Below are 234,762 nucleotides of genomic sequence, written 5' to 3' on the forward strand. Positions count from 1 at the left end.
AATGTCTCAACCAGCTTGTTCAGCGTGTAAATACCATTTTTCCCAGGAGAGAGGAAAGAAGAGGACGAGCATCCACCCAGCACCCCAACCCTCAGATAGAAGCTGGTACCTGCAGAATTCCCAACCAGGGACCCCACCAGGGTTTGCTGTTCCCCGAGCTGGGAAAGCACAGGCTCTGCTCACATCCATCCCACAGCTGGGGGAGCCTGCATCCCAATGAGTTAAACATTCAGCAAGCACCAAACTCACAAATAGACAGCAGGCGCCAGGCTCCTCAGCTGTGACTCCTTGGCCCATGCTGGATTTGGGCTGATTTAAGCCAGCTGAGGATCTGGGCCACTGGGCCAAGTCCTGCTGGCCAGTGGATATGACTGATGACTGGGGGTTCCACATTGCCTATCTCAGAGCATGAGGAGGGCCTGTGTTTTGCTACCATTGTTGAGTTCAGGCTTTTGTCTGGGGCTGTAACTGATAGGCCTAATAGCCACAATCACTGCACGCATTCATTCACCCTCTTCGCAAACAGCACGTTACTGAGCTCGGTGGTGAAAAGGCATGCACAAACACAATGGGGCTGGGATTAAGCCCAGCTGCATTACCAAAGTAAATACTTCTGCTGATGACAGTTCGTCTGTAGGGATTTGGAGAAAAGTTTTCTCTGCGTCTGCTTAGGCAACATATGGTTTTATTTTCCCTGTTAGCAAAAACAGTAGTGGTCAAAAGTCAACACCCTCTGATGACTGCTCGGTGGCCAAGGTGGAATGGGCTCAGTGGTCTAAGTCCAACTCTTCACATGTCCACATAGAGATCATCTTCTTCCTGCATTCCTCTTTCACTTGGCACTGTGGTTGAAAGTCTCTGCAAGGGAGCTGAGGGGTTCTGGAGGTTAATCACATCTGTCCTCCTTCCTGATTGAAAGCCATCAGTGACATGGTTTGGGTTAAGATACCTTGCTAGCTTCCTTAATTCCTTTTGTGATGAAAACCCCTCCACAATCTGTTTCCTTGAAGCCTGAAGAGAGTCAGAATTAATCCATGTTAGGCTGGGGCATGCCTGCCAGTCTGACTCCTAAAGCAAACACAGAGTTGATGAGGAGGAGCATTATGCCAAGAACACAAATGGTCTGAATTTAGCCCTTCATCTCCAAGCTGAACGTGTAATGTTCTCCAAGATCTCTGCAACACTCAATCAGCAGCTAGGCACCTTCACATCTGAAACCAAGAAGAAAATCTGTGAGGATTTTATGTTCTGAGCTTTATGTTTGGCAATGACTTCAGTAGGGTGGTAGAGGGCAAAAAGCTGGCTGAGCTTCCACGGATACCCATCCCACATAACTCCAGTGAAGTAATGGGCAGATCCTGGGACTCAGCATCACCAGGAAAGAAAAAACCTCAAAACATCAGCACCACCATCAAACCCTCCATAGCTGATCCCTCTAAAAGATTTTAAAGCTTCCAAGGTGCAAACAGGTCTTGTCTACACTGAGGTAATGGGAATTACAGCATCTAGAGCTGGAGTGGTAACACATCTGCAGGGTCAGAGGCAGCTGCAGAGGGGTGTTAACTACACAAGCCACATGAAGTAATTGTTTTTAAGGGAGCTTATCCAAGCTGGAACACAGCAGTGCAGAACATGCACACTAAGACAGGTGTAATCCCAGGCACAGTGGGTGGGAAGCAAGGCTGGAAAAATCACAATTAAGAAGCCAAGAGGTGTTGCATAATCCCACCAAGATGAAGGTAGTTTTATTGAGGGGCAGATCCTTCGTGATGTCCAGCTACTCCCACAATATTTGCCATCATCAGATGCTACTGACACCTCTAAAAGCTGAAGGTTCAGAGTGTTTTGCAGGGGATACTCAAACTTGCCCATGGGCAGTGGGCAGGCAGCCAGGGCTGGAGGAGGTAAATCAGGAGGAGAATTTGCTGCTCCTCAGGTTGCCAGGCAAAGGGTGCTCACAAAGGAGCCCTGGCAGCCCCAGCTTCATCCAGCCACAGAGAGAAATTGCTTCTGCTCCTATAAAAGACAACTGGTGAATACAAAAGCTTACCTTAACCTTTTTCTGCAGAAGTTGAGGGGTTTTCATTGAAGTGAAAAAAAAAAAAAACAACTTTAAAATGTTTGGTTTCTGGCAATCTAAACCTGGAAACATTTTAGTCACAAACCAAAACAATTTGGGGTTTCTTGGTTTTGGTTTGGGTTTGGGTTTTCGCCAAACTCCTTAGCTTTCCTTTGCCAAAAAACTGCATATTTTTCAAGATTTTTCTCTCTCAATGAAAACGCCCGAATTGTTGTTGCAATTGGACATTTCCCATAGAATTTTTGGGATTTTTTTTTTTTTAAGGCATTTTGGCAAAGAAGAATGTTTTGAATGAACCATTTCATCCAGCTCTGTATGCAGATCCTGTGGAGGTACCAGCACACCATCACTTTTATCTCCTCTCAGCTCACCCATGGTGACCAGGGTCTGTTTTTGACCATCCCATGGCCAAGGGTTACAGCTATGGATCAGCAATGCTGACCTGTCTGGGGACAAAAACCCTGAGGTGGGAATGATTTGAGCTTTTTCTATGAAATGCCAAATGTCTCCATGGAAATTAAGAAATGTGGCAAAGGAAAAAAAAATAAGTATTTGGAGTCTCAACTCAGTAGGTCTTCTATTAGGACCACATGGACCATGTGGTTCTGGGAGATGAAGGTGCTGGTACTTATCCTCCAAAGCACCCAAACTGCATTTATTGACAGGTTTGCTAGAACTGCTGGCCCTGGGTAAACCATAAGCTCCACAAAGTTGATAGCTGATACAGTCTGCATTTATAATATTCAAGGTTTGGCACAGAAAAAGTGGACATGAAAAATGTACATGAAAAATTAAATATTATGGACTTTTAACACAAAAAAGTTATTCTAGCAACTAAAAAAGAAAGTTAACTTTAATATATTTCTCACCCAAGCACTGAAATAAATACATAAACAAATAAATAAATTAAAAATCAGAACTGAGGAGGTGTTTACACCCTGATTCCAGGGATAGATTTGATCTGACCCAACACTGAAACCAGAAACCACACAGAAATGAGGGAAATTTGGATTGGAGTCCATGTGTCAGAATTCAGATTGTACTTTGGATCCAAACTACAATCACACAGCTCAACTTTCTGAAGTTCTGTGAATGTGAATTTGGACTGGGTTTCCAATTCCAGTCTTCTAAGCAATCTCCTATCAAGTGGCCATTAAAAGACTCATTGGGTGGGTGAGAAGGAGGCAGGTCAGGAGTTGGTTCTGAGGAGGAAGGGATCTCTCAGGAGCTGAGGACAGGTTGGGGAGAAGGAGGAGAACCTGAGGGGCTGGGAGGTTCTCACAGGGAAGGTGAGGAGGAGACAATGAAGTACAAAGAGAGCTGGGTGGATGGTGAGGAAGAGGAGCAGATAAAGTCTTGCTTTTCTTTATTTTTTTTCCTCATTTGGATAATAATGGCCCTCACACTATTTTTCATCTCGTCTTCAACAAAGTTCATCTAAGCCTTGCCATAGTGCATCACTGCCTGTCAGCTGAGCCATGATCAGCAGTGCTGTCCCTGGAGCCCAAAACAAGCAAAGCAAGAGGAAATCAGTTTAAATTTCTGTGAAAGGTTTCCCAGTTGCAACAGGGTGAAAGCACAGGCACAGTAAATTACTATTCAATGTTCAGTCATGCTTCTGAACCCTTCAAGTACAGAAGAGACACTCTGTCATTAATACAAACCTAGAAACAAGCTAAAACACTAGCACAGGATGATTTTAGTGATGCTCAAGTGGAGCAATCATCCTGGAAAGTGAGCTGGGGGATGCTCATGGTGAAAGCCTCACAAATGGAGATGTGGTTGCCATGGCAGAGAGCCCTGGGAGGGAAGGAAAGATAAAGGTTTATTTTGACATTTGAAATGTAATGATACCAGACAGTGAAAAACCCAAGAAGGGGAAACTGAGGCAGGGCCAAGGTTTGACATCCAGCTGCAGAAGCTCCCTCCGTGGTTTCTTTCTCAGGAGTGTTTTCACCCATCGTGTCCTCACGTAGTTTAGAGGATCCAGGGAGCTGCAATTATAGGATCTAGGAAGCTGCAATGCCTTTGCTTTCCAAAGCCATTCCTGAGGAAAAGACTAATTAGGTGGCAGTGTGATTACAGCAGCTCCTCGGGTCTCCCAGCACAACCAGCAGCGATTATGCAGGCGTCAGCTACTGGGCGAGAGTCCCCACTGCCCAGCTGTGCCATTGTCAGAGCTGAGCCAAAGGCATTTGACAAGGAAAACCAGCTGCAGGTCTGGGAGATAGCAGCAGAGAGGGAAACAATAACATCTTCTCCTCTGTACTTTGCCAGAAGCAAAAATAAGCATGCCCCGTTCCTGCGGAGGAGAAGACAGCAATATTGATTTCTGGGGAGCATCTGGGATTAAAATCAGGGGGAAAATACAGCTCGCTGAGGTTTTCTTGAGGAACTTAATATTCACTGCTGCTGTCTCCCTCACCCGGGGACATGGAAGCAGCGGGTGGGAGCTGCTGAAGATGGAGGGTCTGTTACATTGCTTTGAAATATGGATCCTGTGCTGCAGCATCATCCCTGCAGAGAGGAGCCAGGGGATGTCTTTTATACCCTCAATAAAACACTGAAGTGGTGAACTTCTCTTTCCTGAAAAAAAAAAAAATCTGTTGTCTGTGATCTTGTGTAAACTTCTGCTTCAGTTTCTCCAGCTCTAAAATGTCCCTGCCCATGCAGGGGGGTTGTGACTAGATGATCTTTAAGGTCCCTTTCAGTCTAAACCAGTGTGTGGTTCTAAAATGGGGGCATCTATGTCAGCTGCCTCACCATGGTGTCTCACTATCCTTACAGGAAATAGTTTCTGACTAACATCTAATCTAAATCTATCCTTTTTCAGCTTAAAGCCATTACCTCTTGTCCTATCACTGCATATCCTTATAAAAAGTTCCTCCCCAGCTTTCCTGTAGCCCCTTCAGGTGCTGGAAGGCTGCTCTAAGATTTCCCCCAAGCCTTCTCTTCTCCAGGCTGAACAGCCCCAACTCTCTCATCCTGACTTCATAGCAGAGATGCTTCAGCCCTCTGATCATCTTCACAGCCCTCCTCTGGACTTGCTCCAACAGCTCCATGTCCTTCCTGCCTGGGGACTCCAGAACTGGACACTACTCCAGGTTGGGGTGTCCTGAGAGCAGAGGGGGAGAATCACTTCCCTTCATCTCTTGGCCACACTTCTTTTGGTGTCCTAGGACATCTCAGCATGGTGTGGATCTGGCTGTGAGGAGCTCAGCATGAATCACACACCAAACATATGGCAACAGCCAGGACTGGACACAGGACCCACCTGGACCTGGTGGTTTGAAGGATGGTGTGAGAGACAAAGCCCTTGGAAAAGAAGGGCAAGGACAAAAGCCAACATTTTTCAGAGCAGCAGCACAAAGGCATCTATTTCCATTTATATGCAGTGGTTCCCTATCCTATTCCAATTTCATATCATCATCCAAGGCTATTGCTTCATTCCCATCTGAATTTTTTGGAGCAATCCCCCCCCTTCCTTCAAACAGCCAGACAGGACCTTTTCAATGGGTCCCTAATGAACACTGTCTGCTTGATGGAGCTTGTAAGCCTGGAGAGATCTCCCAGACCTGCTGCAGGAGGGACTCATTGCTCTCATGAAGGTTCCAGCCTCAGCCTCTAACTACATTCTCAGTGTCTGTGCAAATCTGCCAACCATTAACTAATGCCTTCTCAGAGGGCTCTTCAACCTGCAAATCCATTTGCACTTGAATTGCCCGACACGCAGCACTTGGCCTGGATGAGTAACAAACTCTCTGACCTTCCAGCAATAAAGCAGAGTTAATATCTCAACTATTTCAGATGTTTAATAACTTAACTTAATGCAGAACAATTTGATTGAACACACAATATCTGTAGGAGCTAATTGACCACTGTAGCTCAGGCAGGTCTTGGTCTTCAGACAGCCTTTCAATATAATTGCAAATTTTTTAATAGCAAAATGAATTTAAATCCAGGCTGACACAGCAATCCATCTTCATCTCCAGACAAAAAGTAGCAGGCAGAGTATTATCATTTAAACAAAAGCCATGGGCAGTGGAGAGGGACAAGGAGCATTAGCAGATGTGCAGGATGAATGAGTGCTGCAGGAGGAGAGGGGGGGTTGAGGGCATTGCATGGAGCAGCCACTCACTTTGGTGGCTTTGCCTGCAACCCATGAATTCAGATTTCATGACAAAGGTGGTGCCTTTAGTTCTACCTGCATCCCCTCTGGTGCCTTTAGTTCTACCTGCATCTGCTCTGGGTGCCCAGGGGTGCTGTGACTGCAGCATGGGAACCCTCTGCCACATCTGGAGCTTCTCCTGGGAAGTTCCTCCTGTCCCATTTTCATGTGCTGAGCCTTGCAGGGACAGGAGGATTTGATACAGAACTTGCAGGGTCAAAGTCTGACCACACTTGCTATAGCCATGATGGGGATTAAGTTGGACTTTTTGACAACAGGTGGGACTCGAGGCCCCTAATTTTGCATTCCAAGTAGTTTAGGAGAGTTAAAGGCATCTGTTCCTCTCCACTGCCTATAAAACCTGCCAGATGTGCGATTCAGGAAGGGAATAGGTTTGAGTCCATCCACATACAGACCATCTCCATGCACAAAACTGGTTTTGGCATTAATGGACACAACATTCAGTAGCATCTGACCTGAAAGCTCAGCTATGACACGCCTTCCTATCTGCCTCCCAGGTAGAGGGGGGAAATATGTCTGGGGTTTTAATTTTTTTTCTTAGTTTGAGCCTTCTGCATTCAGAGATCCTCTCCTAAGAGCCACGAAGGTGAAAAGCAGATTTTAAGTGAAAGATAAGGTTTCTCCTTCAACAAGCAACCACCTGCCCTGCTTGAATGAGGCATTTTAAGCCTCTCTGGAGCCTGCACTACTGTAAAGCTAGCACAGATAATTTCTCTGGTGTAAATAAGAATAGGATTAGAGTGACAGCTAATGAGACAAAAAACCCCAATGAGAGTAAAATACAGGCATCCTAGGACAAACAGCATATTATAGCTAAGAATAAATATATAGGACATAAAGGAACTATTTGTTCTTGCTGTTAAGAACCTTTCAGATTCCCACTTAGCCTGTATCTGTCAAAGACATTTTTTTCCCCAGAGTTCATGAAACACTACCATAAATCTGTCCCCTGTAGAATTTTAATTGCAGAGTTCAAAACCAGGCTGGCTGTGCCAAATGTGATAGCATCAGCTGGTGGTGTCATTTGTCATTGTTACAGGCAAATAAACCAGTGAGTTAATCAAAGGGGATGAAAAATTAGGTGGTTTCATTTTTTGGAGTCATGAATCCAATTCCTCCTCCTTTCTTCTCACCAGCCTGCACCAAAATGCCAACAGCACCAGCTGGACAAAAGGCACTCATTCAAAAATCCATGGTAGACAATACATAGACACATTCTCAACTGATAAAATCATGGACAAATGGGAAGAAATAATAGTAAGGGACAAAGAGGAAAAAAAATCCATTTGCTGGAGCTGAACAATCCCTGCTGCTCAGATGGCACTTCAATCCAAGGCCTCTCCAGATCAAGCTGACATGGAAGGACAGAGGGGTGAAACACATTCTTTCAATGGCCTCTTGGGCTACTGCATAAAACAAGCAGAGATCAAAATCTGACTGGGTCTGAGTGTTTGGGAATCCCATTTGCCAGCAATGTGTTGCCTGGACACTCAGATCTGGGCATCTGTTAATCCCATGCAGATCCCAACCCTGAGCTGCTGTCCCTGCTCTCCTCCAGCAGACAGAAACAGGGAATCTTTGCTCTCAAATCCTTGCTCTTAACATACCAGGGATGGCCTTTAGCAGACCCAAAGCAGATGAGAAAATGTTTTTTATCCAAAAGGTGCCCTGCTTCTCTCCTTCTTAGATGCCTTTGGTGGAAAGGCAAGAATTGTTGACCAGATATGGATGTAATGTTCTCCATGCAGTACCTCAAACTGACTGAGCAGACTCCCTAATGCTCAGGGAATTCAGTCAAAGGCTTCTCTTGCCTCATACAGACTTCTAACTTTTCTAAACAGCTGTGAAGAAATAATTCCAGCACCACCTTGGAAGTCTACAAAGCTGTACAGGCACTCACAACAGTGATGGGTGTACTGGTTGGGCTGATGGCTGAGTGTACACACTGCTACCCACTTACAACTGCTAAGTAAAATATATGAGCTGATGACTGCACACCTTGCAATTGTCAATATATGATTTATCATTGACCCCAGGACAGAATCAAGGTCTTCCAAGTCCACAGACAACACAGACAACAGTTGCAGGAGCAACTCTCCTCATTCTGAATCTTTTCAGGACACCTTCCCATACTTTCTTTTCTCTCGTAGTCAGTCCCAGGCTATCTCTCCTGACAAACTTTACCATAAATCTAACCCAATAGTTCTGAGCTTACATGTATTTGTAGAGATGGAAGACAAAGAGCAAAACCATGTCTTCTGCACTGCATGTCCTCATCCTCTACCCAACTGCCCTTGCTCCAGCCACAAAACCCACAAAATCTTGCACATGTGATAGTTCTCATTCCTCCTGCCTTTTTCTTCTTTTTCCTTCTCTTGAGCAAAAAAATCACACTTTACTTTCATAATCCCTTGACCTGAAGCTTGTTCAGAGAGGATCAGGACAGATCAAGTGTGAGGATCAGGTACTTCTCCATAACCATCTGTGACTCCTTTAAACTCCATCTTCTTGGTACCTCCACACCCTGAGGTAAGCAGGTCTGGCCCTGCCCAGTTGGAGCCAGGTGAGATACTCTGCTTTGTATTTTGAGATAGTAGAAGAAAAAAGATGTTTTCTTCCTCAATGTATGTAGAATAGCTTCCTCAATAGATGTGGAACACTGGAAATCCCTTTACTCAGAGCTCCCACTTTGAAGACTTTCGAGCTTTTCCCTAAAAAGTGAGACCTTACCCCAGAGCCCAACAGCATCTGTGAAAAAAAACTCTCTCAAAATGGTAATTTAAATAAAAACAAGTTGCCTCTCCCAGGGCTTGAACTTATGTTCTCTGAGTCTGACCTCTTGTCCACTAATGTGTTTGAAAATACACTCTACAATGAAACATTTCTTCATAAGCAATTATCTTAATTTTTATTACACAGGAATTCCTTTTCCTGTCAGACTGGGTTTGGGCAAACTGACCACAGCTCATGGCATCTCTGGTTCCTCCCAACAGATGGATCATGGTGGATGATCTCACAGAATGTGAATTTCCTCTCCACACAAGTTCCAAAATGGGACCATATCCCTACAGATTTCCTACAGCCTAGAAGGAGGGGGCATCTGCTTTGCCCCTGCAGCTCAACAAGAGCAGTGGCCACACATGCCACAAGTTTATAGGAGGCAAAGGCTGAGAGGGAAGAGTGAAACACCATTTTTGTATCAAAGGGACAGCAAATACCTGCTGGAAAGAAGCTGCAAGAAAAAAACAGTGTGGAGGAAGTTTTGGAATGATAACTGGTACAGCAGCAAGTGTCTGCAGCTGTATGGCCAAGGTGTTTTCTTGTTTGCTTAAAATGCAAACCACAGACTCAGGGCATTCAGCAGCAATTGGCCTCAGAGATCAAATCATCCTACAAGGCTCAAGATCACTATACCACAAGTCAGAGATCCTACTGCTGAATGTCCTGAGCTGATATCTATTGATTTCTACTGAGCCTTTGTATCTGCACTTCTGGCATGGCAGAGCATTAGGCTCAGCCCCCAGTGTCCTGATGGCTCAGTACATCAGCATGTTCCCACCCTGAAACCAGAAACCAAACCAAAAAACATGTGTCATCTTGCCAAAACTCACAGCTCCACCCCAGATCTCATGACCTGTGAAAGCTTAGCTCCTAGTAGCAAACCTTTTACCTCTACCTGGAAAGGATTCCTTGGAAGAGAACATCCCATCCCATCTACCCATGGAAAAAGAAAGATAGGGCAGGTTTGGATCACATTTGGATTCAGCCCTACCAGTGAGGTCTAAGCCTCACTGAAGAGAGCCATTGTGGAGCAACTGCATTATAAAAGATGTTAAGACCTCTTCCAGACCATAAAATATGCAAGAAAACTGAGTGCCAAATACCAGTCCTTTCCATGGCCCAAGACAAAGAGCTGCCCTGCAAAGCATTAATCCCTGCAGCTGCCTCCAACTCTTCGTGTCACTCAGCTTTACTTCAGGAACCATTCCCTTCTGGCTTCCCCTCTCCCCAAAACAGGGATTTGCAGAGTCTTTAACACAATACAAGGTCATTTTGTGAGCAGAGAACCCAAAAATCTAATGGGAGAGTGTGAGCAGAGAAAGCCAGATTGTTGCTTCTCAGTGGTGGGTAAATTCACTCAAAAACACAGCTATGGTTGTTTCTCCCTTACACACATCAACACCTCTTTCTTTTACCTAATAACTCCATGGTTACTCATTCACATAGGCTACAAGCAGCCCTGCTTCAATTTCCTCCTTTTCCTGAGGGCAGTCTGAACATCTCCCATCTTCCTGCCCCAAACCACCAGACCACAGGGCACAGCTCCACAATTACACATTACCAAATCCCACGGGGTTTTCTTACTGAGGTCAGCTCCACAACAGAACCACGTTGTCCTCTGGGCCAGCAGGGACCATGCACCATCTCCTATGCTGGGGATGGCAGCACTCAGCTCCAGATGTCCCTCAAGAGAAGGTGACCTGTAGGAGACCCAAAACTACCTGCAGAAGTGTGGGAAGTATCATGGTTAAAGGATGCTCCCAGTCTAGACACAGGTCGGACAATGCCATCTGAGCCACCCTGTTGGGATTATTCATCTTGTCTTACTGACACCATTAAACTTTTCATACATAAAGATGACTGCTGGAAAACCTTATCTACAAGCTAGAGAACCAAAACTCTCTGTGGCAGAAAATTTTTTAGGGTTTCATCACACAAAGCCTTAAGAAGTAGATTTGAAGAACATCTGCTGAATCTAGCTCTGTGGTGGGATTGATTACCTTAGAATTTGGGTTTTGAAGCTGGACCCTCCACCAGTGGGGGAAGAAATTACATCTTGGTTCCCTTCACTGTGGGTAAATGCCCAGAGAGATGTGCCACTGGATATAAGGCAGCTACTGATTCCATGTGGCTGTTTGGTTATTTGCTTTTTTGTACAAAGGCCTGAAAAGAAAAATGTTTTGCTTTAAACCAAAACAACATTTGGCAAGATGAAAAAAAAAAAAAAAGTTTTTTCATTTCTTGGGTTATTGAAAGAAAGCTAAAAAGTTTCAGCTTGGCTGGAGCAAACCCTAAATTTTTAGCAAATGTTTGGTTCTGTAACTAAGGCACACAAACAAATAAACAAAAATCTGTTTCTCACAGCTCAGCTTCTCATCCCAATAAAAGGTCTTTCTCCAAACCACTAGTTTTCAGCTGGGATGAGATGCCACTTTTGGTGGTTTGCTCATTTGGAGGCTAGGAGAACTCTGCTTAAAAACAAGTAGAATAAATCCCCTCCAGTGACAAGAAGCCCATGTTTCTGGCACAAACACCATTTTGCACCTTCAGGCAGCAGTTTCTGACAAGATTTGTAATAGTGACACACTGCAGCAGCAGCCCAGCTTGGATCTTAATTTAAACCTCAAAAGGGGGTGAAATGAGGGTCTGTGATGCTGCACCTCAGCTAGGGTAGGTCACTAAGAGGGCTCCTGTAGTTAAAAGACTCTCTAGAAGGAAAGTCCCCAGCTGAGAAGTAAATGACTTACCCAAAGCACTTCCCACAGTGCTCAGCTCACACCTTTGGACCAGCACTGAAGCCTCCTGGGACACAGAAACAAAAAACCCCAAAATCTCTAAGAGCTTGGCAAGATGAAGCTGTTTTGTCCTTCCCTGTGATCCATCAAAGTGGTTTTAAACAGACCTCCAATAACAGAGCCTTCCTCAGTTACATTGTCCATGTGGTAGTTCAGAGCTTCTGGCCCCAGGCTTTGTCTTATTGGGCATCGTTCTGAACAGGAAACAAAAATACAGTTGTCTCATTAGTGAAGGGACTTAATTGTCCCCACTGTTGAGGTTCCTGGCTGTCCTGAAGCCCCTAATGGCTCTGGTGTCCTTGCTTGCAAGTACTCTGATGAAGCAGCACCAAATCCTGGCTCCCAAGCCTGTCCCACACCAGTTTTATGTGACAGCAAACCCTGAGTTTAGAGCCTCCCAGAAGTGTAAAGTGCAGTGACTGAAATACCCTCTCTGTTTGGTGACCTAAAACAGCTCGGACAATTAAATATCCATTGGGACTCTCAGAGATGCTGAGTGCATGGAAAACAGCCTATATTGAGCCATCAGCTGTGAAAGCATTTTCACTAATGAACATGGGAATGAACTGGGGAGGGGGGGGAAATCAGGTCAGTGTTTTTCCAGTGATTATGGCATTTGCAATCTAATTTTTTTTATGTGCTAATGACAGCAACAACAAAAGCTCAGGTATGTTGGAGCAGCCTCCTCTCTCCTATAGGCACCAGGGTTAGAGAAGATGTTGCTCCAAACACCCACAATAGAGGTTAATAAACACAGGCTGGTTTATACTGTCATCTGTGCAGCCAAGTGTAGGAGTAGAGTAGGTAACTTGGCCTTAGAATGGGGCCACAGCTGGTCTACAGGGACAGCTTAAACTGGGCTCAGCTGCAAACCCAAACTCAAAGGGTCTTCATCTGGTAGTGAAGACACTGGAAACCAAGACCAGGCTCTCAAATTGTAGAGACCACAGACCTCAATTAGGTAACTTCAAAGTGGAGATGTTTTCTAAACTTTACCTCCTCCTTTCCTTTGGCTAATTCTCCACGTGCTCCAGAAATGCAACAACCAAAGGTGTTTTTAATCCTCTGTGGCTGAGGGTGAATCTCCAGCATCCACAGCCCAGCACCTCTGGGTTTTGGGGTCCACTGAGCAGCTGAACACTTGTAATCAAGAAACCAAACCATGCCACTGGGGTAAAGCAGGGCTTGAGCTCCTCCTTGAAATACAGACACTGATGCCCACTGGGGAGAGGGGAGAGCAAGCAAGGGTGGGATCCCCATGGATTTTCCACCCAACAAGGAAACCAATTCCAAGGCAAAGTTAACCACCAAAACTCAGAGCAGGAAAAGTTTCAGCCACTCAAGTCTCTTGAGCTCCTGGACTGTGTTTGCCTTTCCTGGGCTTTATCTTCTTGCTGCCCTCCTAATCCTTGCTGCCTTTCACTGTTCTCCCTGCCCCAACTCTCATGTTTCTCTCTCAGCTGAGGTCTTTTCACAGCCTGGGAGAGAAATGAAAGGCTTTTTGCCCTGTCTCTGGGCTTATTCCTGCATGGCAAACAGCAACAGTTCCTGCAAAACAAGCTGCTCCTCTCCAAAATCCCAACTCACCCTCCTAAACAGAGGAGGACAGATCCATCCCAGCTCACAGTGTCCAGCCTGGACACACACTACAGGCTCAACACAAGCATCCTTAGGAAAACCCCAACACTGCTCTGTTATTAAAACTCAGCCAGCAAAGCCCCAGGGAGAGATTTGGGTGCCACAACCATCGCTGAGCAAAGCTCTGATGACACAGCCCCTCTCCGACAGGCACCGTGGTACAGTTAGGCAAGAGAGAGATGATAAAAAGAAAACATGGGGAGATTTGGCACATAGCCTGCTGCTCCCTTCCTTTCTTTAGAACATGGAGGAGAGAGGAAAAGCCAGGAGAACGCAGGAGGTTTTGTATTTGCAGTACATGAGGGTCTCACACTGTTATTTAAGGCTAACTTGACGATCTGCAGTTTGACATTCTGTTCTTCCCAAGATTCAGGAAAAAGTACATGGGACAGGCAGAAAAAAAAAAAAAAGCATTGTGAGGGGACTTGAAAGCTCCCTCCAAAGACAATTAACTGTTCTAATCATCCACTAATAATGACTTTTTGCAAAGGAGCCTGACCACAGGACACGGCATCATCAGCCCCTGAGCTGGGTGAAACCCGAGAGCGCTTCAAACCCCCCGGGGCTCCTGGCTGCAAAGGGGCATTGCTGCTTTTTTATCTCCCGCCTCCGAATTTCAGTATTATTTTAAAACTCTAATTGAATTTCAATCCTCTGTGTGTGTGTGTGTGTGCGTGTGTGCGTGAAGAAAGGAAACACTTCTCCCAAGATTTACTGCCCGGCTGTTACTGTGTGGGCTGTTTTGACTCCGCAGAGGAGCAGAGCCCATGCAAACCGCCTGCGATTGGAATGGGTTCAAACTTTTACAGTCCTTCAAATTGGGGCTGGAGCCGGAGAGGAAATACTAAAATCCTGTATATACAACTTCTGTCTGTGAGGGGGAGAGAAATTCCATGAAAATTAAGAACTCAATGATGTATAAATTTATATTCTGCTTAAAGGGTGGGTTGAGTTTTTTCTTTTTTGGTTTTTTTTTTTTTTCCTTTCTTTTTTTTTTTTCCTGTTAAAAAAAAAGAAAATAATTGAATTCTTCTATAAGGAATCCCAAAATCTTTAAATAACACTGGGTCCTGCGAGCTGGTAGTAGAATAGGGGCTCAATCTTTTCAAGCCAAGCCATCTAATTAGCACATGAGCCAAGTTTTGGGAAGGTGAGTCAGTTCAGATGTGTTGATCCTGGGAAAGCCAAGCCAATTCCTTTCAATGGCATGTGCTGTGAGTAATTAAACCGGATTCTGCAATCAGCATATTGTCCTTCCTGGCTGCAAATACCCGCCAGTAGGTGACAGTCAACAGGCACATCCACAGCAGCTCCTGCCCAGCAGGGACCCGGGAGCCTTGGCCAAGATGAAAAGAGGAGAGGATTCAGGATGCTTTGAGCACCCTCTGATGGCTGCACTGCCTTGCCCTAAAAATGCCTTTAGTTACAATAGGAAAAATCAAAAATCAAATATAACTTCATCTGGGGTTTTATTATCCCATCGGTGAGATGCCCAGGGCCTCTCCACTGGTACAGTCCCAGAACAGCCCCAGTTTTAGCAGCACAGATGCCATGACCCCCCCTTGGTGGCTTTGCCAAGGGGCCTCACAGCATCCTCAGCTTCTGCATAGGGCTCCCATCCAGAAGGAAGCTGCTCTAACCAGGACTATTCCCATATTGTTTCCATTATATTTTTATGACTGTCATGTGGACAGGGGAAGAGGGGAGGTGGGGGGAGACAAATAATAGAAAAAAGAGAAGCAGGACATCAAGCTCAGCCTCTGAGGAGGGAGCTGACAGAAATGTGAGGGCCAACTCCCTCTAGCACATACTTGCAGACACTGAAAATCTGAGTGAGCACAGCACAGGACCAAGTGCTTCCTCAAATGCAGTTTTACCATCCCTCTTGCAAGCAAGAAGACTGTAACCTCAGTCCTTCTCTCTTTTTTTGCTATTATTATTATTATTATTATTATTATTATTATTATTTTGGCATGGCGTTTTGCTCTCAGTTGCATAGGTCAGGAGAAAGTACACACAGCAAATTGACAAATTTCTTTCTGCCTGGAAACCCTTGTGTGGCCCCAGCAGGACACAGCATTCAGCCCTTCCCAAGGTGACACCATGCACTTGTGTTCCACTGGTGACACTGCTTAGCCTGGTGGGTCACAACCCTTCAAGGGACACGTGGCAATGAGTCCCATGGCTGCTTGAAGCTCCCATCCACAGGGTCACACACACTGTTCATGTCCCCCAGACCCTTGCTGGATGCTGGAGCAGACCAAACCCTCTTGTCCCCCCATTCCTGTGACATCTGACCCTGGTGAGCCCCATCTGGAAAATGAGATTGGTTTCTTTCAGTCTGGGTCCCTCAACTGGTTCCCACTTGTGCTAATGGGTTAAAGTGTCATGGCTTGTCCCAGGGTTGATGCTACCATGATGGTGAAGGACAAATTCTCTCTCCTACCCCCCCATGGGTGTAGGGTGTCCCCCCATGGTGACATGGGTGTCCATGTCACAGTGGTTTGGTTCTGCTGCACTGCTCTCTCTCACATGCTGATCCCTGCCCTCCCTGCACATGCTAAAATGTTTTTGGAGTCTGTCCTGCTGCCAAAGGGGAGAGAAAAAGGAATCTCACGGAATTTTTCAACAGGAAGGAAGTTTGCTAACCTGGTCTGGGCAGGAAAAGCAGAAGTGAAGACTTCTCATGTGGTCGAGAATTTGGTTATACCAGGACTGCCTAGCAAAGGAAGAGACAAGAAAGCCAGATGAAAAGGAGAAATCATCTTCTCCAATACTTCTACTTAGTTAAAAACCTGCCCTGGATGCAAACACTTTCTATAACTGGTCCTCACTGTGATATTTCCTGGGGATGTGTGTGAGCAGCTCCCCTGAACTCTCCAGTATCTCCTGAAATAAAGTGTCTGCAATCACTGCCTCTGTGTCAGGGCACAGTCAAGGCTCCTTTGGGCACATCCTGTGCAAAGAGGTTGCATCCAATACTCTTACAACATGAAATTAAAGGGCCAGGCTCACACACCTAGGGTGGGTTATCTTTTCCATATATAACCATCAGTACTGTTTTAACCCTTCCCTGGAAAATGTTGTTTTTGTCACAGAAATTCTTTGACCACATTATCAGACCTAAAAGGTGCATCTTGTGCTTTGTGGGAGCTGTAGTTTTCTCTTGGGGTTTCTAGGGTCAGAAGGCACAGCAAACCATCCCCACAAACTCCCCATGAGAACAGCTTTCAGTCAAAAATGAGACATCAGGATGGGCAACCAGATGGCAGAAACAAATCAGGATGGGAAACATTTTCAGTTCCGTTTTGGTGGACCTGAAAAAAAAACTTTTGTTTTCATCAGAAGTTTCTGCAAAAGAAAAATCCCTTTCAGACAAGCATTCATTGTTTCCTTCCTTTCTGCTGACAGATCTCATAGAAGCCCTTAGCAAAGCTGAAGTAGGAGAACCACATAAATGTAAGCTAAAATGCAGCTATACTTCCTTCCTGTGGAATACCTTGAAGATTCTGCAATGTGAGCAGCTGGGGCAGAGGTGGAGGGGAACAATAAACAGTGGAAGAAGCCATTGCTGGCATTGCCAGAGAAGCTCTTGGTTTCCTGCAGTGCTGGGAGCTGGGTGCTGGGTCCTTGGGGTCCTCAAAGGGGTTACAGGCCAAAGAGATGATGAGAAAGCAAAGAGAGGGGCAAGAGCTGCTACAGGGCCACCTGATGCACCCATGACAAAGCCATGCTCTCCATCCCTTGATACCCTCTCTGGAGATCTATTTGGAGACACCACAATAAGCCAAATGTGGGCAGCAACCTCTTGCTCCAAGAGTTGGTGCCTTTTCTCTTCCATCCACCCAGTCCATGATAGCTGGAGAGAGCAGGAAAGGCTTTTGTGTATTTTCTAAAAGCCATCTAAAGCTACAGGGTGCACCAGCTCTCTAGCTGAGTGATTTATAATGAGAAGAGTCATTTCCAAATGCAAATGTGATGGTTTGTTCTGATGCTTGCACCACACCTTAAAAGTCTTAGGGAAAAAGTAAAACAATTGACTTTGGGGTCTCTCACCTCTGTGCTGATCCTGAGGCACTGGCACAGCTCCTTCCTGAGTTGGAAGAAAATTCTCTGCCCCTATTTGGAGGTGGAATAAAGGCAGAGAGACTGCACCACATGGAGTCACATGGACTCAATCCCTCGGGCATCGCTGTGTTGACACCTAGAACAGGGCAGCAAGGACACAGAATCACAGAATTGTCGTGGTTGGTAAAGACATCTCAGATCACCACATCCAACCATCAGTGTCAAACTCCTTAAAAAACAAACAAACAAACATTTAAATATATATATATATTACCATAACCACTAGAGCATGTCCTGAAGTGCCTCACCTACACAGCTTTTAAATATCGCCAAGGATGGTGACTCCACCACCTCTCTGGGCAGCCTGTTCCAGCCTCTGACTACTCTCTCAGTAAAGAAATTCTTCCTAATATCCAGTCTAAAGCCCCCCTGGTGCAGCTTCAGGCCCTTTCCTCTCATCCTATCACTGTTCACCTGAGAGAAGATGCCAGCACCCACCTCCCTACATCCTCCTTTCAGGTAGCTCTAGAGAGCAAGGTTGCCCTGCAGCTTTTCCTTGAGATAGCACATCCTGCTCTTCCCCAGCATCCCAGGACTTCCATGGGCATCAGGCCAGCTGAGATACATCCACACATCTCTGCTCTCTAGGTAGTCCTCTGCTAAAAAAGCTCATTTAGGCCACAAAATGAAAAGCTGAGAGAAGACAGAGTTGATGCCTATAAATACATCAGGGGCAAGCACCAGGGAGGCAGCTGAGCTATTGAAGCTAAAAGACAATGTTGGCACAGGAACAAACGGGTAAGAAGAGGACAGGATTAAATTAGGCAAGAAATTAGGGAGAGAAGAAAACCCTCTGAGAAGCTCTTGCCTGGAACAGCCTCCCAATAATGACTACAAGACACAAAGTGCTCTTCAGTAAGATACATCTGATTAAATTAATGAAGATGTGGTGTGGCTATATGTTACTGCTGCCTGAAACAAAAAAGGGTCACAGCTTTCATCCAGGTCATCCCTCCTAGTCCCACATTCCATGTCCTTGTGACTGTGTAGGTATCACCATGCTGGACACTTAGGCAAATACAGAATACAGCCATAAATGCTAGATTTGACATAGTCTGCCCCAAATGTCCTAACAAAGTGTCCTTGTTTGGAAATGTAGCCAGGAGAAAAAAAGCCCATTATAATGTTTTTCATGAGTTTGGCCATTTTTGTCACCTATTCTGTGCTGGTGCCCATGAGGACTCAGCTGTAAAATGTTCTGCCAAGGAACCAAGGTCTCTGCTCCACAGAGCTGGCCCAGGTCTTCTGCAAAGTGCAGGTAAAATTAGAGTTCAATCCCTTGACAAGGAAGGGCTGGGACAAGGAAAATAGAGTGCTCTTCCTGTGAAAAGAGGTAAAGAAATGGCCTGACCCACCCAGAGGACCAGATGGAGAAGAGCAATCTTACCTTTCCTGTTATCAAGACCCACTGAGATAACACATCCTGCCAGCAGTGGTTGCCACCATCACATCATACCCCAAGCCCTCTACAGCCAAATGTGGAAAAGAAACAAAGTTTGGGAGAGAGAGCTCCTTCCCTTTGCATTGAGAGTGGAAGGAGAGCCATCTCACTCTGATGCTGCCCATCTCACCCCCTGAAACATCACTGCCCCACACCAGGGCCTGATTCACAAGCTAACCCCACTCTTGTGAATTGAGGCTGCCTTCCCATTCCAGCTCAAGGCTCTTGCACATTTTTGTTTCAAAATGAAACAGTGTTAAGGAGGCCTTTGGGAAACAAAACAAAAATGTCATTTCATTTTTTCTATCTTTTTTTTTTTTCTATCCATCACTTCTCCTTAAGACCTCAAGTCCCAGGACATTCTGCCTGACACAATCCAGAGCTGGCTCCTCCAGGTTCTAAATGAAGTCACAGCTTCAGTGTTTCCAGACAGAAAGTTCACTGGAAGGGCCATGGGAGGGGTTTTGTCCTTCCTAAGGAGGATGAGGAGTTGCAAGAGAAAGCTGGATGTGGGTTGCAAAGGTAGGAACTCAGCTCTTTGAGAAGCAGGACAAAGCCATGAATAATTTTTCTTCTTGTGCCCTTATGGGTTGTGTTTTAACAAGGTACAACTTAATTGGAGAGTGTTCACAGCAGCTGACAGTAGTGACAAGAATAAATGAGCCATGACATTTCACTCGAAGAGCAGCAAATGGGAATTCATAAATGGGAATTTGTGAAACCTACAACTTCCCTGCACTCCCCTCCTCTCTCTGAAAGACTCATTTTTCAGCTCCCTGCTATAACTCAGGAACAGCTTCCCCTTACTCAGCAGGGAGCTGCAAGAACAGGAGATGCTTAAATATTCTTGCATGGGAACATCTCCTGTGTACCCAAAGACCACCCCTCTCTCCATACCCTCCCACAGAGGATAACAAGACCCAGCTCTGAATAAACAACAGCCTCAGGGAGGTAGGAGATGATCCCTGTAGAGGTACAAGCTGCACCTAAACAGGCTGCCACTTCTGGAGATATGGAGGTTACTTCTCTCTATCATGGGTCACTTCGTTGTCACCATGCAGGGACCTCAGTAGCTTTATCCACTGTGTCTTCAAGCATAACTTTTGGAAGCTCTGTGAAGTCTCCAAATTTCAACCTCCACTCCCTTGCTTTGCTTTTGCTGTCTTTCAGATGTAGTAAGAAAACAGGATCCACTTTGAAACCCAGACACAGAAAGTCAGCCCACCTCACCCCCACCCAGAGCAGGCAGGGACACGAAAGCTGGAAATCCTCACCATCCTGTAAAAACAGCCACTTATTGTGAGGACCTGATAAGTCAGAGTTTGCTTCATATGTGTAGCTTGGCACAGATTTCCTCCCAACTTTCCTAGATGAAATTGTAGGCTTAGCACCCTTTTTTTTTTCCCTGCAAAATTTTCTTTTGAGCATTCAGCTGCTGGCCTGCTAAAGCTTGCTTCATGCTGAGGTTTGAAAAGCAGAGATTTTGGCTAGAGTTGAATCCCTGAGGTCAGAAGGTTTCTACAGACCTTGAACTCTAAGTGTTTCAAGGTCCTAGGGTGATTCAATGCTACAGTCCTAGGGTTTCTTTTTGGGCCAGCCTTTGGCTGAACCAGGAGACCATCATTCAGTGGCAACTGTCACTTCAGGAGATATTTTACAATTTGAGACTGATTTCAAGACTGTGGCTCTGACAGAAGCCTCTGCTGTGTTGCATGGACAATTGGGTTAAAGGTTGTTTCATCGTGGCCACCATCCATACAATGAAGAAGAGCAAAATGGAGGAGGGATCACTCCATGGGCCACCTCTTCTCAGCCTCTGATCCTCAGCACCACAGGCTGCTGGCTTCCCATCCCACACTACTACTGCCCCACTGAAAGCTAATTTTTACAAACCTTTCACCATTTCCTTCTAAAACCCCCTCCTCTGCCCACTCCCAGGTGGTTTGCTCACCTCCCTCCTTGGGATGCAGGACACCCACCCCAGCTCAGCCACCTGGGAGCCAGCAGCCACCCGAGATGCCAGGGCCATGGTTTCCAGCACAACAAAAATAACATCAAGACTATCAACCTATTTCAGGACCATTCCCTCATGCAGGGCCACCCGGCCAAACTATTCCAGGCTCCTACTGTACTTGCTGAGGGACACTGCCTGTGTGTGCCCAGCATACTGTACATTCCCTTGTAAGGGCTTGCCCCATTCCCTGCTATGCTCCAAGTTGTCATCTGGCTGGTTGCCCCACACCTGCTGACAGGAAGGTCCCCACAACACCCACACTCTTAAAAACCTGCTCCATGGGCTCTCCTGGGAGCTCCCTGGAAGGCTATGATGGCTTCAAGTTGAAGGAAGTGCTAGGATTTTGCTGCAGGACCTCTTTCCCATTCACCATCCATGGGGGTAAATCAAGCAGGATAGTCAAGCTTTCAAACCTTAGAGAAGCTTTTTGGCAGTGATGTGTCCCTGCTGTCTGCTTCCAGACATGGGACCTGCAGTCAAAAGCACCTCTTGACACAGGGCACCTTCAGGAGCTCAGCCAGCAATCCCTGCCCCATCACCCCACATTTAGATGAACCACTTCTCAAAACCTGGAAGCTGTTCCCCTGACCCATCAGATGAAGCTGCAGCAGGAGCCAATTTCTCAGCAACACTCCTGGCCTGCAGCTGAAGCAACTCCTGTAGTAGCCCAGCCTGATAAAACTGCTGCTAGATTCCTCCCTTTTTGGCTGGAGATTTAATTTGAGATCTAGCATCCCACTGTGCACTCCCCCAGACTTCCAAAATGTTCTTCTCTAAACAGCCTTCCCGTCTCACCCTGCCAGGCTTTGCACATCTGGAGTCCAGACTTCGTTGTCACTGACCCAGGACTCGCCAGAATTCTCTTATTCCAGCTCAAAATTAAACACATACAGTCAGCCTGATCCCAGCACAACCCTTCTGCCAGGTGGTGTCAGCTCCCAGACCTCACCTTCACCTTTAAAACAAAAGAGCCTCGGTTCACGGTGCCAACGCCAAAAATCCTAGGAACCCCCCAAAAACCTCCCTGATGTCCTTAGCAATCACACTACAGTCTCTCCACCCGTGTCAGCCTGAGAATGAAATCAAGGAAAATCTATTATTGGGTTTTTTATTTCTTCCCAAGGTGGGAAAACCCCAAAACAGGAGGTGGATACAGGCTGTTCCTCAGAATGGGCATCCTCTGGTTGAGCCATCACTGGGAAGCCCCTGCAGGTGACACACTGCCAGCTGCAATTTCTGTCCCTGCCACATAAGCTCATGCACCATCTGGAGTCACAGAGCCATTAGAGTCAGGCCAGGCTGTCCCCAACCCTGGAGGAAACCCAAGAACCACCCTCTCCTCTGCTTTATTTATTTCTGAGAAAGTTACCAACCTCTGTGCTTTGTGCTGGGTGTCCTCTGCCTGGATGTCATCCAGAGCCACCACATAGACCTCTTGTAGCTGTAGACTCTTATGATGACACAGGACCATGTGAATTAAAAAAAAATAAAATAATCTACATTATATAGGTGCTTTGTTCTAACATAAAACCCTTCCCCTGCTCCATATTCTACTGTGCAACAAGTTTTGAATTTTTCTGCAGCTTTAGGTGACTTTCAGGGTATGACTAGAAACGTTCAGAAGACTAAACTGCTGGCAAGCAAAACTCTTACCTCAACAAGATTAATCTCTTTGCTTGTGTCCCTCCAGCTTACTAAAGCAATAAAACTCTCCAGGTGCAAAGTTTCTCCTGATTGAGAACATCCTCATCTTCTCTCTTTTCTGCTCTGAATCATCGGTGTAAATGAGCAGTAATGTTGCCCACAACGGAAAACCTGGAGGAAACACAGACAAGGATGGATGATTTGCCTTCAGAATACATCAAGTGATGGATGTGCCAGAGGGGTTGTGAGAGGAGGGAGCCTGCTCTCCAACAGCCCTGGGAGGAAAGGTCAGAACCAGGTGCTGCCAGCTTGATGCTACCAAGCAGAAGAGAGAAGCACAGGGACATCATTGGGCACTGGTGGGTGGCAGGGCCATGTCCTGTGCCTGTGTCTCTCTTCTTTAGCAAGCACCCAGAGTATCTCAGTGCATCTGATGCTGACAAGAGGGCCTTCAGCTCTGGAGAGTTCTTGGGTGCCAGGATGACAGCACTGAAGAATGGGATTTCCTGCTGGAATGGGCACTTGTTCAACACTGACTCAAGAGAGGAGAATGCCACTTAATGAACCTCCCAATGCTTGTTTCTCATCAACCCAAAGCTCTTGTAAGTCTCCCACCTAAGCACTTACCAGGCCTGGTGCTGCCTGGCTTTAGAGACCCCACAAGAGCAGAGGCAGAGGGAGGGGGCCACTGAGCTATTCAGGATGAACCAGCTGACAATTTATAGAAAGACCCTCCTGGATTTTTAATCAGCTGATACTGAGTCTTTTATTTGAGCACTCCTGCTTTATATTTCCCTGATTGCTGGGTCAGTGAACAAAACACACAGGTTTTGTTTGTGTGCATTGGTTCCCAGGTGTGATGCAGGGGGATGTGACCAGCAGGGAATCAAAAGGGAGGAGAAGATGGCTAGTCAAAGAAAAATGATATTTTTACCTTTATGCAGGTTTTTTTGGTGATAGTTTTGTCCTGGCATCACACCCCAAGCTACATCAAGGAGGAATATATCTGGGAATCTCTCTAATAGGGTCTCCTCCTAAGCTCCAAGCACTAGGGAACAGCTAAGGCCTGAAAGCATTATTCCAATCTGCTCCAAAAGTTATTAACATAATCCCCAAGGGGTGTGGACACAACTGGTGGTGTGATCTATACAAATAGCTCACCTCCTTCTGAATTGTCCTAAACTCCTGGATTCAGCAGTACTTGTTCAATGCATTCCAGAAAACAATTCCACTTTCCATGAGAAAAAATAAAAGATGTGTTCAGATGCCCCTCGAATGAAGTGTGTGACATTAAAAATACAATACAGTCACATAAAGCAGTGGGAGATCCTTACTTTGGAACAGTTGGCTCATCTCAGAAAGGAAACCCTTGATGCTGAGGCCAGGTCCTCAGCATGGATTTTTCCTGAGCTCTGCACTTCTCTAACCAAACACTGTAATTGATAAGGAAGAGACACCCAACACTTTTTAGCTCCTCATCCTCCTTTTTCATCTAAAGGGAAGTTATTTCAGTGCTGAGCTCCAGGCTCTAAAGGCCACAGAGTTGGGCAGTGATCAATTGGAAGTTTACCTGAGGGTGCAAAGCAAAAGACACTCATTCAAGCAGGGACATCTGGCAGCAGTAGAAGCAGCAAATAAGACAGAGAAAAATGTTTCCCCTCTCTTGGGGGGAAAAGCACAAGAATTATCCCAGCAGCTTTTATGGACTGCAGCATTACAGCTGAACCTGGAATCTCTTGGCTGCTGTGAAGGACTGAAGTAGCCTGTTTCATATACCCCATTTGTCCTTTTTGGTTTATATCTCTCCAGCTTTGTCTTCTGGAAGACAGACAGAGCCAACAGCAAGTAAGGCATCTCAAGGCATGTGTGACTTTCAGCAGGACTGACTTTGTGAAGCACAAGCTGTATCATCCCAGCACTGAGAGCAGGGGAGGACATCTCAGCACTTCTGCTGTGGAGCAAATACAAGATGCAGGACAACAGAAGGTGAGCATGGGCCTTACATCTCCCTCCAGCCCAACCTAGTGATGAGGCTGGGTTGTGTTTAAAATTGTACCCACAAAAGCCAAAGTTAGAAGGTTTAGTTAGCCAAAGTTAGAAGGCTTGCAAGCAGCAGGATTAAGTCAGCTTGAATTCCCACCATGTATCACAGCCAGGGCTGGCTGGCCAAAACAGGGTGGGAAATGACCTTTTTTCTTCTCTGCCTAGGTGCAGATTTTTACATTGTTCATGAACTTGTAATACATTTTATAACTCTCCCCATAAATAACCTTTATTTAAAATTGGCCATAAGCTGCTTGCAGGACCAACAGGCAGAGGTCACACTGTGTAGTCCTTATTTCTTCAGTAAGTCTAAAGAAAATAGAAAGAAATATCTGTCATTCAGTCTACCAGCATCTTGCTGAAGAACAAAGTGAAAGCCAGATGCAGCCTACAGCAGGGGCATCACACTGAGTGGCAGCCACCTCTCCTCCTCCCTGCCCTGCCTGAGGACACAGCAGCAAAAAGCAAAAAGCTCTTGAATGGAAACTGGGACCCAACCTAAAGGGCTCAGAGAGACCCTGCAAAAGCAAAATTTGACCTGCTAAAAAAATCTGTCTGTTCAAAAGCTCCTCTAGTGCAGTCCACAGGCAGCTGAGGGTATGCCATGGGTCTCCTAAGGGAACTGATTGCCAGACCTGCAGATCCCCCTGGGCCCAGGTCTCTGTGTGTATTGTGGGCAAGGAGCCTCAACAGCCAAGTTGCCTCCTTGTTTCTGTGCACATTCTCCTCCTTTCCAGGGGGCTGGCAGCACAAGGGATGACTCCAGGCTGTGGGTGACCTTAGGGTTTCAGCTGCTGTCAGCAGGAGGGACCACAAGCCCTGGGCAGCACCTTACACCTCCTGAGATGCTCCCATTCCTTTCCTTCATCCTTTGGTGTGATGAGGAGTTGAGCATCATTTAGGTCTTGCCCAACAGCTGGTGCAGATGGGAAGAAAAGTCAGAGCCAGAATAAAAGTGGTCCAGGTGCATTCACTTCATCCCTGCATTCTGCAGCAGTATGCCTGGCACTGCTGGTGAAGGAATGAGATGTTCTTGGCTTACACTGTTCAAGGCAGCTTTACACTGGGAAACATTTTCTGCCAAAGGATCAAAAACCACACAGGAATGTATTTTATCTGGAGCTCTGCGTGTTGATGATTGCCAGCTGCTGGCTCCAACCTCAGGATGTCTTCATAGGTACATGAGGAAACTCTTGTACTACCAGGTGTGATCATTTTATGGCAACTCTGCCTTTTGGGGACTGCAAAGAGAACCAACAGCAAAGCTGATCTGGGAAGCACCGTTTGGAAGGAGAGCAGTGGGATTCTCCCTGCCCAGCTCACATATGCTCAGGAATAGGCTTAAAAGTTAAAAAGAGTGAGACCTCCAAGCAATAGCAGCTGGAGCAAGGGCCTAAAAAGATATCACTGCATTGCCAAAGCCATCACCAGCAGCAAGCAAATCCATCCAGAATGGGGGGGGGAGAATTACTTGTCACATGAGCTTGCTCAGGGGTAGGATACATCCCCTAAAGAAGTCACAACAGACTCACAAACCAGCTAAAGGGCAAGTGCATACTCCAAGAACAAATAGTATGGGGTCAAAACCAAGAGCAGGAGTGGTATGCATGCAGTCACTTCAGAGGAGAGGATTAGGCTGAGGGTCAGAGATAAGCAGAGCCTGGGAAAAAAGCTGGATTTTTCCATGCCAGTGGTTTAACCAGTAACATTTTTCTTAGCTTTTTTTTTTCCTCTCTCATCGCTGCAACAGTGATCAGAAATCCCGGAGCAGAGAAAAAAGAGCAGAGCTTTTTCAAACAGCAGGAAGAGATTCTCCAGGGACATCAGGCAGTGGGTATGGATGGGTGGGCTGGCACCCTGCTGGGACAGCCATGGATTCAACCTCTGGCTCTGCAGGTTTGTGCCTACAAAGAGCTCACCCCTCACCTCAACACCTCCCACAGTGCAGGGATGTATTTGTTGCATAGGGACCCAAACACATCTGCCCCACATCACCCCCCGACACCCCATCTGTGCTGCAGGTTTCACAGGGTGCCTCCTCCAGCTGCCACCACAGCTGCAGGTGTGAGGAGCAGCTGAAGGAAAATGCCAGCTGAGAGTGCAATGAGCCACAGAGCAAGCCCTCCCTGGACAGGCTGCAGGCAGGATTTAGCAGGGAAGGGTTTTACAGTGTCAGGGCCCATTGCATCCCTTGGCTCCAGCTCTCTTCTCCAGGTTTCACACATGATTTTCACAGGAGGGAAGAGAAGCTAAAGGTAAGTGCAGAGAGGAGGTTTTCTGCAGTCTTTGAGCCTCCCTTTTATTTCTGCACAATGTGGAACCTCTTTTGTTCTCCTAAGATGAGATTCCAAATCACCTCTCAAGAAGGAAGTTCAAGCCCTGGTGTTCAAACATACCTGAAGATGCATCTCCAACTAAATAACAATTTCTGCAAGTTAATAAGGTGCTTTAAATCAGTCTAAGAGATGCTCTTAATTTTGGCCAGGATGGAGTGAGACACAGCCCCTTCTGAGTCAAGGCTTTGCAGTTTCATCTCTGTGCCCAGCACCAACATTGGCTCCAGGAGAGTCTGTCCCCAGTTCTATGGTTAAGGGTGAGTAACTGCAACCCTAACATCAGTGTCTAGTATCACACATCAAACCAAAAGGACAGGGAGTCCAGAAAGAATATTCCCTCCCTCTGGAGCAGCTAAATCCATCCCTTGCCCATGGTGGGAAACAGTCCTGCCTGGAGCTCATCCAATGCAGTTTTCAAACTTTCCAGTGCTGGGAGACCTCTCAGCACAATCCATGCTGATACTTTTCTAATCTGATGTCAGAAACATCTTGTTGCTGAACACAAACCTCCCAGAATGCTATTTGTGTCCATTATATCTTGTCCTTTCCCTGGGATGATGCAGAGGGAGGAAAGGACTCTGTCACTGACCCTTTGCACCATCCCCTCTGGACTGGCTGCTCTCTGTTTGCTCATGTATCCTGCCCAGCCATGGTTTGGGAGGCCTCAGGATTTTTTTGTCCTCCAGGTCTCTCTGGTGGCACAAAAGACTGAGCCATGCATTAAGCACAACTCCCTGGGAAATGGAGAAACCTCCAACATACGTAGCAACACTCCCTCTAGAGCTGGAGACTGCTCCCTTCCACAAACCTCCAGAAAACAAGAATTCAGCACCAGTCTTGCTTTTCCTCCAACACAGTTTTCCTCAAATTTGCACTTGACGTTTCTGAACACAGAGCTATGAGTGAAAAATAAGAGAGCAGCTAGAGCAGCTCCTTCACTTTCCTGAAAAGCCCCTCCCTGTGCTACCAAACACAGAAGGGTTTGGGTGATTTCAGCAGGCAAACACCCAGTACCTTCACCTTGGTGCTAAGAAATCCCTAACAAGTGAGAAGGTACAGCCCCAAAAGTCACATAACCACTTGATTTCTGCCTGACACCTTCCTTCCTATAGCCCCAAGCCTGTGCAGAGCTGCCATGTGTTGCAGTGTTTTATTGCTATGTAAAGTTGGCTCCTCACAGACCTGGTCCAAAGCCTGTTGAAGTCAATCAGCATCTGCATTTTAGTGGGCTTTGGATGAGGTCCTAAATGATTTCTGTGGCAAATTCACAGCAGACAACTTGGAAAAAATGTTGATTAAGTCTTCTCTTGAACAGCACTCACTATGAGTACCCAGAATGTTGCTGCAAACTCAGGGGCTCAGACTGGTCCCAGGGCTCAGTCCTCATCTCCTCCCCATCTGCTTGTAGCATCAGCCATCTGCCAAAAACAGAGACATGCAGCAGCACCCAGATGAGCTGCAACATCAGCCACTATCAAATGAGCTCTGGCTCATCAACTACGTGTTCCAAAGCAAGGAATAAACTTAAGCATCATTCCTGGTGTCCTGGGTTAAAGCCAGGGCTGCCGAGGGTTTCATCTACATCACTCTTGTGTTGCCCATTGTGGCTGCCCAGGTTTAGGATTTTTGGTAAAGATGTGACAGGTCTGAAGAGTTTCTGCCTTGGAAGGAAAGCTCCACATTTGTGTCTTCATCAGCCTCAAACACAAAGCTTTTCCTTACATGCTGCTGGTGCAGGGAGCTGCAGTGTCACAGCCAAGCAGTGACTCCCCCTGAGCCCTGCAAACACATCCTGACCCACCCCTTCCAGGCACCAGCATCCTGGACTGGGCTGAAGGAGCAGGAGAAATTCCCTTTGCTCAAATGCTCTCCAACACTGAGTTGGGATGTGGTGTTAGGGTCATGGTTTAGCAGTGGACTTGGCAGTGCTGTGTTAACAGTTGGACTTGATGATTTTAAGGGTCTTTTCCAACCCAAACAACTCCATGAATTGATGAAAGAGGATTTAGAAATGTTACTAGATACAAGCTTTGCTATGTTCACATCTACACGAACAAAACAAAGTGTATTTAGAACCCAAGAAAATGTTATCTCATTAAAAATAAAAACCAAACAAAAACTCCACTTGGGTTCCTCTTGGAGACTGCCAGGGCCTGGGTGATATTTGCAACTTTGGGTTTTATCTTTCACTGCACTGTGCCTGGGCCAGCAGCTGAATATCAGCCACGGGATTCAAATCCTTATCTTGAGCTCCACTTGTGTGCAGGGCAAGGAAAACAGTTCCCACCCACTACCTTCACGTCGGGCCTACCTTCCGGCACCCAGCCCATCCATCCTGCATTACTGATGAAGGATTTTTTCCTGCTTCGATCCTTCAAAACGGTGCCGTGAAGCTGAAGAGCCCCGGGCAGAGCCTGTGGGCTGCCGGCTCAGCAGCACGACCCGTCCCGAAGCACTAGATGGGGCTACGGCACCGCTGCTCCTTTCCATCCCTGCAGAGCCGGAATGCATTCCCTGAAAAAAATGCCCAGGGCTGCATCTCCCGGACCACAGCGAGACCCCTTAAGCTCTGCTCTCATGGACCACTTCACCGCCTTTGTTTTGTTTGTAAAATTCGGCGCCTTTATCTGTGAAGCTCTGCTGTGGGGCATGGGGATGCATCCTTTGGTACGCAGGTATTTAAAATAGCTGACGTTTATCAGGAAGCTCAAGTGTGAGCCATTATCACTGGCAGGCAGGACTGTCCCTCTGCAGCAGGAGGTTCCAGCTCAGGATACCCCCAGGTGCCTCCCCGAGCTACAAATATCATTCATCCATCTGCTTCAGTGGCCAGAGCCAGGGACAACACAGCACAAAGTGCCAGCTGGTGACACAAGGGACAGCCCATCTGGATAGAAAAGGCTTAGGAATAAAAGCCAAATAAAAGCAGCCTGGAAAACGGTGATGGGCTTCAGAGCCTCATGATCCCTTTGGGGTTTTGAGCTAAGCTGTGCTCTGTACCAATTAAGTGCCTCTATAAACATAAAAGGACTAAAAACGACCCCAGACCTTTCCCCCAGCCATAAAACTGAAGGCCCCTGTGGTAATGCCAGTATTCAACTACTAGCACAAACCAACACTTTGCTTTTTTCAGGATTTTGGGTAAAAAAGGCATGATCTGACCAACTCTGATAACCTGCAAACTTCAACCCCCTGACAAAGCAGCAGAGGGGTCATAAAACTGCCCCAGCCCCAAGTCCTGAGCTTTTCCTGCAAATACAGCAACCCTGAGCCCTGAGAAACCACCCCAGCTGCTTCACACCAGCATCTGCTCTCCTCAGTGGAGAGGTGAAGTTGGCCAAATTTTTTTGCCAAGTTTTCATGGTCATTCCTGCTACAGCAGCATGAAAGGCTCAGAAATTCACTGCTACAGTGAGTCGACCCTGGCAGCCACTGTCCTGCTGCAGGGGCTTTCCCTAAGAGACTGCATTTGGATGTTCAGATGAGATTTGGGAATATTCTTGCCTTCTCCAGCCCACCACCAAAGTCCTGGTTTCACTCCCTTCCAGACCTGCTTGTCCCAAGCTTCCTCCCCACCACATCCCTGGACTCCCCAGCTCTCTTGGGTCTCTCTGCTGCAGGATCTTAACCCCCCAGCAAATGCCTTCACATCCCTTGGGCACAAACCATCTCCACCTGAACTTCTCCAGTCTCAAGAAGAGGCCACAGGGACAGCAACACCCAGTGCAACACAGAGGGGTACACAAGGTGGCAGAGAAAGAGAGTAAACCAGCATAAACTCCACAAAATGTTGATGGCTTAAAATAGGGAGGCAGAACCAGATGGATGCAAGGGAAAAAAGTGAGCAATAATCCAGCTCTTGCAGAGGAAAAACTTCACAGCTTCTCTAACAGGTCCATCATATCCTCATATCCTTAACTCAGCCCAAAGCTGTGGGGAATTAAATCCAGTTTGTGTGAAAAATGACTTTTTTTAAAGCAGGGATTAGGTAGAAAAAGGATGGAGAAAGGGTGAAATATGCCAGGAACTACTTCCCTTCAGGTCCAGATTGCACACTAAGGCCTAAGCTGGGGCTCAAATCTTCCTTGAACTACAGAGTAATTATTTTAGCTACAGAAGGAAAACAGAGATGGCTGAGAAGAAAGCATTCAATGCTTAGCTCTGCAGTGCCTGCTTGTATTTCTAGTTTTCCTTTGTCAGAAAGGTGGGAGGAAAAAAAAAAAGTTTCCTTTTCTGCAACTTGCCCATTGTGCTTCTGCTGAGCTGTGGCAGTCCCTTTCCAAGGAGCAGCTCCAGGGATCAGATGGATCAGTGCTGGAGCAATCCTGTGCAGTTGGAAGCATCTCTTTCCAATGGGCAGGACTCCTCACTGCCCACGAGGAGGGAACAGCAGTGAACAAGAAAGCTTTGTTCTCCTCCAAGGCATACGTAGGAGCTTGGAAAAAAGTTGGTTTTGGCCCAAGCACAAGAGAGGCAGGCTGGGAAAATGAATGACCAAGCAGATGACCCCAAAGGGAGGTAAAACTACCTACATTCAGCTCTGCTCAACCTTCCAAATTTGAGAAGCTCTTATTCCAGTTCACTAACTGGAAATTGCAAGTGTTACCAGGTATGAGAATGTCAGTCAAGATGCAGTCACAGGCCTTTTCTTGTTAAACCACAAAGAGGTAATGCATGAGTGCTTGGGTAGAAGAACAGGGTTAATCCACTGCAGGAGGCAGGTAGCTGAAGAGATTAACAAAATTTATGGGGACTTTCCCTCTCTGCATCCAAACATCTCTATGTGTCTCCTGCAATTTTCCTGTGCCACGTTCCTGGCATCAGAGGAAACAAATCATAACCTTACCCATGGTGCTCTTCCAAGCTGACACCAGTTTGTCTCCAGCTGCAGACAAGACAGCTGAGTGCAGGACTCCTACAAACACTTGAAAAACAGCACCATGAAGTTGAAGTGGCAATTCAAATTTCCCATTTGTTTGATCAAATCAGATGCAGCCAAAGCAAATATTCTGTTCATCTCCCTTGCTGTTCCCTAAGTGACCGTACGAGTCTGAACGTACTGAAAGAATAAAAAAAGCAGCTTCAGAAATTATCTAAACACAAAAAGGTTGCAGAATTGTTCAGTCCTAACAGACATTTTCTATTTATCTCACTAGAAAGCATAAAGCATAACAGATGATGCAAGCACTTAACAACCACTCTAAATTCAAGAGAGGACAAAGTGGAAGCTGTGTTGCCTGCACAAAAAATTGTTGCCTGGAAAAAAAAAACATCAGCATCAGACCAAGTCAGACACACAGATGCCTGTGACAGAGAGTTACAAAGTAAAATTCCAATGAGGAACACAAAGGCTTTAACACAGCTCCCAAGTTCTTTGCTGTTTTTTTAAACACACACCATGAAGCCATCTCTACAAGGGAAGATGCAGATTCTTTGCAAAGCGTAAGATCTGTGACCCACCAAACCCAGAGACACACACACAGCTCTTTGCTCTTCTCTCACCTCCAGCAAGACTGAAGCAGAGCCCAGAGGCTGCATGCTGCCTGCCTTCACCACTGAGGGAGGCACAGCCTCAAGTGTAAAGCCAGTCCTACAGCCCAGGCTGAAATATCCTCATCCATCTGATGGAACAGATTCCCACTTCCAGGCACCAGAGAGACAGAGCTCTCTTGACAGGTATTTTTAAAAAGCATAAATAAAAGGAGAAAGAATTACCACTGGCCACTAAACTCTTTCCTTGAGTGCCAGGAACTGCATCACAACTTTAAATTGGTGCAATAAGCCAAGTAAAATCCTTAATAAAGAAGTAAGAACAAACTGCAAACTGTGAGACAAGTACATAGGTAGAAAGTGGTTTCATCAGTTTATTGCTTTTTGCAACCTGAACTTTGCTGCCATTTCATGGATGGTTGAGTCTGTGCAGGTATATTCAATGCAGTACACACTACCACAGAGAACAAGGTTTTATCACAAGCCATAAAACTGCTGGGAAAACAACCTAATCCTACAGCAACATAACTTGAGAATCTGACAGTAAGTACAGCATCTCCAAAAAAGCTATTGGCACTTACATTAATAAAGTGACTATTTCAAAGTTACTCAGAAAAGCAAACTGGTAAAGGAGCAAGTGCTCTGAAACATGTACTCTTGGTGTATTCATGATGTCCTCCCAACATACATGTTCTGAAATCTTCCAAAATTCCACTAATACCCAATTAAATTCAGGTACTTTGCTTCCAGTTTAAATACGAGGAGAAAATAATTAGCATATTTTAATATATTAACTAAAAGACTATGTATAAAACTCTTCACACATGAAATACTTTTAAATTAAACAATATCATAATTATACTTACATGAAAAACAGCCTAGAAATTTATTGCTAGTACAAAAATTAATGTGTTTCATGGAGGAGGAGAAGTTAAGTTAATATTATTGCTATAAACACAAGCAGTGCCACAGACAAGAATCTGATTTTCAAATTGTTCATCACCCACAACTGGCTTTCAAGGACATGCAGCTACATGGGACGTCCAAAAGGTGAGGGCCACACCTTTCTTCAGAGTTATGCTTTATGTCATTTTATTGCTGCCTTTATCATATAATGGCCAGAACCAGTCTGCTGCTCCTGTGTCCTAACATTACAATTCATTAGAACTTCTCTGTATGGGGAAGAAACAAACAAACAAAAAGAAAACAATCCACACCACAACAAACCCCCAGCCATCCTACTCTTGCTTTCCCAAGTATATTTAAGATGTAAAATTACAAGTAATTTCATGTCTTAGCCCCCTAACAAAAAGAAAGTGTGAATGTTCACCATGTGGAGAGTCCATGACCACCAATAATGCTTCTAAGCCAATCTTTGATCAATTTGCTAACAATTCATTCCCCAGAAAAAGCATTCTGCACATACTGTAGACAGAGTAACACACTACTCAGTGCAAAGAGTCACACTTACTAGTCTGCTAGTGAAATGAAAATAAACACCAAACCTGCTGGCAAATTTGCACAGTCCAGTTTTTTTGCAATGCACTGATTTCCAGTCACAAGAACATTTATCTGCATCATTTTGGTTTCTTCTAAAGCATGCTGCTTTCAGTGCTTCCCTACCTTGCTACAAGACCATACTACTTTCTCAAAGTGATTTCCTTCCTAACTTACACACACTCACCCACAACTGCTGACTTAAAAGCTGATCCTTGAAAACCAACAACTCTACCTCTCCCTTCAATTAAACAGTCAACACCAGAACTAGAGTTCATAAGGGTTATCATCATTGTAAACTACTGAGGTTACAATATCTGTAATTGATTACTTAAGGATCATTAAGTAAACCAATGGACATTTTAACCTAGGCATAGATTCTGTTATTGCTAAATGGAAGATCTATGCAAACCAGTGTTTTATAGAACCAGAAATTCTAAAGTCACTCAAAAAAAAAATTTAAAGGGCATATTTTGTATTAATGCCTCTTCTTTAATGGGAGTAGCTGAACTCTGCTGCAAATCAGCTCAACAGAAACATTCATCTGGGTCTCACAGAAAGGAAATGACAGAAGATTCAGCTGAAAGTCTCCTATTGACTAAATCCTCCTGTAGTGCACTCTGGGTCCACACATGCCTCATAATAAAGCAGGATGCTAACCCAATACATTAATGCATCAATGATTTTAATATCAATCAGGAACAGAGTACTTACTATTCAGTTGTTGCCACAACAATTCCTTTTCCTTTGCCTCCACTCCCACGTTTCTCCTCCACCCCCAAAAAAATAAGCACAACACCAAAAGGATATTAACATTTGAGGGGGAAACACAACACTCAAGCTGCAAGAAATGAAAGACCTGAGATGCATACACGTTTCTTTTCATGGCATGCATGAAAAGGAGTCCTACACCAAGAATTGCACCAACAAAGACACTGGTTCAGTGGAAAATAACTCTTGAATGCTGTTAGACAACTCAGGTTAGTGTTGTGTGTACCACAGACACCTGAAAACAAACTCCACTTTACTTCAGACAATTTAAAACATTAAATATTTTAAATGGATCTCTTTCAACTCTAAGTTGCCGTTACATAATTATCCACAAAAATGTGCAAAGTAAAATCTGACATCAAAATAAATTTATGAGTCCAAAAAACCTGACATTTAAAAAGGCAGCAGAGATTCCACGTCCGTTTCATACACGTTTTAAATTACTAACTTAAGACAGTGAAAAGATTGTTCCAGCTGAACCTCTGGAAATGTAACAAATCCAAACCGTGCCTCATTTCAATCACTAGCTGTCTTTGCTGCAGAATTCACAATGTATCCCACCGGTGAGGTCTTTGACAACTTTTTCTTTGATCAGTTTTTGCAGGAATTTTGTTTCACTTGTCACATTGTGCATAGTTTGTCCGTTCATGGCAGCCATGCAGAGGTTGTTGTAGTAGTGCAAAGGTGTGCTGGGTTGATTGAGGTCATATCCAAATCCTGCTAAGCTCACTTCATCACATAAATGTGTGGCCAGAACAACTGCTGTGACCCCAATTGTTGGTACATTCTAAAAGAAGGGAAAAGAAGACTGCTGAATTCCAACATATTCTCCTTTGGCAGTTTGATAAACACTTCACAAAATGTAACAGCTTTGTTTAGTCCCTCCCCTCACTTGAAAATGGAAATCAAGCAAACAATCAATTACAGATGAAGTTAATTACAGCTTGAACTAAATGATCATGTAAAACTAAAAAGCTGTGGGTCAAATATTAATACAACCTGAGTATTCACATGTAGCAAGACTTTCAGCTGTCAAGTCTGAATTTTTCTCCTGTGAAGGCAAGATGCCCTCTTACTATGCAGTTAAACTCCAAGTGAACCCTCACTCCAGACAATCAAGCTACTGATAAGCAGTCAAAAGACTCCTCCTGATGTACACTAACTTCAGTCCTTAGCAACAGGCTAACAGTATTCTTCAGAATATGACTTTCACTGAACAACCTGAAGGAGGCAAGTACACTGCAATGCAGCTAAGAGATGCATAGCTTGGTATGTTATATCATTTTAATAAAGAAATGTGCAGAGATCTTTCAAATATTTGGGCAGTAAGACTACCATTAAATGCTTTTACACAAACAGTTAAATGATGTCACTAAGTATTTTTCATAGTTCATGAGACAAGTTCAAGACATTAAATTCCTCAAACAAGTAATTAACATCAATTACAGTGTGTAATTAAACTGGGCAGTTCATGACTCCATAGTATTGCTTCAGTGAAGTACATAGAGGGAGGATACAAGCATTAGTTGCTACTGAGCACACTGGCACACACAGCAATTCCAGCAGTTGGAAAACTGGTTTAGACTGGCCTGGTTTTCTTATTTTACTTTGAATTTTCTGGTTACTTTCTTACCTTATCCCAACCCCAGAATTTTGATCGAGGTTCAGGGAACTGTAAAATGTCCAAAGCTGTCTCTTTGATGATGACTGGATTCAGAATCCGAAACTGCTTTGATGTAAAAGGAATCTTCTCAGCAACCTCCTTCCAAAAGAAGAGTCGCACCCACATGGGCTAAGAGAAAGAAAAAAAAATAGTTCAGCAAGTGAAACTGAGACCACAAAGAGTACATAAGTTAGAATTCATCAGGGATTCTGAGAAACAGTTTATAGCTGAGCTGGGTTCAGGAATACTAGAGAACAGCTCAAGTAACTGACCCAAAAGGAGAACTATCTTAAGTATTTGGAAGTACGGAGAGGAGAGCGGGGGAAAGTTGTTTTTTCTCAATATATGATTGTACTTTGTGTTTAAGCAGTCAAAATATCCACCAGAATCCATAAGGTTCTTTGGACCTTCCACATCACAGCTAAGCAGGCAGCAGTATTTAAAGAAATGGGAAAGGGAACCATGGTTTCCAACAAACATTAACCAGGCATTCTGAAGGAAGCACTGGATTTAAAACAATTTTGCTCAGGCTTTGAAGTGAACAGCTGTTGTTTGACAGTATCCACCTAGTGATAAATGTAACACTCCAGAAGAAGATTTACACAAGAATCAGAGAGCTAGATTCTGATTTCATGCCACTTGCAGTCAGTCAGACTAATGGAAATAGCAATACTGTATCAGGCTCGCTTTACAAGTCTTTCCATAGAATGGGTAACACTAAGCAAAAAACTGGCAGAGCTGCAACACAGACCTGTATTTTTTTAAACAGGTCTTAAGGTACAGCTCTATAGAAGCTTAAACTGATCAAATTTCACTTGCTATGGCCCCATCTTCCAATTGTGCTCTGAGCCCTTCAGTGAACTCTCTGCATACTCATGCCCAAATCCATTCCCAAAACTGCTTCTCTGCACCAGCAAAAACACCAGAGCAAGGAAGAACATGGGATCTGCTCCTAAGCCATGCAAAACAAGCAAAGATACTCCTTTCATAAAGTGCATACTTCAGTCTTGATCCTGACTAACAGAGGATGTTGCAGATGCCAAAAAGCAATCACCCTTTGAATTCCAATTGTTAATATAAAAAGACATCCTTGTACTGGTCATCCTTCTGAAGCAAACCTTAATGCATGGAATGGCTAGATATATTGTAAAAGAAGTGAGGGATTCAATTCAAGTTAGAGAGCTCCTGGTCACCAAAATTACCACACTGCTGCAGGGCAGGTCATAGACCAATACTGATGAAAAAAACAAAAACAAAACAAAGAAAAGGGAAAAAAAAGGAATAAAACAAACAGAGAGCAAAAGTTCTTAAATTTGTGCAAATTCATGCACTCAGAAAATGTCCCCTCTACAAAACATACTCAAATTACTCAAAACAAGGCATGCTCCCTGCACACACTCTCTGAAGTAACAGCAGACAGTCATGATCAATATTAAAGACTCCTCTATAAGCTCTCATGTTGCAACTATCACAGAATTAAGAAGGGAATTTGGAGTACCTAAGCTAGCAAATACCAAACCATTAAAATATTTGACAGGCTTTCTTCTAAATCTCTCTCAATAATTTAAAGCACTTGTTTTCAATCTGTGGTCAGAGAAACCTAGCTCCTGGTTTTAAACTTGCAAAAATTATCTGCCTGCAAATTGAAAGAGGTGAAAACCACTTAGAGAGTTTGAAAACATGGAACCCTTCTATCAGCTCCTCAGGAATCTCTGCACTTCTTTAAATATTCAGTGAGAAATAACACAACCTCTTAATTTTTGGAACCACAGACAAATGTGAACTAACAGCTGCAGTGCTTCAATTACACATTAACTGTGTGTATGCCTATTGCAGCAATGCATTAGCTGTTAAAAAAACTGGACTGGCATCCAGGAATCTCATTTCTATGTGCAATTTTATTACAAGTGATAGAACAAGAGGAAATAGGCCTCAAGTTGTGCCAGGGAAGGTTTAGATGTGATATGAGGGAAAATTTATTTACTGAAAGAGTTGTCAGGCACTGGAATAGGCTGCTCAGAGAAGTGCTGGAGTCACCATCCCTGGAGGGATTTAAAAGGTGTAGATGTGGTGACACAGTTCAGTGATGGACTTGGAAGTGTGCTGGACACAGTTGGACTTGATCTTAAAAGTCTTTTCCAACCAAAATGATTTTATGGTTCTATTTCAGGCTCTGCAGACTTGACCAAATCACTTAAACCTAGTGAGAAACAAACTTCTCTTTTGTAAACACTCATGTCATGCAGCTTGGTGCAAACCACCACAGTCTACATAAAAAAAAATTTCTTATTGTACACATGGGGCTTCAACACAAATGCAGTACAAACTGTAACTAGGAGGGAGACACAGATAAAAAACCCACAAAGTTACATAAAAAGATTCTCAGTATAATAAAACAGAAGTAACAGATCAAACAGGTACTTAAACATTAGAGAAAAAAAGAAGAAGAAAAAAAAAACCCACAAAAACCAAACCCCAAATGACAGGTGTGTAAGGTTGCCATATTACATACCAATGTTTCATTTTTCACCATTGCTTGGAGCCAGTTGAAATCCACACTTTTAAACAAAACAGCCACAAACAAGCTTGCAGGAGGGTACTCCTGTTCAGAAAGGGGGGCTCCTTCTGGGTAAGTCATCCTTATAGTAGTTTTGTTGCCAACATGATCTGTGTATCCTTGAACTGGCGCATCATTTAACCTAACAAAAAAACCCAAACCCACAACAGAGAGAAACTCCATTAATAAGCATGGGTTACAGCTTCATTGAAACATCAGACACTAAACAAAAAACCTGTATTTGGCTCACATTTTTTTTACCAGAACGGGGTACAGTGTTTTCTCAGTACCTCCATGATCTCCACTTCACACACTCATCCATCCTTTATCTTTGAGAGAAAGCCAATTCTATTTCTGTATTAACTGGCACAAGTGCAAAGAAGAAAAGTTTGATAAAACAGAATTGCAGAATTTCATATTCATTGCCTTGTGCCAACTCAGAGAGACTTAAAAGAAAAAGGGAAAGAAAACACACTGGAAGTCACCCGTGTTATCTTGGTTTTTATATATATAAACACACACACATCACACACAAAGGTGTTCAAACCACCCCTTCAATGCAATGTAATGCATCCAGTGGGCTTCCATCATTCCAGCTCAAAAACCATTTCAGATGCTAGCACTGTGCTGACAAAAACAGCATCATCCAGCTCCAACAGTTCTGCAAACTTTTCTATAACAACAGAAAAGTCACCTCATGCTGCCAGCCCTAATTTTAGAGAACCAATGAAAGTTCTCTACCCCTCCACTTACTAACAAGTTTGTCTGTCTTTGTATAAGAGGTTGTCTCACTGTAACAAGTTTTTTTAAGAAAAGCAAGGCTTAGAAAGACCTAGAAAGCAACTTAAAGAGTTCAAATAGTAATATTCAGAAGGTACAAAATAAGGCATATATTAATTCAGACATTAGAAAACATGTGTAAACATAGGAAGTATGCACTGAGCTTGTAAAGATAAGGAAAGATAAGCATGCTACACAGTGTGTAAACAAACTGCATACTGAAACAGCAATTATTTTTTATTGTGTTTGAAATAGCTGTCATAAAAAAAAAAAAATCCTTCAAACAAGCATCCCAATGAACCAAGGGGAAAAAGGCAAAGGTGAGTCCTGGAACTTACCTCTGAAAACTTATTTGCATGAATGGATAAAACCAGTATTACCTATTTTTCTATGATTTCACTGGTTTCTATCAATGTTGGGGTTTTTTCTGTATCTGAAATCCACACGTAATTACATTGAGTTCCTGTCTCTGAACATGACTACTTTGTTCCTAAGACTAGAAATTCCATCAAGTCACAAGTAAGTTTTTTAAAAGCACTTTCAGAACTTGTCTTAAGTTGCATAAATTTTGAGACATTTTCCCCTTACAAAAAAAAAAAAAAAAAGGCTCATAAAGTAAAACTGGAGTAGCCAGACTCTTTAAAATAAAAATACATACCTTATAACAATATCAAACTGATTTAGTAAGTGACCCAGCTCTGATCCATGAAGAATTCCACCACTGCCAACAACAACACAACGCTTACAGTGTTTTGACTTCAAATCTTCCGGTAAATCATGTTCAGGTAAGAGTTCAAGGAGATTTTTCAGCTTATCAAAGAACTTGTGAAATCCAAAAGGAGGTTCGTATTTAAATAAAGCTTCATCTTCGTTTATATTTTTTTTTACAAAGGGAGATATGTCCATGCTGTATTTCTCTGCAAATAACTTCCCCATCGCTTTCTTGGCGTACGACGGGCGGCACTGCTCCCGCAACGCGGCGCTGGCGTAGTGCTGTGCCCTCTGAAACAAAACATCCATGATGGCAGTCAGGAAACCTCAGCAACAGCCAAAACCCTCCTGGTACAACCCACCAGCTGCTACCAGCAGGGCAGCAAACACACAGGTTTATAAGGAAAGCTTAAAGATGGAAATGCAAGACAGTTGTTAAGCATTCGCTCAAAACCGGATAGTAACCTGGAGAGGGTGAAAACCTGCACAGGAATCCTCCTGACACTTAAATCCAGATAGGAGCTTTTCTAAAGGATAAATTGTGCTATGAAGAGATAAGTAAAAATGAGCTGTCTGGGAACATTTGTACTAGATTCAAGTCTTAACTCATTTCCCCTTCTGCACTGTTAAGGAAAGGGAAGTAAGTATTTATCTGGGAGCACAAGGAAAGAAATTGTGCCGCTTTTATTTTGTGTTTTCTTAAAACAAGACTGTTCTCCAGAATTGCCTCTGCCACACTGCAAAGATTTCTGCAAGTCTGGGTACAAACACCACACTTTTCTAGGGGAAAAGCACAACTGAGCAGCTTCATGTTGTGCTTTGTTAGCAGGACTCAGAGCACCTTTGGAAATGCCGCATTTGTAAGGCTTAGAGTTGTGCATCCTATCAGGAATAATTAATGTAAATCAGTTAACAGGCCCAAAGATTTTGCAATCAGTTATTATCTAACCAAAGAAGAATGATATTTCCTCACCCTGCATCTAACACAAACAAAATAAATCACGAGATGGCAACCAGCACAGTCCGTGCAGTCTTTAGGTTTGCCTGGCTTAAAGTGGTGATTGTCAGGAAGCAAGACCATGTTACTGAGAAAAGAAATTTTTCAACTGAGAAGAAAAGGAGAAGGAAAGAAGAAAAGGGGAAAAACACACATTGAAGAAGGTGAGGGAGGATGTACTTTTTAAAGTGCACTTAAACATGTTAAATATGTTGCTTTTCATTTGCATCAATTTTCTCATCACCAGTGTTATTTGCACTGAAACAATATATGATAAAATGTCCACTTCAGATGTTATTCCTAACAGTAACACTTTTCATTTTACCTCTAAAAATCCAGTTTTATTCAGTTCTGTTGTCACTCCACAAGAACAAAAAGCACAAGTTCAATGGCATGAAATGAAGCAAAATGTATTTCCCCCCACAGGATAATTTCAGCATTCTACTTCTTATAACTCTTGGTATTGTCAATTAATAACTTTTTTATTGAAGTAAAAAACCAAAAAAATACCAACCTTTACACGATCAAGGTCCACATATGGCATTTTTGTTCTGTCACATTCTTCAGGGCCAAAATGTAATTTGAGGATATAAAGGAAGCACCCTCCAATCACAAACAGTGCAAGAAGTCTGAAAACAAATAGGAAGGTATAGGAGAAGAGAGAGGCAGAAAATATTTTTTCCAGCAACTGTTAAATGAGTATTTTTAAACAAGCTAAAGACAACTGAAGAACTTGAGGTGAATATCTGCATTTGCTTCAAACCAAGGAAAAATACTGCTTTTTTTAATACAAGCCTTTCATAAGTCTTCAGAGCTACCTGCAGGGAAGTACAAACATACAGATGCTTTGGTAAGGAAAATGCAGCATACTGACAGTCTGATTTATGCAGTTCTATGCCTGCACCATATAAATGCATCACTGATGGGTCACACAGCTTTCCTCAAAGACAGAAACCAGAAGTGACCTTTGTTTTCCCACTTGCAAGGGTGACTTCATATTGAAACACATTTTCATGCAAGCTAAAAAGTAATGGAACACCGAATTGCAAGATTTGGGGTCAATGGCCACCACTCAGAAGGAAAATTTTCTACTCACTGGTAGGCTAGAATGCAAAATATAGATGCTCAGGTTTATCTGGAGAAGCCTAATTTAATTATTTGCATCCTCAAAACACACAGAAGAAAAAAACAACTTTAAAATTGAGCAATACAGACTGTATTTTTTTTTATTTAGCCATTTCTCATTGCTAAGGAATCTTATTATTGATTTCCAAATATTCACTTGGCTCATTTCATGTCTAAACTGATTTGCAAAAATGCCATCATTATTTATTTAGAGTTGTGGTGTTGCTCAAGCATGTAGTTTGAGCTTACTTATTGATTTTCATTTCCTATTGTTTCCCAAGGACTGAATGTTTGTTTATACATCTTAAAGAAATATACAACCTGCTAAGGAGTCAGTGCTTCTGGAAACTCTTTCAGATGAGGTAATACAGGTTTACAAGACTTTTTTATTTAAAAAAATCCTTGTACCATATGAGGTAACAGACACAATCCTGGCAGTCAGTTCGCAGTATGTGCTTCAAATAAGGTGGCCACTGGAAAAGCAGCACCATTCTCACATCTGCTTTAACTAAATCAAATTTTGCACTAATAAAGGGTCTAAAACCTTTATTAAGCATGCTAGGATGCATCCTCTGGAGATAGTCTAAGTGGCAGAAACAGGATTCACAGCAGACTAACAAGGCTGGTTTTCCTCCAGAGGTTTATCAAGTATGGCTAGATACAGCTGGGGCTGCACCATTCAGGTGCTCACAGTGTCAGTGGATGTAACAGTTTGGCTGGGTTTTTAAGCTTTAAGACCTAAAAATTCATATGGCAGAAAGGCAAAGTAGTGAGTTTTTCTGGTTTAAAATATGGTTCTGGACATGCACTAGCACACACTCTTAAATTCCAATTTGATGTTAAGCTACAAGCAATGGAGTAAAGATTTTGTGATATAGCATTCCAGAAATCTTCGTTAGCAATTAGCATGAGGGGATACCCTCCCAAAAATACCCACTAAACATCCACTGCTCTTCAATTTTTTCAGTTATCAGACTGTCCAAAAGCCTCAGCATATTACTTATCTGGATACAAAAAAAGATTGGAAATACTTGTGAGCACTGAAATCTTGCATTGGCTTGGGAAAACAGGTACTATCAGGAGAGAGCTGAGGCTCCTCAAAGTACTCTGGTGCCCCAGGGAAAGCTGTGTGCCTAACTCCCCATTCATGTCCTGTGGCAATCTCACCCCTTCTGTATCCTTTTTGTAATTGCCCAGGCTAGAGGGAAAGCAACTGACCTCTTTATTGCCAAGATAAAGACACTTACTTGCGAGTACCTTTTAAAAACCAGCTCGGTCTTCTCATCTTTCTGTGCAGCCTCCTTACACCATTGCACAGGAGGTGAACAATCACTTTTCAGCTTCACAGGGTTATCGGCACTCAGCATTGCTGGAAAAGAAAATTAAAAATAGTGTAACAGTGTAACTTCTGCAGAATGAAAAAAAAGTTGATAGGACATCCAATGACTTAACTTACTCTGTCTCCCTAAGACTGACCCTTCCTGCCCAGGGCAGGGGAGTTGGAACCAGATGATCTTAAAGGTCTCTTCCAACCCTGAAAATTCTATGATTCTTTGTTACCACGTCAGGATTACCAAAGTGCTCCTGACCTTGTGATCAATAACATACTGGTTTCAGCTACATCACTAGGACATGATTCTAAAAATACATATTTGTTGCCAGGTATAGGTCTTTGCATTCTTCCTAAGCCTGAAGCCTAGTAATTGCAATTACAGCAGTTACTGTCCAACACCACTATGAGCAACTATTAGACTCCAGATAGAAAAAAAAACCAAAAAACCAAACAAAAAAACCCCACCAAAAAACCAACAACAACAAAACAAAAAACACACACGCACACAAAAAAAAACCTACCAAAAAAACAAAATTAAAAAATCCCAGACCCAAAACTATACATTATGCTCAGGGTGTTTAGGATCCCTGAAGCAAAGTGTACTACACTACCCTGATTCCATCTGCAAACCTAGAGCCCTTAAATCAACTCCCTGACTTCCCTGAGCAAAACCTGTCTCACCATTGGTCTGAATCTCCTGCTGACCTCTTCAGAGGTCCCAACAACGCTGTCAGCAACTTCAGCAGCAAATGCCGAAGAGGGCGTACAGGAAATTTAGCCTGGCACACAGCGGGACCGGGAGGCTGGCAGCACATGGGAGGTTTCCGTGCCAGCAGCCGCTCTCCTCCGACCAACCAACACTGGGAACCCGGCAGGAGCACACAGCGCTCCCTCACTGCTAGGCAAATCGCTGATCATCACCTACCCAGATGCAATCTCACACAGCTTGGTGTTTGTAAGCTCCCCCACATTTTTCTTTGGAAAGAAAAATGCAGGCTGGCCCATGGACTTCTCACAGGCTGCTGCCATTAACCCAAGATGTGAGCAAACAAGGAAACACCGTGCAGAGCCGACCCATACAAGCCTGCTGGATTCGCCCTGAAAGTTGAAGGGATACAGGGAAAGGTTTTTCCTGCCTCAGCCGCCTCCTGAAGCAGCACTCCCTTTGATCAGCCAAGCATGGAAGGGTGCAGCCTGATCTTCAACAATGGAAGATTTCAGCCTACTCTTTCCCTTTGATCTCAGTGTTTAACCCTGTCTGCTCTCCGCTGAAAATATGTTCGTGCTCTTCTGTTCTCTAGCCAAGAGCTCTGTCACAAGGACGAAAAAAAAAAAAAAAAAAAAAGGCCTATCTAGGGACTATTCTATTTTCCACATTCTTTTTTCTGCTCTCTGTATTTTCTGTGGCAATACAGCCCATTTGATCTAACCTGTATCACCACTTCAAAACACTGTTTAAACAAACGACTGACATTCAGTGGCACCAGGCTGAAGGTGCTGAAGAGACAGAAGCATCCTCTCCAGACTTCAAATCCAGCCCACTGAAATTTCAGGGATACCTAATTCATAAGATGACAAAAAGGCTCTCTTTGCACAGTCACATTATTGCTCAGTAACAAATTTGGTACCTATGGAAGAAGGTCAAAAGCTGCAAACCATTGAGACAGGGTGGAAAAGAGAGATAAAGATCAACACGAGCATCTTAAGTCCATTGAAGAGCAGGCAACTGTCAAGTGATACTTTCTAGAAGTCATGAGCCACAAAATCGAGACTAATCAAGACTAATTGTTTTTGCCAGCAGAAAACTTCAGCATCTCAAACATAGGTACCTTGGTTATTATGATATTACTAAAACCAAGTGACATCCTGAGGTCTGGCCATGGTACTGGTTAATACTTATGAGGGACATACTCCATGCATATATTAAGCATATATTTTACAACAGTTTGAATCAAATCCATAAAGTTTTATAGCTTGAATTACAGAGGTAAGGTTAAAGCCTCACTGCCTTTGATGTGTTCAAATGAGGTTATTTCATTGCAAATGAGTCTTTCCTATTCTGGAACCCAGATTCTGTTCTGATTTGACAGAAACACTCACTTGTGAAAGACTGCTCGATGTATATAAAACTTCTTATTGCTTAATGGCAATTACCTACTCCTGAAACCATCCTCTGGTGTGAAACAATGCATCCAATCTCCTCTGCTGTATAAATCATCAAAAAGAGTGTTCTGTGAACAGCACACTTCCCCTCATCTCCAAGGGCAAAAATTTCCTACTACAGAATTGCATGCAGGGATTCCACAACAGATGTGTTTTTCAAGAAGCCTTTCAAAACACAGAGAAAGAAAGGCTGCAAGAGATCCGGAAGATGGAGAAGGAACTGAAGAGGTGGAGAATGATGAAGACAGAAGGGGATTAACAAGGAGTGTAGGACTTGTAATAAACAAGTGCCAACAGAAAGACTTCAGTTATCTTCAAACAGTTGCTTTACACACCCTTCAAAAAGTAACAAGGAAACAGAGGGGATTTATGAAATCACCTCAGTACATCCCTTTGAGTCCAACTCCTGTCACCTAATACGCTTAATGTTTTGGGGTTTTTTAATTTGTTTATATAACTGAAATAATGTCAGTTCTCATTTCATCTGCAGCAGTTTATTTCATGTTGTCTTTTTTCAGTTCTCTTTACTTCACATGATTCTTTTCTTGATCAAATCAATATATACAGAGATTGTATATATAGATACAATAGTTCAAGTAAAAAATACATCTCTGCAGAGCAGCATCTTTTAAAAAGCACTCAGGGTTTGATCCTGCATTGTTATCTAAATTGATAAGCACCTTCTGTTGGCTGGAAGGGAATAAGAGTGCTCAAAAGAATAAGGTCAGCAATAACAAGCACCTGAGACCCCATATCTTTACCAGTCTTCCTGAGCCACTACACCCTACCAGAAAGGGGCAGTGTTACCATTATTTGCATTTATGGCTTCCAGAAAACCTCAATTTGTGTACAAAAGATGTCTCAGTAGCAATGATGCATTGACATTTCCATAGATACTCATGTAGTGAGGACTCAAGGGACTTAAACTTGCTTTTCATCTACTGAACTGAAGTGATCTGTGTAAAGCTGCTGCAAAAGTAGGAGCACAGTCCAAGGAGCACAGTCCAAAGCTTCTTGTGGTGTTAATCTTTTCAACATAATTTATATTTGTCTCATTGTTACTCTTAAATAGACAAAATTTCCACAGCTGGGACATTTCAGAAGTAATTAATTTAAGTCTTCTGGATGTCTTTTTATGTGGGAATACTAAAAACTAGCATGACAACTTGTACATGACCACTGACACACTGAAAAAAATTGCATTTGGTTTTGTAGAGCACCTGGATTTACCCCAAGACAAGGACTCTCAATCTGCATTGTTTGAGTGCCAACAGTGTTACCAGGCACAGAGACAGAACCAGACCAGCAGCTTGCATATGGGTGCAGAATGAGACATACACCTATATCCCTCACCACCCTCTCCTTAAGCCTCCAGAACCTTAACCTTATGCAGAGGGTATTCTGTCACCCTTCCAATTCAAGCACATCCCCACCTCCCCACACCCTGAAGGTCCATTTCACAGCCCCCATGGCTGTGGCCAGCATTTTACGTGGGCAGTTACTGTTCCAAAATAATTGCCTGTGCAGGCAGGGACCAGAGCCACAGAGGAAGCACCAGCATGGATAGTTACTACCAGTGAGTAACTCTTCCTGCTGAAGCTGATCCCCCAAATCTACCCAATCTAGTAGATGGGCCATTGTCTGCAGCCTGCAGGCTGCTGGAAGCCCAGCAGGACTTATGTTGTATAGCATCTAGCACAACAATTTTGGACTATATGTGAAGCTCCTAGGAGCTGAAAATAGAAATTAACTTTACCTCTCATAGTACCCCCAGAAGCAGTAGGAACAACCAGCTTTACAAGTCACCTCTAAGGCAGTCCATGTCAAGGTTCTGATGCACAATGCAGCCTTTGAAGTTTATGTAACAGATCAAGAAACTTGCAGTGTAAAGCCCACAGAAACTGAAAACCGAAAGTCACACCTATATTAAAGAATTGCTGTTCAAGAACTACAGAGCTCAAGCAGGCAGCTAAATAGAAAGTAAAATGAATGCAAAACCACCCAAAAACACCAGCTGGTTTCATGCCCCCTCCTCTAAATCAGACGTACACAAGTTACTTAATATACTTTCAAAAAGAGTAAATTATACAATAAAGCTACTTGATTTTGAGCAACGTTCATATTTCAAAAACAAAAGGTGAAGTTAAAAGGTGGAGAAGGTGTTTTCACATGGTAGCTACCCTTGAGCAAGATACTCTTCATGGAGATGATGTGCACATTATCAGTGATTAATTCTGCCTGAACTTTCTGTTCTAAGACTTTTTAAAATAGCTAAAAAAACCCCCACAGACATACTGCAAACCTTTAGGCAAGGTGTTAGAAGAGTACAGTTAAAAAAACTTAAGTAGATTACATATTGTTTCCTGGGACACATCTGGGGAAAATAGATGACAAATATTAACTAAAACACTAATGTCTGCAACAGTGTGCAAGAGTTGTGCCTATAAAAAGATTGCACATTTTAATCTATCCTTATTATCCAAATAGATGGCACACCAATTTTTACTAAGGCTTTCAAGACTGATCTAATATATTAGTAGGATGTTACTACTTGTGTAACAAGAAAAATAACTTTGTAACATGGATAGTTAGAATTAATTTTTCCTGCTTCTGCTGTACTGAAATCCATAGTAATCAAACTGGGCTGAGATGTGGAATAAAAAAAAAGAAAAAAAAGAATGGTTAACTGTGGTTATTTCTGTGGCAGTTTGGGGGTGGTTTTAATCTTTTTTTGTTCAGTTGTTTTTTCAGGTCATTTTTTAATCAACAACAGGTGAAAAAAAACCATTTAAGAGTCACCTGTTAAGCATTTCCTCACAGCTAAAAAACCTATGCAAAAATTAATTTTTTTTTCTTCTGTTCTTTTTCTTAAGAAAGTAATTTTAAAAGCTGGTTCAGTATAAATCAGTATAAAACTCCCAGTTTCCTCCCACATTGTCAAAACCTGTTCAACTCTTTCTGATCAAAACACAACTTCTAATCACTGATTCTAGGAAAGAAATCACTGATTTCTTTTCTAAGGAAAAGAAAACAATTCAACCCACGAGTAAACACTTTTCCTTCCCCTTCCACAGACTAAACTAAAGGTACTAAAGATCTACAGCAGACTTATCAGGGAAATGCTGAGGCATGAGAGACTCCTGTCTTATAACCTGTAGCATGTTGGATATTTACCTTCAAATAGCCCTCTGATCATCATCCTACCACTTCCTAGCAGAAAGTCACCAGAAATGAACAGGCAGCAGCCTTGGAGCTGCTGCAGACTGACAGCTTCCCACCAGAGGGAAAACTGGAACTAAAGTTAAAAATTGGAGAATTCTGTCAATTATTTCTTCTGTTGCAACTATATAAACCCCACATTAAAGCTGGTTCTTTACAGTATCTAGATACTTCATATATTTTCTTTAAATATTATCTCCTTAGCACCTATTACTGTTGAATGAAAAAAGCATTTGACAGATATACTTTTCCTGATGAAGAGCAGTCTGTTATGTTGGTTAATTTAATTAAGTCAACCAAATACACCCTTGATGTCAGAAAGAAGTTCAGCCTACAGCATGGTTGTAAACACCTACAACAGGACATTGATTACATAACTGTATAATGCATCTTATAAAATTAATTTTGACTGGTAAAGCTTTTAAATCAGACAATAAAATGAAAAAACAATGTGTGTACAATCTGCAATTCATTGGGTCAAGTTTGGTCTTCTACGAAAATGAGAATGTAATACTGAATCCTGCAAGTGTGGAGAAAATTAGCAAATAGTGAAATGAGGAGTAAAAGAAAATTCCAGAGCAGCTGACAGACACTCTCAGAATCAGACTGACAGGGTTGCAAGTGAAAATTATTTCACCTGAAGCCATGAATACCAGCAAGTAGCAATAGTACCTTAGAGGCACCATCATTTTTCTCTCTTTGCCTAATAATGCTCTGCTTGTATTTTCTTCTATATTTTTAATGGTTCATTCCTGATGTTCTTCAGAATATCAACCAACTCATGAAACCATCAGTAAACCTTACATCATTGTATTTACTTGCCCAGTCTTTTCCTTTAGGAAGGACACATAGCTAGGGTTCAACTGGTCCTTAACCCTGAACCCTGGGTTACTCAGACTGAACACAAGAAGAAATGGTTCATGCTTAAATACTGTCCAATAATCAGATTACAGGAATTCAGAGCATAACACCATCACTTCCTTTCAGCAGCATTCACAGGAAGCTATTTAGATATTAACAGTGCCTGCTAAGTCAAAGTTACAGGCAACAGGATCACCCGCTTGATTTCAATTCTGGTTCAGCACCCTTCTCTAGTCAAACTTTCCAAGTTTTTCTGAGCTTTTCTGATAAACCTCTTTCAGGTGCTCTAAAGTAAGGAACAGCAGAGAGTTATCAGGAATAAACACAAGAAATATCAACAAGATGTGCTTCAGCACTTAAGAGGGCAGCTGATACTGTGCAGGAGAGGAAAGCAGTATCTGATTTTGAGCCACAGAGAGCCAAGCAGGAAGAAACAGGTGAGTTAAAGCATTGCTCTTGTGAACAGTGGGGTATTAAAAAGGCAGGTTTATTTCTTGCAGAGGAAGCTTTTGAGCACCTGTTTTTGTTTTGGTTTTGGGTTTTTTTTTTTTGGGGGTGGGGGGTGTGGGAGGGATGTGGGATGGTGCAAACCCCAGTTTCCCCTTTCACATTACTTGTGTAAGCAACAGGAGCCTGCCTGCTCAGGATGTTCAGAACTTTAGCTCAGTCATTGCTCTCAGCACCCGCTGGAGCCGGCAAACACCCAAGAAGAATGAAGCTCAGGGGAACAGCAGGAAGCTGCTGAAACTCGGAACCCCCTCCTGGGCACATCTAGCACATTCCTTCCCGCACAACACCCTCCTGCCCAGGCACACAGATCCTGCAAGTGCAGCTCGGCTCCAGCATTTTGAGGAAAAGCCACGCCAGTCAGGAAGGGAGGAAGAGAGCCCAGCAGATCAGCATATCAACCACCATCAGTTGGGTGAGTTGATGCAGCCCAAGTGAAAGATATTTCTGGGCCCCTGCAAGGAAGCCAAAACAAATGAGGTCTTTCTCCTTACAAGGGAAGTTTGAGGAATAAATCTTCCCTAAAAGAAATAGTCGGAAAAGACAGGGCACAGCATTAATCTTTACTGAGCTGAGGAAACATGCCAGCAGACTTACACAGCCAAGATGTTTCATATTACATCTGAATTATGCAGAAGAATAGCAATGAACAACTGGTAATTATGGAACAATGTTAATAGTACAGCAGCATTTTTACCACAGTATCATCTAACACTCCAAGAGATCATGGTAAAAAACACACTTGAGCCTTCAGAAGCAAAAGAGGAGATGCCAAAAGCTGCCCATGAAGAGCAGGCTTGAAAGGAAATGGCAGAACCAACTGCAGTGCTTAACTTCTGAAATCAAGATTTCAGGACCTAACAGCACAACAGAGAGCTTGGCTTGTCTAACTTTCCAAAACAGGCTTAGAATTTGTCCTTAGATACACCAAAGCTGAAAGCAAACAATTCAAACAACAGGACAATGTAGTCATAAATAAATGTAGACCATGAGCAAAAGATTCCTGAGCAGCAAAGGCATAGCCTTCCCATACCAGCCTATGAAACTTGTGAAAAATTCCTTAATAAGTTACTAATGACCTTATGAGAGCTGCCTGCAACAGGGGATACTCCTCCATGACCCCAAAGTCCTATGTCTGAATTACAGTTGTGAGGTTTTGAAACACTGGATGTGCCCACTGCAGATATTTTAAATTGCTGGTTTAGAGCAAGGTTAATTCAGGCTCACTTCTAATTTGAAAATTACTCCATGACAAGTTTACAGCATTGGTAAGATCTTCTTCCCTAATTTAGCCTTTATCAAAACTCAGGACTACTTGAGTCCTCCAGACTCTAGTCTTACCTAAACAAAATATCCTGCCCTCCAAACATCCCAACTTGGCAACAGTCTTATCACATTCTGCACCCACCACCTAAACTGATTTAAAGCAAGAAAAATTAAATTGTTTTGGCCCATTTTCCTCAGTGAAAGGAAATTTCTGTTATTGCACTTTGTCTTTCTACATCCTGCCCCTACGAGCCTGTCAATCGTGTGGCCAATTTAGTCAAACTCTACGGAAGGAAGACAGCTAAATCCCAAGAAGTTCCAGGAAGCCAGAGACAGGACAAGACCTGAGGAAGAGGCCAACTCTCCAAAGCACTCCAAATCTCCAGCTGCATTTTGACCTTTCAATGAAATTCACTGTGTTTGCTGCCTCTTGCATGGCTAGCAGAGTGCTTGGGAGACAGCTCCAGGTTTCCTGGAGACAGCGTGATCTAGAAGGGAGACAGTAACCTCAGAGCAGCCAAACAGATGGAATAACAGTCTGCAGGAAATCTGCACACTGCTTCTGAACTGCATCTGTGGAGTGCAATCTCTAAACGGTGTTTCAATGCATGTATCCACTTTAGACACACGAAGAGCATCTCTCCCAAGTCTTCTTTATAAAAGTAATAAATATGCACCTTCATTTACTCTTTTTCTCGGAAAACGAGCCATTTATCACAGGAAAGCTGTCTACCTCCATGAATTTTATGAAAATTTCCCATTTATTTCCATAACTATAGAGAGCTACAAAATAACTGCCTCTACCAGCCTCGTATTTTGATCTTATCTACCAAAATAGGAAAAAAACCCAAAAAGGTTAAAAAAAAGGAGACAAAATTAAAAAAAAAAAAAAAAGAAAAAAGCAAAGCATTATAAGAAGACTCTGCTTCCCGAGTAGTGCTGAAGAAAACACAAAAAGCTCTGGCAACAACGACAGAAGCAATTTCTGATTTGCACTGACATCTCTCCCTAACAGAAGTAAATCACTCACCAAAAAAACAACCAACCAAACAAACAAAAAATAAAAAACAAAAACAAACAAACACAAAGGTATCACAACCCAGAGCAGCCTATAGATTTTATTTCAGAAGAACAGCTCCAGACAGCCCCAACTACATTCCTCTCCTTCCCAGGAGAGGCCCAAGACAGACCTTGACTCCCATCACCCATCTGCTCAACAACTCGCAGCCTCCACCTCACCTCCCGGAGACCTCCCCGGCCCTCCGTCTCCTCTCCTTTCCCGGGAGACCCCTGGAGGCACAGGCGCTGGCAGGCACATCCCCAACACCTCAGCCTCACACCGCAGCGGGATGGATGTGGCGGCCCGGGTGACCCCGGCGCATTCCGTGCACCCCCGGCAGGCTGAGGCACCACAGGAATATCTCGGGGACCCACCACCCCTTCAAAACCCACCCCTAATACACCGCTTTCCTCACGCCTCAGCGGCACCTCAGATCGTTCTCAGCAGCGGCAAAACGCCCCGGAGCGCTTCGGAGAGCAAGACCCCCTCAGCATCCCCTCAGCACCTACACCCGCAGGCCCCGCGCCGCACCGCCCTCCCCGCTAAAAAAACCCACCCTTCATCCCACCCACCCCCACCTCAAACTACACCAAATTACCGCTTCACAGCCGCGGGCAGCGGGTCTCCACCATCACTACTTACCTGCACCGGACTCCGTTCGGGCGCTTCGCCTCCGCATCGGGGCGGGGGCGGGCGGCGCGGCCCCCGCCGCAGGTAACGGCTCCGCGGCAGCCGCCGGAGGGAGGGAGGGAGGGAGAGAGGGAGAAGGAGGGGACGGTGGGGGGCAGCAGGGGGGCGGGGCCTCCGCGGCACGTGGCGGGGCGCAGCCAATGGGGGCTGAGCGCGGCTCCGCAGAGGGGAGGGGAGGGGGGGAAGCGGGGCCTGCGCCGGTCCGGGCTGAGGGGCGGCAGCGGCCTGAGGGGAGCCGTAGGTGGGGGCTGAGGTGCTGAGGGCTGAGAGCGTTCGGTTCGCTGGGTTTTCGTGGTGTTGTTTCACGAAGTGAACGCTTCCCAGACTTTTGTTTTTCCTCAAGAGGTTTGGGGGGTTTCACGCGAAATGGCTGCGCCCCCCCCTCGCTTCCTCCTCCCAATCCCCTCAGCGCAGTCGGTTCGTTCCCTCCGTGCCTTCACCTTCTGGAAAAACCCGATCGGTCACAAAAGATCACACCCCTGTAGCTGCTTTTATTCATAGAATCGTGGGCTTATTAAATGCTTCGGGTTGGGAAGGGACCTTCAGCACTACCCAGTTCCAACCCCCCCCCGCCATGGGCAGGGACACCTCCCACTATCCCAGGTTATTCCAAGCCCCATCCAACCTCTCCTGGAAGGCTGCCAAGGATGGAGCAGCCAGAGATTCCCTGTGTCAGTGCCTCACCACCTTCATATTGTGCTTTATATTCCCAGGACCTTGAGTTTTGTGAGGGTTTTCAGGCCTCTGCATCTCTTTTAGGACGCTTTTCTGAAGAGACTCATCCGAGACTACACACAATAAGCATAAAAACCCCCAAACTTCTCCGATTTAGACTCATGGAAATGGCTGCTTGCCTTGAAAGAGAAGAGAAATGGCCTTACAGATCTTCCCGATCATGGGCATACGAGTCAGAGGTTGAACTACTGAAAAAAAATAAAAAGAAAAAGAGCTGGAAAACCAGTGGATCAGAGCTGGAAAGCCTGGGCACTGGCTGTGGGAGAGAGCTGATTAAGCAAGAAAACAGATTAAGTCATTACAGATTGTGCTAGCTAGGCATTTTATTATTTTTTTTTTTTAATAATCTGGCTATTTGCTAAGGTATCTAAAAATTGCTCCCTAGCCTAGATGATTGTTGCAAAACAGAAGCAGCAAGTCCAGGCACTGGTGGCTGCTGATAGATAAGCACTGGAATTACAATGCCCATGAGGAGAACACACACGGAGATCTGAAAACAAGCACTGTTCTGTGATGGGTGTAAGTGTTCCCTCCCTGCAAGGGATGGATGAAGCAGGATGGTTCAGATGCTTCCATATTTTGTACCAGATAAATGCAGATGTGCTTTTTGTCCATAGAGTGGTCTTTTCTTCACCTCTCTTGCTGAAATTCTTTTTCTCTAAAACGGGTAACATGTTGCTTGTGTTCTGTTGGCTGTTTGGTGGTTTTGACTTACAGTCAGGGCAGATCCTTCTCCGTTCTTTCAGCTGTTGGCATGACTGAAGACAGAAGTTTTGTTTAGGATTAGCTCTTAATGCTTGTCTTCCATACTATTAATTTGTTTGGACTTGGAAGATGTAAATAAAGACCCAGACTGTACATCCAGGCATGCACAAGGGTGTCACAGGGCCTGACACATTTGGCTTTGGCTGGGAAACAACCAAGGCTTTGGAAGCAGCCTTGAAGAAGAGCAGCTGCAACAAAGGTGCATTATACTAATTTCTTTTTAAAAATGCAGGAGTGATCTCAGTGGATCAGAAATGACATCTTAATAAATTTGAGAAAAATACACATCATTGTAAGAGAAAAAAATGGCATTAAAAAAAAAAAGAGTGAGAGAGAGGGAAAGAGATAGCAGAAAGCACTTCAGAACATGTTGTTATGTTGTTTACTTCCACCAAAGAGAAAAAGTCCTGGGAATAAATTCAAATCAGTTTTCAACTGCTATGCATTTGCTGCTGAAAGTATGTCACTACAGCAAAAACACTTCGACAGTGCTTGTGGCAGTAAAAAAATGTGGAGGGTGTTGCTGAGAGCTCCTGCTGCATGATGTGGGCTCTGAAAATGCTGTGAGGGGAGGCAGGGGATCATCAGCCCAGGGCTTGGACATGAGAGGTACCCCCTGCAGCATGCCCAGAGCTCACACTGCTGAGCAATAGAGGATGGGTAGGTGGGCAGAGAGGCAGAATCTCAGCAAACATTGCAGAGAGAGAACTCTCATGGTTTCTGAGATGTGTGGTTACTGACTCAGGGCTTCTCAGAGACATTTAGAGAGCTGAACATACAGTAAGGCATGGAAAGAGGGGTTTGAAGTACATTTGGGCTGAATCAGTGGCAGTAAGGCAGCAGAATGCTTCTGAAAGCCTCGTGATATGTTTATCCTCAATATCTTTCTTTGGGCAAGCCTGTGAAAACCATCCCCTCAGCACAGGCAGCAGCTGCTAGAAGAAGATTATTTATTTAGGTCTGGCTTTAGATTTATGCACACCTGTTATTTTCTAAGTTGACTTTTTAGCATTGCCTTCTTACCCCACCTATATTAATAATATTTTAATTGTGAGCTTGCTTCAAGCCATTTCCAGAAACCTTACCTTTCTGTAGGAGAGCTGGGACATAGCTGGAGGTACATGGAGCAGGAAAACTGGAACAAGGAGCATGCTTTTCAGCTTTTATCAGTCAACAGAAGCAAGTTACTGCTGACTCAGAGACCTCAGCTCTGAGCATCATTAGGTGCATACAAGAAAAATTATTTCAGGTTCAATCATCAATTTTGCCTTCTAGGAAGAATTCTGAATCATGGACTTTGCTGCTTGCCATGTTCCAGCTGTCCTACTTTGATGGGTGGGGTAAGGTAAGTCATCACTAAAAGGATGCTCCATTTAAGTAAGTGGCTTTCTTATTACCACTCTTTGTAATTATTTCTGTGGCACAGCTCTAATGGTTTTATTAAGCTGTGTTATGCTTTAATGTTTATTCTGATTGATGAATGAATTACAGAATAGTGACACTGCTGTTGTACTAGAGAACAAATGCTTAGATAGTCCTGCTGTAGTTTACAGAGTGCTTCTGTAACTGCTTGTTGCTAAAAATACAGGCTGTTTTCCACAGTAATTTAAAGTAGTTAAGTTTCCCCTGTGGTTACATACAAATGGTATACATAGAGCAGTGCATATTGTGACATTAGTCACCTGTATATGTGGCACCTACCCAACTGGCATTGAGGACAAAGGCAAAACCACATGGATATTTATCATCTTCATGTCCAGACTTGTTGTCCTACCTGATCTTCTGCTCCTGGCAATGAAAAATGCTTAATGCCAGCACAAAGAAATCAAAATACGTTCTAGAAACTGTTTCAAGATGAAGTAATGGAGATAGGGATCCACTGCAGAAATACACACACCTGTTATGCTGGTAGAGGACCAGTTACCAGAAAAATTATGCAGCATGCACATAGCCCCTTGCCCTGAACACCATGGGAAATCATGACTTGTGCTTGTTTCAAACTGAGGCAGGAGCCACAACACTATCAGTCTCCTTGGGAAGATAGGCTCAGGGTTTTAAAACCAGCAGAAAAAGAGAATGATCAAATGTATGCATTATATATACTCATTATGCATATATATAATAATGCAATATATGCATTATTATCTATAAAGTAAACACGAAGTCAGGATGAAGCATGCCAGGAGGTGCCTGTATTTTATAGAAATTTCAGAAGATCTGCCAATTACCAATGAACTCTGTCAATAAATAAAACAATCTTGGTGGCTTGAAGTCCCAGTTTAGGGCTATTAGGACCCAATTTAGTCCCTATTAGGACTGCATTTGGGGAGGGATGATCAGAGACTCTGCAGGGTGGGAAACACAACCATGAATGACTTCAATAATTCAAATGCTGGTTGGGTAAATGTTATGGGAGGGGGTGACACTGTATGTAACTGCTCAGAAACTGTGACCATGAGTTGGGGAATGAGAAGAGGAAAAGAAATCCCTGGCTTGGTTCTCAGCAGCATCCTAATATTATTGACAAGAACCATGCTGCAGCAGCAGTTGTAATGTTCTGGGAGTCAACACCCTCGTAGCACCAAGAAAAAGAAATCAGCAGTGTTCTGCTTTATTTTTGAAAAAGCAGAATAATAAAAAACAAGACAAAGCTTTCATTAAAAGGAGCATAAAACATGTGAAAGAACTAAGTCTTCATGGGTGGCATGGAGACTGTTTAAAGCTGGAGGCAGAACCAATGCACCAGAAAAAGAGCATTTCTTGAAGGAAGGTTGTGTGAGTGAGAAGCATGGTAAGTGACATTCCCAGAAGAAGGATTCCCTCAACAAGGGGAAGTTGTTCCCAAATGAGGAGAAAACTGTAATCTCTGATAGGCTGAATACAAAATGTGATAAGGAGAAGAAAAAGGAGATTCGGGGTCAACTTGCACAAGCTACAAAAAGTAATGTTGTAAAAGTAAAAGTTTCCTGGAACTAATTAGAGATCCTGCCAGGGTCTGACTGCTCTGTGAGGCAAGAAGATTGTTTGAGATGCAGAAGGAGCATCTGGAGAAGACACAGCCATAAGAGAAAAGCTAAATGGATTTCTGCATTTGTGAATGGCATGGATGGACTTGGGTAAACTCCAACACTGGGAAGCATGTTTAAGGGGAGTAATTGGGAAAACATGTCTCATATTAAAGTGAAAGTATAAAAGAAGAAGGAACATGTTGACAAAATGAGCAGTAGCCAACTGCTGAGACCAGATGGTGTTCAACCAACAGTTTGCAAGCAGCTCAGCGATGAAGTAGTTCAGGTATTAACTTCTGTCTCTAACTTCTTGCTTAAATCTACCTTGGTCTTAGGGGGAACTGGAAAGTTATTCATGTGCCACCAGATTTTTGAAGGTATTTCACTGAAGATTTTTGGAACTCTATACCAAGAAGCCTGCCATACTTACTAGACAAAAAAAAAATAGAAATTATGCTGAAGAACAGAAAAGGCTTTGTGGGCACATGCAGATGACACATTAGGGGAAGTCATTATGGCTTTTGGTAAAGCCAATTAGAGTCTCACAAATTTATCAGCTTTCTTTGAAGAAGACAACAAGCTCATGGCCCAGGGAAGTTCAATTAACCACCTATGATGATTTCCAAAGGCACTCAGAAAGATTCCTCCCCGAAGGAAGCATAAAAAAATGCTGCTAATGGATATCAAACATGGATAAATAACTGTTAGGAATGGAGGCGATTTACAAATTGTGTTGATGATACTAAGATATTTAGGGTAGGGCTTACTGAAAAAAATGTAAGTGGTCTTATGGAACTTGTAGACCCAGTGACAAAATGGCAGGTGAAATTAAAATCAGATAAATATGAAAGGATAATATATGAGGAAAAAAAATCCTATATTTTTATATATACTGAACAACTTTGAATTTGCTTTTACCACTGAAGAAAAAGGCCTTGGGGTTAGGAGAGGTGGCTCTGTGAAAACATCAGCTCAGGGCTCAGCAGTGATCCAAATGAAAATTGGCATCTGTTAGGATTATTGTTAAAATTTATCAGGAGAGAAATAGAGACCAAAAGAGAAAGAGTAATTATGCCCTTGTACAAAATCCCTGTTGCACTTGCACCTTGAATTCCCTTTGCAGTTCCCATATCCCCTAATCAGAAATAATAGGGTTGAACTGGAAAATATTTAAAAAAATTAGAGTAAGATAAATAGTAAGAGGGCTTTCAGATGGAATGTGGCTGACTCAGTTGTGTCTCTTCAGTCTGCAACGGAGGGAGAATAATATCACAGTTTACATAAAATCTTCAGTGGTCCAAATAAGGAACATGAATCAAAATTATTCACTAACTTATCAGACACAAGAACAGAGGCACATCAAATCACAGCACAACTTGGAAGGCTTAGAGAAAACAACAGGAGATAAGGCTTCATACAGTCTATAATTAAGCTATAAGAAATCTTTGCTGCAGGTTACTCTGGATACCAAAACTTCTCATGGGCTTAAAAAGCCACTGAAAAATCAGCATTCTTGCTGTCTTACTGACTTCCAGGTTACTGGAGCTGGGAAGATATTTTGGGGTAACAGGGAAGGTGTTTGCCCTGTTCTTACTCTCTTCCTATTCACATACTATCAGCTGCTGCACCTCCTTTTTCTCTTTGCCTTAATTCCTTCATCATGTTGAGTACTTTAATATGATGTTTAAGCATTTTTGCTGCTGCTTATTATTATTTGGAAAAAAATATTATGAATAAAAGCCTGTAATCTATGATTCCCAAAAGCATTAAAAACAAATTAATGCCTGTTCATATCCTGGCTTTCTCACTTCCAAAGGGAATGGATGTTGTCAGTGCAATCCAAAATGCCACCTAGATGGAAGGGGTAATGCTACAGATAATGTGCTGGTCTAGAGGAAAATAAAGCATTTTATGGCAGAGAAGTCAATGGTCAAAATGGCTGCATGCAGAGCAGTTTGTTATTCTCAAATATTTAAGCTGGCATTGTGAATTAAGGGGAAAGAAGATAAAAATACTCAAACTTTAAATTTTAACTGGTGCACTGTGACAAACAGCCTTGGGAGGCTGTCACAGGCTGCTCAGTTGGCCAGGAGGCAGTTGTTGGCCACAAGATTGTGGACTGCCACTCCCAGGAATATTAAACACAATCATATCAGCCTGGGCCAAAGGGAAGATTTTTCTGGCTTCTTTCTTCCCTTTCTTTCTCCTTTACCCCAGCCCTTCCTGGAGGTGTCCATGTTAAAATGTAAACTGGATCAATCTACAACCCCAAGCAAAAGGAACAAGTCTGTAGATTCATTTAACAAGCTTTCTTTTTAACTTAGGTAATTTTTGCCTTTTATATTCTAGAACATTACTAATTCCTATGCAGCTCCTGTAGCTCAATAGCTCTTTAAAGCTCAATAGAAATCACTGAAACACTGTAATTATTTTTTTTTTATTATTTTTTTATTTTTTTATAAGGCAGATTAGTAGATTTCTTCAGAAGGAAGCAAAATCATTTATCACCTCCTGGTTTAAATTCCAACACTGTAGTTTTGGTCAGCCTGTTTACTTAGGGTATCTGCTGTAACCTTTGGTGTATCTCTGAAGCAGGGACCTAGAATAAGACCTGCTCAATGGGAAGCCTGTGCACACCACAGACCACACTCTTTCTGTGCCATTTCTTATCAGTTAAGCAAACTTTCAAGTCACCTTGTCTACCATTTTTTAGCTAAGCTACTCTGCAGATAAATGACATACCTGAGGATCATATGGCAATTTGGGTTAAAATGGACTTCAGTGGGTTTCTTCTCCCACCTCCTCCTCAAAGCAAGGTCAGCTCAGAGGTCAGACCTGGTTGCTCAAGATGTTTTCCAGTCAGGTCTTGAAAATCTCCAAGGATGGAGTTTGCACAACCTCCCTGGGCAACCTGCTCCACTGTTTGGATGTTGTTGCAGTGCAAAAGTTTTTCCTTAAACCTGGTCAGAACCTCTCACATTTCAACTGATGCCTTTATTGTCCTTTTATCCTCCCACCATGGACTGGTCCTTCCAAACTGGTGTTCACTGCAGCCTTGGTGAGAGTGAACCCTGTCACTTCTTCCTGATCATGGATAAAAATGCTAAACAGGAGAGATCCCAGGACAGACCCTGCAGTCCTGCACTTGTTAGCTGCCTCCTTCCCCATCACCTTCTTCTTCAAGTGCCCAAAAATGTACTTCAGGAGGCCATGCTCCACAGTTTCCCTAGAAGACAGAGTGAGACTGTCCCATCTGTCTTCCACAGGTTGAACCCATCAAGGCTTTTCTCAGCTTCAGAAAGTGTATTTTGACAAAGTGCCACGGCCAGACAGGGTTCTGCTTTGTGTTACATTGTGAATAAATAGTGCCTGGCCATGTCAAAGAGTTCATGCAGAGTTTTCAGGATCTGCTGTCATTTGAGTTGCTTTTACTTCTCTGAACTGCATAACAAATTAAATAAGGCTTGCTTTCCACAGCACACATTTCTACTGTGCCATAAGAGGAATTAGAGCAGGACAGAACAATTGAAAAGCTTGAAAAAGAACAGGCAAGGTGGACACCACGTGAGGGACATCCCCATTTTCATACCATGGGGATGGGAGGCTGCTCACTGGTGCCCAAAGGGGAAGGACACAAGCTCTGAGAGCAAGGGGTTATCCAGGCTGCACTGGGCAGTTTTGACACATCTTGTGTACATCACACAGAACCCCCACAGCTGATCCTTTCTCTCCATTCCCCTGTACCAAACCCAGGAGGGTTGGCCTTGGATCCACCATGCATGATGTCTGTGTCCATCTCTCTGTCACCAGGTGGTCAGACATGGAGTACATGCATGACCAGAGCATCTTCTGAGCAGGTCCAAACCCATCTCCTTATTTCTTCCTTTCTTATCCCAGATTGTCAAGCTCAGGTTTTCTTTGGAGAAGCACTCATCAAGAACAAGCCTCTCCAAGTCATTGTTATATCAGGTTTTGGCTCACCAGCTCACAGAAAAAGAGCTTCAGTCAACTTTTCTCTGTAAATCTGGGTAGATGTTACAAGGGCCAGTGGGTGCCCAAATAATTCAGAGGCAGAAGGCAGGGGTATGGAATTAGAAGTGGGTGCTCAGTGGTGCTTCTAGAACCCCCTTTTTGGAGTGTCCACTGAATAACACCACCACCACTTCCTGCGTGGGGCAGATCTCTTATCTTGACAGCAGAAATCAAGCTGCTCTTCCTAGAAATGTAGAAATGTTACATCATGCTTACTTGCTAATATCACTGAACTTGTGCCAGGGGACAAAAGAGGTGCCTGGGCCAAGATAAATCAACACTGAAAACAGAGAAGAGCATTATTTGCCAGCTAGGCTGGTGAGGCAGTTCAAAACCATTGGCCCTGAGCCTATGCATGCCATTTCCACCCTGTCCACTGCTGCCAAATGATTTGCTTAAGATGTGGCATTTCAGGTTGAGAGACAGAAATAATAAGGTTCTGACATTGTAATAAACTTACAGAGACTTCCTCCTGCAAAAGTATGTAACCTGAAAACCCTGTTTCAGAAATGTTTGGAGGCATCTTTGGACCTTCTCCATGCTTAGGATGCCCAGCATGTTGTGACACATCTATATTTGACTTGACTTTGCACTATCTATTCTTCCCATTTTTGTTTCCATTTTCTTTTTATTTCTGCTGAAAAAAAAAAAGAAAAAAAAAAAGGCAAACTATCTTTGTAATGTGTATTGGTATCTGAACACTCTTTCTGCTGAAAGTTTTATTCCTGAGACACAGTGGCTAAAGTCTGCAAGGTCCTGGCTGTTCAGATGCTGCCTTAGTATAAATATATTCAGTGTAAAGGAGGACAAGGGGAAATACTGTAGTGAAATGAGGCAACCAGGTGCCACTAATTGCCAGGGAGTGAGCATGAGCTTGTGTCAAGCCCACCTGTGCCTGATTAGGGTGGGTGCCCACTGCGCATGAGCAGGATTAGGGGGCCAATCCTAATCAGGCACAGGTGGGCTTGATACAAGCTCATGCTCACTCCCTGGCAATTAGTGGCACCTGGTTGCCTCATTTCACTACAAAATACTGCTGGTCTACTCTTTGCTTGCAAGAAGAGTGTTGAAGGAGAAACCACAGAAATAATTTTGGGAAGGATGCTGTGTTTTAAAACACAATTGGAAACATACTGTGTTATTTTTGCAGTGTTTGTGATAAAAACCCCTATAATTCACCTTGCTGGAATATTATTCTTATTCTTAAGCTTTCCATAGTAACACGTGTGATCTCCATGAGCTGACAGCTACAGGGCACCAGTTCCACAGGAATATGGTGAATACTCAGGATGAACTGATGTAGTCTGGGAACATGTCAATGTGACACAAGTTCACATGGGCAGAAACCCCACTGAATTGTTGCCTTGCTTTGCTGACAGCTTCTGCTTTGCAGGCAGAATGTCACCAAATCTTCTGTAATGTCCCATTCCAGCCCTGCACTGCAGCACCAAGCCTGAGAGCAGGGTTTATCCTGGCTTTTCCCTTTTCCCTGGCAGTGCTTCTGTACCAGCATTGCTGTTCCCCTGCCAAATTCCTTTTTGCACATTATCCCTTACATCCAAACAGCAATTTCCATCCCTCCAGCAGTGCCCGCAGCTCTCCCTTCCCTGGGAAACTGAGTGGAGCCAGGACATTTCCTTCTCTAGGAAGCAACCCAAGGTTAACCCGAGTATTTTTATTTTTAGCTGAAACTTTAACTGGCTGAGGATCTGTGAGCTGAGAATGCTCAAAGGAAGGGAGATCCTTCCAAAACCTATGGGAAGCATTAAGGGGGAAAGAGACTGGTTGCTTGAATGCCCCTTTACAGACTTTTCTCTCCTATCTGAGTGGAAACCAGGGAGCCCTTTTTATAGTGAGTATTCTCATAAATGATTCCCTTTTTAGACTTGGGGCAGCATCCAAAAATTAAAGCAGAGCTGAGGCACAGCAGCATCCCTGCAGCCATGGGGTTGGTCCTGCAGCTCAACAGGCGCCGGAGCAGCCAAGTCCCACTGTGGTTTTTCCTCTGCAAGTGGTTTCCATCCACTTGCCAGGAGGTTTTCTGTCACTGCTGAAAGCCAGGCAACAGGCAGGAACCTTTGTCAGTAGGACTATGGGGATGTCAGTCTGGCCTTTGGTGTGGGTTATCCCTTATAAAGATTACAGCTGCTTTAATTAGGGCTGTGAACTTCTCTGCCTGCTTGCTTGTTGTGTTTTTTTTCACAGAGGCATCCTACCAAGAAAACCCACAAATACTTTAGTGTAAACATGTTCACATCATGATAGTCTATTCCCCTCCTCAAATAGAAATGCACTTATATCACTATTAAATACTTACTGCTTTGAAGTTTACTAGTTTAAAGGCATTAGAGAGAAAACAATGCACTGACAAGTGTGAGGATGAAGTGGCTTCAGAGGAAATGCAGCGTTTGCATATAATCCTAATTTTCTGTTCAATAACTATCAACAAGCACTTAGGACATTTATGATCACTGTGGCCTCAGGAATCAGCCTCAGTCCTTAAACTTGGGTAGTGAAAAGGTGCTTTCTGTGACAAGTCTGTGACTTGGTGAGACAACTGTCCCAGAGCATTTGCTGGAGTATCTTCTCCCAGAGGTAACTGCACTTGATGTGGTTATGTAGACAAATGTTTCTGCCATAGCCTCTAATGAAATGCCCTTATAAAATTAATTGCAAATATTCCCTCTGATTTTAGGAGATGTTTGATGGAGTTGTGGGTGACAGTGGAGCTCTTACAGCACAAGATCTCGCTCTACTGCAGACCTTGCTACATGAAGGAGGGTGAATCCTACCTTAAACATTCCTATTTCTCTTGGCTGCTACAGAAAGAAGCTCAGAACTTCTGGCTAAAATATCCATATCGCTGTGGGAGGCCTGGAGGTTGAGTCAGATGAACCTTAGGGGAAAAACAGCATCAAATTTCAGCTAAACAAGGTCAGGCAAGCAGGTACACAGACCTTGCCTTAAGCAAGGTTGAACAGTATTGAAAGGCTGGAGTGGAAAAGAAAACAAAAAGCTCACTTAATTAGGCATTACAGCCCCTGATGGATAGCAACAGGCATCTGCAGAACTGGAGACTAAAAAAATGCAGTGTGTCAGGTGTCTCACACACGACTGTGGCTGTGAGTCACCTATTTGCAGCTTTTCTTCAGCAGCAAGCAGAGGTATAAAAATTAATCTGAGTTCTCAGGGAGTAGCCTGTTTCAAACCAAAATAGAATATGGCTACTTAAACCAAATTAGAGACTTTGCTGATAATGCAATTTTATTCTCTGGTAATTATATTCCTATCTATATTCTTCCAATCACTTACTTCCTGTGTTGGGAAGGGTAAGTGTTTTATTGCTTCTGATGAAAGATAATAAGAGTAAGGCAGATAACTGTTTGGGAAAATGAGGCCTTTGACTTTGATTTAAATCAATATTACTAATATTTAATTAGTAGTAAGAAAACAGCTGAGTTTACTTGCCCTAACAACCTTTACTTATCACCAGCAAAAGAAAGGGTTTTTTTAAAACAGCCAAAAAGCTTTAAAAAGTCTGTAAAGATGTAATCCAACCTAATGCAGGAACACTTATTCTTAACTTTGGAAATTACATGGTTTGACATTCCTCATGTGTGGAGATGAGGGTGGCATGAAGAAATTTTGGCCTAGAAGTCCTGGACAGTCTCAGTCCATGAGAGCTTCTCAGGATCAGCTTCATAAACCCCTAGGCACAGCAAACACAACTTGGGTAAAGAGGGTCTTTGAGCAATAATTGAATTATTTTTTTTTAACTACAAATTGGTTTGCATTAAATCTGTCACAGCTTTCCACTGGACCAAGGTCATCCATTTTAAGCTGCTTTTAAAAATCAGTAACACACTAAAAATGCTTTTTTAAGTGACTTTTCTCCAGACAGAAATATTTGCAACCATGAGACTTAGCTGTGAAGCCAGCTTGACAACTAAAACCAATGCTAATTCTATTGTTTTATACTTGTTTTTAGCAAATGCTCTCTCTACAGCTGGCCCAGGTCCTTCTCTATTCCCTTTTTTGAGAGCATGTGAGACATTGGATCCCTAGGGGCAGTGAGGCTCCTCGTGAAATGCAGTTGGCTTTTCTTGTCCCTCAACAGTTATTGTGGTTTCTATGACAATATTACTAAAAATAATTCAAGAAGCAGCCTTATCCTTATCGTGAAGCAGAGAGTTCATTTTGTTCAAACCTGCCACACAGGGCACATACAGTTCTCTGATATTTAAATTTTGGCTTATGCAGCCATTTTTTAGGCCTCTGGAGGAATGTGTGTGGGGATTCCAGTACACAACTGAGACAAGAAATCTCACCTTCCTGATGCTGTTTACTTCCTCATCATAGTTTGGCTGCATCCCTCTGGTTTTACTGCCATGTTTACATCATCTGCATTAATCCCACTGCTTCCCAGCCTGCTCAGTGTCACTGCTTCTGCTCTGCACAGACCACCATGCAAGCCTGGCCCTGCTTCCAGGAACTTTCTGGATATGTCTTCTGTTGGCCTCCAGCCTGCTTTATTTGTCCTGCTTTACAACGGATGCAGAATGTAGGTCAGGCAGAAAGTGTTTACTTTCTCCTTCCGTGCCTTGGCTGCAGACCAGGTGTGTTGAGCAACCAGCCTTGCAGCCACAGCCTTGCTCCTTAAATCCCATTCCCCCTGGCTGTTCTTCAGCAGCTGCAGAGTGACTGGCTGCCATCTCTTCATCCCCAGTTCATTTTGGTGATGAACAAGAATGATGCTCCACCAGAATCTCTTTTCTCTGTACCAGGAACTTGTTTGACTGATCTTGCAGTGCCCTGGCAGAACAATGCTGATCCTCACCTCCCCAGCAGTGCAACAGTCTGTAAAGGACACTTGACATACCTTAATATCATCCCTCAAATGACTCTCTTCCCACTGGATGAGGAAATTCACCTGGAGATGCTCTGCCAGGCATACCACTGGTTCATTGCCATGGGCATGGTCTGCAGGCTTGTGCTGGCCATGGCTACCTGCCCAGGTGAGACCAGCAGCACATCTGTGTCTCCTTGGTGTCTGTTTTGAGTGCCTCAGTGCCTGCTCCCATCTCCTTATCACTCTGTGACATCTTCTTGCCTTTATCTCCACATACTTGGCCACCACTTCTTCTCACTTGATTTTCTGTTTCCCTCCCTGTTTTCTGGAAGAGAGATGATACTTGGCTGGGGAGAGGACAGGAGGGGACTGGAGGCAGTGCCTTTATGGGCCACTTGGAGGAAAATTCAATCCATCAAAGGAATCAGGAGGCAATGAGTGATGGAGCAGCTGGTTTTGAAGGGGTGGAGTGACACAGCAAGGATTTGTCCATCCTTTCAATTTATCTTCCAAAACTCAGATCCATCCCTTAGAAAATGTACTCAACCTCTAATTGACATACATTTGCAAGGAAGAAAAAAAAAGCAAAACCCTCATTAAAATGCTTTTAGCACTTTCATGCTAAGGAAAAGGCAGCGGAAGAGCCAGGAAGTATGAGCTGGAGCTGGAGCAGTGCAGATGGGAAGCTCAGATGACATTTACAGCTGTAGCCAGGGGTAGTTTGTGCCACTGTGTTCCTCCTTCTGAGGTCTTCAGACTGAGCCAGATGCTGTCTGAAAGAGGTGCTTTAATAAACTATCCAGCTTATGGCTTTCTGCTGCCCTCTTCCCCAGGGATCAGTGGCTTCTCTCACACTGCATGCCTTGTCCTACATCTATCACATGATGTCACGTTGACACCATGAGGCATTCATGTCAGACAACTCAACTCAAGGGTGTGGTGTCTACATGGAATAGGAGCTTATCTAATCACAAGCTGTGGCAGAAAACTCTCAAGTTCCTATAGAAGATGCATTCAGCATGAGCAGTTTACTTGAACACCAAGTAGTGGATGCAGTAAAGATGGAACAAGTTGAGATGTCATGGTTGGTGATGACCTGGCAGTCATTGGCACTTCTGATGGTAAAAGCTGGAGCTCCTGAATTGATTGTGTATTTTGGGTGATATTGGCTGTGGTCAGGATACATTACAACATGCACTAGATGGTGTTTAATTAGTCTGAAGTGTACACCTGCACTCCAGGGGTACTTAACCTGTCTTAACTCTTTCTTAAATTGGCTTAGCTTCTGCCTGCAAATCACTAAATTCTAATGTAATTGATTTAAGGGTTACATTGGGTTAAGTACATCTCCATTATGTGCTCTTACTGCTTTAATTAGGTCAATTTAAAATCAATTTAGAAACCTTGCACCGTCTGGTTTAGCTAATGTAGATCAGAATCTAGATACAGTGAAAGAGCAAAATCATTCACTGAGTCATCAATTCTTTGGTTTTTTTATGGCCAGATGTCAGATCATCTCTTTGACCTAAATTTATGGTTTTGGAAAGCCTGTGTCTGCTGGACCTGAAATCATATCAACTTGAAAGCAACTCTTCCCATCATTCTGCCTTAAACCCAAGCCTGGTTGGGGTTGCTCTCCCTGTTTCATACTGGAGCTGTTGCTACCTGTGATGGAGTTAGCAGCTGTAGTGTTAGGTTGTAACCCTCAGCTCAGCCTACACCCAACTGCTCTTCTCCAGGCCTGAGGCTCCACCAGGACACTTGTTGAAGCAAAAAGCTCAGTGCACTGTAGATGTGTTCATTGCCAACCATCTCCTGGCAGAGTTGGTGAAGGAGAGACCTGAAGGTGAAAGCACCCTTGTGGCCCTAACACATGAGTGTCAGTGCTTCCAGAATCACTTCTGCAGCTCCTGCCCAGCTACACTGGGAGGCTGGTGGATCCAGAGGCAAGGACAACCATCAGATAGCACTCAACTATAAATTTACCTCTCCACTACCAGTGATAACCCAGTTGGAAGAATGGGAAGAATCATAAAAGATCAGGAGACATAGACTGAGTGAGATCTTCTGTTCCACCTCCTGCCTCAAGCTAGGACTGACTATGGCAATGGCATTTCTGACATGAGGGCAACTGGCTAGAGCTAAACCTGCCAGGAAGATGATGATGGGGAGGAGAAGCTGTGAAAACCACTGGGCAGAAACTCTGGGGCTGTTGTCCTCCAGCCCAGCAGTTTGGACAAGGAAGTCAGGAAAATAACAGACTGTGCTGAACACTGATAAAAACATGATGGGCATTGGGGGAAGGCTCAAAAAATGAGGTAAACCTCATAGCTGGCTACAAGAGTGTGTAAAGTGGTTGTATGCTCCACTCAGAAGGGGAGAACCAAGGCAGAGGCCATGGCTTCAAAGTGCCACCTGTGGCAGGCTCAAGTGTAGGGGGTTGATCTGGTGATCTCTATGAACATGCTTAATCCCTTCTTAAGCCCTGTTAGACTTTTCACTGCTAACATATCTCACAGGAGGGAATCTCACAGTTTAATGGCTGCTGGGTATGAAATAGTTTCCTTTTATGAGATTAAAGTTGTTTCCTGCCAATGCCCTCTGAAGGTGAAGCATGGACTGCCTGAGCAAGAGCCATGGCACTGCCTCTGGGCTGGAGGATGTTTAAAGGGCAAGGATTAAGTTCAGTGTGCTTGATGGGTACTTAAAAAAAAAATTCTGGGCAGAAAAGAAATGGGAATTTGAGAAATTCATTCAGCTGCTACCAGAGGGTGAATGAGCAGGAGGGTGAGAGGCTGTAGGGCTGTAGGTACCCGTTGTGCACCCATCACTCTCTGCCTTCATATCAAAGCCTAACTTGGAGGGAAGCCAGAACTCCCTGGCTCAGACTTGGCATGATTTTTCAGGTGTAAGTTTCTCCACTGAAAGAGGATAGACTGAAAAAGGAGTCATTCCTAACAGAAGTCAATAATTAATTTGTTTAACCCAGAACTGTTAAAACTGGTTGTTTTGAATTCCCAGCCAAGTAAGTGTTTGGGAAAAAGTACTTCTGTGTGATTTTTATCTCTCTTCTCTCAGTGGTTGGGTTGGCTTGTTCTCCACCAAACCTCACAGCTGCAACATTTAAATCTCTCCATAAATCACATTTCTCATGGCTTTCTATCACTGGGATGTGCCTTTTCCAACTCAAGGCTCTGGTTTCCAGCCTTAAAAGAGCTGGAAAAGCCACACAGCAGTATGTCCAAAGGCATCCCTGCTCTACCTGTTTTTCAGGCAGCATGTAAAGAAAGACAACAGTGCCATGGGGACATCAGTCTCAGTGCTTCTCAACTGTTCATTCACAGCCTTGCAAAGGCACCACAAATAAAACCACCTCCTTGCATGCATTGTCAAAGCAATTGCAGTTGGTCAGGCAAAGTTCAAGGAGATTATTTGCATGAGTAGTTATTGTTACTCTGCACAGAGATTGCTCCAATTAACTTCTTCACTACTGGCCAGACTTCTTTCTATTTATTTGTATTTATGTGCATAACTGCATGCTTACAGCTGCACAGTTTGTTTAAAGCTGTATCAGTGAATCCAAAACTTTTATTCTGATTTGCTCACCAGGAATATTATTTTCATCTAAATCTTTCTTGAAAAAGTGATTTGTCTATATATGTAAACACACACACACATATTTCCATACATCTGTTCATTGCATATATCCATACATATATTCAAGATACCAGTTTGGAGGTAGCCTGTTATGCTTCTGCTAACAAAAAGTGACCACATAATGAATATAAAACTAAATAAATAAATAAAAGAGAAAGGATCTGTGAGAAAGCAGAGTGTGTCTCCTTTGTAATAGCCATAGGGAAAAAGAGTTTGTGTCTCTTAGAAGCTTAGAGGCTTACTTATTTCCTTCTATTCATTTATCTATATCTTTTTATCTCTTTATTAAAAAGCAAATGAAGTGGCTCCTTATTTTTACTATTAGTGACCCCAGATATTCATAATCTGAGGCTATCCAATACTCTAAGTTTTCCTAAAAGTAACTGGAGTTAACTTTATTTTCTGCCTTTAATGGTCTGAGTTTCTGTGCTGAAATCCCTAACAGTAACCACCACAGTAAGAAACTTCCTCTTTCAGGAAGGCACCACAAGTATTTTCCGGGGATCAAGGCTCTGCAAGAAAGTACCCATCACCACATGACATAAACTCATGGCTTTCTAAGGGGGGGGAACTGTCACAGCTGGAAAAATAAACACAGACCCTGCACAGATTTAGAAAATTTCAGTTCCTTCACCACCCAAACATTTGGGGCTGTGATTTCATGGGGCTGTCTCAGAGCAGGAAACAGCCTGCTCAGAGCTCATGGGCTTGTGGAAGCCACTGGTGGGTAAAGCCACACAGCCCAGCAGCCAAATTCTCCACGGGGTAATCAGAGAGATGCTGGAAATACACTCTGGTTCACACTTCAGCATAGAATATTCTTGATATAAAACCCCCAAAATCTTGTTTCTGGATGACCTTCAGCCAACAGTCTTCACATCTGCAGTGTGTAACCATCCCCATCGGAGGATGTGCAGTAGATCTGGGGCTGCCCACGACCACCCATCTCCTTACACACCTCTGAACAGGCAGCAGGCACTGAGCAAAGCTTGGCTGGGCATAGGACTTGGCCATGGCCCAGCAGAGGTTTGGGAACCCATACACTGCCACCCAAGAGCTTTTCAGGGCCACCCCACCACAGGATAGCCAAAACAAGCATCCATGTTGCTCCTCACATGGCACCAGGAGAAACTCTGCACCTCCACAGCTTGTCCACATCATCCCTGAAGGAACATCTCAAAATGTGCCACCCAACCATCTGCTGGGTCCCAAAACATCCCAGGGGAGAAGGGAGCACAAGGTGAATAGGGAATTTTTAGCAGCTGCACAGCAAAGATGCTTTGATCCCTGTTACATTTCAAATGCAACTCAGCACTTGTGTGCCAGGAACAAACCCCCTGCAAAAGTAGCAGGTGAGAAAAAATTTTTAAAAGCCCTGGACTGGGGAAGGCCATGCCCTGTGGATTGATGGGGAGGGTGATGAACTTGCTGGCAGTGATCCAGCAGAGCATGGGGGGGTCTATCTTAACAATCCCCCAGGCTGATGGTAGGAAATCTTCCTGGGGCTCTTTACTCTGTCCTCATGCTCATGGTTTGCATCAGAGCCCACTCAGTGAAGTGTCAGCTGTCTGCAGCAGCCTGGCTCCTAATACTCATCCAAATCCTATAAACAACCCCAAAATAAATGCCCGTGCCATCAGGTTTGGTTTCTGGAGGAACATGCTTTCTGCTGGGGGGTTTTCCACACCACACAAGAGTCATTAGCTAAAGTTGAGAAAAAATAGAGAAGCTATCTAAAGCCAGCATCTTGGAAGGTGACATTAAGTCAAGTTTTAAGCAATGCAGCAATGGGGATAAGCAGGGTTGGTGGGTCTGCTAGATAGCTAAGCTAGTGCCTGAGGAAACCTAAAAATATTTCCCTGGTCCTCTCCCTCAGGAGCTTGGTTGCTTCCTGGGTGTATTGCCTTGTGAAAGGTTTAGTGTGAGGAGTAATTGCTTGTAAAGCACTAATGAGACCACGGGTAATTGATGTCTGGCAATTGAGTTAAACCTCTTTGGTGCATCATCACACCTCTCTCTTGGAAGGGGAATTATCTGGCAGATGGAAACTGCATTCAGATGGACTGCTTGCTTCTCAGACACTGTTTTGCTTGTCAGAGCAGTGCAGAAGATGATTGCAATCTGAAGGACACTAACATATGTCATGCCAAAAACTGCCCAAGTCCTCTGCCCTGCACCTGAGGTTTGCAGAAATAGAATCACTCATCCTGGAGGCTTTCTGAGCTGACCCAAAATCAAAGGGCAAATGCAAGCAGCAAACAGGCAGAACCCCAAGCTCCAGGTCCTCATCCATCATCTTGGGGTCTTGATGTGTTTTGGTGATTCCCCATGGACAGAAGGCAGGAAAATGGACTGGAAACCCTTATGCTAAAAGCACAGGCTGTGCTTACAGCTGGCTAAAGAGCTTCTGCACCTGAAAATATTCTCTCTTCCTTGGACCAGCACAGCAGAGGACTTGTGCTTAATGAAAATAGAAATGCTTATCACCTTTCCTGTCTTCAACAGGACAATATAATCAGTACAGTTTGGACAGGCTGCTTCCCAACCATAATTCTTTTCTTGCTGTGCTAAGAAAAAAAAAAAAAAGGCTGACTGTGGTTTGCAGGGTTCTAAACCAAGGACTGACTCAAAAGTGCCAGCAAGCTCTGCACAGGGCTTTCAGAGTAAACAAAAATAACATCACATATCTTTGAGGTGGTCAGAACTGAAGCAGAAGCAAGCAGCATATGCAGCCAGGGAATGGGTTTGTGAGCCTTTATTTAGGAGCAGTGGCTTCTGCTGGCAAACCTCAGAGCTTGCTGCAAAGTGTCTACCTTAAAGAAGTATTGACTGTGTCACTGATGAGGCCCTGCCATGCCTGGAGTGATGTGATTTGTCTGAGATCATGAGACATCTGTATTTGAGCTGGGAACAGAGCCCAGGATCTTGTGAGCATTACGAGCATTTGCTTTAATCATGCAGCTTTTCCCTTTCCCTTAGTGGAAGCTTTGAGTTGCTCCAGCTTCATTGCATTAAATCAACCTGTAACAAGACCAGAGTGGAAGAGATTGCCCAGAGAGATAGTGAAATGGTGCCCCATCCTTGAAAACATTCAAGTTCAGGTTGGATGGGCTCTGAGCAAGCTGATCAAGTTGAAGCTGTCCCTACAAGGGGCTTGGACTAAATGGCCTTCAAAGGTGCCTTCAAACCCAAACCATTCTATGGAAGTGAAGGCTGGGATGCTTTGCCCTGCCTGACAAGGTGATGCCAGGTCTTCAGCTAACCAGAAACAGCTGCTAAGTAAGGTAGCATGAAAACACTGAACTAGAAAAAAAAAGACAATGCAAAGTATAGCACAAGAACAGCCACAAAGGTTTAAAGCCCCCAGTTGTGTTGCCCCCTTCCAATGCAGCACAGCTGGGTGCTGCAGTCTGTGGCATTTTTGGGTGCTGAACTGAGGTAATTCATGAGTAGTTAGGTAGTGAGTAGCTGCAGCACTGAGATGTGTAGTTAAGAAGACATTTTCTTCCTCAATGCACACAAGGTCCAACTTCCACTCAGTGGAAGAAACTTCTCAGTGACACAGTAACCTTCACCCCACCTTCAAGATACTGAAACCAGCCAACTTGGCTTTCATGGCAAAGTCAGGACTTCACTTTGGTACTATTTAACTTGCTGTGTTTATCCAGTATTTCTCAGCCTGTTGTCCTGAAATAACACTCTTTGACAGATACCATTTAAATTCATAGCAGTTTCAATCATACCAGATCTGATGATCCTTTTTTTTTTTTTTTTTCTTTAACTGCAGGAGGTTTTTCTCAGAAACCAGAGATATACCATGGAGCTGATGCTTTGAGTAGGACACAAGCAGGATATGGAGATTCTCAGATGATGCTTCCTGGGAAGGAAAGCAGATGCACTGGGAGCACTTTCCACATCTCCATATTCCCCAAACCCTCACTCATCCAAGACAGTGCCTGAGTAAATATGGAGTGATGGCCTGAAAGACACTTTTACAATAGGTGGGTGTCTGGGGTGGGTGTCTGGCTCCAGCACAAGATTTTTAACTGATCCTGACAAAGATATTTTGGGTCAGTTTATGAGGAGAGGTCCCAAGACAGGTAAATGGTATTGGTCAAAGTAGAAACCTGCACCCATCACAAACTTTATGTAATTATAGGTGGACTTTTTTTTTCAAATGGTTAATCAAATAGTTAATAAACCTCTCTTGTCCACAAGACTCCACTAATCTAACCAGGATTTAAAAATAATTTTAGGGGGAAAAGAAAGAAATTAGAACTCCAGGTGTTGAAAACTGGCTGGTTTGTTTTACTTTGGAACAAACCTTTTCACATCTAAAACCACTTCAAAAATCATGGGTTTCTTAAGTAACTCCCCTAAGCTTCTGCTCAGATGAAATCTTTTGGCTGACTATGAACAAAATGCTGGGGTTTTTTATAGCAGAAAAACTCTCCTTTGGCTTGATGTATCAGGCTCTAAGGTCTGTTTGGGGGATTTTTGGTGACCCAGCAAGGATAAAAGCTGAAGTCAAACCAACTCTCCAGGGCATGCATGTTCCTAGCACTGACATTTCCACTTTCTCATCCAAAAAACCTTATTTTAAAGGATCAGTTCATCTCACTCAGAAGACATGGTACACAGGAGTCCAAGTCCTTTCACTGCAGTGTTTGCTTCCCTGGAACAACCCAGCATTTCCAGGAAGACAGCTCAATCCCATTTTAAAGATTTCCTTTTAAAAAACACCCACAAATCCCAAGAGGAAACACTTGCCTTGAGTGGCTCTGTAGGCCTGTGTGAAGCCAAGTCCCAGATCCTGACTTAAAGTCACAGTCAGTGAGGCCCTGGGAAACACAGATCCCCACAGAGCAGAGATTTTGGGATTTAACTGCAATGGATGAATCCCAGTCTGGCTTGATGCTCCATTGCCTGACCAGGTGGACATGCTGCCAGTCAGATGCTCTCCATGTTGGTCTCCCATCCCCCAAATAAACCAGCAGACACTCATTCCTGTAAATAGCTTAGAGTGGAAAACAATTTGAGATGATAGATGCTGGCAGAAAAGAAAAAAAAAATCACTACCAACAAAAAATTACTTGTTTCTGTTCCCTGATTTTGAAACAAGGAAATTTCCCTGCACAGAAAGGAGAAGCAACTGGTGTGAGCTCTGTTTTTTGTCATCATCCTGAAGCCAAAAAGGAGCAGGGACCTTCTGCAGCCACAGGCCACTCAGCTGAGGGAGGGAGAGACTGATTCCACACCTGATGGAGAACACATCCCAGGCAGGGGAAGCATTTGGGCAGAAAGGGCACCCAGCAACAGTTGCTGCTGGGCTGTTAAGTTGGAGCATGTGTGTGGGCATTAGCTCCATCTCAGATAAGGAACATAGAGCTTTTCACCAACCCACCAACCAACTCACAAGGTTGTAGTGATCTGCCTGTACCAGAGATAACTGAGCAGACCCACAGTCTAGTGGGCAGAGGAGCAGATGCATCATCAGCACCATAAGAGAGCTGTTTCAGCAACATTCTTCTGCCCAGAGCCCTGGCCCAGCCCCAAACATGAAGCAAAGCATGAGAGCTGCTGGGTGAGCTTCAGTGACTGTAAAATTACCTTGTGCTGTCCCCATCATTGATGTCACAGGCCCCCCCTTACTGCTGCTCCTGGCTCAGGACTATTTGTCACTTAACAACAGAGGCAAAACAAGAGCCCAGGACCAGCCTCAAACTTCTGCCCAGCCTGAGCCTGGCAAGAGGAAGAATTCAGACTCTGCTGTCCTGCTGTTCCCATAAAAATTGAGTTCTGTAGCTTTATCCAAAATTAAAGCAGATCCAGTAACTCACAGCTGATTCCCATGGGAAAACAAGGGCACTGCCCTGGTTTGTAGCATTATTTACAACCATGAGGCTATTGGGTCTAAAACACATCTCAAATTCTGCATCTTCCAGAAATAATCCAGGTTCCCAGACAGAGGAAATATGGTACAGCAGAAGAAGAACCCTGTATTGGAAGTGTTTTATAGAGCTTTGATTTTTTTTTTCCAAGGTACTGCCCTGGGACTTTTCTGCAGAGCTGTTGTACTGTCAGCATATGATTTGCTCTATCTTGCCCTTTTGGTTTTAATGCTCCATTAATAATGCATCTCTGTATTTATTGCAGTTTGCATTAATGTTCCACTGTTACTTCTTGATCACTCGTTATTCTCTCCCTAGTGCCAGGCAAGGCTCCAAAACCCAAACAACAGCAGCAGTGTTACTACAGCCTGAGCTGCAACCCCACCAGATTCAAGGCAGGGAGATCATTTGTCTTCCTGAAGCTGGCAGACAGTGTGACTCCCAGGAAAACAGGAACAGCCCCACATCCTCTCCAGTGCCGGGATCAGACCTGAGCTTTTCCAGGAGCAGCTTTTTTTGAGGGACCTAGGCCAGAAAACTGTGAAACCTCATTAATGAGCAGCTTGCTTAATCCTGGCTCTAACAGGAGCAGGAAGGGCTGGCCCTGGCCAGCAGCTCAGCTCAGCACCACAGGTCTCCATCCATGGAGGATGCACCAAGGATGCCTCCCCCCTTGCATTCCTGAACACTGCTTGGCTGCCCCTCAGCCCTACAGCCAGCAGAGCTCTGGAGGTCCTTGATTTCTCATCCTATACCACTCTGAGCACCCCATTACACCCCCATACACCTCCAGCTCAACTTGGGTGTTGCTCTACCAGTGTCAGCCTCCTCTTGGGAGCATCCTCAGGCCTCACTAAACCAGTACTGTACTGCAAAACAGATCAGTAACTACACCAAAAGGCAATGCTGAAGGAGCTGGGTGGTTGCCTCAGGGCTCATTCACAACACTGAGCTTCATAATCTTCTGCCTAAGTGACTTTACAAATTCCATCTTTCACATCACAGGAAAATGCCTTGAATCCTGAGAAAGAGAGCTGCAGTCCTGTTTTGAGGCAGGGCTTCTCTCTGCACAAACACTAGCCAAAAGATTTCTCTGGTCTTCCAAGAAAGCCCTAGTCTCCCTCCCTTCCCCTGGGAATGAAGCTGACCTCCTCCCTCTCTTATCCCTCCAAACAGGACATTACTTCCAGCAGCAGAAAGGCCTTCAGAGCAGGAAAACTGAAGATTCCCTGCCCTGCTGGTTAGGGCAGTCAGAATGGGAGGTTTGAAGCCCCTCAGAGCACTACAGAGCCCAAAGCAAGTCTCCTACATACTCAGTGGCTTCCATCAATGCTGGGCTCATTTACCCTGGGTAAATGAAGTCACATTTTGAAAGAAGTCACATTTACTTTTATTATTTTTATGCACTTATTTACAAAACAAAACCTGGGGGTCTTCAGGGTAGAGCAGCACTTGTGCTGCTTAGTGTGCTATTTAAACAGGCAGGAAAAGCAGGGACTGAAGATGCTGAGGCAGCACATTGCCATGCAGCAAGCTGGGGGGAGCCAGATCTCATTCTCACCCACCACACAGTCGTGGTCTTCACACCTACAGACCCCAACCTTCACATCCACCCCAAGCTACAAGACTGCCACGTTCAGCATTGAAACCTTCAAAACACTTCTTGGATCTCAACCCTTATGGGTGATGTTCCCAAATTCTCCTGTCTGTCCTAATCCCAGAGAATGTGTTTTGCTTTGGGTTGATCTGCCTGCAGCCAGCCAGAGCAGGGAGCACAGCCCAGTCAGCACAACCTGACCTTGGGTGAAGTGTCCCTGAGGTATCACATGTCCTTGTACTTGCCAAACTCCTCAGCAGATGAGGCAGCTTCCAGACTTCAGGACTCACTGGCAAGCTACAAGCAGTTTGTCCAGAAAAGCTTTGAATGATTAAAGATCTCTTAGGGCTGTGCTGTTGTCACTGCTTGGTTACTGACTACACAAGCAGAACAACATGGGAACCAACAATCTGGCAAAACAAACTTTTCTGCTCCCTGTCTTCTAATATTTAGCTTTGCTTTTGAGATGGAAGAAGCACTTATACCTATTTGTAACCATCCTCACTGCTGAATTCAGGATTTTTTTTCAAGTTTTCTGACAAGAACAAGTCCTCTCTTATGATTTATTCAGCTTGAACATACCTTGCTTTCCAAGTGTTCTGCAAATACAAACTGGTTCCCCATTCCCAACATCCTGAAAAGATTTATCTCTACATTCTTGCTATCTCACAGGTAACAAATCTGGATCAGCCAGTAGGTGTTTCACACTATGCAAGTGGGATAAATCCCACAACACATTCCTTGCCTGTGAAAGCACACATGACCAGAAGATAGGGATCACTGCTTCTCTTTCTGGCTGAATAACCCCAAGTTCTTTCAGAGCTTTCAAAATCTTCTTCCCCCAGCTTTCATACCTGTAAATGCTAACCAGCCTCTTCCTGGAGTGCACAATTAGTCAAGCTTTAAAACCTTAAGTTTCCCAGACAGATCATTTGCTGTTATTAGCAGAGAGAGGACTGAGAAAAAAAGCAATTTTGGAAGCCACCTTTTCTTCTCTCATTCCTCCCATGTTTCCACAGGGTATCCTGGCACCTTACAGTGCAGCAGAGAGTTAAGAAAAGGGATGGTTCCCAAGGAAGCAGCATTAAAAGCTTGGCCTCTGCCAGCACTGCATCCGACTTCTAAATGGCCTATAAATGGGATTACACCACACAGACACAAAGTGGAGGAAATCACCACAATATGTGACTGCTCAGTGTCAGTTTCACATTATTTCTGGTACCTGTCAAAGTAATGTCTAAGGTATTTGAAGAAAGACTTGTAAACAGCATGCATTCAAATTGATCTTGCAGATAACAGTCAAAAATAGTATGGAGAGTTCTCAGTGCCATCTAACATGTTTCTTCATCACTTCCTACTACTTGAGTGAGTAAAGAGAACCTCACCAGAGAGAACCAGGTTTCCTCAGCATCAGAAAAAATTAAAAAATCATACTGAATTCTGATTCAAAGGATTAAGTTAGTTCCTTGGAGAAAAGGAAAGCCCCAGTTATTAATTATCCTTATTTAAATATTTGCAAAGCTCGATGCTCACTTTCCAAAGGGGCTTTCTAGCCCATTCTTCTGGCCTTTCAATCATGATCTAACCCCCCCCAATGAACCACATTTACTATCAGCTCTTTGGGGTTCTTTATGCCAAAACTGACTCCATATCATAATTACAAGAGCAGCAAGAACCCCATTCACTACTGCAGCCTTCTCCCAGACTGTGCTTGGGGTCATCCACTGCCTCAAAAAGAACAGCAAATCAACAGGAATCATTGCAAGGAGACAAAGAAACTTTAAGACTTGGAAGATCTGGCTGCAGAGAGCTACACGTTGCATCAAAAGAAACAGAAATCTCCTGATCCCAGAGAGCAGAACATTTCTTTTACTTCCATTTTCTGCACACATGTGAATTTTAAGCAAACCCTTCCTGTCTCAGAAAAGGCAGTTTAGATGATTCCATAGCCAACCTGCTCATGCTACAGTTTAAGACTAATTGCTACCCCAGGTGTCTTCTCTTCCCACTACAAACTAGGCACATTTATATGCCAAATATGTGATGTTCTCCAGCCTTGCAGACACAGACTCTCATCTGAGGCCCTTCCATACTCCCTCCCCTGCCACTTCTGTCCACCAACAGGAAAAATCACTTACTTTGTTTTCCTAAGCAGAAATATGTATAGCAGGATCTGAACTGTAATCTTAGGAACTTTCCTACAGTTCTTTCAGCACAGATCAGAATAGTTTTACTGATCCTGGCCTGTGCCTAAATTTTAAAGGCAGCTCCAAACTGAAAGTGGATGCTGGCTCATCCTGCCCCAGCCAGAGCACATTTTCCAAAGAGCTCTATTTAAAGACTCATCAGTGTCAGATAACCTAGGAACAGGACTGACTAACCACCTACTGAATTCACCACCATTTCCTGCACAGCTGACTCTGCAGGGAGCAAGAATCATAGAATCATAGAATCGACTGGGTAGGAAGGGACCTCAGAGATCATCGAGTCCAACCCTTGATCCACTCCCACTGCAGTTCCCAGTCCATGGCACTGAGTGCCACATCCAGTCTCTTTTTAAATATCTCCAGACACAGAGAATCCACTACTTCCCTGGGCAGCCCATTCCAATGTCTGATCACCCTCTCCATAAAGAAATTCTTTCTAATCTCAAACCCAAACCTCCCCTGGCACAACTTAAGCCCATGCCCTCTTGTCTTGCTGAGAGTTGCCTGGGAAAAGAGCCCAACCCCCCCCGGCTCCAACCTCCTTTCAGGGAGTTGTAGAGAGCGATGAGGTCTCCCCTGAGCCTCCTCTTCTCCAGGCTGAACACCCCCAGCTCCCTCAGCCTCTCTTCAAAGGATATGTGCTTAAGTCCCTTCACCAGCTTAGCTGCCCTCCTTTGGACCCACAACACGGTGTAAAGCAAAGGACAGACACTTCAGTGCATTTTCCCAAAACAAGACCATGTCATATTTAGAGGGCTGTCCCTCCCTTGTTCATTTAGCATCCCCTCACTTTGCCCCCCTAAAGAGTGTTGGTTGACTGCTGCCCCACCACCAGTCAGGACTACTTCTCCCCACTGAAGCAGCAAGCAAGCCTCCCAGAAGGATAGCTACAGGCAGCACTGGCCTCAGGAGCTTTGGAGAGCAACAGAAAAGCAAGCTGGTGCCTAGAAAAGGCCATCAAGTTGCTCAGGAGTTTCTCTTTGCAGCTGCAGCACAGCATAATTTCAAATACACATTTCAAATATGCAGAATTTGTATGCCAAAATATAAAACTAGTAAGATTTCACAGCTCCATAACTGTCAGGACAATTCATTATCATGACACAAGCAAAATGACCTCTTATGTTTCACAGGGAAGTGCTATGACCCCTTGGATGAAGGAGTTGCTCGTGTCAAACTCTTCAGAGAACTAAAAGATGCTACATTTCCATGTAGAAATTGTGGCACAGGTGCTCTTCACTGCAAGACTGTAAACAGATTTTGGTGTACAGACCATTCTCTGTTAGTGGTCTGTAAAATATAAAATGTAGCCTGAATTTATTTTTTTTTTTAACACATTTGTGCTTTCCCATTCCATTTGCAAAACTGTATCCAAGCTAATTCCAGTTGTTCACAAAGGACATGTTTTTGAGAAATACATAACAGGTGCTAAGACTGGAAAAAGACACAAGCAAATCTTTTATGAGGATTTGCACAGTGAAACTGGAGAGCCACCAGCCTAATGCATTTGTTAAGCTTCAGCACACTTTGCAGTACATTTGACACAGAGTTAAGAGGCTGAGGCAGAATGGAATCCATCAAGATACTCCAGAGGCTCTTTCACAATCCCAAGCCAACGTCTCCCAGTACCTGATCTGATCCCTGTTAGCATGGGTCTGCTGGAACCAGGAGCTTCTCAGCTGGCTAAGAGAGCTCTGGCACTTTCCCAATAGCTTAGAGGCACCACTGCAGATGATCAGAGGTTGAAATCTGTTAGAAAACTTGCCTAGATGGTAGGGAACAAGCTAGAAAAAAAATTTAATCACTGATTACAATCAAATTAATCAACAAGAAAGTCTGATTTCTGAAGAGCTGTTAACAGCTCTTGATTAACAACTTTTAACATCAAAGCAGTGGCTGCTAGGTGCATGACAAAATTCTCTCAGTAACAGAGCTACATAACAGGGAATCCAGAATATTTTTTGCATTGTCCTTTATTAAATACCCTCTTTTGATATAGAATATTTAAGAAAAAATAGTTTTTAAAAAACCCTGTTTTGGTAATTCTTACAAGATCCTTTTGTGAAGTCACAGCAGCTCACATTGCCATTTAAAGAATAAATCTGTATCAGATGTCAGGTGTCTCACTTCCTTTCTCCCCCTCTACTCTGCACTTGAGTATAAGAAGGAGATAGATCTGTTGGCACAAGTCCAGAGGAGGGGGCTGAAGGGAGGAGAGGCTACGAGGAGAGGCTGAGGGAGCTGGGATTGTTCAGCCTGGAGAAGAGAAGACTCTGGAGGGACCTCAGAGCAGCCCTCCAGTACCTGAAGGGGACATACTGGAAGGCTGGAGAGGGACTTTTTGTAAGAGTGTCCAGCAACAGGGCAATGGGAGATGGTTTTAAACTGAAGGAGTGTGGGTTTAGAAGTTCTTCAATATGAGGGTGGTGAGACTCTGGAACAGATTGCCCAGAGATATTGGGGATGTCCATGGAGGTGTTCAAGGCCAGGATGGATGAGGCTTTGAGCAACCTTGTCTGGAGGAGAGGTTGGAGCAGATGTCCCTTCCATCCTAAGCCATTCTGTGACTCACTTATGCAGAGACCTGGATCCCAAAAAAAAGGTCCAGGCGTAGGCACTGGAAAATGCCTTTTCCACTTGATCAGATAGTTTAGTTGTCTGGGGATGTTGGGGTGACAAGTTGGATTTGATGACCTTAGAGGTCATTTCCAACCTTGATGATTCTATGATTCTATTCTATGCCTAAAGAAATCATAAAAACTCTGAATTTTGGTCTTCAGCTAATGAAGAAATTTAACGATTGAGTCACAAACATAATTCCTAACAAATGAAGTAGCAGAAGAGAAAAATGCAACCTCTAATGCTTAAAAAAAGAGTCACAGCAGTGCACATGAGTACAGCAAAAGAAGAGGACATGCCACAAGCAGAGATACTTCAATATGATGTTGAAGCTTCAGCACAGCATTGCCCAGGGACACCTGTGAGTCTGAGTGTGACTTCCAGTTCTGGACATCTGTCATGTAACAACTGCATGGCAATGGGCAGGACTCACCCAGATGGGACTTTGTCCCACAAGAATTAGGCAGCATGAACAGATTCTGCTTAAACTTCTGTCAGCCACAGCTCTTGCCTGGCCTGTCTGAGACCCAGACAGTCTCCATTTTATTATTCTTAGTGTAAGTCAATAATCTCTTTTTTTTTTACATTAATGAACAGTAAATAAATGTTTCTTTGGATCAGAGGATAGCTCCCATAGGTGCAGACATTCTCATTAAATAGATCAGGCTCATCAGGTATCCAGATTAACAAACGTATTAGCACAGGGAAGATGACACCCCTTGTTGTGTAGGTGCAGGGCATAGGTATCTCTTATGATGAACATTTTAGTCTGAACCCTCAAGTTTTCACCTGGACACTATGTGAGGGGCTGCTTGAGGTCAAACAAACCAGTCCCTCCTTTCACAACTTTTCCAACCACGAGGCATGCAGAAGGGGATCTCAGTTCATCGTGGGCACCTGTAACAAAATTCAAATGAAACCAGATTAGGATGTTTCCAAGGGCCTCTCAAAGGTCAGTGCTGAAAAGAAAGCATTTTGGCTTGTATGTAAGAAGTCATCTGGTTCAGCACTCGTGCCATCTACTGTTCAGACTGGATTGCTCAGAGCAGGAGCCCAATGCTGCCTGCCCCTCCTAGAACAACTGTTAGCTCTTCCTAATCATTTTGTGCAAGCAGAGAATTAGGGCACACATTACTAAACCATCCCTATTCATCATGAAAACACAACATACCCTAAGGTCTAAGAGAACACAGATTTGACCTTCCAGTGAACACATTTTGCTGATTAAATAGATTGCTAAAAAAAAAGAAAAAACCAAAAAAACATCAGTGAGGCAAAGCCAGAAAGATTCCCTTTTCATCACTGCCTTTTTCCTTTGTTTGAGTGAATCCTTTTGATGTGGATTTTAAATCCTTCTGGCTAGATAGGAAGAGAACTTTTCACTGGAAAGACATTCCATGAATTCCTTTGATTTTGTGGTTACTCACTCTAGCGAAATAGTGTCAGGGAAATTTGGAAGTTGGCCAGATGACATGTCTGGCTAGGACTGTTTTGCTTTCACTGTTTTTATAAGCATCCAGGCTGTTTTTCATTCATCCTAACTACAGCAAGCTGGAATTTTGTCATTAGAGAGTTTGGTAGATTGGAAATAAAACTGTTGAATAAAACTTTTGAGTGAGTTTGGGTCATCTTTATTCTACTGAGCAAAACTTACTGAACTTTCTGTCATACAGAGGACAAAGGGAGGAGCTGCTCCACAGCAGTGGCTGAATAATGAAATAACTGCTCCTAAATGTGTGTCAGTTGAAGAAAAAAAAAAAAAAAAGCTCCTTTGTTAAAGCATTAAAATAAAACAGTCGTAATTGTCCTCTTGGCTCATGTGATGTTAACAAAGAGGTATTCTTTGAGCAAACAGCCAAAAGGAGGTTGCTTCTGATGCAGTGGGCTGTCCTCACACTCAACCCTGCAGCCTGCTGGGTCACACCTGCACTCTAGTGCCACTTCTTAAGTCAGCTCTGCCTTATTTTGTCTTCTTATTGATCAGGCCCATAAGCAGGCAGAGCCCCATGCAGGATCTCCTTCAATTTACACTCAAGTTATCAGTTACATTAAAGCTAATTAGAGCCAGACTGCTGCAATCCACGTGATGATTTTGATTTCCAGCATGGTGAAATCAGTAACTCCTTCCACTTGTAACCAGTGTAGCTCTCCTGACAGTTCCCCATGCCCCTCTCAGTATGCACTTAATGTCTTTATTCATAATATCCATAAATGAAGCTATGTTCCACTTGGCAATACTCTTATGTTATACCTGAGCCAGTAACATAAATCCAGAATGAGAGTGCAGGAAACATCCTCTTCTAGCTCATTTCACCCTAGATTTACACTTTTCCTTTCTAATATTCATATTAATTTTAAGTCAGTTGTAATCAATACTACTGATTGAAACCCAAATCACTTTCCCAGAAAAGGTATAAAACAGCATTAAGAAAAATAAATTCAGTCACAGAATTATCCCCAACATCTGTGCAAGGCAGTTTAAGATACTAAGTAAAGAGACCACATCAAGAGCTTTTCCCTTTTGTAGTAAGTAGCAAAAAACCAAAACAGGAACATTCAAAGAGGCATCCCAGTGGCAAGTCACAGAAATCAAGAATATCTGCAAAAAGGAGATGTAACTGGTGTCCAAAGCATGAGATGAAGCAAACTGTCTGTCACTAATGGGCAGACTCAAGGCTGAAGTTTTTTGGATAGGACTCCTAAATGTAGATGGCTACTGCCACTGCAAATCCCCTCATGCATCCACGTGACCTCTGTTCCTTCCAGAACAGCAAGAAAAGAGTGGAAAGGATACACCTGGACATCTCAAAAGGCACCAGAAACCTACCACGAGCCAACTAAATCTGAACCCACTTCTGTGTTTGAGGGAAAAACCACAAAGATAGTAAGAAGTGCTGCAAATCAGGAGAAAATCAGGATCAAAGTAACAACCAGGACTGTTCTCACAATAAAATTCTCAAAAGCAAGGTTAGAGAAGACATAGAAATACAGGAGTTATAATAGAGACACAAAAACAAAGCAGCAAATTCAGTTTTAATGGCAGAGACAGAAAAAGACATTTAGCCATCTTTCAAAAGACTTTGCTATAACTAATCTTAATCTTAAGGCTTGTTACAAAAATGCCAATCTAATTCTTAAAGAAAGGAGTCACAGACCCCACTGATTACATGTGGGACCTGACTTCATTTAAGCTGACAAAATTTTTATTAAAAACATCTGGAACATTTTCCTAGGCAATGGCTTAATTAAAATTTTAGCCTCTGGCTTTTTTTTTCCCCCTAATGCAATAATGCTTTACTCAAAACAGTGGAAGGTTACGATCAAAACAAAGCACATGTGAAAAGCTGCAGTGATGTAGTTCAAACTAAACCATTTACCCATCATCGTTGCCTCTTTCAAGAATTTGTAGCTGGTTTCAAATGTCATCTGTTGCAGAGGGGAGGAGTTGGATTGAATTCCTAAACGATTCAGTGGCTTGTAAAACCCTTCAAAACACATGTAATCTGCCACAAGTGAAAGGTGCCGAGGATCTACCTCAATGCCTGAGAACACAAGAAAAAGCAATGATCAGAGGATTCAAGGGCTAAGCTATATTTTTCTTTTTTAAATCAGGTCTAAACTAACCCCCCCCCTGAATCTAAATGAACATGGAGAACATCTCTAGTAATGTTCTTCTGGCAGTTCCACCTCTCTGTGAACAAGCTGGCTTAACTACTCCCCTCAAATATCAAGGAGGGGGGCAGACCTCACCATAAGACAAACCAATATTTCTCCAGGGAAACCAGCATGTCAAGAATGCTGTAAGGCAGCAGAGTTTCTCTGCATAAAATCAGTCAGCACTGCATCATCTGTGGTTCTGCAGGAGAGGGGCACACATCCATCCATATGTGATGGCCCCTCACCTGGCGGCCTGCACTACCTGGGCACCAGAGGCAGGAATGTTCTGGTATTTTCTGTGCAAAATGTTAGGTATCCACAGAAAAACTGGTTGCAGCTAAAAGGAAACAGCACTTATTTTTAAATAACATTGGTGGAGTCCATGTAACAGGGGATCATTAACAGCTCTGTCAACATTTACCTAGCAGTTCTTGAACAACTTGAAGGTCAGACCACTCTGGGCTGTCAGCTGGCAAATCTGTTTGATATAACTGGTTGCTAAAATTCCCACTGTTATTAATCTTCCCTCTTCTCAATAGTTTAATTCACAGCAAGACTCAACTCAGGGAAAACTCAACGTGCCTATGAAGTCAGGCATCTTCCCTAAGCCAGATGCATGGGCTCTCTGAACAATCCAGGCAGAGAGAACATTCAGACAATGCAGCATAGCTATTTTCATAGCTATTTTCAGAAACATAAATTCAACTACAACAGGAGCCTAGATTCTTCTCATTAAAAAGCAAAATTAATCCTATTTTCAAGGCTACCATGCAAGTCTAACACAGTTAGGTTCCTCAGATGGTAAGAGTTCATTTGTCTGAACCTTCCAGCTAGCAAAAAATAAATATGCTGGAACACAAAACCTCTGTGAATAGGGGGATAAATTTAACCTTGTCTAATGAATTTCCTACTGATTAAATGGAACCTAACCATTAACTAATGGCTCCACAGAAGGCACTATAATCATTAAAACGTTCAAAAGATGCAACTTAAAAATTCACACAGAAATAAAAAGATCAAGCAAAGCCATAACTTTGTCAGGACTGTGGCTGGCTTTTGCTGTCTTCATAATAAACACTATCTTTAAAAATACAAATAAATCCTACCATATACAGCAAATACATCTTTGATTTCCTTTATAATCACCCTCAGGGCAGACTCAATTCCATAATTATTAGCCATGGCATGAATATCATTGGAATAAAGTCTGTTCAGGTCCAAAATCTGAAAGAAAATAAATAAATAGTTCACAGATACAAGTTAAGACAATAGTTTCTCTGCATTTCCAAGCAACTTAAGCCAAGATTTTTTTTTCTACATTTGTCATGAGCATCAGCAGCACTAACTGCTGAAGAACAACTAGGCAGCAGCTTGAGAGTCAGAGATAAAACTGCTCTGGGGATTTATGTTTAAGCTAGTGATCACAGCATTTTATATGTGAATAGGAGTATTGAAATCAAAGCTAAGCATAGAAGAAAATTACCTGAAACTAGAAAAAGCAATCAATCAATCAATCCATCCTAAGCAGCAGAGGAACATATTTCAGCCTTGAGAAGAGAAGGCTTAGTGGAGACCTTATTATAATGTAAAATTTTTACCTAGAAAGGTTGGACTAAATGATCCTGGAGGTCCCTTCCACCATGGCATTCTATAATTCTGTGCTATTCTTCCAAGCAACATAAGGCAATGGCCAGGCTGTCTCAGCCAGCCAGAACTTAGAGCAAAACCACTGAAGCAGATATAGCATAAAAAAAAACCCTAGTTGTAGAGCTATGGCCTAGATGGTATGACAGAACTATCCATCTCCAAGTACTGCAACTCATTTAGATGGAAGAACTCTCCCAAGCAGCATTTAAAGAGACAGTTAGCAGCATGGTGTGGAATTATCTGTCATTAGATGCTGGGCTGCTGCACAAGAAGTGATTTGCAAGTTACACTTTAGAAATGCTCTGCTGAATGCATCTAAGGGGAAAATAGAGGAGCAAGAGAGCTGAAATAACTACACATCACCCCTGATAATGTCAATGGCACCCAGCATGCACCATCTCTCCCTAGAACACAAAAGATGCTTGAAGTTCAGGATTATAAATAGATGACATACATCAGAGTATCTGAACAGCTCTGCAAGGTTTATGCCTTCAGTATGCAGAATGAGCTCCTTCTCTCCTTGCTTATTGGTACTTTCATTCAACAAGCATCGTGTGATGCCCTTCACTTCATGGATGACTGTGTTACGTGCCAGAGAGACCAGCAGGGAGGTCAGGTCAAAGTACACCTTCATCAGTGGAAGTGCCAGTGAAACCTAAGAGGAAAAAAAACCAACAATGTAGTGTTGTTCTGGAAGGAAGTTTCAACACTGGGCTCAAAAACCAGCCTACGTCTTCTTAGGCAAAATTAGGGAATTACCCTAGTTGTGTGTGTGTTTAGGAACACAAATGTCTGGCTAGAAATCCAGCTGAATGATGGAAATGTGAATACCACATCCCAGGACCATTCCAAGATACCTGAGCTTACCCTGAATGGGTGTTTTTTTGGTAGCTCTTGTTGGGGATGGGGTATGTGTGTGTTGGAACTTTTGTTTGGTTGTTTTTCATGATGTTTAGACTTTTTCAACAGCCACTGCTTCTCCTCATCAAGAGCTACATCATGGTGCACCAAATATTTAAAAGATTAAAACCCATTAAATGTGTCAAAATCTTGTTTTTAAAAAGGAAGTTTCATCAGGAGTTCTAAAAGTCATTAAAAATCATGTTAAGAAGTACACTTGTAGTGCCACTTTTCTGTATTAATATTGGATTTCTGAGACAAAACAGCAGCACTTCACTGAAAAGAACCATTTGTTATGGGAGCTACATGCAACATTGCACAGCCATGCACAGATGTTTCCAGGCACCAGCATCTTACCTCACACCAAAGTTCATTTTCAGTGTCAAACATGTAGTTCTTTATTGATGGGTGGCTGTCCAGAACAGCATTTACTCGCACTTCAGCTGACTGAAGCAACCTATGTTTCTCTTTTTTAGTCTGAGACATAAAGGAAAGATGTTGAGATTCATCAGCATCTGCTCCATTCTGATCTTCTTCAGCACCAGGTGTCCTTTCATCTTTTTCTGATTCTGCCTCTTCATCATCTGGATTCTCACCAACATTTTCTTCCCCATTTTCTTCTTCACTTTCGTAGTCAACCTACAAAGAAATTATGCTGTCTTTATCTGAGCCAGAACACATACAGAAACAAAGCACACAAGCAATCAGTTTTACTCAAGAATATTCTTGGCAGCTGAGTTGCAAATATCTTGCCTGTGACACAAAGAAAATGCAATTCTTTTATAATTGAAATATTGCAACAGATTCAGTCTGTTTCTTTATAATCTTTCCATTGTTACTCAGTACAGGCAAGGATGATACAGGCTATTGTGACTGTAGCAGAACTTAGTTTTTGCCCTAAAAAGGCTCTTCCCCTCATGAAGGGATTCCTTCATTATTTTAAATTACTCTGCCCTCTTCTTTAATTTATGGAAACCAAACTTCTAAGCAGTAATTTTTGAAGTAGAGAACATGGAAATACACAGAGAGCCAGAGAGAAGAACCACAGCAGAGTTTTAGAAACAACTAATGGCATGAAATTAGTGAGAGGTAAAGTGAACTACAGCACAAAAAACCTGATTGCCAGACACACCTACCCAACAGTTAAAGAACTTGGCTTCAAAAAAACACCAGATGTTCTCTTGCATCTGTAACTTGCATGGTTCTGTATTATTCTTCAAGGACAGAAGTTGCTGGGCTCAACTATAATGACCACATTCATCACAAGTCTCAGCTTATTTTTGATTCAGATTTCCTCCCCATCAGATCAAAACTGATCAGCAGAGACTTCCCTATTCCCTTTCATTTTTTTAACACTTTTTTTTAAAAAGCCATTTGTTTCAACAGCAGTTTTCCTTCCCAACTCAAACTGAAGCAGAGGAAAATGGAATTCAAGTGCTCTGGTGATCAGCTACAAAATCATTACCTCTTCTTCCTGGTTCTTCCTCCGTTTTGCTTCTGTAGCATCACCATCCCCTTCATCAGCTTCTGCATCAACAATATTTTCTTCCTCAGCTGGAGCTTCCTCATTATTCTCTGTCTAGAAATGGATGAAAGACCAGATCATCAGTCTGACTGCTAGGAAGCATGAACTGCATCAAAAGGCCTTAGCCATACATTTGGAGTTAACAATTCCCTGTTCAATGTTCTGCCTCTAAGGAAAATAAACTTCTATAAGCCCACTACTAGAAAGAAATAATGAACTTACACTCATGATACCCTTAGCATTAAACAAGCTGCATGTCTAGTTAAGCTAGTTAAGCTATCAGCCTGCTTATATGATTGTGCTTGATAAGTGAAGAGTGGCAGAAGGAATATACAATACAAAAAATTTAAAAAGCATCTTCCCCAGAGTTTTTTCAGCCACATCAGGACATTGATCTGAAAGCAAATGGAGAGTTATGTGTTGATGTCAATGAAGCTAAAATGAAGCTACATTTTCAGAGTACAGTCTTGAGCAAATTAGGACTTAATACACAGTAAGTTTAATATCCCTGTTAGTTTTCAGAGAATGCAAAGTCAGTTCATGCATGGAGAAAATATTTAAGAAGTAATTTAGTATTCACACATTTCCTGTTCAAACTGAACCACATTAGACTTTTCTAAATTCTCAGATACAAGTAAAGGAGATGAAGCATTTTTCAAGCTCTGCTTTCCTGTACCTTGTCTTGGTCAACATCAGCATCTTTCCGAGTTGCCTTCCGGGTGCTGACTTCAGTAAAAGAAGCCATCTTTGCACTCTTCCTTTTAATTGCTTCCAGAATAATTTTAAAGAACCTGAAAGAAGCAGGAACACAGAATGTCAAACCTCAAAAGTACTGCAGTCAGTTTCAAGTTGTCAGAAAGCTATTTTGTTCTGTTTAAGAAGCCAGTCAACTCATGACAGGATATATTCTCTGGTGGATGCAAAAGTACTTCTAGTATAAGAAAAAAAACTTTTCTTCTTTCCTCTTTCCATTTCCTGCAGGGATCAGAAGGTTGATATCATCTTTCTTTTAATCAAAGATTTAACTGTGCATCCAAAGATTAACATTATAAAATCATAAGATCTGCACACCAACTTGACCTTCAGAAGAGATATTATACCACTTTTTTTATTTCTTTGAACCAACACATCCATGCAAAATTGTTAAAGTAATCCAGCATGAATGCATGTGGCCTGAAGGAGGAGGAAATCAATGAAGCCTTTTTGCAAAACAAAAATAGATTTCAACAGACCCTTGCCATGAAATGTTCAACAGAAATGGGGCCAGTTATGGGGAAGGAAGCAGGGGGGGGAAAAATGAAGGGGGGAGCAAAAAAGCCAGCATTTTCTGATTTATTGTTAAAAAAAAAATAAATTAAAAATTAAGGTTTAGTTCTGTTTCTTGAGGGCATCAAGGAATACGTAATGTACTCAAGCATTTTTGCTGGTAATAAATGATCAAGCATCCAATGATAAGGAATGAGATGTTGCTTTTATGGCTCTTCTCTGAGTATATCAGAGACATGTGAATGATGTGCATCTGCCCTGATACTGTCCCCTACTGTCACCACACCAGAAACTACCACTTTTATTCAAGACATAAAAAGCAACTGAATAGATGCTTCTATTCTATATAGAATATTCTATATAGAAGCACATCTGCAAGACACTGCTGCTCTGACAGCAACAGAAGCAGTAAAGAACTACATCCAGTGTCTACAGAAAGGCAAAAGAACAAATATTGAAGTATGTGAAAGCAAACTCACCTTGTTTCCATGAAGTGCAAGATCTGCCTGGGCTTCACACACTTCTCCTCTCTGTAATATTCATGGGGCAAGAAATGGAATTTGATCTTGTAGAGGCGATGTTTGTTCTCCTTGCACTTCACATGCAGGGATTCCTCTATCTCAACTTTCTGCAAGACCTACAACAGCCCCAAGTAGGAAGGTTACTCCTTTGATGAAGACATTTTGGTTTATTTCCTGCAATTCCAATGAGTTGTTTTCCAAATGAGACTGGAATCACACAAGACTAACTGGCAAACTTTCTGGAAGCCTTGTGGCAGCTCCTAGGCAAAAGGACTCTGCCCTGGGGCACTCTTTTTGGCTTATAGTCCTCCCAGTAATTAATTGTTAAAGAGAATACTGGTAGAGGCCCCACCTCCCACTTGACTCCTGATCAAGATGCCATACTTAATGGGCCTACAGCTTCATTTCCTTATCCCATGCTCACTGAGCAGGAAAGTACTTCAGGCCAGTGTAGTTTCATCTCTGCTTGCTGCTTTCAACTTGAAAAACTAAGACGTAAGAGGGCAGGGTTTGCAGGAGAGCACAGCAAAGACTGCACTCCTAGGAAGAAGGAGCACAAAACACATCAGACTCATCAGATGTTCATATATTTGGTCTCTAAGGAGCCACATGTTTTGCTTTGATTGAGTACAGCCACTTGTAGGAGACTGGGAAGGAGTGAGGGACAAACAAAAATGTCTCCTGCTATGTCAGTCACAGCTAGATTGGTTTGTCTTTTAAAGACTTAACAAAATCCCTCCAATTCTAGAGACTGATAAAAATGGGCTTGAGGGAAAGGCTATGGCAGCAAACATAAATCCTCTCTCCCATTAAGAAGAGAATTACATGAATTACTACCAACCCCCTTTATATTCTATAGAGAATTTGTAGCCTGTGACAATGCTCTACAGGTTAAATTGAATTTAACTCCCATACAGCCCCAGGGACTGCAATCCCTTTCAATGCTCCACTTTCTAGCAGATTTTATAGGTCCAGTATGCAAGAGGTGAACAGAAAGGACCCTCTCTTACCCCTAGGTAAGCCCTCAAAAATGGAAATTGCTCTAAACCAGACTAACTGATTAGCTCAAATAAAAAACTGCTTTGCAGACTTTCAAAGGATACACTGAACAGGAGGCTCACCTCAGCTAAGCACACTCTTGTGAGCTGTTTCTTAAGCTGTTTCACCTTCTTGAGAGCTTTCTTGGTACTGAACACAGGAACACTCATTGTTGGTGTTTTGATATTTGCACTGGCCACCATCAGTATCTCCCGCAACCTTTCAACAGAAGAACCTTCAAATCACACACTACAAGCACTATGCAATCAAATCAATACCAAATTAATTTAATTAGGCAGCATGCAGCAACAGCCAGTTCTACCAAAGACACATGCACCAAGAGCTGTGGTTACCACTGCACTGCTGCTTTTCACTTTTCTGGCTCCTCCTGAGGCACAGCACAACAGGGACTCTATTGCCTCCATCAGATTTCACCCCAGTGACAGGAAGAGACTAGAAATGACAATAATTACTCCAAGAAAAGAACTAATGAAGCCTGTTTCCTACAGATGCATAAAAAGCTCCTCATACTTTCTCCCCACCCCCTGCTTCTCTTTAGTAACACAGTCAGCTCCCACCTAAGGCATGACACCCATGCAGGAGGCCAGAGCCAGCACCCATTTTGTTCAGAAGAAGCTAATGAGTGTCTGGCAACAGTGATAAAGTGCTGATAAAGTCACTGCCATCACACAGAAGAGTCAAAGGAAACCTGTCTGCTATAAAACAGGTTTCTCTCTACACAGGCAGTAACAATACAAAACATGTCAGATTCAGAGTTGCAGTGAAATTTTGTGTGTGGAGTAAATAGGTTTGAAAATTTGTAGGAGGAAAAAAAATGTTGGCAGAGGGCACGCCCAGAAAGCAGCATTTCTTTAGGCTTCCACAGAAACAAATAAGCCATTTGCTATACACAAGGGGGGCCTTCACAGATCTGGTATCTGGAAAACAAATCAAAACAACCATGAGGTTGTAAAATATTCAAAGTCATTCTGAACAGGCACTATTTACAATTAAACTGAATTAAACTCATCATCTGCCCTCAAGATTACACCTACATTTGCCAAGGAGATCAAGCACTGCTCCATAAGTGCCAAAGATGGCATAGGAGCCACTAAGAACACAGTTTTCTCACCTTGGAATACCCAATGTGACATTCATTTCACCTCTGCCAGCAAAGTGGAAGGTGTTCAGAGTCATTTGTGTGGAAGGTTCCCCAATACTTTGAGCTGCAAGAAGACCCACAGCTTCTCCTGGGTCACAAAGAGATCTCTGCCACTTCAAATACAGCAAATTCTTTAATCTAAGGACAGGAAAGAAGAGGAAAGAAGAGGAGGTTTAGTTCACTGTGGTATTAAAAAATTCAAATAAACAACAAGCCTCAGAAGAGACTGAAACATTGCTCAGTTCAATAAAGTTACTTATTTCAGCCAATTTCTCCTGGAGAAATACACTCCAGAAACTGTAAAATTGTCTATCTCAATTTCATCTGACAAACAAGACCCATTAACACAGGGCTGGGGCCTTGGCCAAAACATATTTAACTTCTGCTGCTAAATCCCAGAATGTCAAAAGACAGTCCACATATTCCCACTTGCTCATCCTAACTGCATTGCTAACCCCAAGGTGTGGCAAGAGCATATTTTGGTTTTAACTGTAACTGAGAAGTATTATTTTATAAGTAGGGAAACAGCAATACCTTGCTGTTACTCCATGAAGCCTTTGCCTAAGCTCTTAGCAGCATGGAAAAATCACTTTTGGAAGAAACAGATAACCAGGGCCTCTCCCCTGAGCACAACACACACAGTTTCAGAGCATATTTTGTTTCAAAAAGCTATCAACAAAAACAAGAGTTGATAAAAATTTTCATCTTTAGCAATCTCAGTCCAAAACCAGATGTATTTTGTTTGGCTCAGAGCAAAGAAGTAAACACAGAGAAGTCAGTACCTATCAGAAGAAAGTGTTGGACACATATTACTTTGCCTGTTTTCAAACTCCCATTTGTTGATATAATCTTCAACTCCACTTTCATATGATTCTGAAACAGAAGCAAAATAAGTATCTGGTCGCCAAACACCAAGGCTTGGGTCAGGACACTTAGTTGCCTTTTTCAGGTATTTTCTTCGTTTCTTCTCATCCAGTTCATACCACATCTTCAATAACTGAAAATCAGAAGAGATTTTTAAGCAGGTTGGTTTATCCACAGTAAACCAAAACCAAATAACATAGCAACAGAGCAATACCAAAGGAGAAGAAGTAAGACTGTGTAAAACTTCAAGGTGTACATAACACAGCAAACAACAACTTGGCTACAATTATGGTAGCCCCTATTTTCTGATCACTTATGACCCCAAATGATTCCAAGGTCTTTCACAAGTTTAAAACAGTCAGTCATCTATTCATTGCAATTACTCCAGATTCCAGTGAAACACAGCTCTCTAAGAAAGACCTTAACTTGGGGGTGAACACCCTCAACACTGTTAAATCTTGAGCTGATTACCACCTCACCTGTCTAAAGCTGGCATGACAAAGGAGCTTCTCTGATTTTCAGCTGACAACATTTAAACTCAAAAGTCCAACAGAGACCTTAAACATAGCTTGCATCTCATGCATAGTCATTGGTTTTGTTTCTACTCTTTGGTTTGCTGGTGTCTCAAGTAATATTTAAAATGCTGCATTTAATAAAGAAAATAGTAAATAATTACTTGAAAAAAAATTATATAGAAATTGTGCTAAACCTATAATTTACATGCCTTGCTCTGTTATCAAAGAGGCAAGTGGATTGTGACATGGGAGTCTGTCCACTGAGCTTTATAATATAGTGAGACAGGGATAAACATTTATCTTTATCTACCCATCTACTGAAAGAAAAAAAGGATCAGTGAATTAATCTCCTGGCCATATTGTTTTGAATATTATCAAAAGTGCCAAAAGCAACATAAATTCAGCATACCTGAATAAATGAACCAGTGATTAGGTTTAATTTATGAAGATAAGCTCACAGTTAAGTTTCTTAACACCTTCAACTAACTACTTGTCCACATTCTAACAGGGTAAATTCCTTGTGAAAGGAAGGTTTGAAGCTGCACATGTTTGCATGTTGTGTCCATCCATACAATCTTCATTAGAAGCCATAACATACAGATTAGTGCCCTGATGCAAAAGAGGCTTAAGCAAGAATAATTCTTTGAAACACTTCACAGGGCTGGCTCAGTCCTCTGATCTTTGTATTTAAACAGGCTCTCAAAAGAGACCTACAGTGTTTACATGAAAAAATAAAAACCCAAACCCACCACCAAACAAACAAAAAATCCCCCAAACCACCCACAAATGTGGGCTGTTAACCAAAAACCAGTTTTACCCAAGAGTTCCTGGTCTGCACCCTAGCATTAGGACCCACAGACTTCAATAAATGAAATAAATAAATAATAAGATTAATCTCAGCCTCACCATCCACCCAAAATTCCTTCAAAAGGCAACTTATCTAAAGCAGACTGAAACACTTTGGCACACAAAAAGCCTTTAAAAAAATACCAATGAATTTTTTAAAGGGCTTGTCCAAATCAGCTGCTTCTGTATTACCTGTAAAGCAGCAGGATCCCTTCCATTTTTGATTTCTCCTCCTGGAATCTGTGCTTTTACACTTGCCATCTTCTTTTGGGAAAACATCAGAAAACCTCCTTCTCTTTGCACAGAGCTTTGGTGCCTGGCTCGCCATTTTTTGATGGCTCTGAACTGCTGGTGGGCTTGGTGTGACTCCATCCTTGCTAAAGCTTCATCCAAATGGTTTGTCTTCTGGATTACCTGTAGGGAAATTATCTGCATGATTATCCTTCTCTCTATGCTCAGTGTACCACAAAAGGCAAAGCAAACTAACAAGGTCATCAGCTGCCACTCAAAACGTCCAGCTGCTGTAAAACAATTTTTTAAACTGGTTTTCAACCCAAATGGGACAAAAGGCATTGTATTTTTGTGTGACTAGTGCCATTCTTTAATAATCTGTGATGATACTGGTCAAAGGAAGCTAATCCAACTTATCAGACTGAAGAATAAAGTCATCTGTGTTGAATCCAACTGCAAAGTTGGAATAGGCAAGAACATGGTGAGCACGTGGTGCTTTTTTGAAACTGAGAGTGCTCAAATTATGCCACAGACTTAAAATATGCCTCCATATTTTGAATACAAATAAAAATGTAGACTGGTTAGAAAGTGACTGAGAGACATGTCTATGCCACTGGCTCTCTAACATATGTCAGATGTTAACCATTTCAGCCTTCCTCTTCACCCCATATAAATATTTGAGATTCAGGTATGCTACCTCATAGTTTTCTGCAATGAAAGGGAACTGCATGGGTTGCAAGAACTGAGTTTTAGGGATATCGAGCCCATCTTCTCCATACAGAAACTGCACCACACTCCCATCACTATCTCGTACAGTCAGGTCATACTGAACTACCAGTCCTTCCAAATGTTTTATGATGCACCTGTTTCAAAGAAAGCAGAACAAAAAAAAATGCTCTTAAGAGGCTACAGAGCAACAAGGATGATACAAATTAACATGAAAAACACCATCTTCATTACTATCTTCAGCACAGTTAAGGGCTGATCAGGAATTCTGGAAACCAAAAATCATACAGACATGACACACAGGTGGAACTTCTAAAAATACTGCAAAACTTTCTGCATGCTCCTCCCTCCAGTTTCCTTGGACTGAGGTGACTTCAAAAAAACCCAAGAAATTACTCTCAATTTCTGCAGTCACTCGTAAAACAGTTGTCTTACAAATACAGACTGAGAGAGTTGGGAGGACCTCACAGTGGTCCTCCAGTACCTGACAGAAGGTCTACAAGAAAGCTGGGAAGAGAGTCTTTACAAGGGCAGGTAGCAACAGAATGAGGAGAAATGGTTTCAAACCAGATCAGGGTACATTCAGATGAGACATTAGGAAGAAGTTCTTTATTCTAAGGATGATGAAACACTGGAACAGGTTGCCCAGAGAGGTGGTGAAGGCCTCACCCTGGCAGACATCCAAGGTCTGGTTTGATGGGGCTCTGAGCAACCTGATCTAGTTAAAGATGTCTCTGCTTACTGCAGGGGAATTGGGCTGGATCACCTTTAAAGGTCCCTTTCAAGCCAACACATTCTGTGATTTTATTCTATGAAAGGATGGGGTGTCACTTTTTTAGAAGCCTTCACTAAACTCCAAAACAACTAAAAGGTTTTATTTCTTCTACATGCTGTGGCTGTTGCTGGAATAACAACAAGAGCTACAACGTGGCCAAGAAAAACTAGAAATGCCTGGAATTTGTACATCTTTACTTGCACCATGAAAACAGATTTCTCCATGTTGTTACTATGTGCCAGAGATTAAGTTGAAGATGATACAGTTCCACTTGATGCAGTCCTCAAGAAAGTCAACTTTAGAACAAACATTCAGCATTCAGACACTAAATACATTTCTAAAAAGCAAGCACATTGAAGTTAATCTAAGCAATACCAGAACTCCTTCCAGTCTAGAGTACTCTACAAAAGAAACCACCAACCAACCAACCAAGAGGATCTTTTAAAAGCTCAAATTCTCAACCATACCTTTGCAGGTATCCAGAACGGCTGGTTTTGACAGCTGTATCCACAAGACCTTCTCTGCCAGCCATGCAGTGAAAGAAGAATTCCTAAACATAAGCACAATCCCATCAACACTCTGCTGAGAAGCACACCAGGACTGGCAATTTATGCTCTCTCAAAAGCTACGTAAGAAAGTGGGGGTGAACGCAGCTGATTTCTTTATTATCACAGACACTGTATTAAAATACCAAGATTTAAATACAGCAGCATTAAACTTACAGAAGGTTTGATCCCAGTGAGAAACCTGCCAGTCACAAATCCTCCTGAACTAGGGGAAAAATCATAAGGCTGGAAACATGGCAGTGATTTGCCAGATGCCATCAGTGGGGGTCTTCGACCTTCCAACTCAATCTGGCCCAGCAAACAAGAAATCTAAATGTAGACAGAAAAAAAATTAAGTATCAGTTTTCCAACATAATTTTTGCTCACATAAGGTCAATGCTTTTTCTTGAAAAACATGGTAAATAATGTAAATTTTCATTAAATGTTCTTTAACTACATGTTGTTCATTAAATGTCCTTGCTACTGATGGTCAGAAAAGGCATTTAGTTCTCATCTGGTCTTTTTATGTTACCCCAGCTTCCTGGCTCACCATCAACATGTCCATACTCAATCTATATATTTAATACAAAGAAATATGAAACTAAGAATATCCTACTTTATAGGCCCCTATACCCTCACCACCTCTCAGCAGTGTCCTAAAAACAGAACAAAAAAACCCAAATCAAAACCCTCTCTTCTCTTGAACTTTAGTCATTCTCTCTCACCGAGATAAATCCTGGATGGCCTTTTCCTACAGTGTTTATTGCCTGATGTCTGCATTGCAGAGGGCAAAATGAAAAAGCATCCTTTCCACCTCTACCAAAATCAAAGTAACATTTAGTTGTTCCTATTCAGTAGTGGAAGAAAGAAACAGGGGTCAGTCTCCAGCAATGGCCAGGAAAAGCTCTCATTCTCCTTCCATGGGTTTGTTTGTATGATCTGCAGCATTCCTGCTGTTTTCTCTAAACCCTGCTGTAGTGGAACCAGTGCAAAACCAGAAGGTTATAATGGAAATGGATTTTCCTCCATCATCCACAGAGGTCTTTATTACACCCTCCTAAAACTTTTTCCATGCCAAAGGCCTCCATTCCCAAGGTCCAGAATAAAAATCTTGCTTTGGTATTAAATATCCACACAAGAGCTTCTCAATAGTTAACTTTCTGGGACAGATCACATCACCACATGTAGCTGCCATTACCTGCATTGTATTGACAGTAGATCCTTTGGCTCCTGACTGTACCATCAGCTGCAAATTGTTCTCTGGAAAGCTCCTGTGGAGACCAAGGGGCATGCAAACCTAAAGAGTTGGGGTGAAGGGAATAAAACCAAACCATTATTAATAAAAGAATAAGTCAAAGCAATTAAAGGCTTTAAAAACATGAAACCACAACTAACCACATTCCTAATTTTTTAAAAGCATCTTGAGTATTAAGCCATCCTTTCATTAGGGGTGGAGAAGGTTGAGGAGCATTGGGAAGGCTGTATGTGAAGCCTCATGCTGGGGACAGATGGAAAGCTTAAGCCTCCAGAACAGTCAGGCAGCCCTCATCAACATTAAATTAACTTAATAAGTAAGTCTCCAAATAAGATTAGTATATACAGATGCCTCAGTGCCAACCTTGTTAATTTCATTGCTGTAATTGTTTACTTCCTCCTTGAATTTCATATCAACCATGTTAAAGTCCCTCTGGTCTTTGCAGAGATGGGCATCCTGCCATTTCCCTTGGACCTCCTCACATGATGCTGTTTCTGGCAAATTAAGAGCAGCTCTAACAGCCTGAAAGTAGAACATGAGGGTTTTTAGGTTTTAAGCAGACATGATTAACCAGGGCAGGACTTTTAAAAAAATTTAACTGGGGGGGTTGTGCATGTGGCAATTCTGCAAGACAGACTCACTTCAATACCACTCCGTCTTGACTTTTCAATGATTTTCTTTCTTTTGTGGTCTGCTTCAGGTTTAACCAGAATATCTTCAATCCCTGTTAAAAAAGAGACAGACCACATAGTGATCTAAACTGTAAAGGAACTGAGGAAGGAACCACATTTGGTGTCAGGGAATTTAAGAGTGAGGAGAAGTCAGTCACCATTAAAGATGTTTCTTGGCTCACAGCAGTCTGGTGGTTCCTCCCTACTGCTATTTATGTAACTCTAAGTGACCACACTGTGACTTCAGAAAAAAAACAATTTAAACCCTCCTGCTGCTGTTTCATTAGTATAAAAATATCCTGCAAAGCTCTACAAGGTAATTTGAAAAATTTCAACTATTGCAAGAAGAGGGTACAGTGAGGATCAAATTTTTTTCTCCTGCCAAGTGCACTTTTGTGTAATGAAAGCTGTAATGAAAGTCAAACATTTATCAAAAGGTTTACAAGACAATGAGATATGCAAGACTTGACCCAGAATTCCTCAACAGTCTCCCATCTTGCTTTATCAGGTGTGCTGGTTTCTGAGCAGCAGTTCTTCTTCAGAGAAGTAAAAATAAGATGGGCTCAAAAAAGGTTTTGGTTTAAACGTTTCATCACGAGACATTTAGACTGTATATTAGGCAGGACAGAAGAGAGATCTTGAGATACTCAAGACCACACTTTCTTTTTATGCTTAGAAAGCAAGCTATGCACCAGCAGAAAAACAACCAGCAAAACAAAAACTAAAAAACCAAAAACAAACCACCAAACAAAAACCCACTAAAAAAAGAAAAATAAAGTTCCCAAATAGTTATCCCACTCAAAGACAAGTCTTGCAAAGCTTTATTTACAGAGATTCTAGCATGTATCATGCACAAAAAATGTCTGTTTTATATCTCAGGAGGTGCTGCACTACCACCCCAGCCAGTTAGTCCTTACTTACCCATTGTAAATCCCCTGTAGAGCTGCAGGTAGGCAGTAAAGAGGCGTCCCAGACACGTTAGCACTTTCCCACTAGTTCTACCCCCATAGATCTCATAGCAACAGTGGACCAGGCCATAGGCAGAGCTGCCAAAGTGAGCTTTGTCCAAGACTCCACAGAGTAATTCCCCATTTCTAATAATAACCTGAAAAACAAAACATGGCTGATCAGGAAATTTTGATCTCATTATGATCTCCACAGGTTTTTTTATATAATCCACATGAAAATGAGTTTAAGTTTAAAAAGGCCACATATTGGTGAACAGTTAAATATGCTTAGACTATACATATTTCCAGAATTTATAATAGAAAAAAACTTCATTCCTTAACACCATCTGTATTTTTCCTACCTATAAAGTCAAACTATGAAGACACATGTTCTAACAAACACAGATGGAATCTGTATCAGTCCAAATTACAAGAGAGATTTACTGACCCCTCTCTGACAAGAGAGATTTACTTGGCCTGTCCCTCTAATCACCACCTTCTGGCAGTAACTGTTGCTCAGTATCTGTTTCTAACTTTGTTATCCCCATGCTTCCCTTTCCATTCCTCTTCTCTACACACGTTATTACAACACATCCCAGCCCAGCTTCCAGAGTTGCTGCCCCAGCATACCTGAGATTCACACATTAAATCAAGATTTAGAGACCTCTTTGCAGGTCCCTTTACCCAGGCTCTTCCACCAATCTTAGCTTTCCCAGTCAAATTCAGTGGGCTGTGGTTTTCTGGAATGATGTTTATTAGCAATGTGGAGACAACCTATAAGGAAGCAGGAAGAGGGGAAGAAACTATTTATTTCCCAGATTCCCTTCTCATGGTAAAGAGTTTGGCATGGAGGAGAAAAGCAACATCCTATGTGTAATTTTTTCCACAGACAGCAATGCTTTAAAAGTTCCAAAATCTAAAGTTTATAAAACTAGAATATCCTTTTGCTACTTGAGCCATTGAAACATCATTGAGGCACACAATTATTCAGAAATATATGTCACCAGAGACTTTTTTTCAATAATTAGAGCCAAATATATATATTAAAATGGAAAAAACAAAAACTTGTTTGTTGGGTTTTACAGGAAAAACTGGCAGAGAATTAATTTCCCCTCTGCTCTGGGACATAATACTTGAATTGAATGTTGAACTCTTTTAAAGAACAGCAGAAAATGCAGCATCCACTTGGGTTTCCCAGGTATTAACAACAATCTAATGATGATCTCAACCTAACAGTAAAAAAACCAGAGTATTTACCTACAGCCTTCAAGTTCAGAGACTTAAAAGGAATGACAGTGCACTGTCAGCAAGAAACTCTTTATTGTGATCAACAAATTCCTCCTCTTCTCCCATGCCTGTAAACTGCATCAGTATACTTCTACCTCCAATGAAAGATTACTCTTATAGCTCCAATAATACACAGCAAGATCTACATGGTGTAGATTTTACCAGCAGCACTGGTTTTACCATCAGCATTCTGTTTACTTTGGGACCACCAGCATTCTTTAGCCCAATAAATTAAAAACTACCTGCTTTCCTGTCCATAATTGCTGTGGTTTCATAATGGCAGGAGGAAAGACTTTAATTCTTCCATTTTTGTCTGTTAGTCCTCTGTAAACAAGCTCCATATATTGCTCCCTAGTGAAAAAGCAGCCCCGGATTGTCATGCTGACTCCAGAAATCATGTGATCCTGGATCAAGCCAGGAAGTGGCTTCCCATCCTAAAAAGATAATAAACAAGCAAGGGTTGGGGAGAACAGTCATGTGCTAGCAGCTCCCAAAATTATTCCAGATGGACAAAAGAAGTCATTTATAAAGAACTCATCATCACAGAACAACTCTCTACTAAATCTCTTCAGGATATGGACATTAAAAGGAACAAGGCTGCCTGGATGTGCTGGGCCTTCTTTCAATGCAAACATTCACAAGTGGAGACAGAACAGAAACTAGGAATAAATTTCAAAAATAAACAAATAAAAATCATTAATCTCATTTAACATGAGACAAAACAAACCAAAAATCAAAGTGATTTAATGTAGGAACAAATTTATCTGAGACTCTTACTGACCTTTGGAACCAGATACTGCTCATCAGTAAAGGCCAAGGTGTAGGCTTCAGCTCTCCCCAGCTCACTCTGGGGAAAATGGGCATTCATTTCATCCCCATCAAAATCAGCATTGTAAGCCTTGCAGTTGGCATAGTGAAGCCTCAGCACCTTTTCTCCAGGCAGGATTCGTGCCCGGTGAGCTTGGATGGAGGGTCTGTGAAGAGTGGGCTGGCGGTTCAGTAACAGCACATCTCCATTTTTGATATGTCGACACACCTGCAAGGGAATTGCTGCCCATAAGGCATTTCCATGCATGCTTCTGAAAAGACTGAACCTCAAAATATACCCACACCCAAACCATTTTCTTTCTAGTGTTAATGTTCTGCACAAATCTTTCTAAGGGAATGCAGATGACTTGCCCCTCAGCATCCTCTGCTCTCCACTAAACCACACTCTGAAGGTGCATAACCTCCTACAAACCACAGGGAACAAGCCGACACTGTGCATGCCACACTCCCTCTCCTCTCCTCTCCTCCTCTCCCCTCCTCCTCCTCCTCTCCTCTCCCTCTCCCTCTTCTCCTCTCCTCCTCTCCCTCTCCTCTCCCTCTCCTTCTCTCCTCTCCTCTCCTCTCCACCTCTTCTCCTCTCCCTCTCCCTCTTCTCCTCTCCTCCTCTCCCTCTCCTCTCCTTCTCCCTCTCCTCTCCCTCTCCTTCTCTCCCTCCCCTCTCCCCCTCTCCCCCTCTTCTCCTCTCCCTCTCCACCTCTTCTCCTCTCCTCCTCTCCCTCTCCTCTCCTTCTCCCTCTCCTCTTCTCCTCTCCCACTCCTCTCCCTCTCCACCTCTTCTCTTCTCCCTCTCTACCTCTTCTCTTCTCCCTCTCTACCTCTCCTCTCCTTCTCCCTCTCCCTCTCCTCTCCTTCTCCCTCTCCCTCTCCTCTCCTCCTCTCCCTCTCCTCTCCTCCTCTCCCTCTCCTCTCCTCCTCCCTCTCCCTCTCCCTCTCCTCTCCTCACACTAAAAGTAAAATTCAGGGATAAAGAAATGGCTTGTAGAATTTGAAAAGGTATCATGCTTTTTTCTTGGACTTCCCCAACCTTTTCTCAGCCACCTGCTAAAAGACAAGATAATCCTTCTCTGGGAGCCTTTGTGAGCAGGCCCAATGGAATCACTAGAAAGAACAGCAGTATTATTATTTAAAAACAAACAAACACACTCCACAGGTGTAGGAGGGCCCCCACAAGCCCTGTGTCATACTCACAATCTTCAGTCCTGACTGGGGTGCCCCTGAAGAGGGAGTGAGGAGCTGCTTGGCTATGGCTTCCCTCTGGGTCAGGCTGGTTGCACTCAACACTGTCCGAGATCCATCTTCATTAATGACCATGGAAGCCCCAGGGTGGACCTTTGGGCCATTGATGACAGCCTGCCTCAGCTCTTTGACATTCCAGGGAGTCACTGGCTGAGGGTAAGTCAGTTTGGTAGCAAATACCTAGGCAGGAGGGAAAAGAGGTGAAAAATAACAAGTTTTTCACCTTTGCCTTAAAACAGTACTAAGACTCTGAGAAAAGAGCATCAAAGGTAAACTCACACAATATAAACTTAAATTCCTTGAAGATCTTGGATGAATATCCTCCTCAGTCTATCAAATAAATACATTTCTATTCCAAAATCCTCTGCTGTAAGAGTATAAATTATACAATTTTTACAATTTTCTACTACAGCAGAAAAGGAAACTAAATTGGCAATTAAAAAAATGAAAGCATTACTTCAGGTTCTATTAACAAACCAAGAATTACAGAGAAACAGCACATTATCAGCAGGTCCACCATCTGCAGATCAGCAATAAGAAGAGGTGATACAATGAAAAGCTCAATTTCAAGCTTGGTGTAATCTCTAATTAAAAATCATTAAAGATGAATGAAGTTGGTGAAGTTATTATGGCTGTTTCAAGATACACTGTACAAAGACCACAGGAGAAACAGGATCTACTTATAAAGTTTGCATCACTTTGCAATCCCAGGAAGCAAGTACAGCTTTTCCTTTTTTTTTTCTTTTTAAATCCTCTTTCTCAGATGTGGTGTTCAGCATAACAGCAAGAATTTCCTGCTCTTCAATGCTCTTTCTTTATTAACACACAGTGGTAACATGTGTGACACACTGGAAAACTCCAGATGAGTCAAAAGATCTCTACATTTTAAAGCTGCTACACTTGCTGGAAGTGCTACAGAGTAGTTCAGACCCCCAAAATAAACACTCTTCTTTATTCTTACCATAGGAATGCCAATCTCATTGGTACCAATGTACATATCAGGGCAAATGACTGACCGAGCAGCAAAATCCACCCGCTTCCCCATCATGTGCTTGCGGAACAGTCCTTCCTTCTTCTCTAGAAGCTTGGAACACACACATTAAGTTAATGATTAAAATCTGAAAGCATGAAACATTAGAAAGATTCTCCAGGCAATAACAGTGAGGTGAGAATCATGAAAACACCTGCATGCTAACCACAAACATTTCACTTAGCTCTGAGCCCATCGATTTATCTTAACTGTCTGGGACACACCAAGTCCAGAGTCTCCAAGATCCTGCCTGCTACTCACCTGACGAATACCAGGGTATTTGTCTGTCATTAATTTATCCAGGTCACTGTCAAATACAATGTTGACGTGGCTCTGAAGGCGAATCCAAGCATTGTAGAGCTTATCAGCAAGGGTCTGGCCTGGCATCATTGTCAGGATGGACCTGTCCAGATCTTCATTATTCTCTCCCGTCTCCTACAGGAACAGAAATAAGAAACTTGGACTTAACAAAAAAAAAACCTCCTGTAACTAGGATGAAGTTATAGGATTAAACAGCAAATTATAGTATATATAGTATATATATTATAGTATTAAACAGCAAATAAACAGTATTAAATAGAAAATAAAACATTAGCCACTATTTTACACCTCGTTGAAGATGCTATTTAAGAAAAACAAAACCAAAAGCAAACAAAAAAACCCCACCAAAACCAACCAAACAAAAAGACACAAAAAGAAAGCAAACAAAAACCAACTAACCAAAAAACCACAAACCAACACAAAAAAACCCTAAATCAACAAATAAAGAAAGCCAAACATGTGTGGGATTTTAAAAGATGACTGCTAATCAATCATTTCCTGGTAATCTCCAGTCATCTCTCCAAATTAGATGTTACTGGTTAGTCAGTCTGTGCTATGAATCACTACGGTTGCAGAAACTCTTGTACTTAGATAAAAATAATGTAAATCCAAGAGTTTTTATTACCTACATCACTTTGTTTCCACAGCCTAGAAGATGGTACACCATTCACATTCAACATGCATTAATGGTACACATTTTAAGAACATATCTCCACCTGGTGGCTATATTCTGAATAACTAAAACTGTTTTGCACTTAAACTGTAAATCAAGTTCATCTGAAACCACATCCAGTATCAAAAAGATTCAATAATACAATTCATGATGATCTCTGAGGTCCCAGCCAATTCTATGATTCTATGAAAAGGGACATGGTAAAACATTATTATTTACCACTACATGTGCACTTGCAAGTAGCAAACAAGCATTGTTACTAAACCATGTTATTTGTGAATTTTCTGGTTCTACTTAGACATCAATGGCCAAAACCATCCACAATCACCATGGCTTAGAAGATGAAGTGACTTTTTCCTCTCTGTCATTTTTCAGTCAGTGAGATGCTGGAAGTTTTATTGTGAACTCTTTGTGCTGTACATAGAATCACAGAATTGACTGGGTTGGAAGGGACCTCAGAGATCATCAAGTCCAACCCTTGATCCACTACTGCTGCAGTTCCCAGCCCATGGCACTGAGTGCCACATCCAGGCTCCTTTTAAATATCTCCAGACACGGAGAATCCACTACTTCCCTGGGCAGCCCATTCCAATGCCTGATCACCCTCTCCGTAAAGAAATTCTTTCTAATATCCAACCTAAACCTCCCCTGGCACAACTTGAGACCCTGCCCTCTTGTCTTGTTGAAAGTCGTCTGGCAAAAGAGCCCAACCCCCCCCTGGCTCCAACCTCCTTTCAGGTAGTTGTAGAGAGCGATGAGGTCTCCCCTGAGCCTCCTCTTCTCCAGGCTGAACACCCCCAGCTCCCTCAGCCTCTCCCCATAGGGTCTGTGCTCGAGTCCTTTCACCAGCCTGGTTGCCCTCCTTTGGACCTGCTCCAGGACCTCGATATCCTTCCTGAACAAGGGGCCCAGAACTGGACACAGGACTCAAGCTGTGGCCTCACCAGAGCTGAGTACAGGGGCAGAATCACTTCCCTGGACCTGCTGGCCACGCTGTTCCTGATACAGGCCAGGATGCCATTGGCCTTCTTGGCTACCTGGGCACACTGTTGGCTCATTTCACATATTTCATTCTCCAGCACTTTGCCTCTCACATGCAGTAATCTTATACAAAACCATTACTAAAGGAGCCTGAGTAAAATTTTTTTTCCCTTTGCACTATGTTGGTGAGCAGAAAGAGGCACAAGGGGAAAAAGAAACACTAAACCATGGAGAACATCTCCCACAGCAAATATTCCAGGCAAAAATCTCTTACTGGAACAATTCAAGTGGTAGCACACCTGACCTCAACCCTCATATCCAAAAAGCAAAGAATAAGATAACCAGTAATTCTTACTGTTTGGATTCCTTCCTCTGTAAATTTTATTGGCTGACATTGTTCCTTTGCCATGATAACCAAGAGCTTCCTTATCATTTTGGCATCTTTCATGACAGACTGCAGGTTCACAGTCTGACCATTTGTGAACAGTCGGTCTCCAACACGATTTACAGGACGATACCTACAGCAGATCAAAATTACTTTAGAAAACTAAAGCCACCATAAATTAGCACAATAAACCTCAGAGATTCTAAGCTAAATCTTTGATGCATGAAAAATAATACCTAAAAACTAAGAGTATTTTAAAAAACCACCTATTATACTGGTACAGTAATAAAAGAGGAATGATTCCCTAGTGAAAAATTCTACCAGCAGTACAGTTAGAATATTATATAATTTAAAGTATTAATACTAAAATAGATTTATTTCATAAATAGTATTTCAATCCTTTAACAAACTCTTTTGAAATTGTAACAAAACTTACAAGTTACTGGTGTGATTTTTAAAATTAATTTTTTTAACACTCCACTGACAGTTCAGCAGATCAGGGTCTGTACTGCTGGTGTTTATGTCTCCTAATCATGGAAAAAACATGTGCTAAACCCTGTGATTTCAACAAAAGTTTTTTGGGGGAGATTTTACCTTGAAGGTGGAACCACCAGAAGATCTAGAAAGAACGTGTCTGGACTGAATCCTGAATTCTCATCTGGATCCATCCCAGGGAAGAGATAACGCAAAAAGAAGCCTAAAAAGATACAATAACACAAATAAATTTTGTTAATTATTTGGGAATCCAACCCCCCAGATGAATTTGGTTAGTTAAAGAAGAATCTGCTAAGTGAAATAGTAGCATGCTTGCTTGAAATAAAACCATTGAAGTATACTGTAGAAGGAATTGCCATTGTTCTTCACAGTTTTTAAAGAAAAAAATTAACAGAAATATAGTGTAGCAAAAGAAAATAGCAAAACAACAAGAACAGTTTCTAGCTACAAGCTGTGACTGGTAACTGAAACTGCTCTGGCTTCTCCTGGCAGCTTCAGAGTGATCCAGTGTACAGGTAACTCAGAAGAGGAGATTGCTAAATACTTCCTCAGTTTTTAACCAGGATAACTGTGGAAAATAGTTGATGCAGTACAATGTGAACATAAAATTCTCTCTACCACTGCCATTTGTGGGGAGCCCCTATATCAGACTAGGTGATCAAACTGTTTATTTTTTTAATCCAGTTCTCTGCATTCACTAGCTACAAGCCTTCCTGTCACAAAATCTGTCTTGCATCCTGGAACCCTTAAAGTAAAAGGCAAAGATTTGGCAAGGAGTTCCCACAGCAACATTTGCAGACTTTGACCACTAAGTTATACAGAAAATAAAGTAACTTTGATCTTCACAACCACTACCTTCATTCTTCCACAAAGCCAGAATGTATTCCTTGGCAGTCATCGGGGTCAGGTACCCTCTCTTCCCTAACTGGCTTTCATCAATACCTGAAAAACAATAAATAAATAAAAATATATCACAAGAGGTTACTTTTAAAGTTGGTTTTGCTTACAATGAACGCTTCCAGCTCAGGGAAGGAGTGGAAATACATACAAAATACATTCACATTAAAACATCATTAAGGCCTGTCCTTTGGGGATATGAAATTAACTAAAGAGCCTTCCTAGGATGGAAAATAAAAGCCTTTTCTGTGACTAAGGGATCTCCATATAAGTAACTGAAACAAACCTCAACTTTAACATCTGAAGTGTACACTTTATTTGATTAATGGTGAGCTGAAACCCTTCCTCAAATGATCTCATCCACTGACCAAACCACAAATTAAGAGTCAACCTGCAGCTGGGGAACACTGAAGTGTTATGCAAGTATTGCCACTGAGATCAAGGTTCTCATAAAACACCCAACTGGATGAGACAAATAGTGACAGTCAGCAATCCACCTATTATTTAATGAAGCCAGGAAAGTGTCACCTATTTTGTTCTCTATCTTAACCCCTTTAAGAGGAAATTCTCCCTCAAGAGTTAAGATTACCTGACCTTCTCTCTGGAGTAAGGTTGGTCATCTTCCTCCTAGTCCCTCTATTTTAAAAATCTAGCAGAACATTATCTACCCACCAAAAGTTAAGTGTCCTGCAGCCACATTACAGTTGACACAGATTATGCTTTTGTACTTCTCTTCCTGACATACAGACACTCAAAGCTGCCAAAGCATAGGAGGGTCTCCAATAAAGACAGTTAATGCAACTGGGTACTCCTCTACTGCTGAGTTTACTGATTTAATTTATTTGTTTGTTTGTTTTTATACATGAGTCATATGTCCTAATTCACCGGAGGAGTCTGTGCACCTTAAATACAGGAAAATAAGTGCCAACATATTTGAATAGAAGATAAATACTTTACCTGTTGGCTCATTCAGAATTCCTCCCTCTCCTGCCTTATGGTACATTGTAGAAGGGTAGGTTATTGTCAGCTTGCTGTTATGCTCTTTTCGTACAAGTGATCTCCTAGATCTGAAAGGAAAAAACAAAACAAGACAGGAAAAGCAGACAAAAGTTAATACAAGTGTTCACAACATTTAACTTCACACCACTTATTTACTTCCTCATGTAGTTAAAACTTACTTGCAGTTTGGGCATTTCTTTGAGCTCATGTGTGATTTCCAGAACTGTGATATCAGTTTATTTCTACACTCACGCACATTTTTTACCTGACAGAGGAAAAAAAAAAACCAAAGACAAAACCTTAAAAATAATTTAAAACATTTGATATGAAGAATTTATTAAATGCTACACGATTAATGTTAATTTCCAACATGAACATGAGAACCAATGCACAGGCTCTCTTGCAGAGATTTAATTGATGCCTTGATCTCCAGTTATCTTCCATCATTCTCCCATATTTACTGGCAAGGTGTAACCCCCAATGCTCATCACTCTCCTTTTAAAATACATTTCATAGTCTTTACTTTTCAAATCAGTACTGAATTTTAAATCTTTTCTCTAATGATGATGTAAGTAGGTAGAAGATGGGTTAAAATAACTTCTTTTGACTGCTCATGAATGTGTGACTTACATACATACACTGTGCTTAAGGTTAGCTTTGAAACAAGTAATTAAGGAAACCTGGATGATAAACAAATCTGTTGTAATATGTTAGGTATCTAAATATTTTCTTCACTACACATCTTCCTTTAAGTAACAAGGTACATTAAACTGCATTTAAACAGAAAAAAGAACTCTACTACATAAGTCTTGCTAAAAATTTCACTGTAATTCCGCAAATTTGCTGGATGTAAGAACTCTCAAATACATCCTGCACTTCGAAAGAGCTGGAGCATCAGTCAGAGAAGTAAAATGCTTGTAAGTTATGTGCTGACATCAGTATCAGATTATTCTTATATAGCCCTGTAACTCTACTAACTACACCATCAAAACATTTCCCTACACAAAGTGAACTTTTCAGAAACCTAGTTCAGAAACTAACATTTTCCTGTTAGTTACAACTATTAGGAAACAAAATCTTTTTAAGTTTAATGTCAGGTATTTTACCAAGAAAGCCCTCTACATATAACATAGTTCAGTACTCCAGGGTAAAATCTAGAGTCTACAGTCAAAGACTTTGGTCTCCACGTTACTATTTTAAGAGGACAAAACCCGAGATCTCCCAGAAGCACTGATTATACTCACATTTGAACACTGATCTCTTATTTGATGACTTTGTAAAATTTCCTGAACATGGTGATTTAACTCTTCTTCGATTTCTGAACCTGTTGCGTCTGCACATTGCTCTAAAAACTAAGAGAAACAGAAAAATTTGGGATAGCTGCAGATTTACAAGGCTTTCAGCTCAAAAAAGCAAGGAGAAATTGATGTACTTGCCCTGTTCAGGATGACTTCAAGATCATGGACAGCATGAAGCAACCCTTTCTCCAGAACCTTCAGCTGACTTAGCAGTAAGTGAACCACAGCTCGAGTACATGTCAGCATGTGACAGTTTAAACAAGAACCTCGAATCAGAAGGTATAATTTCTGAAAAGAAAAGGGGGTAAACTTAAACCCTGGTAAACTTACTAGCTTGCACAGTAAGCAGGTACATAGATTTGTCTGAACTTAAAAAAAAAAAAAAGAAATTACAACTAATTGTTAAATTTAATCATAAAGAATTGGACTGAAAAAAAGATTTTTTTTCAACATTTTTTCAATTATTTCATTTTTTTTTCACACAAACTCATATGCAAAGCATGACCTGTAGAAAACCTGCAGGCCATCCAAAGAACAGTCAGAGGAAAAGCCTGCCACCTACAGCACATTTGATCATATAGTTCAGTGAACAACATTTCCCCTCTTGTCTGTCAGTACTGTGTAAAACAATAGTTTCAAAGTGTAAAGTTTACAAAACTCAAGGTAATCTATTTATATTGAATTACCATAACACAACAAACTTCTTCTACATTTGCTGTTATTACACCTAAACTTAGAAATAAAACAGATCTTAGCACATTTGGTATTTTCATGGACCACAAATGAGGTGACATCTTGAGCTCCACCACACATTTCACTAGCAAGAGAATAATGAAGCATACATACATCAAAAAACAGAGGGTTGTAGACAGTCAGAGGCAGTTCTATATGGCCAAAATGACCAGGGCAGTTCCTGAAGTTCTGTGTGCAAGTTGCACACACTTCTCTGGAGTCTGGAGGTCCCAAAGCCAAGTCATAGAGTCCATTAACAGCTGGATTGCCCACATTATCCAGATACTGAGGATTTGTTATGGTTTTTACACTTAGTTTCCTAAGTTGATAGAAGAGAACAAAAAATTAGCTTTAGGAACCAGCCACATGATTGTACATGATTGGATGGTACAACAAGCATTGACATTTAGTACCAATTATTTTTTTTATTGATGAAAATATCTTTTTCAGGGCAATTTCTGCATCCAGTGGGAATTTCTGTATCACTGATTTCGTTGTCTAAGTACAATAATTCATACTAGAAATATTTCTTCTATATTTTTCACTAAGAAACCAAGCAATTTTTGTCTGCGTGTCCCCTCAAGTGGGAAAAGTATTAAAACTGCCCAGATGATGACAGCTACAGGTCCCTGACTATACTAACATCCCCCCCTACACTAAAGACATGGTGACAGCACTCTCAAACTGCAGGAGATGACCTGCTGGAAAAAGCCACCCAGAAACCCCCTGCAACAAAGATCTGAGGGTCACACTACTTATGCTGAGACTAAAATATTTGGCAGCACATGGAAATGGGAGATTCTCCCCCAGACCCCATTGCCAGCAAGGGGCTCTCCTGAGGGGTCTGGGGCCGCCTCCTGTCCCCTCACAGACCCTTTCCCACAGCCCCCTCATGGACTCCCTCTCCTCTCCCCAGCCCCACAGCCCTTTCCCACATCTCCACGACCGCCAGTGGCCCCAGTGCATCTGAGATTCCCACACGAAACCCATCAAACCCCCCAACTCTCGACAAACGGGGACGGGGGACGGACTCAGTTGCCGCCAACCCCGCCACCCCGGGCCCCGGCGCAGCAGGACTACATGTCCCAGCGGGCCGCGCGCCTCCAGCCCGCAGAAAGCTTACAGTCCTGACGCAAGGCACGCCGGGAGTTGTAGTCCTCAACAGCACCCACAAGGTGAGGGAAGCGCCCCTACCTGATCTCCTCAGCCGTGTACATCCCGAAGGAGACCCCAACCAGCCGCCGCCACGGCACCACTTTCGGCGGCCTCATGGCGAACTAGAGATCCTTCCCTCCTCTGCCGCTTCCCTCCGCTCAGCACCCGCAAGCGCTGCGCCACGGGCCCGGAACACGCGGTGGCAGCAAGGAGAGGCAGGGGGGGCCGGGCGCTACCACTGATGGGAACAGGGGGGGGCGAGGAAGCCTCCTCCCCCTCATCCGCAGGAGTGGTCCCGCCCTCCTTCCCTCAGAGCGCTGCGGGACTCCCGGCATGGCGGCGAGGAGGCTTGGGGGCAGCTCATGGCAGCAAGTGGTATCGCTGAGCAGGCGGTGCTGCCTGCCGGGCGGGAGGAGAGAACGCTACCGGTAAGGTTGTGCTGTTCCCTCAGCGTGGGGAAGAGGAGGGAGCGACCGTGAAGGAAGCAACGGGGAGAAGAAGGAGGGGAGGGAAAAGTCTGTGAGGTTGAGGCGCGAAAGGTCGCGCATGCGCAATGGTGTCCCGGGCTGTGGCATGGGAGGGCTGGCGAGGAATGGCCTGAGGTAGCGGGTACATTTTCTGGGGGTTTTCCCTGGTTTTGATGGGCTCTGAGGGTCGGAGCTGCCTGCGGAATGAGGTTGAGTTGTTAAGTGATTGCTAGAGTGGAATCTGGCGAGAAAGGTGAAGAGGAAAAGTTGCTTTCAGGGTATGGATCGAGTGAAAGGCTCTTTTGGGTATTCTCTAGGCAAAATACGGTCATCTGAGGTGGTAAAATCATAACTGATAAGTTTATGTGATATACAGGAGCAGCTAGAATAAAGTAATATCACTGCAAAGCACAGAGGTATGAATGGGTGTTAACAGCATCGCCCTCAGGGTCAAGGTCACTGTGGGAGCACATGCAAATGACAGCTTCAGTTTCTGAGGAAAAAAGAAAAAATACATGTTCATCGAAGTTTTTATTTGTGTTAAAATAGTAAAATGTGAGTGATTATAAAGAAAAAAGGAGTCACAGAATGGTTTTGGATAGAAGGAGCCTTAAAGCTCATCTAGTTCAACCCCATGGCAATGGGCAGGGACATCTCCCACCAGACCAGGTTATTCCAAGCCCAATCCAACCTGGCCTGGAACACTTCCAGGGGTGGAGCAGCCACAGATTCCCTGCAGCTCTTTAGAGGGACATGAAACTAAACATGGGCATCCCAGCTCAAGGTCTTTTCTGATTTACATTCAGGATTCTCTTTGTAAGATGCATTAATTCGTGAAAACTGCTTGAAAATCATGATATCCCCAAAAACACAGAATTACAACTTTTATGTAGTATGATTTCCTGTGTATAACTTCTTGTGTCTTAAAATAAGGGCTTTAAGAGAAGCATCAGATACGAGTTCTATGATAATTTGGAGCTGGTAACAGTGCAACATTTAAAGTTTATTTTTCCCCTCTAATGTTTTAATCTGACCTGAAATTCTCATTTTCATTGATCTACTTCTGCTATATTAATGTGAGTGATAAATTCAAAGCTCCAATTGCTTTACAGGTGCTCTTCTAGTAGCACAGCTCTCGGAAAGACTGTGGACAGTTCTGCAGGTATGATGTCTTAAATTGCTAGTATCTTGCATGTTTTTTTTAATCTCCAAAAAGCATAGTGTGTTGGAAGATACAGAAGATATAAATGTTCTCTTTTCCCTTCTTGGATTTTCTTTCCCCCCCTTGTGTTCATTGTGCAGATTTTTCCTGGCTTAACTTGACTTCCTTCACCTCCAACCAGCTCTGTGCTCCAAGAGTCTGAACTGAGTTGTTGAGTTGACTTGTCTAGTTACTCTTTGAATCAGAGTAAACTATAAACTAAATAGTTTTACACTTTAATCTTCACAGTTTCCTTCATGTTTCTTGCTTTTTCTCTGTACTCTCTCAGGTTTTTTTACCATACGCCATTAATCCTGTCCTGACAAAAGAGTTAAACTCCTGTCAGCCTTCTCTGTTACCATTGCAGTGGATTGTGGCCTGCACCAGACTGGGGTTTTAAAGTTTCTGCTTTAGTATTATCAGCTGGATCAGCTTAATTCATTAATTTTCTAGAGGACAAGGTGTTCTTTGGATAGTAACCATTTTAATATGGTTTCTCATAGTTACTCAAGAAGAAATTGTGCTCCCACGAAAGAAAACCTGGTGAGTGTTTACTGATGGAATATCTACATTGATAAATAATGATGGAATAAAGTTGTTAGACAGCTAGATGTAGTCTGTTTGCCTAAGTTGAAAAAGAAAATTAAAATAGCTGTATTCCTGGATTTAATGTCCCACTAGTGGCTTTCTGTGCAGAATATGTACTCTGTTCCTGAGCTTTCTTTTTAAAATGGCTAAAGGGACTGCATTTTTAATCAGTTTTTTGGTAAGAGATCAGATTCACTAGAAGTCTGTAAAATCAAGTTCATTGGTCTGTCTGCATGGGGGTGTGTTTCTTTCAGAAAAAAGATATATCTGCCATTGACAACTGGCTGCATAAATCCCATTAAGAGATTATACAGCTGAACAAAGGCTTTTTGTAGGAGGCACTTAAGATGAAATTGCATGTACAGCAAAACCAAACTTGTAGCCAAATGGTGTGTGCATGTAAAGCTAAAAAAGTGCCTTCACTTAAACACCCTCTGGGGCCAAACGTTCCTTGTTTGCCTGAAATGCAACCAAAGTCTTAAAGATCCACAAGCAGAGGAGTCCTGAAAGACCCATTTCTGTTTTGATTTGGGGTTTTTTTTCCTTCCAAAATTTGTCTTGAAGGAGGACTCTGGTATCCATCCCTCAGAGATGTGGTTGTTCCAGAACTGAGACCTTTTTTGCAGTTGAATTTTCCCTCCCTTTGTAAAAAGCAGTATTTTCTAAGTGCAGCAAACCCCTTATTTCTTTACAGGCCTTATTTCTTATTTCTTTACCCTGTCACAGGGTAATCCTGTGCTGCTTCTGCATACAATGTAATGATAACATTCAAAATCTGCAACTGAGTATTAATCAAGTCTCCTTTATGTTTAGGGACAAGCTAGCAGTTCTTCAAACATTGGCTTCTACTGTGAAGAGGGTAAGTAGTTCTGTTAATTGTGGAAAGAGGTCGAGTTGTCCATCTCTTGCAACAGCCATACTTCTGCTTCATCCATAAGTGAAAGGTTGGACTTTTACATCTGCTTTTTAAAGGGTTTTTCACACCTGCTCACCATGTTTTGCTGTGTCCCTTCTAGCACTAAGAGAAAGCTAAAACTACCAATGAAAGCTGTAATATTGTATAAGGCTTACATCAAGGGCAAGTTCCCTTACCAGTTCAGCTTCCTGGTTCAGACTGCCTCTTCCTAACCTTAGTTCAGAAAGTGAGCCTTGCAAAGAGCAGTCAGTAGCTACTCTTGCTAGGAAACAGCTGTAAATGCCTCAGTGCCTTTCTGTCTGTCTTGAGTTCTGGAAACTGAATCTCATACTGTAACTCCCCTGAGTGTTAGAGCTTGAGTCCTGCTTGCTTTGCAGGGCACTTGTTGTTGCAGGGCCCTTTTGTTGTCATTCTGCTAGCTTGCATGTGTGTGTGGGTAGTGGAAATGTCTTTTTATCTATTTACAAGCAGCATAAACGTTTTGAACTAGAGAAGTTTTTCTAAAATGGGCATAATTGTGCCTTGAATTCATGAGGCAGTGTGATACAGGTACAGTGTCTCTGAGTACATAACTATAAATGTGTCAGTCCTGCATTCTCCCTCCTACAGGATCCTACTGCTGCTCATTATATGTTCTATGATGACCCTTACCTTATGCCAAGAAATGCAGCCACTTCTGTAAGTATTTCCTTTCAAATCCTAGATAGCTTCTCCTCTCCCTCCTTTCATCTAGGATAGGAAAACTCTATTTGGAGCCTGGTTTCAGTTATAAAAGGAAATGTAGTATTAGATGTGTTTTAGAATTTTCTCCTCTGTATTTCTGCATGCATAATAATTGTAGCATTTCTCTCAACAAATCCACCCTGCACACTCAGTTCTCTCTTCTTCCTGCCCCTGTGCTTACAGTTTAGCTACATTTGAAATAAGTGTATGAATCAAAACACTGAAGATCACTTGTGTGTGTTTAGTAAGAGTTGAAAACGATGCATGAGTTAAATGCTCAGTGCTATGTAAAATGTTTTTTCCTCACTCTGAGCCTTTTAATTTTGTGTTTCTTCATCTTGCTCTCTCTTCCTCTGCAGCGTCTATTTGCATTGTCAAAGGAGTCAGGAAGAAATGCTGCCAAATACATTTTTACAAATTTTCCTCAATATTTTGACAAGACTTTTGCAGAACCAAACATACCAGTAAGCTTTTTACTTGTCATTTTCACTGTACTTGTGCTCTGTCAGGTGGTAAAGTCAGATAGGGCCAAACCTAACATGAAAGAATACTAAGTGTTTTGTAGAAAACTCTGAAAGCTTTACTGTATTTCCTTTATGTTTCTGAAGGAATTCAATATCAGATAAGATTTTAAAATAAAACTAAGAAAATAAATGTTTAGATACTGACCTACTAGCATGAAAGTAGGAGATCAGGATGTGTGTACTTCATCAAAGGAACTGCAGCTGTTAGTCTGGGAGGGTCAGGAGATTATCAAAGCAGTTTACTGGGTGAAGAGTAAGCATATTTGGGTTAGACTTTTAGCAGGAGTTCAGGGAAGGTTTGAGCTTCTGCTTAACTTGTACTCTTTGCTTTTAGTGCTTGATGCCTCAGGATCTTACACCTCAGATTGAGGGGCTGAGTGAGGAAGCTCTAAAAGAGCGTATCCACCTCAGAAGGGTGAAGGATTCTGTGAACCTGTTTGATCAGCTTGTACAAGCAGGTATGTGGCCACCTGCCAGATTCTGTGGTAGAGCTCAAACTGAGGCAAAATGTTTTTGTAGCTGGCACAGGCTGTGGGAGATAATTTGTTGATTATGTTGCTGCTTTTCACAGCTGACTCTGGTGAAGTGGTTCTCCAGAATTATGGGGCCCTCCTTATCCACTGCTTGTCTGACAGGACATTTTGGTGATATGGAGAACAAATGACTTTTTGATCAAGAAATAGATTATATGATGTTCAGGTTTTTTCTTTTCTTTGAAGGTGGAAGAATTTATGATGTGGTAGAGCAGGGCTTGTTGTGGGCAGATGCTGTGTGACTGAGTGGTACCATTCTGCCCACAAAGACCCTCTTGCAGTAGCATATTGGTTGGTATAAGATAAATTTGTGCTGAACACTTTGCTGCAGTGTTGGACTGATGTAGTATAGTAAATAATGTTCCTCTGTGGACCTGCCTGCACTCAATAAGTAGTCTTGCCAAGTTCTTCCTTAATTTGGAGCTTCTCACTCATGGAGTGTTCAAAATTTTTCTGGTAGAGCTGTAGAATGGTGTGTTCTTTACTTTCTCTGCATCTGTAGTACATCCTCATTTTCTGTAGGTACCCCTGTATCTCTGGAGACCACAAACAGTCTTTTAGATCTGTTATGCTTCTATGGAGATGCAGAATCTGCTCCAGAAAAAGAGGAAGAAGGAAAAGAGGATTTGGAAGAACCAGGGGTATGAAAAAACTGTTGATCTCTTATTAATTTTTTTCATATATAGTGGGAGCCTATCAGGGTTATGTCAAGATTTTTGTACTGCAACCACCTGTCTGGGAAGTGGTGTGAGATGGGTGCAATGCAGTCAACATTCTGTAGAGATAAAAATTATCTCAGTTACAAAAATCCTGTGTCTGACCTAGTAGCAAAAGTGGTTTCTGTAAAGCTGAACACAGTAGCTGGAACCCTGTCTGTGCTTAGTTGGTTACTCCATATCTAATGTGCTTAGTTTTGCTGAACTGCATTTGAAAGACTCTTTCTCACTGACAGCCTTCTTTTATAGTTGTAGAAGCTATAACTTCTATAGCTATAGAGGCTATAGTTTTATAGCCTCTCTCACTGACAGAGAGGACCTCAAGTACCTCTTGTGTAGATCAGCTAGTTCAGTTTTCTTCAGTCTGAACCATAATAAATAAATTTCAGTGAAACTGAGGGCTCCTGTTGTCACCTCAGCGTACCAGCTCACAGGGTACAGGGTGAATAACTGGCACAATACCTGTCCCTGGGATGACTATTGAGAGAGAAAGAGTTTTACAGAGCATTTGCTACAGTCTGAGTCCCACCAACTCCACAAATATGTACAATTTACCTTATTAATATGTTCAGGAATGTAAACAACATTTTTAATCTAGTTATTGCTTTCTGAACATTGTAATAGAAATTCTTTCAATCTAACCATTAAAAAAAAAACAACCCTTGGTAGTATATAAATTGCTGCTGAACCTCTGTTGTTACCAAATCACATCATTTAATGTTTAGTCATAACTTTGAACTATGATAAACTTATTTCTGCAAAAATCTTTACAGGTGAACGTCTCCGAGCAGGCGGCTCCAAAGAGACAACTCCAAAAAGGTTCATTCATCCCTAGATGGAGGTACAGAAAATCTTGCCAGTGGGGTAGTGCATGTGTTGTGTTTATAAAACAGACTTCAGGACTTTCTAGCAGCCCAGGCTGGCAGGTGTTACTTACTAAATACATCTGTGTTTGCTAATCTTGAAAAGTGTGATGGAAGTCTAGGAAGTGTTTATTCAGCTCAAGGTATCACAGATAATAAATGTGAAATATCAGCCCTTTGGGGTAAAATCCATTATTTTGTTTTGCATGTTTTCCTAAAGATATCTTTTGTAGAGTTCTTTAACATTCAGTTTTTTTGTTGATTCTAGGGACAACAACAATGCTGAAAGAATATTTAAGACCATGCCAGAGAGGAATGCACACTCCTATTGCACCATGATCCGTGGGATGGTGAAGGTAAAGCTGTCCTGCAGGCAGGGTTTGTTTTCAGCTTGTGAAATCTCAGTCACAGAGATTGCTGATTTTCATGGATTTGGGTTTTTTTCAGCATGGGGTTTCTGCTAAAGCTTATGACATGTACATAGACTTGCTGAATGAAAGACACAAAGGTAAGTGTCTCTGCTTTTACTTTGTGGTCTTTAAAGCAGCAGAAACCCACTGGTGGGTACCTGAGAGTTTGTTTCATGGCTGTGATGATTGGCGCAGGGGTACGGACCTCAGCTGGATCATGGGAGCTGAGTGCAGCCTCGTTTCGGTGCAGCTGGCATGTGGTTGGCTCACTGGAAGCAGGTTTGCATGAGACTTTGCCAAAAGCTGAGCCATGTTGGAACTGTTTTCAGTTAAAAATAAAGTTAAAAATAAATTGCCCGACGTTTTCCAGCGGATGTGCACACCTTCAATGCGCTGATCACAGCAGTCCCATATCTGAAGGAGAAGTTTGTAGAAAGATGGGAATTAGCCAAGGTAAGGTGGAGCCAAAGAGGTGGGGAAGGGGGAGGAGTTGGAGGATTTGGGTTTGCTTAATCAGCAGAATTTTGCAGTTGTTAGAAGACTGAAGAGTTCTGTACAAAGATCAAAGAACTGCTGTATTGGTTGCAAAGGAAGTACCCTACTTTAAACATACTAATTAACTGTTGAGGAGTGGGAAAAGTACAAAGTCCAACTTTGCCCTTGTCAAATGGTTTCCCTTATGAGAACTTGCCTGCTCCAAGAGCTGCCTGGAGAGAAAGTAATTGGGAAATCATGCTGGGAGATAGAAACAAACCATCAATTTTAGATAGAAACTTTTTGATCTGTAATTCATGGTGGTGTGATGGAAATGGAATTTTGAGGGGTAGCAGGCTGCAGTTTTAATGACAGCATGGAAATGTAATGATCAGTAAGGAAAACTAGTAGATAAATTTGAGAATTTCTTTGATATTCTAAACCCAGGTCTCCCAAGATCTAATCTGATGTAATTTTTTAGTCTTGTTTTTTGTTCAAAAATTAGATGATACTCCCTTAGTAAATGATCAGTTGAGGTGAAGTTCTTCACTTGAAGGAGTTGAGAGGATGAGATTGAGGAAATGAATGTATACCTGCCTGAAAGCTGAACTGAGATCCATAACCTATGAAGCACTAAGGATTTGGGAATTTTTTCTTTAAGGTCTTCCTGAATCACATGGTTGAACAACAAGTGCAACCAAATCTGCTAACTTTTAATGCTTTACTGAAGACTCTGAGAAGATGTGGTGGTATAGGCAGAAGTATGGCTTTACAGGTGTTCAAAGAAATGGAAGCACTTGGTATAGGTAAGAGAACCAGGATGGTTATTATCTTCCAGTGCCACCTCTAGAAAAGCTCAGCAGAAAACAACACAGTTGCAGGGAAGAAGTCCATACCTCATGTTAAAAAAAAGCATGAATAACATGAATATATATTTGCAGCAGTCAGCTGAGTCTGTTAGTTTCCCATTGATCAAGGAGATGCACTTCACAAGCCACCCAGGCCAGTGTATAGATCTACACCTCTACAGCAAAAAAACTTTTGATCTAGATGGTGTTTTTTGATGTCAAGTAAATATTACAAAGCCAGGGAATGTTGGTATAGCTGATTTTTCTTATGTCTTGCAGAGTGTGCTTTGCCCTAGTAACATGCTTGCTAATAGACCAAAAATAGATTCATGAGCAGACCAGAAAACCAGTTATGAAATATTTTTGCTTTTACTTTAGAGCAGGGGATCTTGGCAGTTCACTCCATAGAGATGTGGTGCTTCAGCTGGTGATGCACTCTCAGATCTCCTCTCTCCTAGTTGTACATGAGGTCTGGTCCAGCATGAGAGTGGGCAAGAAGAAAAATGACAGAGTAAACTTTTGCATGCTGCCTGTCTGGGGAAGCTGGAGACTGTAAATTAGAGAGCTCAGGCATAAAGCTCAGCCAAAAATGTCAAAGTAACTTCAATGTTTTTGCTTTTCAGAGCCCAGCCTTGCAACCTATGATCATCTTCTCTCTATATTTTATAGAGCAGGTATGTGCAAGATCAGCTTATCCAAGAATGTGTCCTGTGTAACACATGCTTTAAGTGCTTTCCAAATGTGATGGGTGAAGGTGGTTGATATATGGATTAAAAGACAACTTCTTACATGTGCAACCCTAGTGTTAATCTGTGCACTCAGATTCTACTTGGGTGAAGAATAAGCTGCAGGGGATTGTAACCTCTTACAGGTAGGGAAGAGTCCTTGTGTTCTGAGAACAGGCAGAGCTGGAAAGAAAGCCTGTGTGCTTTCTGTTTGTGGCAAACATTGACAAAGCTAAAGAGTAAAAGCTACTCTGTCTCTGGGGGGGCTGGATCTGACTACAGCACTTGTGATTTCACAGGCTGTGGCACTCACAGGGAGGAAATAGCACAGGGATTCTCTTTTTCTGAAACAGTTCTGTGCCCTGGAGCTGTCCTGAGATGTAACTGTTAGGAGGCAGGAGCCCAGCTCTTGGAGATCCTTCAACCAAAAATCTGTGGGCATGGGAAGAGAATAGATGGAGTAGTCAGAGCTGCAGTCCTTGTGTTTTAACAGGAACTGCTCTGGAGTCTCTCTGGGTTTGGTTGTGGGGTTTTTTTCTTGGGTTTTTTTATCCCTTTTTAAAATTATTTGTTTGTTTATGAAATGCCTTGCTTTTCCCACTGTGGCCTTCTAACAGACAAACTTCCAGGCTGTTGGATTCGTTGCTAGAAAGTACTTTTATCTTTCTGAATCTGCCTTGTTATGCTGTGGAAATCAGGCAGTAGTAGGGCAAATTTTAGAGCAACTAAAATTGTAGCTGTTGTGAAGCTGCAGAAGTAGGAGCACAGAAGAATCTTGAGATTTGTTTTTTTAAATTATGTTGCTTGTTTCCATTTCCATACTAAATTTGCAGGCTGACACTGTTCAGTCTTCACTAATGAAGTGCTTAGCACAACTGAGATGTGATGTTGTTTGTCTGTTTGTCCCACAGTCAGTCCCACAGATCTTGGCTCATCAGGCATCATCTCTGAGGTGTTGGATGACATTGAAAAGAGGAGTTTCACTCCCCAGGACCCTGGTGATGGTATGGACTTCAATAGATCTGACCATCTGCATTGATTAAATTTTGGTACCAGTGAATTTCAGGTAGTTTTAACCAGCTAGGTAAGGGGCTTGTTTGTATCAGGCCCTTTTGATCATTTTTGGAGACAAAAGGACAGATTCCAGTGCTGGGAAGTTGTGCTGGGCATTGGTGCAATGCCTTCAGTGAGGTAGTAAGAAATCAGCCCATGTGAGTAAGCACTGGAGTCCCATTAAATTAATAAAAAGCTATTTCCAAGACTAGTTTTAAGGAGGAACATCAGCCAGCAGCTCCAGGAAACCAGGGAGGAGTTAATACAGTTTTTGGCCACTTAAAAGACAAAGATAGATGAGCAGATGTTATGTTAGAGTAGTGTATTAGGTTCTCCTACCAGCAATTATGGGGTTTTTTTGTCCTTGGAATAAAAGCCTGGGAATATTTATTATGTTTTGTAATATTTATAATGTAGTAAACGTCTTTTCTTTGCTTCTGCCCTGCTCTGTGTGTTACATTGTTTCTTGCTGTGCTCTAAGCTGCTAGCAGAAGCCTATGCTGAACACCCATATAATACAAAAATGTCTTCTGCATCTCAAAAGTAATTATTAATTGATTACATCTTGCAAGGGAAAGGGAGGTGTATATACTGAAAGTGAGTGATGTGGCTGCCTTTTTATTGTAACCTGTTTTTTAGACAAATAATGCTGCCTTGCCCCAAACAATAGAATGTACCTTTTGTAAAAGTCAAACAGATGATCTGCTTAAATCTGTCTCCAAAAGCAGAGTAGTACAGTTGTCTCCATAACACTGGCTAACAAAACTTATAACACACCAAAGTCTCTACATATAGAGGTGTCCCTCTTGCTACCTTGTCAAACTGAGCTACAAATTCATCATTTTAATTAAACATGGCTTATCTGTCTCTGAGAGGCTGTGCTAATGACCTGGTCTGTGTCTCCTTGAGAACTGGAAGCTGACAGACTGTTTTCTCCCTTCCAGCCAACTTTTTTGCCAATGCTATGCAAGTGGTAAGTACCTCTCAATATTTTCCCCTTTGTTCATATCCTCCTGTAACTTTCCTCCATAATTCTGTGGTTCTTTGCTTGATGGGTAATGTGCATATGTACATCTCTTGTTCGAGGTGGCTGTGTAAGTCCCTGTCTTCTGTGCCCTTCCTCTTTCTCATGGCACTGCAGCAGTCTCCACACCAGAAGGTGTCAGTTTAGGTCAGAAAACTTCACCTGCAGGGAGAGTCCCACATTTGTCTGAAACACACAAAGTGCCCAGGCAGTCACTGCACTGAATAAAAGTGTTTGCTGCCAGCTCATCACCTTAGTGACAGTGAGTCTCAGGGGGCTACATTTGGTAGCTTTAAAATCTAACTGGTTTATTGCAGTGCTGTGATCTGAAGGATATCAAGCTTGCCTATCAGTTAAATAAAGTGATGGAGAAGGGAGACAACTGGAAGTTCTTGGCTGTGGATCGGTTAAATGGCTACTGGTGAGTGAAGTGCAGCTTCTGCTCAGTGTCTTGTGTATTGGGGTCAATTTAAGTACAAACTAGGATTTGAACACTGCACAGAAGGGTGCTTAGTGTGAACACCAGCTGGTTTTTGTACATGCAGTTAGGGAAATGCATCCTCCCTAAAAGCACTGGGATTTAATTTCAGTTTGTGGCTTTGCCTGAATTGAAATAAAGTGTCTTGGAGCTCCAGTTTAGCACCCATCCAGCAGCTATACCAGACAGCTGGATTTTCTGCAGTCCTGTTGTCCACTTAGGATGGCAGCTTAGGAGGTAACACCAAAATTGCATACAGGTCATACCAAGCTCTCTGCACGGTGGTGTACAGAGAGGCTGCAGTGTATTTAAGGCACCAAACTCCTGTGTATTTCCTCCACTTGACATTGTAATCTGAAACATCTTTACCTGGGTCATTCAGTGCTGCAGTTACTGCACATAATTAAGTACTTGGAGGATCTGAATAAAATGCTTTTGGGACACTGGAACTAGAGATGCTCCAGTAAATTAACAGAAAATAATTACCATCAAAATAAGATGCAGTTTCAGGGATGGGATGGTTCACATGGTTTTATCTTATTTGGCTTGTAAATAAATCAAGGGAAATGAATGGAAATTAATTTCTAGTTGCAGGGACATGTTTCCTATTCAGTGCACTGGCTTAAGGTTCCAGGCTTGTATTGTGAACTTGCACAAGTAACCAGTTTAATGTGAGTTCACCTCTTAAAGTGGTTCTTTACCAGAGAGAGATTTGAGAGAGATTCAAATACCTCAAACCTGGTGTCAGGCAGGGAGATTGCCTTGCTTAGGGATTTTTTAATGCAGTGGTCCACTTCTTTCTAATTCTGCCAGTTACTTGGTGTCAGCATTAAGTTCTGCCATACAAAAACTCAGTACTGTCTTTTTCATTATATGGAGAATTGCAGTCTGTGAGAAATTTCCTTAAGCTGCAATACAAATCTGATCAGAACACTGTGACTGTCTGGTGCTTCCTTGTGGTGTGATCTGGTCATTACTGAAGCAGAACATTTTTCTCCTCCTGTAGGTCAAAATTCTTTTCATTGTTGTGTATGATGGAACAAATTGATGTTGTGCTGAAATGGTACAAAGAAATGTCCCCTTCGGTAAGTGTGCATGAGGGTAAGGAAGCTTCAAAGCTCTAGCATGGAGAAATGAAACAGTTACAGATTACTGAACTGACTCTCTTCCTTCTTCAGCTCTTCTATCCAACTCCTAAGAATATAATGGACCTTCTTCAAGCACTGGATGCAGCTAACCACTTGGAAGAGATCCCTTCAGTCTGGGAAGGTTGGTGAAAGCCACAGGGTACACAGGCAGTTTGTTTTCATAAACTTCAGGAGCAGTGTGAAGTGGGAGGCAGGTGGGAAACTTTACAGAGCTTGAGGAAGCCATGAGAAGATGGTTTGGCCTGAGGGACTTCTTGGGTACAGAGAATGGCTGTGGGGCTTCTAAAATGGCATTAATCATGCTGAGCATAACTCCAGGAGTTGGGAGTAGGGATTCACAGTTACACCCACTGACTACTGCCTTTCTCTCAACAGATATGAAACAGCTGGGGTTTAATAGGAGACAAGAGCTGCTGGAAGAGCTCTTGTCTTTGATGAGCAGGGAGCAGCACCCTGAGGAGGTAAGGAAGGTGTTGTGCTTTAACCCCCTGGTAAGCAGCTGAGCACCACTCCTTCCCTGTGGGGTGGTGAAGAGAAATGGAATGGTAGAAGTGCAAAAACTCGTGGGTTGAGATAAAGACAGTTCATTAAGCAAAGTAAATTCAATGCACGTAAGCAAAGCAAACCCAGGAAATCATTCACCACTTCCCTTCAGCCATCTGGACAGCAGGGCTCCAGCACAAGTAATGGTGACCATCACTCTGAGTGTCCCCTCCTTCCATCTTCTCCCAGCTTTTATTGCTGAGCTTGATGGATAGAATATCCCTTTGGTCAGATGGGGTCTAAATGTGTCCCTTCCCAGCTCCTTGTGCATCCCAGCTCCTTGTACACACAGGTTGGAGGAGCAGGAAAGGTCTTGACTCTTAAGTGCTGCTCAGCAGTAACTAAAACATCCTGTGTTATCAACACAATTCTCATAACAAATCCAAAACACAGCCTCATACGAGCTCCTGTGAAGAAATGAAACTGTCCCAGCCACAACCACTACAGCAGCTCAGTGAAAAGAGCAGCAGTGTCTCCCTGTTTCTGTGTGCAGCATCCAGACTGTATTTCAGTGCTGTATTATTGTGCCTGGTTGGCCTTACAGGTCGAGTTCCAGTCCATATGCCATTACAAATTTCCACTCACTCTGTGTTTTCAGGCCTGCACTGCCCTTTGGGTTGTCTTCCACTACAGAGAACCTCAGAATAACACAGAAAATTACTTACCAGGGTTCAGGAGAGTAATCCAGCCCCAACAGCTCCCTCTGTGGGCAAGTACATGGCAGAACTCAGGGATTTTTGCCACAGATGTCATTGCAGTAACCTGCTGAGGGTTAAAAGGTGATGTGTACTCTAGAGGTATAGATGTCCCTCTCTTGGAGCTTGCCTGATGGAGACAATTTTCCTGAAAGAAGTGGAGACATTTTTCTTCCAGGAGCAACTGCTGTTAATTCACAAATGTTTGTGACGTGCAGGGCAGAGGTGTAGGATCTGCAGGGAGACTTGGCACTTGAAAAAGATGTTTTAACTTTAGAGGTTTGGGGATTAATACCACAATCTTTTCACAGATTCAGCTGGCTTTTGCCAAGTGTGCTGAAGACATCAAAGCTGCCCATGAGCAAACTGGGAGGGAACAGATCCCCTTGGAATGGACAGGCAGTGCACTGGGCTCTGTTGTTCTCTTGTTTTCCAGGGCTGGGAGAACCCAGGATGCTTGGTACGTGTGTGGCTGTCAGGAGCTCTTGGCTTGCTGTAACTCAAGGATTAATCACAAAAATGCAAAGCTAATGCCAGATTGCTTTGGAATGCTAATGCAGAAAAGGGAGGGGATGAATCCTGATAGGAATGGGGGGTTTTCTTAATTTTATGGTTCATTCTTGACACCAAGTTACAGCTTCTATACTAAAAATGGTGTAGAAGTTGATGTAGCAATTGGCTTAGAGCACTGTACAGCTGCTTCTGGCAAGGCAGGGTTTGACTGACCCTTCACTAAGCACTGCTGATTAATTTTTAAAACTCTTTGGGATTCAACTGTTAGATTAATTAGAGTTAAATAAATTTTTAATTAGAATAAATCCTAACTAAAACTCTGTAAAATAGCTCCAGAAGCTAGAATTTGCTGCCCTACATGCTCTTAACCTGTTTCAGATCTGTAGGGAAGATAATTTCATGAAATTGAGTTTGCCTGTGTTTCAGGAAGGGCTTATCCAGGATACTTAATATCCATCCATTCCTGTGCTTTGAAGGTGTTTTTTGTTGGTTTTTTAGCTATTATTTTGTTTTCTTTTGAACAGGAACTTGATGGAGCACTTCCAACAAATCAACAGGATTCCCACGTGAGTACTTCTGGGTTCTGACTTTAGGTACTGAGTCTCCCCTTTGAGGTTTTGCATTTCTATCAGAACCAGCAATAGTGGTCCACAAATTAGTGTTTCTTCCAAAGCATGGGGGGGTGTCTTGTCCCTGTGAGCAGGGGGGACACAGTTTTTTCCAAATGGTACATGCCAAGACCTTTCTGTCTCAAAAAATGTGAGAAATGCAGAGGGGTTTAAGTGGTTGATCTCAGGATGTCACTGAAGGAAGCAGCTCTCAGTGCCCAGGGGCAGCATGGCAGCTCTGAGGTGCCTGCCTTTGATTTGTTACACTGCTCCTTGGCTGCTGCCAGCCAGGGGAAAGAGGTAAGGGCCTGATGTGGGGACTGTAAGGGGAGGTTATTGAGGCTACTGCTAAAGTAGGGTCCTTATCCTGAGCACTGAGCTGCTGCCCTCTTGGTTTTGTGCAAGTTTTGCTTTCTGCTAGAACAGGGGTTCCCTAGTGCCCCACATGGGTATGGGGTGAAGGCTGAGGTGAAATTCCTGGCAGGAGCAGAATTTGACTGGTTGAGTTGGGCTGAAAATCTTTCACCACCTCTCTGTCTCCAGCACCTGCTGTAAGTTAATGTTCTCCTCACCTGGGGCCTGTGAGCAGTCACTCCTTGTCTTTGTCTTTGCTTTTGCAGGGATGAGGTGATGGATGAGTTCTTGAACTGTGCTAAACGAACCAGTAGCCCAGATGAGGCAATCAAGCTGGTAAAGCTGGCAGCATCCCTTGGTCTCCCTTCAGTGCAAAGGCTTAAAAGCAGAACACAGGAGGAATTTGAACTCTCTGAAAAGCAGAAGTAAGTTGGGGCACTTCATGTTACTGCTGAAGGGGTTTGTTCCATTCACAGCCCCAGAATGGACCCTGCCTTTGATCCTATGCTGTAACCACCCCCCCAGGAGGGAAGGAACTTTCCTTGATGGCATGAGCTTTATGCACTGCTCAGACCTGCTATCAGCTCTTTCTTTCACAGAATCTTTCCCAGCCTGGTTTGACCATCTAGAAAATACTGATTTCAGGCTCATGAAACCAGGCAGTGGTACAGGATGGCCCTGCAGGAGGCTCAGAGGTTCTGAGGCTTGCAGTCCATCTTCAGCACAGTCACCATAGTTCATTGCTGAGCTCATGCAACCAAGCTCAGACATGGGGCTTGGCCTTGAGAGACAGGTTTGGAGCCAGTGGTCTGGTCCAAGGGAATGAATAAATACAAGTCCAGCACCCTTGGCAGCTGGCCCAGAACTTTCTGTGTCACTGAAGTGGGCTGCTTTTTCAAAAGGAGTGGGTGTGCTTCCACCAAATGCGAGGTGGACCTGTTCTTAGAGGATAATAGACATCAGCCCATAATACTCTCTTTGGAGGGGGTTTGCCCTGTTTTTTGGAGCTCTCTTTTGAAGGAAACCTCACACCAGGTACTGATCACTGGTTTGTTTCACATCTGCAGGCAGACGTTGGAGAGTGTGAAGTCAGATGATGACAGCAGTGACAGTGACAGTGATTAACTGTGTCTCTGATTCCCCTTGGGAACACCAGGAGCAACCACCACCTTGGTGCCAGGAGGCTTCTGGGAGAACCAAAAGTATTGATGGGATGGCTTCTGGGAGGTGCTGCAGCACTGCTGAGCCCCCCAGAACACTTGCTTGGCAGGAGGATGTCGTCCTAGTTGGAGCAAGCTGGAAGCTGTCTGTCCAGTGTTGTTGGGAACTTGAAATACAGCCTGAGCTACACCAGCACAGTCTCTTCCACACCACTCCCTGCCCAAGCTGGGTCCTGGGGACAGTGCAGCCTGTCTGAATGAGGCACTGGAGGGCTGCAGCTGGCTGGAGGCTGCTCAGCAGGTACAAGACTCTTGACAGGTTGAGTAAGACTTCTCTCTTGGGCCTCCTGGGACTTAAACCTGTGCTGGATTTAACTCTTTTCCAGCTAACTTTATTGTGCTATGTAAATGTCAAGTTTGCTGCAGGTAATGCAGTATTCATCACCTGTGGTGTTAATCCTCAACCTTTTTGCTGTTCTGGGTCAGGACTCTAGATGTTAAAAAGCCACAGCTTGTACAGCTGGACCTTGAATCTAATAAATAGCTAATATTAAATACAGCTCTAATCTGATGATTCTACAGCAAAAAAAAATCCCTGTTTAGGAAGTGGTGTGACTGCTCTTTGAGACAGTAAAGTTCATGCAGAAAACAGCATCAGAGGTGCCTGGGAAGATGGATGACTGCCCTGCTCTGCTCTCTGCCATGCAGTTAAGTGGCCTTTGCAGCACTGGGCTGCACTTCTCGGCTTGTAGAGGACTCTGGAAGGTCTTTTTTGAGGTAGTTGTCTTGAATGGGCAAAGAAAGTCTTGTTCCTGAGGGTTAAATCATATTCTAGTAAAAAGTAGTTAGCAAGTTGATTCTTTTTGTGAAAAATAAAACCCTTGTATGCATGATGCTGCAGGACAAGCAGGAGCACTCCATCAGCAAACAGCAGCCTCATTTCAGTAATGGGTTTGGGAAACAACAGCTACTAGAGGTAGAACAAACAACCTTTTAGTAGGCTTAAAAGTTTTAGTAGGCTTTAGTAGTTTTTTCGTAGGCTTAAGTAGTTTTTAGTAGGCTTAAAAGGCTCCTTGTTTTCCAGGAATGGACTGACAGTAAAGCTGGCTGAAGGCAAGGTTTGCTCCAGAAAGCAAACTGTCTTTTCTGAAATGTGTGACTACAAGTGCAGGGTAAGCAAAGCTCCAGGGCTTTCAGGGCTGGTGATGAGCTTTTTGTTTTATTGTACCAACAATTTAAAATTGGATCATCAGGGAGCCTAAGCCATGGTTACTCATTTCAGCAGGTGGGTACTAAGGAAGTCTGATCAGCCTGGCTTCTCTGATGATAATAATTATAGGAAAGGGAAGAGGAGGAAGGGACGAGCTTGGCCTTCATGTGAGCTCTCATGGCTGAACCAAAATCACTTCTAGACAGAAATACCTGGGTTTCTGGAGCTACAGAAGAGCAGTCTGACAAGAAACAAGTTGGGGGCAGAAGTCCACCACAGTGCTCTGACATACCTGTGCAAACCTGTACTCACATGGATTTTCTTACAGCTTGTACAGATTCATTAGCCACTCTGCTCACATTGATTCATTCTTGCTCCTTGAAAGGGGTAAAACAGAGAAGTTTTGTCTTGTTCAGATCATGGAGAAAGGCTGTTCTCATCCTGCCCTGCTGTACTTCATGTTTAAATAGGAGACTGAACAGCAGGAAAAAGTGGTTGAATCTTTTTTATTCAGCTGACGAAGTGGCAAATCATTAATGGTAGGTTACAAACATCATTTTGGTTGGATCACAAGCCCGCTTGGTAAGATGGGGAAACAAACTTGTTACACAAATTGTAGAGAAGCTTCCTGAAGATGGTTGTCATGATAACTCAAACCCAATACAAATACAACAGGTGATGGTGTTAAATACAGTGCAAGGAAACAGGACGGTACCTGGGCTTGGATCGAACGCTTCCAGCCCCTGCCAGCAGCTTGGTTTGCAACCTCTGGGAGATGGTGGAATTTCTTTCCAGCACAAACAATTGCTGAACTGCCTTGGTAACTACCCTCACTGCACTTGAGTTGTTCCTATCCCCACAGCACTGGCATAAGCTGTTAAGATATCCACAATTTGTTTTGTTTCTAGGGTCATTCGTGCTTCGTTCAGCCAGTCGTGAGCCACCCTCCTGGACTCTCCTCTTAACTGGTTGACAAATTTAGCTGCCAGCTCCAGGTCTCCGTGCTCGATGCAGTAGGAAGCATAAGACAGTAATTTAAAGGTGTCGAGGTCATCAGGGCTGAGCTCAGTGGGGGGCTTCAGCTGCTGAGGGTGAAACACCAGCAGCGACTGGAGGTAAGACAGGAAGTACTGATACAAGCTGTTTCTTGTCTCATCGATCATAGCTACTCGTTTTGCCAGTTTTTGGACTGTGTAGAAACGTGCTCTGAGGGCCTCTTCACTGTACACCCCCCGTGTCAGGGACTCCTGGGGCAGAGCTGCTGTCAAGGTGTCTGTGAAGGCATTGTTGGAGCAGCTGGCTTTGATGGCCTTCACTGCGCTCTCCAGGGGCTCTGTGGGACTGTCCCCAGAGGCTGTTTTCATGCAGTATTTGAGGGCTTCAACAGAAAGCCACAGCTGATGGGCTTTTCTGGCTTCCTCTTCTGCTTCTGCGTGACCTGCAAGATAGTCAAGAAGGGAACTTTAAGCCAGAATCACACGTATGGGAAGAGTTTTAAAAAACAAGCAACAGCCATCCCCTTAAAGACATTGCTTTCAAAAGCAGTCACCCCCCTGGCACTCCATCCCCCCTGGCACTCCTCCATCTCAAAGCCAGTCAGCTCTGAGATCCCCAGGTTAAGGTCAAAACAAGACAACAGCTTTGGATTCGTGCAGTTTGGATTTGCTGGGGGCTCCACACTGTGCCAAAGCCAGGCCCCTGAGCTCCATGCCTAAGGCTGTGCTTAGTTTTTTGGGTGAGAGGCCCCAGAAAATGGCAAAAATTTCTTTAGTCCTTAAGGAAATGCAGTGTCAGTGCTCACTCTCAACTGCTTGCTCGATTCCCTTCAGCCTGGCATAGGCAGTGTTTATATCCATGGTGAAGTTGTCCAGCTGCTCCTGAGTGAGGCGTCTGAATTCCATCTCCTGCTCACTGAGTTTCTCTGACAAGTTCTGAAACAGAGTGAAACATGTGTTGGACCAGAAACAGCTGATCAGGTTGGGTTTTTTTACCTTAATTTTAAGATAGATTTCTATAAATGTTGTTCCTAGGGACAATGCAATAGTAAATACAATATACCAGTAAGAAGCCTTACTAGGGTGAATTTAACAATTAACTGCATTTGTAACTCAAAAATTTCTCACCTATAGCCAAAGTTTTTAAGTCTGAATAAAACCTGCACCTTCAGGCACCTTTTAATAGATCTCTTCAAGACAAAGCCTTTCCTCCCCACCCTGCATTTCAGCGTTCTGAAAGATGACTCAAGACTCTCATCCTATGAAGTGTGTTCTTTGCAAGGGTTCAGATATCCCACTAATTCCCCTGGGGACTCTTCTCCCTTACCTGCTCAAATTCCACCTTCAGCTCTTGTTCCTGGATCTTCAGAACATCTCTCAGATGGTCAGTGTGGGCAGCAGCCTGGCGCCTCAGCTGGGTCCTCATCTCACTCTCCATCACCTCTCGGACTTCTTCAACCTGTGCACACATGAGCCGCTGTTACTGTTTGTTGTAGTTGTTACACTGCTGTTTTTCAACTGCTTGACACTCAAATCATCATCCATCAGTGAATGCCTAGGGTACATTTTATGAAAGTGGCATTGACAGAGCCCATGTTTCATTTTAGAAAGCTGCCAAGGTCCATTTCTGTATCTGAACCTCTTCCTAAAGACATTAAATGCCTTTTCAGTCCATAATGCCTGTACTGGGGGGTTAATTCTGAGCTTTCATTGTCTTTTTGAAAGAAATCCAATCCCCAACCACCAGCAAAGAGTGGAAGGACTTGGAGATACCTCCTGGAGGGGCTTGAGATGGTCATGCTGGGTCAGATCAAACATTTATTTTGACCCCTATCTCTGGCAGCAGGCAGGAACATGAAGAAGTCTCTCCCTGTCTCATTGTGTGATTTTACAGAATCACAAAAATCAGCCGGATTGGAAAGGACCTCTGAGGTCAGCAAGTCCAACCCTTGATCCACTGCCACTGTGGTTACTGAGTGCCACATCCAGTCTCTTCTTAAATCCTCCAGGGATGGAGATTCCACCACCTCCCTGGGCAGCCCATTCCAATGCCTGATCACCCTCTCTGTAAAGAATTTTTTTCCTAATCTCCAACCTAAACCTCCCCTGGCACAACTTGAGACCCTGCCCTCTTGTCTTGCTGAGAGTTGCCTGGGAAAAGAGACCAACCCCCCCTGGCTCCAACCTCCTCTCAGGGAGTTGTAGAGAGTGATGAGGTCTCCCCTGAGCCTCCTCTTCTCCAGCCTCAACACCTCCAGCTCCCTCAGCCCTTCCTCACAGGAATTCTGCTGGATCCCTTCACAGCCTCCTTGCTCTTCTCTGGACCTGCTCCAGCACCTCAATCTCCTTCCTGAACTGAGGGGCCCAGGACTGGACACAGGACTCAAGCTGTGGCCTCACCAGGGCTGAGTACAGGGGCAGAATCCCTTCCCTGGACCTGCTGGCCACGCTGTTCCTGATACAATCTGAGTTTCCTTGCTCAGCATCTCCTTTCCACACTTAGCCTGGAGTCACCCTATCTGAAGTCTCCCATCCCAGTTGCTCTTCCATGAACTTCCAGCTCTCCTGCATCCTTTCTGAATTCCAAACAAGGGCTTTTTCACCACTTTACCTTTTTCTCCTGTTCTAGTTCGATCTCACTTTTGTGACGCTCCAGTGCTTTGGCCACAGCTGCCTCAAATGCTTTTTTATCTTCAAGTTTCTGCTTCTCCAGGGCTGTCTCAATGTGCTGCTGCTCCCTCACCCTCTGCTCTGCCAGCTCCTTGTTCAGCTGATCGATGCGGCGGTGGGCGTGTGCTATCAGGGAGTTTAAGTCATCTGTTGATAACTGTCCAGCTGAGGAGAACACAGAGAGTCAGGGAGGTCTGAGGAAACTACCACCACGGTACCTGTTCACCTCTCACCCCAGGACTACGAGGCTCATGTCTTATTCAGAGTCCTGGAGAACACCAAGCTCCTTGACCCCGTGCTAATGCCCACCCGTACCACTTTCTGAGCCACACCTTCAAGCTTTTCCATCCTTGAAAATTATCTTAGATTTTTTTAAAGGATTCACAGCTATTATTTACACTCCTCCATCCGTGTCACACTTGATTAGAGACTGATGATGATTTTGTTCCCTTCTCCCTTTACACCACCATGTGCTTTCCCCTGTGACAGCACACAGATATGTAATACCTCAAGCACTGATACCTCCAGCTGGATACAAGCTTAAGGAAATTTGATCCTGAAAACACTTAAGTCATTTTGAGAGACAGACAGGGTTAATTATGTCCTCTCTTCAACAGTCCTCTGGACTGTTCTCAATCTGATTTCTTACCTCAGTTTGCATCTGTCAGGTTTGGCTGCTCCAAGAGCAGCAGAGTCACACAACCCCATCTGTGGCTGCTATGGAGTTTGCTACTTTTCTCCTGACAACAGAGGACACGAGTTACAACTGTAGCATCTGTACACCTGATGGCCTGAGAATGGCACAGGCTCTCTAAAATGCTACAGCTCATCTTGCACTGCCTGCCAGCTGAGCTGCCTGTGTGGCAAACCAGGCACTACTTGACATATCTGCAGGGTCCAAAGCAAGTGAAGTTCCACAGTGCTTCAGCCATCCTGCTGCTGAGTGCTTGAGAAAGGACTGGTGCAGGAGAGCTCAGTGCAGGGTGCTCATGCCCAGCAGGGAAGCTGAGCAGCACCACTTCACTCAGCTGCTGAATTTCCAAACAGAAGGGAGTTTACTGCACTCTGGTTTTAAACCATGTTTCTTTGATCAAAAGGGAAAAAATAAATTATAATTCTCAACCTCAGAATCAAATACTTAATCAGCGGTTCCAAAATCAATGGTGAAGAGCAAATTCAGAGAATCAAGCCAGCTTCAAATTAAATGAATCTGGTTTCAGTGACCCAGCTCAGAGCAGCCCTACGTGGCTTTTCAAGCATCCACAGTATCCAGATGGTTCAGTGGCATCAGCAGGAGCTGCTGTATCCAGCTCCTCAAGCCAGGACTGCTGCAAGGTGGGAAACACCATCACAGAGGTTAACTGGATTGGTCACAGTTTGATTCTCATTGGAGTCTCAGCAGCAGATACCAACCAGCTCAGAGAAAATTTAAATCTGGCTTTCACAAGTCAGTGATCACACTCACCTGCAAGTGCTGATAGACAAATTGTTTGTGACCTGACAAAGCTAGACATGCAAAATTAGTGGAAAGGACCCAAAGCACACCTCAGCCTGAATTGGAAAGCAATTATTTATCGTTGATACTGCCTGTAATTTAAAGTGATGTACCACACAAACATAAAAAGGGACAAAGAGAACAGAAGATATTCACAAGACCAGAAGAAGATACATACAGAAACTCACCTAAGTCAGTTATCTCTGCAACAGAAAGAGGAGAGGTTGGAAAAGTTAATGCACATTCACTACAGTGGGTCAGTCATGCAAAAGTGAAACAGAAAACAAAGAGCTTCTTATCTACAGTGACATAAACATGACACCAAAAGTCTCCAGGGACTTGGGAGAACAGCAGGTCAAGTATAAAACTCTCTGTTATAGGCAAGATGTAGCCCAACACATCCCAACCAGTAAAATCACCGTGGAAAGCTACAGATTGATGCTGAAGTTTGGCCAAAGCTAGGAATATAAGCTTTAAGTAATAAAGTGCATCAGGACACTGGAAACTTTAGTCTGATGGTTCTAGGTTCTTATAAATCAGAAGCAGTTGGATAAGAAACAAATTCCCAAGCAGCAGCGAGAGCCATGGACCCAAACAAGTCAGCTCCTGTGCTTTTCAGCACACAGCAGTGTGAAATGGAGAGCATGGAAACCACCAGGAGCTTCTTTTTCCTTCCTCAAAAGGGCAGTGGTTGCAAAACCCAAGATGTTTTCCCTTTATCTTTCACAGGAAAGGCAGCTGATAAGCTTTCAGATCTCAGGCACAGAACTGCAGCAGTAATGGCATAAACAAAATGTAAGATGCCTGCTCACTGCTTCCCGTGCAGCAGCCTCTGGTGTTCAGGTAAGGCAGTGGGTCAGCTTAATGTAGAAATGACAGACTGGGGGATAGGTATGGCAGGGTATGAACAACTGGAATGTATTTAGGTGTATGAGAATACCTACAGTCACAGAGTCAGCCAGACAAACACTTCATCAGAGTGATGAAGTCGCTCTTCATCAGAGACTTCATCTCACTTCATCAGTGAGATGTCTGAACAGCTATGGTATTTATCATACTTCATTTTGTGAAACCTCCAACATGGCACAGGTAATTTCCAGAATTTATGTTTTCATAATACCTGCTTTAGATTACTTATTTTGCTTTAGATTACTTATTTCAATTGTAAACTAACTTCACTCAAGCCAACCACACAAGATGGAAAACAAGGCACTAGGCATCCAATTCAGTGGCTGCAATCACAAAAACACTATAAACCCCAGTATGTATGTGTGTATGTATGTATTATATGTATTATGCATGTAACAAGCATGACATAACCCTGCCATCTCAGACTTACTTAGCCCCTTCCAGCCAGGTTTTACATCAGGGGTGATACTGTCAAGCTCTCGTTGAAACTCTTCTCTGGCTGTAGCCACGAGCTCATGGTACTGAGCAACTATCTTGGCCTCAGTCTGTGCTGCCTGAACCTGTAGCAAAAAAAAACCAAACCAAAAAGATCAGTTTATTTTTCAAGGCAGGTAATTGAAAACAGGCATCTATAATTTATGACCAGGCTCTCAGTGGCAGATGCTGTTTCCCTCCAAACCAACCAGAGCAAACTCTTGGGAGAGAAAAAAAACCCACCCTGTGACACCAAACCTCTTGTGTACAATAAATATTGGCAGAACTACCACAAATCCATTTCTACACACACACACACACACACACACACTGTATGTAGGTAGCCAATCCAGAGCCTAGATAGGACCAAAAAGTATCTTAATTCAGGTCAGTATCTTAAAGATCTCCAGCTTTTTCTCTGCTTTCAGTTACCATACAGACCTAGTAAGCCTGTGATGGCTGCCTCCCCCTCTCATCTAAGTGCTGATATTCCCACTTTTAGCCTTAATTCTCCTCTCAAAAGACATCTGATGAATTATCAGCTGTGCTACAAAGGAGATAACTTTCACTTTTACATTTCTTCCTTAGTTTTCTGAGCTGTAAATTAATTTACCCACCCAGTCATTAGCACTATTTGCTACTACTCCTTCCTAAACTCATGGTAAATTTCTCTCAGCATCAAATGGAAACAACTTTAAGTTGTCTGCAGAAGGGGCAGACATGAATCAAGCTGGCTGGAGGCTCTTTCAGGACAGAATTCAGACTTGCAGAGATCTTTTAATGATTGTTCACTGGTAAATAATCAGCTCAAAGCTTTGAGTATAGCTTTAAAAAAAAAAAAAAGATCAGAACTGATGCTTTTAAAATTAATTAAAATATTGTTATTATTAGTGAGGACTTGGGAATGGGAGGCTTGCACATGCTGCTAAGAGTCCTCACTCTAGTGGCAGCTCAGAGCAGTCTGGGGACCCATTACCTTTTTCACAACATTGTCCAAGTCAACTATCAGGTGATGAAGATTTTCCTCTGCAGCAACAATGTGAGGTTTGGCTCCTGCAAGCTGAGACTTCTTAGCATTCTCAATTACACCTTTTGTCTTCTCCAGCTCCTCTCTGAAAAGAGCAGAAGCTGCTATTTGTAACACATACAGAAAAGCTTGCTTTGTAGTGTCTGTATTTATAGGAGGAGCTACTGGATAACTCTACTGGTGTTCCCATCTACCCATGGGATCTACCTGCCCAGCTCTATGGATACGATGCTGTGGTTGAAGATTTTTCTTTCCACAGCCTGAAGCCTAAAGATGTCAGTGTGTTTATTCCATGTATAATGAGAATTATTTACAGTACAGTTAGTACTCAGGACTCAAGACTTAGCTGGATGGGGCAGAGGAAAGTTCACTGGAAGGTGTTAAGTGTTAGTAAAGCTAAGTTAGGATTAGAGGGCAGACAATTCCATCACATAACAGAGTATTAAGGAAACATTTTTAATATAGATGGCTTACTCTTGCAGTAGTGTTTTGGACATGATGACTGGTGGAGATAAATGAGGATGGGAGAAAATTTATAGAGCTCTGTAAAGATAGATTATTATTTTTTTGTAATTTAAGAAAGAACCACTTTCCTCTAGCAGAATTGGAAATTAAGGAAAGTTAAAAAAGCCTTTTCCAAATCCATTCAAAGCAGTGGAGGTTTCTAATGACCTCACTGGAGTAAGAAACAAGCTTTAAAACAAATAAGTAAATAAATAAAAGGGAAAGCATCCAACAGAGCAATAAGGAATGAACACTACTGCTTCTGGGGTTTGTGTTAGCTTAGTTCCACTCTTTGAAACCTGGGCTACACCTCCTATTTAGACAGCACAGCAACTTCTACAGTAAGAGAAGCTCATACCATGCAGCTTCAAAGATGTTTCCCTCTAAGCCTCAGAAGCATTAAAAGGTTTCCAAATTTATTTCTGTCTTCATTACAAGGGTGAGGTGGAAATATTTGTTTGTCATCTCATTTCTGCTGCTATAATCCCTACACAGTGAACCTGCACAGCAGGCTCAGTGCACATCAAGGTGGTTGATGTGGAACCCTGAGTTACCAGCAGTGCTGAATTTCAGAACTCAGGGTGTGTTTAGAAATGTGCTCAGTAAAAATCTAACCATAAAAGCAACTCTGCTGACAGGTGGGAGACCCAAAGGAGGCTGCAAGGTTTAATTTTTCATTACAACTGAAAGAAGCTGGTGATGCTACTGACTCAAATACACAAAATGCAGTCATGGAGTCCTTGCAATAGGTTTAATATTGACAAAATTAACCAAAAATAATACTGTTGATATTATGGATTTTTTTAAATCTTACTTGAGGTTACCAACACTATAGCTAAGTATGAAGGAGATAAACAAGTTCTTAAAAAGAAAAATAGGATTGTTTCAGACCCTTTGGTACAGTGAGGACCATGCTCACAGCCACCTCAGCTGTTCACACAGCAAATTAAAACATTTGTTAGCATATGCAGCTTCTTTTTTTTTTTTTTTTTTTTTGGCACCAACACACTGAACAGGTTTAATCTGAACACAGGTGACTGCAGACTTCATAAAAACTCATCTGTTGTCTGCCAGCCCTCCCATGGGTGATATCCCCTGACCACTCCAGAGGCCCCAAAAACCAGCAGCTTACTTGGCTTTCAGAAGAGCATCAGCAGCTTCATCCACTGCTCTCCTCCGATCCTTCAGCGCTTCCTCCAGGGTGCGCCACTGAGATGGTTTTTTCTCCCCAGCATCCTAAGAAACACAGATGCCTAATGAGAACCACCACAGTCCTGAAATAGAGTTATTTCAGTTTCATGTTTTACCAGTGGCTCAGCTGGAAGCTTTATGAATTAATTTACTCTTCCAATGTTTTGTTTGATTCTTAGTGTTTTTCTCCCCTTGAGCAACAGCCATTTGTCCATGCAGAAGAGCTTAGAGGATGCCACAGCACTAGGTGGAAATCTCTAGATGTACTGAAGTACTGTAACACTTTAAAATTGCTTTTTTTAAGCTTTAAGTACCATTAAACTTTCAATTTTCTTAATTTTAAATTAAGTTTAATATTTAAGCTTAGAGGCAAACTCTTAAGACACTTCTTTTTCTAACTATAAGGTGAAATCTTGAGTGTTTGTTTAGTTGCCTGACTTCCCCTACTTACTGATTAACCACTGAATTATATCCTCTGCTCCAGGACTGAATAGGAAGCAGCAGTTCCACACAAACCCCATCATTAGCACACCAGAACCACAAGCTGGTACCATTCATGCATCCCCCTACTCATTTCCAGACAAGAAATGAACAATCCAACAATAAGATTTTGGAAAAGGGAATTGTTCAGTGGAATTATCAGGATGGACAGCACGAAACCCCACTACAGTTAGGTTAAAAATAGGCTTGGGAGTTAAAATACACTGTGAAGAATATCAGTGTATAAACCTGAGCTTTCTTCTTGAAACAGGGAAATAAAGGGGTTGGAGATAAAAAAATTCAAAAGCAAACCCACATTTCACAAGTGGAAATATTAGTTAAAACTGTGACAGAAGGAAAGATATTGCAAGCAAAGCTTACAACTTTGTCTTCAATTCTGAAATAAAAACGTTTTTATGAACATAGTTAAAAAAAAAAAAATTTAAATTGTCCCCATTTGTCCAGCTGACCTCAGAGCTGTCCATGGCCTCCTTCAGTATTTGGGAGTGGGCATTCACTGCCTGCACTGCAGACTCCTGGGCAGTGATTGCCTGCAGGGTTGTACGAGTTGTTGAGCTGAGGGCTGCTTCCAAAGTTGCAGCAAGGGCTGTAAGAAAAATTAATTGACTTAAATGGTGAAGAAAAGAGCCTTAGTATGAGTAGAAATGACATGTTTTATCCTCAGCATCTCCTTACATTATTTTCTATGATCCCACAGAATCAGTTAAGCTTGCAGCCTGCAGAAGAAATGTTGCCAGAAAACTCTCCTGTAGAGTAGCTCTAAGGTACAAGTCTGCACATCACAGCAATAGAGCTTGGAAGACCCTTACCATGTTTCTGCACAGGAATGCATTTAAATCAACGAATTTTCTCCCATCTTCATTTGTTGCAATGCTTATTAAGAGGCAACAAGAATTTTTTCCCATCTTCCAAAAGCAGAGTTACTCTTCCTAGCCAAGGTGATGGACTCAACTACCTATTCCTATGGGTAGACATTCACAAATGAGATCCAAGAAGGAACCAAACCAGAATGCTTAACCAGAGCAGCTTCTGCCTTGCTGGAGTCAGACATTTATTCTAAGTGAATTCACCTTTCCAGCAAACACCCCTCTGGATTTTTTCAGTGCAACATCTCAGCTTCTTCACTTGCAAAGTGTCCTTGTACAAAGCAGGCAGCTGATGCCAAGCCTTTTGTTTCTCTTCATGTTGCTCTTCTAGCCCAGACAAAGCTCTAAACAGCAGCAGGCAGCAGCAGACCACAACCACCACGTCCACTCTGAGCCTGTTCAGTCCAGGCTTGTACATCCTTCTCATCCCTCCTGTGCAACAACACCCCAAGGCTCAGACTTTGGCTGAGGATCAGAACACTCAGAGGAAAGTGTGAGTGTGGTCAGGACATCTGCCAAGGTGCTGTTTCACTACACAGCAGTCAGGACAGGCCAGGTCAGGGGCAGCACTGTGCCAGCACCTCTTCCACCATCAGCTCTTGCCAAGCACAAAGAGAATAATAAAATAAAATGGCCACAGCTGCCACAGCAGGCTGAAGCATGTCCAGTCAGTGGCCTCAGTACTGTTCAAACCTATTTTCACTGGCAACTCTTACATCAGCAGGAAACTTTCACTTAAACAGTTCCTGTTCAGCATCTTAGTAGTCAATGTCTCTGTCCTACCCACCTCCAGAGACTCCAGGTCTCACCACACAAGGTCTGAAGAGCACTCAGGTGTCCTTGCACTGCCCCAAGTCAGAAGTCATCCTTCAAGAGCCAACCCCTTTCTCCAAGAGCCTGGTCTCCCTCTCACCCTCTCCAGCACTGGCTGGAGGACAAGATGGACACTTGCTAACACTGCAAGCAATCTGCAGCTTGAACTGGGTTTGCTTTCAGAAGGGACATGTCAAGGTATCTGGCTACAGATTGCTCAGATGTGCCAGACAACAAAACACTACCCACAACAAAACACTACCCACCAAAGAAATTATCTCTGTTTTTCTAACTTCCCATAAGGCAAACCATGGAAGCACCCAAAACTCCTGACTTAATCATTCTGCAGCCAAACCAAGACCAAACTACAGCCCAGAAGTATTTAAAAAATCTAAAAAAAAACAAGTGAGGGGTACCTTAAGTAATGCCTTACTGACTGAACCAGACTGCTCAGAGAGAGCAAGAAGCAACAGATCCAAGTGCCAGCAAGAGAAATCAATTGGATGTATCACATCCTCCATCACAAGGAGCACTGGCAAAGCTTCTCAGAGAGGTGGAACCATCTCCATCCTCAAGAGAACTTCACAACTCCAGGGTAGAAGGGCCTGGGCAACCTTTCTGCAGAAGGATCATTATTTGTACTTCAGGAGAGTGGTCAAACACTGGAGGAGGCTTCCTAGAGAGGTGGCTGATGCCCCTCAGTGTTGTAGAGGCATTTGGGCAATGCTTTAACCTGGCCAGCCCTGAGCAGGTCAGGCAGTTGGACTAGATGATTGTTTTAGGTTCCTTTCAACTGAAATAGTCTGTTCTTCACTTCCCCAGCTCTCCAAGCAGGAGGATGGACTAGAGAACCTGGAGGTCCACTCTGTCATTCTCTTACTTACTGGTTTCTAAGTATCTTACTGGGTGGAAGGAGATTCAGCACCACTCTTTCTGACACCATAACAGAGCGACAGCAGCAAAGAGGTGCACAGGCATCTTAGAACTCTAAAGCCAATAGTCCAACAATTCTTCTGTCAGGTATAACACAGGAAAACTGACAGTAAGGACTCACCTGACACCTTCTCTTGCTCCTCTTTGTCTTGCTGGGCAAGCCGGGCTGCAACTTCTTCTGGTGACCTTTCCTTTATAGCACGGAAACCTTCGTGTTCTTTACCTATTCAAAAGTAAGAAAGTGTTAAACTGTTTTAAAGTGAAGCATCCAGATTAGGATGTGGATTACTTGTAAGAGAGCAGCTTTCTTCTGAAAACTGATTTTCAGAGTCAGTATCACATTATAAACCTGTCTTCTGTCCAAAGTAATGCTGAAACTACATCAAGAGTTTTTATATCCATAATGACAAAGGCCAGTCTCAAACCAGCTTAAGAGTAAAGACAGAAACATGGATACCTCACATGCATCTATAGATTTTATGCTATGTAATTACAGAAATACACAAGATGCAGAAGTGAAAGGCAAAGCAAGAAGTGAAAAACACAGAGACAAGCTTAACATTTAAGTTAATATCTTATTTTTTCAGTTCTTTGGCATGCTTAGAAGAGAGTTTATCCAAAATAAGAAAAGATGAGTGAGAGGGCTATGGTGAACCACAATTCTACACTACTCCCTAGCCTAAGGCTACTTAAAATGCCTGAAGAGTGAGCACTGACCTAAGTAACTTTCTCAAGATCAACACCAAGTCTGCACCTGGACTGAGGAGAGATCCCAAACCTCTCTGCTCTCACACTCACGCTGCAACAAAAGCCATCAGGTTGCCTTTTAATTATGCTAACTCTGAAAAATATATTTATTGCTGGCATACTTGTTATGAAATGTGTTCATACATAACAAAATGAATACAATCTCCTCTGAAAGAGACTGTCCTGTAGAATCCTGTCCTGATTCTTATGGAGTAAAACAATAAATGCAGTTTCTTCTCTTGGCCCTTGGCTGATCTGCTTTTCTAAACCTCAGTCAGAAAGCCACAGGGGGAACCTGAGCTGTACAGGTTCCATTCCAGCACAAAGCCAAACTTCCCTCTGCATTCACACCTATCCTGGCCCAGGAATCAATCTCAGACTCTCAATGTATTAAAAAACCTATGAACAGATGATGGAAATTGTTTCTGTGAAAGGCACAAAGAACCATGTCTCTAAAAACTGGCAAATACCAACTCAGAAATAAAAACTTATACACTTGAAGCTACAAGAGTATGGTTTTCTTCATCATGTTTAGATGATGTTTTTCACCTTCTTCAGTCTGTATCCCTGGAGCTGGCACCGACATGGCTACCCCTGTTGCCGAGATGATCTGTGCTGCAGCCTGGCCTGCTGTTAAATACAGGAATAGAACAAAACCAGTTTTTCTCAGAATCACAGAATTGTCAAAGAGTTGGAAGGGACCTCAAGAGATCATCTAGTCCAGCTCTCCCACTAAAGCAGGATCTCCACCAGCACATTACACAGGACTGCATCCAGGTGGGTTCTGAATATCTCCAGAGAAGGGGACACCACACAACCTCCCTGGGCAGTCTGAGCTTTGGCACCCTCAGAGTAAGGAAGTTTTTTCTCATTAAGTATATATGAGCTATAATCTAAGAACAGACATGTAAGACTTTTTTTCCTGTGTAGAAACGTATCTGGACATGGATATTATTCTTTCCAGAAGAAAATTTCCTAGAAAAACAGCAGTTATTACACATAAACACACACAGAGCCATGACAGATAAATGTAAAAAGATGCCACAACTGCTCCTCTCTAAACCAGTTCAACTTGTTCTGGCCTTCCAGTATCTCAGTAATTAGCCAAGTTTATGATGCTTGTGCTTGCAAAAAAAAGAGGTAAATGGCCTCAGAGTGCAGCAACCAGAGTGCTCTTCCTGCTCAGTCTCACATTTACAAACATGCAGGATGGTCATTGTTCATGTGAGACTCCAAGTATTTGTTAAATACATTTCATTAACAAAACTGGCAAAAAAACCCCCAAGTTTAACCATTTCAAGCCCATTTTCTCAGGACTGAAAAGAAATAGCATTAATCTAAGAAGTTACAGCATACTCATCTTCAGCCATCCCAAAGAGTATTTTAATCTGCCCTAGATGTAAGAGATCATGCAGTATTTTGCTTCTCTCAATACAACATTCTGTAGTTACCTTCTTTTTCTTCTGAAGGAGCAACAGCTTCTGTTTTGCTCATCTGAGATTTGCTAGCAGGCATTCTAGACTCTTTCATTACTTCTGCTACAGATGAGATCTTCAGTGGACCTTGCTGTGTCTTGAAAAATCAAAAATAAGGAATATAATCAGATTTCTAAACAGCTTGTGTCTCACCCACTATACAGAAGAGAACATTTGCATATACAGATGACTGTGTCATAAATCTAAACTTCCAGGTACACATGAAAACTGTAGCCTTGACTTTTAATTTACAATTTTCACCTCTCCAAAACTAAGGTATAGTAGTGGCAATTTTCATTACATTATATACACCATCATTTCACATCCCAAAAAATCCAAACACTTCCAAGTGTTTTGAGAGTCTACTGATTACACAGAAACTATAAAACCCACAAGTACATGAAGGTGTGAAACAATTCTGGAAAGCTGATTTCACTTATTTCCCTTTGAACATGATTTATCCATACTGGAATACCTTAAATTAATTCAGCTGACACTTCTTTTATTACCTCTTGAGCATTTATTGACACCCCTCCCATTCTGCCAAATTTCTTTTCAAGTTGGAAGAAAGAAAATGGTATGATTGTTTCAAAGATGAGTGACTGCATAATTAAAGATATGCTTAAAAAGAACAAACATGGTTTTATCCAGCTGAACAGAAGATGCTACAGTCTTGGCATTGGTTTGGCAGGCATGGAAGAATCTGATCTGCATGGATTCACCCATTTCCCTTTGAAAGGCTTCAGCTGCTCCTGTTCACAGCACTCATGCACAGAGCACTGTGAGGTTTTAAAATATCAGTCCATTAATATCCATCATTCAAAGCCATAAGATGATAATAATAAAAGCATCTGAGTTACAGCCAGGACTAGGCAGGTGATAATTTTGCCCTCTGACCAGTCTGATTCTGGCTGGGAGGTGTTCAGAGGTTGGATGGATGATCACAAGCGAAGTGGAGGTAAAGGCAGAAGAGAGTTTTAATTAACTGCTATTCTCCCATTCATTAACAACAGAAGTCTTTTACTCCACTTAAGAATATTTTGGGTTTATTGAAGGTCAGATCTTCTTAAAGCTCAAGACAACCATGACCAGAGCAGCTTTCAGCATTCTTGGATAATCAGGCAGCATTTGCATTCAGATGCAGGAATGAAGAAACTTCCAGATTTGACTTCCAGAGCTGTGCTGAAGCCAGCATCAGGTTTGCCACGCCAAGAAGATTTCAAGGTATGATGCTTATGCATGGATCTGTACCATTCAAATCTTTATTCCTTGGAAAATGTTCTCAGTTCTCTTTAAAGTAAGTTCAGTTTAGAAGTTTTATTATAATCCTGACACATTGTTTACTACAATAAGCCTCATGTAAAACAGTTGAATTCCAACATGTAACCTACCCCTCTTTCTCCCAAATGCATTTCAGAGAGCAGAGCAGCTATTCAGTTAGATTATTTTATTATAAATAACAGTTTTACAATGCACAGACCAAATTCACAAGATAATGGAAAAATAAAAGCAGGACTTAGGCAGCACAAAGTAATATCTTGGTTGATAATTCTTAAACCTTCTTAATTTAAGTCTACTTTAACTCTAAATCCTAATTTAAATCTAAATTTAAACTCCTTTAATACGAATCCTTAAATTCTTAACACACAGCAAAATTAACCAGAATCTGAAAACTAAAGAGCAGATGCTCTCTTTAAAAAGTAGAAAAATGAGAGGGTCAGGGGAAACACTTACTGGTTTCTTTGGCATGGGTACAGTGTAAGGCGCAGGACCAAGTGCCAGCTCGAAGAGTTTGTCCGAGTAGGGAACAGCCTTCTCCACGCTCTCCCGAAACTGTGCATCATAGCTGGCATACAGGACAGTCCCACCTACTCCTCCACCCACCACCAGGACACCTGCACCAATGATTTTGCCTACAGAAACACTGGTGGGGGGGAAGAAGAGTGAAAGTTGTGCAAATTGTATTACGTGACGAGCACCAAACAGTCCATGAGTCTTTTTAGCTTACAGCCACTCTGTTCCAGAAGCTTGCCACCAAACCCAGCACCCCCTTTAAATCACTTTCAGCATCATCAAGTCCCTCCTACCATTCTGGTTCATGACTCACCCAAAGCTATGGTGGTAACCCACAGCCTTCTTTCTAAACCCCACTGATTTCCTTCCCTTAAATCTGACTGACCCAAAGGAGGAGCAGGCAGAAGCGTGAGAATAAAAGTTACTTGACACAAAAATCCCACCACCACCCACTGGCTCTCAGATCATAGAGTCATAGAATTGGCTGGGTTGGAAGGGACCTCAGAGATCATCAAGTCCAACCCTTGATCCACTACCGCTGCAGTTCCCAGCCCATGGCACTCAGTGTCACATCCAGTCTCTTTTGAAATATCTCCAGACACAGAGAATCCACTACTTCCCTGGGCAGCCCATTCCAATGTCTGATCACTCTCTCTGTAAAGAAATTCTTTCTAATATCCAACCTAAACTTCCCCTGGCACAACTTGAGACCCTGCCCTCTTGTCTTGTTGAAAATCGTCTGGGAAAAGAGACCAGCCCCCAAGATGAAACTTAGGAGCAGATTCCCTCATGGTCATCACAACAGAACCAACTCCACCCCTCCAAACCCACCACCTACGTACCCAGATTCTCCTGAGGAGCTGGCATAGCCCCGGCAGAGCCGTGATGGCCGGAGCGGTGCTCTCCTGCAGCGGCTGCTCTGCAAGGGGAGGAGGAGAGGGGTGAGCAGGGAACACCCTGAAACATCTCTTCACCTCAAAATCACTGCTGGACCACTTGTTCCATCCTGCACGTCCCCCCCTCACTGAAGCAGTGACATGAGACTTGTTTTCCCTAAGCAAAGGAGAGGGTGTTCTCAGGTGCAGCTCAGAAGTCAGAATTTTTTAAGCAGTAATGAAGCATTTTGAAAAACAAGGGAATAAAAACCAAACCAACCTACCCCATCTTATTTCTGCATTGCTTTACCCTATTTATGTTCCCTACCTCACATCTAGACAGTACAACCAGGAGAGTTCAGACTCTCCTCAGCAGTATCTCGTGCTACAAAAGCTTGGCTGGGAGCAATGCAGAGGGCAAAACCAGCTCTTTAGATATTGATAACTATTAAAAACTATATTAAATATTTAAAACTATTTTTATTTCTGAACCAGCAGCTCTCCTTGAGCTCCCAAATCAAGACTTCCTCTTTAAGAGGAGTAAGAACACACCTCCTTTCCAGATAGGCATCAGATTATAATATAAATTAAATTACTTCATGGGGAGTGATGTTTCATTACATTCTATGTAACAAAAAACACTTTACCAAGGATTTTTATCTTCTTCATATTTTATCTGAAAATTAGGATTAACCAGAAAGACTGGTGAAAATACTCCAGCCTACAGAAGAAAAAACTCTGTCCCTCAGTTTTTTTTTCCTCCCCCTCCCCAATGAATTGCCAAAAGAGGAACACAGGACTCAGGGGGAAATCAGAGCAGAAGGCACAAAAGGAACTTTTCCCACAGTTGAGATATTTTAGGCAATGAGACATTTTTTTCTTTAAAAATGAAAACTGGGAAATGCTTCACTACAACATTCCCCCAGAGGATAAGTTTCTCTATTTCCTTTTGCACATGGCAATAAGCAACAAGTAGAAGTCTTGTAGCTTAGGTCCAATCCTTGTCCAGCAGCACAGAGAGGAAAGGCAGGAACACTGAATTTCCTATTCTTTCCAGAGCAGCAGCCAAATATTTTTCATTAGTCACAGGAGCATGAGTACAGCAACAGGGAATGTGCTTTTCTTACCCCTGAGCCCTTGGTGAGCTCTGGTTGTGCTCCATGGCTGCTTTGCAATGGATTGGAAGGAAGCAAAATAATAAATATAATCTCTAGTATTTTTGATTATTAGATTTGACTGCCCAGAAGCATACACTGAGGCCTCATTAACCCTTTTAAAGGCAATGTCACTAATAAAACCCACTTCAAACATTTTGTAATTGGCTGCTGGACATGCTTCTAAGTCTTGACAGGACCTTCTTACCCCATGAAGCACGGGATGAGCAAACTGTTTGAGCATTATACACAGAGCTCAACCCAGCAAAACGAGAGGGGGGAAGTTTTTTTATTAATCAGTTAAATTTCAGTCCCTTCCAACACTGATGTTGTTTTTATGTTATTTTCCCCTAATGCTCATCTGGAAATAAGCTGCCATCCCCAAGCCAGGCTTTCTGGAGGTCATCCCACCCTGTGCCACAACCAGAGGGAGTTTAAGGCAGCTCACTTGCCCATCCCTGCTGAGGCTGGACTTGCCTTCCAGGTGATCCTGGAGGCCACCACAGCTCTAACCTTGGCACCTGGGCCAGTTCATCATTTTTTACTTTGCCAACAGCCCTGGTCACATCAAGAGATGGCAAATAACCCCGCAGACCCATTTAGTTCTCTCACCTTCAGTAAACACATCTGCTCCTGCTGCACCCAGAGAGCTCGGGTGGAGGAGAAACCCTGCTTCAGGTTATAAATAACAGATCCCTGTTATTTATTTGTAATAATGCCTCAAAGGATTTGGGAAAAAAAAAAAAAGCATGTCCTGGAAAAGGCAGAAATAAACCATTTGCTGCTCTGCAGAAGACAGGGAAAACCCTTTGGGTTTTAAAAAAAAACAAAAAAAACCCTTTGGGTCCTTAAATACTTCCATTTTTACACTCATTACCTACTACTACATCACCACTTTCCAGGTGGTGGGTGGGCACTTTCCAGGGCACTTCCTACCTTCCCTCTGGTTAATATTAAAGAGCTGCAGTGAATCCAACGTTCGAGGTTATCCGTGTGACTGGCAAAGTACTCAGGACAGGTACAGACAGCAGAACCTCATTAACAAAATGTAAAAATCTGCTTTTCAGGCTGACAATTCACAGGTAACTCCCAACAGCCAGACACAGGACATGACATCCCCTGTGTGCATCCAGTCCCAGCTCAACCTCTCCCTGTCACCAGGTTCAAGCATGTTGACACTTTTGCTGTCAAAAGAATCTCTGCTGTGTTCAGTCTCATCAGGAGATCCAAAATATCTCCTGATAATTCATAAATGGGGGGAAAAAAAAGTTGTTTTTTGAAGTGAGGAAACAAACTGCAAAGATACAGAGAAGAAATGTCAGAGTGCTGCAGCATCTCTGTTTGCACAGCTCTTCACAGAATCACGGAATTTTTAGGCTGGAAGAGCCTCCCAAGATCATCCAGTCCAACCTTTGGCCAACACCACAGTCAACTACTACTTCCACTGAACCTTTCCAGACCCAAGTCCTGAGCTGCAGCCCTTCTGGACACATCCTCTTAAAGACAGAACAGAGGCAAAAAGCCCTGAGTGATAAACACCTGCAAACCCTGTTTTCTGTCTGCTTAAAACCCAGCTCAAACCTTCCACAGGCCTGGAAGCCCTGAGCCTTATTTCAGTGGGCATCACCCTCCTGCCTTGGGGAGCAGCAGAGGAACCTCTGTGGGGTGGGAAAGGCAGTGGGTGACTGTCACTGTCCCTGAGGGGGCTGAACACACCATTTGTCCTCTGCTGAACTGCGGGAACTGAGAGTAATGAATGCTGGACACAGAGTGGAAGGGTAAAAGTGATTTAATTAGATTATTTTTAATTACTGCTAAGCAGAACACCTGGAATACAAGTTGGGGCCTTAGCAGAGGAGTCACCCTCACCTAGAAACCTCTCATAGTGTCTTACAAACGGGACAACTGCTTAAAAAAGGCTCCCTAGCACCGGGATCACCCCAAGCTCTGCTGATGTGGAAGAGCAAAGGTCCCGAACACACCCGGAGGCCCCTCCTGCCCCCGGCATCGCTTCTCCTCTGCGTGTCCCGACTCTCGGGACTAAAGTGTCCCCAGCGCGGCCACCCGGGACCCCCACACCCGAAGCTCCTCAGCACCCTCAGCACCGGCACCCCCCGGCCGGGCTCTGGGTCCCACCGGGCTCAAGGCGGGGCTGGGAGGTACCGGGACGGGCAGAGGGGAGGCCTCGGCGGGGAAGGCAAGGTCACGTCCTTCCCCACCGGTGAACGGGCCCGGCCGCCCCTCCGCCGAGAAGCCGGCGGGCCCCGTGCCACCGCCCAGCCCCGCTGCTCCTCCGCGATGCGGCCGCCGCTCCCCGGCGCTGCCCCAAGGCCGGGACGAGCGGGAGAGGCGGGGGCAGGCCCGGTGCGGGCAATGACGGCCCCGCAGACTACATCCCCCAGCATGCAGCGCGGCAGCCCCGGCCGCCCCACCGCTCCGCGGGCCGCCAGCCGATAGGAGACGCGCGAAGGACTACAACTCCCAGCATGCCTTGCGGGGGGCGTGCCGCTAAGCTCCACGCGGAGTCGCCGCGACGCACGCCGGGACTCGTAGTACACGCGGCCTCCCGCCCGTCAGCTCCCGCCCGCCCCGGCGCCCCGTTGGCGCTGGCGGCCGCCCCTCAGAATCCCAGCAGCCAATGGCGACCCGGGCGTGCGGAGTCATTCAGAAAAGACCGAGACGCGATTAGAGGACGCGCAGCACCTCCCGTCCCCTCACCCCTCTCGCCTGCTGTTCCCGGCCCGGTTCCCTCACGGCGGGCAGCCAGGCCTCACCGTCCGCAGGGCAGGCCATAGCGACACCGGCTTCCCGCCACCCGCCTCCCCGCTCACCTGCGCGGCCGCAGCGACCCCCGCTCGGTGACACGCCCGCAGCATGGCCGCCCGCGGAACCGGCGGCACCCGGGGTCAGGCGTCAGAAGGCGCCGTGCGCGGTGACTCCCAGCGCCGCCTCCTCCGCCCCCCCCACACCGCCTGCGCGAGCGGCGGCAGCGACTTCCGCTCCGGCGGGGGCGTGTCCGCTGCCGGCGAAGAGTGACGGGCAGGGCGACCAATCAGAGCGCTGGGAGGTGGCTGTATGCAAATGACGCCCTCACACCGCCCGGGGCGGTCCCGCTGCGTTTGCGCGGGGTTTGCGGGGCGGGGAGCGGGACCCTGCGGTACCCTGTGGCGGGGGATGAGGCGGGGCTGAATCCCGTATAGCGAGGACGGAGCCCTCCGGGGCTTCTCCAGGCGGGGCCCGGCGCTGCTCCGCCCCCGACGTAGCGTGACCTTCGCCGGCCGCCGTAGCGGAGCGCTGGGAGATGGCGGCGGCGGCGGTGGCGCGCGGTGCGGTGGCGGGTGAGTGCGGTGCGCGAGGGGCGGCCATGTCAGGGCGGGGGGGGCGGAGGGGAGGCCGCGAAATGGCGGCGGTGCGGGGCAGGGCGGCTTCTGAGGCTCCGTCTCTCCGCAGGGATCCTGAGGCGTTGGGTCCCCTGGGCCGCCCGCTGCTCCGCGCCGGGACGCGCTCTCTCCGGGTGCTGCGTTAGGGAAGTGCGGGCACCGGCAGCGGCTCCGCTCTGGAAAGCGGCGCTGCCCTGGGGGAAGGGTCCCGCGGGAGGAGCCGCCTCAGTCCTCGGCAGGTACGTACGGGCTGTGCTGTCCGGGGTAAAATAACGCAAACTTAATTATTGCGTTGTGCTGCAGTGAGTGGGTCCCTGTGAGCCCTGGAGCAGGATGGGAGATGGGATGTGGGATGTGGGAGATGCTCTGCAGACACGGGCTCTGCAGAAGCTCTTATTCCAGTCAGCACTGTGTTCCTTGCCGGTCTTTAATATTCTGAAAGTAATTTCTGAACGCCGGTAGCAGTTTAATGTTTGCTTTGAGTCTTTAAGCTCTAAAAGGTGCTGTGTGTGGAATAGCTTTGAGGCTCCTTTAGCTGGAGCTCAGCGCCGCAGTTGGTGTGAAGCGGTGTCAGCAAAGATGGACAGGAGGGTTTGGGTCGGAAGGGATCTCAGAGCTCACCCAGCTCCAACCCCCGGCATGGGCAGGGACACCTCCTGCCAGCCCAGGTTCCTCTGAGCCCCATCCAGGCTGGTCTGGACCACCACCAGGGATGGGTTCATGTATAACCTCCTTCAGACAAGTCACAGCCATTTCTGATTTCTCTTTATGTGAAAAAGATTATTATATTTGTAAAAAGATGTTTAATTTATGTTCTGCTTTTTTTCTTCCCTATTTTGTGGATGTTTTTTAGTGTCACATCTCTGCTCCCAAACATACTGCAGCAGCCAGTGAGGACTGTCACTTACTACAGCTTGAGGAAAGGGAAGAGGAAAACTGTGAAAGCTGTCATTGAGAGGTTCCTCAGGCTGCACAATGGCCTTTGGGTTAGGAGAAAGGTAAGAAGACTTTTTTTATTTCCTTTTTTTAATAAAAGCATTTTTACAGCCAGCGGGCTGTTTCCCTTACATTAGAGAGCAGCAGCTTGTATGGAATTGAAAAAAAACTCCCATAAAGAGACTTCTGTGCTGGTAAAACCAGTTTGCTTCTCAGTGTGTATTTGCAGTGACCCAGTTAAGAGTTTTCTGTCTTCTCTTCTGGCAGGCTGGTTATAAGAGGAAGCTGTGGAAGAAGTCAGCTGCCCAAAAGAAGCGTTTGAGGGAGCTGGTGTTGTGCAATAGGACACAGTGTAAACTCCTTGATAAAATGACCACTTCTTTCTGGAAAAGAAGAAACTGGTATGTTGATGATCCCTACCAGAAGTACCACGATCGCACTAATCTTCGTCTGTAGAAATCTGTTTAATTTGTGCATCTCTCTAGGCAGGAGGTGCTGGCACACAGATCTGTAACAGCTTTTACTTTTCTAAATAAACACAGATTCCATATGCCTTTGATCATCTGATCAGAACTATCAGTGCCCCAAATAAAGGAATATTCAAGATTATCTTGAGCTGCAATTAGTGTTTTACTTCACATAAGTCAAGCTGCTCACCTGCATGTTATGTCTGTCAGTTTCCTGTGATAGTAACATGTACATGGATGAGTACTGTCTAAACATCACTGAAAGTGAACAATTCAACCTATTCACTCTTTACATTTTTGAAGAGAAATGTGTTGAAATGTGTATTTTGTCCATATTTATTGGTAGCTCACTGAATGGAGTCATCTTGGGAAAGGGAGAAGGGAGGGCAGGGTCTGTCTCAGTGTTGTTTCCTGTCGTGATCCCAAATAAACTCCTCCTGTCCTCATGCTAGAGAGCATACAGAATTCATGTCTATAGGCAGTTTTTATAACTCATTTAAAAGTGTGTTCACCAGAGGACAAGTCATTACAAGACTCATTTTGTATCCAGTGTGGTCTTTAGGTCCTATACAATGTTCTCACATTCTCAAGCAGTAAATTCTGAATATTTTCTTGGGTTTTTTCTTTCTTTGAACTTGAACCTCACACTGCACATCTTTGATCACACATCTATGGAAAAAAACACAAGGATTTATTACTGGATCCTTTTGGAGTGTACAGAACATTTCTGATCTGGTTTCACTAAGAGTGAGATTGGAAGTTTTCTCTACAAAAAAAATTCAGCAGTTCCTTCTAGCAGTAGCTCCAAAGTGTTACTACTGATTAACCCATTATTAAGCAGGTGGTCCCCAGTTATCATCTCCAGAGCTCCCTGGATAGCAAGAGGTTTGCTGTCCAAGGCTGTAGCAAGTCAATGAATTCACTCATCACTCAGTGTTCAGTAGCTGTATTTTTTTCCAGTTCATAATACAGAAAGTTCTGAAGGACATGCAGCACTTAGTGAATACATCTATATACAGTCAGCCAGAATTGAGATAAAAATAATACAGCAATCAAAAGTAATTATTCTGGCCTGCCAGATACAGTGAACAGACTACAGATGTTTTCTTTTTTCTTTTTTCCTGTTTTTTTTTTTTTTTAAAGAAAAGATTTAAGACTTTATTCAGGATGTATATCAAGCAGTGTAACAAAACCAGCAAAACAGCAACCTTTGGAATACTCTTGTAATGGCCCTTGCTGTGAGGCATTAAGTGTACCATTTCATCACAGGAAGAAATCACATGAAGTGCACAAGTACCATCCTTACTTTGTCTAAATGCAAATCCCAGTGCAGTGTTCTCTGCTATTTCCAAGTGGTGCTGGATGCACAACGGGTACTTGAAACAAACAGCAAAAAAAAAAGGAGACTGTGATTAAAGAGCATTGGGTCACAAGCACGAGGGGTTCATCACTACATGAGAACACTTCAGAGAGCAGTCAGAGGCAGGAGGCTCTTCTCGTGAGGCTGGGGAGCAGCACAGCTCTCCAAGCAGCTTTCTCCCTCTCATTAGGGATAAATAACCCGATTTGCCTGGGTTTGCACTTACACAATTTAGATTAGTGTGGGGTTAATTCCAAGGTGACAGTGACACACATTAAGTCTGTCTTGTCTCTGATGTGCAGCTGAGCCAGCAGCTGGTGGTGGCTGTAACTGCACTGGCACTGGCTGCTACCACAGGAAAGGAGGTGTGGAGGGCTGCACTGAGCTGCTGGACCTTATTCTCTTCATAACTGAGGTGAATTTCTGATAAATGTGTAAGGTAATTCACCAGCCCATTTTCTAGGGACCATCTTCAGCAGCGGTTTTTGTCCCCTCAGCTTCCAATTTTCCTTGCTTACAATAATGCAAACTTCACCTGAGCTTGGCACAGATCAGTGGCTGAGCTTTGTAGGGCTGGCCTCTTTCAGGGTTACACTCCCCAGGCCATCTCTGGGCAGTCAGATCTCTGCCTGCCCTACAACACTGATCAGAGGACAGCTGCCTGAAAGGTCTCAAACCCGGGTTTTTCTTACTTAAGCCAGATCTGTCTCTATTTTAAACCATCAGCTGAAGGACTGCTTGCTTTGAGGTGTAATCTGCAAGCAGTTACCCGGAATGCACCCTCAGAACCTGAGCTGGGAGGAAGCTGAGAGCTGCTCCCCATCACCAGCAGCCCAAGAAGCCTCCGATCCTGCAACCTCGGGTTTGCCAGGAGGGGTCAGGATGAGCGCAGGAAGACGACCCGGGGAATCGGGCTTGTTCCTGGGCTCAACCAAAGATTTCGCGTCTGGTGGTTATTCCGAACGAACTCAAGTAGCCAAAGAGTGAAGTGATGGACTGGGGGCAACACCTGTAAACAACCTGTGTGTGGAAGATGAGGCATCAAAAGCAAATGACTGTTCTCTTCAGTATGCAAAGCAAACACTACAGCACTCGGTGCACGTGGTCAGGTGCTCCCATTTCTTGTCTATCTATACACAAATATACAGCTCCCTTGATAAATTAAAACTTTTTTTTTATTTTGCCAGAGATATGAAAAGGTTTATTTTTCTCCTTTATACAGTGAAGATTCTGAGAGATATAAGGCAACTCCCTTGTCAGCAATTTCACCTCAGCACGTAAGAAATGCTAAAGTCAAGTGTACAGTCAAACAGCAGATTAGATGCACATTTAATAATTTTAGTGAGAATCAATGTTAATATAGCATGTCTGAGAATAGAATTTATCAGATGTTGTGTAGCTCTATGTTCGTGGGGTTTTTTGGCATAATTGAGTGCAAACTTGTCAGCTTCTTTTTATCTTATGGCAGCCCTTTGCATAGCAGGAAACATAGCTTGCTTGCAACAGGGTTTTATTTTCTGCTAACACTGCAGGCAGTTTTTCCATTTCTTTTAAATGTTTGCCAAGAGAAATCAAATAAACTCTAAAGCTGCTTAAAAATAAAGCACACAAGCTCAGCTCCTCAAAGCTTTTGCTGAATATCTTCCAAGGACTGACTCTCCTGTATCTGCTATTTAAACAGGTTTGTTGGGTTTTTTCCAATCTACTTTCTGAAGACTTTTTCCTTCTTGACCATTGCAAAATACGATAGAATTAGCATGTAAAGGAAATAAAATTCTCAGGTAACCAGGCCAAATCTTGTGGCAGACACAGGAAATGCCTGCTTGCTTTTTTCCACTTCCCAACCAGCTCAGATAAACGTTTGTGCGTGCACAAAATTAATTTCTCTCTTCCCCACATATGTAGGAAGCTCTGGGGGGAAACCTCAGGGATCCATCAGTCAGGGCCAGCTGGGATCTCAATGCATATCCGGCAGAGAAAAGGTTTCAAAGACCACTGCAGATTGAGCTCTGAGCCTGACACACCCCAGCTGGCTGCTGGCATCCTGAGGGGGGGTTTCAGCACCAAGCCCATGTGCTGACCCATCAGTGATGCCACCACGTTCTGCATACTGCTAAATGTTCTTCTAATCTACGTGACGGGTCCAAGGGCAAACACAAATAATTAACTTATGTGTGAATCTCACATGCTCAACACTTACAAGAGACACCAACTTGAAGCACAAACACATAAACCCTACCACGTCTTTCCTCTTCTTTTATGTTTCTCATTTATATATGGATACAAATACACCACTCCATCTGGCTCCGGGGCTTCTAACCAAACTCCATGCTACAGGCAAAACTCCAGGCTCCAAAAAGCAGCTCAGACCCAGTGCCCTGCTCTGCTCGTGCAAATAAACCAGCAGCACCTCACTGGGAACGAGGAAGGCTGGGACTGACACTGTTGCAGGCAGGGGACAAGGGTGCATTTTCCCCTGGAAGCACATCACTAAAGCAATTCTAACTTCTGCTGCTGCAGCTTGTACAAGCCTGGCTTGCTCACACTTAAAAACTGGCAGTAGAAAGAACATTTGCCACAAGCACTATGAACTATTTCTTCTACCAGCCCTTGCTTTCCACACAATACTCTCCTGGCTCAGGCTGATCAAAATTAAGACTCCCTCTTCATTACATCATTGAAACCACTTATTTTCTCTTGCACATCTCTTCCTCATCCTCTGCAAGGGGTTTTGTCACTATGTGGTTTTTTAGCACAATAATTTCCTCAGAATACACGATTTACTCACAGAAAGAGCAAAAAAGTTGTAGCTCAGCTTTCTCTAATGGATCTTTGACATCTTGTACAGTCAAAGTACTTTGACACTTGTTACATCATCCACAGTCTTGAGGGGGAAGGGAGAGTAGAGAAATCCATGGCTTCTGCAAATCCACTTCAGTAAAGTCATAAATAAAAACACTGTCAACGCATCATCGTGAGCAACTGATTATTTTTGTTCCTGCTGTGCATTCACAGAGCTAGAGCTATGCAGACACAAATGAGAATTGTAAATGTACAGCCTTATAGGCTCAGTGTGAGTGGGTGTACACCCTGCAGACCAAACAAGGACTCTTGACCTGCAGGTGTCTGCCAGACTGTCCTGCCCACGTCGGGGACAAGCGCGGGAAGCGCGTAACAGAAGGATACAGAGAGAGGAGAGAGAAAGGCCATGTCTACAATGCTGGACATCAAAGCACATCCATCCCACTGCTGTTTCCTACATAATTAATGAGTAGCTCCTTAAGGCAGAAGAGAGACATTCTGTGGATCTTGGTGCTATTGGCTCATTGCACTCACATTGTTTCAGTGGCAGAGGACGAGGTACTTTTCTTCCTGAAGCGAGGTCTGAGGGTCCTAGGCGGTGCCTGCAGAAAACCAAGAGAAAACTTCAGTGGCATAACAGGAAACTTTTCTTTTTGCCCTCCTCAAAACTCACCCATCTTTGTGGCACCTCTGTGGCACTGATCCTGCTTCAGGCATGAGACAAAGGAGAAGCAGATCTTGACCATGAAGACATTAATGAATGCCCAGCTGAGGACGAACCCCCCTTAACACATCTGTTGTAGTCCTTTACACAGGTTACACCAACACCTTCTCCTCTGGCACTTGGTTAGAGGTACAGCTAATAAATAACATGAAGGTCAAAGAAATCGGGACAAACTGGTGCTATTTACAGCAGTTCTTGGATCAAGAGAGCAAACTGGTGGCAGAAAACCAGCTCTGATGTCTCCCAGCCCATCTGCACTGTCCCACTCAGCCACAGCCCCTCTGAGGGTACAGCTCAGGCAGGAACTGCAAAGCTGAAGGGCTCTGTATTTCTCACAAGGCAGAGCTCTCTCAAGAGATCTGCCTTTCACTTGGCAGACAGACTGGACACAAAACATTGAAATGATTTTTAAAAGGTAACTAATGCAATTCTGCCTTGCAGTCAGCTGGTGCAGAGCTTTGGAAAGGAGCCTTGATTGCCCAGGAGGAGCCAGAGCAACACCATGAAATCAGTTTACTGCGAGTAACCCTGTTCCCCAGACTGATTCAGAAATTAGACTATCAAACCAAAAACCCCTCCTCTGCAGGGCATACTTTTCTCAGAAGAGCTCTGACATGGTATTGTGTCTTGCAAGCTTTGCAATAAGAAATGCAACCAGCTGTTGTAGAGGAGCACAAGTTCCCAGGGTGGAAGCCCATCATAACACCATGTAACACTGCAAGGCCTGATACTCCATTTACATAAATATCCAAACTTTTTCTTTCTTTAACAGCCTATTTACCTGTCAGACTATGACAAAGTCACCATTCGTAGGTAAGGACTTTGTCATTTCTCTTTTATAGGACTTTCCAACCCAAGATGATGCTGTGTTTCCACGCTCCTGGGATGCAGCAAGGTATAAATATTTATATAGATACAAAACTGCACTGCAGCAAGGTTTTGTTTAGACTCCATCTAAATCTCCATCTCTTCCAGCTTGCCCATAAACCAAGTTAATGTCTTGCAGAGGTGGGATTAATCCAACACCTCATCCCATCTTCCAAGACTAAAATCTTACCCCAAGACCACACTGTGAATCCTCAATAGCCCAACAGACCACGATGGGACAGCTGCATCCAGAAGGGCACAGCTGAAGGAGAACATTTGAGGCAGAAAGCTGCTGTGTATGGCAGGGATTCCACACCCCAGCAGACACCACAGCTGCTGGCTCACTCTCTACCTGTAGCCAGGAGCTGTGGGACACAGGCAGCCCACTAAGGCAGCACCTCCTGCAGTGTGGGAAAAGGCTGCTCTGAGGAAAGCCACATGGCTCTTAGAGCAAAGCAGCCACAACTGCACAGTAAAGACCTTTAAATCAGGAATAAATAGCTCTGCCTACTCTGGGGTGCCACTTGACAGCTCTGAGAGTAGCCACAGAGCCTGCACCTTTCTGTGGTAAGAATAGAGCAGCCCAACTTTTCATGAGAGCTCCCAGAGGTAGGATGACCCACCAGAGGGCCATACAACTGCTTACCAAACCACACCACTCCCACTCTCACACTGAGCCAAAGGGAGGGTGGAACAAACTCTGTCCCCCATGGTGGAGCTCTCCTGGATTCTATCTGAGAGGTGCTGGCTGTGGCCCCATCTCCCCTGTCCAGATCTGGAAGCCTACAGACCCTCCAGCATGCCCCATGGAGGTTTGGTTTTTTTTTCACAACAAAATGTTGCTAAAATTGCCTTTGGGAAACCACAGTGGGAGATCTGTGTCTCTTTTAGTTAATTTGCTTCCATGAAACAAAACATACCTGTCAATACAGTGCCTGATTCAAAAAACTATCAGAGTCAGGAAAGAGGAGCTGCTCCTGGTTCTGGTGAGGTTTGGTCTAGGTGCAAATTCAAGAGAGAGGAACCAAGCTCTGAACTGAATGCTCTGGCTGAGGGTGCTGGCTGCTTTCATAGCAACTCTCCTGCCTCAGGGGGAGAATTTATTTTCCTCTACAGACATGAAAAATAAAGTAGCTTTGATATCCAGATCCTCTCATCCAAACACCTCCACAATTAGCACAGGGTTCAGAGCTAGATGCAAGTTTTGTTATTCAGATCCAACTCCACCTAAATATTATCTCTACAGGCACTAATTCAGACTTCTTTCAGGAAATCCATGCAGGCAGAAACGTAATTGAACCTATAGCAAGACCCATCCCTGAAAGACCAGAAATGTATTGTTTGGACTCAGTGTTTTTTTTAGACCAAAGAGAGATTTAATTCAGTTCAAGATGCAAGGAATGTCATAGAAGGAGGAGCCTTGACAATATGGAAGTACCTCAAGGGGTTGATCCTTCTTTTTGGGCCTTTTGTTCATGGATGCACAAGCCAATGAATCGTTCTCTTCATCATCTGAGAACACAGAGCCTTTTGTTTCACAGTTTGTCTCAGGTGGCTTTTCATATTTATTGTCCACACCTATTTATCGTGGCCATTTGCAGTCTAAATGTGAAGACAAAGGTTGAGGAAATCAGTGATGGTTTGATTCACACCCCCCCAAATGCCACCTCACTGCACACCATGCACCTTCTAGAGATTAACAGACAGAAGGTTCACACATCACACTCTAGTAATAGCAGCTGTGGGGTTAGAAATCAAAAGCCCTTTATTTATAAAGCTATTGTTAGCTCTATTACTTTACACAGAATTCAGACTAAATTCACAGCCTCTGGTGTTGACTCTTGAAATTATTCTTTTTTATTATTATTATTATCCTTTTTTTTTTTTTTTGGCTCAGTACTAAATAAAACAGCTGATTTTGTGAATTACTGGTTCCATCTATAGCATGTACTGCTTTCAGGAGTGTCCTCTACAGACAACAAATGAGTGTCAAAGCCCTCTGGACAGTACAGAGACAGCTGCCTGGGATGCAGAAATATGAAGCCCAGCAGCACCAATTGACTTGAAGCTGAGAGAGCTCCAGCCAAGAACCTGGTCTGAGGTCCACTGAAATTTACCAAAAGCTCCAACAGGCACTGAATGGGACCTCAGTGGTGTGTTTGCTGCTGCCAGACCAGAGCAAGGAAAGCCTCTCTTTTCCCATCACTCTGGAGTAAATCTCATGGGGGTGAACTCCACTGCTGTATCTGAAGGCAGATTATGGCACCATGACTACAGACCACCAACATCTGCTGGGGGGTTCTTACCCTTGTAGCTTACATCAAGATCTTTGTGGACTGATCATGTAGCACAACACATTTGCTGCCTTAAATCTAGAGAGTGAAGCAAGATGGTATTTCCAAAGGACAGTCCAAAGCAAGAGTATTCAGAAGAGGACACCAAACATGACCAAGCTTTCTGCATCCAGAGACTGGAGCTGTCTTTGTTTGACTGACACTTGGGCTTTTTTCACTCTGAAACATGTCAGGAGTGGAAGTGTTTGCTGTTTAGAAGGAATTAACCACAAGACTGTTGTATAAACATACACAGAAATAATGCCCTTGTCTCACCCTGACTGTAAGTCTCTTTTGCATCAAAGACTAAAACCAAAGAGGATTCTTAAACATCTAATACTTACTAATCCATTTAGATCCTTAAAGCACAAGGGAACTGAATCCTCCAACTCTTGCAGCTGGGTGGGGGAGAGACAAAGGGGAGGGATTTGGCCACAGCAATGCCACAAATTATGAGCAGGTCACTGGGGCTCTCTCCAGAGCCAAATTCAAGGCAGCACCTTAATACCCTGAGCTCCTGTGTTCAGTCCACAGAATGTGGCTGTTGCTCAAGAGAATGGTGCACAACACTCTCTGGCCACTGGCCCTGTGCTTCAGCCCCTTTATCACCATTTGCAGGAGCAGGCTGGAAGTCACAGGTTTCCAGGAAGAGCTGGAAGTTGACTTTTTTCCCAGCTGTACTGCAAATGCTGATAGTCATGTTGCAGAGAGGTCTGGGATTATGCTGAATTTTGTTTTTTTTCTGTATATGACTGTACTGTTAAGACTACAGTCTGAGGAGAATTAAATATTCTCTAGATCATATGGCAAATGAGTACAGGAACATTTTATTTTAATTATTATTTTATCCTTCCACATGGAGCTATCTAGGAAGAGCCTAACTTAGGTCATCTTGAATGTGGAAGTTGGTCCTTGGCACCTTTCTAAGCCAGAAGATGTCAATTTTGTTTAAAATGCCATTTGTTCAGAGTTTGGGTATAACCCTGAACCAAGCACACCCAAATCTACAGCCTGGAGGCCAAGTACCCCAGCACCACTTCATTTGACTGCTCCAACCTGCCCTCTTGCCCTGAGGTCCATCAGATGTGGACTCCAGGTTGGACTTGACTTATGTCCAAACAGTTAAAGTGGGATTTCTTTAAACTGCCTCTCTGAGGCTTGTACAGTGGTCCAGCAAAATACCTTCAGCCATGTGCTTTTGCAATGAGACAAAGGCTTTTCCCAGGGAAAAGAGGACTTTGGATGGGGCAGAATAGAGGGGTGATGGAGAAAAAAAATGAGTGCACTGAGTGGCTGGAGTGTGGAGACACTATCTGCTGAAACTGAGAGCTTAGAGGATCAGGGAAATCTGACCCACCCTCCTTCTCCACATCTGTATTGTGGGCAATCCCAACCTCACATTGATCTGGATTTTGCCCCATGTTTGTGGAAGCATCACAGTGTTGTAGGACTGGAGGCAACTCATCTTTGAAGGGCTTCTGCTGTGTGAGTGCCAATGCAGAGGCTGAGGTTTTTGTGATTAGAGTGATGACAGGATAAAAAAACCTTATTTTCCTACACCAAGGGTGAGTCCTCTGTAGAAGAAAATGTAAAACAGGGGATTAACCAGAATAATGAGCACACCTGGGAGGAATTAGTGAGAAAGGAGATGGAGGCTTAAAGTGAATGGATGGGTTCTGGGACATGAAGGTTTGTTTATGGAGATGGTGAAGACTGAGGAGCAAAACGTGTCAGGGCTGGCACAGTTTTCTCAAGGACTGCACTTGGCCTCGGGTGACCTCCTGTGTGTTTTTAAGAGCCTTTAGGATCTGAGACTGTAGGGCCTCAGGCCACCATCAGACATCCCCAGCTTGTGCTGCTCCAGGGAAGCAGCTGACAGCCACAGGGGCCTTGTCAAGTCCGGAGGTGGCTGCATAAAAGCATGGACCATATGGCAGACATTATCCCTGTCTCTTCCATCTTTGGAAGACTCTCCCTCCTCATCACACACATCTGTGTTTTGGCTCTATCCATTATGTTCACCTTTGTGTGGAGGTGCAGAATTGCTACAGAAATGGGAAACTGGCTGGTGTGCCACAGCAAAAGGTGCTGCTGCCCCTTGCAAATCCCTCTTCAGTGTCTGGACCAGATAAGACTCCTCTTTTCACTAAAGCAAGACAGAATCTGACTGTAAGCAGCCTAAGAAAAGGGACCTCCTAATTTCTGTTTCTATAATCCTATTTGAATTCCTTCAAAGAGAACTGATACAACCAACATATTGTGTGGGAAGTCCTGAAGCTGGGCATATTCCAAGGTAAAGTAGACAGAGTTGGGATCTAAGCTATTAAATGCACCACAAGAAACAACCTAGCATGGACATGGGAATCCAGGACCAGACCATCATCATCTTTAATCCCTGTGGGATCTAAATGGGGTAAAACATCTCACTTGCAAAAGTCTTTCTGCACCCACAAAGGGGATTCACAGGATGGTTTTTAGCAGCTGCTTTGATTCAGGCTCTGATCTATGCTGCTGTTTAAATCCAGAGTAACTCCTATGGATTTTCATGAGTACAACAGAGGTCATGGCCTGGCCCACTCTATTTACAGAGGAGCAAAGGACTTTGATCTAAATCTTTTGATAATTTGGACACTTACATACAGTCATAGTGGGAATCAGGCACCCCAATACCTTTGAGAGAAGCTGGACCCCCCTTATTTTCCCAGGCAATACTTTCTCCTGTCACTGGAGTTCTATGGGAGCAGTTTGGAAAACCACAATCCCAGACTACATGAACCAGGAGCAAGGTACTGTCTTATTGTAGTGGAAGATAAAGTCACTCCAGAGCTAAGCCTTTCCAGGAGATAATTCACATAAGGAGGTTTGCACACCACTAAATAAGAGCAAGAGAGCAGATATTTATTATGTGATGGCAATCAGCTTCTTTTCCCTGCAACAGAGACAAATGTGCCATCATTTCCAAAAGCCACCAACCCAAGCCATGTACTTCCCCAACCATTTTCATTGCCAAACCAAGAAGTTAGGAGAAGCCAACTCCAACAGCACACACTGCCCAGGAGCCACAAAACTTAGGCAGATATCCTTTCCAAAGCTGAAGTCAAGTGCAACCAAAGCAAACAAGTCTAATCACGTCAACAAAGTCATCTGTTAATGAAAACACATCCCACAGATGATTAAGATGTTAAGTGCTGGTCACCTCAGTGCAAACACCTCAGAAGAAAACTCATGCAGTCTGTAACACTTACATCAGAGTCCCATAATATTTACATAGAGAAAAGGAAAGAATAAACTGTTAGGGGAAAATATTGGGGCACAGAGGAGAAAGGAACATTGTTTCAGAGCACAGAAATCTTGTTTTCATAATACCTGTAGTTCAACTAATGTTTTAACTTTCCCTTGGTAAAATGCAAATGCATCTAAAGAACCAACTGATTTTCTGTGAAAATGTTTCCTTCCCTGGAATAATCAAAATAACTATGAAAGTATTTTTAAATCCCCACAGAAACGCCCAAATTGCCACTCAGGGATAGGCAAAGGGATATTTGCAAAGGGATGCAAATAACCCCTGTAAAAATGTGATTCAACATTTAGTAAAGAGAAGTTTTAAGGACAAAATGCCTAGAGCAACAGAAAATTGTCATTTGTTCTTTAAGCTTAATGAAAGAAAGGTTAAAAAAAGCCACTCTGTAAATCCCCAGCACAAGAGCTGAAAGCAAAATGAGCAAAGAACAAAAATGAAACCACCTACACCATTTAATTGAATCAGTTTGGAAATATATGAACAGCTCCCTTGATGCAAACTCAATTAGTATTTTTAAGAGTACTTTCCACTGTAATAATCTCATGTCCAATTTGTAGCATACCACAAAGAAGGGGTTGGATATGCAGAGTATCCCAGGAAGGTGATTTGTTTAAAACACCATTAAGTGAACACCCCATGAAGGTCCTAGCTGAGCTGTACTGCTTATTGTGAGGGATCCATCACCTTATCTAGAGGGTGACAACCACATGCAGGAAGAGATCCAAAATTATTTTATTGGAAAAACTCCAGAGGGTGGCTTTGTGCTGCAACAGCTTGTGCATGTAGTTTTCAAGGTGGATATTTCTCTACTGGTCACTGCTGGGAGCACAGCCCTGTGTGGCACACTCACAACACAGCCTCATTCATCACTGATGTCCCTGCACCTTTCTTGCATTGCCCAAGGCTCCTGGTCACTGTTTTAGTATAAAATGCCCCCTCAAATACATGCAGATGCAGCAGTTCTCCTCATATACAGCTGATTATTCAGTATCTGCTAGATATATTTATCACCTGCAAGGATTAAAATTGTTTCTCCCTCTAAACCATGACACAGGTTTCCAACAGCACCTAAGTTGGTTGAGAGGATACCACTGAAGAGAACATTTGCTGCTTCTTAAATGCCAGTTTCAAGCAAGCTTATTTAATGCACTAAAGCATTTACCAGGCACTGCCAAAAGACAAACAGATATCCCTGGGGATTTTCACTCCGTCCTTCCTGAAGGGGAAAGGCAGTTCTTATGTAACTGCACTGTTGTTCCTCAGTGCTGCAGCCTGATTTTCCCCAGGCTGAGAACACAGAAAAGATAAATCAGAACCTTATATAAAGGTCTGGGAGGAGGTTTGCCAGCAAAGGCCTGAACAAGAGCAAGATTTGGCACAGAAGGTGTCAAGAAGACACACTGGAGTATATATAGTTGAACACACTTGCACTTAGTGATGCTGGCTAGAGCAGAGGAGGATGAATGTCCTGAATTGTGTTGATGCTTCATCATGTGCAGATGATGAGATCAGCTGAAGTGAGACAATTGGCCAGGGAAGAGCCCTTCTATGAAGCAAAGAGCTTCAGCAGTTGAGGAGCCCAGCACTGCTGCCCAGCACTGCTCTCAGGCAGGGGAGCTCAGCCTGCACTCAGCCTCAGCAGAAACCCTCCCTCCATGGCTCCTGCAGGCCACATCCTCATGAGATCTTCTTCCAGGACATCATCTCGGTAACAGGATGGGCAGATTTTTGCTCCCACCAGCCTGTGCTCTCCTGAGAGCTGTGGGGGCCTCCATAACTCAGCCAGCAAAAGAAATAATTTGAGTTTCACTTGCCAAACATTAAAGTAACTGCTCCTGCCAAATAGCCTGCATCATGGCCCTAAACCAGGCTATGATATTCCTGCTGGAGGTAAGACTTGACCCTCTGCTTATTTAGATTATAAACTCTCTGGAGATGAGTACTGTTAATGACTGTGGCTGCACATGTTGTCACCAAGGACAGCTGAGTGCCAATAGTTCAGGACAATTTAGCCCTAGCTAAACAAACTTAGTTCTTTCCTCTCCCTGCTTTTTGTGGTGTTGAGAAAATGTGTTCACATTACATAGTCAGCTCTCTAAGCTCCCCAAGCTGCACTTACAAAGGAGCATTTAAACTGGCAGGCAATGTTGTCAGTGCATTAATGCATCTATTGCCTTGGAGACAGAGAAAGGGCAGCCTGTGGAGAAAGAATGAACCCTCAATGAGATAGAGCCTCAGAGTATCCTTACTGACATGGTCCAAGGGACTGGATTATGTCAGGAGGGAGGAAAAAAAAATAGTAAAATGAGCCAATCTGAAAGACAGGCCATGCAATTTAAGCTAGATCAACATGAATCTGGGCCCAATTTGTAAGCATATTGGACTGATTACTGCTTTGGCATCATTAAATGACTTTCCTAAGATTAACTCCTGACTATTCAGCACTTAGGGATTCAGTGATTCTTTTTCTAAATAACACTTTGAAGTCAAATCCATAAAATCGTTTCAGGATAAAATTAGAAGGGTGCTAATGAAATGCACCATGAATACAAATCTTTCATGACTGCATAAACAAGTACCACCCTACCCAGGCTTCATTCTCCTGCACACACTCAGCCCAAATGTGCCAGAGAAAAGAACTGGAAAAGGACAACAGGGAGGGTGACAAACCAAATACAAGGGTTGTTTTGCCACCTACATAATGTGCAAGGAGGCAGCATCAGGCTGAGATCACCATGCTCCAAGCACTAATACTGTCCCGAGCTGTGGGGCACAGCAGGTGCAAGGCAGTGGGAACCCAAACACTCCTATGGCTGCAGCATGGTGGCAGCACTGCCATCCTTCAGCTCCTCTGCTGCCATCCCCGGTGTGATTGCAGTGTGCAAAGTAAACAAAAAGCAGATGAAATGAGGAGTAAGGGCATCACGAAGGTGTTTTGCTTCCATCAAGATGAGATGCTGCCAGTCTGAATTTCTTCTTTCTCCCTGCACAAGCTGCTTGGCAGCCCCATCCTCTGGCCTGCCTGAATGAGAGACCTCCCCCTCCTTCCCTCTGCCACTGGGACAAAATGCAGAAGTGATACAGCTCAGCTCTTAGCAACCAAACTGGCACAGCACTGAAAAGACCCCTGGCAGCTACACTGCTCACTACACTCCTAAGTTTGTAAACACAAGCACTGCTGGGGACAGTAGGGCATTTCTGAAAAATGGCTCTAGCAAAGACTGAAGGAGGAGGACTCTGCTCAACTCTATTTCACCATACCACACTCTGCTACTGGTCTTTGTTACTTAACCTGTTCATCCCCAACACAAATGTCCTCTCCAACAAGAGAGAAACACATTCCAATCCTTTGAGAACAGAGCAAAACAGTCCTGAGACTGAAGGAGGTTTGGTTTTGCTGCATTCCCAGTGGCTTTCCAGGAGCACAGGGGGAGTATGGGGTTGAGGAGTTACACTGGTGCAGCAAGGACAAGAGTTACACCCTCTGTAATGGAAAGGAGTGAGGTTTTTCCTCCAGGGAAACACTCCCCAGCCTTGGGTAGCACAGGTCAGTAAGGTGAGAAGCACTGCAGGACTTGCCATCAGCATCACACAAACTCACTCACAGCCTGACCTTCCCCTGGTTTGCTCCCTTGGTGTTAGGAAACACAGTGAGTAGGAGCAGCAGGAGCAAGCCAGGCTGGGGAACAGCAGCCATGCCCAAAAGGGATGCATGGATACCAGGACACAGGAAATCCAGCACTCACCTCTGAGGAGTCGGCACACTGAGCAACACGTGCACTCTGGAAGAGGAGCTGAGCATTAGGAACTTGGTCAGGGTAAATAAATGACTCTCCTAGAAAACACTTGGAATCATTTTGAGGTGGATTTCATGGTCCCTGTGTAGATGAAGAGACAATTGTCTCTATCCACCAGGACAGAGCACAGAGCCAGGAACGTGCCTCACCCCAGGCTGAGTGCCTAATGGGTGTTAGGGCTGGGGTTATGTGCAGCCCCCTGGCTCTGTTCTCAGCTCACTGAACAGAAATCACTCCTGACTGGGAGTGTGGGTAAGCAATGGGCAGCACAGCACCAGAGGTGGCAGATAATAAACACAGGGGCTGCAGTACTGGAGCTTGTACTGGAGCTCAGAACACAAACTTGAACACAGGAAACTCCATCTCAACATGAGGAGGAACTTCTTTACTTTGTGGGTAGCAAAGTGGACTGAGAGCTGGTGGAGCCTCTGTCTCTGGAGTCATGCAAAACCTCCCTGAATGCCATCCTGCTCAATGTATTTTAGGTGAATTTGCCCTGGCAGGAGGGTTGGACAAGATGATATTCAGAGGTCCCTTCCAAACCCATAGTGTCATAGGTACATGCCTCTATGCCCCTTTTTTTTTTTTTTCAGTATATTTAAACTTCTACAAGCTCTGGTATAGCCATTCATGCAGCTTCTGAAGGAAAACTATCCACAGATTCTTGATCTACCTAAACCAGGAATGTGCTGAGGACTCCTGCAGAAATTCTGTTTCAGTGGAATTACCACAAGGATGGAAGCAACCAAGGGAGCTGCATTGCACCCTTCAGTGCAATGCAGGTGATTCATGGCTGCTCAAGGAAGAGTGACCTTTACAGCTGCATCTTGTGGATAGTTTGTGCTCCAGGAGACAGCCCAGAAATAATTTCCAGTTTGAGCCTTCTAATTTAACCCAGTGGCATCAATGACTCCAGATAAACCAAGGTTTTGGAGAAAAAAAAAGTTTGAGGTGTACATGATTTCTGGTCTCAATTATGCAGCACTTCAGAGACTGGAAGTTCTTCCATTGTTTCACAGTCATTTAAAACCAGTATTAATCAGCACTGCTGCTGAAAGCAGTCCTTCCATTGCCCCTCTGGCCTCCACCCTCCTTGTCCTGTTGTTGTTGCTGCTGTTCTCTACTGACCTGGGGATCAGACCCAGGTCAAGAGCAACCTGGAAGCAAGGAACTGCATTCAACTTGAACCAGCTCCCTGGCAAGGGTCAGCACACATAAACAGAACGTAAACATGTCCAAGAACAAGCATGGTAAGGGGCAGAAGCAAGGGCCATATCATTTCACAGGAGTGCTGGCTTATATTGGCTGGATCTGCTGTGAAACTATGGCTTTTGTGTAAAAGAAAGGAATCTTGACCAACCCCAAGGGGCCTGCTGTGGGCTTGGATTCCAATTTTACACAGAAGAGAACTCATACAACAGATATATATATATATATATATATAAATATATATATGGGTTGTTATTGCACTGTTTCTGTGCTTTTCTGGCTGGTGCAGACTGGGCTGTCCAGACATATCCTGAATGCTGATATTCCCCACCTTTGTTGTGTCCTGCAAAGGCTTCAGAGTGTGAGTGCAAAACCAAGGAACAGCCTTGACTCTCTTCTGCACAGAGAACTGGAGAGTACCAGAAAGCACACTGTCCATTTCTGCTTTGAAATCATCCCAGCTGAGAATGATCTCTGCCTGGGGAAAGCTTAAGCAGAAAGGGCACTGTGTCTGGGCAATAGAGAGGGTGGCTCCACACGATGTGATCCTCTGGCCCAGACAGTGTCACCAGCTTTGGACACTGATTGTCCCATGCTGCAACATGGCATATCCCAGTGCTCCTGTGGCATGTCCCAAAAGCAAGGCTGGACTCCAGAGCCCATCCCAGCCTGGAGGTTTCCACTGACATCAGCAACAGTGAAATGTTTTCATCAGCTATGGGATTGAACTCTGTGACTCAGTGGCCAATATCCCACTCCTCAAGTCACATGTGTCATTCACCAGCCATTGCAATTGAAATTTAATTTGCACTGTCCAGGATGCTTTTAAGGCAAAGTAAGAAGTAAAAGACCAAGACACATCTATATGGGAATTGTTATTGGACATTTGCCAGAACAACAGGTTGGCTTTGAAAAATGTTTGCAAATGTTATTCTGGAACTTCTAGTTTTCTGTAACAATGAGCAGCCACATGACATTTCCAGTTCCCAAAGCAAAGGGGCAGTTCTCCCAGGGGAAGAAGCACAGGTTGGAACAGGCATAGAAGGTAAAATATCACTGACTCTCATCAGGCTGCCAGGACACTAAATCAAGAAATGCTGAATAAGAGCAAAGTGAAACATCAGCTCAAGAAGACAGGTGGTGGGCTGCTTCGTGGAGGAACGGCAACCATCATGTTTCCTTGGTGTGAGTAGAAAGAGGTTGAGTTTCACAGGAGCTGCAGCAATGCCTCAGGTCATGTGCTGTGGGGTTTGGCATCCACACACAAACCATGGCAAAAGCAGCCCTTGGCCCTGTGAATCATCTGCATCTGGCTTTGATGGGGCATGAGGAGGAGAAGGGACTTTCTGTGGGATGGGGGTGAACAGACCAGGAGGATCAAATAGTGGGCACCACTGAAGGCTGCAAAGACAGTGAAAGGCAGAGGGGGGAAAAAAGCAGCAAAAGGTAGAGGAAAAGAAGGAGTAATTTCCCTTGTCTCAAAGGTAGCTCTTGCATATTCTATTTCTTGGCCTCATAAGGGTTGGACTCGATGATCTCTGAGGTCCCTTCCAACCCAGCCAATTCTATGATTCTATGATAAGACACTCTTCAACAGGCAAAAATAAACCTTTGATGTGCCTGCATGTGGTCATTACTAACTAAATGCTGAGCTCTTCACACCATGCTTTGTGTCAAGAGGGGATTCAGAGAGTCACAAATCCACATAACCAGCACCAGTCACATTATAAAAATACCAACAATGGAAATGAAACAAGCTGAGCAGTTGTTTAATGTAGCCTGAGTACAGTGTGGTTCTCCAGCCAAATTTTGGCCACAGCCAAAGCCCATCCGTGTCAGGAGAGGTTTTTTCTGGGTTGCAGTCAGCTTGGAAACATGCCCAAGAGATCTGAAACCAGAACCTGAACCACTCCTGGTGCTCACAGGAGATCTGAGGGGTTTCAGACCAACAAAACTGAGTTTCAGCAGTGTCACCTGTGCAGAGAAGACAACAGATATCTCTCCATCTCTCTGTCTTTCCAAATCACATTCTGACATATATCCTGTCTGCTCTTATAAACAGTCAAACAGCTGGACTGGAACTAGCAACACCAAATTTCACATCAGGTCTGGCTGTGTTTTCCACTGTGCATGGAATGGGACCCATCTAAACTCCTGTAACCTCAGCTTAAAGAGCCATCTCTTGTCTTTGCCTCACTGTTGTAAGGGTCACCATGCTTCCATGCACCATTTGTTCAGCAGCAAGGCTGGCTTGAGGAGCTTCCAGTTCCTGGCCTCTTGATCTCAAAACATATCTCCCCAGAGGTCTCCCAGACCAGTTCTTTGAAGGCTTCCAGTAAAGTGGATCAGTAAATCTGTCTGAGTTAAACATCATACTTCAAAAATAGTACAATAATATATTTTTACTCTGGATCAAACTTGGGATTTCTCCCTGAGTCCACAGCTTTTTACTGCTGAACAGCTTGAGTGACTATAGTCAAGCTGTTCCACCTCCTGAGAGTAGCACTTGACATCTCATTATTATAAGGCTGCTACTCTCTCTTTGATGTGGCTGTCTCCTGATGAGAAAATTAAGAGCCTGTGCTAGATGTAAAACTAATTCTTCAACCTTTGTGCATCCCTGACAGCCAGATGAGAGAAATAAAAGGAGCTATTAAAAGCACTCCCATAGGCAATCTGTATGTTTAGTCTTTCATCAAGAATGTGATCCTCATAGGATCCACATGCTCACACACACCCCCAGTGCCAGTCCTGAAACCCAAAGGATTCCAGCAGTGACAGCAGTGCTTGGTCCACCTGTAAGGGTGGCCACGGCCTTGCAATGCCCCCTTGATATCCAGACAAAATCATGTTTCAGGTTCCTGTCCCTTCCACAGTTACTGAGCAACTGTAAATTCAGGCAGTGACTTGAGAGCTACACCTGCAGAGGACTGTAATGGATTGGTTTTGTGGCAAAGCAGAGCAGTGATACTACTTAGAAACTTTCTTGGAAAACTGGAATCAATCTATAGAGAGGACTTTTCCACTTATCAGATATTTTACATCTTATAATCACTGAGATAAGGTGTACAGGAAAGCCACATAAGAAATCTTCTAAGGTTAACCTTAAAATAAACAAGCAACTCCTACCACATATGGCTTTCAGGACCCAGGTGTGAGAAGTACCATTTTCTCTTTACAGACACACCAGATATCTATTAGAACTCACATTTCTGTTCAGATGACATGAGACAGGTGGTATCATCATATGGGGGCTTTGATGACAATAACACATTAAAAAACACACATTAAAAACCCCCCACAGCTGGCAGCCCCCAGCCCAGTTTTTCAGCCCCTTTTCAGCTCCAATTGCAGAGCCTAATGCTGGTTCCCTCGGATGCTCAAGTCCAGCCAGTCCAGTACTTCACACCAGCCAGGAATAGTAACCATCAAACCATGATCCTGTTTTCTCTCTTAAGTGCCAAGAGACTCAACAGCTTGTTTGTGTCCTGTGAATTCTGGTATGTGCTGCCTGCAATGTCTGTTTCTAAATATTCCTGCCAATTGCATGACTTCATTCAGCTGTGTGACATTCCAGACAACAAGACACTGAAAATAACTCCTCCACTTACCTGAGCTGCCAGTGCCTTCTGATGCACTTCTGGATGGTTTTGGGTGGCTCTGTTTGCTACTTGTTCGGACAGTGACTGGGGGAGGAACAGTGGTGCTGCTGTCTCCACGGATTGATGAGAGATCCTGCATGCTAAAGCTCCTGAGTCTCTCAGACAGGGCCCCCTGTCCCTGGTTAAACAAGCAAGAAAATAACACATAAAAGTTAGATTGCACAGTGCATTTTTTGAGCCTTTTTCTTCCCTAGCTCGTTGAAATCCATCAGGGCAATAGAAAGAGAAAAAAAATTGCCCGGTCCAATAACCTAGAGAGAGCATAAATGAGTTGTTAGGAGCATAATGTCCCTCTCTTTGCTCTTCCTTTTGGAGTGGTTCTATGCACAATGTAATGAAAACTTTTCACAGAGAGCATCTCTGTGTCATCTGAGTTGAGAGCAGCCTTGGGTGCATCTCAAGGAGAAGGACATTGTTGTATCTTCACTAGAAGATACATCTATACTTTCTTCACTGGAAACTGAGTCAAATAGGTGCTTGGCTTCAGAAACAATTAAATAGCCTGCATCGAAATAACTCCCTTTTAAAGTTAATCATCTATGATTATATTCACCCAGCTGTTCTCATTCATGCACAGGAATTGCAGAGCACAGAAAAACTGATATTTTAAAGTAATAAAAAGTAACCATTCGATGCAATAAAATATTCCAATGCTTTTTTTCATGCAGATTAAGGAATAAATAAATTAACACAACATTTTTCTTTCTTTTTAGACAAGCTCTCCATCGGGCAACAAACATATTCCTTAGCAAAAGGAATATAGCTCATCTTTTTTAAGGATGGGTTGGTTAAAAGATATACTGCATTAAATCTACATTAAAAATTCCCATTAAAAAGCCAACTATAAGCATACTTCTTCCTGAATTCTGCAACCCTTGTACTACAGCACTGCCATAAAGTAAAAATACAAAAAAATACAATCAATATGGACCTTATCTATTACCCTGGTTAGCAGGAGGCAAGGCACACTGTAGCAACTCATACACCCCCTTCATTTGGTACAGCAGTACACCAGTGGAAGCACAGTCTGAACACTGCCTGAGGGCTCCAGACTGGGGCTAGAACACAATCCATCACTGCTCCCTTCTGGGCTGCAGATTTGAGTTTTCAGCCCACAAAACCTGAGTGCAGGAGAGGAGGCAGTGGAGAAAACACTCTGGTGCTGCCCTGGCGCAATCCCAGCCTGACCATCTACACCCAAAGGCCAAACTGAACACATTCCCTGCTCCAGGGGTTGGGCAACACTGCCTGTCCCCTAGTGCTTGGCATCAATACATTGGGAGGGAAATGCATTAATTTACCTACTGATTTATCAACATCACTTCAGAAATTCTGCATGCAGAGTGATGTCTCTGCCCATATAAATTCATTCCCACCTTACTTTTAGGGTCTTTAAGTAGACAAAGATTCAGGTGTTTATAACTACAGTCACGGTGGCAGCTGGAACTTCCTACATTCAAGAAACCTCTATCAGTAGTCTCCCAACTTTCCAGTCTGAAGCTTTTCATGCAAGAAAAATCCTTCAAGGGTTCAAGCTTCCCTCTCAGCTCCCTAGCTTCTCAACTTAACCACAGGTAGGTTACACATCCTGGATTACAACACTTTTCTGCATCAGGGAGAAGCAAACAGCACAGGATGATAATTTCTACAATGCCATCCCAAAACATCATCAGTAGAAATACACATCATCTCAGAAAAACAGAAAATACCTGTGCTTTGTGGAGCTGGCCAGGAAGCTGCACAGGGCTTTTTCTCTGTATTTTGCTGAATCTTTGGTTTGTAAGATATATATATATATATATACACTGTATTTGGCAGCATTCAGCTTCTCTGCAGGCTATTAAAGTTTCCACACACCTCATGCTCTTCCTGAAGACTTACTTACTCTCTCATCACCCTATTCTATTTTTTTAATTATTTTAAATAAATGGGTCTTTTTTGCTGGTATACAGAGACATTTTATTTTGTTTATTTTATGAGCTTGGCAGTAGAGTCCAGAAAGCTGACATTTTGTCTAAGTTTCACCTTTTTATCTCCCTCTCCAACCTGCCACAACAGTCGCTGTCTGAATTTTGGCTGCTTTCCTGCCAGTGGCTGAGCCATCCCTTGAGACATGTTCTTACTCCAACAGGCATCTCAAGTTTTTCTTCCTAGGCCAGCCTAAGGTGCATCTACCCTACAGTCTTCAAATGCAGCTGTCCCTGGGCTGATGTACTGAAATCTTGCAAGGCTGGGTTAGCTGGCTGTGACCTCACCTGCCCCAAACTCAGTGCAGTGCAGCTCTTTGGGAGGGTTTCATCTTGCACTGAATTCTGACACTACAACCCTGGTCTCAGCAACAAGTTCAAAGCAAACACAGGACATCCTACCCTGCAGTTTGATTGCAAGAGACAGATCCCTGGTGAGAGCAATCAGATCACCACGATGTTGCTGTTGCAGAATGACTGGGTCAGCAAAACCGGAGGGTTGGATTTGATGAGCTGTTGTAACCCGAGGACTGTATCCCTCCAGCTCAAGTGTCAGCAGTGCCTCCTCCCTGCTCTGCCCAGCCAGCTAACCCAAATATCACCTCATTCCAGAGAGCAATTTATGTAGGTGGACATGAGTCAGACTGGAGATGAGATTCATACATCAGACCAGCCTGGCAGGGAAGATGACACTAAGGCAGCCTTTTGCATGGAAAATGAATAAGATCTGTTCATATTCTTGCATTGCAACTTGTGATATAGCAGCATGTCATGATCAAAGGCCCCAGAGACAGCTTTGAAACAAGGATCTGACATGTGCCTGTCATCTGTGGGCCCATTACATCAGCATATATTATGTACAGCCACAGTCACAGCAGCTGTGCTAAACAGCTCTGATTTTCTCCAGGAAAAGAAACAGCCAAGCAAGCAAAAAAGTTGTCATTTCTTGATCTTTGCTTTAGTTTCACCTGAGTTTATAACAGCAAAAATAAAGGTTGCTCATCACACAGAGAACAGCCAAATATTACTGTTCTTTTGATCCCATGAAATATGTTTGTCCAAAAGCAGCAGAGATAGCAAAGGCTCAGGCTGAGTGAGAGCACTGAACATGTGAAAGCTTCCTGACTTCCCTTCCATTTATTTTTGGTATGTGTCTGTGCCCTGCTCATTATAGTGTGCCTGCTCCCAAATTCATTTGATCTTCTTGTCTCTGGGATGTTTCACCCCAAAGGTGAAGGTACAGCACAAGCTGCAAGTGGACTTCTTCAGAGCTCCTTCACCTCCTTATCCCAGGACCCACCAAGCTCATTTAGGTCCACCCATGGGGGCAGGGAAGGGTCAGACTGGTGCAGGGCTCAGTGCTACTGAATAGGACAAAAGACAAATATCAAAAAGCAGATGGCAATATCATCCCTCAGTGCTACCAAAACCCCATGTAGAGCCAAGACATCAGCAATGGGATTATGGCATTGCCCATCAACACATGGACATTTAAGCTGCAGAAGCTCATCTGGGATTCTAAGGGAAGTTAAAGCTCTCATACATGTGGCACAGTAATTAATCTGAAACTAATTTAGGTACAGCTCTACCTGCTTTGGACAAAATTGCAACTGAGGTATAGGCATACTTTACTTCCCCACATCTAGCACATTCACTCCCTATTTTTGCATTAAAGAGTGGGACAAAACAGCATCAAAATACTGAGGTTTCAAATCCAGTTAATCTGCATGATGCTACCTTCTAAATGTTGCAGACACCTTCACAGCCAGAAGTGAACACAAACTTCTCTGGGCCCAGAGCACAAACACTGATACAACCAATACTTTCTTGGAAGGATCAGAAATCTTGATCTTTTCCAAAATCTGAAGTCATTATTGTATCAAGCACTTTAAAAGGCACTCCCATCAGAAAGAACTGGAACTGTCTTCCTTAATTTGCCTCTCTATAATTAATCTCTGAAGTTACATTTGAAGTAAAGCTTTTTAGAAGGAGAATGGTCTAGGAGCCTGGAAAAACAGGGCTTACATCAGTAGAATTATTCATTTAATATATTCCATGTATTCAGGTAGCTTTCCATAGGCTTTAAGTAAATAAAATTAGGCACATAATTTTAAAATCTGCAATTTATATAACAAAATCCCATTAAATATTAAGTAAATGTAAACAAATAACAGTGTCTAGATTTTATCATACCTTCAGTCTGAAGATCTGAAAGAATTATGTAGACATTATTTAGGCTTCAAAACACCTTTAATACCTACAAACTCCATTTTGCAGCTATGGAAACTATAATATGGAGTGATGAAATGACACAAATCAGGACTCACAAAATGTAAAGTCTTAAAGAGAAGTTTTAATACAGTGTTATTTCAAGATGCCACCTTCTGGAATTTTGCATCTTAGGATCAGCAGTTAATGGACAGGCAAGGGAACACTAAGCCAGGCTCACCACGATGCCAGCACAATGGCAAACCTGTTAATGTTCTCCTCTCTTTTTGCTGTAACTTTGGTTAGCAGTTCTCCTCCATACCAGCAGATAACTCTGCATGCATGTTACAGCCTCCAGCCTACAATCTCCTCAAGGGGTGGAGCATCTTCCCGGGCTGTCATTGTCACTACAGTGTCAGCAGAACTTCCCCAACCACAGCTATCAGATAATGCTTGCAGAGATGCACTTTTGCTTCTGAGCCAAGTCCTGCTCTCACTAGCCCCACTGCAGCCTCAGCCACCCTAAGGAGATCACAGCAGTGGAGAGAGGCTCCCTTTATCCATTAGCAAGAAAACAACAGCAAACACAGCAGCTTGGCCAGTGCAATAGCAACAACCCGTGTTAGATGGGTTTTCTACACACAAAGCTCCCTGTCTGGCTGCTGGAGTCTCTCTGATTGCCAGCAGAGGACTTGGAAGGCATTCTGCTGATGAGATCAGGGACAGGCTTTTAAGCTCAGCACGCAGGATCTACTCACTGGAAGCAGAGCAGACAGCATCTGGCCTCAGACCAATCCCAGCTAAAAACAGTTCAAACTAGTCTAGTGGGGAGGCAGACATTAGTTAGGGGTTAGTGCAAGCACTCAGCAGATTACCTGCCCTTTTTTCTGGTCCCAATACAAGTGCAAATGAAGTAGCTGAGAGACCTAGCAAGGGAAAAAAGAGAGCCATTGTGGCAACAAACATAAAAGCTTTGAGAATAAGGTCTGTTTGAAGCATAAGTAATTGGGGCAGACATGAGCATGACACTGGGCACCATGTGCAGGGACTCACACACACATACAAAGCAGGAATACCCACCTATGCACTACACCTCTCAACGTGGGGTCTCCCTTCCTCAGCTTTCCCAGAGAGATGGAGAAACCCCTCACAACCCCAGCTGACAGGGTGTTACCTAGCAAGGGTGTTTAAAGGGCAAAGCAAATGATAAACACAATCAGCTGCCACTTCACTCCTTGCACTTGATTAATGCTTCCTGCTGAAGAAGCCCCCAGTGTGGCCACCTCTGTAATGCAGAGTTCAGATCCCTCAGAACAGAGTGCATTTCTGACTAATTTAGGCACAGGATTAGGTGAGGGACACGTGGCAGTCATTTCAGTCCTGATGATGGACAGGCCTTCTGAGAAGTAGGGTAACACTAAGTAATTACAGCACTGAGTGGGAGTTTGCATACACATTGCACCTGGCTCCAGCAAGGCCCTGCAAAGAGCCAAACCCCTGGCACAGGCCTGAGTGCAGGAGGAAATTGCTTCTGGTGTTATATTAAGACAACAAGTTACAAACAATATCCTCATAGCCAGGGCCTGCGTGCTGTGCCTCGTGTGAAAGAGCTACCCCTGTCTGGAGGTGTCAGACACTGCTAAAGACTCAAAGGGAAACCAGCTGACATTCATGTTGATGATGGAAACTTAATTTCATCCACCCTTTTTGTCTGCACAGTTCATTTCCTCTCCTGGGAACTGTTTGTTATTGCTTCTCCCAGCCTGGTGTCTCTGTATAAATTAATTGTTTGGTTCTGCCATCCTGTGCATTTGCTGCCTATTGTCTGAGTCTTGGAGACACCAATATTAGAGCCAGCAAGAGAGAGAAACTGGAAAAAGCTATTTGGATTGTAGCTCAAAAAAACAAAAAACCAAAAGAACAAAAAACCCAACAGACTCTCAAAGACTTAAGAATGAGATACATCACACTGTGACAGGAACAGTTCATAAACAGTGTGATCAGTGGCATGCTACCATATGTTTCCAGAAAGCCAGTTGTTGTTCCTCCTTACTGGTGTCACATAGCTCAGCCAGGAGATCCTTGGTTTTGGATCCCAACTGGAGATCCTTTAAAGGAAGCTACTTTCAAAAGCAGCATGCTCAGCCCTTCTGCAGCAACACTAATTGCTTCCCAAAGTTTTCTCAAACTGTGGAGTCTAAATCACTCCTTACTTTTGCAACTCTTGGCCATGGCACAGACCAGGGCACACAGCATGGCCATGATACAAACAGTACTAGGCACACTGGATGCAGCTCTTGGCTGAGTATGTCTGGCTGAGCATGGTTGTTTTTAACAATCTCTCTCCAAGCAGTGGGATCCCATCCTTACAAAGAGGCTTTATCTGCCCTCTTCAAGGGAAAGATACTCCCCACTCCTTGCTTCCCTCTTTCCCAGTTCAAGTCAAAGTGCAGTTCATATGGTCCTGACACAAAAGGTAGCATCTCTCTCCTGCACAAATTCAGGCTCCAAGCTCCCAGAGTAAAGAGGTCTCCATTCTCATGGAAAATTAGGGATCAACATACTGACTTCCAGGCAGCTGCACTGGCTGTACCAGCCAGATATTAGAAATGAAGGAAAAGATGCTGTTTGATTAGAAAGAATAAAATCTAAATGGTCACTGGTGCTTCCCATCCAGTGCCCTGGTTTAAAAGTCAGCAATCACAATGGGAAATTTCCCAATAAATTTCTTGAGCTAAAGAACCATGAAGCAGCAGAGCTGCAACCCCCTGGGGTGTGGTGAGCCCAAAGGTGGAAACAGAAGTGACAGTGCTGGCCCAGGCAGGTGGCTGCAAGCTGGAGCAGTTTGGGAACTGCCAATGCTGCACTCCTGAGTGCTAAAGGGATGGATGTGCATCCTGAAGCCATCCTGCTTTTGCCCGTCTGCATGCCTGCTCCTTTTAACCACTAACCAGTGATTACTGGCTCTGGCAGCACCACAAGTCAGATTTCCCCATGCATGGAAGGGTCCTGGACTGTTTCTCAGATTTATTAGGCACAAACGGGCTTTTCATCCACACCAGTCATGCGTGCCTGCTCCCTCCACCTCATTTATCATCTCCTGCCAGGGCACTGTGCCCACTGCCAGCAGCACACTGTGCTGCACTCCCCTGCCTAAGGGTGGGTAATACCACAGAGTACACAATGGAACACAGCACCAGCTGGTGTGCAAACAGCCCCTGTCCTACACACAGGAGGGCAGAAGGACAGAGGAAGGTACTTTCCCAGAAAGCTCTGGGTCAGAACGATCTGTTGGCCGTGAGATGTTTTCTGCAGCTGTAGTTTGAAGAATGGAGTTGAGGCTGCAGCTTGAGGATTGTTACGTGGTTGGGAGCAGAATTTGTCTTAGGGGTGGGGAAAGACATTGGTTTGTTTGGCAGAGTTGGTTTGATCAGGATGAGGAATAAGGATACATGCAAACAGCATATGGGAAACCTGGAAGAAGTGACAGGGGTGGGCTGGGTCTTGGGCAGAGGAGAGGTGAAGAGCTGGGGACTGGGGACAAGGCAGGGCAGGAGGTAGTAGGAGGCTCAGGGTGAAATGTGGTGGGTGAGGTGACAGTGAGGGAAGACATACAAGTGTGCTGGAGAAGGCTGGTGCTGCATGCAAGTCATCAGTACCCCTCCTCACTGCAGCCCCACATGTCCCAGGTGCTTACATTAAAAACCTGACTGCTGCCAATGAAAAGCTCTCTTATGCCCAGGCCACCATCTGACAAGTTCACTGCCTGTCCAAGGTCTCACTCCCTGGGCTCTGCTGCAGCTCCCCTTCTGCTGTGTCCCAGGAGCAGGCTCTTCCTCTGCTTCTCCTCTCCTCCTCTGAGGGGAGCTGGAAAGAAGGTGGTGGTCAGTACCCAGGGTCCTTTAGGAGTAGGATTGACTGAAGGAGTTGGAACTAACTGAAAACATACAAAGAGCAGCAGGATTTACTGTCCAGTCATCTAATCCTGCCACTTAAAACTGACCCACTTGAAGTCACAGTATGTGACAGAATGACCAAGCAATGAGGACAGGATTGCAAAGCCTCAAATGAGATTACACTCCTTTGGTGGGGACATGCAAGCTGCTGGAGGCAGGGAAAAGATCTGTATTGAGTACCTAGCAGGGGTTACAAGACCTCTATCTAATGCTCTGTCTGCTTTGAGAACAGACAAAGAAAACACCCAGGCAGACCAGTGGGGCAGACTCAGGGCACTTGGGACACTGACAGCTCCTCAGGCTGTAAAATGAACTGGCACAGGTTTGTGCCAGTGTTAGCACAAGTGTGGCTTCAAAACAAAACAGCAGGGCAAAGGAGCAGAAGGATGGGGAAAGGGAAGAGGCCTGCAGCTGACTAACTAAAACTGGGGGCTGTTTAAGACAGAAAGAGGAAAGGGCCATGGGATCAGAGATAAGGAAGCTGTGGCTGTGCAGCATGTTAGTCTGTGGTAAATACAAAAGTAGCAGCTTGTCACATACAAAAGGTAATCACAGAGCCAGCTACACTGTGCTGCAGGATGGATAAAATAAATGAAGAGATGGGGTCTTGCACAAAGATCTTATAATGCAAGACAAAAGATCATGAGAGTCCTGTGAAGCTCAAGAAGATGATTTAACACAGCTCAGAGAGAAAGGAGGAGATGGGGCTATGCACAGTGCAAGATATGTTTCCAAGAAGCCTTCAGATTTAAGCAATTTTACTGAAACAGGTCTGCACAGAGTACACTTTCAGCCCAACATCTCACCATGTATTTACCACCAGAAGATGCTGAGTTTTCAAGTCTGAGGGTTCATTTCTTAATACAAAATCATCTTTTCCTTGCTCATTAATCCGGGTGGAGCAGGGATAAGACAGATCTTCACATTCACTTAATAGTAAAATCCATGTTTTCCATGGGAGCTGCAGGAGCTCAGTGCTTCTAAAGATATGGTCATCTCTATAGGATCCAATTTTAAGCCAATATGTTAAAGGCTGAAACCCACTGAAGCTCTTCAGGGCTCACTTTCCCTTCTACACTCAAAACAGCCTAAAAAGATACCCTTCAAACCTTGGCCTTGGGAAAGACAGGATAAGCCTTAGAAATGGTACCTTTTTTCCTACCTTCCTGGAAACTTCCCCTCAGGACAGCACTCCAGCCTTATCTGGCATCCATCAGCCCAGAGTATTTTCCAGATAATTAGTCAATTAAAGTTCTCTCAGGCAGGATAATCTAGCTCTGCTGTACCTCCTTCTCAAGTGAACAAGTAAGGGCGTTGACATACATTGAACATCAGCTGGAAACCAGGGCAGCAGAAGCTGTGACCACCCATACCTGCTTGTATCACTCCTCTCTTGGGAACAGCTCACTTCACAGGAACAACTACAGGGAGACACATCCACACCCAACTCATCACACTTCACATTCTGAATACCAGAGGAATGCCAGCTAAGCACTTCTGTGCTGCGGCACATCAGGCTCTCAGTCACAGCCATTCAATTCTCCCTGCCCAGAAGACAATAAATTCAGTCCCAGAAGGGCATGGAGAGAGCTGCTTTAATTGTTCCTGACTATCACACCATGGAGTGTAAATGAATTGAGGGTGTGGACCCATGAACAGTAGAGCTAATCTGCTTCCCAACACCAGGAAGGGATGATCTCACTTTCCCTTCCTCTGTCCATCCTCCTCACAAGGCAGTCCTGTCCTTTTCCTTGCCTCAGGCACTCAACACACCTTTTTGGGCTAAAAAACCAGTATTCCTTTTCTTTACATTCCTGCATTAGCTTTCTGATGGATTAGAGATGACCTAAGGAGATCCAAGGAGCTGGTGCACAGTAACCCATTGGGAGCAAAAGTATTACCACATTTTGGAGGAAGGGAGCTGCCAGATTGGCTCACTGTGCCTCTTGGATCTGCACTCTGAGGCACAGAGGAGCAAGCAACTTGCTGCAGACCACAGGCCCAAGTGGTGAAGGAAGACAGGAGTCCTGTTTTTCATCACATATTTAAAATCATTTAAATATGATGTCAAGGCTGCAGCAAAGATATGAACAGTCCTTGTTTTGTTATAATGCTCAATCAGTCAATCCCTCTAATAACAACTTCTCAATCTTATCAATAGATCATTTTCTACCTCCTCAAAGTACACTGCAGAAAAGACACAGGTCCATTTACAGGCTGCAATATCTTAATTCTTTTCTCTCAAGTTAGTCTGGCAGATGTTCCAAACAGCAATACCACACAAGTCACAGAGTTGCCTTCTTCCAGCACTGAATGGGGAGCTTGATTAACTCATGCAAAACAATTATTTCCTTGTATCCTGGACACTCTTCTCCCTTCTACCCAGCATCCCACTTGTTTTTTCAAGAAAAAACACCAGAAAAGCAGAACAATGGGAAGAAAATTGTGGTTCTGACTGTTCATTCATATTTAAGAGCTGATGAAGACATTGTTGCAGTCCAGAGATGACCAGGCTGGTGCTGTGAATCTGGTCTACTATCCAGCTCCTCATAATTCAGGAGCCACCCAAGCAGGAGTCAGAGTTTCTTTGGGATTCAAACATAGTTTCTCACTCTGTCCTAAAAATGGCTCTTGCACAGCAAGTCAGCTGCTCCTTGTAGAAATAGGATCAGAGCAAAGGCAGTGCTGAAGAACAGGCATTCCTAGAGCCTGTTTTTGTCTGTAGTGTGACTTCTTTGGGCTTGCAGCAGCAGCAAATTGTTATGGATCATGGAGGCATCACACTGATATTGTTTGGGCATACAATACATAGCTTTGCCTTAGTTCCAGATTCATCCCAGGTTTCACTCCAGGTTTGGCTTAGCCATCAGTCCCTGGCTTAGCAGAACTTTCCCAATGTAGAGCAATAGCCCAAGAGAACTGTGCCAGGCCTGACAGAAAGTCTGAACAATGCTTGGCAGGGGCAAGGAAGGCAATTTTTGGCTTTTCTTTGGAACAGGATATAGCTTTTGCACATCCTTGTGATCCCACATGTGCACAGCACATCCCAGAGGCTTCACACTTCTGTAATACCTTGCATTTAACATGCTTTATAGACTTCAAAGTGTTTGGCTTCCTAAGGATGTATTACACATTTTTACAGCAGGTAAGGCCAAGACATATTAAAATGATCTGCCTGAGGTCATGTGAAAAAGATTTGACAGAGAAAATTATTTCCTTCAACACAAGTTTTGCCTCATACCAGTACCCACCTTGCCTGTACATTGCTACTTCTTGCAAGAGGCATTGTATCTGACTGAATGAAAACTGTTTCTTTTATACAAGTCTTGCCCCCAAAACTCTGTGGATACAGATACTGTGGACATCTACCCTGAGCCATGATAATCCATGGCTAGAGAGCAGAACCACAAAATACAGTTATCAAGTCCCTGCAGTTTTTATGCAAACAAAGAGCAGAGATAACAGATATTTTCTGGTTCTGGCTCTAAGCCAGGAGCAGAATACAGGACACATCCCCTCAGATGTGACCACTCCAACATCTACTTGTTCTCCAAAAGCAACTAATGCCACTTCCCATTCACTCTTACATAAACATGTCTCCAAAGAAAAATATATGTGTGTTATGTATAAGCCTTGCAGACAAACCTCTAGCCTTCAGGAACTTCAGATCACATCTGCTTTCAGTCAATACCAAATGCAGGTCATTAGCTCCTCCAGACTCCTCCACAACTCAGCTTTAACAACTGACAAACTGGGGTGCAGATGGCTTTTTCTCCCAATGCAGAAGGTACTGACCAAAGAAAATTATTTCTCTGCCAAGATGTTAACTGTGTTCACATAGCATCAGCATCTTTCATGGAAGCATGCTCCTATTTTGACAGTGAAAATGAAAAAGCACAGACTGTGATGGACAGCATTGCTAACACTGCCATTTTTAAATTTAAAATTTTCCATTTAACTGATGGCAAATGTAAAACTCAACAGATGAGTTGAATCCTAGCCTTAGTCCTGCATTTCCTATAGGTTCACTAAGCACCACACTTACTGTCTTCATCCCAAGAGACACCTGGGTGGCTGGTGAATAGGAGCTTGGGAGGCATGATTAAAATCAGTGAGAGAATCCCTGCCCCTACCATCTCTCCCCTCCACGTGGTGGCTGCTGCTGGTGATGGATGGATGGATGGATGGATGGATGGATGCAGAGGAGATGCTAATGGTCACTCTCCTGACCCACACCTTTACCTTTGAAGCTGCCATGACAGCTGCTGTGGCCGCGACGTTCAGCCCCCGCTTTCCAAAGTGCACCAGGGCATCGTAGCTCCTGTCCTTTGCCTGGATGAGGCAGTCATCAATCTCCTGTCACAGCAGACAACAAAACAGAAAGAAAAAGCAAAAAAAGAGACATTCAGTGTGCTCCCACACTCCTGGCAGGGCCAGGTTATCTTTTACAGAGGCAGATATCCTGTGTTGCCTCCACCTTGGCTGAAGAGAAGCTCACAGCCAACATTTCAAAGAGGAAAGGTTTGCAGGGGAGCAGGAATTGCAAGAATTTGGGAAGTTTTTTATTCTGCAGATGGAAAATTGGGATCCAAAGCTGGGATATATTTGCACAGTGGAAAAAGTATCAATAGGTCCTGGATGCAAGACAGACACACCCACCCGGGCGTGGTGTGCCAGGGTGTGTCAGGAGCCATTTGTAATCTATGGACCCTAAGGGCAAACTGGATTTCCCCAGAGTTGAAAATAATCATACTGTGACAATGAGAGACAGGGGACTGATCCCCACTGTCCTTCTTGGACAGGACTCAGATACAACTGTTCGTGCACTGCCTGTGGCTCAACACAGATCTTTCACTTCCATAGCTGCCAATGTGGGAAAGTCATTCACTTCTCAGTAGTCTGCATGTTGATGTGTAGCTAACAGTTGATCCAGGAGTGCATATCCACGAGTCAAATGGATCTGCCTGACAATGTCCCATTCACAGCCACAAAAATCTCCTAGGCAGGCAAAATGTTCTAAACTATAATGCCTTCCCACCAAAATTAGCATCATGAATTTGAGAAAGACATTTCTCCTCCAGGACCTCAACATGCTGCATGCCTCACTGCAGCATTCTACACATCTCTCCCAGCCAGGCAAGTGCTTGCTAAGCCCCTTTCAGACAGGCTTGGCTATTTGTCTGGCTGCACAATGTTTTAGGCAGAGCTGGGAACAAAGTTAAGGAGCCCTGGCTGCCAGCCCCTGTTCCTCTAATCAGTCCATCCAGACACAACATAACACTCCAGCTATATTCAGGCAGTACGTGCAAAGCAGCTCAGGAGGTATTTTTGTCCCCCACCCTCCCAGCATCTCAAGTGCACAGAGATGAGTTAATACCTGTGAGGGTGCTGAACAGGTGCCAGAATTTAAAAACACAAGAACCAGAATTTAAAAACACAACAACCACAAAACCAAAACCACCAACCAAATAGAGATGGGCAAATGACAGAGGAAGAGAATCAGCAACTCCCAGTCTGTCAATGAAAATGAATGATGGCAAGACTGGAGTAAACACACTACTGCAGATCTGCTCCACCCAGAGAGGACCCAGGCACCTATGATTACCTTTTCTTTTGAAGACAGTGTTGGATGAACAAATTTCCTGTACAGGAGGCTGGAGCCTTTTGTGTATGGAGACAGCAGCCAAGCTACAAAAGCTATTTTGAGTTCATAGTAGAATGGAAACCTGGAAGAAAAAGAGCTGTTAAATGTCCAGTCCCAATGTAACCACTGCCCATAATTACAGATGCCAGCAGAGGAAGGGACTGGCCTATCTTGCTTGGGGCAGCCTTTGCTTATCAGAAACCAACACATCTCTCACCTTTGCACACATCTCAACTAAGTGTATGGGTAAATCTTTACTCAGCTATCAGGGCTATTATTTAATGGTTTGGAAAAGAGTCTGCTGTGTGATATGAGGAGCTTCCTACAGACAGAGAGCACAGATGCTGCCTTCACAGCATCCCTAGTTATAATGAGGGAGTAAAGAGCAAACCAGTGAACTAGCATTTCATTGATATATTTACACACCTTTCATCTCTCTGCCTTTCTGCTTTTAAGATAACTCTTATCTGCCTGAATCTCAAACACAAGAACCTCTGCTGTCCAAGCAACACGCAACATGAAGGTGCAGATCCACACTGTGGCTTTCAGGTATCACTGCAAAGTATGGGCAAGCTTGGGGTCAGATTATCCTAACACTTTTCTGGAGGAGAAAGCCTTGGCAGGGGGTAGTGGGAGGGGCAAGGGTTAGCTAGGCAGGGGCAACCAGGAGCAGCACAGAGCCCCTGTGAGCAGCCAGGTCTGACCCATTGGGCCTCTACTCTTGAGCATGGATTTTTCACCTCACTGAGGATCTCTACAACATATTTCATTTCACAGGCTGGACAAGCCCTCTGTCATTCCTCCCAAGAGACCCACACAATAACTCCAAAAAAACAAAGCTCCAGATGAACATGGTGGAGGTAGATCTGCATGCAAATTAGATAGTGAAACAATAAAGTCTTTAATCTCCTTTTCAACAGATCTGACATGTTGCCAAGCACCCCCAATTCCCTTTCTCTGAAGGACTCTCTAGATGCATGCAGAACTATGCAGGACAGGCTTTACATGAGGGCCATGCACTACAATTTCATCCTGAAGTCTCCTGATCTCATTGGTTTTCACTAGAAAGATCATACTAAGAGGGCAATCAACCATGAACATTTCAAAATCGGAGCATCCCAATTTAAGGAACTGAATCTGATAACTGGACATTTATGTGCCTTCATCCTGACAGAGGTCACCAGGAATCCTCCCACTGGCACAGCCAGCCTCCATCAGTAGGGACTGTCACTGTCCTCCATCACACCATAAACCTAGGCTAACCAGGAACAGGCTTGGCAAAACATTCCAGAAACAACAACCCCTACAGCAAGCTACAAACTATGTCCTGTGCTGCAGGGCTGTTTCTGCCTGAACCATGGTATTTACTGCAGGACACAGCTAGGCAAGTCTATGCCTGTAGCTAAAGCTACTGTTTACACAATGATCTCTGTCTGTAAACAACCAACTCAGCAATGAGCTGCACACCTCTCTGAGAAGCAGGGGACTGAGACTCCTGTAATGATTTCTCATTAATGAAATATCACTGAGCAGTTCAATTTTCTTTCTTGCTTTCTTGTGGCAGCACTGAGAAAGGAAGCGTGGCTCCTCCAGACAAAACACCTGTGTGCACCTGAAGCTGCTAACCCTGTGTTCAGGCACCTTTGTAGCCTTTTTTCCCTTTGTAAACATTTAAATTTTCTCTGCATCTCATGCCAAACCCCCTCTCCCATCTGGTGCTCACCAGCAAAGAAAGATATCAGTGAATGTCTCTGCTGTCGTGAAGAGTGCGAATATGATCCAGTACATCATCCACTTGACCTGGGAAACAAAAACAGGAGCTGGGTCATTTTTCCCCAAGGGTCTTAAAATCAAAGAAGCATTTAGGTAGGAAAAGACCTCTAAAAAAATCGTGTGGAACCATTAACTACCTCTCACAGGTGCAAGTGCACAGAGTAACTCTCACAGAAAAAAAAAGTTCTTTTTCTGTCTCCTCACATATTTAACAATTACTATGAGCTCAAAGATGCCAGAGCTTCCCCAGCCTCAGCATGTGCCACATGCTGTATTACCATACAAGGCCTTGGGAAGAAAAATTATGACCTTTAGATTATGGTCTCATCAAAATAAGAGCAGCCTGACTGTGTCACTACAGAGGAATCTCCACTGGTGATCACAGCCCTATCCCAGGGCATTAAAAATCTCACTTGGCTCATCTGTAATATCAAAGGTTAATACTAGGGTGTTGGCCAAACTGCTGCTAAGACAAAATATAATGACTTACATGATATGTAGAGGCAGGGCAAACTAGCCAGAAAGAGATAAAGAGGTAACTGCCCATCCCATCATCCAGGGCTCAGGAGCACAATCAACTCACCACAACTTAATGAATTAGTGTGCGTCAGCTGAGTGGCAGTGCCTCCTCACACCCTCACCTGAGCCCATTGCAGTGACAAGGACAAATGCATTAGAGCTTAAATCCCTTACCTGAGGCTTAAATAAGAGCATTTTACCTCATAGTGGTAGAGAAAACATGTGCCCTGCTGTCCCAGTGTTCAGCCATGTGGGGTGGACTGCCTGGTGGGTGGCTTATGGAAAGTCTCCTTTGTGCTGCTAGGGATGGACAGAAAGTGTCTCTGGGGACCCTCACCTGCTCAGGGGAACTACAGTGCCCTGAGTAGCTCAGGAATTGGGGGATTCTTGTCAGTGAGCACTAAATGGCACTTAAAAGCATGTCTGAACTATTCTGGTGGATGCAGTATTGTTTCTTCTTTGATTAGAAAGAAACAATGCATTTATCATATGCCATCAGCACTTCTGATTTCTAGCAGGTTGTCCTGGTTGCTGTGCTGCTCCTCCATGCAGCACAGCCACCACAGAGATTATGTAAGGAATAATTTCCAAGTACTCGAGATGAAAGAGAGATCTTTTATTCCTCCTCAATATTTTTTTTCCATTGTAAAGCTGTAAAACTTGAATTTCAAACAGATTTAAGATTCTGTCTCTCCAAAGGAAACAAGATGGTAAGACAAAAGCTGTTAATTTAATTGAAAATTGGTGTCTAATTAGCTATATTTGTAAATGGAGATCCCTAAGCAGCATTGCTGGAATGTTTGAAAGCTTAAAGAAGTAAAAAACATGAAAATCCATGTTTTAAAGAATTGGACTGTTTAATTGCTGGGATAATTACAAAAGAATAAGGGGAAGTTGGGAAGAAGCCAGTACAGGAGGGATACCTACACAAGATGCTGCTCTGGGGAAGGGAGGATGGAGATGGCAATAAATCTGGATCTCACCAGCTCTGAAATGAGTTCCTCATCCTTCTCCTAGATGCAGTGGGGACAGCACCTGCAGTATCCCTCTGTCTCTCTGCAGGTACTCAAATTATTCCCTAAGCACCTGTCACGCATCTATATAACAGTTCTTCTGGGATTTCTCTATATATTTATATGGGAGTTTATCTTTGGTGGCAGAGCAGTAAGAAAATGGGCTTGTTATTCCAGGCATCTTAAGAAGAGTCAAGAAGTCTGGAGGCTGAGCCAGTTTCAGTGAAGTTAACCAAGCTCAGGTTGTGAAGGGCACTACAAATCCAGCGGGATCCCAAGAGCATCCAGGAGGTTTTGATTCTCCCACATTTCACTTCCCCTGATGGTCCCATATGCCTGGGATCCAGGAAAGAATTTTCAGCAAAAGGTTAAGCCAGCACACCCAGTTGCCAGACCTGCCTGTAAATAGGTCACTCCACAAGGCAGGATGTTTCTGTCTGAGGATTCAGTCATATGAGCTTCAAGTTACCTCCTCTGATCCTTGTTTTGAATGAGCAGCAAATGCTTCAAGGCTTCTCAAAAAAGGCTTTGATTTATTCTGCTCTTGAGAAACAAAGGAAAACATGCAGCAAATCTCTGGGTGCCAAACACCTTTTAAGCTGGCTGTATATATCTCACACTGCCAGAGGAATAGCACAGATTTGTCAAACAGCACATCAGCTCTGCAGAGGAGCCAGAAAACCCAGGTTTCCTTATTTGAGACTTTTGCCTAGCAATCAGCCAGTCCACCTTCAGGCCAGTCTTCCCCTTGCACTGGTTTACAAGCTTTCCCAGAATACAGTCAACACTTTTATGATGTGGTAAGGAGCAATCTTAGAAAACAAACCCTGCAGCAGAGCACCAAACCTCATTACTCACATATTCTTTGATGTCCTTTGATTTCACGGCTTTGTAAGAATAATACGCGGGGTAAAGAGTTCCAAATATAAGCCTGGAAAAAAACAAACAAACAACAAATGGATTAAATTAATTTCCTGTCACAGAGAAAGATTTTTCTCTCCTGTCTGTTAAACGTGTTTCTTGCACTTGAAAAAAGTGTTAGGATTTGATTTAAGCTTGAGTGCACTAAGTACAGGACAGGAGTGATTTTGCATCACTGAATTCAGAGAATTTGTTGCCAGTGAGATGACTGAAGAGCAGGGACTCAGGCTGAGCTTCCATCAACCAAAGAGAAAAAGTAAAAAGACCACCACACATTTAAAAGGAAATAAAAAATCTGATTTTAAAATAATCATTGTGACTCTAGGAGTACAGCAGTATTGCTTTCAGAGGCAGGGCAAAATTAGAATCTTTTCTCTGGAATCTCTTCTACCTTTATTCAATACTCTGAAAAGCTGGCAGAAGATAAAGCAGCATCCAGGTTCCACTGGTGCAAGGGTTTGAATGCTGGAGCCTTACCCTACATTAATCCTCCTAAAGGCAAAAGCCTTGCACTGTTTGGTAAAGTCCATGTGGACTCCTCAAACCAGGAAGGATTTGCCCACCAAGACTGAGCAACAAATCAGGCCTAAAAATCCCAGCTCTACTGCTCTTTCAGACTGCCCCTCCATTTTCAAATCTGAAAAGAATGCTGTCAGCTTCAAGATTTCATGTGAGAAAGAAATAAGGATCTGTAAGTTAAAAATAGCACTACTGAGAAAAAAAAACATTTGAGATTTTTTACATTAAGTCCTCTCTGCATCACTGCCTAGCTGCTCATTCACTTTGATTATTCTGGACATCAGCATAGGCTTGTCAAAACCACTTTGCCTTGCCCAGGTTTCAGTCAGTTTTATTCAATGCAGTAGCATGATGCTGCAAAATCTGAATTTAATAGATTCCAGGGAAATGTTTATTGGCTTGCAACTACCCTTCTTTCTACTGGAGATTTTCCTTTAAATTCATATAGCTGTTTATGCTGCTCTAGGGAATGGAAATGATCAACGTTTCAATCCTTAATCGTGGAGCCACATGGACTCACAGTCGTTTTTTTCCATCCTGCCAGTAGCAATTGTGTGCCATGGGACTCATAATTACAGTTGAGTCCATTACGTGCATAAGACATTAAAAATTAACACTCTGGGAAATGGTGTATCAGCCTCCTTCCTGGAGCTCAAGAAGGTATTTGTGAAAGAATGGAGTGAGCCAGCACACATCTTGATTTCCAAAGACAATTTGCCTGCTATTCATCATGCTTACTGTAGCATAGCTTAGCAAAACCTGCAGCACAATGAAGACTTCAGAAGAGCAGCTACTGAGTGAGGAGATTCAGTATTTTACAGAGGTTTCACACTGGATTCAAAAAGCTTTGCTGGAAACACTCTGTTCTGACCCTATTCCATCCACAGGGGCTGTTGCTATATGCAGGGGTTAGATACAAATGCTCAGAAAGATCCTGGGAAACCCAAACACATTTTTTGTCCCTTTCAGTATCTTAACAAACAGCAAAACTGGTTAAGGCATGGAAGAACACACAGACAATAGCCTGATCCTGCTTCCACTGAGGCTAATAACAGATACTCCCTCCCAGTCCAAGGGTAGCAGGACCTAATCCAAAGATGTTTGAGCTCACAAAAAGAAGAAAGCTCACAATACTGAGAAACTAATAGCCAAGCACATGAATAATATTTTTTGGCTCTGCTTATAAAATGTACCACATTTCTGTCCTTCCTTCTTGGCCCAGCCTGGCTGCTATCTGACGCTTTTGTTTCCTGCAAATAAGCACTAAATGATTGATATTTGTTTCCTCAGTTTCTGCTGGTAACAGAAAGCAACTGGATCCTGAAGGAGCAAATAGTTTACAGGATGACTAGAAAACAATTAGTTGCAGTCAATAAACACTTGAAAATACTCCTGGGAGGGAAAGAAACCCTGCAATACTTCTGCATATGCAGAGCAAGAGACATTTAATAAGGTGATGTGCTCTCCCTAAATTGGAGATCAAGAGTTTCACTGATTTGCTTTGGAGAGTGTTGTGTACATATATGGACATTTATTACTGCTATGGCTTATCCAACTGAAAACTGTTTTAAGGAGTGTTGGATCCCAGTCTTGTCACTGCTGTGGCTTGCTCTGTAGCTTGGAGTCACTTCACCTCTGAGTACAGTCTACAAATGGAAGGCAGAAGCTGTTCAGACATTTCAGTAAAGGATTCTTAGGGTTTTGGAGACAAATACCTGCACACAGACATTTCAGGAGTCTCTTCAAGTTACTGTGGTCACTTTGGATCAGGCTTGAATACAACTGATTTAATTCAAATATATAGGTCAATCCTCTATCTCTTTCCTCAGCTCCTCTCCCCTGCTGAAGACAATGCTTCTCTCTTCCCCCTCATCTAGGCTTCCTGTGTAAAGTTGTTGTTGATTCCTGCCTTCCTTCATCCCCCTGCTCAGACTGCTGCCAAATGACTCCTTCTGCACACTCTACACAAAACCAAGGCTGATTCTTTGCCCCTCTGCCCAAGCCACTAAGTCATTCCTTGTCTGAGTCTCCTTTCCAGCCTGCCTTGTGTGCTTTACTGCTCTCTACCCCACCTGGATGCACCAACATTTCAATCTTTGCCCCGTGCTTCTTAGACACACAGAGACCACCTTTGCCTACCAAGCTGAAGTAATATTCTTATCCTTTCTTCCAGTGCCTGAAAAATATTGTTGCTCCTACCTATTGAGCTGGTTTAGTGTTTTAATCACACCCCACCTTAGTTCCTTCTCTCCTTTAGTGACTGCAGTGCCATGAGCATCTTACTTGGCTGTTCCTTGCATGTCTTCTCCCACACCCTGGTGCTCCTGTGTTCCTTGCTCCTCCTCCATTGTGTGTCAGACCTAAACCAAGCTGTTCCCTGACAGTTATCCTGACAACACAGTCTGAGAAGCAGCAGCCCAAACCACACAGATTCTAACCATGCCATTCCTCAGTTCCTTCTCTTTTCTCTAATTTTCTCCTGCAACACTCCAGTTTTACCTGATCTCTGAATCACACCACACGACCTCCAGCTTTCCTCCACACATCCCCAGAGTCACAGCACAGGCCTTCAGTCCCCTTCCACAGCTGCCAGCAGACCTGAGAAATACATGTGCTATGATTTCTACCATGGAACATGGCCTGACTACCTAACTGGTGCCTGCCTAATTAACAACCTGCCTCTGGAGTTAGCACTGCAGCTTTTACCTCCTGATGGACTCTGCTATGGGATAATCTATCCAGCAGCCAATTCTTATACAAGGTAGAAATGTATAAGGTAGAAATGTAACATTTGAAACCGTTCTGACCCATCATCTATTTTGGCCACAATCTCTCTGCAGACCCAAAAGCTATCAGCAGTGGAAAAATACACTGCTTAAACCTCATTTCCTTAGGAAACCAGGCTACAAATGCAGAGTCAACCCACTCCCCAGGCATTTCCATCTTTCAAAGCTCCTTTGAATGACCTATGCCTTGAATGACCCTGGAAAGCCTTGGCTCCTTTACCCTCTGTGCAAGAGCAGATCAGCAAACCATGGACTCTCAGAGTCTGATATATCATTTGTTGTGTTTAAAGCTACAGAGATGATAGAATCCTGGAACGGTTTGGGCTGGAAGGATCCTTAAAGATCATCTGGTTCCAACCGCCCGCCCAAAGGCAGGGACACCCACTACATTAGGTTGCTGAAAGTCCCATGCAGCCTGGCCTTGATCACAAGAAGCATTCATCCACAGTTTCTCTGGGCAACCTGTTCCAGTGGCTCACTACCCTCACATAAAATAATTTTTTTTCCCAAGATCTCACCTCAATTTCCCCTCTTTCATCTTAAAATGCTTCCCCCTTGTCCTATCACTCCACGCCCTTGTCCCAAGTCCCTTCCCAGCTTTCCTGCACCCCTCCAGGCACCGGAAGGTGCTCTCAGGTCTCCCCACAGCCTTCTCTTCTCCAGGCTGAATAACCCCAACTCTCTCAGCTCTCTCTCCTACCATATAGGCTAAAACAAATGCATACCCTCAGGGTACAGGGCAATGCAAGGAAGCATTCATCAGGGAGTTAGGAAAAGCTCCATTGAAGCACTAAACAAATAACCACAAGAGTCTAACAATTCTTACACTGCTCCATTCTGGAGGTCTACATCAATCACAGTCACCTTAAAAAAGGACAAACCAGCAGCTGTAAAGAAATCACTGAGAAGTCAACTAATTGTGCAACAGGAGGCAAAAATCTAAGTAAAAGGTTAGTCTGCCTACGGAATAGGATAAGGATTAACAATGAAAATCCTGTAATCCCATTAGGCACAGCAGCAAGGCCCCATCAGGACCTCTAGGAGCGCTTCTGGTCATTCCTTGTCAAAAAGGAGGCGGTGGAGGTAGTGGGGGAGAGAAAAGGGCAACGAAAGTGTGTGGAACCACATGGGGGAGATCCCTAAGAGGGGCTGTAAATGCTGTGATTCTTTCTTTTGCAGCAAATACTGACGTTATTTGCTACCACTCCTGATGCAGTGATGAGGTTTTTCAACTGAATTGAGAACAAAGTCAGTAAGAAGGGGAGAAACCCTCTCTATTACCAGAAGTTCATCTGTGTAACTGAATGACTGTATTTATTTATTTATATAATTACATTATATATGATTTGAGGTTTGGTTTTTCTTATTTAAGTTTACCACTAAATGAGACAGGAAAGGATGAAGCTTCCCATATTGTGGGCTTTCCTTATTATCAGGGGAATATTAAAGCAACTCAATTGTTGGCTCTTCTTTAGCAATCTCTGTCATAATCTAGGGGAGCAGCTGCATCATCACCAAACCTCCTTCTTTCTCCACTTACCAGTACAGCCACAGTGAGCCCTGGCTATTATATACTTCTGTTCTCCTGATTTTCTGGTGATGTGATCTGATCACCACAGAGCACAGGCCAACCCAGACAATATTCCTGATAGGATCTAGGTTACAGATCAGCATCAGAGCTGCTACCAGAACCTACAAGGGCCCCACATGATACCTTGAATTTTGATGATTTGGTGATGCTGTTTTCCTCATGAGGGGCCTGGTCCTACAGCCATTTACCTGTAAAATTAACTCTCACATTCCCTACAGCACTTACTGAAATAAATGGTAAGACTCCCAGCAATTGCCAGAGGGAATTGGCCAGGACTCAGGTTACCTCCAGGAATGGCTGCATATCCATTTCCTTGAGTATTTTTAACCACACAGGTATTTTCTGGATGGTAACCTACTGTTACAAATATACCAAGCCATCGAAGTTTTGCTCACCCAGTTACCATGCCAGCAGTGTGTTGGGCTGCCCAGTCTAAATGTACAAACACTGTACTACAACAACACAAACAGAACAGCCTTTATTTTGCCCATAAATAACTAATGTTTCCATGCCACTGGCTCACACACAAGGAGGGACACATTTAGGAATCATTGCAATATTTCCTATTTCTTCAACATGTAGTACATGCTTCTTATGCATGGAGCAGCAGCTGAGCTGTCACCACATCATTCCTCACTGAAACCACCAAGAAGGGTGCCAATAGGTTTGTATTCTTTATTATCAGTCCTAATTAATGGTCACACACTGTCACAGATTAAAAATAAATGGCACTGCCATGGCACCAAAGATTCCCAGTTTAAACCCAACAGCTGGGGATGTGAAAATAAGCCACTCACAAGGTCAGGGAAAGGGTTAATGTGAGCCCCTTGACAGACCAAGTGCCTGATATCCAAAAAGGGACTGAGATGGAGGAAGCACCAGCTGCAGGGGAGCTCCAGGCTGCCATTCCCTGGGAGATGGCTCCTGGGGACTTGCCTGTTCACCCTCAGGGTGACAGCCATCCCCACCCTGGGCCCCAGGAGATGTGCATACCTGGCCATGCCATCCTGAAACTCCAATACACTCCAAGAATACCAAAGATGTGTGGTGCTACAGTGCCAAATACATCCCTCAGGGAAAGTATTGGGCCCTGACCCCCCTGAGACAGCTCAGGCTCACTTCAGACTTCATTTGCAAGCAGAATCAAACATCCTCACAGGGCTGGTTCAGTGGTGCCAAGGACAACCATGCACTTGTGCCCATGTCACCTGGCCAGTCCTGTACCTCCTCCAGGAGGATTACCAAGGTGTAAAAACTGCAATGAACAGTCACCCAGCATGTCCTGCTTAGCTCTGGCTGCTGAGACCTTGTTCTCATCACCACTTCTGAAGCACCACACACACCCACAGCACTGAGGAAACAAAGAGCAGGCCCAGGAGAACTCAGCATCTAACACAAAGATGCTCCACTTTCCAGACAGGTCCATCTCTGACTTCTCAGCCAGGCTACTGCAGAAGCAAACTGCAAACTTTGTCTTGGTAGATGTAAGGGCTGGTGAAACCTAATAGCTCCTCTTGGAGTAACTGTGGGTAAAAGGGACACTCAACTGCCCTTTCAGCAGAAATAGCAGGAGCAAGGATTGCCCTTAATGCTTCTAATTTAAGCAGTCTTGATCCTCCCAAAGCAGCACATACTCCTCTCCAGTTGGCACCACCATTTTTTTTGTTTGCTCAGCCAAGACTGTCCTCACATGGGAGCTGGAAGGCAGCCAGGCACAAACAGGTGAAGAGACATGGGGAGGGGGACGGGTGGAGGAAGAGCTATCAGACAATGACTATGTTTACTCATACTGAGACTGTACATCCAGACTTGTCTGAAGAAGGTAAACACTTTCTTTTCCCTATTTCTTATTACAGGCAGAAGATAGAAATGGTAAAAGTGCTCATGGCAAGACCTTGTAAAATATTGGGATAACAAAGACAATGTACCTGATGACTACTAAAACCTGATGTTACTACTGAAACTACCAGTACTGAAGGGCCTCACAGGCTGACATTTACAGACACCCTTTGTCATCATATGTAAAGCCCAACCAAGATTAAGCAGGTACTTCAGGTACTTCACCCTTCCCAGGGTTATAGTTCCAGGCAGTCTTCACGCTCAGGCAGAACTGTGTTGGTTTACTGACCAGTTAATGCTTCTGAGTTTTCTTTAGAGACCTTCAGAAGAGAAAAGGTCTGTGGTGTAGCTGCTACAGAAATGCCACACAGCTCTGAAGCTATTTTAGGAAGTAAATTTGTGGCAGGTAGATGGCTCACTAAGCTGGTCTGTTCTGCTTCACCCAGCCCAGTGGAGATGGGCTGCTGATGAGCAAGGGGCATTTGTTTGTCCTCAGGGGAATGCTTTAAGGTAAGGATCTGTAGGGTCAGTGTGGGGCCCCGTCCCATGGACAAGAAGCTGTGGGTTGATAGGAATGCTGGGCCTGGCACACACCATGAGGCTCCAAGCAGCTGCCTGCAAGAAGAGATAATGTCTGTGGGCCTCAGATGGGGCATTTGCCTTGTTGCTGCTGCTCCTCCCCTCTCCATGCTCCAGCTCAGTAGACTGAAGGAGGAAGAAGTCCACATCACTGAGCTTTATCCCAGTGCTGGCCCAGCCTACTGCTTCATGCAGATGCTTTCAGGGCAGAAGAAATAATTTATCAAAGTGTGATACTGACGGGAATAAAATTTGTGCCTTTTAGTGAAAAATACTTTCTCTGCTACATGACTGGGTCAGATCTTCACTCAGCTTCATTGTTCCAAATGGGCAGAACTTTGCACCTGTGTGCCCCTGATGTTTTCTCTATCGAGTATTGACCACATAGTTCCTGCTTTGAGAGCACTGGCTGTTTCCAAGCCAAATAAATGGCAATTTGAAAACTAAATGGTATGTTTTAAATGGGAAGGGCTCCTTTTCCTGAACCTGGAGAGTGGGATGTTTATGTGGAAAAATGCTTTTTAAAAAGTGCTGACATTATACTCCAGAGATGACAGATGGTTTGAAATCTGTATTGTGAGTTAGCCTACAGATTTATGGTAGGCTCATGATACAAAAAGAAACAGAAAAAGACATATAACTTAACCAAACTAAATTCTAGGCTAAAAAAGGTATAAAAAATTGATTGCATATCAACAAAGAAGCTCTTGCATTATTTTCATACAAAATCACAAAGACAGGCTGCAAGTATAATTTTTGAATTATTTTAACTGATGGTACATGAATCAGCTTTTAGGAAGTGTGAACACATAGAGGCAACTAAATCTAAAGCATAACCTTATAATCTGTACACCCTAAAACTCAACTCAAGTCACAGAAGGCTTTCACCATCAAAGTATAAATGCTAACACTGAGGAGATGGCAAGAAATGCAAAAGCTCTTGTTTGTTCCTCACTGAATGACAGCTTTAGAGTTCTAGGGTTGTACTCATGAGACAGGAAACAGGAACAAAAAATTAAAAGAAACTGTAACTCATTTAAATCAATTGCAACATGGGAACTCCTTTGAGTAATATTACTTCAGCTTCCTAGAGACAGGGTTATTACTAGAAGTGCTTAACTAAGTGCAAGGAATATTTTAGCTCACTGATGTAATTTAAAAACCAAACCAAAATACTTCTTTGACCCAAATATTCCTCTAAAGCCATGACAAATGTTAAATGCCTAGGGAATCACCATCAGCCCTGGGTTACCAACAGCTCAACCCACTGACAAAAACTGAGGAGCTGCAAGGCTGCTCTGAGTAGCATTGGAAGAGGATGGAAACTCAGGTTAGGGCTCTACACTAGGCAAGGAGAGCAGTTTGGTGTAGGAGCAAGTATCAGGTATGGTCATGGCCAGCTTGGTGCAAAACAGCCTGCAAAGAAAAACCTTACTGCTGGCTGGACACCTCTATAAATATGCTACCAAGCTAACAATAAACAGCTGAACTCCTTCCATCAGTAACTGACCTTAACTTCTTACATCTTTGAGGACTCCACATCATTATCCCAAAAAACTAGAAGAGCAAACATTTGGAAGGATCAGTCACATCAAAAACAGGTGGAACCCAACTCAGTCCAAAACAATATGTTCCAGAGCTGATATTTAACTCAGAAGTAAGTGAAACAAACCAACCAAACAAAACCTACCCCACTTTTAAAACTTAACATCTCATTTTGGTAACACATTTCAAAGAAGGAGTTTAAAGTGCAGTATACATATCAGTGACTTGAGTATCAAAGTCAATTGCAATTCCATTGATTTCTGATTATTTCTATTTCATTACTGGCTTATCTCTATCTTAAATTATAAGGACAGTGAGACCCACTTGAAAGTTCACATCAGAGACATGAACAGTACCCATTTTTCAACTCCAGTTTTAAAGCAGGACTGTAGGAAAGCTAAGGCAAGATGGTTCTACAGGTAATTTCAGAATGCTCAGAGCATCGTGTTCATCGGGTGTCAGAATGCAACACGCTCTATGTGACAGCTGCAACATTGCAGAGAGTTCATGAAAACCACATTTCTCTTTCTGGCCCACAGACACAGACTGGTATTTCTTGAGGGCACTACAACAACATTTTTGGGAGGGACTGGGCACCTGCTTTTTTATCTTAGGACCTGCTTCATTTTTTTAAAAAAAAGAAAGGAAAAAGAGAGACTGTCATACCACTTGAAAAAGACAGACTTCTAGTCTTTTCTCGTATGAATTTGACAAGGATTTCTAGTGTAAATTTAATAAGAGTTCTTTCCTCCAGGGTTTTTTTCTTATTTCATTCATCCTTTTTAATCCCTCTGTTTTATATGGCTAATAGCAGCATCTTAATGACATGCATGGAACAGCTGAGATAAATAAGGAGGAAGAGATCTCCAGCTGGAGCTAAACTGCTACAGAGCAGCCTCCAGTCCATCCTAGACATAGAGGAGAGGTAATCAGGAGGAAGCAAGCCTCTGTACTGAAGCCATGGATCACTAATAATAAGCAAAGCTTCTGGCTACACCTCAGAACTCAGCTTCAACTATAAGTAACATTAGAATTTAAATTATCTTTTAATTAAAATAAATTAGAAGAAAAATGACAATTGAGTAGTTAATCCTAAATCCCAGTGTTAGGATCAGTGATTAAAAACAACAAGTAGGGGGAGTCTAAATGATACCCTGACCTTACACCTCTCAAGCTGTCCCAGGAGAGCATCAGCCCCACAGGGGTGACACTCATGACACTGAATGAGGAGGAAAGTTTTCCTTGCTGCTTGGAGAACCTTCTTGCTCAGCCACACCACACCCTTTCCTTTGCCCAAGGAGCTCAACTGGGGTCCTGGTATGACAGTAATAGACATAAGGCTGAAAATGCTCCCTTAAGCCTGCTCCAAATGAGCTGTTGCAGCAGTACAAACCTCACTTAGCTGCCTGAAAAAACACAACTTGACTGCCCAGGGAAGATGAAGAGTACCACATTGTCTTAACTGTGGGATGTAACATGGACTGGGTTGCTATTATCATAAGAGCTTTAAAAAAAAAAAAAAAAGGGGTAAGGGCAATGAAATGAATATTTACACTTACTGCTTTGATTACCTTGCTTAACCATTTTTGGTGAGCTAAGTGCAGCTTTATTTCCCTTATCTCTATAGCCACATAGGCACAGCATAAGCCTTGGTGTCATTAACTGTGCAGTGTTGCTGCAAAATGTAATGGTTTTATGGTAATGTTGTTGCATGATCTATTCTTACATAAAGCTACTAGTAGGGAGGTCATTGTCAGCTTATTCACTTCTGTGCCAAACACCACAGCCCAGGGTATGTATCTGGAGATAAAATGACACATTCTCTCATTTGTTGGAGCTGGGAAGTGCATGAAAAAAGTAAATTGCCCATACTCATGGCTAACAGTGCTACAATCATTTTTAAAAGGATCAGAGGCTGCAATGTCTATCAAAGCCTTGAGTGAGCTAAAACTTATTTAAAGGGCTTCCTTAAATGCCAGTCTCCAATACAGTACCTAAAGTGATCCTTCAGCAGTTGGAGAATTCTGGTTAAATGCAGAAAGATTAAATGAAACTGATCCTAAGAATTCTATTGAACACCCTCAAAATGTACACCTATGCTGATAGCAGGACAAATACACACTCCAGGATTCAGGAAGCTTTAATTTCTCTGACCTACTAATTCTAAGAGGCTTTTGAGGATTATAACTGAGTGCACACCAGGACCCTGGGCACAGAAAGATCAGTGCCTCTGTAAATCTTACCATCCTCAATTAGTTCTCTCCAAGCCTTTGGGAAACAGTTAAGTTCTCATACCCCCATTTTACAGATTGGTTTCTCATAGGCCCAGCTGAATAATCCCCTGCTTGGACATTCCCCACGCAGTGCTGGCATGCAAAAGCTGCATCTGCTGTGCTTGGGTTGGGCAGGACATTGTCACTGCTTCTGGCTGGCAGCACCCCAGCACCCAGTGTGGGGGTACTGATCACTCTGAGGAGGATGTGCTGTTGCACAGACTCTCAAATTCATGCTATTCCCTCACTAACACTTTCCTGTTGCACAGAACCACAGCTCAAGCTAAAAATGTCTGACTTGCAATTCACTTTGCAGGTGCCTGTGACAGGTACAACTCAAGCAGTTTGGGCAGGATTCTAACTTTGCTCTTTGCTTAACAAAGAGTCCATGTGTAGAGAAACAAGATGAACCAGGTGCCTCGAGTTGCCAGTGAGTGGGTGTGAGTCCACCTGTGCCTGATTAGGACAGGCCCCTATTGGGCATGAGCAAGATCAGGGGGCCAATAAAGGTAATACAGTGCTCGGGAGTGAGCTAGTCTGTGGCTGTGAGTTTCACCTTTATTGGCCCCCTGGTCTTGCTCATGCCCAATAGGGGCCTGTCCTAATCAGGCACAGGTGGACTCACACCCACTCACTGGCAACTCGAGGCACCTGGTTCATCTTGTTTCTCTACATCCATGTCCACACATGTACACATCAGGCAGAGATACTGGAATTTAGACACATTTTCTCAACACTCTGGGATGCTTCTTAAACTGCAAGGCTTGTCTTCTGAACTTTGGAAGCTCTTTACATCTATTTAACTTTCCTATATTGATTCTATCTCATTAAATAGCTCCAGTTTTTGTATTTCTTGACCAACATCTGATTCCTTTGTTTAATTTCTGGTCTTTTCCTACCTAACAATAAATTCTCCCTGAAGCATAACAGGTGAAATACTTTCCTGTTGAACCAGGGACTCCGGATTTCAGTCCCTGTAAGGTTTCATTGGGACTTTAAAGTTAAAATGGAGGAAGTGGTTTCTTTTAGCTTCCACCAGTTTTCATAGCATTACTGCTATTCATCTGCATTAGAGTTTTTAACAGCCAGCTATTACCTAAAAGTGCAGGAGAGACTTAATTAAGCATAGGTATCTATTGAAGCACTTCACAGTACAGCACTTCATATCAAGAGCTTCATGACACCAACTGGAAATCATGGATTTAGGACAGAGAGATTCCAAGGCTAAAATCTTGAGATAAGCCTGAGAGAATGGGAGGTTTGCAGAGATGAGGAATATCTATGAGTTCCACTGACCATCCTGGAAATTAAAGGGTTTTCATCACTGGAAATCAGCAGGTTGGTCATAGCCAGGTAGCATTAATGTGATATCTGGAATGAAAAGTCACAATTTCCAGGCTATGCTTCAGTGCCAACCTTTATCACCTCCATTGTTACACTGAGATGATCCCACTCTGTGAACTCAGCTTAGTACCTCAGTACTGCCATTTCTCACAATTTTTCATTTAATCTCATCAGGTGATTTCTTGGCAGTGATTATAGGAGCATCTCAGTGGAAAATAAATGCTCAGATTCAATGGTTTTTCAGAAAAGAGCCCACAAACAGTCTTGCAGGTTCAGAGTACAAATCAAAAGATATGGTGGGGATATGTATATAATGTGCATTTTATAAAAATAGGGATTTTAAATCCCATCTCACAATTTGGTGAAGAGGTTTGATTCAGGGTTTTTTTAATGCTTTCTGACAGCAGTATTGTTGCCCTGACACTCAATCTTTGTTCTGTCAAAAGATGTCATGTTCCCATTTGCATTCAATTTTGATCTCTCCCAGACTTCTCATCTCTTTCTGAATTTCAGGCTTTGACTAAGAGCATTAGAGAGTAAAGGGGATAAGCAGTGCCACTCTCTTCTGTTCTGCACTTCCCCAAACACAAATGTGTTCAGATCAAAGCCTAAGACACAGGCACAGGCTGATTCTTCTATTTTGAGGAATACCTCTTTGTTTCGAGCTTGGATAAAAAGCCAGTGCATTGTACAATTCAGAATGGTAAAGGCTTTGCCTCTTTCTTTTGGCTTAGTGACTTCACCTCTTTTCCCTTCTCACCTTCCCTTGTGCACATATACCTTGCAGCTGGCAGCTACTCAAAATATAAAATGAAATATAAACTGAGGCTTAGGAGCCAGATGGAGACTTCACTGAAATAACTTTAGAGGAAAGCAAAGGGAAAGACAGCCAATGCTTCCAAGTCCATTATAGAGATTCCTAAGCCAGCAGCTGCTGGAGAAGGCAGCCTGTACTTTTTGTGGGAACACCCACACTGCCTGCTATCTCATGTGTGCTTTTCCATTAATTCTTACTCACTGTAATGCTGCTGGTTTAAATGCCACAGTCCAGTGTTTGTTCTCCTTTCCAGGCAAGAAGATTCACACAGAAGGATGACAGTGTTGCAAGTGCCACTCTCTAGAAACAAGGCATTGCTATTCTGAAATTAAATGGTTGTTTCAAATGTATAAAATGTGCCTGGAAAACTATCTGCACAGACTTCTCCCATTTATGCAGTGACTGCCCAGAATGAGTTTTCTTGGACTCAAGAATATACCTAAAACACAATAGTGTTTGAATAGGGATCTGATTTGTTACAGCTAAGTACCTGCAAAGCTCAGCAGAATTACGACTGAAAAAGAATGCTGAGCTGTTTCAGTGGCTGTATAGACTCTGAGTGCAAAAACCTCAGGGCACACCATAGCATAGAGAGGAAAAATATCTAATAAGTAAATCCTAGATAGAGAAGGGGAAAAAGAAAGAAATAGAAAAAAAAGAAAAAAAGAAAAAAAAAGAAAAAATAAAAAAGAGGAAAAGGAAAGAAGGAAAAGGAAAGAAGGAAAAGGAAAGAAGGAAAAGGAAAGAAGGAAAAGGAAAGAAGGAAAAGGAAAGAAGGAAAAGGGAAAGGGAAAGGGAAAGGGAAAGGGAAAGGGAAAGGGAAAGGGAAAGGGAAAGGGAAAGGGAAAGGGAAAGGGAAAAGGAAAAGGAAAAGGAAAAGGAAAAGGAAAAGGAAAAGGAAAAGGAAAAGGAAAAAGAAAAAGAAAAAAGAAAAAGAAAAAGCGAAAAGAAAAAAAGAAAGAAAAAAGAGGGATTTTACAGAGTGGGTGTACATGAGATTAACTATAACCACAAAACACAAGGAAGGCAGATTGGTTCAGTTTTCTAGGATCCAGCTGGCACCTTCTACATGGCCATCACTGTTTGGGCTACACAACCTCGGGATCCTGACCTCGTAGATCTACACATCTACATGAGAAAATTATAGAGGTTTGCACTAAACCAGTATTTTCCAGTTATTTATTCCATCTGTCTGCAGAACACCCATCCTTGATCCCTCAGGTTTACCACAAGCCAGGACTGCAGGCATTTTTGTGGTAGTTCTTGTTAAAATTTGGCAATTCCCCACTTAGCCTTCTTCCACTGGCAAAACAGAGACGTTGCAGTTATTCCAGATATTAACTGATGTTTTCTCCCTCACACAGTGTGGATTTTTTCCTGGAAGGTTGCACTGAGAGCTTTTCTATTAAATTGCACCTTTTCTGTTTGGATGATCACTTGTAACTTCACAAGGACCCTCAAACTATGATTGAATGCCTGTAAGGCATTTTGGGTATATAAAATGATACTTTTATTTGATATTTAGATTAGTGAAAAAGAGCAGGTGCAATTAATGTTGGATCTAAGGATCTATCCCCAAATCTTCTCAGTGAACAAATGGTTAATCAATTATCTCTCAGTTATCAGGTGCTGGGCCATCACTACAAATTCCCATGTAGCTGTTACATCATGTAAAAGGATCTCAAAATGCTACCCAAATATTGAGGAAACAAGGTTCTTGTAATGCTGTGAGATGGGAAACTACTAGCACAGACACAGGTAACTCAAGTAGCCTTGTTCAAGATTCCCTGTTACAGACCTGTGACAGATACAGCTATGAACATCTACAGATATATCCATGAGAGAGAGATGATATCCTGAGAAGGGATCATTAGATCACAGCTTCACCCGAAATTATAAGAGTCAGCAGGGGATTGGTTTGATTGATGGTAGTTTGACAGCTGACAAGAGAGGTTAGCACAACATAAACATGAGAAAATTCCAACAACGTTTATACAGGGTACTATTTACTCATTTCATTGTCTGTGGTTTTAATGTTCATGTTTTAAATAACAGCTTCCTCTCTGCATGTGATCCTACAAGAAAGACCCTTTCTGTATATAGGACAGCAGGGTGTGTTGCCATGGAAATTATTATGATCTACTCAAATTCAACAAATCCAACCTTATGAGGTATATCCCCCTGAGTATTCCACTTTAATTATTAATGTTCTCCCTAAATAGCAGCATTTTTCTGATTTCTGTGAAATCTTTATAAGCACAGTGAAAACAATAACCTGGAAAGTGGAATCCTTTGTTCAGCTACAAAAACGGGTGCAGCTGAGCCAGGGAAGATGCAAAAAGGCTCCAAGCTGCCCTGCCAATGTGCTTCAACTCAGCCCTAGACAGATCATCTGGAAGAGAGAAACGTCTCATTTGATGCCTGTCCCCATTACATCTCTGGCCTCTCTGCTATGATTTCCATTTAAAAAAAAACAACAGCTGAGGTAGTGGGGGTTTTTTGCAGAGGCATGTGGTTCAGTGGAATCCAAACACTGACCATCAATTCCTTTGCATATAGCCACCAGGCTTGCACTCCTTCTCCAGCCATGCAAGCCCAGTGAAACCATTCAATCTTTTCCCATGAAATTTATCACTAAACTCAGAGCCATTTAGGGGGAGCCTTAGAGCAGCTTCAGCATCCATCTTTCTCCTTCAAGCATCACCATGAATTCTGAAAGTAGATTTTAGAAGTCAGGTGGTGGTATTCAGGCTGACCTAATGGGATAGTTTCTTGTGGGTCACATAATATGGATGGTTCATAGGTCTAAGTTCAGGCATGCACAGACACATCCTCTGAAATCCCCATGAAATGCTGTGATGACAGGAGAAGGTCATCTTCCTGGGATTGCTTTGCTCTCAATCTTGACCAAGTGCTTCCCGTTTCTCCCTAGAAGGCTATTTCTCTTGAAATGCCACCTAAGATTCCTGGTTTCTCTTCTTCACGAGCTCTTTTCAGGGTAACAGTCAGGAGAGCTCTTCCACAACAGAGTCCACACAAAACATTCCAGAGCATCACTGAACTTTTGACCACTGGCTTGGAAATTTTAGCTCAAAATTCATAGTTACACTGCTCCTTCTGTTCTACTGTTCTACTCCAGGGAGTGTGTCTCATGCCCACATCAGAGACCATTAAATATAAAGCAAAGAGCTGGTAGTTTAGGTGGACAGAAGTTATCACTATGCCTATTTTACAGATACCAAATTAAGAAAGAATAAATAGTAGAATAAATAACAGAATAAATCATTTGATCTCTTCCCACAAGCAGTCTGCAGTACCACTTCACCCAAACTCTTGGTATTCCCATGTAAAATCTGCAGCACAAGTATTTCCCTCCTCCCTCATACAAGGCTGGTTACTGGTCATCAGCCTCTCTCCAAAACATGAGACAAGCTTTGGCTTTCTTCTAAAAATACTTATTTAGAGGCTGGAAACAAAAAATAGAATAAATGAGCTCAACTGAGCTGAATGAAAGGAAGCAATGGCATAAACTCAAAAGAATAGAAGTGCTTCTTGAGCAGGAGCTGCAACTGATTGTTGACTCTGATAGCATTTAATTGCTTGGTAGACTCAACACCAGGCTACACACATTGCCCTGGCATCCCTAGGACCTGTCCAAAAAGGCACAATGTTCCAGAGATGAGGAGCATTCTTTCTAGCTACTCACAAATAGGTTCTTCAATGCTGGCTTTGCCAAATTTGCCATTTTGGAAAGCAGGAGATTGCTGTTGGCTCCATGAAAGAGGAAAGATGGACTGCAGCTTTATAGACCACTTGACTGATTCTTCCTTTGGTATTGGTTGTTGTTTATTTATTAGCAATTAGTGTGTTAGCAGTAAGGGAAACAGCAAGCAAGCAGGCAGTATTTGGAGAAACAAACCTTTACTAAGCATGACACTGAGCCAGAGTACCTGGCTGTCCCCTGTTGCTCCCAAGAATCAATCTCCAGCTTGACACCTAATTCTCTGCCTCCATATAAATGTCTGTCCCTTCTGAAACATAACTCTCACTCTTTGTTTCTACTTACTGTACAACCAACTTCTTTCCTCCTTCCATACCATCCTTGCCCTTCTGACCTTGTGGCAGCTTTTATCACCCTGCAGATTGCTGCTTTACCACCCATAGCAAATTAAAATCCCCTCTCCTCCCCTCCTAAATCCTGCAAAATGTGTCTACAAGAAACAAAAAGCAGGGTGCCCTGCCAAGAAGATGTACCTGCTCTGAAGTTTGTATCAAAAGATGCAGTGGTTGTGTGTTTGAGGCCCAGGAAAATAGCACTCATGTTTCCAGTCCTGCCTGCAGAATTAAGAGGTGTGTCCTGTTATCTCTGCCCTTCTCTTTAGAAGCACACAAGCCATGGAAAGATAAAACAGTTTTCATTTTGTCATTTCTACTTCATTCTCATCACTCTGCTCACCATCTGCTTTGCCTGTATTTCATCAGCTTAAAATTAGGAGCTTGTCAGAGCAGGAATCTTCTCTTACTACATGCATGTGAAATGCCAAAACAGAACAAGAACACTGCACAAGTAATAGTGTCACAAATAAATTACCAAGGAGCACAGGATCAGTGTCATAAATGATTCACCTAGAAGGCTGAATTACATTTTTTCATATATATTATTTTTTTATCATTACAGTACATAGGAGAACTAACTAGAGACATAATTGTCCAAGGTGATGCAAAATCAAAAATACTAATTAATACTTCCTGCCTCAAAGAACTTGCAATTTAAATAATATACAAGTGATAGGAAAAGTGATACCTCCCTTTGCAAAAAGCAGCATGTGATTAGCTTCGAGAACACAGGTGATTCGGATGAGATTTTGCCATCCAACTATTTTGCTTGCAAAGAGCCTGGTTACATAGATGCATCCCTCCACTGAGCCATTTCATCCCCCTCAGATAGGTACCTCACATCTGCTAAGTGACTCTGAGCAAGTCAAGTGCAGAGTCAGACAAAAGGAAATCTAGGCTCAGGCCCCAGCTTCCTAATAAGGACACAAAATAAATTTTTATATTTAAAGGTTCCAAACTGGCCAATACTGCAGCACCTAGATCTTCAATTTCCTTTATGATTAGCCTGAACATTCCCAAGATACCACCTCTGTCTGCTGAAAGATGGAAGCAGAAAGGTAAAGGCACTGCTTAGTACCTGGAAGCAATTGGTCAAGAAGTAGGAGGTATTATTACATCCCCTCCTTTGTCTTCTCTGTGCCAAGAGTTTCTTCTTGAAAAAAAATTTCTCTATGCAACACATGACTTTTAATGGAAGTCTCTCAGAGGTGTCTGTCTCCCTCTATTAACTGCAATAAAAGCACAGAAGGGTGTTTCTCAACCACTGGACTGTCTCACCCTTTGAAAGAAAAACACAGCTCACTTTGGATCCCACTGTTGCTTAAAACAGATGATAGGTAAACCACATGGAATCAGTAAAATGTTGAAACATCAGTGTTTTACAAAACAGCAGTGACAGTTACAAAACTTGTAATTAAAACTGTAGTTAACAATGGTATCACCTGATTAAATCTTAGTAGTAAGCGACAACTGCCTGTATGAGGGTTTCTTGTTTAGAGATGAGATATTTTCCCAGATTGCCTGATGTTTTGTGGACTGTCAGCCAGCTGTGGACCACAGGTTGAGTTAACTTGGCTCTAAATCTCCCTGCTGGGACCAAGCTACCAATTTTAGGTACTGTAGTGCCTTAATAGACTGAATTAGGCAGTTTGGCTGTTACATTCTGTTGTCTATGACACTGACATCAGCAGTGAGAATCTGAAAGGAAATGGGACATTATTCAGAATATTTAAGTCTTTAGCTGTTTGACTGCTTCAGGTAGAATCTATTTTTAAGTCTGTAATTTTGCTGCAACCCTCCCACACGCATCACAAACCCATAAAACAAACCACAAACACAATGCCCAATTCCCATGATCGGATCCCCTTTCATTAATTTATTGATCTAGGAGCCTGGAGGAATGTGCTACCTGTTACCACTGGTTTCCTGTGGAATAGTGGACACATCTCTCTATGCCTCAGTGCTCTTACCAATAAAGCAGTAGTAAAAATTATTCTGGTGACACAATACTGAATTAATGAAGTGCCTTAATACAGTGAAATGGAAAGGGTCCCACAAAGGCATCTGCAAAGGCCAAGCCATTTAGCTAATTCCACAACTTCTAGTCTGGTAAAACATCATAGAATCATAGAATCGACTGGGTTGGAAGGGACCTCAGAGATCATTGAGTCCAACCCTTGATCCACTACTGCTGCAGTTCCCAGCCCATGGCACTGAGTGCCACATCCAGTCTCTTTTTAAATATCTCCAGGGATGGAGAATCCACTACTTCCCTGGGCAGCCCATTCCAATGTCTGATCACCCTCTCCGTAAAGAAATTCTTTCTAATCTCCAACCTAAACCTCCCCTGGCACAACTTGAGACCATGCCCTCTTGTCTTGCTGAGAGTTGCCTGGGAAACTTCCATCCTGACCAAACCAGGCCTGTGATGTGTATGCAAGAAAACCTTCCCCAGTGGGGCTAAGAGCATTTCCAACACATCTGTGCTTGTGCAGGCAAATCTGGGTCACGGTTGACAAAGCAGCAGGCAGCGTTATCCCCTGCAGTGTGATCAGCACGGTCACATTTCACATGAAGGGCAAAGCAAATGTCGCACCTGCGCGGGCTGCTCCTCTGTCACTTACTGTCACCAACAGGTCCTGCCCCCTCGGCAGAGCCCCGAGGGCTGCAGCAGAGGTGCGGGGGGTGGGAGCCACAGCGACCACTTGCTCTTCATGGGAGGGAGAGCAGCGGTGCGTGACTGCACGATCAGTGTCAGAGGGATTACACCACCTCATTGTACAGATTACATTTCTGAGAGAATTCTGGGTGTATGGATGGTGGCTCTGGCCTTCCCACTTCCCAGCTTCAGAAGAGTCATGTATAGGAGCCTACTGCAAGCTGATCCCAGAGGCTTAGCTGAGAGCTCAAGCCACACTAGGTTCATTCCTGTATGTTCACATAATTTCACACCGCTCACATTGAGGCCTCTACAGAGCAATAAATAACAGAATCCTTCACGTCACCTGCCAGCACCAAGCAAAGAACATGGACTGTGCAGAAGGATCTTCACATATGGAGCATATATCAACTGAGAGGCTAATGCTGACATCTCAGTAACTAAAAGCACAGGGCTCTGCTATGCCTTGTGCTCACTCTCTCACTTGAGCAGATCCTAACTCTGCCACATAAGACTGTGCAACTTACTGGTTTTTAGTTATAATCTCCTCTATTATATATCTCATATTATCTATATTATCTATATTATATCTTATCTATATATCTATTATATCTATTATATCATATAATATATATATATTATATAGTTATATATCTCCTCTAATTATAATCTCTCTCTATACATGACTTTTTTTTTCTTTTTTGTCATTCATAAATCTCTTCAGTCTTCCTACACACATGAAAAACAGGAGGAGGAAGGATCTACTAGGTTTCTCCCAAATGGAAATTTTCTGCTGATGTAAGCTGTGTCTTTTGATTAAATCAATGTCAGACTCAGTAGCACTATGGATTTACACCAGCTGAGGATGGGGGTGGCCAGTCTCACATACCCTTGCTAAAATGGCATCACAGAATCACAGAATCATCCAGGTTGGAAAGGACCTCTGAGATCATCAAATCCAACCCTTAATCCACTACCACTGTGGTTACCAAACCATGGCACTGAGTGCCACATCAGTCTCTTTTTAAAAATGTCCAGGGATGGACATCCCTGTCATCACATGTAAAAAGTCATCACAATACCCAAGAAAGTGAAAGCTGACAAACTGTGAAAGGGAAGGAAATTTCACTTATGAGTTTCTAAGTTTCTTCAGTTCCTCTTTGGTTTTGTCAGACCTACCTACTTCCAGCAGCAGCCAGCAGAAAGGATGCCTCTGTTAAAGCCCCAGATCCCTGTTACTTCCACATAGGACCAGAAATTCCCAGTGAACACAGCTGAAGCTGCCACACCATTTCATATCAGACCATAAGAGATCAGCCAGGCCATTACCAATACTTTGGTTTGAAAGAAAACAAATACAGGGAAAAAGGATAATTCTGGCTGTGGTTTTTCACCATGAAGAACATGTTTAGCCGATTTATTATCATTCACAAGGCACTTCTGAGCTACTCACAACAGGAATTCAAATGCCTAAGTCATGCAGTGTCATCTCAATTATTGACAAACTGTCTGATCCAGCCTCATTTCTACTGACATCTCCTTCCTCTGTCACGTATTCCAGATTGAAAGGCTTTCAACAAGCAGTGTGATGTGCCTAACTTCAGAACTGGAGCCAAAACCCATGCTTCTGTTCTGCATGACCCCAAGCACAAAAAGCAAGTTCCAGGTTTCTGGAAAAATAACAGGATTTCCATGTAAATACAAGATGTATATACAGTATACCACTTTTAACATCAAAATGCTTTTAGACAACAGCCAAAAAGTAAAGCAGACCAGTAACCACCTAGGACTGCCAGTGCTGTGTGCTCTACCTGAACTGGACTGTAGTAACAAAGATAGATTCCAAGTCCTTCTGCAAGAGTAGCTTCTACCACTTGAGGCAAAAAAAAAAAAGTCTCCTTCAAAAGGAACATCAATAAACTGTAGGTGTTAGGACATGCCACTGATCCCTTCTGGTCTGTCTCAGGGAAGATAGATTTAACATAGTTCATTACACTTCAGAGAGGAAGAAATTGAAATACAGGTGTTCCAGGATGTCCTTTGAGGTGTAGGCAGACATGACGGGGGGTGGGGGGGGTGGGGGGTTGTAATTAACCCATGAATAACAATACTATCCCATTCCAGTTACTGTGAGGGGCAAAGCAACAAATAACTCCAGAGGCAACAATAACAATTGAAGTGATCACAGAAAACCTTTGGTGGAAAAGTCACATGTAATTTACTGCCACAGAAAAAGAGCATCCTGATCGTGTTCTCACTGAGGTGACTGAAAAAACTACCTGGACTGCAGCAGAGTGAGAACTGAGCTCTTAAAGAAAAAGATAGCCAGGGACAGAATTATCTTCTTGTTTCACATTTGTACAGTATTAAGTGCAGGTCCTGATAACAATGAAGCCTTCGTTGTTACCACACAGCTTTGGCAGTGTAAGATGCTGCTCTGAAGTTTCTGTCATTTCTCTTCTGGAAGCTACCAGCTGAGAACAGAAGAAGACAGCACTCCAGACCAGTGTCAACCAAGTCCAAACACTGAAGGTGAAATGATGCAGGAGATGGTTTGCAGTGAGCTGCCTGACTTCACAATGGAGAGGAAGAGAAGTGTTCACACTCTTTTTCAGTAACATTTTTTAAATAGAAATTGCCAAGACAGAGAAAGGTGACAACCAAACTGAGGATAATATAAGCAACAAAGCATCCAAGAGCCAAAGCAAAGGTTTGGTTTTTGTTTTAAAGCCCTTTCTGTTAGCTGAGTCATATCAGACATAACCCCCACAGAGACCAGCAGAAGTCTGGAGATCACAAAGCCATATTCACAGCATGACCAAACTACACCACTTCCCTCATAATCCTTCTCAGCTAATAAGACCTGAGGAGGGAAAAAAAAATAAAATAAAAAAAAGCCCAGCCAGGTGGCTATTCAGCTATTCTACTTAGAGCTCTTTGTACTGATCAATCAACTAGTGATTCATCCTGAGATGGGAAAACCAATTAGATAGATTAAAATCTTTGTCTTGATCCCAAGATGAAGACCACTGTACACCTAACAGCTAACCTGAATGGGTGCAGACCAGTGCTGTGCTTTACATACACCTTGGCCTTCTGTCCCACCCTGTGCTGCTGTGCATGCCCCTGGGATGCAGGACCACCCCATAGGGTTAATTGTAACATAGGAATCTGTAGGAAGCTCACAATGGTCACCAGCAATTAAATCACCTGCATGTGGCTTAATTTTGTGTTCACCTTGTTTGTCTTCACCTAAAAGTGTTGAAAAAATTGTTTTCATTTGACTGTAGAAATAACTGCTTTTTCCCCTTAATTCTATACCAGTCTCAAAAGACCAAAATGTAAGGGAATCTTTCCACAGGCAGATCTATACAGCATGCTGGATCCAGACTGGAGAGCTGTTCCATGTGGGGCAGCTCAAGGTTCCCAGCTTCTGAAGAGATCTAAAATTATCTATACTCTCCTCTTTTTCTTCATAATGTTAACTCTAATAAATGGCATTTTAAGAAATACTGTGCAGAGTCCAAATTTCTTATGGGGACTATAACAAACCAGAATCTCTTCATGCAAAATATGCTCAAATGGTGAATATACACTAAGTATCATTGCAAAGAAAGTGGTGATCAAGCTTGGCTTGCTCTATGTTTCCTTTTAAAATTATTTTTATTACTACAATTTAAAAATTATTAATATTTACTCTGGAGATTCCATTTTCTATTCAAATTCTAACTTAACAAATAATTGGTATCACCATCTACACAGTTGGTTTCTTACTGTGACAAGAGATTCAGAGAGAGCTGAAGAGAATGGTAAGGTTTGTATGTTCAGCTAATTACCTGAATGAAGATGTCAAATACTCTGTGTCCTGCCCCTATCAGGTTTTTACCCAGTCCATGTATCTTAGAGGGAATCACCTGTGTTTATGTGCCTGTGCTGAAGCAAGTGAATTAACCATCACATTCTTTGTTCTTGAGGATTAGCTTGGTTACATGATGTCAGGGTTTTTTCAACATGAACATTAATCTAGTAGAAAGGAAAGAAAAGGAGCTCTGGACAATACAAGCTACATCTCAGACATTGCTGTCAGAGGTAGCTGCAGTTCTAATACAATACTGTTCAAATACAATAATTTAATCATTTAACAAGCTTTCCCAGGATGAAGTGCAAAGCCAGTAACAGCTAGCAACAGCTACAGCTGAATCCAGATCATATACCTACAGGGGTTAAATTAAACTCTGAATTCCCCCCAAAATCTTCATATCTAACAAACACACAATGTCCTAGTGATCCAGAGCTATAGATAAATCAAAGTGAGTTTTTCTTTTTATTTTTTATCTCTTATAACAAAAGAGGAGACCTTGAAAATGTCTTTCTGGAACTATGATGATGGTGCAACATCATGGCACGTTTCTTTCAGACAAAGAAAGTGACAAACCCTCTACTATAACTTAAGAGCACAACAGATGTCCTCCTGAGTCTGCAGTTATATGTACTGGACAGAGAAAAGTGGCAAATGAATCATCTGTTCCAGTGCACTAACCTCGACCACCCACATTTCCAGAGGGACGGCAGATCAGCCATCCATCTGCCCCACCTTAAGCATAAACTACCCCTCCCTGAAAAGGAGCATTAAAAAATGCCCTTTTCTCACTGAATTTTTTCTCAGGCGGGGCAGATGAACACACACCTCGAGCTTGATCGATTTTCCCCAGTCGTCTGGGAAGCACTTCCAGGGAATTCCTACATGCATCCCCAACTATAGAGCTTCCAGCTACAGAAAAGCTGTAGGACAAGTGCAAAGAGCCACACGCTTCTCCTCCCAAGCTGACAGGTTATAGGGAAATCGAGAATGTCTTTCGAGAGGGCGGGCAGCAAGTTGCATAGAAGAAAGAATGTCTTGATATTTCTTTTACAAAGAAGGGGTAAGCTATAGGGAGAGCTGTAGGGAGACCCCTCGGCCGCCTCCTCCAGCGCCCCGGAGAGGCCCTGCCCGCCGCGCCGAGCCCCTCTAACAAAGCGCCGCTGCCCAAATCAATCCACGTCCATTTTCCCCCCCGCTGATGCTCGATTCCCCCTCCTGACCCCCAGCGCGCTCATCGCGGGGCGATGCCACTCGCCCTCCTCCCCTGTCACCTTGCGCTGTGCAGCACAGCGGCGTTCTGCCTCCCAACCTCCTGGTAATTTTCCCACGCTGGAAAATACCGTTCAACCCGCCTATTTTCTCCTTCACCCACCGAAATGCACCATCCCTAACAACAACCTGCTAAATTTAGCCGTATCGCCTCCACCGCGTTATTCACAGCGGGGACGAGCGGTACAAGGCAGCAGGCGCGGACACCGCAGACAGACAGACAGACAGACGCACGGACATGCGGGCACACGCGTCCAGGTGCCAGGCGGCAGCTACTCACACGACTAGCCTGGAGATGATCCATGAGACCATGGCGGTGGCTCTCCCGGCAGGGAGGGCTGGTCCCGACTCCTCGCCCGCCGCCGGCCGCCGCCCGAGTGATCGGGGCGGGCGGCTCGGCCATCCGGCCCCGCAGCCTCAGCGCAGCCTCACTGGCGGCACCGCCCGCAGCCAACGCGCAGCCGAGCCCGGCCGCCCCCCGCCCTGCTCGGAGCTGCCGGAGGGGAGGGAGGGAGGGAGGGAGGGAGGGAGAGAGAGAGAGAGAGAGAGAGAGAGAGAGGAGGAGGAACAGACCCCTCCGGCCTCCCCATCGGGAAGCACCCCCCCTCCCCCCCCACACACACACCCACACACCCACACCCCTCTTCCCAGGGGGAAAGGGGAGTTTTCGGGGGCGGTAGAGGCAGCGCCAGGCGGGCAGGGGTCTTTACGCTTGTGGAGCAGAGCACGGAGCAAACCCCACAGACTGCTCCTGCCAACATCAGGACAAAGCCAAGGCAGGGTGTTCATGGAATTCTTGGATATATAGGAAGGGAGGGATCCCCCTTCATGCCCCGAAGTTTGCAGCACAACCGACAAGGGTCCTGGCCGCACGACCCAGGTGAATCCCCAGCACTGTCAGAGATGTCAGCAGTGTCTCCTCCACGTCAGTTTTCATCAGGGGGTCTCATGGCTATCAAGTCCAATTTGCCCACATGCACAGCAGACACTGGTTTTACCAGCAGGTTGTTCCTCCCTGCACTTCCTTTGGGTTCTGATTTTCCTTCACTATGTTAGCACATGCTAAATGTGGTTAGATTAACAGAAATCATCTTCCACTGCTTTGGTATTTTTCCTCTATCAGAAGCACACATGCCCCTGGGAATTCATGATGTGTTTCAGTCTCATGGCAATCATTAGATCATTCTCAACCTTGCCACCATGAGCCCAGCCCCAGCCTTCACCTGGAGGCTGCTCCATGGAGCAGTTGCCCTGGTGTCAGACTCTAGGGTCAGGGCTACAAACACCCTGACTGCACTTCACTCTGTTTCCATGCCCAACACATTGTTCTTTTCTAGGACTGTGCATCTGCAGCAGATTTTCCCCATCATTCTGAGACAGCATAGCTGAAGGAGGCTAAAATTCTCTCAAGTATCACAAGTAACCTGAGAGGAATTCTTCTAGGGAGAGACTGGGCATTTCAACCCAGAGGCAGCAGAATCTAGGATATGACCACAGACTTCTCCAGTCTCGAGTGGCCACAGACATCCTCAGACTCCTGTCCACTTCCACAGGGTGCTCATCATCACCCAGTATCCAGCCCTTACCTAACACCTTTCTTCTACTTAGCTCAACATCTTCTATAACGGGACCATGTTTTATTCTGTAGGCTCTCTGTACCAGTCCCCGGAAAGCTGATAGCACCCGTAGCCTTCAGCCAAAGTTGAAGGTATAGACATGTATGTAATTAAAGGTCAGCACGTCTAAGAATCATTTTGAGAGTATCCACACCACCACATTGCTCTTCTGTCTGTAGTAAGTCTGTTCCTCCACCAGAGGGAACTTCCACCTCACGCTGTGACCTGTCACAAGCTGTTGTCTCCTCACCCACCTCCCTGGGTTACAGAAACATTTCTGGTACAGACACTGGTATTTGCTGGTTACAGACAGGCTGTGTACCACAGCTGGAGGTGTGGGGTCACCACTAAACATTCCTGCTTCAGGAGCTGCAAGGGCTACAGTGGCAGCATAGATCTCTGCAAAAATACTTGTGCAATCATCACAGTACACAGAACTTGCCACTCAGTATTTGCTGTGGATTCAAAGCATAGAAAAAAGAACCAATAGAAGATACTTATATAAAGATACTTATTATAAAGAGAAACAACACAGAGGGCAACACCTGAAGCAACAGCAAAACACTTGAGTGCCTAAAGTATAACACAGCCTCATGTCCTCTTGGCTCCTTCCAGCCTCTACCAGCTCACCAAGTTCCCTGCAACTCTTGCTGGCAGCTGGTATTGCTGATCTGCAGTTCTCTTTCCTGGGCAGCAACTGTCAGAAAGGGTTGAAGTATTTTCTTCTGCTTGGCAGCTCTCTCTGACAGGGGTAAGCAGGACATGGTCCCCTCTCATGCTGCTGACACAATCACCACCTCACGATTGTTGACTGATCCTAAGCCTCAAATGTACACAGACAGTACACAAGACAGTCTGGTGAGCCTGTCAGTGTGAGTGCGGGGAGCTTAACTTAAATAGCTACGAGGGAAACAGGGGGAGAAATTCAGCTCTAGTGAGCCGTCAGTGGAAGGGTGACGATGCCCCCTACCTACTGTCACAGGGCTGTGTCTGAGGATGACAGACACAGCCCCACGACTGCCAGCTCAGCAAATGACATCCCAAGCAGCCTGGAAAGAAGCTTTGCTTGAAGAAAGCCTTTCCTTTGTGATTAAACCACCGGACCCAGACTAAGAAGGCATGTCCTTCAGGAGATTGAACCAACAGAAGAGCCCTTGCAGAACAGCTTGAGAAGAACAGACAACCTAGCTAAGAAATGTCCCCAGACATAGAGGGAAATATCTGTCAGGAAGCCAGAGGTGGTGTTTTAGATGTCGAAGCTGACATGGAGAAAAAAAGAACACCACAAAATTAATATAAAAATAAATAAAATACAGATGCAATAGCAGCAGTGCACACATGTATTCTCAAGTATTGTCAAGTATTAGTAACTAAAAAATATCAGAAGAAAGATAGTTTGATCAGTAAATAGATACATTGCATTCTATCATGGAATATATAAACATATATAGATGCACATGCTCAGCCTCATGGAAGAGAAATATTGTGTCTTCCATCCACAGGAAAAGAACAGGTGACCTCTTCCATTTATCTCCTGGCTTCTACTTGAGAAGCAAAATAAAAAGAACAAAAACATTAAAAAGACAACATGGACACACAGAGCAAAAATCCAAAAATGCAGCTACTGAATACAGTAATGAAAATGTCCATTTCTAAAACTACAGCTTTACTAACAGATAGGGACTAGATACAAATGGTTAATCCTACTCTATAGGGAGTACTGTCAAGGTATGTGAAGACAGTATTTCCTGGATGTCATTTTTATCTTTATTATTGAATTACTTGCTTCAGAACTACAGCCATTAGCAAAGAGTGATGAAGAAATTACTCTTTTGACTGAAAAGTGGTGTGGTCTGGCATTTGAGCTGGGAACTGTGACTGCTGAGAAGCACTCGTCATTCCCAGTCACTCACTACAAAAGCTTCGGGGGAACATGGAAATCAGCATGCTTGAATGCTTCGTTTGGCTTTGGGTAACCAAAATGGGATAGCCAAATATTCTAACACAAAACTCTACAACACAGGATCAGTCAGTGGTACTCAGCATCTCTAATATTAAGCTCTCAATACCTAAAGTTGTGCATCAAAAGTATCTTCTGAGAAGTTTGTTCATTCATTCCCATGTTCCTTTTTGTAACTTGGATGTTACAGTATGCCTCTGCCTCAGAATACATCCATGTGTGTTAGATTCATTCATTAGAGGCTATGAGGCATCTGCACATCATCCAGCTCCATGGGAAATGGTCCTTATTCAGCATATTTTCCATTCTACTATTTCAGACTGAAGAAAATGCTTGGATTACAGCATTTTACAAATTGGGGAGGACAAAGATTGTATCTTAGACTGGAACAATCTTTTTCAGCCTTAGAAGCCAATAAAAATGAATAATTTTTCACTAATATTACAATACTTCTGACATTCAGATTAATCTTCTTGTTCCATCTTCCACATTTCCACCTCAGCCTAACCATACAACCATCAGGACTATTCCATGTCTCCAAATAGTCTCCCTGTCATGGTTTATGTCCTAAGCATCCTGCTATGGACAGGTTACAACAGAAATGTAAAAAGAAATAAAGCAGTTATAAAAATGTGTATGAGGAAAAAAAAAAAAAAAAAAAGGGTGACCAGAAAACAGATTGTTGGAAGATAAATCTTCTGGATCAAATTGTACAGCCTCTGGTAGAGCAGGTAGAAAGAGTCACTGCCTCCTCTGAGGGATGTGACAAGAGCAGGGAAAGGTTACTCTTAAAATCTGCTGGTGTGTGTCAATCTGGGACTCTAAGCTACTGCCAGGGAGGAGACAGTAAGATTCACAAAGGTTGGGTCTGACCCATGTATCAGTTCTTCTATTCCTGTAATTGAAAGATGGACTTTTTTGAATGTTATTACTGTAGAGTGTTTAAGGATGACAACGCAAGAGTACTGAAGAAGGACTTGATTATGTTATTGCCCTTAAACCAGAGGCAGAGAGAAAGGAGGAAGGTAATTGGGTGCTAGTGAGAACATGACATTTGTTCAGAGAAATATGGTCAGAACATGACCCTGAGGTTTCAGTGAGGTGTCATGCAGATGGGAATGCTACAGATAATAATAAGCTGTAAATAATGAGTGAAAAGGGCCTCTCATGAGAAGAAAGGTTTACTTCAAGAAAACAGAGAAGGAATGTGAGGGAGGCTATGGACAGCCCTAATTATGTCAGGAGAAAGCTGAAGAGCCACAGCAGACCTCTCTTAGCAGTTTCTAGAAACTGGCTGTCTTCACAGACTGGTGTAATAAAAAATTTAAGGCAATAAGAGAGAAAACAAAGGAATGGCCTTCTTTGCCATCCCTTGCTGAATCACCTTTAACCAACCAATTTGGCATTGTGGGCACTGCTCTGTTTAGCAGTATCTTGTACCTAGGTGAAATTACTAAGTAATTACTAGACTGCTGTGGCTTTGTAAAAACATGCTTTAATAACTGCATAAAGGCTACTTCATGGTAAGTTTTATTAAAAAGCTGCTACTGACCTTCAGGATCAAATTAAATCCCAGCACAAACCAGGATGTGGCAACTACAGATTTCAATTTCATGCAGAGCCCTGAGGGAGGCAGAAGAAAACCAGCTGCACTGGCACACCTGGCAGAGATGCCTTCCCACAGGAGCTGCTCTGAAGCACTTGCAGGTGAGCAGCAACCTCCCTGTGAATGTAGTAATTTCTCCAGGGGGTTTCCCATACTTCTGCAAGGGCTTTCCTCCTCCTCCCATACACCACAATTCACCTGCCTCTCCCATGTCTGTTCTGTTCTCTCAAGCTATGTAAACCACCTACTGCTTTATAACTGCTTTCTCCTCAGTTATAAATGCAAAAAGAAATGCTGAGTGTCAAAGCACAGGACATATTAAAGACACTGACTTGCACAACACATACAGTCATGAACATGAAATTTCACCACACTATGTGAATTCCAGTTCTATTTCATTCTGAAAAAAAAAATAAAAAGGATGTCAGGGAAACCATGGCTCCTCATATGAACAAGTTATATGACTACATTTTTCCTTTGCAGTCAGGGTATATGAAAAAGTTGCAGTACCATCCTGCTTCTCTCTCTCATTATGTGGCACTAAGAACAAGAATTGTTTTCCAAAAGACAAAAAAGGCTAAACTCCAATACTGAAATGGGATAAAAGTGGGATCCAAACAAGCAACTTAGAGCCTTCAGAAAAAAAGCCAAGGAAAAAACACATCCACTGTGATTAGAGTTTTCAAGTTACTTTCTCTGTGCTATTTATAGAAGACCTCAGCCCTATAAACATTCCTTGCAAAGACTTACAATATCTCACATTAATGCCACTATTATGAGACCAGATAACAGATTCTTGGCTAGTATCTGCTTACAGCTTACAAAGGTCAGAGTGAGTGGTGCAGGAATAGTATACAGAGCACTCCCAACATTTGTTATTGGGAAGCGATAATATTCTAACACGTGTCTGACAGAGGAAAGCAGCAGTAGTTTTCCTCCATATATAGTGCCTGTCCAACTGCTTACCACAAGATTTGAAAAGGTTACAGCTGAAAATGGAAATTTGGAGTGTCAGAAGTCTGTACTTCAAGACCACAAGCTATTCTATAAAGGCAATGAAGAACAAAAAAAAAAAAAAAAAGACAACCACCAACTGCTACAAAACCAAACCAGCAAACAAACCCCACCCTCTCAGCCTTTGTACCTGAGCTCCATTTTTCATACCAGTTGGAAAACTTCAAGTTCTGGCCTCCTGAGCTAAGACAAATATTACAAGCTAAGAAGGTTTTAGCCAGGTGGGGGTTGGTCTCTTTTGCTAGACAACTTTCAACAAGACAAGAGGGCACGGTCAGTTGTGCCAGGGGAAGTTTAGGTTAGATATTAGAAAGAATTTCTTTACGGAGAGGGTGATCAGGCATTGGAATGGGCTGCCCAGGGAAGTAGTGGATTCTCCGTGTCTGGAGATATTTAAAAAGAGACTGGATGTGGCACTCAGTGCCATGGTCTAGCAACCGCAACGGTGGTTCAAGGGTTGGACTTGATGATCTCTGAGGTCCCTTCCAACCCAGCCAATTCTATGATTCTATGATTCTAAGCAAATCTTCCTCACTCCCTTCACAGTCCAATAAGAGACTTAATTGTAACACATGTAGGTGATAGAGTGTTTTTGTGTGCTCTCTTTTCCCTCAGACTCCATTTTAGCCATCCTCAGCTGAAAACATTTCTAATATCTATTTACAGCTCCAAGATTCTCCAAGTGCCACTGAAATGCAATGACAAAATAAAGCCAGTGAACAGCACTGCCAACAGCAGGACTGGGAAGGTGTATCTGTACCCCAGGAGAAGTGTGCCAACAAATCACACAGTCTTCCCAGAACTATCCTGAAACCAGCTGTGGCACTGATAAAGTGTTGCTGTACTTACTCTGAGACAACTACTAAAGTATGTCCTCAGTAGCCAAGGAGTGTTTTCAGTTCATGCTGAGCGCCATGACACTGAGGCTTCACCTGACTTTGTAGAATAACTGAATAACTGAAGTTGGAAGTGGCCTGTGGGTGTCATGGGTTCCAACCTCTAGCTCAAAGCAGAGCCAATTCTGAAGCTGCATTACGCTGGAGAGGGCCTTGTCTCCAGCTAGGATTTTATAAAGTAGTCAAGACATGACTGTGAGCTGTGCTTGTTACACTGTAGTGGGACATGAGATAGTTTTAACCTTATAACAACTCTGCAGAACTCCTGTGGCAGGCAGGGAGCTGGAGCTGTGGTAGGGCTGATGCTACCTTCTGTGGTGCCAGCAGCAGAGCAGCTATCAGGGCACTCACTGTGCAACAGGTTGTGTTACAAACATCTCACTGGTAACAAACAGGTCAAGATAATGTTCTTTTTAATGCAAAACTGGTTCTGCACAAGTCAAGTGAATTTCTTCTCCTCACTATAGGCAAGAGGATCTGGAACCCTGGTTCTGGGCTATAGTAAACACACATAGTGGGCAGCTGTAGCCATTACTTAAGAGTTAATCCCTGTAATATCCTTTGTTAATCTGACTACAATGATCAAGTGGCATGGAACATATTCAACATACCCATGGGGTGCATGTTAGATTAACAGGATTACCTGATGATGATGGTAATACAACCCTGTATTTATTCAGCACTTCTCTGAAGAACAGAAGGTACTTTTTAAAGGTGGGTAAATATTTGTTAACCCAAGTGAGGAAAATCTAAGTGCAGAGAGGTTAAGTAATAATGCCAGTTCCACAGTGAACCAGTAGCAGTATCCATGGATGCATGCTCTAACACAGCATTTTCTTAAGCTTAAGTTGATATGACCTGCTCATAATGTCCTTAACAATTACTGCACGTCCTGGTTTCTTATGCTAACAGTCTGTTTAAAAAGCAACACTTTTATTGATGTTTAAGCCTCCATTTTCATTACTTAGTTTTTGATAACTTTGAAAGAATCTATACAAAAGATATTTGGGGAGCAAGTGGACAAATTATTAAACCTAGAAAAGGAATCATCCTTTCCTTGCACTGTAGCACATCTAACACCCTGTGCTATGGAATAAGTCACATGCAAGCCCTCTGAACCATTGAAAACTCAGTTGTCTTTTATAGCATGTGTTCATAAATTACCATATTGGATTCCCTGTGTACAAAAAATAGCACTCTATTAAAATAATGTACTTTAAGAACAAAGCTTTCCTTCTCAACTCCCCACCCCCTTTAAAAGATCCTTTCTGGTCACAACCAATCTTGTGATTCCTGTCTTTAAACATTAGACTTCTGATGTTTATAAAGTCATTTGTACCACTGTAAATCTGTCAGTCCTGGACATACACTGTACAGCTAATCTGCTCCTGGTAGTGCCTCATACTAACATTCCCTCACAGTAGCTTTCAGTGAAGAAAACCATAATCAGTGCCTACCTAAATTGGGCAACAATGTGTAAATGAAGAGTAGCACAGACATCATCCCGCTTTATGTTTGTATCTAGTTCAGCAGTTCTTCTAAAAGAAACAGTGGAACTTAAGTCAATAATCAGGGACCTCTGCAGCAAATGAGAAAGATCAGACATCTCTGAGGATAATTTGCCCCACTTATTCTAGACACCTATTTTAGTATGAATCTCCTTCTGGAGATGCTTCTCTTCGTTCCCTGTGGAGTAAACCTGACAACGAGATCCCTGCTGGTGGATGAAGCTCATTACATGTGCATTTTTTTGTATTGGCAATTTCTGACCTACATGTTACACAAAATGAGACACATCCTATTTCTGTTGCAACCAGAGGCATAATGCTAATCTTCTCAGTGGTGTGACTCAGGGAAACTAACTCCCAACATACAATCATCCCTTCTAAAATGCAAAGTCTTCCTGTGATCTGCTTAATTTTTTTCCAACCTTGCATTTATAAAATCCTTTTCAGTGCTGTCAATTACTTCAATCACCTATATTTTTCTACTTGCTTTTTAAAAAAATCATCTCATTCATCCAAAGGTGGACATGCAGGTTTTAAGCTACTCCTCATGGTTTATATGTCCACATTTGCACGACAACAGAGATGCCTTAAGTAACTTAGATATGTTTCATATCTAAGAAAACTGCAGGTGTACATTTTAGTCTGTGATGATTTTGTATAAGAAACAGGAGTAAGAAGCATCACTAGAAATATATACTGTAGCACAAGTTCTTCTGCAGAGAAGGTGGAAAATGTAATTTGCCTTTTTTGGACATCTACAGAGAGGTAATGATGCTATTTCAGGAATTAGATATTGGGAAGCAAGAGAAGTTCAGTTTTGCTTTGTTATGCTTTTTAGAAGAGATGACAGATGAGACAGATTACAATCTTCCACTTATGAGAAGAAAAGCCTGACATACAATCTCTTTAAAAATCTGTGGATGAAATTCCTGGTTTCATTGGAGTCAGGAGTTTGCTTTAAAAGTACTGTTTTAATTTTAGGCACAAAACTCTACTGCCAAAGTTTAAGGTTTGGAGAAAAGCCATTAATCCTTGACAACTGTGAAGAGAGATGGTTAGGGAATGGTTAGCTTGGAATTCAGTTGCCTCACAAGTGTCCAGTGCTCCCCTGAGCTGGGCTGGCTGGTGGTGTAAAGGAAGAAGTCTCAGCTGAGATGAAAACACCATCAGTAACCCTCTGTCACTTGCAGCTCTGCCTAGTTTTTAAGCAATCTTGTTGCATTTACTCTCTCTAGTTGAGCTGCTGAGAAATCACGATGCTCATTTCTAGACTGAGTGTAGAGGGGAGGTGGAAGCCAGCTGAAAGGCACAGGTCTGTCAGCTGCTTTGATTTTGCTTTGAATAGATCTTACTCAAAATCTCCACTCTTGCATATTATTTCTTGCAGCATCCCTTTATCTGAAACAGATGACTCAATCCCAAATTAATATTAAATATCTTCTGGGAAATATCCTTAGCAGCTGCTTCACAAACATGTTTTTTCCTCCCTAGCATTAGGGAGGGTAAACACTTATTAAAGTTTAAAAAGAAAAGGAATTTGAGGATTAAAATGCTTAATTAGCAGCTATAATACTCATCCTATTTCAGATACACAACACAAAGCAACATATAAGAATAACTATTGTTATCCCCATCTTACAGAGAAATTAGGTGAATTAAATTATCTGCCTAATGACACACTTTAAGTCAGGTTCCAGATCTGGCTCCAAGTTCTATGCTAGAACTGTAGGTCACATTTAACAACACATGATTTTAAAAAATTCCAGGTTCTGCATACACCACTATCTGGGATCTTAGCCTGTCATCACTCTCTCTCAGAGTTACTGGACTAGCAGGTAAAACATACAATGTTCTCTGCTAAATATCCACCACTCCAGTTCATAGGAGAGTTGGTAAGTGGCAGAACAAAGCCATTAGAGTCAGGAAAGTTCCATGGAGAGTGGATTTGCAGTGCATCAGGAAAGAATCAAGCACAGACATCCTACCAGGGATGGTCACTCTCGAGTGCTTTGTTCACATCCGAGTCAAAAAGCTGAGCCTCTTTTTAAGTGAATACATATTCAAGATCAACCAAAGTTCTTCTCCAAATTGCAATCATAATTCACAACAAGCTACTTCTCCCCAAGTTCACTATTTTGTCAAAAACAACATTAAATTACCAAGGTTGAAAGTGTCCCAAATACTTTCAAGAGAATATCTGTTGGCTTTGAAAGAAAAAAAATAAAACAGCAGCACTATAAATTTTGCCCAAAAATGAATAAATTTTGCCTCAAAAAATACATAGCAGGCTAGTTCAGTATTAGTAACATTTCTGTCACCCAGTCTAGGATTCACTGACTTGAGAGCACACATGCTCAGAAGCCTGAGTTGCCAAAAGTTTTTTGTCACATCCAGGAAAGAAATGTGCAACTTTTCTTCCAAGGGAAGAAGTTCAGCCACAAGACAGATTTGCATAAAATAAACAGCAGTAAGCACTTGTAATAAATTTCAAGAACCTCTCTGGCACTGGCAGGGAATCCAGTGAAGGCTAAATCCAGGTTATGTTGTTTCAATGAAGAAAGAGCCTGGACATTAAGTAGCAGAATATGAATACCATGATGTGCTCTCAGTTTGCTGTGAGGCTTTTGGAGGCAAGGTTTATTAACAATAAACAATTTCTTAAGTTCATTAAATAAGTTTGCTTAAAGTTCGCTGCATAGTTTTACCTAATTTTTGGCAGCTCTTTTTTTAACATGGGTAGTATTATCACCAAAATATTCTTGCTGTTCTGGCAGCCTCTAAGACTTGATTCAGCTATATCCATCAACATAATCTTGATTATTTTAATAAATAATAAAATATATTAATAAAACAATTATTTTCTTAAGGAATGATACCCTGAAACTTTTGAGTAACAAACTACAGGGAAGAGTTTTTTGTGTTTAAGACAGGCTTTCTTCATCTGGAGCAGCCAAGGAAAACCAAAACTACAAAAAAAAGCACATAATTCCTAACCACTCTTCATATCTAATGTTTGTTCGTGGCTCTTTTTGAAAGGTTACTGCATGTCTATCTATAAATACCTGTTCAATTTTAGGATTAATCTGAAAAACTTAATATTGAATCCCAATCCCCAGACAATGCTGAACATCCAATTAAATGATTAAATCATTAAATGTTAATTTAATAGTCAATTAAAACTTAATAGCTGATCCTGATCTATTATCCTAGAAGTCACCTCACAAATTCCTGTTTCTACAGTTGCAATAACAAATCTAAATCATAGCTAGCACAGGAAAAGCAAACCAGTCCCCACTGCAGGGTACAGAATCATAGAATCGGCTGGATTGGAAGAGACCTCAGAGATCATCGAGTCCAACCCTTGATCCACTGTTGCAGTTGCTAGACCATGGCACTGAGTGCCACATCCAGTCTCTTTTTAAATATCTTTTTTAAATATCTCCAGGGATATTATGCATGGAGGAAGAAAAAAGTAATTTCAGCATTTATGTATTTCTTCCTCCAACAACTAAACTTAATTGCATAGCATCATAATGTGCTTTGCATACACATATGTGCTTCCTTTAGCTTTAGACAAGGAGACAATATAAACTAATGTAAGACATAAAATATTTTTTTTAACTTATAAGCATGGAAAAAGGAGTCAGAACGAGTCCTGCTGGTGTTGCAAAGCTAATCCATGTGAGCTGTGCTGAGGTAACATGACTGTACTTGAGTGAAGAGCTTATACAGACTTTTATGATTTCATGCTATAGAGCTAGATTGGAGCTAGACTGAATAGGAGTCGTTTCCAATCTACTTTAGCTACTTGAGGAGTCAGTAAAGTCCATAATTTTTGGTGGCAGTCAATAAGAAAGCTTCTGGTATCTGCTATCACTCATTCTTTGGCACTGTATCTTATGACATACTGGAGAAATGAAACTTTTAGGGTTTTAGAGCCCTGTTCCTAGTGAGCATGGCTGGCATTTTTGTGGTCTGACCATAAGCACATTCAGCTTTAATTACATGTGCTTACACCTTCATCAATTTATCATTAGAAGACATTTTATGTTCTTTTTCTGTGCTTGTAAAGCCTCCACTGGGGTGTTCATTGAGAATGAAGACCATTAAAAGTTGCTACAGTAGAGATTTAAAAAAACTCTATCTGTAAGATCTTGCACTGAACTGCACACAGACTTGTAGAATTTTCTTGGAAATGCAGAAGAGCCCTGAAAAACAATCTGCCCTGACTTATCAGAGAAAACATCTTCCAAGAACAACATGCCATGACATCTACTGTTAGCTACCTGCTCTACTCTAAATAAAATGTCCCCTTCTCTCAAAGACACTGGGATTGTTCTAGACACTGGGAGACCAATTTTCAAGCACAAATGTTTGAACAGCACATCCAGATTTTATATGTGGAGAAGGAGGCATAAGGGTCTGAATGAGGAATTTTTTAGGTGTTGGTAGTTATAAAATTGGCTGTATATATGGGTTTTACTGCATATACTGTTAAATTCACATTTCTTTTCATCCAAACCTCTACATTTTTTTCCTAGTGATACCATGAACAAGAGAAAAGTTGCTACTTAATGGTGGCTGAAATGAAGAATTTATTCTGAAGCTGCTGTTGAAAAAACACCCATTTGCAGAGATTACTCCTGTCTCAAGTAGGAGCTGAAGGCTTACCTACTAGCAGTTGAGCCTGGCAGGTAGAGCTGGCTCTAAAAAATCATTTTCAAGACTCCTTGCAGGCACAAGAAGAGGCAGAAATCTGCCACTTTGTAGTTTAATGAGTTCTGCATATTACCAGCACCAGTTACATGTTTTGCAGATACTCTGAATGGTATTTTGTCCTCAAGAGGAGTATAAACCCCAGTGAGAGAGCTGCAGCTGTGCCATTGCCATAGTGTTATTTTGTCTGGAAGCTGTTTCTGAACATTTAGATATATCTATTGACACACTGTGTGAATGAGGATGGGTGTATATACACAAAACCTTTCAAGTAGACATTCGTTTTTGTGTGGACTATTGTGAGTGGTATCAAAATAATCAAGGAAGAAAAATGCAATTATTTATCTTCTTTTTCTGTATTGTATGGTTAAACCCCTGGGAAACAGATTCTAAAACTATGCAAGAAATTCACAGATATTCATAGTCACAATTTAAATTTTTGTATCTTTTTCTTTTTTGACCCAGAACTTTTGGGTTACCCCAAATGTATAAATTTTAAAGAAGTTAAATAAATACAAAAAGATTCCTGGTCCAGTTCTCACTTCTTCAAGAAATGAAGAATCCTAGGTAAGTGAAACAACTAATTATATGAATGCTTGATTTTTTTGTCTAGGCTTCTGTCAACTTGTACTGTGGCAACTTCACCATCTTCTCTTCTGGGCTCTGCTAATTTGTTTTACTTTACATACATTCAGAATGTTCCATTTTCATTATATGACTCTTAGCATCATTTCCTATACAAGCTCATTTTCAAGGTCATGCAGAGGCAATGTTACTGTCACCCTCTGCTTGCTCTCTTACAACTGCCCTTTATGCCAGTGTACCTACCCAAACCACTGAATTTTAACACACCTTTGATCAATCTCCATGCTACTCTGCACGTGTGAGCTGCTTATTTACAACCCCCACATTGCTGTCTTTCAAGTTTCTCCTTAAATCTTTCCTTTATTCTGGTGCTAATGGAAAAAAAGGAACTATCATTAGTCAACTAAAATGGTACCAACAAACTGATCTGTATTGGCTAACATTGCTTCCTTATTGCTTAACATCACTCTTCCTGCATGTATTAATCAGCTGCTCTTTAAAGCAGAGTGTTCTGAGTGCATAAAAACTAAGGGTTTTAAGTAAGGAAGGTATACAATACCTATATTGTAGGAGATATACATGCTGTCCCAATAACCTAATACCTAAATAAAACAAGTAATTTGGTGGGTTTGGATATAGCTTGCTTTACACACTATCCTATCACAAATTCCATTTGGTAGGTCTGGTCTACATATTAAATATTTAAATCTGGGAAAGCAAACATACCAGTTTTTCCTTTTGATGCCTGCTAATGAGTATTTCTTCATGCTGACTGTGGTTGCTGATGTATTAGACTAATTTTCCATTATTCATTTCTGTTTGTTTGTTTGTTTGTCTGCAGAAATTGCTACATATTACCAGGTTCATCTTGTTGCTGGGAAGCACTGCAGAGGCTCTTAAAGTTACTGAGGAACTTGGGCTGCCTGATCTGCCTGGCATGAAGCAGAGCAGCTCCCTCATCATGACACGAGGAAAATTTTGTGCCTTTTGATTTCATGTGTGAATGTGTTTGCACAAATGTAGCAGCAGGCAAGTGATCAGTGGAAAGTCCAGACACAAACCGGTAGGAAAAGCTTTAAAAATGCATTTAACACGACCACGGGACTGTCTTCTTGGAGAAAATGGAGCTGAAGACCAGAGGGTGGTAGGAATATCCTGCATCAGCCTGCTGCAGAACCCCTGCTGCTATTTGGTGGGGATTTTTGGAGCCCTTGTGATAGAACTCCAGAGAAAAGTCTAAGTTGAACACCACCAGTTTCCTGTAAGGCAGATGACTCCACAGCTTCTTGGCCTTAGGTATTTATTTATGGTCTTCTTCCTCCCACAGCCTCTGCTAGGACAGTCTTGTGGTAACAGATGAGTATGCATGTCTTGTTAGGTCACTGCAGAATACAATCATCTAGTTCGTTACTATATTCTCACTTTAACTACTTGGTTTTCTTACGATCTTGGTTACACCCTTTCATAAAAGCACGAAGGTGAAAGAAGTAATGGATCCGAGGTGGCAGCTGACATTTCCTTGCAGACAGACAGACTGACACACCCCAGCTCAACTGCACCTTCAGCTTCCCTACAGCCTGCTGTCCTCCCAAGTGAACCTCTAGAACAGGTTACATTTTCTTTGTCCTTTTTTCTCCCGCAACACCTCCTGCCACGCAGGACCCAGCTCTTCCCAACGCCCCTCTCAACCCTCTGAACTAGCCACACAAAATGGCGCCTTCCCTCACGCTCCCGCCTCTCCCCCTCCCGCCCCTCGGCCGCTCCGAGCCCGCAATGCGCAGGCGCAGTGGCGCCCCCGCCCGGGAGGTGTCGGGCCCTTCCCCGCCTGCGCATGCGCAGAGAGCGTCCCGCAGCGCCCCCACAGGTGCACGGCGCCGGCGTGCGCATGCGCACAGGGCACCCCACAGGTGCCCCCTCCCCCTGTGCTATATCTGAGTACGCCGCGAACCGCACGTATAAGCGTACGCTTCACTCCCTGTTGCCTTCCTCAGATCCCTCCGCCGGCTCCCGAGGCGGAACTTAGAGCTTAAGGCTCAGCGCTCCTGAGGCAGAAACGAAAGCGTCAGGTCACGCCACGGC

At 43.3% G+C, this 234,762-nt stretch overlaps 6 protein-coding genes and 1 non-coding gene across 17 annotated transcripts; 3 read left to right on the plus strand and 4 right to left on the minus strand.

The window, feature by feature from the left end:
• Positions 1-32,927: 32,927 nt before the first annotated feature.
• On the minus strand, positions 32,928-53,841 carry ST3GAL5 (ST3 beta-galactoside alpha-2,3-sialyltransferase 5). 4 transcript variants are annotated; one of them, XM_030450726.1, is made up of 7 exons: positions 53,732-53,841; positions 43,938-44,049; positions 42,070-42,184; positions 40,506-40,849; positions 39,023-39,209; positions 36,481-36,639; positions 32,928-35,634 (listed from the first exon to the last, which is right to left on the minus strand). In XM_030450726.1, the coding sequence occupies exons 1-7, from the start codon at positions 53,766-53,768 to the stop codon at positions 35,371-35,373; spliced, it is 1,218 nt and encodes a 405-aa protein (XP_030306586.1). In that variant the 5' UTR covers positions 53,769-53,841; the 3' UTR covers positions 32,928-35,370. The 4 variants fall into 4 exon arrangements, with proteins under 4 accessions (XP_030306586.1, XP_030306587.1, XP_030306589.1 ...); XM_030450727.1 differs by having other exon boundaries at positions 43,928-44,049; positions 53,732-53,840; XM_030450729.1 differs by lacking the exons at positions 40,506-40,849; positions 42,070-42,184; positions 43,938-44,049; positions 53,732-53,841 and adding an exon at positions 39,358-39,366.
• Positions 53,842-82,484: 28,643 nt separating this feature from the next.
• Positions 82,485-114,772, minus strand: POLR1A (RNA polymerase I subunit A). 2 transcript variants are annotated; one of them, XM_030450441.1, is made up of 34 exons: positions 114,587-114,772; positions 113,507-113,711; positions 112,799-112,948; positions 112,607-112,714; positions 111,542-111,627; positions 111,321-111,430; positions 110,322-110,408; positions 109,566-109,668; positions 108,942-109,104; positions 106,873-107,046; positions 106,543-106,665; positions 105,534-105,761; positions 104,299-104,553; positions 103,760-103,951; positions 102,861-103,004; positions 102,205-102,388; positions 101,254-101,336; positions 100,976-101,134; positions 100,556-100,654; positions 99,535-99,687; positions 99,280-99,362; positions 98,009-98,174; positions 97,273-97,494; positions 95,638-95,852; positions 94,826-94,993; positions 93,777-93,912; positions 92,614-92,771; positions 91,545-91,659; positions 90,809-90,922; positions 89,701-89,982; positions 88,898-89,098; positions 87,903-88,020; positions 86,517-86,681; positions 82,485-84,036 (listed from the first exon to the last, which is right to left on the minus strand). In XM_030450441.1, exons 1-34 carry the CDS (start codon positions 114,661-114,663, stop codon positions 83,936-83,938), a joined length of 5,127 nt encoding a protein of 1,708 aa, XP_030306301.1. In that variant the 5' UTR covers positions 114,664-114,772; the 3' UTR covers positions 82,485-83,935. The 2 variants fall into 2 exon arrangements, with proteins under 2 accessions (XP_030306301.1, XP_030306303.1); XM_030450443.1 differs by lacking the exon at positions 103,760-103,951 and having other exon boundaries at positions 82,795-84,036.
• A 54-nt stretch (positions 114,773-114,826) lies between these two features.
• On the plus strand, positions 114,827-131,685 carry PTCD3 (pentatricopeptide repeat domain 3). Of its 2 annotated transcripts, none has more exons than XM_030450444.1 (24): positions 114,827-114,975; positions 116,127-116,176; positions 116,719-116,758; positions 117,617-117,662; positions 118,329-118,397; positions 118,802-118,906; positions 119,301-119,424; positions 120,022-120,140; positions 120,989-121,056; positions 121,347-121,434; positions 121,526-121,586; positions 121,859-121,941; positions 122,624-122,768; positions 123,434-123,484; positions 124,447-124,539; positions 125,533-125,561; positions 125,930-126,033; positions 127,097-127,175; positions 127,269-127,359; positions 127,614-127,699; positions 128,788-128,936; positions 129,514-129,555; positions 130,218-130,376; positions 131,019-131,685. In XM_030450444.1, the coding sequence occupies exons 1-24, from the start codon at positions 114,881-114,883 to the stop codon at positions 131,074-131,076; spliced, it is 2,034 nt and encodes a 677-aa protein (XP_030306304.1). In that variant the 5' UTR covers positions 114,827-114,880; the 3' UTR covers positions 131,077-131,685. The 2 variants fall into 2 exon arrangements, with proteins under 2 accessions (XP_030306304.1, XP_030306305.1); XM_030450445.1 differs by lacking the exon at positions 114,827-114,975 and adding an exon at positions 115,079-115,149.
• LOC115598367 lies at positions 121,662-121,800 on the plus strand. Its single transcript, XR_003987599.1, has one exon. It is a non-coding gene; the product is annotated as a small nucleolar RNA SNORD94 (small nucleolar RNA).
• Positions 131,686-132,809: 1,124 nt separating the features above from the next.
• IMMT (inner membrane mitochondrial protein) lies at positions 132,810-153,732 on the minus strand. 4 transcript variants are annotated; one of them, XM_030450379.1, is made up of 15 exons: positions 153,576-153,732; positions 149,558-149,634; positions 148,656-148,845; positions 146,898-147,018; positions 145,996-146,076; positions 144,821-144,922; positions 142,537-142,673; positions 141,528-141,631; positions 139,841-139,976; positions 138,821-138,950; positions 137,670-137,684; positions 135,928-136,151; positions 134,644-134,775; positions 134,123-134,252; positions 132,810-133,759 (listed from the first exon to the last, which is right to left on the minus strand). In XM_030450379.1, exons 1-15 carry the CDS (start codon positions 153,618-153,620, stop codon positions 133,152-133,154), a joined length of 2,232 nt encoding a protein of 743 aa, XP_030306239.1. In that variant the 5' UTR covers positions 153,621-153,732; the 3' UTR covers positions 132,810-133,151. The 4 variants fall into 4 exon arrangements, with proteins under 4 accessions (XP_030306239.1, XP_030306241.1, XP_030306242.1 ...); XM_030450381.1 differs by lacking the exon at positions 145,996-146,076 and having other exon boundaries at positions 153,576-153,717; XM_030450380.1 differs by lacking the exon at positions 137,670-137,684 and having other exon boundaries at positions 133,091-133,759; positions 153,576-153,708.
• A 135-nt stretch (positions 153,733-153,867) lies between these two features.
• On the plus strand, positions 153,868-155,669 carry MRPL35 (mitochondrial ribosomal protein L35). The gene is made up of 4 exons (XM_030450383.1): positions 153,868-154,082; positions 154,195-154,363; positions 154,978-155,122; positions 155,328-155,669. Exons 1-4 carry the CDS (start codon positions 154,046-154,048, stop codon positions 155,514-155,516), a joined length of 540 nt encoding a protein of 179 aa, XP_030306243.1. The 5' UTR covers positions 153,868-154,045; the 3' UTR covers positions 155,517-155,669.
• A 788-nt stretch (positions 155,670-156,457) lies between these two features.
• REEP1 (receptor accessory protein 1) lies at positions 156,458-219,189 on the minus strand. Of its 3 annotated transcripts, XM_030450626.1 has the most exons (11): positions 219,063-219,189; positions 193,521-193,593; positions 191,081-191,157; positions 189,319-189,439; positions 187,956-188,069; positions 180,633-180,683; positions 175,532-175,700; positions 170,661-170,696; positions 162,719-162,858; positions 160,224-160,291; positions 156,458-159,819 (listed from the first exon to the last, which is right to left on the minus strand). In XM_030450626.1, exons 1-11 carry the CDS (start codon positions 219,092-219,094, stop codon positions 159,756-159,758), a joined length of 945 nt encoding a protein of 314 aa, XP_030306486.1. In that variant the 5' UTR covers positions 219,095-219,189; the 3' UTR covers positions 156,458-159,755. The 3 variants fall into 3 exon arrangements, with proteins under 3 accessions (XP_030306486.1, XP_030306487.1, XP_030306488.1); XM_030450627.1 differs by lacking the exon at positions 180,633-180,683; XM_030450628.1 differs by having other exon boundaries at positions 156,458-160,291.
• Positions 219,190-234,762: the final 15,573 nt, after the last annotated feature.

This window comes from Calypte anna, chromosome 4B (genome assembly GCF_003957555.1).
Source record: "Calypte anna isolate BGI_N300 chromosome 4B, bCalAnn1_v1.p, whole genome shotgun sequence".
Taxonomy (NCBI): Eukaryota; Metazoa; Chordata; class Aves; order Apodiformes; family Trochilidae; genus Calypte; species Calypte anna.

Excerpts from the sequence above, each read along its gene's own strand:
- ST3GAL5 (XM_030450726.1), bottom strand. The coding sequence starts at position 53,768 with ATGCGGAGGCGAAGCGCCCGAACGGAGTCCGGTGCAG. Across the intron at positions 42,185-43,937 it reads ACCGAGCTGGTTTTTAAAAG|ACTTCTTGCACTGTTTGTGA; the intron begins GTACTCGCAAGT and ends ATTTGTTTTCAG. Across the intron at positions 36,640-39,022 it reads TGGTGAAAAATGAAACATTG|CCCATGTGGGTGCGACTCTT; the intron begins GTATGTAATATG and ends TCTTTCTCTTAG.
- POLR1A (XM_030450441.1), bottom strand. The coding sequence starts at position 114,663 with ATGAGGCCGCCGAAAGTGGTGCCGTGGCGGCGGCTGGTTGGGGTCTCC. Across the intron at positions 111,628-112,606 it reads TAAGAGATCAGTGTTCAAAT|GTAAAAAATGTGCGTGAGTG; the intron begins GTGAGTATAATC and ends TTCCTCTGTCAG. Across the intron at positions 89,983-90,808 it reads GGAAGAACCAGGAAGAAGAG|GTTGACTACGAAAGTGAAGA; the intron begins GTAATGATTTTG and ends ATTTCTTTGTAG.
- PTCD3 (XM_030450444.1), top strand. The coding sequence starts at position 114,881 with ATGGCGGCGAGGAGGCTTGGGGGCAGCTCATGGCAGCAAGTGGTATCG. Across the intron at positions 121,057-121,346 it reads TCATTCATCCCTAGATGGAG|GGACAACAACAATGCTGAAA; the intron begins GTACAGAAAATC and ends TGTTGATTCTAG. Across the intron at positions 127,360-127,613 it reads GATCCCTTCAGTCTGGGAAG|ATATGAAACAGCTGGGGTTT; the intron begins GTTGGTGAAAGC and ends TTCTCTCAACAG.
- IMMT (XM_030450379.1), bottom strand. The coding sequence starts at position 153,620 with ATGCTGCGGGCGTGTCACCGAGCGGGGGTCGCTGCGGCCGCGCAG. Across the intron at positions 147,019-148,655 it reads TACCCATGCCAAAGAAACCA|ACACAGCAAGGTCCACTGAA; the intron begins GTAAGTGTTTCC and ends TGATTTTTCAAG. Across the intron at positions 138,951-139,840 it reads TGGACAATGTTGTGAAAAAG|GTTCAGGCAGCACAGACTGA; the intron begins GTAATGGGTCCC and ends TTTTTGCTACAG.
- MRPL35 (XM_030450383.1), top strand. The coding sequence starts at position 154,046 with ATGGCGGCGGCGGCGGTGGCGCGCGGTGCGGTGGCGG. Across the intron at positions 154,083-154,194 it reads GGCGCGCGGTGCGGTGGCGG|GGATCCTGAGGCGTTGGGTC; the intron begins GTGAGTGCGGTG and ends GTCTCTCCGCAG. Across the intron at positions 155,123-155,327 it reads GCCTTTGGGTTAGGAGAAAG|GCTGGTTATAAGAGGAAGCT; the intron begins GTAAGAAGACTT and ends CTCTTCTGGCAG.
- REEP1 (XM_030450626.1), bottom strand. The coding sequence starts at position 219,094 with ATGGTCTCATGGATCATCTCCAGGCTAGTCGT. Across the intron at positions 193,594-219,062 it reads ATCATCTCCAGGCTAGTCGT|GCTTATATTTGGAACTCTTT; the intron begins GTGAGTAGCTGC and ends GTTTTTTTCCAG. Across the intron at positions 175,701-180,632 it reads GGGACCAGAAAAAAGGGCAG|GGACAGGGGGCCCTGTCTGA; the intron begins GTAATCTGCTGA and ends TTGTTTAACCAG.